At 43.8% G+C, this 281,729-nt stretch overlaps 4 protein-coding genes across 6 annotated transcripts in view; 2 read left to right on the forward strand and 2 right to left on the reverse strand.

The window, feature by feature from the left end:
* ciita (class II, major histocompatibility complex, transactivator) overlaps positions 1–1,586 on the reverse strand; it is a 79,383-nt gene extending 77,797 nt beyond the window's left edge. Inside the window, exon 1 of the mRNA XM_068003341.1 lies at positions 1,441–1,586. The gene's annotated coding sequence lies outside the window, so the exon portion shown is untranslated. The remainder of the gene's footprint in view (positions 1–1,440) is intronic.
* A 25,244-nt stretch (positions 1,587–26,830) lies between these two features.
* On the forward strand, positions 26,831–80,272 carry LOC137340688 (Golgi apparatus membrane protein TVP23 homolog A-like). The gene is made up of 7 exons (XM_068003348.1): positions 26,831–27,049; positions 27,242–27,324; positions 44,960–45,104; positions 55,301–55,390; positions 59,668–59,799; positions 65,399–65,527; positions 79,929–80,272. Exons 1-7 carry the CDS (start codon positions 27,041–27,043, stop codon positions 79,971–79,973), a joined length of 633 nt encoding a protein of 210 aa, XP_067859449.1. The 5' UTR covers positions 26,831–27,040; the 3' UTR covers positions 79,974–80,272.
* Positions 80,130–142,066, reverse strand: nubp1 (nucleotide binding protein 1 (MinD homolog, E. coli)). Its single transcript, XM_068003347.1, has 11 exons — positions 141,999–142,066; positions 132,294–132,398; positions 132,058–132,191; positions 102,610–102,678; positions 94,991–95,023; positions 92,404–92,494; positions 88,150–88,304; positions 86,009–86,119; positions 85,105–85,207; positions 82,213–82,296; positions 80,130–81,350 (listed from the first exon to the last, which is right to left on the reverse strand). Exons 1-11 carry the CDS (start codon positions 142,027–142,029, stop codon positions 81,298–81,300), a joined length of 969 nt encoding a protein of 322 aa, XP_067859448.1. The 5' UTR covers positions 142,030–142,066; the 3' UTR covers positions 80,130–81,297.
* LOC137340686 (tektin-3-like) lies at positions 137,650–220,087 on the forward strand. 3 transcript variants are annotated; one of them, XM_068003346.1, is made up of 9 exons: positions 137,659–137,773; positions 155,371–155,561; positions 156,125–156,810; positions 168,462–168,545; positions 172,637–172,707; positions 177,609–177,752; positions 189,009–189,231; positions 200,056–200,210; positions 219,663–220,087. In XM_068003346.1, the coding sequence occupies exons 3-9, from the start codon at positions 156,139–156,141 to the stop codon at positions 219,970–219,972; spliced, it is 1,659 nt and encodes a 552-aa protein (XP_067859447.1). In that variant the 5' UTR covers positions 137,659–137,773; positions 155,371–155,561; positions 156,125–156,138; the 3' UTR covers positions 219,973–220,087. The 3 variants fall into 3 exon arrangements, with proteins under 3 accessions (XP_067859444.1, XP_067859447.1, XP_067859446.1); XM_068003343.1 differs by lacking the exon at positions 155,371–155,561 and having other exon boundaries at positions 137,650–137,773; XM_068003345.1 differs by lacking the exon at positions 137,659–137,773 and having other exon boundaries at positions 155,339–155,561.
* Positions 220,088–281,729: the final 61,642 nt, after the last annotated feature.

The following is a 281,729-nucleotide window of genomic DNA, read 5'->3' on the forward strand; positions in this document are numbered from 1 at the left end:
TTCACAGGCCTTCTGCCTCACTCCTGCCAGACTTACGGGGGAGTGCACCGGAATGTCCATGGGTTTTCAGAGCCACCGTCAATAAAAACGACAAGACACAGCTCAAATTAACTGCTCCCTGTCTGATGTCTTTCGAATGGGATATTGATCTTGAGGAATTTAATGTGCCTGGGAGGTTACTGATAGCAGAAGTGGGATATCCAGTGCAGTAGCAGCAATTATTAAAGGTCTGTTGTTGCTATTTAAGGGGGAGCAGCATGTAATTTCTTCACTGATGGAAAAAGAAAGAATAGAAAATGATGGGAAAAAGATCCATCACCTTTTGAAGATACTGCCTCCAGGTGGTGCTGGATCAGATACAAGAAAGGTAGTATGGTCCTCTTTGGGCTGTCAGGCATCTCCTCACTGAACAGCTGTGCACATTGCAGAGCAGGAGGTGACAGGAAGAGTGAACGCAGTTTCCTGCATTGAGAAACCACGACAGCACATGATTGGCAGCCTTGGGAAGATTGACAAGTTAAGAATACACATCATTTGCCTATTCAGTGCTTATAGAAAGAAAGGCTTGCATTTATATATTGCTTTTCTCAACCTCAGGACGTCCCAAAGCACTTCACAGCCAATGAAGTACTTTTTGAAGTATAGTCACTGTTGTAATGTAGGAAACGTGGCAGCCAATTTGCGCACAGCAAGGTCGCACAAACGGCAATGAGATAATGACCAGATAATCTGTTTTAGTGATGTTGGTTGAGGGATAAATATCGGCCAGGGCACAACTTCAATCAATTACCACTACACAGGCTGTTCCCTCGGGCAATAAAAAAAATTGTTTCCTCTTTCTTCAGCCTGATGGCTGCCCCTTTCAGAGTGATGTGTATTGCTCTGGGTATCCACAGGCAATGTACGATGGGTGCCACCTGTTGCACTGTTACAGGCATGAATCTTTCACCACCCCCCCACCTCCATTATTTAAATAACCCCAACCCTGCGATTTGGGATGTCATTAGCAGGTGAAAGCAGTAGATGAGAGTTCCACCCCAATGCACTTACGCCATGGGCTATTTAGGCTTAATGTTCACTTGGTGAATGCCAGGGGAAGCATGATAAATCAACCAAGAAATAAAACACCATCACATTTTACTGGTTTAAGTTACGTCATCAAAATAGAAACAATTTTTTACCTTTTAATGAGTACTCATGCAAAGAAAAATAGTGACTTTTCTGCAGCTTTAAGAGGGTATTGTGAAATGTTTAAGCAAATTTCATGTGAGTAATGCATTAATGTCACTACACGCTCATTCACAAAGCCCATTAATAAAATATTGCTTTAAAGGACCGATCAACCCATCTTACAAATAAAAACACATCTCCTACATCTTTTTCTTTTTAGACCAATTTTATGTGACCTGGAAAGAGGACAAAAAAGATGAAAATACTTACTGCCTGCTTGCCCATTTGTCCATGTTTGGCTCTTGTCGTTGGAGACTTGAAACACTCCACAAATCCATGGAAAATGGACACAGAGGATGGAGAGAAATGTTTGACAATAGCTTTCCTCTTTGCCAAGAACAGATACTAGGATGATCCGTGGCAAGTCCTCAGGATCGCATTGGCTGTAATGCTGGTAGCCATCTTTTGTTAAAAGGCCCTTTTCCAGTAAGTCACTCAATAAGACTTGGAATTTCGAAGGAGGTGCTTTTGAAAGTACATTAATGAGGCTAATTAGAGATTTTCTGGAGTGAGTCATACCTATAAAAATTAAATTTGGAGATAATTAATGATCACAAATCACATAAAAATATTCCAAATAGGCACTGGTATTTTTGAATGGTTTGTTCTCTAATTGCAAGTGTGAGCTCTCTTGTGAAATAATGCATTTAATATGTAATTTCAGCATGAATGGCTACCAAATGTATGAATCAAACAGATAAGTGTCTGACCACAGGACGTTGCTTTATGGGAATAACAAAGCAGTAATCTCCCTATTTGCAATTATAACATTGCATTAAACAGCATCATGTACAAAAATAAGTAAAAAGAATGACTAGTTGTCAGTTTGAGTCAGTGGTAGCACTCTTGCCTCAGAGGTTGTGCTTTTAAGCCCCACTCCAGGAGTTGAGCATCAAGGCCGACACTTTGGGGTGGAAATTTGTTTGTGTCAATTTTCAGGCCCATAATCCGTGCTGTGCAGGCAGCGCATGTCTGAACTGGGAGGCCCAAGGCCTGCCCGGAAATGGGCTACGGGCCTCATCTACATAATATGGGTGAGCTGCCAGTGCCTGTAGTGCCTCCACGGGTAGCTGGTCCATTTCAGACAACCAATATCAGGCCACTTGCCTCTCTTACAGCCCTCAGGTAAGTGCTAGGGTGGGGGAGAGGGGGAAGGACAGTGGGAGGAGGGCCTTCACAAGTGCTATGGAGCCAGGAGGACCATTCCCACTCCTCCTGGCTCCACATGAAATTTTAAAAAATAGTAAACTCACCTTTTTGGTGGAATCCACACCAGGAAAACCTGAAGTAAGCAGGCCCGACACTTGATCCGCTCAGGGCAGCCCAATTTCCCTGAGTGGTCCTAAATCAGACGTTAGGCCCATCATTAGCATATTCAAAGGGACAAACACCTGTTTTAGGCAGCCGTCCCGGACACGTGAAAATCATCCAAGGTCAATATGGCTTTGGACGTTTTTCTGGCGTCCTTGGGGCGCAGGACATAGCCCTGTAAGATTGGTTGTTTTTGGCCCCATTTTTATTCCACAAAATGGGTGCAATGATGACCAATTTTTACCCCTTAGAGTTTAGTACGGAGGTAATGTTGGATCTAGTGTATTTTGGATGAGATGTTGAACAGAGGTACTGTCTACCTTTTTAGATGAATGCAAAAGATCTCATAGTATTATGTGAAGATGAGTCCTGGCCAATATTCATCCTTTAATGAACACCACCAAAACATATTAACTGGTTGTTTATCTTTATTGCTGTTTGCAGGACCTTGCTGTGTACAAGTTGTTTGTCCATGTAACAATAGTGACTGCACCTCAAAAGTAATCTAATGTGAAACACTTTGGGACATCCTGAAGACGTGAAAAGCGTATAATAGATAAATAAAAGCATATAGATCAATAAATAGCTGATGTTGAAACGATGGGCCAACAGGCCGCCTTCATTGCTGTAAATTTCATCGGTTCTATGACTGCACTTACTGCCCATTCCCTTTCGATGTGCTCCCACTAAGCAAAGAGTTTGTAACTGATATGCAAATAGTCCAACCTCAGAATATAGTGCAAGGTTAGATTTTTTGTTGAATCAGTGAGCAGTACACTTGTGGTGCCACTGCCTCAGCGTTGGGACCAGAAATCATATTTACTGCAGTAAGGACTTTGGAAATGCGATTATTTGTTCTTTATATTTTGATATTGGTAGTAGGGGAGATGCAACTGACAATACAAATTTTTTTTCAAAAATATACTTTATTCTTAAAATTTGTAACAATACATACAGTACAGTTGCCATATCACATTTCAAATGTAGATGATACAGATTATACAATTTGCAAGATAGATAAAGTACACATCAAATATGATTCAAACAATACAGTTACACATCGTACATGATAATTACAGTTCATGACACTCTAGGGTGCCTCAATGCATTACAATCAATACAGCTTATTGATTACAGATACATCACAGGTACATTACATTTCATTACATTCATTTGTTATTTTACATTCTGCCTGAGAGGTTTTTCCCTGATTCCAGCCCCTCGGTGTACAATGGCAGGAGGGCTCTAAACAATGGCCTTTCCCCACAAAGCCTTTGCGACGGCCACGCCCAGCTTCAGTGCGTCCCTCAGCACATAGTCCTGGACCTTGGAATGTGCCAGTCTGTAACACTTGGTTGAGGACAGCTCCTTGCACTGGAAGACCAGCAAGTTTCGGGCAGACCAAAGGGCATCTTTCACTGAGTTGATGGTTTTCCAGCAGCAGTTAACGTCTGTCTCAGTGTGTGTCCCAGGAAACAGCCCGTAGAGCACAGAGTCCTGTGTTATGGAGCTGCTCGGGCGAACCTGAACATACTACTGCATCTCTCTCCCGACGTTCTTTGCAAAGGCACATTCCAGAAGGAGATGGATTACGGTCTCATCCCCACCGCAGCCTCCTCGGGGACAGCGCGCGGTGGCACTGAGACGCCGGGGTGCATGAAGGATCTGACAGGAAGGGCCCTTCTCACCACCAGCCAAGCTACGTCTTGGTGCTTGTTTGAAAGTTCTGGTGATGCGGCATTCTGCCAAGTGACTTTGACAGTCTGCTCGGGGAACCAACCAACAGGATCCACCATCTCCTTTTCCCGCAGGGTCTTTAGGATGTTATGTGCGGACCATTTCCTGATCAACTTGTGGTCAAAGTTATTTCTCTGCACAATCTTTTCTATGAAGGACGGGTGGGACAGAACGATCCAACTGGATGGAGCGTTCCGTGGCAGCATGGCCAAGCCCGTCCTTCGCGACACCGGGGACAGATAGAACCTCAGCACGTAGTGACACTTTGTGTTTGTGTACCGAGGGTCTATGTACAGCTTGATGCAGTCGCACACAAAGGTGGCCATCAGGATGAGGGCGGCGTTGGGTACATTTTCCCCCCTTTCTCTGGAGATTTGTACATCACGTCCCTGTGGACAAGGTCCATTTTTGATCTCCACATAAAGTGGAGGATGGCTCACGTGACTGTCATGGCGCAGGAGTGAGGTATGGGCCAGATCTGCGCCACATACAGCAACTGAGAGCACCTTGCACCTGATGACCAAGTTCTTACCCACCATTGAGAGGGATTGTCGATCCCACAGTCCCAGTTTCTGCTTCACTTTAGCAATACACTCCTCCCAGTTCTTGGTGCACGCCCCAGCCCATCCGAACCAGATCCCCAGAACCTTCAGGTAATCCGACCTGACGGTGAAGGGGATAAAGGATCGGTCAGTCCAGTTCCCAAAGAACATGGCCTCGCTCTTGCTGCGATTTACTCTGGCCCCCGAGGCCGGTTCAAACTGGTCGCAGATGTTCATCAATCTGCGGACCGACAGCTGATCCGAGCAGAAGACGGCGATGTCGTCCATGTACAGGGAGGCCTTGACCTGAGTGCCTCCGCTGCCTGGGATCGGCACCCTTCTTATGCCCGCATCCCTCCTGATGGACTCGGCAAAGGGTTCAACGCAACACACGAACAAGGTGGATGAGAGAGGACAGCCCTGTCTGACTCCAGATTTGATCGGAAAGCTTTCCGATTCCCACCCGTTGATTGAAACTGCGCTACAAATGTCTGTGTAGAGCAGTTGGATCCAATTGCGGATTCCCTCCCCAAACCCCATTTTGGAAAACACGTCCATCATCTACATGTGTGATATTTGGTCAAAGACCTTCTCCTGATCCAAGCTGTTGAGGCAGGTGTTCACCCCCCTGTCCTGTAGTTGATCGTATCCCTGAGCAGCGCCAGGCTATCAGAGATCTTCCTGCCGGGTACGACGCAGGTCTGATCCGGGTGGATCACCACCTCCAGGGCTGACTTCACCCAATTGGCGATGACCTTGGACAGAATTTTGTAGTCCACATTAAGTAGTGAGATGGGTCGCCAATTTTTAATTTCTTCCCTCTCCCCCTTCTGCTTGTAGATGAGGGTGATGATACCTTTCCTCACGGACTCAGACATGCTGCCTGCCAGAAGCATACCCCAGTACACTTCCAGCAGGCCTGGGCCTGTCCAGTCCCACAGAGCCGCGTACAACTCGACCGGTAAGCCGTCGCTTCCAGGAGTTTTACTCATTTCGAAGGACCGGACAGCCTTTGTCAGTTCATCCAGAGTTAGCGGGTGATCCAGACTCTCCTGCTTGCTGTCATCTAAAACCTCCATGATAGACGATATGAAGGACTGGGAGGCCATGCTGTCTGTGGGCTCCACGTTGTACAGTCCAGCATAAAAGAATTTGCAGATCCTCAGTATGTCAGGCTGCGAGGACGTGACCGAGCCATCCTCTTCCTTCAGAGCTCTCTCTGTGCACCTTTCGGAAGAAGAAACGCGAGCAAGTCTCATCCTGCTCCACGGAGCGGACTCTGGACCAGAAGATGATCTGGGAGGCAAAGAGCAAGGCTTGCTGGCCCTTCACCTCTCTGAGTTGCGCCCCGACATCGACCCCCATCGACTGCAGCAGGAGCAGATTCTGCATGCTTTTCTGGAATTGGGACATTTCCCTTTGTCTCTCTCTCGCCTTCTGAACACCTTTGAGGATAAAGAACCTCTTGATGTTCACCTTGATGGCTTCCCACCAGGGCACTTGGGAATCAAAGAGGGGTTTTACGGTCCTCCAATCTTTGTAATCCCTTTTTAGTTTCTCAATGTTTCCTGGGGTCAACAGTTTCATGTTCAGCTTCCATATACCCATGCCCACCCTCTGGTCATCCAGTAGGTGACAGTCGGCCAGTAGGAGGCAGTGGTCAGAGAAGAACACCGGTGTAACCTTGGTGGTTCTGACCTTGAGCGTAGGGGACACAAACAGGAAGTCTATTCTGGAATGGACGGACCTGTCTAGTCTGGACCAGGTTTATCGACGCGCCGCTCCATCTGAGGGGTTACTGAAGACGTCGCACAATACAAAGTGATAATACAAATACTCTATTGTGTCATGATCTCTTCATTACACACACCTGTATTTACAAGACTGGTAACATTCCTTGCCCACTGTTACTGAAACCTGTATCTCCTACGTACCAAATAGGCCATCAAACCAATACAGAAACTCCCAACAATGGCAGGCACCCTCACAGAACAGGTAATTCTGGTACCTGAATAATGACCACTATGGTGACATTGAAAATAATAATTCTAAAAAGCTCTAGCCGTATCCTAGCAATGTTGGTGCACATTGGATGTGCTCCCATCTGCAGGTGCACAGAGAGATAAAGGCCACAGGCTTGCTGATACATGTAGGCCCTTGTACCATTTTGAAAGTAAAGTCAGGTGAAACCTCAAGCACACTCCACCTCTGCTGGGAAATTGGGTGTGGTACTGGTACTGAGAAGTCTAAAGTATGAGGAAAGAATCTCCATCCAAAATATTACTACATATGGAATGAAAGTGGAATGACTTGTTATACTTCAGAATGCACACACCCAACGAAACTCTGCAAAAAGCAAAATGTAAATTTGTGGTAATTTTAGTTAATGAAGGATGATTAATACTATCTATGGATTTTGTAATCCCTTTGCTGACTAAACTTGTATACAGTTCAATCAAAATATAGCCTGTGATTGAGAACCTGAAAACAAATATTCATACTTTCTGCACAAACTCTTATTGATGTCAATACGGTTTATTTCAGAAGTTAGATGCAGATGAGGAAGACTATTCAACCCATCTAAGCTCATCCATCCAGAAAGACCCTACAATCATCGCATCATGGCATCAAATTGTTTCTTAAATGATTCCAAGGTTTTTGCCTCCACTACGCTATACAGAAATCGATTCTTTGTATTGATCACTCTGTGTGAAGAAGACTATAAGAAAAGCAGTTTACAGGCTTCCTCCTGAATATTGTCAACCTTCACCTAAAGATTGCTTAAATCTTGTTATAATAGTGCGTCCTCAATGTGTCCACGTAATGAGACACCCTGTCTCCATTTATTATCTCATGTTTATAGGATCGTGGCAAGGGAAACCATTAGTTGACCGTTTCTGTCTTGTGGGATGTGCAAGAGTCAACAGATGGCTTCTTGGCTTGGAGACAGTGAAACTGATTGACATACAGGCCCAAAGCAGGCTCAAGGTCCTGTAAGAACTAATGGGTGTTTAAGGTATATAAGGCTGGACGTAAAGCATAGATGTTAGAATATTCTCGGAGCGAAGACGAGACTGCTCAATTGTTATCACAAGGGCCTCTGGGAGTGATCAACTCGGAACCTTGTCAGTGTAAAGCTTTGCCAGGTTGTATCTCACCGTCTTATTTAGTAGTTATAATTGTATTCTTGTATTTAACAACTTTACTACTTATATTGTAACTTCTTAATAAAACCTTTATACTTTTGCAACAAAGCACCCTCGAGCCTCATTGTACAAGAGACCAATCCTTTAACAGATCACTCACAAAGCAACCTAAATTTGTCTTTTCATAGTTTGAACCTATGCCCCCTTTCCCACTGTCACATTTAGTTTGAAGTAGAGTTCCGTTTCCACCGTTTATTACCTTATATACTAACCTCTAAAGGCCACCTTTCAGTCACCTCCTTTGAAATTGGCATTTGTGTGACATTCTATGTTAGCAACATGTAAAAGAACTTTTTTTTAATTCGTTCATGGGATCTGGGTGTCGCTGGCAAGGCCAGCATTTATTGCCCAACTCTAATTGCCCTCGAGAAGGTGGTGGTGATCCGCCTTCTTGAACCCCTGCAGTCTGTGTAGTGAAGGTTCTCCCACAGTGCTGTTAGGTAGGGAGTTCCAGGATTTTGATCCAGCGATGATGAAGGAACGGCGATATATTTCCAAGTCGGGATGGTGTGTGACTTGGAGGGTAACATGCAGGTGGTATTGTTCCCATGAGCCTGCTGCCCTTGTCCTTCTAGGTGGTAGAGGTCACGGGTTTGGGAGGTGCTGTCGAAGAAGCCTTGGCGAGTTGCTGCAGTACATCCTGTAGATGGTGCACACTGCCGCCAGATGCACCAGTGGTTAAGGGAGTGAATGTTTAGGGTGGTGGATGGGGTACCAATCAAGCGAGCTGCTTTGTCCTGGATAGTGTGGAGCTTCTTGAGTGTTGTTGGAACTGCACTCATCCAGGCAAGTGGAGAGCATTCCATCACACTACTGACTTGTGCCTTGTAGATGGTGGAAGCCTCTGACCTGCTCTTGTAGTCACAGTATTTATGTGGCTGGTCCAGTTAAGTTTCTGGTCAATGGTGACCCCTAGGATGTTGATGGCGGGGGATTCGGCGATGGTAATGCCATTGAATGTCAAGGGGAGTTGGTTAGACTCTCTCTTGTTGGAGATGGTCATTGTCTGGCACGAATGTTACTTGCCACTTATCAGCCCAAGCCTGGATGTTGTCCAGGTCTTGCTGCATGCAGGCACGGACTGCTTCATTATCTGAGGGGTTGTGAATGGAACTGACCACTGTGCAATCATCAGCGAACATCCCCATTTGTGATCTCATGATGGAGTAATGGTCATTGATGAAGTAGCTGAAGATGGTTGGGCCTAGGACACTGCTCTGAGGAACTCCTGTAGCAATGCCCTGGGGCTGAGATGATTGGCCTCCAACAACCACTACCATCTTCCTTTGTGCTAGGTATGACACCAGCCACTGGAGAGTTTTCCCCCTGATTCCCATTGACTTCAATTTTACTAGGGCTCCTTGGTGCCACCCTCAGTCAAATGCTGCCTTGATGTCAAGGGCAGTCACTCTCACCTCATCTCTGGAATTCAGCTCTTTTGTCCATGTTTGGACCAAGGCTATAATGAGGTCTGGAGCCGAGTGGTCCTGGCGGAACCCAAACTGAGCAGGTTATTGGTGAGTAAGTGCTACTTGATAGCACTAAAACTACTTTAAAAACAAATGTAGCATTTCCTCTGTATAAAATTATCTTCCTATTATTCCTCTACTAATGAAATATAAAGAATCCTATTTATTATGGTCAAATTTCATAAAGAGAACTATTATTGCAGAGTTGCTTAGGTGGTTTCTATATTAATCAGTAATAAGCAATGTGCTTTATATACCACATTGTGGTAACAGAGAATACTGTAATACTAAGGAAACAAAGTCCCATGCTTCCAACACAATGGCAGACAGGCATGCCTGACCATGTGCTATGTTAAAAACACTTTTTGAATTCGACGCAAGGAATTAATGTTTATGACTTTCCTTTCCATGTTTAGCATAGGTAGAAATTGGCTACCCTTAATATCCATTTGTTACAGATGGTGTCACACACAAAAAGCAAATGAATCACAACATAATACTGTGCAAGCACTATGTTAAAAGCTAGATTCAGGACTAAAATTGAAGCAGTCACAATCATGCAGCTATACGCACCAACAACTGCAGCATCTGATGAAGAGATGGATTACTTCTATAAAGACCTCCAAACGGTAACAGAAGCAGCTCCAGGAAAAGACATGTTGCTGATAATGGGAGACAGCAATGCGAAAGTGGGATCTAATGGAGCGTATGGGATGGAACTAGAGGAAAGTTTGGATTTGGTGAGGATAACAGAAGAGGAGAATAGTCACTTTTTTTCTGTCTAAGTAACAATCTGATGGTGGCGAACACACTTTTCTGTCCAAGAACGCCATAAAAAAAATGGACTTGTCACCTGATGGGCAGACAAGAAATATGATTGATTTCATAATTGTAAATAGATGGAAATCAAGTATTCGGTCATGCAGATCCTGTGCGACCGATATTGGCTCTGACCATAAGTTAGTTTTGGCATCGGTAAAGCTGAGAATAAGAGTTTCTGGAAAATCATTTAAAACCAAAATCTGGGATCTGGATAAATTGAAAGAACCTGACATCAGAAACAAGTGCAAAGATGTTTGTACCTGTACATCGTACCTGCAATATCTGAAGAGATGGATGTAAAAGAGACATGGAACACCATCAAAAATTGAATATTAAGACCAGCAGAACAAGTATTGGGTCTCAAAAACTAAGAAACATAAATGGATAAGTGTTCAGTTCCATTCGCAACCCCTCAAATAATGAAGCAGTCCGAGCCCGCATGCAGCAAGACCTGGACAACATCCAGGCTGGGGCTCATAAGTGGCAAGTAACATTCGCGTCAGATAAGTGCCAGGCAATGACCATCTCCAACAAGAGAGAGTCTAACCACCTCCCCCTGACATTCAACGGCATTACCATCACCGAATCCCCCACCATCAACATCCTGGGGGTCACCATTGACCAGAAACTTAACTGGACCAGCCATATAAATACTGTGGCTACGAGAGCAGGTCAGAGGCTGGGTATTCTGCGGCGAGTGACTCACTTCCTGACTCCCCAAAGCCTTTCCACCATCTACAAGGCACAAGTCAGGAGTGTGATGGAATACTCTCCACTTGCTTGGATGAGTGCAGCTCCAACAACACTCAAGAAGCTCGACACCATCCAAGATAAAGCAGCCCGCTTGATTGACACCCCATCCACCACCCTAAACATTCATTCCCTTCACCACCGGTGCACTGTGGCTGCAGTGTGCACCATCCACAGGATGCACTGCAGCAACTCGCCAAGGCTTCTTCGACAGCACCTCCCAAACCCGCGACCTCTACAACCTAGAAGGACAAGAGCAGCAGGCACATGGGAACAACACCACCTGCACGTTCCCCTCCAAGTCACACACCATCCCGACTTGGAAATATATCGCCGTTCCTTCATTGTCGCTGGGTCAAAATCCTGGAACTCCCTTCCTAACAGCACTGTGGGAGAACCGTCACCACACGGACTGCAGCGGTTCAAGAAGGCGGCTCACCACCACCTTCTCGAGGGCAATTAGGGATGGGCAATAAATGCTGGCCTCGCCAGCGACGCCCACATCCCATGAACGAATAAAAAAAAAGGGAAGAAATCCTTGAGTTGAGTGAAAAATGAAGAAAGCTTAGGGTGAGCATAAAAGCAGATCCTACTCTGAGGACCGAATACAACAGGTCAACCTGAGAAATAAAGCTACAAGCCAAGAGAGATAAGAACAACTGGATAAATGCAAAGAAGCAGAAGAATACGTCAAAATAAATAAAACACAGGGGCTGTATCGGAAGATGAGAGAACAAAGATAATCTTGCAAACTTAAAATGGCTACAGTGAAAGACCAAAATGGTCAGATAATTGAGGATGAACAAGCAAGCAGCAAGTTTCTGGGTTAAGTTACAAGGAGAGATTACACAAATTGAGGTTGTATTCTCTAGAGTTTAGAAGGTTAAGGGATGATCTGATCGAAGTTTATAAGATATTAAGGGGAACAGATAGGGTGGATAGAGAGAAATTTTCTGCTGGTTGGGGATTCTAGGAGTAGGGGGCACAGTCTAAAAATTAGAGCCAGACCTTTCAGGAGTGAAATTAGAAAACACTTCTACACACAAAGGGTGGTAGAAGTTTGGAACTCTCTTCCGTAAATGGCAATAGATGCTAGCTCAATTGCTAATTTTAAATCTGAGATCGATAGCTTTTTGCCAACCAAAGGTATTAAGGGATATGGGCCAAAGGCAGGTATATGGAGTTAGATCACAGATCAGCCATGATCCTATCAAATGGCGGAGCGGGCTCGAGGGACTGAATGGCCTACTTCTCTTCCTATGTTCCTAAGTGGTGGAAAGAATATTCTGAAGGTCCACACAATGTACAGAACATGGTGCATGAATCAGTTCTGGAGAAACCACCCTGTACAAATGGAGGGGAGTTGATGCTGGTTTACTTGGAAGATGAAGTAAAGATTTCTATTGATAGTTTGAAAAAGAATAAGGCTCCAGGTATGGATATTATAACTACAGAGTTTTTGCAGGCAGGTGAAAGTGATGCAAAGGCTGTTTAACAACATTCATGAAGAACAGTAAGTACCTGAAGACTGAGGAAAGTTGATAATAATACCAATCTTCAAAAAAGGAGACAACAACGAATGCAGCAATTACAGAGGAACCAGCTTACTGAGTACACCTAGAAAAGTATTTACAAAGACACTGCAGAGGAGAATGAAAAGATACGTAGAAGTGGTACTGCATAAAGAACAAATTGGTTTTAGACCAGAATGAAGTACTGTTATGATAAGACAGTTTTCGGAGAAATTTATGGAACACAATTGTAATAATTGTTACAACAGCTTCATAGATTCTAAGCAGACCTTTGATATTGTATTGTGAGAAGGGATTATGGCATGTTTTGAGGATGTATGGTATTCCTGAGAAACTTATCAGACTGGTAGAAAACATCTATAACAAGTCCCCGAGCACTGTTAGAGTGGATAGGAAACTGACAGAATGGTTTAGATCGCCAGCTGGGGTGAGACAAGAATGCACACTGCCGCCTGATTTATTTAATCTAGAACTGGAAGCAGCAATGAATCTTGCACTAAAAGATGATATTGGAGGAGTCTCCTTATGTGGCAAGATTTTAAACAATCTCAGATTTGCTGCTGACATTGACCTTATAGCAACATCTAAAACAGATTTGCAGGGACTGACAGATACGGTGTACTTGGAAAGTAGAAAATTTGGATTACAGATGAACACAAAGAAGCCAAAGGCCATGTCACCTGGAAAGCATTGAGAAGATGTACACATTATAGTTGGAGGGGATGCTGTTGAACAGGCGGAAAAGTTTGTATATCTTGGTGGGTTAGTGTGAGAGAATGAAAGTTGTGAAGAAAACATCAAAAGGATTGGACTTGCTTCTTCTGCTTTTGGAAGATTAAGCAGGATATGGACAGCTAAATATATTGTTCCATTGCGTTATGACTTCATGTCCTGTTTCCATGTATAGTTCAGGGTGTTTTTCTTTATCACAGACACTAACCATATGCACCAAACTAAAAGTTCTCCATTTTGAAAGAACAGTTGCTAACTTGTCAAAAAAAAGGAAAGGGTTTTTCCATGAAATGTGATGTAACACCATAGATTATTTTTTACAAAGCCACATTTTCTGCTTATGTATTTCACATTTAGATTTTTTTTGTGCAATATTATAAAATTTCTTTCACAAAGTTGCTTTGGTCTCTTTCATTTTGTAAATTTACACTTATATTTTTCTCTCCATTTTTGTACATTAGTCACCCTAAGCCACACGCGTCAACAGTGTTCAAGGGCAGTGGTGTAATGGCAAATTTAGGAATAGGTATATTGTATAACTCATGAGATCTGAGAATCTGGGAATAGTTGATACTTCATTTGGTGCATTAGAATGTATTACATTCTTCAGCAGAAATAGTAGAAGTGAGTATACTGCAAAATACACCAAATGCTGCACTGCTTAAAAGCCAGAGAGAAAACTGACTTGCAAAGAAATGAACTGAACCCAGAGCCATTTGAGCCTGCAGTCTTAATTACAGCACCACCAACTGAATGGCCTATGTGGCCCCCGTATATGGGTGCAAGAAGGAACAATCAGTCTTCCCTTGTTCCTGCCAAGATCTCAAGAATCATATATGCCAATCTAGAAAACCAACAGCTTCAAAAATTGCTGACACAGTGCCGAAAAAGCAGACAACTCGAGAATGGCCTTGTTTATAAGCCTCTGACATGTGAAACAAGTTGCATGGGCTTTGTGACAGCTGTAGGTGTACCCAACATTTTTTGCATTGGAAAAAAAAGGTAGGCAGATGAAAGCCTCAACAGGAAAATCCAAATGCCGAAGGCACAAAATTGGTGGTCCATATCTGAAAGGTCCAGGGGCTTTCTCCCTTGGAAAACTTAGCATTTTTACATTAGAAATGATACATTCAGGTTAACTGGAGTCTATAATTAAGGATAGGGTGACTGAACACCTCGAGAATTTTCAGTTAATCAGAGAGAGCCAGCATGGATTTGTGAAAGGTAGGTCGTGCCTGACAAACCTGATTGAATTTTTTGAAGAGGTGACTAAAGTAGTGGTCAGGGGAATGTCAATGGATGTTATTTGTATGGACTTCCAGAAGGCATTTGATAAGGTCCCACACAAGAGACTGTTAGCTAAGATAGAAGCCCATGGAATCGAGGGAAAAGTACGGACTTGGTTAGGAAATTGGCTGAGCGAAAGGCGACAGAGAGTAGGGATAATGGGTAGGTACTCACATTGGCAGGATGTGACTAGTGGAGTACTGCAGGGATCTGTCCTGGGGCCTCAATTATTCACAATATTTATTAACAACTTAGATGAAGGCAGAGAAAGTCTCATATCTAAGTTTGCCGACGACACAAAGATTGGTGACATTGTAAGCAGTGTAGATGAAAACATAAAATTACAAAGGGATATTGATAGATTAGGTGAATGGGCAAAACTGTGGCAAATGGAATTCAATGTAGACAAATGTGAGGTCATCTACTTTGGATCAAAAAAGGATAGAACAGGGTACTTTCTAAATGGTAAAAAGTTAAAAACAGTGGATGTCCAAAGGGACTTAAGGGTTCAGGTACATAGATCATTGAAGTGTCATGAACAGGTGCAGAAAATAATCAAGAAGGCTAATGGAATGCTGGCCTTTATATCTAGAGGACTGGAGTACAAGGGGGCAGAAGTTATGCTGCAGCTATACAAAACCCTGGTTAGACCGCACCTGGAGTACTGTGAGCAGTTCTGGGCACCGCACCTTCAGAAGGACATATTGGCCTTGGAGGGAGTGCAGTGTAGGTTTACTAGAATGATACCCGGACTTCAAGGGTTAAGTTACGAGGAGAGATTACACAAATTGGGGTTGTATTCTCCAGAGTTTCAAAGGTTAAGGTGTGATCTGATCGAAGTTTATAAGATGTTAAGGGGAACAGATAGGGTGGATAGAGAGAAACTATTTCCGCTGGTTGGGGATTTTAGGAGTAGGGGACACAATCTAAAAATTAGAGCCAGACCTTTCAGGAGCGAGATTAGAAAACATTTCTACACACAAAGAGTTGTAGAAGTTTGGAACTCTCTTCCGCAAACTGCAATTGATACTAGCTCAATTGCTAAATTTAAATCTGAGATAGATAGCTTTTTGGCAACCAAAGGTATTAAGGGAAATGGGCCAAAGGCAGGTATATGGAGTTAGATCATAGATCAGCCATGATCTTATCAAATGGCAGAGCAGGCATGAGGGGCTGAATGGCCTACTCCTGTTCCTATGTTCCTATGTTCCTAACTTTAATGCTTAACAATTGATAGATTTTTAATCTGATAAGAAAGGAAAAAATGAAACGACATTTGGATTTTAAACGTAACAGCCAAAATATCACTTCCCCAAAAGTTACATTAACAGTCACTCTCCCATACTCAACCTCACTTCCTGCCCAGGTTCATAGAGCCACTGTACCCTATCTAATTCCCCAGTCTTTCAAAGTGACACTCTCTCCTCATCCAAGTCTTGCAGGTCATACTGGCACTCTTCTCCCTCTTCCTCCTCAATTCAAACAGGCACTTTTCTCCCCTCCAACCCAGATAAAGCTGGTATTCCTCTTCTATCCCCCATTCAAACTGGCAATACTTTTTACCCCAGCTCAAGGTGGCGCTCTTGAATCCTCATTCTTGATCTTGAATAAGCCAGCACAATCTGTATTAATTGTTGGGCACTGGCCTCTTTCCTACAAAAGAGGAGGCAAAATCATACAATCCAGTCCTCTCCTGTGCAACTCCCATTGAATGGTTACAGAGCTCTAAGAGAAGGTGATTTACCCACCTTCTGAGCCAGGAATTAATTCCTAGGGTAAGGGAAGGACACAAAAGGAACGCAGAGAATATTTTTTTTTAATTAGGCATTTTTAAAAAAATTAACTGGCACAAATTTCATTTTCTGATTGTAATTACAAATCATTTTATTGATAAAGATGCAACATAGACTTGAATTTTGGTCATTGTTAAATTGAGCCCAGTTGGGCCCCTTCCGCTTAAATCTTTTCACTGCATGTAAACAATCGGGACTGTCGCCAAAAGAAAGAGCTGATTCTTCATTTTGGTTCATCCACGGTTTCTGTTCTCCCAAAATGGATTTTTTTTTATGTTAAGGAACTTTACTCGGAGAAGCTTATTTCTAAAGACTTTTAAAGCTCGTGGCAGAAGTTTAAATAAATTACCTTTAAGCTCCAGAGAAGAGAACCAAATAAGAAAGACGGACCTATATTTAAAAATTAGGGCCTCGCTGCAGTGTCAAGCATTCAGATCAGATTCAACCCAACCTTTCTGTTCTCATTTTCATGAACACCCCGTCCCCTGTCCCAGTATGAAATGTTCAAATTACAGAAATGCCATTCTGGCACTTTATTTCCCCGACAGTCCCATTTCTCAATGTGAATCCGGGATGTGGATGGTGTGGATCTGAAACAGGTCAACAGTAGATTATCAGAAGAACATTGCCCTTGGAAATACTTTGCAAACCACCTGGAAACATGTTGAACGCTAAAAAGAGTCGCTTAGAGATTAAACAGGCACACGGACAGAAATGAAATATGAAATATCAGTTATCTGAAGAAAGTGACACGTGTGTCAATTGCAGAAATGAGATACATTGTCTAAAATGAAGGAGTCATGGAAGAGGGCCCTTTAAATGTCTGTTTATATTCAATACTGAGAAAAGCAATGAGACAAAAAAAGGTGTTAAATGTTCTCGGTCGGTTAGAGGTGTTTCCACTCGCATCTTACTGAGATTTCTCTAATAAAATGCACATTGCTTCTAACCACTGAACGTCAGTTATTCATCTTTCCCCACCGTTCACCTAACAAAATTGGGTTGATGGACTCAGTCACGGTTTACACACTGTTAAAAGGCGAGGATTAGTGTTCATTATATTGCACCTCATCTGAAAATCAGTTCTGGTGCTGAGACTTTCATCCATCCTTGAAGGGCGGCCTACCTTCCTCTTCAGAGTTGCTTTTGCCTATTACTCTTATTTTCTTTGAAGCTATATTCAGTGATTTTTTTGTGATTTATGATCGGATTTTAATAGTTGAAAAATGTTTTATCACTGGTTCAAAACTGGCTTCAGATGTTTTATGGTGGGTTTAAGTTTAAGGAGGTTTATGGTGGGTTTTATTTGGATTTTAAGTGGTATACGATGGTTTATGATGTCGGTTCATCAGCCTGTAATAAGCACACTAAATTGTTCAGTAAATCGCTTTACGTTGTATTTTTTAAACAAATATTTAATATGTTAAAGGTGCCTACTCATTGTTTAAACCCGTGTATTATTTTGTTCCTTCTCACTTCATGAGGTAAGCCCTTGTGAAGTGAAACTTAATATTTTGTTTAGATCTCTTCAAACTACTGTCGGTTCGGACAAGCCTCCGACCTTGTGCAAGAACCACAAAAAAACAAACAGGTTCAAATAGACACCTTGCGAATAAACAAACTCTTAGTGCTATCCTGTAACCATATAAATTCTGTATCAGTATATAACTGTACGGGGAATATTAATAAACGCAATCCTATTTTAGTTTCTGAATCGACCATGGACAATCAATAGAATTAAATTATCTCAATCTGTACCTCTGCTACACGGGTCATTGGTAAAAGATTCGCGGAAGTCTACTGCTTTGCATTCTTAAACAAAGAACTTTCATCTTTTCGGTTACAAAATAAAATTCCCGTAAATATCACGTGACACTCACGATTTTTTTTTAAAGGTTTTAAAAATTAACAGAATTATATTTTAAAGTGTTCTACACATAAGGACATAATGCAAACTTTGAAATACATTGAAGCTTGAAAACATCGGGAGGAATATTTGAAGCTAACAGCATGTTCTTGGTGTTGGCTGAAGTCGAGCAACATGGACTAGCTGGCACAAAAAGTTATTTTCACTTTCGGTGGATGCAGTTTTTCAAGCTATGATTTACAGGAGGGTTTAGAAAACCTTCAAATAAAGATGCTGGAGAAGGTGCATTACAGGGTGTTTAACTAAAGTGGGGAGGAGACCCTCACCCATCTCCTTCTGGAGAAGGTCTGGAGAGAGATGCCAAGTTCGTCCCAAGCAGCTCCGTAACACAGGACTGTGCTCTACGGACTGTTCCCAGGGACGCACACCGAGACAGATCAACTGCTGCTGGAAGACCATCAACTCAGTGAAAGATGCCCTTTGGTCTGCCGGAAACTTGCTGGTCTTCCAGTGCAAGGAGCTGTCCTCAACCGAGTGTTGCACATTCCAAGGTCCAAGACTATGTGCTGAGGGACGCACTGAAGCTGGAGGCAGCTGCCGCAAAAGCTCTGTGGGGAAAGGCCACTGTTTAGAGCCTTCCCTGGAATCAGGGAAAAAACCCTCAGGCAGAATGTAAAATAGCAAATGAATGTAATGAAATGTAATGTACCTGTAATCGATAAGCTGTATTGATTGTAATGCAATGAGGAACCCTAGAGTGTCATGAACTGTAATTATTATGGACCATGTGTAACTGTATTGTTTGAATAATATGTGAATGTACTTTATGTATCTTGCAAATTGTATAATCTGTATTGTCTACGTTTGAAATATGATATGGCAACTGTACTGTATGTATTGTTACAAATTTTATGAATAAAGCATATTTTTGAAAAAAAACTAAAGTGGGATCGACCTTTATCTCCATGTCTACTATATCCTCAAGCAGGAACTAGCACACCGTTACAAATCGCTTAGCTCACCAGTGTCTATATCTCCGATGCATTAGGAAATAATTTAATGAATGCACGATCCCAATCTGTCACACAATAAGCTGGGCGCTTTCCCTCACCGTCTCATTCACCTCTGTGAAACTCACCCGCAAAGAAATGTCTCTTTCGAAAGCACCGCTAACTCCCCTTCGCTTTTTTATACTATTGCTGTCAAATGGTCCATTTGCCTATTTTATACATTTCAAAACTTCTTGTTCAAAAGTGTACTTTTCAGATTTTAGTTGCAAGCACATTTTATTTTGTAATTAACCATTTTATTTATACACTGAAGTCGGATTTTTAAAACGTTCTCAGGTGAAATAACGACGCATTTTTTTTATATAATTACATATAGTCACTCCAAAAGTAGATACTTACTTCTTTGTCTGCTAACGGCTCGGTTTCACCGTGTTAGTGCGCAGGGTTCATGTTTTGTGGTGCAGTGTCTGTTGTCTCCAATCTTTAGCAAGTTAGTTCGGTGATTCCCGGCAGCAGTTAACTTTCCTAAGTTACGCCTCCTCAATTAAAGTTCTATTGTTATTGGACCAGAAGTACTTCTGTCACCTTTATTCGAAAAGAATTCCCCTTCTTCCACATTGCCGTTGAAGGAAATCCCCAAATTCTCCACCTTGGTCACCAATTCAGAAAATATGCTAGATTGGGTTTTATTCAATAAATATTCATGTTATATTTAGTTTCCCACACACATCTCACACCAGTGAAAATAAAATCCCGATTGTACACGTGCAAATATCATTCATCTCAACTCTTTAGTGACATAACCAGAACATTTTGGTAACCAACATCAAATGTTTAGACTGCTGTGAATTCATCAATGGCAGGAATGGAATCTGGTGACTTTTAATAGAGAATGGTTTAAATGCTTTAGTTATAATGTACCTAACTCGCAAATGTGTTTGTGCATGCGTTTTGAATTCCAGCATGCCACAGCGTCTAACATGTGCCACTGGTATAACGTGGGCAGAACACATTTGGCCCAGAATTTTCTGGTGTAGGGCATTTTGCGGTAAGTGTCGTTGGATTTTTTTTCCTCACCCTTCAGCTCCAATTAATTTTGCCCTGCAAATTGCTGGAAGTCAATGGGGTCAACGCAACATCTGGGACCTTGGTGAGCGACGGGACCAATAGTCTATCTGCTTAACCAATGAAATTTAAGGATTTGAATGGTTAGCAAAGCTCTGAAGTGGCAGCTTGGACATCTGATTATTTAAACAAAGTTTATTAAAATATCACCAAATTACATGCAGGAAAATGTGTAGTTCTATTTTTTTGCCTATGGAACATGACACCTAAACATAGGAATAAGACAGCTTCCTGCCCAGGCTTTAGATTGCTTTTTAATTCATGAAATTCAGGAACCGAAGGCAGCTGCTGTCTACATATGAAAGCTATACATTTTACAGCAATTCACAACAAATCTGATTTGATGATCTTCCTCTCTGCTGGTCAGAAACATTTCTTGCTTTGCCAGCCAGTTACTAGCCCGTGTATTCTCAATCAGTGACATTTGCATCCAGTAAAGCACTTTCCAATCAGTGCTTTCTTTGTTTCCTTTCAGTTCTAACGTTTAGTTGGCCAGCAATTTCTGGCGATTCGCAACTCATGGCGTATCTCTTCTTCACCACAAATTGCTGTTTTTTTTACACATTAATAACAGCGTGTGCTGTGAACGCGCCGTTATTTTTGCAGCAAATTCTGGGCCATTATTTCTACCTACTAGCACACTGTCTATCGAATTCAGGAATTAGTCAGCCCAGTAAGCAGGAATGCATCCAATGGATGTTGAAATGTCCATTGCGTTGGCATTGCAACACTTCCTTCCACAAAACAGCAGGTTTGTGGTCATGAGAGAGGGTGCACTTGTCCACCTTCGTGTACCAATTACAAAGTGGCACTAGCGGACTCTGGAAGTAAGTGCCTTGCTCACTATTTCAGCTGTGGCCCGAATAACATAGGGCAAGGGAAGATTGACAATGTAGAATCATAGAATGGTTACGGCACAGAAGGAGGCCATTCAGCCCATAAAGCTTGCGCCAGCTTTCTGCAAAAGCAATCCAGCTAGTCCCACCACCCACCCCCCCACTCTGCTGTTACCCCTTAGCCTGCAAATCTTTCTCCTTCAGGTACCTATCTAATTCCTTTTTGAAAGCTACAATTGACCCTACTTCCACCACCCTTTCAGGCAGTGCATTCCAGATCTTAACCAATCGCTGTGTAAAAAAGTTTTTCCTAATGTTGCCTTTGGTTCTTTTGCCAATCACCTTGAACCTGTGTCCTCTAATTCACAACCCTTCTGCCTGTGAGAATAGTTTTTCTTTATTTACTTTGTCTAGACCCTTCATGATTTTGAACACCTCCATCAAATCTCCTCTCAACCTTCTCTGCTCTAAGGAGAACAATCCCAGCTTTTCCAGTCTATCCACGTAACTTCAGGAATTAGTCAACCCAGTAAGCAGGAATGTACAAAAAGAAATGCGGCATCAAAGGCAGGCATGGTTTCGGTATACCATGTATGAATGATAAGCAAGTGATAAAAACTGGGTGAGTCCAATATTTAGGTCGCAGCCAGGACTTTGCAATCTGCAAAGTACAATAACATTTGAAACAGCACAAAGTACCAGAGCTGCAGAAGGGCGTTGCTATAGGTGAGTAACATCTTTACAAATGACAAGCAGACCAAAGCAACTTATCGCGTAGAAATGTACTTTTTCCTTTACTAATATTTTTTGAAAATATATAATTTCTATTTGCTGATACTGGTCATCGCATTATCTCCGCTTATGGCAGGTGAGAACTGAAATATAGAAGAAACTTAAGTGTCGTTCTGGGAGAAAACATTCCAGAACTGACTGACTCTGTGAATTAGTGGTTGATGATGAACACAGGGAGCATTTCAAGCCAGAAAGACTACAAAGTATCCCAAGAGTATTATGAATAGAGGCGGTGCAACGAGGATTCACTAGATTGATTCCTGGGACGAGAGGGTTGTCCTATGAAGAGAGATTGAGTAGAATGGACCTATATTCTCTGGAGTTTAGAAGAATGAGAGGTGATCCCATTGAAACATATACAATTCTGAGGGGACTTGACAGGGTAGATGCTGAGAGGTTGTTTCCCCTGGCTGGAGAGTCTAAAACTAGGGGGCATAGTCTCAGGATAAGGGGTCGGCCATTTAAGACTGAGATGAGGAGGAATTTCTTCACTCAGAGGGTTGTGAATCTTTGGAATTCTCTACCCCAGAGGACTGTGGATGCTCAATCATTGAATATATTCAAGGCTGAGATCGATAGATTATGGACTCTAGGGGAATCAAGGGATATGGGGATCATGCAGGAAATTGGAGTTGAGGTTGAAGATTAGCCATGATCTTATTGAATGGCGGAGCAGGCTCGAGGGGTCATATGGCCTGCTCCTGCTCCTATTTCTTATGTTCTTTTGAATGGCAGTTAAGTGTGGTCTTTATTTATTTTACTATAATACTATCAATAATATCAGCACTATATTATTCGTCATTGGATCAAACATCCCAGCTGTAGTGCTGAAGACTTGTGCTCCAGAACTAGCTGCGCCTCTAGCCAAGCTGTTCCAGTACAGCTACAACACTGGCATCTACCCGACAATGTGGAAAAATTGCCCAGGTATGTCCTGTCCACAAAAAGCAGGACAAATCCAATCCGGCCAATTACCGCCCCATCAGTCTACTCTCAATCATCAGCAAAGTGATGGAAGGTGTCGTCGACAGTGCTATCAAGCGGCACTTACTCACCAATAACCTGCTCACCGATGCTAAGTTTGGGTTCCGCCAGGACCACTCGGCTCCAGACCTCATTACAGCCTTGGTCCAAACATGGACAAAAGAGCTGAATTCCAGAGGTGAGGTGAGAGTGACTGCCCTTGACATCAAGGCAGCATTTGACTGAGTGTGGCACCAAGGAGCCCTAGTAAAATTGAAGTCAATGGGAATCAGGGGGAAAACTCTTCAGTGGCTGGAGTCACACCTAGCACAAAGGAAGATGGTAGTGGTTGTTGGAGGCCAATCATCTCAGCCCCAGGACATTGCTGCAGGAGTTCCTCAGGGCAGTGTCCTAGGCCCAACCATCTTCAGCTGCTTCATCAATGACCTTCCCTCCATCATAAGGTCAGAAATGGGGATGTTCGCTGATGACTGCAGTGTTCAGTTCCATTTGCAACCCCTCAAATAATGAAGCAGTCCGAGCCCGCATGCAGCAAGACCTGGACAACATCCAGGCTTGGGCTCATAAGTGGCAAGTAACATTCGCGCCAGATAAGTGCCAGGCAATGACCATCTCCAACAAGAGAGAGTCTAACCACCTCCCCTTGACATTCAACGGCATTACCATCACCGAATCCCCCACCATCAACATCCTGGGGGTCATCATTGACCAGAAACTTAACTGGACCAGCCATATAAATACTGTGGCTACGAGAGCAGGTCAGAGGCTGGGTATTCTGCGGCGAGTGACTCACCTCCTGACTCCCCAAAGCCTTTCCACCATCTACAAGGCACAAGTCAGGAGTGTGATGGAATACTCTCCACTTGCCTGGATGAGTGCAGCTCCAACAACACTCAAGAAGCTCGACACCATCCAAGATAAAGCAGCCCGCTTGATTGACACCCCATCCACCACCCTAAACATTCACTCCCTTCACCACCGGCGCACTGTGGCTGCAGTGTGCACCATCCACAGGATGCACTGCAGCACCTCCCAAACCCGCGACCTCTACCACCTAGAAGGACAAGAGCAGCAGGCACATGGGAACAACACCACCCGCATGTTCCCCTCCAAGTCACACACCATCCCGACTTGGAAATATATCGCCGTTCCTTCATTGTCGCTGGGTCAAAATCCTGGAACTCCCTTCCTAACAGCACTGTGGGAGAACCGTCACCACACGGACTGCAGCGGTTCAAGAAGGCGGCTCACCACCACCTTCTCGAGGGCAATTAGGGATGGGCAATAAATGCTGGCCTCGCCAGTGACGCCCACATCCCGTGAACGAATAAAAAAAAAGATGAACCCAATCACTTCAATAAAATTGGGGTTTATTTCTTCAAAAATTAGCAGTTAACAAAGCACTCAAAAATGATGACTATCGGCATTCATCAAGTTACCTTGCCTGTCAATCCACAGTACAACACACAGAAAAGAGCAACATATATTATTTTGAAATAGAAAATACATATAATTCATCGCGAATACATTATTTAAATTACGAACAGATTTAATTTTGTAAAGTTCTTTCCTTCTTTAAATTCATTTTACTCAGCAATTTTCTCAGCCAATTTCCTCCCCTTTGCTGCCACTCCTGAAGGTGTGAACCACTTGGTAGGGTATAGCTCCATGGGCCTCGTTGCCCCTCCTGTACCTCATCAAAGTTGCCATTATTCAGTGTGACCTGTGACAGTGAGTGTTGGCACACTGTTCAACTGCAGGGGCCATCTCTGCCAAGTCTGGCCCTGTTCTGGGCAGACATCCATACACATACACTTCAAGCAGGGATTGCTAGATGGCAATCAGGACCAGGAATCCAGGCTGATTTCCCCCTCCCTAACTTAGAGTGCCAGGCAATTGTAATACTGATACTGCTATCTTGGCTGAAATCAGCTAACTCAGCACAGATTGATGATCAATCCTGGGACCTTCCTTGTCTATATGGCTTAACTGCTCACTGGATATACCCATGGAGCATTTGGGCGAGCTAGTTTTTCAATTAGAAAATTGCTTCCCCCATCAATGATGAACAGAAGGTCATCCAGTCTTGATATCTGTGAAATCTTCAGGGCAAATGGATTCCATGTAGTTACATAAATTAAATATAGAATTAGAATCTGGAATAGTATATAGGAATTTTAAGCTTGAGGCATTAAGGGACTGGGAATCAATGTAGGTCAGCGAGCACATGGGTGATGGGTGAGTGGGACTTGCTGTGGGATGGGATACTGGTAAAGTAGCAGAATTTTGGACAAGCTGAAGTTTATGGAGGGTGAAGGATGGGAGGCACGCCAGGAAAGCATTGGAGTAGTCGAGTCTGGAGGTGGCAAAGGTATGGATGAGGGCGTCAGTAGCAGATGTGTTGAGGAGGGGCAGAGATGGGGGCAATGTTCTGGAGGTGCAAGTAGGTGGTCTTTGTGATGGGGAAAATATGGGGTTGGGAGCTCAGCTTGGGGCCAAATAGGACGCCGAGGTTGTGAACAGTCTGGTTTAACCTGAGAAAGTGGCTAGGAGGGGGATGGAATTGGTGGCGAGGGTATGGAGTTTGTGGCAGAGGCCAAAGATGATGGCTTTGGTTTTACCAATGTTTAACTGGAGGAAATTATGGCTTATCTAGGACTGGATGCCAGACAAGCAGTCTTAAAACACAGAGGCTGTGGAGGGTTTGAGAGAGTTGGTAGAGAGGTAGAGCTGAATGTCATCTGCTGATCCCATGTCTTCAGATGATGTCACCAAGGAGCAGCATGTAGATTTGGAATAGGAGGGGTCAAGGACAGATCTTGGGGGGAACTCCAGAGATAACAGTGCAGGGACGGGATGAGAAGCCATTGCAGAAGATGCTGTAGCTATGATTTGATAGGTAAGAGTGGAACCAGGCAAGGGCAGTCCCACAGCTGGACAATGGAGGAGAACCGTTGGAGGAGGATGGGTGGGTCAACTGTGTCAAAGGCTGCAGAGAGGTCAAGAGGAGTGAAAGTGCACCATGGTCACAATCACAGAGGTTGTCATTTGTAACTTTGATTAGAGATGTTTCAGTGCTGTGGCAGGGGCGGAAACCTGAGTGGAGAGATTCAAACATGCAATTGCAGGAAAGATTGTACTAAGGTGCTTGTAGGGAATAGCGTCACATTGACTAGAAATTTTCAGTCAATAATCACACCCAAATAATTTTTCACCTTTGCTAATCATCATGTACAGTATACATGTTTTGCATTTGCTGTTTCAATATGCAATACCTTACTTTTATCCACATTAAGACCTATCTGCCAGTCCTTAGCAGCCCATTTTCTCCAGATACCTTTGAAGGCCATCAACCTCTCTTGTATTAGTCATCCCATCACATAGCTTAGTATTATTAGCAAACCTTATTAGAAGCATCTTCTTTCTTATCCTTTAAAAACAGTCTTTTTCCCCCCCAAATGAATATATAACATTTTAGGAACAGAAGTAGGCCATTCAGTCCCTGGACCCTGCCATTCAATTAGCTCATGGCTGATCTGTACCTCAACTCCATTTACCCACCTTTGCTCCATAATCCCTTGATATCCTTAACTAACAAAAAATTCATACTCCTGAATGACCTAGCTCTAATTTTAAGATTATGTCCCCTCATTCTTGAGGAAATAGGTTCTCTGCATTTACCCTATCGAATCCTTTTAACATTTTAAACACCTTCAGTCAGATCACCCCCTCAATCTTCTATACTCTGATCTTTGAACGCTTGAAACTATGCCTTTAACGGGCAATGCAAGGGAGCGTAGGTGAAGTCAGTGACCGGGGTCGGGGATGCAAAGGACAGATGCCTTTCCCAGAGTTGCAGTGAATCCAGCATTTTTCCTGCTCCCTTGGCTCTGGCGCTGTGCAACGCCCCGGATATATTTGACGGTCGCACCAGCCCTTAGCAACAGACCCGGGGGCCTGGCAGAAGGTGTCAGCCGCCGTCGTGCAACGACCGTGAGCCGAGCGCGGGTGGACCATGAGGCAGGTAAGGAAGAGAGGGCCTTGTCGGGCAACCAGGGCGGGCGGGCTGGCGGGCTGGCTCCCTTCGCTATCGAAGCCCGTTCGCAGTTATCTTCTCGCCGCCGACGGAGGAGGGTTTCGCCGTCCCCCGGCAAAGGTTGATGCGGGTCCTCGTTTTATTTATTTTTAAAACTGGTTTCTTCTTCATCATCTTCAGGCGCTGGTCGACGACACTGAGGACGTGTCCCTGGACTTCGGCACCGAGGAGGAGGAGCTGGCGCTGAGGAAAAACAGGATCAGGTAAAACGGCGCTGGGGCCCCGGCCACCTGAGCCAGGTGTGGCCGCGGAAACACCGGCCTCTGTGCCGGGGACAGCTCGGAAAAGGAGAAGCTTCAGTTCAGTTCTTCTCAGATAGTTTCCATTATAATTTCAGTTAAAATTCATAATTTCGCATCTGTGTCAAAATCAGAGAGTGAGGTTTATGCAATTTGAAAAGAGCAAAAATGATTACAAACACTTGTGATGACGTGTTTACTTTTAAGAATGACCTGTATAGATTGCCTTTTTAAAAAAAAAACAAATGGGTAAGATTTGGCAGGTAGAATTTTGGAAAAAGCTATAGTTTGGTTCAGCAGGTTGGGATGTGGTTGTGAGTTCAAATCCCATCATGGCAAGTTGTGAATTGAATTCAATATTTTTGGTAAATTTGTGGGCTGGCATTGGAAAAAATGGCCACGTCTGTTTGCTGGATTTTTGTAAAAACCCAATTGGTTTCTTATTGTACTTCAAGGAATAGAATCTGCCACCTCTACCTAGTTTGGTCTGCACATAAAACCAGTCTGCACATAAAACCAGTCCTCTTAATGCCCTTTGAGGTGGTCTAACAAGCCACTCAGTTGTTGGGGCAGATAGAAATGGCTAATGAATGCACCCTTGCTAGTGTCACCCACATCCTATGAATACATTTTTTAAAAGTGGAAAGCATAGTGAGTTGACTATCAAAAATCACTGATTGGGAGAGTGTGACAATCACTCAATTAGCTTAAAACTCAATCCATTTTCATATAGCTCAGACTGAAGAATAAACGTGGCTCCTTTTTGTTTGTGGGTTTGTAGTCTGTGTCACTTATGCTGTTGGTAACTTGCTGCTTACATTCCCCTAATGTTGACTTTCAGATTCTATGCTGTCTTCTGCTACCTTCTATCTTTTTCCTCCCAATTGGTCACTGTCACTTGCTCCACTCTAAGATCTGTGAAGTATTACTTATTTTAGTATTAAAATGTGATGTATGTGTTTACCCAATTTGACAGCTCTTGTTTTGAATTGTATTTTTCCCTATCTGTAAAGTCATATCCTAGTGTGAACAGAGCAGTCAACAGTGGGGAAATGTGATGAGTGAAATTTATGATTAGCAAGAGTAAGTTGGATAGTAAACCAATATAAGTGTGAATCTGCATTTAATTTGATTTATATTGTGATGTACAATACTTTTAAAAATCAATTACATTTTTAAACCAAAATGATCACTGTTATTTTGTTCAGAAACATCTTTCTTCCGTTATATTGATTGTCCAACTGTCAGTTTGTGTTTTCACTGTTGGGCCCACTTGTGTAGTCACTTTACCGATGGGTTGCTACTTTTGGGTTTAAATTGCACTAAACATGAAATTTACATTTGGCACTCAATCAGCCTACTTTTGTAATAGCTTGTTTATTTGCTTATCCTGTCAATGTAATATTATACATTGTGCCTGGCTAATGGTATACATTATCTCTGATGCACTCTGTTTTGTGTTTGTGCACTGGCAGCCCTGCAGCACCAATTGTCAGGGTGACAGTTCAACTGTCAATTAACAGCCCTCTATTTGTTTGTTGGCAGATACGGGAGAATGACGAATCGGCTTCAGAGAAAGGGAGCTGAGTTATTCCTGATCTAAAACAAATAATGGATACTGGTTACTTTTTCTCATATTGTTCCACTAGCAACTTTTTTTTTTAAAAAAAGATTCCTGCTGTCATTCAAACTCTGGTATAGGAGGTTTCACAGAACCATACAAGCTTACGACAGGGGAAGGCTACTGGTCCATCTTCACTGTGTCGTCTCTTTGCTAAAGCAATCCAAAACTAATTCCACTACCTGCGCTCTCCTCATAACCCTGTATTTTCCTCTGCTTCAAATATTTATCCAATTTTCCACATAGAGACTATATACTCTTCTGCATTTCAAAAATCAGGTTTTAGACTCCTGTTTTGGTGGAGCAATCTCTCAAGTGATGCACTGTTCTACTTTTACATTGCCCATCGAGAGCCTGTCTCTGTAGCCACACTGGGCTCTATTGTGTAATGTGGAGACCCAGGGCACTTTTACACTATATAGGAGTGAGCTGCAGGTAGACATGAGTTTCTTCCTCCATTGACTGCACTCCTAATTGTAAATGACATGAGGGTCAAGGAGTATCTGACTGTTTCATAGACCCACAAAATGTGGAGCTCTGAATATGAATATGCACTCGGGTTAAGGATTCCGGTTTCAACGGGATACACGTGAATACGGGGAGCCAATTCACATGTTTGCACTCGACTTCTGTATTCCACAGTAGAGCACATTGTGCCTGTAGAGATCAGCTCCTGTCATACGGTATAGAACCAGGAGTGAGGCATGCAGAGATTGTTTTACCAAAATGAGATGCTAGAATCTGATGTCAAAGCACAAGAGTAAAAGTACCTCCAGAGCACAAAAAATGCGACAAGCTCCCTGCATTTACTTCATTGAAACTGGAGGCAATTGAAACCCAATGAAGAGGACCAGTTTCTCTAGTCTTGTAACCAAAGCCTCTCATCTCTGGGTATCATCTTAACATAAGAACATAAGAAATAGGAGCAGGAGTATGCCATATGGCTCATATCCCTTCATTCCCCTAGAGTCCAAAAATCTATCTATCTCAGCCTTGAATATACTCAATGACTCAGCATCCACCGCCCTCTGGGGTAGAGAATTCCAAAGATTCACAATCCTCTGAGTGAAGAAATTCCTCCTTATCTCAGTATTAAAAAATCCCCTTATCGTGCAACCATGCCCCCTAGGTCTAGACACTCCAGCCAAGGGAAACAACCTCTCAGTATCTACCCTGTCAAGCCCCCTCAGAATCTTATGTTTCAATGAGATCACCTCTCATTCTTCTAAACTCAACACAATATAGGCCCATTTTACACAATCTCTCCTCATAGGACAATCTTCTCATCCCAGGAATCAATCTCGTGAATCCTCGTTGCACTGCCTCTATTCATAATACTCTTGGGATACTTTGATTCTAGTTTCTGACTTAACTTCATCACTCTCAAACTCAATGTGAAAGTCATCATATTATGATCACTCTTCCCCAGAGGATCCTTTACTGTGAGGTTACTAATTAACTTTGTCTAATTACACCGTACAAGATCTAAAATAGCCTGTTCCCTGGTTGGTTCCATGTTGTATTGTTCTAGGAAACCATCTCAAATGCATTCCATGAACTCGTCCTCCAGACTACCTTTGCCAATTTGATTTGCCCAGAATATATGACGGTTAAAGTCCCCCACGATTACTGCATTACCTTTGTTACAAGCTCCTATTATTTCATGATTAATACTTTGACCAATGGTATAGCTACTATTAGGGGGCCTGTAAACTACTCCCACTAGAGTTTTCTGCCCTTTGTTATTTCTTATTTCCATCCATATAGATTCTACTTCCTGATCTTCCGAGCCAGGATCCTTTCTCACCAATAATAAATCTCTTCTGTATCCTGTCCTTGGCTGAAAGGACAAAACAGCTAATGGAAATATTGACATTTATCTGAAGGGAATTGAAATTCCAAAGTGAGGAAATGATACTTCAGTTGTACAGAGCCTTGGTTAGACCTCATCTGGAATACTGTGTTCAGCTTTGGGCACTGAACCTCAGGAAAGATTATATTCACCAGAATGATGCCAGGATTTAAAAGTTTAAATTATGAGGACAGGTTGCATAAATTTGGCTTGTATTCCTTTTGAGTTTAGAAGGTTGAGGGGTAATCTAATCATTTGAAATGATTAAGGATTCGATAGAATACAGAGAAACTATTTCCTCAGGTGGGCAATCCAGAACAAGGGGGCATAATTTTAAAATTAGAGCTAGGCCATTTAGGAGTGAAATCAGGAAGCACTTTTTCACAAAGGGTAGTGCAATCTGGAACTCGTTTCTCAAAGGGCTGTGGATACTGGGGGTCAATTGAAATTTTCAAGAGATCGATAGGTTTTTGTTAGGTAAGGTTATCAAGGGATATAGAACAAAGGCAGTTAAATAGAGTTGAGGTACAGTTCAGCCATGATCTAATTGAATGGCAGGGGCTGGAGGGACTGAATGGCCTTCTCCTCTTCCTATATTGTCCTCCCACTTTTAGAACTTGTGTATCTGAACCCCTGAGTCTCTCTGCTCTTCTCCTTTTAACAGTTAGCCGTTTAGTGCATATTTCTTCTCCTATTACTCCTCCTCAACATTTCTGCATTAAATTTCACTTATTCTCTTCTCTGCCCAATTGGTAGTTGGTAAACTTCTAGGAGCCATTATATGGGATAAAATTATTCACCTAGAGAGATGTAGATTAATTAAAGGCAGCTAGAATTGATCAGTAAAAGGCAAGTAATGACGGACAAATTTACTGGAGCTCTTTGAAGAAGTATTACTAACAAAATTTGCAGTGGATGTTGTGTAAATGAATTTTCAAGTTGATCAGGTGCTTGTTAATAAAATTAAGGTGCACGGGTATTAAAGGGAATGTGGTAGCATGGATAGAAGGTTGGCTAAAAGACAAAGAGCAGTGGTTATGTTTTTTCGGCTATAGGAATGCAAACAGTGGGTCCCTAAGGATCAGTGTTGGAACCATTGCTCTTAAAAAAAAATCTATCTATCTATATATGATCAGTATCGCAATCACCTCCTGTTGGAACATGTCCCGTTGTTTGTCCACCATTGTATCCATCAGTTTTACTTTTCAATTTATCTGGCCTAGTTCCCTTTTTATTTACGTGAAATTTGCTTTCCCCCCCCCTGAGAATCCCTACGTGGTCAGTTTTCAGTAAAATATTAAAATGCCTACGTGGCAAAGAAGCAGAATGCAAAATGGTTAGAAAGGGTTAATTAGTTAGTAACTGAGATTGGTACAGGTGGCCTGGCCTCCTGCTGGGCCATATGTTTGCGTAGTCAGCAGGTTTGCATTGTCTTATCAATGTAGAGTCTTTGATGTGATTCAAGGACTGGTCTGAATGTCTCCATGTTTATGGCAGATCAATATAGGTAACGAGCTTAGCCAAAGTTGAAAGACATTCCAGGTTGGGAGATAAGGAACAGAAGGAACAGGAAAGAATATTCCAGGTTGGAAGGTGAGGAAGTATCCCCTTTGATGTCTAACAGCAACATGATCAGCACATGGACGATTTATGATTGGCCGGAAATAATGTAACCTCGCATGGCAACCTGTGCCCGGCTTATGATTGGTGTTGACCCTCGTTAAGTATGTTCCAACCCTATTGATTTGTATAAAAACGTGTGGATTTCTGTATGTTTTTGTTCTTGCTCTGCCAGCATAGAGGGACTCTATCAGGAGTCCAAATCAATGCTGCAGACTAAGAACCCTGCTATTAAAGTTGTGATGAACTTTAAAATGTACTCGACTTCAGTTTTTACTGAACCAGACTGAGGGGAAAGAATCCGGATCGTCAGCCCCCCCCCCCCCCCCCGCCTAGTTAAGTACCTTTACCTCTGACTTTTCTCTCTCCTTTTCAGCTTTTATATTGAACCTAATGATGTTATGGTTGCTGTTTCCTGTTCTTCTACCCTTACATTATATACTTGTCCTACTTTATTTCATAGAACTAGATCCAACACTCCCTTCCTTGTGGATTTGAAAGCATACTGATCTAGAAAGCAGTCCTAGACATTATTGAGACCTCTCACCTTCTCTGCCACATACAGTAAATGTTGAATTGATGGGACACAAAGATAATCATAGTAGGTACAGCACAGGAGGAGGCCATTCTTTGAAAGAGCTATCCAATAGTCCCACATTCACCTGCTCTTTCCCCATGGCCCTGTAAATTTTTACCCTTCAAGTATTTATCTAATTCCCTTTTGAAAGTTGCTATTGAATGTGCTTCCACCACCCTTTCAGGCACTGCATTCCAGATCATTACAAAGCGCTGCGTAAAAAAAAAAATGTTTCCTCGTGTCGTCTCTGGCTCTTTTGCCTATCACCTTAAATCTGTGTCCTCTGGTTACCGATCCTTCTGCCACTGGAAAGAGTTTCTCCTTATTTACTCTATCAAAACCGTTCATGATTTTGAACACCTCTATCAAATCTCCCCTTAATCTACTCTGTTCTAAGGAGAACAACCCTAGCTTCTCCAATCTCTCCTCTGAAGCTCCTCATCCTGCTTCCATTCTAGTAAATCTCTTCTGCACCCTCTTAAGGCCTTGACATCCTAACTAAAGTGTGGTGCCCAGAATTGAACACAATACTCCAGCTGAGGCATAACCAGTGTTTTATAAAGGTTTAGCATAACTTCCTTGCTTTTGTACTCTATGCCTCTATTAATAAAGCCCAGGACCCCATATGCTTTTTTAACAGCCTTCTCAACTTGTTCTGCTACCTTCAAAGATCAGTTATAAACTCAAAACTTGAATTCTCCCTATTGTCTTTTCAGTGAACTTTTACAGAGGTGCTTATTGATGTCTGATGGGAATTGTTCTTAGTTTCCAATGTCCATAATCTTATGAATAAAAGATTATAGAAGCTGTGGCAGTTGTTTACACAAACTTTAGCTTGTGAATTTTATATGTTAATTTTTGGGGGCAAAAGTATCGTGATATGAGCAAATATAAGTTCCCTCTTTATATAACTGCCTTTTGAGAGTCAAACAAAAGCATCTGGTGAGGGGCATGTTACAGAGCAGAAGTGTACGTTTCAGTATTAATGAGGAAGCAGTAGAGTGGAAGTGTATGTTATAAAGCCAACATTGCAAATGGTGAAAATTGAAATTAAAATAGAAAATGCTAGGTCGATAATCATTCTAAATGAGTGAAGTCGTTTTCTCTCTTCAAATTCTGACCGATCTGCTGTGTTTTTCCAGGAGTTTCTGTTTTTATTTTGGAAGCGCATGCTCTGTTTTATTGAAGAAGTCATAAAAAAATCTATGCCACACAGCTGGTGGTACAAAGATTGATACAAGGAGTAACTAGATTCAGTATATTTTTATTATAATTTGTGCTTTTAAAAGAACAAAATGGCCTAGAGCTACATTAATAAAAATAGAAAATGCTGGAAACACTCAGCTGGTCAGGCAGCATCTGTGGAGAGAGAAACACAGTTAATGTTTTAGATCGATGACCTTTCATCGGAACAGTTTTTAAAAAATTTGTTCATGGGATGTGGGCGTCGCTGGTGAGTCCAGCATTTATTGCCCAACTCTAATTGCCCTTGAGAAGGTGGTGGTGAGCCACCGCCTTGAACCGCTGCAGTCTGCGTGATGAAGGTTCTCCCACAATGCTGTTAGGAAGGGAGTTCCAGGATTTTGACCCAGCGACGATGAAGGAACGGCGATATATTTCTAAGTCGGGATGGTGTGTGACTTGGAGGGGAACGTGCAGGTGGTGTTGTTCCCATGTGTCTGCTGCTCTTGTTCTTCTAGGTGGTAGAGGTCACGGGTTTGGGACGTGCTGTCGAAGAAGCCTTGGCGAGTTGCTGCAGTGCATCCTTTGGATGGTACACACTGTGCGCCGGTGGTGAAGGGAGTGAATGTTTAGGGTGGTGGATGGGGTACCAATCAAGCGGGCTGCTTTGTCCTGGATGGCTTCGAGCTGCTTAAGTGTTGTTGGAGCTGCACTCATCCAGGCAAGTGGAGAGTATTCCATCACACTCCTGACTTGTGCCTTGTAGATGGTGGAAAGGCTTTGGGGAGTCAGGAAGTGAGTCACTCGCCGCAGAATACCCAGCCTCTGACCTGCTCTTGTAGCCACAGTATTTATGTGGCTGGTCCAGTTAAGTTTCTGGTCAATGGTGACCCCCAGGACGTTGATGTGGGGGATTCGGCGATGGTAGTGTCGTTGAATGTCAAGGGGAGGTGGTTAGACTCTCTCTTGTTGGAGATGGTCATTGCCTGGCATTTGTCTAGCGTGAATGTTACTTGCCACTTTTGAGCCCAAGCCCGCATGTTGTCCAGGTCTTGCTGCATGCGGGCACGGACTGCTTCATCATTATCTGAGGGGTTGAAAATGGAACTGAACACTGTACAATCATCAGCGAACATCCCCATTTCTGACCTTATGATGGAGGGAAGGTCATTGATGAAGCAGCTGAAGATGGTTGGGCCTAGGACACTGCCCTATGGAACTCCTGCAGCAGTGTCCTGGGGCTGAGATGATTGGCCTCCAACAAGCACTACCATCTTCCTTTGTGCTAGGTATGACTCTTGCCACTGGAGAGTTTTCCCTGATTCCCATTGACTTCAATTTTACTAGGGCTCTTTGGTGCCACACTCGGTCAAATGCTGCCTTGATGTCAAGGGCAGTCACTCTCACCTCATCTCTGGAATTCAGCTCTTTACAGCCTTAGTCCAAACATGGACTAATGAGGTCTGTAGCCGAGTGGTCCTGGCGGAACCCAAACTGAGCATCAGTGAGCAGGTTATTGGTGAGTAAGTGCCGCTTGATAGCACTGTCAACGACACCTTCCACCACTTTGCTGATGATTGAGAGTAGGCTGATGGGGCGGTAATTGGCCGGATTGGATTTGTCCTGCTTTTTGTGGACAGGACATACCTGGGTAATTTTCCACATTGTCGGGTAGATGCCAGTGTTGTAGCTGTACTGGAACAGTTTGGCTAGAGGTGCGGCTAGTTCTGGAGCACAAGTCTTCAATACTACAGCCGGGATGTTGTCGGGGCCCATAGCCTTTGTCTTATCCAGTGCACTCAGCCGTTTCTTGATATCACGTGGAGTGAATCGAATTGGCTGAAGACTGGCTTCTGTGATGGTGGGGATATCGGGAGGAGGCCGAGATGGATCATCCACTCGGCACTTCTGGCTGAAGATGGTTGCAAAGGCTTCAGCCTTGTCTTTTGCACTCACGTGCTGGACTCCACCATCATTGAGGATGGGGACGTTTACAGAGCCTGCTCCTCCCGTTTATTTGTTTAATTGTCCACCACCATTCACGACTGGATGTGGCAGGACTGAAACGTGATCGACCTGAAAGCTTAACTCTGTTTCTCTCTCCACACATGCTGCCTGACCTGCTGAGTGTTTCCAGCATTTTCTGTTTTTATTTCAGATTTGCAGTATTTTGCTTTTGTTTTAGGACTACATTAAATGTTTGCACTTCACAGATTTTAGGATGCAGTATTTTATTTCAACAAGTATGGGTATTTTCAGTTTTCTCAATTTTATTTCGTGTTCCCAGGCCACTCACCGGCTGCTGTTGAGAGGAGGGACAGGCAGCTGGCCTCAATAAAATTAATTACCGGAAGGTGCGTGAGAGTGGTCCAGGGTATCATTTACTTTTGGACTTTTTCTCCCTTTTGTTTTCCTCCTGTGGGGAGGTGCCTACTTGCAGTGATGATAATGATGAGAGGGGGACTCAGTGGCATGGGGGATTGAGCCTGTGTCCCACTGCACTGTGGTGCTTGGCATACAGATTTCAAGGCTATCGGACAAGTTTACCAAAAAATTTTGAAGTCCATGTTTATCAAAATCAATTAGACATCATTTACTTTCAGAAAGGACAGCCGTGAAGTATTGTAGTTAGCTTTGAAGTCTCTAGGCTCGGGAAGGGGAAAAATCAACCAGAGTTCTTGCTCCTGTTTGTAGTTTGGGGGGTGGGGGGGGGGGGGAAACCTCTGCTAGAAAGTAATCATTGGGTAAGGATCCGATCAAATTTGGCAGTATATTTCACCTCCCCCCCCCCCCCCCCCCCCCCCCCTTCCCATCCCATGATTGAATAGCCTCATTATAGTCACTCCCCAAGTTTAAGGCAAAGTACCAAAGTGTTATTATTGCCTACAAAACTGTACTCCACCATGAATCACTGCCTTTGGGGGATAAGGGAAGAAAATGGGGGGAGGGATCTACAAATTTGTAGATACAATTCTATTAAAGCCAGTATTATTCTAATTTTTTAAAGAAATAAATAAGTGTTTTGGCTTTAAGGTGGGTGGGTAGAATGCACCCTTGGTGTCTTCCTCCACAGCCTCTGAAGTATTGATATTAGCAAGAGTACATCCATAAGATTGTCTTGCATCTGATTTGCAACAGGCCGGTTGCAGTATACCTACAGCTGATTCAAATTTTGCATTTAATCAAATCTTCAGCACCATATCAGTGTTTTATTATGCTGATTTGAATTCTACATTTATTCAATACTAATAAAATTGGGATTTACCTTTTTTATTTGATCATTTTCATAATGGTCTTGAAAATGACCTTTTAAAAATAATTAGAATAGTTTTGGAAACTTTGACCCTTGCATGGTATGAGTCTATCACACTATAAATATGACGGTTATTTGGTATATATCACGCATGTGCTTTTTTCTTTTGGGTATGAATCACCCTCTGGTTTTCTCTAATTGCTCTTTGTCTTGCTGGGCCACACACTCCTGTGGGTGGGTGACCTTCTAATCCTCCATCGCTATTACTCAACTGGCCAGTAAGAGAGTGCACAAAGCAGTGATAACATTCCCTCCAAATCTCCAGCAGTTGGCATCTCCCCAGTAAGGTTAAAAGCAGGGACTCAGTGGAATGAGGAATAAACCTTTGTACTTCCACCCAGTGGTACTACACATTGGTTTTTCAATGAGCTATGAAACTATGTCTTCTGAAAATGCTAATCTTTCATTCCACCCCTAGCATGAAATGGTTAATGATCACCAAGTGTCTTTTTAAGAAGTCTAATTTTTACACATCTTGCCATGCAGCCGTGAAATCAATAACAGCATATTTATTTTGCAGACGTGCAACTCTGCTCTGGCGCATTTAGCCTTTAGTAATACATTAGCTATGTAATTGGCCTTGAAACTGATCCAGCAACTTTTTTTTCAGTGCCTACTTCTGTAATGCCATGTTACAGTGAGTGGGAAGTTTTTTTTCAGTGCCTACTTCCATAATGCCATATTACAGTGAGTGGGAAGGAAAAATGGAGGATAACTGAACCCTGCACAACTCCCCATTGACTTGGAAGAGGCAAGCTGCTTGGTTGCCCCATTATGTCTGAGAATGCTGTAATGTTATTGGGAGGATTAAATATTAATTTCCAATTTTCAAGAAGAAAAATAACATAACTGGTTGGCATTGAGGAGCTGACCAGTGTTCTGTGGTGCAATTTGATCCAATCTGATTTAAGCTTACCAAACCCAGTACCAGTAATGTGATATAAAATGCTGAAGTACCTTTTTAATCAAGTTGGCTAATGGTTTATGGTCCCACTTCTTCAAAAGTACCCAGAATATCCATGCAGTATCTGTTTCTGCATTCTAAGGTTGTGATCGTTGCTAACCCTTGTATATCAGCAGAATTTCCCCCTTTTTTGATTACGTAGAATTTTATAGCACAGAAACAGGCCATTCAGCCCAACTGGTCTATGTCGGTGTTTATTCAAGCCTACTTCACCTAACCTTATCTGCGTATCCTTCTATTCTTTTCTTCCTCCTGTACTTATCTAGCTTCCCCTTAATGGCCCCTTGTTTTGGACACCCCGCAAGTGGAAGCATCTTCTCTATGCCTACCTTATCAAACCCCTTCATAATTTTAAAGACTTCTATTAGGTCACCCCTCAGCCTTTTTTCTAGAGAAAAGAGCCCCAGCCTGTTCAGTCTTTCCTTATAGGTATTCCCTCTCAGTTCTGGTATCATCCTTGTAAATCTTTTTTTGCACCTTCTCCTGTGCCTCTATGTCCTTTTTATAATATAGAGACTAGAACTGTGCTCAGTATTCCATTAAATGTGATCTAACCAAGGTTCTATACAAGTTTGACATAACTTCCCTGCTTTTTAATTCTATTCTTCTAGAAATGAACCCGTGCTTTGTTTGCATTTTTTATAGCTTTGTTAACCTGCATTGCTACTTTTAATGGTTTATGAATGTGTACCCCTCGATCCCTTTGCTCCTCTATCCCATTTAGACTCTTACTTTCCAAGGAGTATGTGGCTCCTTATTCCTCCTGCCAAAATGCACCTCCTCACACTTATCTATTTTGAAAATCATTTGCTATTTACTGCCCATTCTGCAAGTTTCTTAACGTCGTCTTGTATTTTGTCGCAGTCTCCCTCCGTATTAACTATACCCCCTAATTTGGTGTCATCTGCAAATTTTGAAATTGTACTTCGGATTCCCGAATCCAAATTGTTTATGTAAATAGTAAACAACAGTGGTCCCAGCACCAATCCTTATGGAACACCACTTCCCACCTTCCGCCAGTCTGAGTAACTACCTTTAACCCCTACTCTCTGTTTTCTGTTACAAATCTACCAATTGATCATTACAGGAGAGGGAGGTTATTCAGCCAGTCTAGTTTATCCTTCCACAATAATCTACCTACAACTAATCTAAGAAACTTATTGTGAACTTGTCTGAAGTCAAATCACCGACCTGACTGTTTTAATTCAATGCTACACAAATTCAAACACTTACCCGCTGAATCAAAATGCTGCATGCTGTTTTTGAAATCCATTTTCCTTCTTCACTCTGGTCATTGTGTGCAGATAGAAATAACATCAGGAGCCACAGCCCTACCAGTAGTGTTTTCTTTAATCCAGGGGCACCGAAGCTGATTTATAGCGTAAAAAATAGTTGAGATGAACTGGTTTTCCCTCTGAGGTTGCAACTATTCTTGCAAGAGCATTAAATGGCTATTGTGTTGCAAAATTGCCTTGAATTTCTTAGAAATTTGAATTTCCTTTCATTCACTTGAAAAAATAGTAGGATAAAGAGTAAATGGTGGAATATGAGCGCAACTGCTAAATCTTTTTATCATTCACTAATGGCTGCTTTTCGCAGCCAGTTACTGTGCATACTGGGATTGTGAACCAGTTCTAAAATAAGTAGTAAAAATAAATTGTTACTGTTGATGGTACAGCCTCTAATGATCTAGAATTACCTGCAACAATCTGGCAAATAGGATTTATTTTGGTGGGGGGCACTTTTTCTTCCTACCTTTTCTCCCGCTGATGGCATTGATTGGTTCTGGGTCTTCTCCGCTAGCGACCATTCTTCGTATGAGTACACACAGTAAGTATGTGTGAAGAAAGAAGCACAAACGTACATTTTTATGCAACACCTTTTTTGTCCTCCGGATGTCCCAAAGCACTTCAGAGCCAATTAATTATAGTTGAAATGTAGTCACTGTTTGTAGGCAAATGCAGCAGGCAATTTACACACGGTAAGGTCCAACAAACAACATTGACATAAATGGTAGGCTACTTGATCATGTGGAGCCGCATTGTTGAGTGCTATCTTGATGTCCACACATGCACCAACAAGCAGAGATCATTGGTTAGCAATTATGAGTGGGTTCTCTGGCTGCTATTCCACTCCATAGTCCAGTAATGTCCCTACTGCCACCCTGACTCAGATCAGGTAAATTAGCACAAACTTGAGAGATTCTTGGTCTGCATGGGTTAGCTAATCACTGTCTTAACCAGTTGAATCATCCAAGAAAGTATGCCATACATAATTTTTATTTAAGGACAATCGGAATAGCCCCTCTGCTACCAGGAATTCCCTACTTAGAGCACCATAATGAGTTTATGGAGCTTGAGCAAACTACTTGAATGTATTCATTCATCTTATCACAGTGAGGCTTAGTGGTTGTTTCGTTCATACCACCAGCATTCATCGCTTTAAACAAAATTATTGACCAAATTTTTGATGAAAGTGGCAATTATAAAATCAGGATTCAAATTATACACTGGATCTTGTGATACTTTTTGATTTGAGTCACTTCCCTCTAGTTACTTCCCCATGTAAGGGAGAACTGCCATTCATAGCTATATTTATTGCTAGTTCGAGCAACACGCTTCACCTCCTTTCGATTGGAATTAGGTTATCTATTTGGGAGTTTAATTTTCTCTGATTACACGTAACCTGTTTCTGGAAAATTGCTTTGTCCACTAGTGTAAAGTAGTAGTCAACCTTTTTAAAATAAGTAATGACTGTTACAATGACACATACAGGAATTTTACATTATTGTGTCAAATAGTACCATATCAAACTCTTTACTGTCCCATCAACAATAGAAGGTCCAACATGATTATCCATGACCTTGAAGTTGCCGTTATATTTATAAAATACTTGCTTAAGGAACAAATCTCAATATCTGTTCTCTTAAAAATGAACTGGCTTAAAATAATTTTGATTGACTGTTATGTTTCCTTACTTCTGTTTTACATACTGCAGTCAGGATTCATTGTTTACATAACATTGTCTGGGGCACTGGCTGGGTGCGATTATTACCCTAGCAGTGTGATGTCGCTGAATTAGTAACCATCAGTAACCGTTAAAATAATTGCTGTTGTGTAAATAGCATTTATTAATTTACATTGTGTTACACGAAACTACAACACAAACAGACCATTCGGCCCAACTGGTCTATGCCAGCGTTTCTGCTCCTCGGGCCTTCTCCCTCCCTACTTCATCTAACCTTTCAGCATACCCTTCTATTCCTTTCTCCCACATACGCTTATCTAGCTTCCCCTTAAACGCATCTGCGCTATTTGCCTCAACTACTCCTTGTGGTAGCGCGTTCCACATTCTTACCTCTCTTTGGGTAAAGAAGTTTCTCCTGAATTCCCTATTGGATTTATTAATGACTATTTTAAATTTATGACCTCTCATTTTTGACTACCACACAAGTGGAAACATTTTCTTTACGTCTACCCTATCAGACTCTTTCAATATCTTAAAGACCTCTATCGGGTCATCCCTCAGCCTTCTCTTTTTCCAGAGAGAAAAGCCTCAGCCTGTTCAATCGTTCCTAATAAGTATATCCTATCAGTTCTGGTATCATCCTTGTGAATCTTTTTTGCATCGATAATATGGAGACCAGAACTGTGCATAGTACTCCGTGTGGTCTAACCAAGGTTCTATACAAGTTTAACATTACTTGTATCTCTGCTTTTCAATTTTGTCCCTCTAGAAATGAACCCCAGTGCTTGATTTTCTTTTTTTTTTAAATGGCCTTGTTAACCTGCGTTGCTACTTTTAGTGATTTGTGTATCTGTACCTTTTAGATCCCTTTGCATCTCTATCCCATTTAGACTTTTTTTTTATTCGTTCATGGGATGTGGGCATCGCTGGCGAGGCCGGCATTTATTGCCCATCCCTAATTGCCCTTGAGAAGGTGGTGGTGAGCCGCCTTCTTGAACCGCTGCAGTCCGTGTGGTGAAGGTTCTCCCACAGTGCTGTTAGGAAGGGAGTTCCAGGATTTTGATCCAGCGACGATGAAGGAATGGCGATATATTTCCAAGTCGGGATGGTGTGTGACTTGGAGGGGAACGTGCAGGTGATGTTGTTCCCATGTACCTGCTGCTCTTGTCCTTCTAGGTGGTAGAGGTCGCGGGTTTGAGAGGTGCTGTAGAAGAAGCCTTGGCAAGTTGCTGCAGTGCATCCTATGGATGGTACACACTGCAGCCACTGTGCGCCAGTGGTGAAGGGACTGAATGTTTAGGGTGGTGGATGGGGTACCATTCAAGCGGGCTGCTTTGTCCTGGATGGTTTCGAGTTTCTTAAGTGTTGTTGGAGCTGCACTCATCCAGGCAAGTGGAGAGTATTCCATCACACTCCTGACTTGTGCCTTGTAGATGGTGGAAAGGCTTTGGGGAGTCAGCAGGTGAGTCACTCGCCGCAGAATACCCAGCCTCTGACCTGCTCTTGTAGCCACAGTATTTATGTGGCTAGTCCAGTTAAGTTTCTGGTCAATGGTGACCCCCAGGATGTTGATGGTGGGGGATTCGGCGATGGTAATGCCATTGAATGTCAAGGGGAGGTGGTTAGACTCTCTCTCTTGTTGGAGATGGTCATTGCCTGGCACTTGTCTGGCGCGAATGTAACTTGCCACTTATGAGCCTGAGCCTGGATGTTGTCCAGGTCTTGCTGCATGCGGGCTCGGACTGCTTTATTTGAGGGGTTGCGAATGGAACTGAACACCGTTCAATCATCAGTGAACATCCCCATTTCTGACCTTATGATGGAGGGAAGGTCATTGATGAAGCAGCTGAAGATGGTTGGGCCTAGGACACTGCCCTGAGGAACTCCTGCAGCAATGCCCTGGGGCTGAGATGATTGGCTTCCAACAACCACTACCATCTTCCTTTGTGCTCGGTATGACTCCAGCCACTGGACAGTTTTCTCCCTGATTCCCATTGACTTCAATTTTACTAGGGCTCCTTGGTGCCACACTTGGTCAAATGCTGCCTTGATGTCAAGGGCAGTCACTCTCTCCTCACCTCTGGAATTCAGCTCTTTTGCCCATGTTTGGACCAAGGCTGTAATGAGGTCTGGAGCCGAGTGGTCCTGGTGGAACCCAAACTGAGCATCAGTGAGAAGGTTATTGGTGAGTAAGTGCTGCTTGATAGCACTGTCGACGACACCTTCCATCACTTTGCTGATGATTGAGAGTAGACTGATGGGGCGGTAATTAGCCGGATTGGATTTGTCCTGCTTTTTGTAGACAGGACACACCTGGGCAATTTTCCACATTGTCGGGTAGATAGACTCTTATTATCCAAGCAGTATGTGGCCTCCTTATTCTTCCTACCAAAATGCACCACCTCACACTTAACTATATTGAAATTAATTTGCTAATTACACACCCATTCTGCAAGTTTCTTAATGTCCTCTTGCATTTTAATGCATTCTTCTTTTGTATTAACTGCACCCCCCAATTTGGTGCCATCTACAAATTTTGAAATTGTACATCTGATTCCTGAGTCCAAATCATTGTTGTAAATTGTGAACAACAGTGGTCCCTACACTGATCTCTGTGGAACACCACGTCCCACCTTTTGCCAGTCTGGGTAGGTACCCTTAACCTCTACTCTCTTTTCTGTTTTGTAGCCAACTTGCTATCCATTAAACAAAATTGTTGAACAAAGTTTACAGGAAAACTACGAAAGGTTGTTTGAAGAGTGCTAATGGTGAAATGCCCTCTCTAACGGCAGAAGACCCAATGAATGTCATTGTAGGCATTTAACTGCTTTAACTCAGCTATACTGCAGCAAGTTCATAACAGCCATAAAACACCTTAGTTCCTAGTCTGGCGTCCACATTTCCTTAAAATAAATTCCATAAAATAGCCCAAATAATCCCAAAGCACTGTGGACATAGCATTTAGCATTCAGCAAGATAAAAAAAAATGTAAATACTGGAAATCGGAAATAAAAATAGAAAAAATGTTGAACCTATGCAGATGGTTAGAAAGTATTTGTAAAGAGAAGAGACAGGTTATTGCAGTTTTGGGTGTGTAACTCTAACCCTTCATCAGAATTGAAGGATGGCACCAAAAATGTAAATAACCTGGCTTTTCTCGCTGCTGCTTCTGTCTGACCTGTGTGTTAACAGCGTTTTCTGTTTTGGTTCCATTATCATGTGTGTTGTTTGTTTTCGACATTCCTGTTTTATAATGCTCAGGTTGGAAAATACCCATGAAAATAAAAGTTCTACTCCAGATAACGCAACACTTATAACTCCAATAGTCACTCTTTACTAGTTTGATATCCTATAATTTATAAGAGGTACAATATAACTTATTTTGGAATAATAGTCCTTGCTGATAGATTATAGTGATAAAAATTCCCAATGATTAGAATATATTTCTAATATTTTTTTTGAATCCCTGCCATTAATATCTTAATGTCTTGAATTTTTTTCAGGCATCCACTCGCTACGTTTTTCCACCTGTTTTTCCGTGTAAGTGCCATCATTACTTACCTCTTATGTGACTGGTTCAGCAGAAGCTTTGTTGCCTGTTTTGTGACGATCCTTCTCCTCTTGTCCTTTGACTTCTGGTCAGTAAAGGTAAGAAATGTGGATCTGATGACTGTAGGCTGCTGTTTACAGGCTATGTATGATTTTTCACAAGCGTTTCTATGTCTGATGTGAACTGCAATGGTGGGAGTTTTGGTGGGCTGGTAAAGAACATTTCCTAAGTTACTAGTCAAATACAATGTGAAAAATGAGGTACGCTAGCATAGGAGTACCTTGCTTAGGTTTTTCTGTGTGGTGGGATTTCTGTCACAAATGTTTTAGGGTCAGGCTCATTAAAGTATTCATGGCAGGCTCCCTGCACTGACTTTTGGGAGCTTGCCTCTTAGGGGTGGGGGAATAAGGAAAATAACTATGGCTCCTACTGTAAGGTAACATGGTCATCAGTGCTCTGCCATTGAATGTACTAGACAAGGTGCTCCTTTTATTTTGTAACTCCCCCCTCCCTGATTCCTTAGTGTTGCTAAGGTAGTAATGACATACATGAAAATACATCAGCTGATGTTTTCCCATCATTACCGTATAAATTGCTTACCACTGTCCAAATATGGGTGGGCATTTCAACGTCTGCTGTCATTTGGTGGAAAGTCCCGGAAGTGGTGACAGATATCAGGGAATGATTCCTGCTCCTGTTCACCCGAAACCTCACCCGAAACCACACCCGAAACAGTGTAAATACAGGAGAAAACCTGGGCCCCTGTGTCTTATAAACATGGTTTCAGATTCAAATTTGTTGCTTGAGCCTACTTGTTACAACTTTGGTGAGGAATTTGCTGGTACTTGGCCAGTCACCAGATGACATTCCATTCCATGATGGGAAGATATTTTTTGAGGGAGGCAAAACTGAGAAGTTAGCTTTCCATATTACAAGTTCACCGCCTATTGGCCAAGCAGCGAATGACACTGATCACTGATAATTGCACCCAAGAACAATTTTACTATCTCATTAGGGGGTAAAAGTAAGACAGATTGGGTGCAAAATTCTTCCTTTGATGAAGAATGCTGTCTTTTTCCTTCTAACAACCCACCAACAAAATTACATTTTCAGAAATCGCACATTTCATAGCTCTGAGTTCCAATAATTTTGTTAACCTATTAATTGGAAGAGAGAAACAGGCCCCTTCTGTGTTCTTTTAAAAAAGGATTTTCATTTATAACTATCTTCTGTTGGAAACACAAGGGGATTCAGATGAATGTGTGATAACTGGAGGGAATTGTTTCTCATTCACAACATTTCCTTCCTTGAATCTATCAAGGCATGTAGATTAATCTACATAAATAAAATTTCTTGTGTCCTATAAAAAGAAAACAAATACTTATAATGCACCTAGTCACATCCCTCAAACGTATCAGTGTTTCACAAAGAGTGCGGTGTCTGTGTTATGCAGGCATTGCTGCAGCTATTTTGTGCACAGCAAGATTCCACGAACAACAATAAGGGGAATTAGCAGTTTATCTACTTTTATGGTGTTGGTTGTCGCAAACCAGTTTGTTTATGTAGTTGCTTCTACTGCTATCTTTCCCCCGCTCCCCCTTCCCCTGACCTCCCTCAAGTCTTCCACCCACCCTGATCTCCATCCTTCAGTTTTTTTTTTTCCCCCTGCCCTCTCCAAGCTCACCTCTTCTGTGAAACCAACCTTACACTCTCTTGACCCCCTCCCCACTCAACTCCTGACTTAACAGCTATTCCTCCTGATCTCCATGCTTGCGCACTTAGCAAATGGCTTCCATTGCTCAGGCACCATCCCTGTTCCTTTCAATACCAATGTTACCAACCCTTTTCTCAAAAAGCCTATCCTCAACTCATCTATCCTCTCCAACCTCTGCCCTATCTCTAATCTTTTCAAATGTCTTTGAATGTGTTGTCACTTCCTAGCTCTGTGCCCATCTTTCCCAAAGCTCCTTGTTTGAGTCCCTTCAGTCCCATCCTGCTCACAGCTGCTGCCAAATTCATGAATGACATCCTCTGTGACTTTGATCAAGACGCATTATCCCTCCTTATGCTGTTTAATCTCTGCAGCATTCAGTCGGGTCGATCACATCATCCTCCTTCATCGCGTCTCTACCTTTGTCCAGCCTCATGGGACAGCCCTCCTATGGTTTCACTCCTATTTGTCTGAACATAGCCAGAGCATCTCCTGCATTGGCTTCTCGTCCCGCGTCTGCACTGTTAGATTTGGAGTCCTTGACTTCCTCTTCTTCAGTTTGTGCTGTCCTTGACATTATCTGGGTCAGTTTCCCTAGGTATATTGCTGATCCCAGCTCTACCTCTCCACCACTTCCCTTAATGCTATGACCATCTTTGTACAGTCAGACTACCGGTCTAACAGCAAGTTGTGGGTGAGTCAAAATTTCTTTCAACTGAACATGGAGAAGACAGAAGCCGTCAATCTCTAGCCCTACTAAAAATTCCTCTCTCTTGCTGCTATTTCCATCCCTATCTCCAGCCACATGTTAAGGCTGAACTAGTCCATGCAAAACCTTGTTCAACCCTTACATCTTATCCACCAAGTTTGCTTACTTCCACCTCCATAACATCTCCCACCTTTTTTAAAATTCGTTCATGGGATGTGGGCGTCGCTGGCGAGGCCGGCATTTATTGCCCATCCCTAATTGCCCTTGAGAAGGTGGCGGTGAGCCGCCTTCTTGAACCGCTGCAGTCCGTGTGGTGAAGGTTCTCCCACAGTGCTGTTAGGAAGGAGTTCCAGGATTTTGACCCAGGAACGGCGATATATTTCCAAGTCGGGATGGTGTGTGACTTGGAGGGGAACGTGCAGGTGGTGTTGTTCCCATGTACCTGCTGCTCTTGGCCTTCTAGGTGGTAGAGGTCGCGGGTTTGAGAGGTGCTGTCGAAGAAGCCTTGGCGAGTTGCTGCAGTGCATCCTGTGGATGGTACACACTGCAGCCACTGCGCCGGTGGTGAAGGAAGTGAATGTTTAGGGTGGTGGATGGGGTGCCAATCAAGCCGGCTGCTTTGTCCTGGATGGTGTTGAGCTTCTTGCCTGGATGAGTGCAGCTCCAACAACATTCAAGTGGAGAGTATTTCATCACACTCCTGACTTGTGCCTAGAAGATGGTGGAAAGGCTTTGGGGAGTCAGGAGGTGAGTCACTGGCCTCAGAATACCCAGCCTCTGACCTCCTCTTGTAGGCACTGTATTTATATGACTGGTCCAGTTAAGTTTCTGGTCAATGGTGACCCCCAGGATGTTGATGGTGGGGGATTTGGCGATGGTAATGCTGTTGAATGTCAAGGGGAGGTGGTTAGATGCTCTCTCTTGTTGGAGATGGTCATTGCCTGGCACTTGTCTGGCGCAAATGTTACTCGCCACTTATCAGCCCAAGCCTGGATGTTGTCCAGGTCTTGCTGCATGTGGGCTCGGACTGCTTCATTATCTGAGGGGTTGCGAATGGAACTGAACACTGTGCAATCATCAGCGAACATCCCCATTTCTGACCTTATGATGGAGGGAAGGTCATTGTTGAAGCAGCTGAAGATGGTTGGGCCTAGGACACTGCCTTGAGGAACTCCTGCAGCAGTGTCCTGGGGCTGAGATGATTGGCCTCCAACAACCACTACCATCTTCCTTTGTGCTAGGAATGACTCCAACCACTGGAGAGTTTTCCCCCTGGTTCCCATTGACTTCAATTTTACAAGGGCTCCTTTATGCCACACTCGGTCAAATGCTGCCTTGATGTCAAGGACAGTCACTCACCTCACCTCTGGAATTCAGCTCTTTTGTCCATGTTTGGACCAAGGCTGTAATGAGGTCTGGAGCCGAGTGGTCCTGGCGGAAGCCAAACTGAGCATCGGTGAGCAGGTTATTGGTGAGTAAGTGCCGCTTGATAGCACTGTCGACAACAGCTTCCATCATTTTGATGATGGTGAGTATACTGATGGGCCGTAATTGGCCGGATTGGATTTGTCCTGCTTTTTGTTGACATGGCATACCTGGGCAATTTTCCACATTGTCGGGTAGATGCCAGTGTTGTAACTGTACTGGAACAGCTTGGCTAGAGGCGCAGCTAGTTCTGGAGCACAAGTCTTCGGCACTACAGCCGGGATGTTGTCGGGGCCCATAGCCTTTGCTGTATCCAGTGCACTTGGCCGTTTCTTGATTTCACGTGGAGTGAATCGAATTGGCTGAAGACTGGCTTCTGTGATGGTGGGGATATTGGGAGGAGGCCGAGATGGATCATCTACTCGGCACTTCTGGCTGAAGATGGTTGCAAAAGCTTCAGCCTTGTCTTTTGCACTCACGTGCTGGACTCTGCCATTGTTGAGGATGGGGATGTTTACAGAGCCTCCTCCTCCCGTTAGTTGTTTAATTGTCCACCACCATTCACGACTGGATGTGGCAGGACTGCAGAGCTTTGAGCTGATCCGTTGGTTGTGGAATCGCTTAGCTCTATCTGTAGCATGTTGCTTCCGTTGTTTAGCATGCATGTAGTCCTGAGTTGTAGCTTCACCAGGTCGGCACCTCATTTTTAGGTGTGCCTGGTGCTGCTCCTGGCATGCTCTTCTACACTCCTCATTGAACCAGGGTTGATCCCTTGGCTTGTTGGTAATGGTAGAGTGAGGAATATGCCAGGCCATGAGGTTACAGATTGTGCTGGAATACAATTCTGCTGCTGCTGATGGCCCACAGCGCCTCATGGATGCCCAGTTTTGAACTGCTGGATCTGTTCTGAATCTATCCCAATTAACACGGTGGTAGTGCCACACAACACGTTGGATGGTGTCCTCAGTGCGAAGACGGGACTTAGTCTCCACAAGGACTGTGCAGTGGTCACTCCTACCAGTACTGATATGGACAGATGCATTTGCGACAGATAGATTGGTGAGGACGAGTTTAGGTAAGTTTTTCCTCTCGTGTTGGTTCACTCACCACCTGCCACAGACCCAGTCTAGCATCTATGTCCTTTATGACTCGGCCAGCTCGGTCAGTAGTGGTGCTACCAAGCCACTCTTGGTGATGGACTTTGAAGTCCCCCACCCAGAGTACTTTCTGTGCCCTTGCTACCCTCAGTGCTTTCTCCAAGTGGTGTTCAACATGGCGGAGGACTGATTCATCAGCTGAGGGAGGGCGGTAGGTGGTAATCAGCAGGAGGTTTCCTTGCCCATGTTTGACCTGATGCCATGAGATTTCATGGGGTCCAGAGTCAATGTTGAGGACTCCCAGGGCCACTCCCTCCTGACTGTATATCACTGTACCGCCACCTCCACCCATACCTCAGCTTCATTGCCACTGAAACCCTTATCCACACTTTTGTCACCATTAGACTTAATGACCTCCTTGCTGATCCCCCATCGTGTATCCTTCATAATCTCCAACTTGGTTAAAACTGGAAAGCTGGACGAGGGTTCAGAGATAGGATGGGGCAAAGCCATGAAGGATTTAAACAAGAACAAGAATTTTAAAGTCAATAGTTTGGGGACCAGAAAACAACATAGATCAGTGAGGAAGGAAATGATAGACAAGCCGAACAGGATACGGGCAGCCTTGCGGTAGAGTGAGGTGCTGAGGTGCCCGCCTTTGATGGAGATTTGTGTGTCCAAGAAAGAAACCGATTCTGAGGAGTAGTCCATGGTGAGTTTGATGGTGGGATGGAACTTGTTGATGTTATCGTGTAGTCTCTTCAGTGATTCTTCGCCGTGGGTCCATAGGAAGAAAATGTCGTCGATGTATCTGGTGTATAGCGTTGGTTGGAGGTCCTGTGCAGTGAAGAAGTCGTGCTTTCTGTTCATCCTCTCTTCCCTTCATCCTACCATTGGTGTCAGCACTTTCAGCTGCCTTGGCCCTAATCTTTGGAACCGTCTCCCTAAATCACTGCACCTTGCTGTCTCTCAACATTTTTTAAAAACCTTCTCAAAACCCATCTTTTCCAGCAAGCTTTCGATCATTTCTCCTAACTTTCTCAACATGGCTTGTTGTCTGTTTCTTTATTCCTTTTATTTATCTTTCCCCAAACCTCCATGAAGTGCCATGGGCCATTTTCTATGTTAATAGCATTATACAACTGCAAATTGATATTAGGAGAAAAATATTGGTTAGTAGAATGTCCTGCTTCTTTTCAATTTGTGCACCGGGACCTTTTTATTGCCCACACGAACCAATGGAACAAGCAGACAGGTTCTCTGCTTAATCGGGTAGAGTTTTGTCTTCACTGCTTGGACAATAATCGGGCGGAGTAGATCGTACGCTCCTCATAGAACCCACCTGATTTTAGTTACGATCCGCCCCGCCAAATTATCTCCCAGGCAGTGAGAATGAAAATCTATCCTAATGTCTTGTACGTAGGACACTCTGACAGTGGAGCACTCCCTCAATACTGCATTGCAATGTCAGTTTGGATTCTGTGCTCAGGTTCTGGCATGGGGCTTGAACACATAACCTTCTGACTCGGAGGTAAAGGTTACCAACTTAGCCAAGCTGTTTAATTTGTGTCTGTCATGTTTTTGTACCAATTTCTCCCTTAAAAGTTAAATAATGGGTTAATTTTAACCCAACCTGCTCGGTGGGAAGCTGATGTGATCAGATTTACCGCCCATTTCACACACAGCTGATCAGTTTCCCTCCGGGCCAGTTAAGTTCAAATTACTCCTACTGTTTTTCTCCTTTTGTAACTGGTCATTTTCTACCTTCATTATTCACCAATCATATGGTGGAAAATGTTTTCTCTCCAGTTGCAATTTTTTACCCATTCAAATTTACTAAAAAAAAATTGTGTATTTATATAATGAAAGAAGTTTTCCTGACATTCATCCACCATGAAATTTGCTCATCAACTGTGCACCCTAAAAATAACATTTAAAACATAATAAATTAAGCATGTTTTTAAAAAAAAATTCAAACATTTCAAAGAGGAAAAAAAATCACACTTGTCCATTTCATCTTCTAGCCATCTCCATAGCTTCCCCCTCCCCCAAAACTACAATTTGACACATATCTGGCCTCAAAAACCCTTCCCCAATGCTGTCTGGCCTGCAACACATGAAAGAGAGTGCAAATGCAGTACACATGAAGTGCTCATTATTTCTTGGCTGGAGAATATCAGAATATTTATACACTTCCCACCCAAAATTGGTTGCCTGCCTTCTACTCTTAACTGGTTATTAGAGACTACCGGAACAATGGTCCACTCTTCAGCTACGGAGCATTATTAAATTTGAAAAATCCATGAACTTGAGCTAAGCATGGTTTCGTTGGTATAACTTCACAGTAATAATTATCATGTGACATTAAAAAGATGATTATATTGCAAATTGAAGAAAAAAAACATACTTCATTTTTTTGTAAGCTTGGACTATAGATGCTTGATTGAAATGCATTGGTAGTTTGGGCTCACAATCGTGATCACAGCATCAAGTACTATTACAAATCAGCATAGGGCAATCTGCCAATCTCCATTCCCATTCCTGATGATGAGAATCCTTCAACAATCAGGAACTCTGTCTTTGGTTAGTCAAATAGATACCTCTTATTATTCCTGTTTCATAAACCTCAAAAGTTATACACATTTTTAATTTAAAACAATAAGGCTCATTTTATATACTAGCAGGTGTTGTTCAGTGAGTCGGTGGATGCACATTTTTAACAATAGGGGTGTTTTATGCCATTTAGGGGATAACATCAGTGTTAATGATTTACAGTGACTGTCAAATTCTATTTTTATTAAATGGTGCTTTGGTGATCGAACTCCATGACTGTCCATTATTCAAATAAGTGTTTTTTATATCCCTTTTTACCCATGCATTCAATTTTTTTTAATCCCTTTTCAGTTTTGAGCTGAGCATACACAGCAAGATGGTATGCAAGATTTACCAGTTGGAATTAGATATCTGGTATTTAGCAGTACTGGGTAGGGTGAGTGAGTGTGTGTTCATAGCACTGGGGAAAGTCCTGGGCTTTGGTAGCACCAGATATACTGTTGATGCTTGATAGCACTGGAGAATGGTTCCGGGCTATGGCAGAACTGGAGTGGGGCACCCTGGAATTTGTCAGCATTGCAGTGGGGCTGGTGGGGGTCCTTTGGTCTGGCATCACTGTCAAGAGGAACCTGAGGTTTTCCAGAGCTAAGAGTTGGACTGTGAGATTTGGCGTACTGGTGAATACCTGGGGCATGATTTTAGCTGGGAGTCAGGAACCCAGCCCGTCTTTAGATATTCGCGTGGGGATCCCGGAAGCCAAACAATGGTGTCGCAATCTGCTGGCTGGCTGCCTACCAGAAGGGAAAAGAGCTCTGAATTGGAGAGGGGGGAGGGAGGGGTAGAGAGATCATGGGCCCTGGAAGAAATTGGAGGGGTAGGGGGATGTGGACGACATTGGGTGGGTCTTGGATAAGATCAGGGGAGTCCAGCATTGGGAGGGGGGAGGGGGGAGGGGGGAGGGTTCGGCCGATCGCGGGGTCATGTCGCGCCAGGTGAGCTTGTTGGGCCTGGAAGAAGTACTCCTGCTCTTCCTGGCTCACAAGCAATGTAATAAAAGCACTTACCTCATGGATCTGGCCCTTCCCACCTGCTTTCACCTGACTGGAATCGGAAGGGATGGGAAACCCGAACAGGTAAGGTTAAAGTTGTTAATTTTTTGTGTATTACAAAAGTTAAAGTACCTCAACTATCGCAATTAGATACATCGCCCCTTTAAGTATTGGCCCGCCGGCTTTAAGTGGGGGTGGGACTTCCGGGTTGCATGCGAGCATCCAAATGCGCCTGGGTCAAACCCAGAAGTGGACACATTGGAGCTGGGTTGCAGTCCTGCTCCAAAAATCCACTATTTTTTACTGCCCACTTGCCTCCAACCCACCCGTTCTTGGTGGTGAAAATTACCCCCCAGTGTCTGTCAGCAGTTAGGGAAGGCCATAGGCCTGACAACTCTGAGATGCGGTTGAGGCTTCCCAGGTCTGCCAGCGCTAGTCTGCAACTTTCTAAAAGATCTCTGCAAACATTAAATTTGGTGGTTTGTTCCTGGAAGTGTCTCTGTCTCTTTCTTATCAGAATTAGAATGTGTAGGTTTCTAACTATTAGCAAAACACCAGTGACAATAAAAGGCTTTGTTTGCTTTCAAAATTCATCTAATTTGTAATTTAAAAAAACATCAAATTAGGATGAGGACAGACTGTGTCTTGCTCTCGCAGCTTTATAAACTTCAGAAAGTGTATTAAGCTGAAACAATTATGTTTCAATACAGTCTGTCACTTTTTACATATATAATTTTTTAAGAAAAAGCACAATATTAATTTTACCTAAATTAAATTTGCCCTCTAGCTTTTCTTCAAATAACTTGAAAAAAAAATAGATTTTGTTAGACTCTGAAAAGCATTTGATCATTTGGCTAGCTTAAATGCTACAGATAAATTCTGGAAAACTATGCACGTTGGATGAGCTCAGTGTAGGATCTGCCTTCAGCTGAAAGAATCACTGCTCTGAGCATAAATATCAATTCAGAGAGGCTGAAGGCTTCAAATAAAAGCTTTAGTGAAGGTATTAAAAGACCCCAAAAAATTCAGTAAACACGTTTAATCATGTTATTGTAAATATATAACTTTTGCACTTTTTATTTAAAAAATGTTATTTTGGACATTAGAAATGTAGACTACTATTGGGGGGTGGGGGTGGGGAGAGAGGAAACTGCAGATGAAATTTTTGAATAATTTGATTCGTTGATCAACAAACTGAAGGCAAAATGTTTGTATATGGTTTTCCCATTATCAAATGTTTACATAGGAAATTTCCATTATAAAATATGTTATAGGAAGTAAAGTTTGTGGGCAGGAAGTGTTTTAACAAGATTTTTTAATATTGTTTTGATTATTTTAAAATCTGTTTCCTTGCCATTATTATAGTGCCAATGTTTTGACTGCTGTTGTGTGACTTAAACCATTAGTCTGGAGCCTCATGGTGCTGTTCTATAAATCTCCATGAACATTGGTTTAAAAATCAAATTTATAAACCTGTAGAACTATTCACTGTGCCCACTAGTAATCTGGATGTGTTAATGTTTTTCAGTCAACTGCCAGGTACTGAGCTACTAGTACTACAGAACATTTCCAGACACCTCAGTACCCATTTACTTTGAATAGATATAAACCCTTTGCTGGATCACCCACTGAATGGCTCTTCCTGGCTGCTTCCCCACACAATAGGTTAAGGAATCCTAAAGAAAATAATGATGAATAATAATGTGATTCGTATTTTAGTTGTGAATCTGTAATATGTTGTTCACTGCAGAATGTAACAGGAAGGCTCCTGGTCGGCTTACGCTGGTGGAACCAGATTGATGAAGATGGAAAAAGCCATTGGCTTTTTGAAGCTAAAAAGGTAAATAGCTACAACATAAGAAAACCATTGTGTAAGTAATGGTAGAAAGAATTATTTTTAAACTGTTCTTAGCAACATTTACAATCCTTTCAACTATGAATGTTCATTGTTTTTTGTCAGTTTTATTTCCCACCTCCTATGGTAAACCCGCTTATCAGCTTCTTTGTCAATTTGTGCAGCTAAATTTCAGTCAGAGGGTTTTTTTGTTCAGCCAACACACGCAACAACCCATCATCATGTTTAAGCCAATTTGCTGAGGAATACACACAAGTAGATTTTCTGTTTGACTGATATTGAGTGCACACACTCTTCCCACTTACACAAACCCCACTTACTTAAGTCCATAGAGCTTAGGTTGGAAGAGTCAAGGCTTAGGCTGGGCTACTACTGAAGATCATCCTGCTAAAACTGTCAGCACAGAACACTGGTAAGGTTCCTTCTACCTGTTCAGCCAGGATCATCTCACCTATTTGGATGTTGGCTTACGGGGTCATCGAGAGTCGAGTGGGAAGAATCAAGTCCCTCGTGACAGTTCTAACTCCTCCAGTTCGATTAGCGAACTAGACCTGACTGGTCAGCGGCAGTACTGTGGACTCAAAAAGTCTTCATAACTTTAAATTAGCCTGAGAACCATTCTGGAGCCCCCCCCCCCCATCCCCCAACCCTGAAAAGCTGAATAAATTTGCACTTTTGGCTTGTGTAGTGGTTTTTCCATTCTGGAGCAACTCCCGGAATAGTTTTAAGTCCTGTTGTTTGCAATGGAGCCATTCTTGGGCACTCCATGTAAGCAATAAAATTAATATATTTTTTTAAAAGGTCATAGAGTCATAGAGTTATACAGCACAGATAGAGGCCCTTCGGCCCATCGTGTCCGCGCCAGCCATCAGCCCTGTCTACTCTAATCCCATATTCCAGCATTTGGTCCGTAGCCTTGTATGCTATGGCATTTCAAGTGCTCATCCAAATGCTTCTTGAATGTTGTGAGGGTTCCTGCCTCCACAACCCTTTCAGGCAGTGAGTTCCAGACTCCAACCACCCTCTGGGTGAAAAAGTTCTTTCTCAAATCCCCTCTAAACCTCCCGCCTTTTACCTTGAATCTATGTCCCCTTGTTATAGAACCCTCAACGAAGGGAAAAAGCTCCTTAGTATCCATCCTATCTGTGCCCCTCATAATTTTGTACACCTCAATCATGTCCCCCCTCAGCCTCCTCTGCTCCAAGGAAAACAAACCCAATCTTCCCAGTCTCTCTTCATAGCTGAAGCGCTCCAGCCCTGGTAACATCCTGGTGAATCTCCTCTGCACCCTCTCCAAAGCGATCACATCCTTCCTGGAATGTGGCGACCAGAACTGCACACAGTACTCCAGCTGTGGCCTAACCAGTGTTTTATACAGCTCCATCATAACCTCCTTGCTCTTATATTCTATGCCTCGGCTAATAAAGGCAAGTATCCCATATGCCTTCTTTACCACCTTATCTACCTGTTCCGCCGCCTTCAGGGATCTGTGAACTTGCACACCAAGATCCCTCTGACCCTCTGTCTTGCCTAGGGTCCTCCCATTCATTGTGTATTCCCTTGCCTTGTTAGTCCCTCCAAAGTGCATCACCTCGCACTTTTCCGGGTTAAATTCCATTTGCCACTGTTCCGCCCATCTGACCAACCCATCTATATCGTCCTGCAGACTGAGGCTATCCTCCTCGCTATTTACCACCCTACCAATTTTTGTATCATCAGCGAACTTACTGATCATACCTTTTACATTCATATCCAAGTCATTAATGTAGACCACAAACAGCAAGGGACCCAGCACCGATCCCTGTGGTACCCCACTGGCCACAGGCTTCCAGTCACAAAAACAACCTTCGACCATCACCCTCTGCCTTCTGCCACTAAGCCAGTTTTGTATCCAAAGTGCCAAGGCACCCTGGATTCCATGGGCTCGTACCTTCTTGACCAGTCTCCTGTGGGGGACTTTATCGAAGGCCTTACTGAAATCCATGTATACCACATCCACTGCGTTACCCTCATCCACACCCCTAGTCAGCCCCTCAAAAAATTCAATCAAATTAGTCAGACATGATCTTCCCTTGACAAAGCCATGTTGACTATCCCTGATTAATCCTTGCTTCTCCAAGTGGAGACTAATTTTGACCTTCAGAATTTTTTCCAATAATTTTCCTACCACTGATGTTAGGCTCACTGGCCTGTAGTTCCCCGGTTTTTCCCTACTCCCCTTCTTGAATAATGGTATTACATTAGCGGTTCTCCAGTCCTCTGGCACATCCCCTGTGGCCAGAGAGGTTCTGAATATATGTGTCAGAGCCCCCGCAATCTCCTCCTTTGCCTCACACAGTAGCCTGGGATACATTTCGTCCGGGCCTGGGGATTTATCCATTTTTAGGCCTGCTAAAACCGCCAATACCTCCTCCCGCTCGATGTTAATATGTTCGAGTATATCACAGTCCCCCTGCCGTATTTCTATGTCTACATCGTCCTTCTCCATAGTGAAAACAGATGCAAAAAATTCATTTAGAACCCCTCCTGCATCTGCCGGCTCCACACACAGATTGCCATTTTTGTCCCTAATGGGCCCTATTTTTTCCCTAGTTATCCTCTTACCCTTAATATACTTATAAAACATCTTAGGATTTTCCTTTATTTTGCTCGCCAGTGTTATTTCATGGCCCCTTCTTGATCTCCTAATTTCTTTTTTAAGTATCCCCCTGCACTTTTTGTACTCCTCTAGGGCTTCCTCCGTCTTTAGCCTTTTGTATCTGCCAAAAGCCCTCCTTTTTTTCCTAATCCATTCTCGTATATCCCCTGACATCCAAGGTTCCCTGGAGTTCTTGGAACCACCCTTGACCTTTACGGGAACATGTTGCCATTGTATGGTCTCAATCTCCCTTCTGAAAGACTCCCATTGCTCTGATGCGGATTTTCCTACAAGCAGCTGATCCCAGTCCATTTTGGCCAGATCCTGCCTTATCCTATTAAAATCGGCCTTCCCCCAATTTAGAACCTTTATTTCCGGCCCCTCCCTGTCCTATTCCATGACCACCTTAAATCTCACCGAATTATGGTCACTCTCACCAAAGTGCTCACCTACTAGCACTTCTTCCACTTGGCCGGCCACATTCCCAAGGTGAGATTGTTGTCATTTTATTTCTTAAAAGGGAAGTGTTATGAATTAAAAAGTACTTGCCCTAAACTTCCCACCCCCTTTTAACTATTTCTATGAACAAACCTAATGGTTTTAGCAAGCACCCACCAAATGTCAGCTGGAGCACAGCAATGCCTCCCAGCACATTTAAAATCCTCTCAAAGAAATCATCCATCATGACTGACTGGATGACACACATCTGGTTGTTCATCAGCATGACTTGAAACATTTCCCCAACACCACTAATAACTTGAAAACCACAGTCAAGTTCACAGAGGAAGAAGAATTGTGTTCCTGTTTTCCCCATCTTAACTTACATAACAGTAATAGCATCCTGTAAACCAACAACCAGTTGGCCTTTAACAGTTGCTTTCAAAAGTCTGGAAAACACCTAATTTACCATGCAGACAAATTAATGCCAGTAATCAGATATTCAGAATGTTCTATGTTTTAAAGGAAGGCTTTGATTTTATTTCCACAATTGACTGATCGTCCACTAGGGTGACATGCTACACTTTTTATCAGCAGTACTGAGCAAGTACCAAATCATTTAAATGCTGAGAACTTTTGAGTCAGTATCTGGAAAAAAGATGGATTGTTGAAGAATGGAACTTTATTGGGAAGTAATAGTATTCCTAATACATAGAAGATCTTTCCATATACTAATCTAGCTCCACAGGATATCTGCAAGAAGTCAGGCGATATAGTGCTTTGTGAAGAAATTAAAATTGTTTGGTGGTAAGTGAGGTTATGGTGTTAGGGAGGAATGGTTGGATATATGATTTTAGAGGTGGTATGAGAATAGTTAATGGAACTGGTAAAGTGACATGCATTGTGATAATGAGCCACTCTGAGAATACAGAGTAGTTGAGGAAAGGATTCAAGATTTATCCCTCTTTCCCCCGCTTTCTATCCCTTTTCTCTCTCTTCCACCCTCCTTTTCTATCTTCTCTCTCGCTGCTCCCTATCTCACCTCCCCCACACGGCGCCCCCTCCTTCCTCCTCGTTCTCTCGCCCCCTCCTTCCTCCTCGCTCTGTGCGCTGCCCCCTTTCTCATTTTAAAGTTTTAAATGGCAAAGTTCAATAAACATGTCAAGTCATTTCTGTTTCTTCACAGACTTCCCCTAAGAATAGAGCTACATCTACTGAAGCAGAAGCTCAGATCTTCTGGCTTGGACTGATCGTCTGCCCTCTAATCTGGACAGTGTTTCTTTTCAGTACTTTATTCTCCCTGAAGCTGAAGTGGCTGGTAAGAATTTTTTAAAGAAATGCTGCAGGGATAAGATCCAAATTATTTGTTTTTTGTTTCTTAAAAAAAAAAGTTCTTTTGTCTATCCTCTTCTAGGCAAATCCTACCTGAAAGTTTAGCTAGGAAGCCTATATCCAGGCTACTTTTGATGCCTCTCTTGACTTGGACACTATAAGAAGTGTGCAACAGCTGGTGACTTGTCTGTGTTTCTTCCCTCCCATTCCCAACTTTGAGTCAGTCCCTGGCCTCAGCTAATTGTCTTCATCTGATGGGATGGGTTAAAATTATGAATTTGGTGTGTGCAATTTTTGAGCCACATTGCATCATTCAGTGCTCACTATACTAGTAGTTTAACTTTTTAATGTTCTTTTTCATATTCAGGGTGCATAGCCACTTGAGGCATACTCTTCTGGGCCTCAAAGGAAAGATCTTACTCAGCCAAACATAAGGTGAATTTAAGGAGTTAGGAGATAAATTAAAAAGCAGGACTTCAAAGGTAGTGATCTCAGGATTACTACCGGTGCCATGTGCTAGTGAGTATAGGAACAGGAGAATAGACCGGATGAATGCGTGGCTGCAGGGATGGTGTCGGAGGGAGGGATTTAGATTCCTGGGACATTGGGACCGGTTATGGGGAAGGTGGGACCTGTACAAGCGGGACGAGTTACACCCGAGCAGGACCGGGACAAATGTCCTCGTGGGGGTGTTTGCTAGTGCTGTTGGGGAAGGTTTAAACTAGAGTGGCGGGGGGATGGGAACCTGAGCGGGGAGTCAGAAGGGAGTAAAGTTGAGAACAGCAAGAGAGGGGAAGACCCAGGGGAAATTTACAATACAAATAGTACAAACAGTTGTTCAAGAACAAGTGAAAGGGAAAAGCGTAGAGCAGCGGAAAGAAAGTGTACTTTAGGCACTACAGATAAAATAAAAACTAGAAGGCGTAAGGCGATTAACCCAGCATCAAAGCTGAAAGTCAGGCTAGGGTGTGTGGCCCAACTAAGAGTTCTATATACAAATGCACGGAGTATAAGGAATAAATTAAATGAACTACAGGTTCAAATTCAAATTGGAGTGTATGACATGATAGCTATTACTGAGACATGGCTGCAGGATGGTCAGGATTGGGAACTAAATATACCAGATTGTAAGGTCTACAGGAGAAATAGGGAGAATGGAAGAGGGGGAGGAGTAGCCTTAATGATTAGAGATGAAATCACTTCAATGATAAAGGGGGATATAACGAGAGGTAAGCAGCCAACAGAGACCTTATGGGTTGAATTGAGAAATAGGAAAGGATCTAAGACTATAGTGGGAGTTGTATATAGGAGCCCTGGCAGCAGCTCTGAAGTGCGAGATTGTATAAATGCAGAGATTAGACAAGCGTGTAAGAAAGGCATAGTGGTCTTAATGGGGGACTTTAACCTTCACATAGATTGGGAAAAGCAGACTAGCAACTGTCAGAAAGGTAGCGAATTTCTGAGTGTGTCCGGGGTAGTTTTCTACAGCAGTATGTCCTAGAGGCAACAAGGGGGCAAGACATACTAGATTTAGTAATGAGTAATGAACCAGTTTTAGTTAACGGCTTAACTGTGCGTGAACATCTATCCAATAGTGATCATAACATGATCGAGTTCAATGTAGTGTTTGAAAGGGAAAAAAGTGAGTCAGCTGCTAAGATTCTAGACTTGGGCAAGGCCGACTTCAATGGGATGAGACAGAGACTGTCCACAGTAAACTGGGCAAATCTGTTACTGGGTAAAACGACTGATGATCAGTGGGAAATGTTTAAAGAAACATTTAACGTGATACCGAATCGGTTTATACCCCTGAGGGGCAAGAACTCTACTTGCCAAAAAAGACAGCCATGGACAACTAAAGAGGTAAGGGACAGTATAAGACATAAGGAAAGGGCATACAAAAAGGCAAAAAATGGCACAGATCCTGGCGAATGGGAAAGATACAAAGATCAACAATGGGTCACAAAACAGATAGTAAGGGCTACAAAAAGAGAGTATGAAAAGAAACTCGCAAGGGATATCAAAACCAATACGAAGAACTTTTATAGTTATATTAGGAAAAAGAGGGTGGTCAGGAGCAGTGTTGGCCCCTTAAAAACTGAAAGTGGGGATATTGTCAATGACAATGAGGAAATGGCGGACATGTTGAACAATTACTTTGCGTTAGTATTTACAGTCGAAAAAGAGAATAGCATGCCGGAAATCCCAAGAAAACTTATATTGAATCGGGGACAGGGACTCGATAAAATTAACATAAGTAAAGCAACAGTAATGAAGAAAATAATAGCACTAAAGAGTGACAAATCCCCAGGACCAGATGGTTTCCATCCCAGGGTTTTAAAGGAAGCAGGTGAGCACATTGCAGATGCCCTAACTATAATCTTTCAAAGTTCTCTAGATTCAGGAACTGTCCCTCTAGATTGGAAAATTGCACATGTCACTCCGCTTTTTAAGAAAGGAGAGAGGGAAACCAGGGAATTATAGACCAGTTAGCCTAACATCTGTTGTGCGGAAAATGCTGGAGTCTATAATTAAGGAAAGGGTGATTGAACACCTCGAGAATTTTCAGTTAATCAGAGAGAGCCAGCATGGATTTGTGAAAGGTAGGTCGTGCCTGACAAACCTGATTGAATTTTTTGAAGAGGTGACTAAAGTCGTGGACAGGGGAATGTCAATGGATGTTATTTATATGGACTTCCAGAAGGCATTTGATAAGGTCCCACATAAGAGACTGTTAGCTAAGATGGAAGCCCATGGAATCGAGGGAAAAGTACGGACTTGGTTAGGAAGTTGGCTGAGCGAAAGGCGACAGAGAGTAGGGATAATGGGTAAGTATTCACATTGGCAGGATGTGACTAGTGGAGTACCGCAGGGATCTGTCTTGGGGCCTCAATTATCCACAATAGTTATTAACGACTTAGATGAAGGCAGAGAAAGTCTCATATCTAAGTTTGCCGATGACACAAAGATTGGTGGCATTGTAAGCAGTGTAGATTAAAACATAAAATTGCAAAGCGATATTGATAGATTAGGTGAATGGGCAAAACTGCGGCAAATGGAATTCAATGTAAACAAATGTGAGGTCGTCCACTTTGGATCTAAAAAGGATAGAACAGGGTACTTTCTAAATTGTAAAAAGTTAAAAACGGTGGATGCCCAAAGGGACTTAGGGGTTCAGGTACATAGATCATTGAAGTGTCATGAACAGGTGCAGAAAATAATCAAGAAGGCAAATGGAATGTTGGCCTTTATATCTAGAGGACTGGAGTACAAGGGGGCAGAAGTTATGCTGCTGCTATATAAAACCCTGGTTAGTCCGCACCTGGAGTACTGTGAGCAGTTCTGGGCACCGCACCTTCGGAAGGACATATTGGCCTTGGAGGGAGTGCAGCGTAGGTTTACTAGAATGATACCCGGACTTCAAGGGTTGTTATGAGGAGAGATTACACAAATTGGGGTTGTATTCTCCAGAGTTTCAAAGGTTAAGGTGTGATCTGATCGAAGTTTATAAGATATTAAGGGGAACGGATAGGGTGGATAGAGAGAAACTATTTCTGCTGGTTGGGAATTTTAGGAGTAGGGGGCACAATCTAAAAATTAGAGCCAGACCTTTCAGGAGCGAGATTAGAAAACATTTCCACACAAAGGGTTGTAGAAGTTTGGAACTCTCTTCCGCAAACGGCAATTGATACGAGCTCAATTGCTAAATTTGAATGTGAGATAGATAGCTTTTTGGCAACCAAAGGTATTAAGGGATATGGACCAAAGGCAGGTATATGGATTTAGATCACAGATCAGCCATGATCTTATCAAATGGCGGAGCAGGCACGAGGGGCTGAATGGCCTACTCCTGTTCCTATATTGTAGTGACGTCCATGGATTTTAAAAAGCCAAAGACAAACAACAGAATAAACTGAGGCCTCTGGGCTTTTGCTGAAAATACGGAAAATGAAAAAATACTTATCAAATATATCACTAATCTCCAACCTGTACAAATGAGAAATAGTACACTAGCTGGAATGCAACCTTAGTTTCCATTATGATAGTAGCGTGTCATATATGGTTAGGGTGGGCCATGGTGACGACCTATAAACCAAAGCTGGATTCATCTGCACTTCATGGCAGAGACAATCACCAAGCTATTTCACCTGCTGTGTGTTGACTTACTACTTTGGGTCTCCCCTACAAATAGCTATGAAAATGCCACTTGTTCCATGGTACACTCCAATTCCACAAATCCTTCATGAATGATTCTGCAGTGTTGTCGGAGGAGCACTGCTGCATATTCTCCACCAGCTGCTGCAAATGGACTCAAAGGATGTGAAATATGGATTTGGCGCTTGCTTCAGCATGAGTTCCTGTCTGAAGGCAGGCCCTTTCCTGTTCAGTTGATATACAGGATGGGCTTACAGGCTGGCTAGATCTTTCATTTTCACTTTCACTTCCTTCTCCTTGCTTGTGATTTATCTGGCACACCTTCTACAGACCTGTCCTAAATTCTCCGCCGTGCTCTTAACTGCGGGTGCTGAGAGCAGTTGGAATGCTTGATGCCAGCTGCTGTGTTGTGCCAGGCTCTTGCTTCATCTATATATAGGAAGAAGATTTACAATGCGTCCTGAAGATACCACCTTCAAAGAGAGGTTAGGTCAAGAGATATTTTGCACATCATGTAGTTGCTTAGCAATTGTAGCCCCAGTGGAGATGATTAAGAAGGTGAGTGTAGGAAGGATAAGGAGCATATTTTCTGGGTGTGGTAGCACACCTCCAAATGCACCCTCACCAATTCCTTCCACAGATTCTTGTCCAAGCTGCTCCACATTGGGTGAACTGCTAAACGTGGCTGATCCCCTGCATGTCCTGATCCCTTCTTTATGCACAACCTTTCTGTATAGGCAGACTTAAGAAGATGTTTAAAAAAAGAACTTGCATTTATATAGGGCCTTTTATGACCTCAGGACATCCCAAAGTGCTTTACAGCCAATGATGTATTTTTGAACTGTAGTCACTGTTGTAGGAAACATGGCAGCCAATTTGCACACAGCAAAGTCCCACAAACAGCAATGTGATGATGACTACCTTCTGGTGAAGGTTCGTTGTCAGGTGGGGTAAATGGTCTTTGAATGCTTCCTCCCTGATGAAGCTTTGGCATTGGTGCCATGTCTTCTAGGAGGAAGAGTATGTATACAAAGGTGAGTACACGTACCTTGGTACTTCTCTTGATATCAGCAAACTTCTTCCTCATTTTCTACCAGGTATGACAGTATTTACTCACTCTGCTACCTCCACCCATGTAGCTTGGACTTCTGCTTCAACAGATGGCTGATCTTCAGCTCCAAAGAGGCCCACCCTATTTCACTGCATCTCCTGCATCAGGACCTCAAAGGAATCAGGGCTAAATGCTGGAATCATCTCCGTTCTTATCATTGCTCCATATTAATTTATTCTTGGATTTATACATATGTCATGAATTAAGAATGTTCAGAAAGAGAGTGCATAAAAGTATAATTATAAAAATAATTTAAAGTTGCCATTTTATTTTATTTGACTTGTGTATCTTTAGCCCACTAATGTACTATGCCTTGCAGGCCTTGGTGATAGCGGGACTTTCCTTGCAAGCAGCTAATCTGTACGGATACATCCGCTGCAAGCTTGGAGGCAGCAAGACCGTCACAAGAGCAGCTTCAACGTATCTAGGCCAGCAACTCTTCCAGAGGGTAAGGCTAAGAGTATATGCCAAAAAACTAATTTTTATTAGCAAGCATCGAAGAATACTTAATGGCATTTTCTAAACTGTTTGGGTTCTCAACGAAAGGTTCTATTAAAATATGATGATCTCAAGAGAAATATTTTGGATATTACTTGTAAAGCAGTTCACCAAAAAAAGTAATCTTTGAATCAAATAGCTCTGGCATTAGACTTGTGCTCCAATTGGTGGGCCCAAACTTAAGCTGCAGTTTCAAGTGACTTTTTATTTTTTGGATGAACACTGCGCATTTTTGTTTTGGAGGTCAAAGTGCTTCATTTGTGGGGTGAAAACAAATGGCAGGTCTAGTTCTATGCTCAGCTGGCTGAAAAATGAATTATGTTGACTGTGGGCATCGGGATGTCTGTGGATCAGACTATCCTTTCCTCCCAGCCAAATAAATACATTTAAAAAGTATAAATACAAAGTTCAATATCCCAGCCATTGCAAAAATATTCCAAACAGACCGATGTTATTGCTAGAGGTTATAATTCAAAGGTAATGAGCATTTTAATTTGGCAACTGTATGTTGGAGGACAGCTGTAAATCCTATTCAGAACACTAGGCTTTAAAATTTCTGGGCACCTACTTTGATCATGAAGTGCGGCCAAGTGTAACCCGCACCTTTCCTAGCCCCAGACTAGAGACCCCATCCCAAATTCCAGGGATGGGGTTATTTGCATGGCTTGCCTGCGCCTGAATGTATGCCTCAGTGGTGTCCAGGCTGATTCAGCCTTGTGTGTTGTAATGGCCACAATGGCACAACTGTTCCTACTGAGGTTCCCTGGTGCCCAACGGAACCAAAGAAAACATTTAAACTTTTTGGAGTTTTCAGCTCCAAATTGAGCCATTCGGACAAGGTCGTCGATCCCCTCCGGAACTTCTCCATAAAACTCCCCTTTGACATGGGAGGGATTCGGATGAAAGATCCATCTATGCCCCCAGAACCGGAAAATGGTTCCTGGCAAAATCCCAGTGGAATTGTCCCGGGTTCTATCTCAAATTCCAACTACAGGCGGCCAGTTTGTTCCCTCTTTGCCCATGGCCTATGCTGGAATTAGGTAACTAAATGTCTTGACCATTTTAATATTAGCATTATATCATAATTATATCACAGACTTATGGATATTTCAGTCCAAAAGAAGGCCATTTGGCCCATCATGCCTGTATCGCTGTTAGCTCCACACCTATCTATATTCTAATCTCCTTTCTCTCTTTTTTTTGTCTGTACCCATTAATTATTTCTTTCTTCAAAGGTTTACCCAATTCCCTCTTAAATGTCGATGTTCAATACTTCAATGTGGTTAAACCATCTTCCTTAGTTCTATAATCAGTTTGGTCACCACACCACAAAAAGTTTATAAAGGATGCAGAAAAGCGTAGTAAGACTTATCGAGTGTAAAGGAGGTGAGGAATGATTAAAGAAGCTTCACCTTTACAGTCTAGAAAGAAGACAGTGAAGGGGGGGACAAAATTTCACCGAAGTGTATAAAATATTCTATGACAAGGTAGACCCAGATTACTACTTTCAAGTAAACTGGAAGGTAAAACCAGAGAAAATTGGTCAAAAGTAATTTTAAAACAGAGATCGGGAAGAACATGATAAATATTTAGATTAACCATATTTAGATTGGGTTGTTTAAATACAGTTGGATACTATGATGAGGGAGTTGGAGCACTCGTGGCCTTTTTTCATACCTGATTTTTTTTTTTTAATAATCATGTTATCAATATTGGCCTCAATACTAAAGATAACCTGACTAAATAGCTCCTGTTTGGACTGAACAAAGTTGGTTCCCTGTCACAGGTTCTGTTTTTTTTTCTTTCAGTGATCTAAGGGTCAGGTTGTTTTCATAGTTTATTGGAAAAAAATTAGATGCCATTCTGATGAAAAAATGTTCATATAGCTTTCTTTTCCTATGTGGGATAATTGATATTTAATATGTTGCTTAAGAGGCTGACCACAAATGCAACAAACTCTTGCCATTGCTATTTCCCCATAGATTGAATATTTCTGCATGTTTTGATGTTGAAATAGGGATCTTTGAGATAACAAAAGCACAAAGCACAGTCTCTCTTATTCTAGAATAAAACCTAGCAAAATGTTTATTGTCACCACAATACACTGGAGCAAACCCTGTTTCTGATAGTTCTCCAGTCATTAATTCCTGCTAAATATTTTGGATTGATAAATCATTTAAATGCTGAAACGGCCAACAAAAGAGTGACCTCCTAAGGAAAAATTACACGTTTATAACTTGCTGGAAATCAACTTCTACACTGTTAAAGAGAGAGCATTTCCATGAGAGCCACTTCTCTCTCTCTATGGGCATTTATGTTCAGAATCTGCAATCTGTTGTTTAAACTTTTTACTGCTTCCCTCACTAAGTTGTTCCATGGGTGACATTTTAAATTCACTAACCAAATACAGCATGTATGAGATTTAATTTAGTTAAGACATTTATAGAATAAAACACAGATAGTGGGAAAATCTAGCAATAATTTGATTAAATTTTAAAATTTATACCACACATGACATTCATTTTTATAAAGATGATCTTATAATTGAAAACCAGTGGCATAGGGGAGTTCAGCGATATCACTGGAACATGACCTTTGGACCTTCGGACCTTCGTAAGGACATATTGGCCTTGGAGGGAGTGATGCGTAGGTTTACTAGAATGATACCCGGACTTCAAGGGTTAAGTTACGAGGAGAGATTACACAAATTGGGGTTGTATTCTCTGGAGTTTCGAAGGTTAAGGGGTGATCTGATCGAAGTTTATAAGATATTAAGGGGAACCGATAGGGTGGATAGAGAGAAACTATTTCCACTGGTTGGGGATTTTAGGAGTAGGGGGCAGAGTCTAAAAATTAGAGCCAGACCTTTCAGGAGCGAGATTAGAAAACATTTCTACACACAAAGGGTTGTAGAAGTTTGGAACTCTCTTCCGCAAATGGCAATTGATACTAGCTCAATTGCTAAATTTAAATCTGAGATAGATAGCTTTTTGGCAACCAAAGGTATTAAGGGATATGGGCCAAAGGCAGGTATATGGAGTTAGATCACAGATCAGCCATGATCTTATCAAATGGCGGAGCAGGCACGAAGGGCTGAGTGGCCTACTCCTGTTCCTATGACTACAGTTTGCACTTGAATTACTATTTATATCTCATTTATATTTCAGTTGAATACTTATCCAAATGTCATAGCCACAACTTTTGTTCGGTTTATGTATGAATTATATCCTACTTCTAGATTGTAAATCGTACCCTGTGACTTCTCATTGTGAATGTTATATATTGTAGGTTGTTGAACTTCATAGTTTGTAAAAGAATAATTAGTAGAATTTGAACACTTTAAAGCTGCAGTGTGTGAAACCTGGTTTTCCATTTAATTTCATTGTATTTCAGCACTAATGGATTAGCAAAACCGTGTTGTAAGTTGAGGCTTTTGTGAATAAGTTCATAATGAGAAGTCACTGAAATTCCAATACATTTTAATGTACTTGTAATATTTTTAATGAAAGTAAAAGCCACCTGTAGTGATGTTATGCTCAATTTGTAACTGCCAAAATCATATAAAATGGAATACTGTATTTCTACAACTGCTTGTAGTGATCAGTACAAATTTGATTATACTGATCATTTTCCAGATCTGCCCATTCGTTTACTCGTGGAGCACCCTGATTAAATGATAAATATATGTTGATTGTTGGAAGTGTCAAATGATTCAACAACCATTTGCACAAAGGCTTCGTACTTGGGCTGCTCTACAGATGTGCTACATACTTAACTGTCCATATCCATATTGGGTTTAAAGAATGTTTCAGTTAAATCCTTTGCTTATCTACAACTCCTGAATGTGATTTTATGAACAGTTTCTAAGGATTTCTAACATTTTGGTTACCTGCGGTGTTTTGAGACTCCATCGTGAATTTGCATTTAATGCAGCAGAGGGAGCTTACTCATGGAGGTAGTGCTATTATTCCTTTGGTAAGCTCTTGGTCAAGATAGAAGGGAGATGTTCAAGAGATAGGCTGTGGGCCAAGTGCTCCTTCCTGACTTCCCAAGATTTTGTTGGTTCCTTTTCTTCTTTGCACGCTTTTGGACAAAGTTGATTTCAACTTCAACTCTTTAAACTTCCCAGGCTTGGAGGACTAGGGAAAAGTTTCTCCCTATTTGGTCAAAATCCACCAATCAGGAATCAGCCTTTACCTTGAGTTCTGACGAAAGGTCTTCGTTAACTCTTTCTTTCTCCACAGTTGCTGCCTAACCTGCTGAGCTTCTCCAGTATTTTCTGTTTTTTGACCAGCCTTTGCCAGTTCTCCAGGCCCAGGAACTTTTAAAGAGCTGATGCTTCCAAGTCCTCAAGCTTTGGAGGGAAGGGAAGAATGGACAGGGGGAGGTGAAAAGGAGGGATAAAGAAGGAGAGGGCTTAAACTTCTTTTACTTGCGACCTTGGAATATATTTGTGTATGGGTGTCTCGCTTTTTTGCACTTAGGGGCTTGTGTTTCTGCATAAATATATGCAGCCTACTCATTGGTTTTCACATGTACCCAGCTCTCAGTTCAAAGGTTGAATGTCTCTGATGGAGAAGATCAGCAAATTAGAAAAGGTGTAACAGAAACAGTGATCAGGACTAAAGACAATATAGTGATCTTGTAAAAGGAGTGGTTTCTCTTTAATTTTTTTCAAAACCAGGTCCATATACACAACATTCTTTCACTATTATGGCTTGAATTTAGAAATGGATATTGCCTTTTGAAATTTTATGTTTGCCAAAGTGAGAGATGTCAATGCTTGGTATGATGAATTTTGCACTCTTGACACACATGCCTAGATTTTTTGATTGGAAACACCCATTTTCTCGATTGGAAAATTGAATGAAAACTTGCGTCTCCGCCCTTTTGGCATTAGTTTAGATTCTTCAATCTAGATTTAAATTGGTGCAGAAAGCACCTGCCAGTTTGCAGCAGATGCATGACGCATATATGTGGATGCCTAAGTGTCATTACACCATGTGCACAATTTTCCATTTCCACCCATTTCACAGTTTCCTTTGCTCACTCAGCTAAATTGGGTGTTCAGGGTTGGTAGCTGTTGTGCTGTATATGGAAATCAACTTAAAGAAACTAGTACTGAGAGTGTAACATTGTCAGACCATCGCTGAAGCTATTTTCTTATATCTTTTTCCCCTCTTGTCACTGAGAGATGTTTGAAGAGCTTTGTGGCTTTTGCTGAGGTGCTGCATTCTTTTTTACTCCTGTTGCAATAGTGCCACAGTGACTTCCCCACGGGAACTGTCCTAGATCTCTGCATTTTTGGAGGGAGCGGAAGTTGCCAGGCAGGCCAGGTGGCACCTGAGAAGGTCGGCACCCACTCGACAGTGCCCCACACAGACACGCACACATGCTTGCACTTGTCCGAGAAGCAGTGTTTTCAGAGATATTGATTTACTATATAATCCATCATGGAGATATACCACATGCTGCAAGCAGATCTGCAACCAGACTCTACCATAGGCACTGATCGTGGCATAACAGTTTAAGGAATGGCATGTTACAGGGCTTCATGCTACATTTTGCTGACCATGAATAAGGGGTAGAATGCAAAGGAAGGCTGGCAAAAGTTCCTCACAAATCCAGGCTGGCTTCTGCCCTTTTACCTCCCCATCTCTGGCATCCTTGATGGACTGCCACAACTAGGTCACAGGTATGCGGAGCCATCACCTGTTGCTTTTTTCCTCTTATTATGGGCTGTCGTCCTCTTCAAAAAGAATTTAAAAAATTTGAAGTATTTATTATTACCATGACTTGCTATAATTGTCAGCATGCAGATGACATGCATACAACAGACAGCTACTTGACATAGGAAGCTTTGTGTGCACTAAATGTGTGTAAGGATTAGTGAATGAACAGTTCCAGGTGAAGGTTGGGGGTGTGAAGTATACCCTACTGCCTAATGGGTAAGTATTCAAAGTACCCTCATCAGAATGTGAGGAGAGGTACTTGTAAGTGGTAGATGTCCTTCATACCATGCACTAATGTAAGATCTGGGTAGTTTATGTTGCCTTGCCTGACATAGACCATAGCATTTTTTTTAAGGGAAAATTGGATGAATATTTGAAGTGGGGAAGACGCAGCTATGGGAAGAGCACAGGGCAGTAGGATTAGTTTTGTATTGTTCCAGCACATAACTGGCATGGATGGCACAATGGGACTATAATAGTGTTAATTTGTAATCCTAGAAAGGGCCTAGAAATTCAATGGCACCACACCTGTTTTTTTGGGTGCTAATCAGGTGCCGAAACCTCCAATATGACAGGCAGGAACGGCACGCTCATTACAAGCCGGAAGTGCACCGCCAGCCATATTGGTGTGGGCAAAAAAATAAGCATCCAGGGTCTGCACCTGAAATGGGCCCTTTGCGTATACAAAATTGTGTTGCCGTGAATGCAGCTGGCGCTAGGCTGGTTGCATTCAGGAAAACCAGGTGCACCTGTGGCCTAACTGGCAGTCCTTAAAGGGACTGCTACAGGCCACCACCAAAGATGTAAGTTTGTAAGATATACTTGCCTGGAGGAGCACCCTGTTTATGCTAGCATGCTGGTATCTTCTGTTGCTTTTTATTGATGTTCGCATTGTATTCTGAAAATATTAAAAACTATGACAACTGATATTTACAGCAGAGTGTGAACTCACTTTTTATATCTGTCCAGCTTGTATCGCTAATTCTTGGTCATTTTTTTCAGTCGGACATCATATTTGGAGAGCTGTAAACTACAGGTAATGCAACAGATAGTGTTCACATCACACTTTCCCAGTGCCGTAGATAATGGGAAAAATAAGGTGAACCGAAGGAACAATTATTTTTAATATAAATTCATTTGACTTAATATGATTTTCTCAAGCGACTAGTTAACTTTTAGTGGGAAGAGAAGGGTTGTAGAAAGGTCGATGGCATGCCTTGTATTTAGCTTTGAGGATCGTTGTTAGGGCAATGTGGAGACATGTGCTTTGTGCAATTTTGTTTTAGTGATATCTGTTATGTTGAACAATTGAAAGGTCTGCTTTGCAGGAGAGTTTATTTTCTGCTGTTTAACAAGGGTTGAAGGAGTGATTTTTAAAATCTTGCATTAATCTATGCTACTTCTGTGGAGTGTGTGTGTGTGTGTGATTCTTTAACTCATAGTCCCTTGCTTATACATTCTTTTGCACAGAGAACTATTGGAAAGAGAATATATTGGGGGGGTGGGTGGTGCTGTTATTTCCTGAATAAAACCCCGCACTTTGACATCACTGACCTATCCTTCCTCATACCATCAGTCAGAGCTAATACACTTTTTTTTTCTTCAACTGTATTTCATCATCAACTTAGATTTCTGCCAAACGATTTCACAGCAAATGCTATCAGCACTTTATCTAAGAAATAATAACATGGTGGACCTGCTATTGCTAAAATTGCAATCTTTTAATATCTTTTATCACTGATATGAATAATACAAAATATTACATGAGTTCTAGGGACTGCACATGAATGTACATTAGGAAGCTAAGACGAAAACTGAAAAGCTTTTCAGAAGGGGAAGGAAACTCTAGAGACTCATCAGGAAAGGGGAACCATACAGAGTTAGAAGGTATGATTTCCAGCCACAATACAACAACTTGCATTTATGTAGTGCCTTTAACGTAGTAGAGTGTCCCATGGCATTTTGCAGGAGTGTAAACAGACAAGTATTTACACCGAACCAAAGAAAGACATTAGAACAGGTGAGCGATGGGTTTTAAGGAGGAGAGAGAAGCGGGGAGGTTTAGGGAGGGATTTGAGCTTAGGGCCTAGATGGCTGACTGCATGGCTGCCAATGGTAGGGTGAAGGGTGGGATGCATAAGAGGCCAGAATTGGAGGAATGCAGTGTTTTCGGAGGGTTGTAGGGGGTTACAGAGATAGGGAGGGGCGCAGCCATGGAGCGATTTGAACACGAGGATGAGAATTTTAAAATAGAGGCATTGGTGTAGGTCAGTGAACACAGAGGTGATGAGCGAATGAGACTTGCGAGTTAGGATAGAGGTAGCAGAGTTTTGGATGAGCTCAAGTTTATGGAGCGTGGAAGATGGGAGGCTGGCCAGGAGAGCATTGGAATAATTGAGTCTGGAGGTAACAATAGCATGGATAAGGGTTTCAGCAGCAGATGGGTGGAAACAGGTGATATTATGGAAATGGAAGTATGTAATCTTGATTTATAGAGAGGATATGGAGTTGGAAGCTCAAATCTGGGTCAAATATGATGCCGAGGTTGCGAGCAGTCTGGTTCAGCCTGAGACAGTGGCCTGGGGGTGGGATGGAATCGGTGGCAAGGGAACAGGGTTTTTGGCAGGGGCTAAAGATAATGGCTTCAGTCTTCCCAGTGTTTAATTGGAGAACATTTTGGCTTATCCAGGACTGGATATCGGACATGTAGTCTGACAAAACGGAGACAGCGGAACGGTCAAGAGAGATGGTGGAGAGGTAGAGCTGGGTGTCGTCAGCATACATATGGAACCTGACGGTGTTTTCTGATGTCACCAAGGGGCAGCATGTAGATGAGGAATAGAAGGGGGCTAAGGATAGATCCCCTTGAGGGACTCACGAGGTAGGGCTAGAAGAGAAGCCATTGCAAGTGATTCTCTGGCTACAGCTGGAATTAGGTGAGGGCAGTCCCACTCAGCTGAACAACGGACGAGAGGAGGAAGGTGTGGTCAGCCAGGTCGATGGCTGCAGAGAGGTTGAGAAGGGATAGTCATCACAGTCAGAGGATTTCATTTATGACTGATTAGGGCTGTTTGCAATGCTGTGACAGGGGCATAAACCTGATTTGAGAGGTTCAAACGTAGAGTAGCGGGAAAGCTGGGCACGGATTTGGGAGGTGACGACACGTTCAAGGACTTGAGAGGAAAGGGAGGTTGGAGATGGGGCGGTGGTTTGGAAGAACAGAGGGGTCAAGGGTGAGATGTTTGAGGCAATAATAATCTGAGGCTACAGATTTGAATCTGTAAATTAACTTTGAACTCATTGCTGGATTAAGTGCTTTTTAAAATTAATTATTAATAGAAAATTAATTACTTGAATGACTAATGTGCTTTTTATACAGCTTTGAAATGTAAATGTAGATTCTTAATCACAGAAATAATGGTATTTCCATCTGTACAGTGATGTATAAATATTTTTGTATTGATATCCCTATTTCAAGTTTCAGTACTTAATACTTCAGTATTGATTGTCAAATGCTCAGCAGTGCTCTACAGAGCACTTATTTTTGTCTTCTAATGTATTTTTTCATTTTAACTAATGCTATCAGTGACTGATGTTAAGGTAAGAAGCAACATTTTTAAAACTACAATTTAAGTCAATCATGTGGCTTAACGATCTTGACCGAACAAATCACTAGGTGCATATTATAAGCATTTCTAGCACCAGAATTCATTTTAAAAAAAAATACAGGTTACTGTTATCTAAGTAATAGACAATGGGATAATCTAGCTGCTTGGAGTTCTGATTAATAACTCAAGTTAAGCAGTTGACTTCACTCATGGAATAACCTGGCCTTGATATAGAATGTCCTTTATGTACTCGGCAACTTCAACATACGTGGAATCATAAATGGCAAGGCTGTGGGATTCACTGTATGGAATCTGTATATTGAAAGCAGCAACTCCAAAATACTGTTTAGTTAAAATTAATATTAGCAGTAATGGATGCCAGGCAATAGTCCATGTAACCTCATGTAGACTAGTTGTACTATCTACTCTCATAGAATTCTGGCTGAAATCCAACACAATCATTAGTTTTATAAAAATTGCATTTGCACAGATTTTTTTTTCAAATCCATCAGATATTAAGTTGATTCTAGAATTATTGAACCTCCCTATAGAGTGGATATTAGCATTATTTTGGACTTGGTCACTTACCTTTAATTAGCAGTCTCCTTTACAGGCTAGCTGATCTTCCTTTGCCTCACCATATGAATACATCACTGTGACTGCCAATTCTTTTATTCTCCTATCGTCAATAGCCTTTCTCTACTCTCTCCACTGTTAAAGTTCTTTTTATTTTCCCACTTGTTTATTCCTAAAGTTTTTGCTGGGTTATTTTGCATTTTTGGTCTGTTTCTGTGATTTCTGTTACAAGGAAAATGCCTCTCAATTTATAAATGTATGTACTAATAAAAAGATCCTAGCTGGAAAATATTAACTAAAGTACTTTGTTGCCAAATATTTCTGTTGTGACATAATGGAACAGAATTTTATACTAAGCTGTTTTTGTTTACCTTGCCTAGTTCAAGCCTTTTTACTTATGCACAGATATAACTATCATTGGCTGCACTTCATGTTGCCCCTCAATTATTTTAAATAAATGAATCATGTGTCCTTCATCTCAATCTTTTGAGTTTAGTCGTGGATGCTTTAGTTTCAGTTCTGTGGTTTTTAACTGTGAAACATTGTCATTGATCTTTGCCTCATCTACAATGTGTCTGTGTTCCTTTTGAGGTATGCACTCTGTATCTGGATGCAATATTGAGTAGTGTTCAGGGGTATTAATGGGAACCTCCCATTTAACAATATTGTTGAATTCCAAATAACGTGTTTTAAGATTTTTTAGCAATACTTTGGCTAGCATGCAAAAAATTATACTAATTGAGGTAGTCCAGTGCTGAGATTAACAAGTGATTTTTGCATAAAGGATACTCCAGTAATTCCTAATTTGAACATGTATAAATTTGTTTATTGATTTTTCTTAGTCCTCTCCTTTCCTCTCTGATTCCACAGCTGAAAGGTGGAATGCTGCAGCTTGTAGATCTCTAGATACTGCCAGTACAAACTAGAATCCAGTTGAAATAGGAATAGACCAATAGTCTAGTGGGGAAGAGGGGGAATTAGTTTGGCTCCTGCATATTAGATAGGACTTAAAGCAGTAGTAATTCTATGCAGCAGCATAACTTGTTTATGACAGTTTCTACAATTGAGGTGATCTCCAAACCAGTCTCATTACCAGCACAGTTTTACCTACAGCTTAAAAATCACTTAACATGAAAAAATGCAGCCAGGTAAATACTGTGTAATCAACACATATTTGTGCAAAGGAATGTTAATCACATTTGAATTGTAGCCCATTCTATTCTGACTGCAAAGATATTGCATGAGAATTGTGCAATTGATGACTGATTAATGAAAACTGCAACTCGTGCAGTTTTAGTATTTTCTGAATCTATGAATTTACTAAAGTTAAATTTTAAAAAAACAGAAGAATGAAACATGAAGTAAAATAAAATGGTCGAGTAACAAGATCCAACATGAGTGACTTAATCTGCATTTTTTTTTACTTTCAAAGTTCCTTTCTCCGTTTTAACATCAGCAGATTTGAAGTTAGATTATTGGTAACAGACTTGCAACATTTTGCACTGGTTGGTTACCTACTTACTAGTTTTTTTTCAAGAGTTGGAAAGAGGTTTTATAAATTCAAAGTAAGGCTAAAAGTAATGATCATTAATGCAGAACACCCACAACTAAATATAGTGTGACAGTTAGTTGGTTCTGTATTTGGAGCAAATACTTTCTTTGAAAATAGATAAGTAGTTGGCTCTCGTAGAATATCTGCAACACTTTTTTAAAGACCTCATCTAAAGCAGAAAGCTCTTGGACCTATATTGTTATATGGTTTCTACTTTCTGCCTCTTCCCAATGGCGCCATCTCTTTCTAACCCTTTAGACTGCCAGCAGAGAAATATTCAGGGTGCTTCAAATTTTTAGCTTATATAGTATAAGACAAACTCTGATATTGATGTAATAAAGCTGTTAAAATCTCAGGAGTAACTTAATGTAATATCTGTAAACAATTGGATCAGTAAAAATTTTAACCACTATGCTTCTGCTTCCTGTTTTCATCACCATTTTCGTCTAATTATTTTAACTTTACTTTTTACTTTATTTTTATTCAAACTTTAAACACTTAAACTTTCTCCTGCTGGATCCCATTATTGCATCAAAAAAAAATTGGCCTCTGGATGAAAACCAGCTTCAAAGCCTGTGTTTTTTCAGCTAGTCATAGCCTAGAATTCTGAAGAGATATGGGTAGTTGAGTGACCAGGATTGAGTGAGAACCGGATCAGTGGAGCAGGAGGGGGATCTCAAGAGATGACCAAGGAGAGGGCATGGGCAGAAATTGCAAGGTAACAGGCAAAGGGGTAGTACTGGTGGAAATCTGGGGACCGGAAGGGAAGGTAACAGCAAAGCCAGTAACTCGGACAGTCTTAATCTTGGAGTTGAAGAAATGCATCAGCTCTTTCCACTTGAAGGGGGAGTGGGTGTGGAAAACAGTTTACCCTACATGTATACCCAGTAAACTGCTCTGTCTATTTCCTCAATCTAAGTCTTCCTGTAGCTTCTCCCCATCCTCCACTGTATAAACTGTTTTGGTGTCACTTGAAGATTTTTAAATGTAGCTACTGGTACTCTTTTTTTACATCATTTATAAAAATGTCAGAATACTGGTTCCAGCACCAAGCCCTGCAGGGCTGCACTCATTACACCTCTGATCACAATACCTCCATTCACACAGACTCTGTCTTCCATCACCCACCCAATCTTTAATCCATCTTGGTACAATCCCACTAGTACCACATCTGGTTTTGTAGACTATTTTGAGGTGTGTTGTCTTCCTAAAATTCAAGTATTGATGTTTGGCAAAATGATCTGTAGTTAACCAGATTGCCCTAGTTCCCTTTTTAGATAAAGGTACTGCATTTGGTACTTTGCAGTACTACTATTTTCTAGCAAATCCCTAAATAGCTCTGCCACTGCTATTGCTAGTTTGTCCTGGGTTCTATAAAACATTGGGTATATCCCACACAGCCCAGGTGCATTATTTACTTAGATTTTGTTCAAGTATCCAGTTATCTGCTTAGTAGTAGTTATTACATCCCTGAATCTGTCTATCTTGGAACATCTGTTTGCTTGCTAAGCTGTACTTTTTACTTATAAACACCAAAGAACTTGTTTAATCTTTCAGCTGTGTCCACATCTTCATAAATTTGACTTCTGTTTCTGTAACCGGTGTCCCCTTTTCCTCTGGTGTATTTAAAAATTTCAAACCAGTACTAAGTACCATGTTGAAATAGTCAAAGCAGATGCTGTCTGCTTCATCTACAGGTACCCGAGGACCAAGAGAACATATTTGGTACTAATCAGCACAAAGCCTATGCTGTTGGCATAGGCAGTACTGACATTAGCATCTATCATAAGGCCATTACTACCAGCCATCAGTGTTACCCATTGTTCTGTCTATTGCTAGTTGATTCTTCTTTGTTGGTGCTTATGTTTAGTGCATTTGAACACTGACCAGTACATCCCTGGGATCTTCCACAAATTCATGTATTTTTCTATTGTGTTGTGTTCTGTTCTGGTGACTTCAGCTTTCTCACATGGGAAACAGCATCAGTGATTGCCATGGTTTGGGCAAAAATGCCAGGTGTTCACTGGTCAATCCAATCCTGTCCTTAGACCAGGCTCTATACTTGCTCAAAAACTTAAACTTTAACTCTTAACATCTCCCAGTTCTGACGAAAGATCTTCGACCTGAACTGTTCACTCTGTTTTTCTCCACAGATGCTGCCTGACTTGCTGAGCTTCTCCAGCATTTTCTGTTTTTATTTCAGATTTCCAGCATCTGCAGTCTTTTGCTTTTAATTCTTCAAATCATCTAACCAACTGCAATAAATGGTATTTTTTGTTACTGGGAGAAGTCCTTCGCTAGATTGGCAGAGACTCGTAATTCTCTAGCTCGTCCCCAAGGTCAGAAACCCAATCAAGAAATGAAAAAGTATGACACATGTCTCAAAGCTGGAGGGCTGCTGATAAGAGTAATTGTGGAATCTGGGGTTGAAGCACACAAGAGGTCTGACCCTATCATGGTATTTTTAGGTTTACATACTTGGTAATATTTGCACTGTATATTGTTTCCATAGATCTATTTGTAATAGATTATAGTCTTTTTATGCAAGGTCCTGCATCCCCAAATAGAAATTAATTTTTGATGTCTTGCCTCTGTACATAAATGGAACTAATTATATCTCCTTTACAGCAAATGGTGTAGCTGTGAATATTTCCTGTATGGAAAGCTGGCTTGCTTTTAAATCAGAAAAATGTTTCAAGAACTCTTGCAAAGAATGATGCAACCAAGCTAATCTTTTTAATCATTCTGTATTGAAAAAGATATTCTAGCTGCAAATGGGTGTATCTAGAGTTTCACCATACCAGCACCATTGCCATGGTGGTTTACAAAACTGATTAGCAATAATAATTACACCAGTTCTAAAGAATTTCTTTTTTTTTCTAGACACTTTGGAACACCACTGATGGGAAAAGAAAGTACTTTGGATAAGTTTTGTTTGGGGCCATGGAAATTAACCTATTGCATCGACCAACTGGATTTGTTTCTAAATCGTTCATAGCAGCTGCAGCTACGTGTGTTCTGCATGGAACTGTAACTAATATGTAGCACAAAACTAACATAATTCAATGAATGCCAAGAATAGAGTTGTAAGCTAAAGGTAGTTTATTTATGTTGTAAATTTTGGAAAACACTTTGTTCTGAAAGTACAGTGCCTTGCTCACCTTTTGAGGTCAGGTTTATTAAACTGTCAACATCATTTCAATGTATAATAAAAAATTATTACTTTACATGATTACTCTTTTGATCTTACAAAATGTTGACAAGATTGGTCAGAATCTAGCTGTGTCATGTATCTTTTGGGGCTAGAGTATGGACAACTTTTGTACCCACTTAATATGAACATTGATAGATTACAATCAATCTATACATACACGTATCAAAGGTTTGCACTTCTCATTTGGTCAAAGTGAAAGAAACCAAAATGGTGGGGAGGAGGAAGGGGAAATCTTTAGTACTAGATGGAAAAAAATTGAGTTCTCATGAGGATTTATTTGGTGGAACTGCTGACTGTAGGTGTCAAAACTTTATTACCCATTAAACAATTTTTAATGGACTTTTTTTAAAAAGCAACTAGGAGAAGGCAGCTATCAGTGGACCTTATTTCTCTCAACATAGTCAAAAACCTACAAGGAGTGAAATTACTTTGTTACAGGAAGCTGCAGAACATATTTTATATACTTTAAATTTGAAAATAAATAAAGGGTATGGAATTCCTATTATGGTGGTTCTGTTGCTATGCCTCTAGTGAGTTATGACTTGGCTGCTCGGAGGTGTATGAGAACAGCCAAGGACAACTCTTTCCTTCAGTTGTCCTTGGCCTCTTCACCATATATTGATGTGCAGCCAAATGAAGAAACATCTATGTTTAACTCCTCCTCCCAACCTAATTAAACTACCCAATCACAATCTCTTCTCTCCCCTGTATTATATTGTCTAATAGTGCAATATTCATTTTGATCAACCAGACACCCTACATTTGTGTTCTTTTCCATTGAAACTGAAATCTAAAAGCAAAACTTTGCTCAGTACAGGAGTAGGGCCAAGATGACAAAGAGCAGATCTTGCATTTCAGAGATTACCAATAAGGACTGCAAATATTGCTGTAAGAAATTCTAGTGGGGTGAAGTTCTATAATTACGAGAGATGCAGTCAGACAGAGAATTCAGTCGATTTCAGCTGCTGTTCCTTCACTGACTGACGTAAGTTGGTCAAATTTGCTCAGCAGATTGTGGAGAATTTTCGTGGGCTCACATTAGGCAGTTTTTCCCACTTCAGCGCTATGAGTGGCACAGTGTTCCTGGATTCCTGTTTCAGAAATATTTTTTTTTTTCAGTAATTACTACTTGAAAGATTGTGGAAGAACCCAACAAATAGAAATTTAAGGCACACAACATATCTTGCAGTGAAGTACAAGTAATCCTCATTTCTATATTTGTTAAGCTATCCCTCCTTCCAGGCCAAGTGTAGAGTACACACCGTTAAAGGGGTAAAGTTTCTGAGTTTGCACTGGTGGTGAGGTATTACCTCACAATGCCTGTCATTTTCTGATAGTGTTGGCAATGGGCAAGGAAACTCGCCACTGGCACAACCTCAGGAAAATTTAGGCTCAAATGTTTAATCATTATTCATTGTCAGGGAAAGCCATCATGCATAGTGAACTGGTGTGGCAATTGTTGGGTTTGCTGTAAACATACAGTTCTAACTTTATACATTTGCAGGACTGATTTTTTTTTATATAAATAAGTTCTCTCTCCACTCTATGCGAAGGTCCTGGGCAAGTTTCCTTTCATTCTTCTTCCTTTTTGAACAAACTTTTGCATATAAAAGAATTCCAGACAGATGGAAGGTACTAAGTTGGGATGAACCGTAATGATCACTTGACTTTAGTTGTTATAGTTTGTCCAATACAGCTGAATTATTCACTCACTACCTTTTGATATACATTATTATACAATGTAAAAATTAATATTCAGCTGCCCCAATCACTCCTTTGAGGAGGCTAAGTAGAAAACTCAGCTTTGTAGCTAGAAAGTCCAAATTGAGCCTAATCCATTGAGGTGATGTCACTTCCATGTAGCTGATGCATTTTGTAGTGTTTGAGGCCAAATTAACACACAGTAAAATTAAGGTTACTTGGCCTTGTATTATGAAAATGAGCATTACTTACGATGAACAATATCCTTGTAGGCAATGGATGCAGAAGAATCTGGAATTTCTGTCAAGAATGACTTGCCTTCATCACAACTCTTTCCTTTAACAAAAATAAAAAGCATCCGAAAGTGATTTTTAGCAAGCAAAAACTGAATTCTAACTTTTGTGGACTGCAAGGATTATAGATGGAAGAACTCCACTTCTTCCCTTTTGAATAAATACTTTGTCATTTGAGACCTTCCTATTTCTTTTTGATAGTTTGAGAGCCATTACCTCATTTACTCATCTACTCAACACAAGAACAAGAAAAAAAGGTCACTTAGTCCCCTTTACTTTGTCTATTTTCTAGACCTGTGATCCAGACAGAATTAGATCAGTTCCAGCACCTACCCTGCATCCTTTCACTGGCAACTTTATAACCATCAACATTGTTTGCATCAAGTAAGATGTAGCTTGACTGGTCTTGCCTTACAGCTAGTTCTCCCCAAAAATCTTTTCTACTTGCAATAAATTAATTCTGTACACTTCAATTTGCTCTAATCTGTTTTTTAAACTGGGAAATTTAAGTATTTTCTCCCTTCAAGTTTCCACGTGCCACAAGTTGCCCAATCAACACAATAAATATGCAGCAGCAGAAGACTCAAGAAAAACAATTAAAATTGGCCACTACGAGCTATGCAAAACTGGTCTGGAGTGACACCTTGGCCCGTAGGGCAGTGTCTGGCCTCTGCTTGGTACCTAACCCACAGCAGAAGTTGGGAACACTTATATGGAGGTCCATGGTCATGTGTGACCTACCATTCCAGGGCCCGGAAGCTCTGTGCTGTCATATACTTGAATTCTGCAATTCCTTAATGAAATTTGAAATAAAATTTCCTTTCATCCTAAGCAGACAGGGCTGCTTCCCTGTTCTGGTAGACAACCAGCAGTATTTCTGCACGATTTTAAAATCAAATGTATTTTCTTTCCGTAGGGTTATTTAAACTTAAAATAGATTTCAAAATCTGCACTTAAAAGATTCATTAATGCTTATTTTCCTCAAACAATGGAGAAGCAGCCTTAGGGACCAATTGTTTTGATATAACCGGAATTACTTGCGGCAATATGGACATACCATTCACTGGCTGTTCAGTGCTCAGCCATGCTAGGGACAAGAAATCTCAGCAGCTTTGTTTCAGATCATGGAGCTGTTGTGCATGTACTCAAAAGGAATTTGCTAAACAGGTTTTCAACTGTACATTTCTGAACAATTCCTTACGTATTAGAAAAGAGAGTGGTAAATGGGAATGTGGGTCCATTAAAGATGGATGCAGGCGAGACTAATGGATAATAAGAAAATGACAGATTTGTTAAATGAGTATTTTGCATCCATTTTCACAGGGGAAGAGCTATGGAAGAACAAAGGGATTTAGTTGTTCATGTACACAAATCACAAAGCTAGTGCACATGTACAAAGTCGCTAAAAATGCTAATGAGATGTTGGCTATTATCTCAGGGGATTGGAATTCAAAAGTGAGGAAGTGATGCTTCAGTTGTACAGAGCCTTGGTCAGATCCCATCTGGAGTACTGCATTCAGTTTTGGGCACTGAACCTCAGGAAATATACATTTGTCTTGGAAGGGGTATCGAACACATTCACCAGGGCTTAAAAGGTTAAATTATGAGGACATTTTGCTTGTATTCTTTTGAGTTAAGAAAGTTGAAGGTTGATCTAATTGAGGTATTTAAAATGATTAAGGGATTTGATAGGGTAGACACAGAGAAACTATTTCCTCTGGTGGGGGAAATCCAGAACAAGGGGGCATAATCCCAAAATTAGAGCTATGGCATTAAGGAATTAAATTAGGAAGCACTTTTCTCACAAATGGTGGTGAGGTAGAGCTGGGTGTCATCAGCGTACATGTGGAACCTGATGGTGTTTTCAGATGATATCGCTGAGGGGCAGCATGTAGATGAGAAATAGGAGGGGGCCTAGGATAGATCCTTGGGGGACTCCAGAGGTAACGGTGCGGGAGCGGGAAGAAAAGCCATTGCAGGTGATTCTCTGACTACGATTGGATAGATAAGAATGGAACCAGGCAAGCGCAGTCCCACCCAACTGGACGACGGAGGAGAGGCGTTGGAGGAGGATGATGTGGTCAACCGTGTCAAAGGCTACAGACAGGTCGAAAAGGATTTGGAGGGATAGTTTATCATCGTCACAGTCAAATAGGATGTCATTTGTGACTTTGATAAGGGCTGTTTCAGTACTGTGGCAGGAACGGAAACCTGATTAGAAGGATTCAAACATGGAGTTGCGGGAAAGATGGGCACAGATTTGGGAGACGACAACACATTCAAGGATTCTGGAGAGGAAAGAGAGGTTGGAGATGGAGCGGTAGTTATCATTGTATCATGCGACTACCAGAATGGTAGAAGGCAAACTAGATTAACTTTGATCATTTTCCATCTAGCAATTTCTATATTCCTGTGATAATTAGACACCTGGGCTGAAGGGGCACCATATTTGATATATTAGTCCGATGAAACTTGCTGACTGATACCTTCCTGCCACCAATCTCTGGGATCAGAAATTCACTGTCGAAAGCTACTGTTTAAGATTGGCCACACAGCTGTTGAAGACACAACATCACCACACCACAATCACAGCGAGTTAGAAACCTCAGTTTGTGGCTTGGTGAACGTGAGGTTTACTGGATCATCCACAATTCATTGCTTGGGGACACAAAACATTTATCTTTGAAATGACTTTTAAATACCAGCAACCTTTGGCCAGAGATCACAGTCTGGTTTTGCAGCAGGCTTAAAAATATTAACGGTACTAAGTCAAACATAACAATATTTGGTTGCTAAAGCCCTTATTTTGCTTTGGACAATTCTTAAACAATGTGATATTTGTAAGACATACCTATCCTGGGATCCAAGGGCACTTTTCCAAGAAAGGGAATGTTTAAATCCTTGCACATCTTCGTCGCACCTCCTGTGGTTGGTGGGAAAATTTGAGATTCATGCTGTAAACATACAGAAGAATGCAGAATAAGGAACAAGAGATTATATTCTATGGACATTTGAAAACATTGCCGACTAAAGCAAAACAAGAATTGTTTAAGACTTGATTCATCCTGCATACTTTGGCAACTCAGTCTAGTGGAAGGCAGCCTCTTAGATGAGATCTCACGCCACAAACCTTTAGTGCATTTAGTAATCTCCGGAGTTATACTGCCACTTTTGTGTTGATGGGCACCCAAAGGCACTGCATCAACACAAAACTAGTATAAATACAGCCATAAACCTTCATCGACAAATTGACTCTGTCTCTCCTCACCCCTCTGCCCCCATAAACAAAGCCCATAAATAATTTTATAACGTTTTTTACAATTCTTCTTACAAATGCTTATTGCATCAAATATTCATTCCTGAAAGTTAAACGGCTGCATGTACTATGGAACCACTACCGTGCCCAGTTTTATCTCGCAATGTACGGAGATCAGCAAAGCACCACCAGGATTTTGACTACCATTTCCTTCAGCGTGCAGCCATGTCCAGTGCTACCATTGGAAACCAGGTAATTCATTCTGGAAGGACGGGAAAGAAAGGCAGAACCTAGGCTGCTTTCAACTTTGAGGCATATATATCAAGAGTAATATTCATAAGAAGCAAGTTGCCTGCCTGCCCTCTAGATTGATGTTTGATGCATAGAGAGCGAATACAGGGAAAAAAAGAGGTTGGGGTCGGGGGGGGGGGGGGGTGGAAAACTGGCATGCACTTTTTAAAATAAGTTAATTTTATTTTTTCTGAATGAAACATCTCACCTGGCACTTTGGGCACACAAAGCCACTCATATTTTCTACAACTCCTATTATAGGCAGCTTCACTTTCTGGCAGAAGTTGATTTCCTTTCTGACATCCTGTAGCGACACTTCCTATCACAAGATCAGAATAAAATTACAGTATGATAGACAATAGTAGACTACAAATTAACATCTAACAGCAGTTTATTAACACCAATCAATTCAGGATCCTTTTTATCAGATTTCAAAAAACCCACATGTCCATCACAAAGATAATCTCCCAAAAGAAAATCTGTAAACATTTTTCAAGAACGTATTAGAATCTCTTCAGATTTCTCAAATTCTAAGTGACAGTCCCAGGTCAATGAAAGATTTTTCCACATCAAGGCCAGACAGTTGCAGAATTTACATTGCTCGAGTGCTCATTAACAATAAAACCCAAAATGATCTTTGTGCAATTGCACTACATCGGGTTCCACTGCATTATCACAAACATTGTCTCTTCATAAATATGGCTAACATAGAGATTATATAACACTAGTTGGAAAGGTCAAACCTCTGATTCAGTGCTAAGGCATGTATTCCTTTTTTAAATTCCATGCTATTAAATGTTGCAGTTAGATCCATGGACAACACATATTGGAGCATTAGCTGTGGGCAATTTTAACCAAAAACCCAAGAGGAATCAAACCCTGTATGCTCAGCTTGCTAAAGGTCATATTTTCATGCCCACTGTAAAACCAGTTTGTGGTGTCTGGCAGAAGGCGGCAGGTATTTAAAGGTCAATTCAAAGGTAAGTATTCTATGCTCCCTAAGCAATGAGTGATCCATTAAGTCTTGTGAACCAGCCCACAAACTGGGCTTTCTGACTAACTGCACTAGGGGTAAGGTGAACTGTTCAGCAGTTGAATGGTCTACCATAGACACCAGTTTGGACTTCTGGTTGTAGAGGGGAAGTAACAGGCTACCAGCTTCGTCAGACCAATAGATCAATATATATAAAAAAGTTACCACAACTGACGCTCCAGTGTGTGTTGTCCAAAGATCTAACTGCAACACTACTTTTTTCCTGGACTAGTTTCGATTGCCTAAGGGGCTCAGGAGTATTTTCCAGATTTTTTCCCCCTAATTGGCCTGGGATTTTATCTTTTTTTTTGCCTCTCCTAAAAGACTACATGGCTCCAGGTGGGTTGGGAGTGTGAGTATTGTGATGCATAAGATATTTAAGTATAAGTCAGTGGTAAGTTCCAACATGAATTCCATGTCTATTTGGATTGCGCCGAAGTTGCAGAGTTCAGACCAATTTGAACTCAACACATCTATCAGTTTACAGCAGGCCTAGCAATGGGCAGAGTGGCAGAGAAGACCCAAAGTTGCCTGTAAGAAACAAGCTATACTGTTAAGTAATCTGTAATTTCCAAAACACATGATCAGAATTTGGAAAGCATTCAACTGAACGACAAATTAGAATAAGCTACGATGTCATTCTTGGGATGTTGGGTTAAGACAAAATCATGCACATTGATGATCACAACTCCCAGTTTGATAATCATTGAAAGTGCATCTATATTTGGGTTACACCTTCTGTGAAGAAAGGAGTGGGTAATGTTGGAAATACTGTAAAGCAAAGCAGCATTCAGAACAAAACATACTGAAGAATACTTCCGGCCAAACTTTCAAGATTCATTAAGCAGCATTTATACGAGAGATGTTAAGTAACTTACAATGCTCCCAATTCATTTAAACAAAATACTGTAACCCATACAGTCACAGAGCATACAGAATATCACATGGGTGATTCTCATTTGGTGCTACAGTAGCTTCTATCTTTGGAAAGGGTTCTGATTATATCAGTTCAGATTTTATTATGGTGTTTGCACATTTGTAACAAATTCATAAAATTGGACATTTTCTTCTGCCCAACCACTGATTTTCCCTGCTCATTTCAGGTGGTGGCTTCTACCTGCAATAATGAACCAACAGACCCCAGGTCTTCTGCTATTTTTCCATAGCCATATATATTTCATAGCTCATAAGAGCAAATGTCTATTGGTTAAAATACAGATCACTAGCTAGTTTTCTAACCGAGGGGCGAAGCAGTTTGTGATCTGAGTACTAACTGATAAAATTCATGTCTATTCTGATTATATAATGCAGCCTACCTGTGGAGTGGTAATGATCACAGCTCCGTCTACCTGTGTGGCACTCAGGTACTGTACAATAGAAAGGTGCTCATCAGAGGTGCCAGGCGGCGTATCGACAATCAGATAGTCTACTTCACCCCAGTCCACATCTCGCAGAAACTGCTTGATTAAACCTAAAGGGGCCAGTCAACATTTTGTCAATAAATGCCTGTAAATGAAGATTGCAAACTAAAAATAATCTCGTCAGTGCAGTAGTATACTACATTGGAACACAATACAAAGCACAACACAGTGACTGTATAAGGGTCCACAACCACGATTCCTCACAAGCCTGTGTTCCCAATCTGAACCACAGTGCTGCCAGGAAACATTAGGCTGAAGCTAGGCGCTTTGTCACTGTAAGGCAGCGAGAAGTCAGTGGGAGAATCATCCCTGGGTAACTCTCAAACACACCTTCAGCAGCTGGTTCCAGAGATCCTGACAGGTGCCTATGATGCAGGGAGATCTAACTGTGGAGTGGGAAAGAACATTTTAAAAGAGGGAATATTAATGCAAACTTTCATATCTGACGTTGCTTGTGGTAAATCAAATGATGCACTGTTTTTTAATGACAGAAGCATTATACCACATACACATAATATATTATTCTGCCGCTAAAGTGAATCTGTGTTCAAGTTCACAGATTTTAAGACCACAAGAGCTAATTGCTTAGTTTAGAGTTTAGTTGAAATTTGGTCAGGGAATTTTGGAGAATGGGATGTGCACTTCAATTTCAGGATGCTGCTGAGAAGCCCTAAACATGTTTAACATCTGTGACAAAATGCAATGGCTGGAGTGAAACATTTGGACGTACTGACGTACTCTTTTTAGTATTAAAATAAATAAATATATAATCTTATGAAGTTTGAGGCATCACTGCTGTTTACTGAGTTCAGCTCCTAAGATCAGATGCAGAAAGCACAAAATTACCACATCATGATTACGCTTACTGTGAACTTAAAACTCACTTTGTACGAGACATTCAATTTATTTCTGAACGGATATGTGAACAAATCAGTTGGGTTTGGGTGGGGGGGTGAGGGAAAGAGAGTGAGAATACATTTCAGCAGAACAAACAACAAAAACAGAAAACGGTGGTTGAAGCAAAGTTCATGAATTCTTTTAAAAAGGAATGAGATAGTTGTTTGAAAAGGAGGAATGTTGAAGGGTATACGGGGAGTATGTGGGAGAGTGGGATTGGACTAGGTGGCTCACGAGGAGAAAAAAAACACCCGTACAGAATTGATGGGTCAAATGCCCCATTTCTGTGTTGTAACATTCTATGGATCAATAAAACAACGAGTGGCACAACGGGAGAGTCAACAGTAACCCCCAAAGTCGAGCTGCATTCAACAAGCCAAAATAATATTGAATATATATATTATATATAGCCAAAACAGTAGAATACAAGTCAGATCAAGTCAAGATCAAACTGCATAGTGCTCTGGTCAGACCACACTTTGAATAGTGTGCGATCATCAAGATGTAAGGGAGGTATTCTAGCCAGTGCTGAGAAGGGCCATGAGGCTGATCCCTAGTGTCAATGGTCTGAGTTAGGAGGGAAAAACTGGAGCAATGTGGGCTTTTCAACCTTGAAAGGAGAAATCTGAGAAGTGATCTTAACAGAGGTAAGAAAGATAGTATGGAAAAGGTAAATCCAAAAAATTACTTCAAAATAAGTTGTGAGAGTAGGACAAGGGGGGGGGGGGGGGGGGAGGGGGAGGGGGCAGGGAGAAATAGGTTAAAAACCAGTAAAAGACAGACATAAGACTGATGCAAGAAAGTTCTTCTTCACACAAAGAATGATCAATACATAGAATGGACGTCTGGATATAGTGGAGGCAAAAACTTTAGAATCATTTAAGAAACAATTGGATGCTACAGTAGGGAGGAGGGGGGATAGTCTTTAGGGTCTTTCTGGATGGATGAACTAAGATGGGCCGAATGGTCTTCCTCATCCATTATCATCTTGTGAACTCGATGGATATGAAACAGATCAATCTGTGTAAAAGGCAAACAATCCCTTATTTAATAGGATTCCTAAATTCCTTAGCACATACTCTGTAGGCATGATTTTCAGTACAGGGTTTATTATGGACAAAAGAGCTGAATTCCAGAGGTGAGGTGAGAGTGACTGCCCTTGACATCAAGGCAGCATTTGACAGAGTGTGGCACCAAGGAGCCCTAGTAAAATTGAAGTCAATGGGAATCAGGGGGAAAACTCTCCAGTGGCTGGAGTCATACCCAGCACAAAGGAAGATGGTAGTGGTTGTTGGAGGCCAATCATCTCAGCCCCAGGACACTGCTGCAGGAGTTCCTCAGGGCAGTGTCCTAGGCCCAACCATCTTCAGCTGCTTCATCAATGACCTTCCCTCCATCATAAGGTCAGAAATGGGGATGTTCGCTGATGATTGCACAGTGTTCAGTTCCATTCGCAACCCCTCAAATAATGAAGCAGTCCGAGCCAGCATGCAGCAAGACCTGGACAACATCCAGGCTTGGGCTGATAAGTGGCAAGTAACATTCGCGCCAGTCAAGTGCCAGGCAATGACCATCTCCAACAAAAGAGAGTCTAACCACCTCCCCTTGACATTCAACGGCATTACCATCGCCGAATCCCCCACCATCAACATCCTGGGGGTCACCATTGACCAGAAATTTAACTGGACCAGCCATATAAATACTGTGGCTATGAGAGCAGGTCAGAGGCTGGGTATTCTGCGGCGAGTGACTCACCTCCTGACTCCCCAAAGCCTTTTCACCATCTACAAGGCACAAGTCAGGAGTGTGATGGAATACTCTCCACTTGGCTGGATGAGTGCAGCTCCAACAACACTCAAGAAGCTCAACACCATCCAGGACAAAGCAGCCCGCTTGATTGGCACCCCATCCACCATTCCTAAACATTCACTCCATTCATCACCGGCGCACAGTGGCTGCAGTGTGTACCATCCACAGGATGCACTGCAGCAACTCGCCAGGGCTTCTTCGACAGCACCTCCCAAACCCGCGACCTCTAGAAGGACAAGAGCAGCAGACACATGGGAACACCACCACCTGCACATTCCCCTCCAAGTCACATACCATCCCGACTTGGAAATATATCGCCGTTCCTTCATCGTTGCTGGGTCAAAATCCTGGAACTCCCTTCCTAACAGCACTGTGGGAGAACCTTCACCAGACAGACTGCAGCGGTTCAAGAAGGCGGCTCACCACCACCTTCTCAAGGGCAATTAGGGATGGGCAATAAATGCTGGCCTCGCCAGCGAGGCCCACATCCCATGAACGAATAAAAAAAGAGGAAATGCAACACTAACGAATTCAGCCTAATTCCAATCATGTGTATGACCTTATGGGGGTTCTTATCTTATCAAAGAACTGCAATCATCTCCCCTCCAGTAAAAGACTGATAGTTTAAAAATACCATCAGGCCGACAACAGATGTTAGAAATACAAAATGGTTCTGCTTTTTGCACTTAGCTTTACGTATGAAATGACGTCATAAACCACGAGTGTGGCACCTTCTAAAATAACTAAACTGTTCCCACGGACTGAATTGCTATTAAAAACCTCTCAGTGCTAATAAGCATATGATAGGCAGTTTAACTGAATACTTCACACTCTGTAGTTCTTGTGCATTTTCCATGCTAAACATAATATATGTTTAGTGATCCTCAGTCTGTGCTAACTTAAGCTTCCCCTTTAAACTCCCAATCCCACATCTGCATCCATGTCGTGACTGGTTTGAAAAAGAGAACTAACCAAAATATTTTTTCATATTTTTAATCCCAAACCAAGCACCATTTTCTGGTTGTGAAGCTGGGCACATGACCAACACACGACCTCAGCCAATGACCCTCTTAAGCAGGTGTGGCTCGTGGAAATTTGATCCCTGGGTTTTCCCCACTACTTGTGGAGAATCTCCTGAACTGCACTCGGTTTCTCTCCTCCCCGATTGGTAAAATTAAGATTGGATATTTGACTTGTGTGGAAATGCAGGAGTTCCTGAATGCCACATTCATTTGTTCCCTGGCTAGTTTGAGGACTCACAGCACCAGAACTAGTTTTCGTCTATAATATGCTTCTTATATTTCCCCAAATTAAACTTTATAATTCTGCATTAGGGGAAATTATTTTCTTCATTGCTACACATTTGAAAACCTGTTTGTGTTTTAATGCTGTAAAGGACATTTGTTAAGTCAGAAAGGGTTAACTCAACAAAAGAACACCAACCATTTTTCTTGGGCCCTCTCCAAATGACAGCATCATCAAGACTGCTGAGCAAAAATCCTACTGACATTACACCCAGATTTTCTTCTACATACTGTAAGAGAAAAGAGACAAAACAGAGAGAAACCATCAATATAACTTGTAGTAACATGATTGGAGAGCTTAACAAATTCTCACAACTATGTTGTGCTTGCATACCAATTTCTTTATAAAATGGTTTTTGGGAGACACGATACACATAACAGTTCAAAAGTGGGTATTTTGCACAAGTTCTCTGTTGGTAAGAGAATCATGTGTGTGTGTGTGTGTGTGTGTGTGTGTGTGAGTGAGTGAAGCTACTGTATAACAGAGAGCATTAACAAATGGGGGGGTGGGTAGAGGGGGGCTAATGAACTGAACAGCTTTGAAATGACCACCCACTATAATATGATGGGCATTCCGACTCATTTAGAAATGCACTGTTTATACCATTCAAAGTTGTAAATTTAAAAAAAATATTGGTCAATTTATTGCTCATCAACATGAGGGACATCGGTGTTGGGGATTGATGCACTTTTCCACGTTTTTCCCCCCCTGTATCAGTATCAAGCAGTCCCGGGCTATAGCAGTGAGCTGAAGCAGAGAAAAGCTCCCTCTATTCTCACAGAGTGAATTTTTCAATTTGCCACACCAGCCATCCTTATAATCAAGCGGCACCACCAATTTAGTGTGAATCTGTGGGCAGTCCTGTGTTATGGATTCGTGCTACTCGGCAATAATAGACTTGACTCTTAGTAGTCTTGCAGTGACTATTAAGAAACAGGTTTCAAGAGAAGCTTTCCAACAAATGTATTTATTGGTTCCTTAGACCATAAGGACAGTAGACAGCAACAATGATTTGTTGATTACTGGTTTAAGAAATAAACCTGTTAAAATGTACACAAAACCATTGTGACTAGATGCCACCTATTGGTGTGGAATGTGAGCAGACAGTTCCGGTGCTGCACATACAGCGAGCTAGCTCTGGGGAAGAACAGTCAAAGGAACAGACAGCAACAAAAAACAAGACACCCTTTGGTTTCACTTCCGTTAACTGGAAAGGATATTTTAAAAATTTGATATTTCCATTCGAGGCTTTGTTGAATTCTTTTGGACCACATCACAAATATTTGAGCACCTTGCAGTGCATGTTATGTGGCACAACCATCTGGCTAGGATTGCTATCAAAAACGTTCTTCGACTTTACACCAAAAATGGGGCTGGAGACAATGTTGGGCTGTTCTTCAGCGCCTTCTGGAGTCTAGTTCAGAGCACTGCCAGAGGCTTGGGACTAGAAGGATGATTTCACACACCCTCCGGAGAGCTACATCCGATGGGAGCGTGGGATGAAGGTAGGGCTAAAACAGTGTAACCTTGATTCTCCAACCTGCACTCCAATCGAGCACGACTGCCTGGTGAGAGCATGGAATCACCTGCTGGTCAGGTGCCCGCCCTTTCACCTGTACGTGTGGCCTGGGAAACCAGGGCAATAGGGAGCAAACAAAGGACTTTTGTTATCCCGATAAGACAATCTGTATAATATCGGTCTAACTTTATTTGCTACGTTAAACACCTCAGAGCAGCAGTCTTCCTTGGCATGGCTCCTTCACGGTCCCAGCAACCTTCATGTTCTACACAGGTCATCTCTATCTATACTTACAGCACTCAAACCTGTCCTTAACCAGATATTTATCCTGTATTGTATCCGGAGGTCTAATATACAGATCCAGGACTCTGTTGGGGAAAAAAAAATTCCTTCTAATCGCATCTTGCCTGAGGCTCCAACATGTTGCCACCAACATCTTGAGCTGGGCTAGAGTCAGGCCGCAAGACAAGGCAGAGTCAGACTGACAGCCGGGTGTCAAGGTAACACCAGGATGTCCAATGGGAAAAATTGATCCTAAGGCCCAACTTTAAAATATATGTTTTGATGGACCTGTGGGAGCGGCGATAGAGAGGCCAAGGGGATGGTGGGAGGAGGAGAAGAAAATATTTACATCAAGAGATCAAACCTATGTGATCCTTAAACTCAGCTAAAGTTGGCATGAACAACTAAAAAAGTTTTTTTTTAAAAACTTACCTGAAGTGATTCTGAAGTTGCTGTAGTGAGCGATGTGGAGACACTACAGCTCCTCCTGCTGTATTGCCTGCAGCTGGAGGCCTGCTGTGTGACAGACTTAGTTATGGGAAATCCTACCGAGGTGCCATCCAAATATGGGGTGCACACTCTTACTATTACATAGCAAATTTGCCGTATTATTGATAGAGGTGATTGCACAGTGAACCCAAGGAGTGGCTCTGATAAATACAAGCCCAACTGATTTTTTTTGCAAATCTTTAGTAAACAAAATGCAGGTTCAAGAATATATGGGTGCTGATTGAACGGCACTGGCACAGTATGCTGTCTGTTAATTCAGGAGGAGCTACTCACAGTTCGATATTCACATAGATGCCAAAGTGACAAGTTACACATACAAAGGAATATCAACCACAGCCTAAATTTGGCCAAGACTTAGAATCTGAAAGAGCACTTACTGAGTGTTCGTCAATGTTTAAATGAAGCAATACCTACCACAGGAGACCACCCTGACCCACTCTGGTGTACCTATAAGAGCAGAGGGAAGGAAAGAGTTTAATTAATATATTTGCTTTTAAATCACTAGCATTGATGTTTTGGGATTAATTTACATCAACTCATTTTTTATAATAAAAGTTGGGGTTATGTGGAAAAGAAAGATTTTTGCTGCTGTAACTTGTATTGACCTATGCTTGTGACCCATGTTATTTTACTGCTGTTTAATCCAGCTGAGGCTCCTTAATAATATGTTGTTGGTTAATGCCCATAACTTCCTGTATGCAACTTCCCGATATTGGCTGCATCAGCTAGAGGTGCTTTCTGGAGGCCCCGGGAAGGGAACAAAAAAAAGATTAGATAAGCCCAGGCGACCCATGCACAGATTCTAATGGCCGGTCACACTGTAGCACTGTCAGAGATCTGGAGCCAGTTCCACAGCTACTATCGTGGCCTTGAATGGAGTGTTAACACAGGACACTGACAGCACAAATTTTCACAAGCCGAAAAAGCATTAGCGTCAGATTGTTTAAATATGTGGCACTTTAATCAGAAGTCTAAGGACAAATTTCACTGTCATGGATTCTCCCTAACTTAATCTACTAGTGAACCACAGATAACCGAAAACTGAAATGTGGAATTCCTACACGACCGAAAGACAACTCAGCAAAAAAAAGCTGCAGGATTACAACCGAACGTTATTCAGCCTCGATCTGGTCCATTTCACACATAACATTCTTACAGTTTGTTTTTGTTCTTGGGGTGTGGGCGACGTTGGCAAAGGACACTTATTGCCCATCCCTGGTAGTCCTGAGAAGGTGGTGAACCATTGAAGTGCCGATGGTGATGATGCCTCTATAATGGTGTCAAGTACAAAATTCCAGGATTTCGACCCAGCAACAATAAAGGAATGTCCAAGCCAGGATGGTATCTGACTTAGAGGGGAACTTGGAGGTGATGATGTTCCCATGACGTTGCTGCTATTTTTCTCTCACAGTGATATAGAGCATGGGGCTACGATGGTGGAGTCCAGCACGTGAGTGCAAAAGACAAGGCTGAAGCCTTTGCAACCATCTTCAGCCAGAAGTGCCGAGTGGATGATCCATCTCGGCCTCCTCCCGATATCCCCGCCATCACAGGAGCCAGTCTTCAGCCAATTCGATTCACTCCACGTAATATCAAGAAATGGCTGAGTGCACTGGATACAGCAAAGGCTATGGGCCCCGACAACATCCTGGCTGTAGTACTGAAGACTTGTGCTCCAGAACTAGCCGCGCCTCTAGCCAAGCTGTTCCAGTACAGCTACAACACTGGCATCTACCCAACAATGTGGAAAATTGCCCAGGTATGTCCTGTCCACAAAAAGCAGGACAAATCCAATCCGGCCAATTACCGCCCCATCAGCCTACTCTCAATCATCAGCAAAGTGATGGAAGGTGTCGTCGACAGTGCTATCAAACGGCACTTACTCACCAATAACCTGCTCACCGATGCTCAGTTTGGGTTCCGCCAGGATCACTCGGCTCCAGGCCTCGTTACAGCCTTGGTCCAAACATGGACAAAAGAGCTGAATTCCAAAGGTGAGATGAGAGTGACTGCCCTTGACATCAATGCAGCATTTGACTGAGTGTGGCACCAAGGAGCCCTAGTAAAACTGAAGTCAATGGGAATCAGGGGGAAAACTCTCCAGTCATACCTAGCACAAAGGAAGATGGTAGTGGTTGTTGGAGGCCAATCATCTCAGCCCCAGGACATTGCTGCAGGAGTTCCTCAGGGCAGTGTCCTTGGCCCAACCATCTTCAGCTGCTTCATCAATAACCTTCCCTCCATCATAAGGTCAGAAATGGGGATGTTCGCTGATGATTGCACAGTGTTCAGTTCCATTCGCAACCCCTCAGATAATGAAGCAGTCCGAGCCCGCATGCAGCAAGACCTGGACAACATGCAAGCTTGGGCTGATAAGTGGCAAGTATCATTTGTGCCAGACAAGTGCCAGGCAATGACCATCTCCAACAAGAGAGAGTCTAACCACCTCCCCTTGACATTCAATGGCATTACCATCGCCGAATCCCCCTCCATCAACATCATGGGGGTCACCATTGACCAGAAACTTAACTGGACCAGCCACATAAATACTGTGGCTACAACAGCAGGTCAGAGGCTGGGTATTCTGCGGCGAGTGACTCACCTCCTGACTCCCCAAAGCCTTTCCACCATCTACAAGGCACAAGTCAGGAGTGTGATGGAATACTCTCCACTTGCCTGGATGAGTGCAGCTCCAACAACACTCAAGAAGCTCGACACCATCCAGGACAAAGCAGCCCGCTTGATTGGCACCCCATCCACCACCCTAAACATTCACTCCCTTCACCACCAGTGCACTGTGGCTGCAGTGTGTACCATCCACAGGATGCACTGCAGCAACTCGCGAAGGCTTCTTCGACAGCACCTCCCAAACCCGCGACCTCTACCACCTAGAAGGACAAGAGCAGCAGGCACATGGGAACAACACCACCTGCACGGTCCCCTCCAAGTCACACACCATCCCGACTTGGAAATATATCGCCGTTCCTTCATCGTCGCTGGGTTAAAATCCTGGAACTCCCTTCCTAACAGCACTGTGGGAGAACCTTCACCACATGGCCTGCAGCAGTTCAAGATGGCGGCTCACCACCACCTTCTCAAGGGCAATTAGGGATGGGCAATAAATGCTGGCCTTGCCAGCGGCGCCCACATCCCATGAACAAATAAAAAAAAAGTCATTCTGCAAGTACGAGTACCATTGTATCAGGTTGTGGCTTGACTAGTCTGGTGGACAGCTCTCCCAAATTAGACACCAGCTCCCAGATGTTAGTGAGGAGGATTTTGCAGTGTTGACTAGGCTGAGATTGCTCGAGTGCTGTCCTGACACGATGTCTGAGGGCACTGCCAATAGGTCTGCCCGATATTTTTCTCATTATCGTGCTTTGTAGCGATTGGTTTTTACAACTCAGGGGCTTGTAAGGATGCATCAGAGGGCATTAAGAGTCAACCACATACTGTGGGACTGGAGTCATGTGTAGGCCAGGTCAGGGTGGTAGGATCCATTCCTTGAAGAACATTATTGAACCAGTTGGGATTTTACAACAATTTGGCAGCTTTCATGATCCCTTTTTTCTGGATCAGGACAGGACTGCAGCCCATGTGGTAACCATCTCTGTCTATACTCAGTTTTGCAACATTTCATAACCAACTATTTGTCCAGCTCTTTTTTAAATGCATTAATGGACAACACATTCACTATGGGACACTGTTTCATGTGTATATATTCTATGGGAAAACAACAGTGCCAGTTTCTCCACATAGGTTTCTGTATTTTGTTCTATATCTACATTCTCTGCCCTCTCTAGGTCCCCAACCAACATTTGCATCTGCGTGGACAGGATGTCTCTGCCAACTCCGATCTTGAGCTGGTCTCTAGGCATTCGGTGAAAGCAGTCTGGATCAGCTCACTCTCCAGGGGTGTGTTTCATTAGAGAGTCAGGCTGAGATCAGGAACTGACCACACGGGATCCGACAACTAAATCAGCCGAGACCCCAAATACTGTTTCACCCAGGGTTACTGCTACAGGATCTACCATTCCACATGAGATTTCATGACAAGCCAATCGGAGCTCAGGTACTGGGGCAGGCCATCAGTTTAAGTCACTGATATAGCTCAAGGATTTGTCAACAACTAATTATCCAACAAAAACAGAGCAACTTTATCAGAAGAGGTCACAAAACGTAAATGTGACACCAAAAATTACCCCACACAACCCTGAGATATCGCAGTGAAGGCCCACTAATATAGTTAATGTGCGCCAAGTTCAGCTGCTAAGTGCCATATTGGAAGTAAAAGCAGACGGCAAATTTATTCCATGGATCTTCCTAAGGGATAAAATGAGAGCGACATTGTGATGTTAAGTTGACTCACAGCTCACCATCTCCAAACAGTTTGAGGTGGCAATAAGCAAAGCAAAGCAGAGTGCTAGGTTATGTTGTCTCATCAGTTCAGATCCCCAGAACTCATTGCTGAAGTTAAGCACTCATGTGGTCGGGGCAACCTAGGGTGCTGTGTATAGTTCTGGTCATAACATAAGGGGACCACCCTTGTTATAAAGGCCAAGCAATGAGGTTGATCTCCAATTTTAGAGCTGTGAGGAAGGACTCAATGACTGTAGAAGTCTTGAAAAGAGATGTCTGAGAGGGGGCCTTATAGAGGTATATAGAGTACTGAATAGGACAGAGAAAGGAAATCGGGAAGAACACTTCCAACATACACCAGGGGCACGAGGACACAGGTTCAGAGTTGTGAAATGAAAGTTTAGGACAGATGCCAGGAAGCATTTCTTTAGTGCTTCAACAGCTGGAATGTGTTACCGTGAAAGGTGGCTGAAGGCAGTTTACAGGGCTCATTTAGGACACAATTAATTGTAGTAATAGGGAGATGTCAGTACTGGTACTCTGAAAGGATGAGATCAAATGGGCCGCAGAGCTTTCTTCATCCAAACCAATCTCATGTCACAAGGATTGCCTCTTGGTACAGTATACACTTTAATGCAGTATTTTATTACCTTTTTTCTGCCTTCACATATTTAAACTCATTTGGACACAAACCACTTATCTTAGGGGGTGAGCAGTTAATCATCTCGTAACCCAATCCACTACGTTGCAGTTTAACCAATTTCAATATATATTCCAAGTATTCAACTATCCAACTAGAAATACAAAAACAGTATTTTCACAACAAACTACCTTTTGTACTACAGCAGAACTAAAAAAAACCTCCACTTAATTATACACTCCTGATAGTTGTAGTTATAAGTAAATTGTTCTGTGCTTAACAGGAGTGCTCTATAGGGCACCAGAAGAAAAGGAACCAGAAATATTTGCAATATTCACAAATCTGTTCATCAAATGTGATGATGGAGCTAATTAGAGAATTAACATCCAAAAATTTTGAAACACATTGTAAATCCCTCAATTTTTGAAATCATTCATCTTGCATTTCTGATCTGCTGCAGTACTATTATGTGGCTGCAGGTGGTGCTGCTGAGCTGTCAGTGCCTACTGTTAACTCGGTAGCACCACTTACTTCTACAGTTCAGAAATAGAGAACAGTTGAGTGCCAAATTATGGGCTATTTGGTGCTGTCAACCTATACCTAATAGAAATCATATTGAAACTACTTAAACCCAAATGTGTGCAGAACTGTTTATAACTAGAAGTGAAAGAAACTTTGATCTCATTAATCCTGGCTGGATTGGAACTCAGGTCTCAGAGGTGAACGGACATTATGTTAAGCCATCTAGTCCCCTTAATCAGGTAAACTACTTAATTACAGTAATACGTCCTTATTGTTCTCAACGTAGTCCTTATACTATTTTGGCCACTTAAACAGCTTATTTGCTTAATATTCTGGTCTTCAGATGAGTTTTCTGACCATTTATTTATTTGCATCATCGCTGTTCAATCTCATAATCTCAGCCAAGACAGCAAAATGAGCCATTTGGTTGGATTTAAAAAGTAGCAACAAAGCCAAATGAGAATTAAAGTACTTCACTGTTTTCCCCTAATATTCTTTTGGCACTAGCTATCCAAAAAACCTTTCATATGGACCAGGAAGGCTCCATATGATCTGGGCTGAGTTAGTGCTCACCGAGGGATTGTCATTGGGTTAGGGAAAGGAAAACAGGCTGGTATCATAGTAGGTACAGTGCAGGAGGGGGCCATTCGGCCCATTGTGCCTGTGCCAATAGTGTTCCTGCTCCTGACTGTAATCCAGCATCCCCCTACTAGAAGTGGCACTGGCTGACAACAGGATCGGGTCTTGTCTGTGATGTTTGCCACAGACAGATAACCTGCTGACGTTCACTCTCAAGGATCAGACTATTAACTATTGCAACATATGGCAGTGAGGGAGCCGACCCTTTGAGAGGGGAGAGGAGGAAATGGAGCCGGAGTGCGGGGAAAGAGAGAGAAATTTAAACATTTGCAGTAGAAGATTCCAATGGGAGTTGGTTCCCTTGTTTATTTAAAGTTATGTCACTTCATAACTTTCCAGTCTCAAACTACTCAGTTAGAGATTCTGAAATCCAGCATTTTTGATGTGCATTAGAGAGAATCCAGCCCCAGCAAACAGAAATATGCAAAACTCAGTTCAAATAATATTGAACCCTGTTGTAATTACACATGGTGCAGGGTTCACTGGGTACAAGTTTGACATTTCCTATATGAAGGATTAGGGGGGTTCCCCATTACAAAATGAGCAGTTTTCTTATGATCTTTTCATGCATTCTCTGAAAGGAAAAAGTAGCAATATTTTCCACCTGTACATCACCATTTAATGGCGATTTTATTCATACAACTTGACGATTGTGAAAAAACTAATCTGATGTATCTATTGTAAAATAGATCTGTTTACTACTCCTTCTTAACAAATGGATTCAGGAAATAAAGTGGGATTTGTTAAGAAAGGGTAGTAAACAGATCTATTTCACAATGGATACATCAGATTAATTTTTAATCAGAAACCTCTAGCCCTGTTTAACCTTTGACTGTGCTCCTGTAAGTGGTAACCCCACCCATAATCTCTAGCACTAAATCGCGATTTACAGGGGATGACGTGGAGTCTATAAATAGGCAGAGTCATACATGGTGCTCCAGCATGTGGGGGATGTACAGCCACGAGCTTTCTGGACAGGATTTCAGTAGTGCACTAATTACTGGCATAGCAACAAGTTACACAACCAGCATTCAGCACAGATACCATGAAAGCCTGGACACATGACATCAACTGCACCCATCCTTACACTTCAATACATTGAAACCTTTAGTTTTTTTTTAAAAAAGTGTCTTCTATAGGTGCAGGTTAATGGCGATATAAATAAACACACAAAATGTGCAGCACTAAGTCACACTAAGAGACACAAGTGTATCCAGACTGCTTTTTGACAGGAACTGAATGGCCAATCTAAAAGTTTGAATTCACCAGTCTCCCAGTAACCAAAGGGAATTCCTACTTTACAACAGTGACCGCACTTCAAAAGTATTTAAAATCGGTTGTAAAGCGCTTTGGGACGTCCTGAAGTCGTGAACGGTGCAATTCAAACTCAAGCCTTTCTTTCAATCAGCTGAGATTGCTTACACTGTATCTGACTGTTCCAGCCCACTTCATCCTTGTTCTGGTTTAAATGTCACAATGTCAGCCAATGATGAAAAAATTCATAACTAAAGGGCTTCCCCAGGAAGAAAAAGTAATTCCAATCAACCCACTCATTTTTGCCACATTTCATTCTCGGCCCACCTAAACCCGATCAAGGCTCTTTACACTAGAGTGCAAACTTCTACTTAGAAAGTGAAAAGTAGATTGGTAGAAATGTGACTTTATGCGGTCATTTTTATTCACTACCATTATTATTGCACTAACCTGCCGTTTAGAAGAGAAATTATCCTAAGCCTAGCCCAATTCAGTTGGTAATTACCAAGTTAGAAAGCATTGTCAAGCTACAACTGGAATTTTTAAAAGTTGCCCAATTGAACCAATGCTCATCAAACCATTGCCCAATTGCTCACGATTGAGGAATTCTCTCTCTTACCTGTTCTCCTTCCACTCCCATAATTTTAGGAATTGACGGGCCGCACATATCAACATCCAGGAGAGCAACCTGAAACCGAAAAAATGTAAAGAATGAAAATCGCACACTTGCCAAATTGGAGACTCTAAGAACTATTACTTGAATGCGGAAATTTAACGACAGAACACGGAGACAATGCTATCAGGATAATCAAGCTGCAGTCTACCATTTATCCTTGCCAGTCCAAAATTCCCTCCTCCCCTTTGCATGCCCCACAAGCTGAAGTAGTGTCTGTGCATCTGCTCATCTATTAAGACACAGCGTAGCATATTTTGGTGAGTGTGTACTGCAACTTGTTACAAAAGTTATCTGCGAATACAGCATGGTGTTTATTAAACAAAAAAAAAACTGCAGATGCTGGAAATCTGAAACAAAAAGTGCTGGATACACTCCGCATCTGTGGAGAGAACAGATAAGTTAAGCATGGACCCTTCATCAGAACCGCCTTTATTTAAATAGGAATTGCCGCACTGCCAGAGTGACGCAGTGAGTTGATGCTCCGTTGTACAAGTAATCAAGGGATGGCAGGACACAGGCCAGAAAGTTGGCAATCTTGACAGAGCCAGAAGGTGGTACGGAGCAAAAGCCAAGAGCTTGCCCACAGAGTATTTGGTAAACCCCTGGCTGGTGAGCTACCCATCACCTCGTTAGGAACCGTTCCTGGCAACTTAGGATGTGCAGAAAAAAGCAACTTAACACAAACATTTCTGTGAAAACGTGATTCCTCTCCCCTTTCCCCCCCCCCGCCCGCGCCCCCTGCCACAATCTCTCAACTGCAGGGAGAAGCCATTATTTAGGCTAATAAGCAATACTAATAATGATACCGGTGAATTTTCCAGTTATTTTGGATGACTGCAAAAGATGATGGAAAATCTATCATTATGCAGTAAATCTGCAAGTCTTTAACACGGTGGAACTGCACAGCAGAGGGCGCTGTCTACCTCAGGATGACACAGCCTTTTACTTAAAGGACCATGAAGCATTTGGAGTCCAGAATCATAAAATGGCTCGTTTTGATTTATAAATATTTATATACAGGACATGTACAAACAAATACCGACATTGTTGAACTAGACATCAATCACTAGCACAAAGCACCAGTTTATAGCCTAATCCTGGGAGAACATACAGAACATGATTTCAAAGCGGTCATTAATTTTAAGTTAGCAGAACCCCACAGTTACTGCTATATAGTTGCGAGCCTAAGAAGCCCACCTCTTTAAAATGGAAAGTTCCCGGAACAATTCCCGAAGATACTGGAGGTAAAGTTCAGGAGCACCAATTGCGCTCGACTATACAGGGCATTTATCACAACTCTTCACTCCTTGTTCCCACCAATCACCGGAACTCAGGGATGAAGAACAGGAGCCACTGATGCATATTCCCAAAATTAATTTTCAATATGATTGCACCAGGAAAAGCGCACTCTTCCCTCCCCACCCCATTAGCAAGTGGACCCCCAGAGTTCTCAGCCCTGTAACAGTCGGGTGACAACCCTGGAGTACTGCAGCTTTGAATATTAAAGTGTCACTGACCAGAAAGGTCCCAGGTGTGCCAGGGACAGGGAAAAGTTAGTCAGGGGGCGTGGGGGGGAGAGAGAAGCTGGCCAGAGTTCCTACCCTTATTGACTAACTGGTGACCTCTGCTGGAAACTGTACACACGCGTGAAAAAGGTGAGGAGAAGCTGGGTGAACCGCCTGCCGACACTCATTGTCTAGGCTCAGATGCCTAAAATGGGCACTTGGGTGAGGTATGCAAACAAGAGAATGGATCACAACTGTTCGTGCGATTCGAAGCAGTTCAGATTGTCCAAGGCTTTGGTTTCAGATGTTCCATAGCCACATGCATTAATGTTGTTCTTCCCCCAGGCTATTGTTTCTATCCAGGAGAGTTTTGTAGCGGTTAAAAAGGAGCCCTCTTTCCTACAGCTCATTTATCAGAATAAAAATCACTAACGTACAAAATGAGCACAATGCTTACAAATAAAGATTTAAGACACACCCACCTGCAGCCTAATCCCATTTAAGTGGCATTGCACAATACCAGGAGTACCAGAGTTGGTGAGGCGGCAAATGTGAATTAAGGGTGTGCCACCCTGAAGAAAACACTGCTGGGGTTCCTTTTACTCTAAATCGAGTTTGGGCCATTGAAAGAAATTTTTCTGTTTTGAAAAATCTGTTTGATCAAATCCATGGCAACTTATAAGGGGAAGGAAATTTTACAGGCAGAAGAAATACTTCCCTCTTTCAGGCTTCAGTGAGGTCATTGTTTTACTAAAGATGTAACTATTAGGAGAAATCTTCTGAAACGTCATCATGCACCCTTTGGGGGGGCTGGTCACGTGACAGTGATACCACTCAGCTGACACAGCTTGTGCTTCGGTGAAGCAATGGGGAAATTCTCGAGCCTTGCTCACCAGTCAAGAAATAACTACTGAGTACTGGGTCGAAACAAACTGTCTTCAATTTTTCATAACATGCCTGCTCCCTTCAAAATTAAGTAACAATTTGGGAAATCGGACGATAGTGGTGGGGGGGGTGCTATTAGAGTCGGCAACCTGTGGATATAGATTTAAGGTAACTGGCAAAAGAACCAGAGATTTTTTTTCTACGCTGCGATTATGATGATCTGGAATGCACTGCCTGAAAGGGTGGTGGGAGCAAATTCAATAGTAACTTTCAAAAGGGAATTGGATAAATGCTTGAGGGGGCAAAATTGCAGGGCTATGGGGAAAGGACAGGGGAGTGGGACTAATTGGATAACTCTTTCAAAGAGCTGACACATGCATGATGGGCCGAATGGCCTCCTTCTCTGCTGTATCATTCTATGATTAGGAGTCGTTTCCCTTGGGGACGTGGACTCAAATCCAGATTAGACTGATAGAATGAAAGTTTCTTTTCTCTTCCAGTTGCAAGGCTCCTACCCACACATCGGATTGAGCAACTTCCTACGGCACACATTCCACATACAGATTCACTCATAATTGGGCACTAAGTTGACAATCTCGCTCAGAAGTACCACAAGAATAGCCAGGGTGGAACATACATAATTCATAATAGTGCCGTAGGGGGGCTCCTCTGAGGACGGGGTTAAGGCCATTTGTTGCAGGAGAGTAGTTGGAGTTTAATCTGCATTTAATACAAAGAGTGAGGGAAGTTTCGTACAAACATAAGACATATTGGAACCTACGGGGTTAGAGTGGAAGCGATATGTTTGGAGGGTAAATGGTGGTACTGGAGAACTTATGTCCACTTATTCCTACATTACAACAGTGACTACACTTCAAAAGTACGTCATTGGTTGTAAAGCACTTTGGGACGTCCCGAGGTCGTGAAAGGCGCAAGTTTGTTCCTTCACTGCAGGTTTTATTACTCTTCTAAATTCTTGTTCTCACCCACACTGCTGCAGGGAGCTGCCAAGTACAGTAACTGAATAATGATGTGGAGATGCCGGTGATGGACTGGGGTTGACAATTGTAAACAATTTTACAACACCAAGTTATAGTCCAGCAATTTTATTTTAAATTCACAAGCTTTCGGAGGCTTCCTCCTTCGTCATTTTCACATCGCTCACCTGACGAAGGAGGAAGCCTCCGAAAGCTTGTGAATTTAAAATAAAATTGCTGGACTATAACTTGGTGTTGTAAAATTGTTTATAACTGAATAATGGCAGCCTTCACTGAATCACTCACTCTCCTTGATGATGACCAGGTGCCACCGACATGCAACACATCTTCCTGGCTGCGTTGGCTAAGGCGAGGATAACTTGTGTTACAATAGCTGATTCGTATCAGCCATACCATCCGGTGCATTCCTCATAAACCACCCACTATTCCCCACAATTTATCTCCGGTATAAACACCTCTAATGCAGTGCTTCCTGAAATAGAGGGCCGTATTTCCTCTTCAAGCACCCTACAGATGATGCTTCTTGAATGGGATCGGAAGCTGAGATTTAGCTTCTGCAAACCCAATGTAAATACAATCCCACGCTGGGCATGGGGCTGTACCCTTTTCCCAGAAACTCCACTCCACTCCCACCACCATTTTTCTCAACTTGAAGTCTGCAACAATCACAAAAGAAGCTTGATCAGTGAAGTGTGAGAAATGTTGGTGTGGAGTCCAAGTCAGTACTTGTGTAAATACATGCTTGGGCAGGTACCTGCTGCTGTACACTATGCTCCATTTCATCTGTACAGTAGGTATATATATATAAAATAAAGTTTAGAAAATCTATCATGTAAAGGAAGTCAGTGGGGTTTCCTGACACTTTTTTTGAATTTCTAATTCACTATTTAAAAAAAGTCAGCCCTTCAGACAGGTCTAAAGAAAGAGTTTTTGCAGTTAGCTGACATGCCAAAAATCCATTCAGTGTGTCAGTCAACGTTTGTTTTTCTGTAAGTGTCCGGGTTTTTATTTTAATCAGCCACCACTGTTTCGGCTGTTTCAAACTGTAAGAGTTGGCAGGAATCGTGTGCAAGTCTCCCGCAGAATTCTGTTCACATTTCCAGATGTTAAGACAAAAACAAAAAAATAATGTTTTTTTTTTAAAAAGTGGGATGGTGGTGGTTACACTATAATCAGAACTTGGGCTCAGATTCACCAACAGTTAACATTGTGGACACGGACCTAACTCCTCAAGATCCACTTTCCAAGTATCATTAACGATAAAAAGGCAAAAATATTTTCCGATCTTATTTCCCTTCATGATCCTTGGATCAGAAATTGACCTTAACATTTCAAAACAGCCTCTGAATTTTACTTAAAAAGAAATACATTCTTTTCAACATAGATCTTCCTATATTTATAAACATGCTGACAATGAACCCAAGACCAATCTTTCTTTTATAAAGTTGAACTAGGTGTACAACTTATCTGAGGCCTTCACTAGCAGAAAAGAATACTCACTGGTTACAGTCAACAGCAGGTCTATAATAACAAAGTACAAACTGGTTATATGAATGTCAATGCAATTAGTGTTACATCTATATATTAAATTTTGCTAAGTATGTTGTGCACTCCTTATTTGGATGTCAACTTTCTGTGACACAATCATGCCTGCAGCTGCACACTTTTACCACTAGATGGCGCTTCAAAAGCTCCAGAATTTGTCGGTCCTCCACTCCTTCACTACAGCATCAATACAACAACAGCTTGCATTTATATAGCGCCTTAATGTAGTACAACGTCCCAAGGCGCTTCACGGGTGCATTATCAAACAAAATTTGACACTGAGGACATAAGGAGATATTAGGACAGGTGACCAAAAGCTTGGTCAAAGAGGGAGGTTTTAAAGGAGTGTCTTAAAAGGAGGAGAGGTAGCGAGGCACAGAGGTTTAAGCAGGGAATTCCACAGCTTAGGGCCTGGGCAGCCGAAGGCACGGCTGCCAATATTGCACTCGAATGCTTTGTCCTGGCATGGGCAAAGATATGGGAAATCCACGAGGTCACAAATAAAAATAAAGGGCGAGAAGAACGCCAATTACTGAGAATGGTGATATCTGTTCGCGTTTTCTTGCGTGTTTTAATACCCTCCAAGTATAGGGGCATGACTAGGGAGTTTTACTGAAGCAGCAGCTGTAAATAGTTTGGGACATAAAACACTAGTGGGGCCTACATGCTAGATTTTATACTATCAATTATAACAGTTTATCATATTAATTTTATCAGGATATGTAAAGCAAAAAAAATGAGTACGTCAGTAATAAATTTGCTCTGATTCAACTTACTGCTTCTGCAACAGTCACTTGTAGTCTCTCTATACATCTGGTATATAAATTAACCAGGACACTCAGCAATTATACTGGAACCTGAACTGGTGGTGATCCAGTGCAAGGCCTGCATCAGGCCAAAAAAGTAACAATATGATCTGAACAAGCTCACTCTAACTTGCAAGCGTACATCCCTTTACATTTTATATGCTGAATTATAAAGAGAAAATCACAGAACCATACAATTTTTCCTCAAGCTTTCTACTTGTGGGACAAAGACATTAATCTTGTTCAAACTTTGGATTTTATTACAGCTGCTATTGCAAGTCCTCAAAAGGGTTAACATCCACCTCTATTTTTAAAAACAAATCCCATGAAAGTAGTTACTACTAAACTAGATGCTATTCTCATCTCGCTCTTTCTCTCGCTCATTTAAATTGGTCTGGAGTAAATACAAGCAATGTACAGAATGATGGATTGAGGCTCCCTTTTCAGTTAATGCTCAGAGCTCGGTCAACTTCTAATAAATACTAATATTACCAATTATGTTCATTATCACTCAACAATAACTGCCATTAAAGCAACAGTTCACTAGTACTGTCAACTTGTCACTGATTTGTCATGTAGAATAGTATGATTTACATCTCACCATCTTTAACAGCGATCATCCCACACAAACGCCCATGTTGTAACCTGACACTGCTTCCCACAGTACAGTACACAAACAAGCATTATTCAAGGTTAGCACGTCAAAAAAAAAGAAATAGACTTCCTCCTCAGAAAATTTCAAAGGTCATTTGATAGGTCACCGACTGCTCAAGTGCACATACCAGAGCTTGATAAAGAAAGTCGTTTTGCTCACAGCATTACACACGCAAGCAGCTGATTTGGAACAACCATTTTATTGCTGCTTTTTCATACAGTGATCCCTTAAAAACAGTAAACCTTTTTTTGAGCACACTAAAGAATATTTAATATATGCATGATTATATGCAATTGATATCCATGAATGGGTTTACCTAATAACTGCAATGTGGGGATACAGGTTGCATCTCATAGTTGCTGGTTGAGATTCCATTTAAACCAAATAAGGCAATTCATTATTAAAATATTGAAGTTTGATGTAAATTTGAATGTCAACAGGAGCCATATTGATGCAGACTGCAGGATGTTTCAGTGATGTTACTGTTAGCAGTTTTTCCTTCAAAGTATCTGCTGTATGTTGTTATCTACTGACATCAGCTCCATGAAGTAAGGAAAAAAAGTCTCATGGAAATGACCTCTTCACAAGCTATAAACGTACATGTCACTTCATAGATATCAGGAACATTCCGATTCAGATTTATTACTAGACGGACGTTCTGCAGAAATAATTTCATCATTTCATTACCAATTCATTGTGTCCTCCCTCAAAGTTAAACCTGAAAAATTAGTGCGAGGGTGTCAGGCAATTGGTATTGTTACCCATCCTAATTTTAGGGTAAGTGCACACATTCTATCAAAGTATGAATGGGAGGACACCTCTGGCACCTGAATTTATTTCCTAATTGATTAATTAACCCTTAGCACAGCAAAGAACTCCTAGTGTGTTTTAGAACTTTTTGCATGTTTCTGATTAAGATTCAAATAAGCTTTGCATGGCATTCACCGTAATTGAAAACTTTCATGTGCCTTTTTAAATTGCCATCTCTTTATATATTTTTGGGGGGTTGATTTTTTGCATCTGGTTAATGTTACAGGGATAGTATTCTGCTTGATTTGCCAGACTTCTGTACAAGTCCACAGGTTCCAGAAGAGAGAATTGGCCAATGTGCCTGCTCAGTTAACACATACCCTGTCTCTCAACCTGATAAAAAGGTATTTTGTAACTATGTACTTTGGTTGTGAGTGATTCACTCGCACACAGAGAAAGCAATTCTTCCTGAGTGTTTTATTTATCACATTAGCACGTGCATTAAAGTAACATTATAAACCATAATAGAAAGGGAAAGAGTTCAAAGATCTGGAACTTAGCAAAAATAAAAAGAATCTAGAAGGGAAAGTTATATTTTTGATCTGTAAAAGTGCGATATGCATTTGCCGTTTGTTAAAATGAAACCCATGAATGCAAGGTCAACACAATTGCTCACTATCTAACTCCCTCAACAGTGAGGTGACTGGTTCCATCCAGGTTACTGCGGCTGCCCAGACCGTGTGCACGGTATTCAGGGCACTTGGCTGATAGCTGTGTTTGTAAAATAAACTCACTTTAAATAGGGACACCTATCAACAAGGAGAAGTCGGTGATAGAAGAGAAATACAGCATTTGAAGAGGGGGGGGGAAATGTTCTCAAGTCTGACTGGAGTGGAACGATGAAAGGACAGAGAGGAGAAAAATTATTTTTACAACCTTGCTTCTGGGGAAATTTCCCAAACTTACTGGATTGATAATTGACAGTAAACAAAACAAAAAGGCATGTCACACATATCTGAATTGCCACCAAATGGTTTGCAGCTGAGCACAATATTCCTAGATCTGCTCATCGATTCCAAATACATTTCAGAATTGCTCACCGGATTTCCAAGCCCCATGATAAATATTACTTCTTTTCCCTATCTCTCCCCAACCCTAGTCGCCTTTACTCTTGGTCTGCATACCTTACTGCGATAAAACAACCTACATCTGTTCATTAAAGTGGTACCTCCAACCGATCAGAAAACCACAGGGGAGATTCCCGCTGCAATCCTTCAACTGACCAGAGTTGCCGTCAGAAAAAAAGAAAAGGCCAGTCAGTCTAATCAGCCAGTTCCCTCGTAGAACAAATACAATTTCTTCTTTTGGAGACTCAATACAAGCCGTTGTCAATCACCCAATGGAAGCTACCGACCACAGGAAAAGTTTTAACAAGGCAAAACTCTTTTTAAAAATCTCTTCTCTAATCACCAATGCCAACCTAAACTGTAAACAGTACCAACTTATATATTTATGTTCAAAAACCTGAACTGCGATCTATTATATTCCCTTCTTACAAAATGGTATTTATTCAGCTTAGATTAGAAATGTATACTGTACTCTGATCCCCCTACAATCTGCTCATGCATCAAGCTGAAGATTACTGGCAAAAGACATGTTGCAGTTATTTTTAAAAGTTCATTTACATAGTCTTTTACACCAGAAACAAACGTGAATTTTACAAAGACTAAATGGGCCTTGGTGTCAGGTTGGGTAGTTGTGTGCAGGCAGCACACTTGATAGGGGAACTGCATAGTATTACTGCTTCAGGGATTCTCGAGAGCCTGGACAGCGGCTGGGAGGTTATGTAGTACATGTGCAGGACAAGTAGGAACTTCATTATCAGAAATTCAAATGGACTGGCAGAGCAGATCCCGATGCAGTACAATGCAAATGTGTGCCCATAATTACCAAATCTCACCATGTCATCACAGAGGAGCACTGCTCCATGTCAGAGGGCGAGTCACTACAGGTCACCATCATGTTCCTGGGAGATCCAACAGTGGAGAATTTTGACACTGGGGTAAAGTAACTCCAAACAAAACTACAGTCCTTCAAATACTGTCTGAGATAACTCATCACAAAGCCAACCTGAATTAGAAAATCAATACTACCACTAGAACCAAAAGATGTTCAACATTCAGCAGTTTCAGATTTTCTGCGTCCTCAAGATGTTTCCTCTTGGGATCTGCGCAGAATGACATTTGTTCTGTATGTTTGATATTATGAGGAATCCATTCAGGTGTATTGCCCAAAGGCAATTCAATTTGAACAAAAACAGAGAGCACTCAGTAAATGCAATTTTTTTTCCAGGTAAGTGCCTTTATCTCTAAAATGTCCTGTCTCCAGGTGAAATTTGACATTGTTGCTTACTGCTGTAGTTTAACGAATGCACACCTGATTCAAATTAAACTCTAAATCAAGTACTGAAATACAATTTTACAAAGTATTTCCATTCAATCCCACTATAACAAACTGATTTAACCACAAATTACCATTCTAACAAAACGCCTCCGTCTTAATCCATTTCCAAATTTTGCCATGGGGCAGTAACATGTTTTGGAAGTCGAACCGTGTTTGTGTCAAATACCTGTCAAATAACTGTTTTTGATTCAGCTGAATTCTACCAAGGATTTGCTAATTAGTTATTTTGAGCTGAATTTAGAGAAACCCTAAATTTCTGATCTAAACATAAAATATCTTGGCAAACTAATAATACATTATCAGGATTCAACTGTACTCACAAGGTCCCATCGAGGGAAGCTTACACCATTTGCGTCACCCTAAACTTGGAGTGCAGCACACATCTGGGACTTCATCAAAGAGATGCTGACGGTACTATTTACTTCCTGCACATTACAATTATAATAAATACAGGAGTAGACTCCCTTTGTTAAGCACTACATTCTTTTATTAAAATCTGCTCTCGTCGGTCCATTATAACCATAGTCCAGCATCACCACCTTGCATTACGCATCTTGTCCACATCAGGTAGCCACCGCGCCAAGCTCAGCAGTAAATGGACAATTGTAAAGGACAACAGTATTTTAAAAAGGAGGAGCAAATCTATTTACGCAATAGTTAAACCACAGTAAAATTAATCAAAGTCAGGCTGATAAATAGTTTTCCCCAATACGTTTTCAGAAATGCCAAACTCTACAATACGACAACTCCTCTGTTCTACATCGTTGAATCACTTCTATGCTCAAGGATTCGTCTACAGAACTATTAAAAAAATGTCTAATTTTTTAATTGGTAGGCGATTTTAAAGTTCGCCTTGATAAAATTTACCATATTGTGGGATTAAATGCAAGGTTACGTACATGCAATGTTCCCATTTTAATTCATGACTTGTTTCAAATGCAAAGTTGATTTTAAGAACATCTTCACCACCACTTGTTGCACCATATTTGGCAGGTGTTGAACACTGATTTTCCAAGAAGACGGCTTTTCTTTAAACAAAAAAAACCAAGTAAATCAGCTGCCTACATTTGGCAGAACAATTCTGATCATAAATGATCTGCTAACTCCAAATTATAGATCACAGAACTTACAGCACAGGAGAGAGCCATTTGGCCCCATGCTATCTCTTTAGCTGGAGCCGGTATCCTTTTGTATTCTTGATCACCCACTAAGTTCCAAACACATGGCACATGGATTATATACACTTACTCCAGTGCAGTACAAAGGGAGAACTGCACTGTCAGAGGTGCCATCTTTCAGATGAGACGTTAAACCGAGGTCCCGTCTGCCCTCTCAGGTGGACATAAAAGATCCCATGCACTATTTTGAAGAAGAGCAGGGGAGTTCTTCCTGGTGTCCTGGCCAATATTTAACCCTCAATCAACACCACTAAAAAACAGATTATTTAGTTGTTACTGTTTGTGGGAGCTTGCTGTGCGCAAATTGGCTGCCGCGTTTCCTACATTACAAAAGTGACTGCACTTCAAAAGTACTTCATTGGCTGTAAAGCGTTTTGAGGCACCTTGAGATCATAAAAGGCGCTACATAATGCAAGTTCTTTCTTTTTTTTCTCTCTGGGATGTGGGTAAACTGTGCGACGACAGAGTGTTCAGTAAACAACGAGTGTTTCATTGACCACGAGTAACTTCCATAAGCTAGCAGAAGAAATGGAAACCTGCACAAACCAGGAGGAATAGGTATTGCATCAGTTTGCCCAGTTCACAAGAACAAAAGCCTGGCTGCTACAAGAGCTCCAAACTGCATGCACCTCATTTAAACAGTTGGGTAACATTTGGGTGGATTTGCACTACAATGTTAGCATCGGTGCAAAACGGTTTCTGCTTTATATTGACACTAATGTTGCATTGCCTATTCTAGAGTCAGGAGCAAAGTGGTGTGAGACACCTCAGAGGAGGTAGTTTTACACTGCTTCAGTTTGACATCACATGGAGTGTAATTCCAGTGCAGTACCAAATTTGGCATATAAGTGCCATGGGGGTTTCTTGTGCCTTCTGAACACTTTAAGTCCTATCTGTAATTAATTCAAGTGTTCAGATGGTCCGACCACTACTGCCTAAACATTGAAAACTTAACTGCCGAGAGAGGAGCTCTCTCCTGGCTAGCAGGTTGAAGTTTCAGTCAGGCCGTGTAAATGGGCCGTTTCCTGACTGACTCCCAAACTGCAGTTATCAGTATAACTTCGCTAAGGAAAAAAAAAAATCTAACTTTGGAATTAGGCATAACTTGGGCCCATTTGCCCATGAATTTGTGCCCACGTATGGAACGTATGCCTGTGGAAGATACAAAGCTGTCCCTTTGTTATTATTCTGTGGGTAAAACTTGCTTAAAATGATTGCTTTTAGTTATCCCTTCGTTAATCAGCTTCTCAATTTCGATAAACTGACATTCCAAAGATGTGGCATGGAGAGTCAGTGTAGCCTGCCTACCAGTCCAGACAAGTCACAGCAGCGAGCCAATCGAGACAGGGAATTTGCGGCAAGTTTAGACAACAGCTCCACTTGTCAGACCAACACAGATATTTGGGAAGCCAAGTTCTTCATAGAGACTTGAAAAGAAATCCGTCTATTTTGAAAACTTATGTGGGGAAAAGTGTCATATTAGAACTACCCCACAGGAAGGAGCTGAAGCAAGCTTTCACGATTCTCTACGATCTTGTCGGCAAAGTTGGCTGACACCTTGACTTGGCAACTCCCACTAGAGAGAGTATGAAGTCAGTTTTATATTGATCTTCGGCTTCTAGCTTTAATAGCCTTGGTCTCCAGGGCCACATGAAAGTAAAACGCCTGCACTTTGTTAGACTGACAGCCAGGAAGGCCCACCATCCGCCGCCACCAAAATGTGGCACCAGCAGCAAGGTGATCTGGAGATATTTCCGGAACACCTCCTGCGTACATCATAGTCTTACAGTACAGAAGGAGGCCATTCGGCCCATTGTGCCTGTGCCGACTATTTGAAAGAGCTGTCCAATTAGCCCCACTTCCTGCTCTTTCCCCATAGCCCTGCAATTTTCTCCCCTTCAAGTATTTGTCCAATTCCCCTTTGAAAGTTACTATTGAATCTGCTTCCAACACCCTTTCAGGCTGCGTATAAAAAATTCTCATCTCAACTCTGGCTCTTTTGCCGATCACCTTAAATCTGTGTCCTCTGATTACCGACCCTTCTGCCAGGGAAACAGTTTCTTCTTATTTACTCTATCAAAACCCTTCATGATTTTGAACGCCTCTATTAAATCTCCCCTCAACCTTCTCTGCTCTAAGGAGAACAATCCCAGCTTCTCCAGTCTCTCCACATAACTGAAGTCCCTCAGCCCTAGTACCATTCTAGTGAATGTCCTCTACACCCTCTCCAAGACCTTGACATCATCAACTATGCACCTCTAACATGATGTGGTCATACCATAAGTCATTCTATTGCACTGGACAATTACATTACACGTGCACAGTGGCAATTTATTGTGGCCGCTCTGCACACTACTTAGAATGCATTTTGCCGCTAGTTCAGAGGGAGAATGGTAGCCATGAATGCAGTGTAAATTTGGGAGACTGGCACTCTCAGTTGCTCTCCCAAGACCTGGCTTGTAGGATACCTGGCCTTTAGTTCAAACAATCTAACATCTGGCATCAGACAAAGCAAGCACATTGACTAAAGGCCTGGTGTCAACTTGAGTCAATTGGTAGCACTCTCACCCCACCTTCAGCACATAATCTAGGCTGATACTAAAGTGCAGTGCCGAGGGAGTGCTGCATTGTCAGAGGTCTAGTCTTTTAGATGAGACTGAGGGCCTGTCTGCCTGTTCAGGTGGACATAAAATGTCCCATGGCACTATTCGAACAGTAGGGAGTTCTCCGGTATACTGGCCAACATTCGTCCCTCAACTAACTCCACCAAAAAACAGATCATCTGGTTATTCATTTGTTTGTTGTTTGTGGGACCTTGCTGTGCGCAAATTGGCTGCTACGTTTGCCTATACAACAACACAATACGTCCAGCACAATAAGGTGCTATGTAAATGCAAGTCCTTACTCTTTCTTTCTATGGTTCAAATGGTGCCATGGGTCCCAATAAAGCATGTATAACCCTGTAAGTTGGCATCAAGATATGAACATTGGCAAACACGTGCTTGACAGTCAGAACAACTTTAGAAGTTGAATACAGTTCCAGGAGCCTAGTCACAAGGACTGTGTCTATTTTGGAGATGGGAACAATTACATATATATATATATATATATATATATATATATATATAAATAAATAAATAAATAAAATATAGAATATCAGTAACTAGCTTTAAAAAAAAGATCAATTTTCCAGTCAATCAAAAAGCCAGATTCTAAAATTGATCTGGTCACATTATAGATGCAACTAGGTCAATCTTTGGCATAAAAATTGCATCCAAAGCAGAAAGGATTGCTGCCAGTAAATAAACTCAATGGCAGTCCCCACAGCCTGGCTGCACCGAGATGTCCAGAGTAAACTTCCCTGCGCCATTTACAGGATTAATAGCTTAAAATACAGTGAGAATGTAGCAAAATATTTTAATTGCAAAATTAAGCAGATGCACAGAAAGTAACCCCCCAAAAATTGAGGTCAGATACAACTCACAACTAACTGAAAATGTTTTATGGCCCTGACATTTTTTCTTAAAAAGGGTTTAAAAATATAGAGTGCTAATAATTAATCAATAAAGTGCATTGATTCTTTGATGTCCCCACTATTCAGTCCATACCAATCTATCAGTAGCATTATATCGAAGAGGTCATTGTGTTGATCTGGAAATAATGAAAATCAATGAGGGGATGTTTCCCCTTGTGGGAGAGACCAGAACTAGGGGCCACAGTTTAAAAATAAGGGATCTCCCATTTAAGACGGAGATGAGGAGAAATTTTTTCTCTCATAGGGTTGTGAGTCTGTGGAATTCCCTTCCCCAGAGAGCGGTGGAGGCAGGGTCATTGAATATTTTTAAGGCTGAGTTAGATAGATTCCTGATTAACAAGGGAGTCAAAGGTTATAGTAGGTAGACGGGAAAGTAGGGTTGAGGTCACAATCAGATCAGCCATGATCTTATCAAATGGCAGAGTAGGCTCGAGGGGCCGAATGGCCTACTCCTGCTCTTAATTCGTATGTTCGTACGTTTGTAATGCCTCTCAGGTAAAACTGGCAGTATAAAGTACTGTACTGGAGTAGATTTGCATGGAATGGTTGAAACATGGAGAATAAAGTAGTTTTCTTCCAATTTATTTCCAGTATAACTTCTAACTAAAGGTTTTTGAATTGCTGTCACTACAACAAAATGACAATATGACAAATGCCATGCACACTGGGCATCATCTGTACTTTGGTGTCTTAAGGACAAAAAGAGGGGGTGTGTGTATGTCTGACTGAGCTTTCAGCTCTGGAACCTGGTCCCAAATCCACTTTAAACTTATGGGATGACAGAACTCCTCTTGCTGCTGACTGTAAGAATTTTACCCAATAGGACGCTCAGACAACCTAAATCCAATTCCGGTCCGCACCATAACATTTACGACAATTTAATACAAACTGGCATCTCGCTCACAAACTGTAAGTTTGGTGCAGGGAGCAGAAAAATTATCCAGCACTTTAGAATCATAGAAAGTTACGGCACAGGAGGAGGCCATTTGGCCCATCGTGTCCGTGCCGGCCGAAATAGAGCTATCCAGCTTAATCCCACTTTCCAGCACCTGGTCCTTAGCCCTGTAGGTCACGGCACTTCAGGTGCACATCCAGGTACTTTTTAAATGAGTTGAGGGTTTCTGCCTCTACCACCCTTTCAGGCAGTGAGTTCCAGACCCTCACCACCCTCTGGGTGAAAAAAATTCTCCTCAGCTCCCCTCTAATCCTTCTACCAATTACTTTAAATCTATGCCCCCTGTTCACTGACCCCTCTGCTAAGGGAAATAGGTCCTTCCCTATCCACTTTCTTCCAGAAAACCCAGAAATTCCACAATTTATAACTGAATTTCAAAAAGGACACAAGGAGGAAGATACGGGGATAACAGAACATTTTTCAACCCACGAACGCTGAACAAAAAAAAAAAGCAGAATTCCAAACTAGTTATCATTTTGCTGCTGTGGTCTGAGAAGGGGTTCATGGTTTGTGGCTTGAAACTTAAGTGAACAGTCAAAGTGTCTCTGACCATAGATATTTTTAATGCAGAACATCCTCTCCCATCCTGTTGCTAAGTAAATTACAATTCAAAATGAGTCATCATCACAACATGTGCACCAACAGATTCAAACCACTTGGTATATGACTAGGGCTGCATGGAAATTAACATCACTTTAACCAGTCACATGGTTAAACCTAACATGTCTTTATTTTCCTACACAGATTCAAATTCAGTTTGATGTTGTTGGAGGCAAGCAGCCAGATTGCAATTTTGGTATATTTGAGAATTAGACATTTTTAAAAAATGGTTTAATGCATTACTCAAATTCTCTTTTTTAAAAAAATGCCTTTTTCTTAAAGGGGGTTTCTTATACTTAGTCCACTTCTAACTCAGTTGGTCCCACCTGCCTCCAGATCAGGTCAAACAACAAACAAGAAGAAATCTGTGTCTGTATATCTACCGTACAAACATGCAACAGCAGGTTTGCAATCGTGTTCATTTGGAGGCTCTCTTAATTTCATATTTTTAGGGTATAGATTATTAGACTTGATTATTCCAATGCTCTACTGGCCAGCCTTCCATCCTCCACAAACTTGAGCTCATCCAAAATTCTGCTGCTTGTATCCTAACTCGCACCAAGTCCTATTCACCCATCACCCCTGTGATCGCTGATCTACATTGGCTCCTGGTCCGGCAAAGCCTCGAATTTAAAATTCTCATCCTTGTTTTTAAATCCCGCCATGGCCTCACCCTTCCCTATCTCTGTAACCTCTTCCAGCCCTACAACCCTCCGAAATCTCTGTGCATCCCCAATTTTAATCGCTCCACTATAGGCGGCCGTGCCTTCAGTTGCCTAGGCCCTGAGTTCTCGAACTCCTTCCCTAAACCTCTCTGCCTCTCTCTCCCCCTTGATGATGAATCTTCAAACCATCCTCTTTCACCAACCTTTTGGTCACCTGTCCTAATATCTCCTTATGTGGCACAGTGTCAGGATAACGCTCCTGTGAAGCACCTTGGGACATTTTACTACATTAAAGGTGCTATAAAAATGCAAGTTGTTGTTGTTGCAGTAATCCAATACCCATGGTTCGAACATTCGGTGTAACAATTAAAGAATACCATTCCTTTAATTGATCAGGCTCAGATAATTATTTCTGATAATGAGATACAAAAATACTAGTAATTAGAAATCATATTTTGGAGTTAAATTATTTGTTTGTGAGACTGTATTTCTTTAAAGCTTACCCTTTTTTGGTGACTTCATTTACTAAATGATGCTGGATTCTCAATAGAACAGTTTCATTGAAAAAGGTACCCTTAGTTTTAAAAAAAAAGGGACTTTAAATGTAATCAAACACCACATTCAACAGCTTAAGATAACACATGGATGAACTTTGCCATTGTTTTAATTGATATTTTTAAAAATCAGATGTTGTTAGAGGCACCCTAACTGTTATTCTCTGTAAATAGCATAAACCCAATAACACTGTTTATAACAGGGGGGCTAGATTGCTACAATAGAGAGTGATATTTCAAAACTCATTTACATGAAAGATGTGCAGTAGAAAGCTGGAAAAGTCTTTTGATGCTCAAAGGGTCAACAGCACATCCTTAATAATCTGCAGATGTTGAGGGAGGGGCAGTAATGACTAATGTAACTTAGCAGATATCAGAATTTTCAAAGCCATAACCATGAATGTTAACGATGGTAACTGAAAAGTAGAATCTGAATTTTTGCACCTTCCCCTCACCCAAGTCACCTCAACAATAATCCATTTAACTATTTAGTTTTAATTTCCCTTTTTTATTCCATTTATTTCCCTTTCCTTTTCGGTCCACACACCACACAACGCAAACCTCCAAATAAGAAGGCAGCTTGATGACCTGCTCCCAGGCCATTGATATCACTCAATGAACTGTCAGTATGTGCGAGATAGCAGCTGGAATCATTTCACAAGCAATTTCCTGATTCCACAGGGCAGCACCTGAATGGTACAGTTTTTCCCTGAACAGCACGTCAGAACTTGCTATACCAAGAAACTGTGCTTGAATCCAAATTCAAATCAGTCAACATCCTTTTGTTTAAGTCAACACAGCATCCATAGCTGACGTGCAGTAACGGTCTCCCAAAGTCGATTCATGTTGGTATTTGGGGATCCTGGTGAATGCTAACTTCAGCCTAGACATAGTCATTGTGTAAACCAGAGAAAGGTTTTACTCCAATTAGTTATTGGAGTAAAACCAATAACTAATTGGGACGAAGTCCCGTCTTCGCACGGAGGACACCATCCAACGTGTTGTGTGGCACTACCACCGTGCTAAATGGGATAGATTCAGAACAGATCCAGCAGCTCAAAACTGGGCCTCCATGAGGCGCTGTGGGCCATCAGCAGCAGCAGCAGCAGATTTGTATTCCAGCACAATCTGTAACCTCATGGCTCGGCATATTCCTCGCTTTACCATTACCAACAACCCTAGTTCAATTAGGAGTGTAGAAGAGCATGCCAGGAGCATCACCAGGTGTACCAACTTGGTGAAGCTACAACACAGGACTACATGCATGCTAAACAGCAGAAGCAACATGCCCAGGTATGCCCTGTCCACAAAAAGCAGGACAAATCCAATCCGGCCAATTACCGCCCCATCAGTCTACTCTCAATCATCAGCAAAGTGATGGAAGGTGTTGTCGACAGTGCTATCAAGCAGCACTTACTCACCAATAACCAGCTCACCGATGCTCAGTTTGGGTTCCGCCAGGACCACTTGGCTCCAGACCTCATTACAGCCTTGGTCCAAACATGGACAAAAGAGCTGAATTCCAGAGGTGAGGTGAGAGTAACTGCCGTTGACATCATTGGCAGCATTTGACCGATTGTGGCACCAAGGAGCCCTAGTAAAATTGAAGTCAATGGGAATCAGGGGGAAAACTCTCCAGTGGCAAGAGTCATACCTAGCACACAGCACAAAGGAAGATGGTAGTGATTGTGGGAGGCCAATCATCTCAGCCACAGGACACAGCTGAAGGAGTTCCTCAGGGCAGTGTCCTAAGCCCAACCATCTTCAGCTGCTTCATCAATGACCTTCCCTCCATCATAAGGTCAGAAATGGGGATGTTCGCTGATGATTGCACAGTGTTCAGTTCCATTCGCAACCCCTCAGATAATGAAGCAGTACGTGCTCGCATGCAGCAAGACCTGGACAACATCCAGGCTTGGGCTGATAAATGGCAAGTAACATTCGCGCCAGACAATGACCATCTCCAACAAGAGAGAATCTAACCACCTCCCCTGACATTCACCGGCATTACCATCGCCGAATCCCCCACCATCAACATCCTGGTGGTCACCATTGACCAGAAACTTAACTGGACCAGCCACATAAATACTGTGGTTACAACAGCAGGTCAGAGGCTGGGTATTCTGCAGTGAGTGACTCACCTCCTGACTCCAACACCTACAAGTGGTCCTGGCAGAACCCAAACTGAGCATCGGTGAGCAGGTTATTGGTGAGTAAGTGCCGTTTAATAGCACTGTCGACAACACCTTCCATCACTTTGCTGATGATTGAGAGTAGACTGATGGGGCGGTAATTGGCCGGATTGGATTTGTCCTGCTTTTTGTGGACAGGGCATACCTGGGCAATTTTTCCACATTGTCGGGTAGATGCCAGTGTTCTGGCTGTACTGGAACAGTTTGGCTAGAGGCGCGGCTAGTTCTGGAGCACAGGAGTGTGATGGAATACTCTCCACTTGCCTGGATGAGTGTAGCTCCAACAATACTCAAGAAGCTCGACACCATCCAGGACAAAGCAGCCCGCTTGATTGGCACCCCATCCACCACCCTAAACATTCACTCCCTTCACCACCGGCGCACAGTGGCTACAGTGTATACCATCCACAGGATGCACTGCAGCAACTTGCCAAGGCTTCTTCAACAGCACCTCCCAAACCCATGACCTCTACCACCTAGAAGGACAAGGGCAGCAGGCACATGGGAACAACGCAACCTGCACGTTCCCTTCCAAGTCACACACCATCCCGACTTGGAAATATATCGCCGTTCCTTCATCGTCGCTGGGTCAAAATCCTGGAACTCCCTTCCTACCAGCACTGTGGGAGAACCTTTACCACACGGACTGCAGCGGTTCAAGAAGGCGGCTCACCACCACCTTCTCAAGGGCAATTAGGGATGGGCAATAAATGCTGGCCTTGCCAGCGACGCCCACATCCCGTGAACGAATAAAAAAATGTTATTTCAGAAAACTGGAGGAAAAGAAACGGGTTCCTTTCATTAGGAGGCAATTCCAGTTGGACACACAGAGCCAGTGTACATTTCTGTTTGGCTTGAGTTCCATTTGGATTTCTTATCTGTGGAGTGACTTTTAAGGAGTTAGTAATGAAAAGCAGCTTTATAGTCTCCAAGAATTGTAAACAGACAGAAACAAAATTTGTATAAGTAGTTAGTTTTACAATTTCAAATCCGTGCAATTACATTTACTGAGCACCACGCACGCATGCACACATTGGCCCAGTAATTGCTGGTATTGCACATCTGAATTGGATTTTTTTACCTCATCTGTAAGATCGTATTATTTTTGCGCCGCAAATTGCTGGAAATGCGAGCTGCTAACAGCATGGCGAGGTAAACGGGACATCAGGGACCTCCTGAACATCAGGTCCAATGGTCTACCGCCTTAACCAATAAAATTTAAGGATAGAGAAAAAAAACAGAGCGAGCGACAGAGATGGAAATAGGGTGAACTAGAGCCAATTGGACACAGAAAGAGAAATAAAGAGAGGGAAAGAAAGGAAGTGGATTAGGACAGAGAGAGAGAAAAAGAGAGAGACAGAAAGGGAAAGCAAGAAATAAAATTTAAAATTTAAAAAGAAACCTCCAGGAACAATTTACTACCTGCGAGACTGATACTCCACAGTTTAATTTTCCCTTTCTGGGCCTCCAAGGTTGAGCGACATGTCAGGACCATAATGAAATGAATTACCAGCCCTAAATGGCTGCGGCGAGATTAATTTGTCTCGACGGTGTAAATCCAGCAATTCCATGACACACAATGGGGAGGCTCACGGCGAGATGGTCATTTTTTTGGTATTGGCGAGGTTAACGGTGGAGTGGCGCAAATCATCCAGCAATTTGTGGCGAATCGGAACACATGGCGTATCTCTTCTTCGCTACAATTGCTGGGGTTTTTATGAACTAATAATGGCAGGTATCGTGAACTCGCCATTATTTTTTCAGCAATTTCTGGGTCATTGTTTGGAGCAACAATGCAAGTGTTTCAGTGAAACAGAGGGGGAGAAATTCAACTTACGGCCACCTGTTTTGCACGAGTAAACCGAGCGTTGGGCCTTAAAATTTTGCATCTCCATCTGCTGCACACGATTTGGACTGGATATAAGCCAGACGTTAAATTGGTTTGGGCGACTTTTATATGTCCAGGGTCTCAGGCTGAAATAGGCGTTAGGCTTGTTAAACAGCAACAACAGCTTGCATTTATATAGCGTCTTTAACAACAACAACTTGCCTTTAACGTATTAAACGTCCCAAGGCGCTTTACAGAAGCGCTATCAAACAAAATTTACAGAGTTCACAGAGGGTGGAGGATGGGACGCTAGGCGAGAGAGCATTGGAATAGTCAAGTCTAGAGGTAACAAAGGCAAGGATGAGGGTTTCAACAGCAGATGAGCTGAGGCAGGGGCAGAGACGGACGATGTTACAGAGGTGGAAGTAGGCGGTCGTTGTAATGGAGAGGGTATGGGGTTCGAAGGGCAGCTCAGGGTCAAATAGGATGCCGAGGTTGCGAATGGTGTGGTTCAGCCTCAAACAGTGGCTTCGGCCTTCCCAATATTTAATTGTAGGTAACTTCTGCTCATCCAACACTGGATGTCGACACGCAGCGTGACAACACAGAGGCAGTGGAGAGGTCGAGAGAGGTGGTGGTGTGGTAGACCTGGGCGTCGTCAGCGTACATGCGAAACCTGATGTCGTGTTTTCGGGTGATGTCGCTGAGGGCCAACATGTAGATGATAAATAGGAGGGGGCCAAGGACAGATATTTGGGGGGCTCCAGAGGTAATGGTGTAGAGGTCAGAAGAAAAGCCATTGCAGGAGATTCTCTATGTCTGGATAGGTAGAGTGGAACCAGGCAAGGGTAATCGCACTCATCTGGACAATGAAGGAGCAGCTTTGGAGGAGGATGGTGAGGAATAGGAGGGGGCCATTGATAGATCCTTGGGGATTCCAGAGGTAATGGTCCAGGAGCGGGAACAGAAGCCATTGTAGGTGATTCTCCAGCTGCAACTGGATTGATAAGAATGGAACCAGGTGAGCGCAGTCCCACCCAACTGGACGATGGAGGAGAGGCGTTGGAGAAGGATGGTGTGGTCAACCGTGTCAAAGGTTGCAGACAGATCAAGAAGTGATAGTTCACCATGGTCACAGTCATGTAGGATGTCATTTGTGACTTTAATAAGGGCTGTTTCAGTGCTGTGGCAGGGGCGGAAACCTGATCGGAGAGGTTCAAACATGGAGTTGCGGGAAAGATGGGCACGGATTTGGGAGGCGACAACAGAACATCAAGGACTTTGGAGAGGAAGGGGAGGCTGGAGATGCGTAGTAAGTCGTCCCAAGGCACTTCACAGGAACGTTATCAAACAAAATTTGACACTGAGCCATATAAATAGATATTAAAGCTTGGTCAAAGAGGTAGATTTGAAGGAGCGTCTTAAAGGAGGAGAGGTAGAGAAGTGGAGAGGTTTAGGGAGGGAATTCCAGAGCTTAGGGCCTAGGCAGCTGAAGACATGGCCGTCAATGGTGGAGCGAAAAAATCGGAGATGCGCAAGAGGCCAGACTCGGAGGAGCGCAGAGATCCTGTAGGGTCGTCGGGCTGGAGGAGATTACAGAAATAGGGAGGGGCAAGGATGAGAATTTTAAAATCGAGGTGTTGCTGGACCGGGAGTCAATGTAGGTCGGTGAGCACTGATATGTGATAGGTGAACGGGACTTGGTGCGAGTTAGGATACGGGCAGCAGAGTTTTGGATGAGCCCAAGATTACAGAGGTTACAAGGTGGGAGGCTGGCCAGGAGAGAACTGGAATAGTCGAGTCTAGAGGTAACAAAGGCATGGATGAGGATTTCAGCAGCAGATGAGCTGAGGCAGGGGCGGAGACGGAGACGAGCATTGATAAGAGGTGGAAGTAGGCGGTCTTGGTGATGGAGAGGATATGGGGTCAGAAGCTCAGCTCAGAGTCAAATAGGACCAAATTGGAGGTCCTATGCCCTAGCCCTGATCAGCAGTCCTTAAAGTACGTTGGAAGCCACTCAAAAAAAAAGGCACAAGAAATTTTCAATTTTTACTTTTGTGGTACCAGGGGTAGAATTTATCCACTGTCTGTCAGATGACATGTCTAACACATTTGGTTAAAACCTAATGAAAGCTGAGCCCTGGTCTCCTTATTTTTTAGCACTCTATTCTACATGGAGGATGGATAAATACTCGTGGCTATCCCAAAGGGCAGCTATATAAGCTGAAATATTGAAGTCTCCCGTACTCAACGCTGTACAGCTGGTAGGCGCAGCTGCCAGTTCACCTAACATTGAAAGGAGCTGCCAGATTTTGATCAAATTCAGTTCCCATTTTAAGTCTAATGAAAGTTAGTCCTGAGTAAATCATGTTAAGTCAGATGGCTCCTACCACCTGCATTTTCAAAACGTATTTATGAGGAGAAAAACAGAGCATACGTAGGTCCTGGCCAGCCCTGACACATAATAAATTTCTATAAATACAGCTGTCTTTTTCTCATTCATGGGGTGTGGGCGTCGCTGGCAAGGCCAGCATTTATTGCCCATCCCTAATTGCCCTGGAGAAGGTGGTGGTGAGCCGCCTTCTTGAACCGCTGCAGTCCGTGTGGTGAAGGTTCTCCCACAGTGCTGTTAGGTAGGGATGATGTGGAGATGCCGGTGATGGACTGGGGTTGACAATTGTAAACAATTTTACAACACCAAGTTATAGTCCAACAAATTTATTTTAAATTCCACAAGCTTTCGGAGGCTTCCTCCTTCCTCAGGTGAACGGTGTGGAAGGTGTTCACCTGAGGAAGGAGGAAGCCTCCGAAAGCTTGTGGAATTTAAAATAAATTTGTTGGACTATAACTTGGTGTTGTAAAATTGTTTACAGTTAGGTAGGGAGTTCCAGGATTATGACCCGACAACAATGAAGGAACAGCGATATATTTCCGAGTCGGGATGGTATGTGACTTGGAGGGGAACGTGTAGATGGTGGTGTTCCCATGTACCTGCTGTCCTTGTCCTTCTAGGTGGTAGAGGTTGCGGGTTTGGGAGGTGCTGTCGAAGAAGCCTTGGCGAGTTGCTGCAGTGCATCTTGTAGATGGTATACGCTGCAGCCATGGTGCACCGGCGGTGGAGGGAATAACTGTTTAGGGTGGTGGATGAAGTGCCAATCAAGCGGGTTGGTTTGTCCTGGATGGTGTCGTGCTTCTTGAGTGTTGTTGGAGCTGCACTCCTCCAGGCAAATGGAGAGTATTCCATCACACTTCTGACTTGTGCCTGGTGGATGTTGGAAAGGCTTTTGTTTCTGGAGAACTTATGATAAACGGGGGTGAGGTTGGACTTGGGTGAGAACACAAAACGGGCGATAGCAAATCGGCTATCCTTTTACACCACGACAGATTTCCTAATGAAATCAATGGAAAAGAAAATCAGGTGAGGTGTAAACGGGCCTGCTGATTCAACTATCACTGAACACCAATTTCACCCGCAGTAATTCACGTTGTAGTTGCCCCAAGAATGGAGACATGACAAATGATCACTGGCATGACATATTCTAACACTTGCAACAGATTTTCAGTTTAAATGTGTTGAAACAAAACCAGTATTACTTATGAACCACATGGAGTGGTTGAGGCAAATTGCATTGATGCACATAAGGGCAAGCTAGATAAGTACATGAGAGAAAAAGGAATAGATGGGTATGCAGATAGGGTGAGAAGAAGTAAGGTGGGAGGAGGCTCGTATGGAGCATAAACAACGGCATAGACCTGTTGAGCCGAATGGCCTGTTTCTGTGCTGTAAAATTCTATCAAAATATTTTACTGCCAACCCTTATTATTTTCAGTGAGTAACAAACAGACTCTGAATGAAGGAGTCCCACTGCAGAATTTTCTAAATATATATATGGCTCCACAATAACCACACGATAGTAAAAACTGGAGAACAAAATCTTACACCATGTGTAGTAATATTTGATCCCAGTTTCCTCCATTTCTCACTTATTATTGTTTGATAACAACCGACCGTGACTATTCTTTTCCAACCTTCCTTCACTAATACCACAAAATGCTTTGGAACATGTCTGCACCATTGTGTCTTCCCCAGTACTCCCCCAGCACAAATTACTGAAATACTTTGCTGTGTTTTCTTCCTTAGCAACGCTGTAGTCAAGTGTGGCAAGTTATGAAAAAGGGTGGAGGATACAGTGGCCCATTACACTGCATGGCTCACATATGTGGGTAGTTTGTTTGCTTGCATGTGTGGTGTTTTTGGAAAGACGAGTAAACACTCTGCAATTTGGGGTGATTGCTGGGAGGGATTTTACTTTTAAATGGAAATTCTTTCGCACACAGTCATGCTGGTGAATCACTCGAATTTATTTTATTGTTTATTTTGCAGTTTGGTAACAGTTCAGACAACAATGTCATGATGTGGGGGTGGAGAGGAGGCAGAGGCTTCTTTATGTGCTGACAGACCAAATGTGCGACAGAGACTTTAAAGGGATGGTGGAGAGGAATGCATTTTTTCCACATGTTTTGTTTTCTTTGGACTGTATTCAAAGCTACACTAATCTCATCCATACATTATCAGCAGGTGTGTTTTTCAATTGTTCTGAAGCAGGGGCTTGCTGGTCTACTTATCACATTGTCAGAGATGTATGAAAACCACCAGAATATCTCGCCTACATACTCAACATTCGGGGGAATTGTCAGATCAATGCCAATCAACAGAATTCAAATTTCAGCTAAACTTCAGTTTTAAAGTTAATAATAACAAAATCGAGACTACCCAATTGGTCACAAACAACATCCCGTGTAACTGTGACCTATCTCTCCTTGACCTCTCCACTGCCCATTCTCCTCCATTGCCTCCTCTCCACGATCCATCTTTATGGCACTGAGCTCTCTTGGCTTTATTCCCATCTGTCCCAAAGCAGCCACTAATCTCCTTGAGCTCCCATGCCCACAAGGTCATCACCAGCGATGTGCCCCAGGTCCCCTCCTGTTTTATCATCTACATGCTAACCCTCATTATCTTCTGGAAACGTGGGGTCAGCTTTCATACATAAGCTGATTAAACCCAACTCTATCTCTCTGCCACAATCATTGACTCGAAGGCTGTATTATCTAACTGCTGATCCTACATCAACATAGGAACATAAGGAACATAGGAACAGGAGTAGGCCATTCAGCCCCTCGTGCCTGCTCCGTCATTTGTTAAGATCATGGCTGATCTGTGATCTAACTCCATATACCTGCCTTTGGCCCATATCCCTTAATACCTTTGGTTGCCAAAAAGCTATCTATCTCACATTTAAATTTAGCAATTGAGCTCGTATCAATTGCCGTTTGCGGAAGAGAGTTCCAAACTTCTACAACTCTTTGTGTGTAGAAATGTTTTCTAATCTCGCTCCTGAAAGGTCTGGCTCTAATTTTTAGACTGTCAATCAAGGCTTGGATAAGCTGAAATGTTGCTCAACGTTGTAAACCAGTTATCCTTTTCGGCTTCTGCCAGCATCTATGTAGCTTGGACTCCAGCTCCATCAACCTCCTTGGCTGCAGGCTCAAGCTGAAGCAGATGGTGCAGAATCTTGGGTGTTCTGCTTGATCTGAAGCTGACCCATCTAATCAGTAGCCAAGAATGCATTTTTTCCCACCTCCAGGACACAGCTGTTTTGCAATCCTAAGTCTATTTTTCCACTGCCGACACCCGAATCTATACATTCTTAATATCTAGTATAGATTTTCTTGTATACCCTCCTCCACCCTTTACAAATACCACTCAATCCAGTGCCCTGGATGCTGCAGCCCGAATCCTCTTACACAAATATGCACCCCTAACCACCCCTGTTCTTGCCCAGTTCCACACACCTTTCTGGTTTTACCCCACCTAATGTGAGTAATTTTGTTCAGCCATACATTGCAGCCTGTACACTCCTCCAACTTTGGCCATCTGCTTGTCCCTCATTCCATGGTCAGAAGCTATTCTTTCAGTCACCACACCCCTGCTGCTTGAGACTCTCCCTTGAAACCATTTTGCTTTGCTACCTCTCTTCCTTCAAAAGCCTCTTCAAACCTATATTTTTGCTCAAACAATAAGTTCCTCTCCTTTAATTTTTCTTGTCTCCTGTTTAGTGCCCTCTCCTTTCCCCTTGTAAATACTCAGAGATGCTCCTCTACATGAGGTTTACTGTACAAGTTGTTCTAAGTGTAATAGGGAAGATTAAAAGGCACAGCAAAGGATTGTACAAGGGGAAGGAGCAGAGGCGATGTAACATGAGAACGACAGTATCAACGGGCTCCTTTGATGTCTCAGTAGGTAACTGAACCATCTGGTGTAATAAAACAACTTGCATTTATATAGCACCATTAACATAGTAAACCATCCCAAGGTGTTTCATAGAAGCGTAATCAGACACAAATTGACACCGAGCCAAAGAAGAAGATATCAGGACAGGTTACTAAAAGCTTGGTCAAAGAGGGAAATTTTAAGGAGCATCTTAAAGGATGAGAGGCGGAGAGGTTTAGAGAGAGAATTCCAGAACTTAGGGCCTTGATGGTTGAAGGCCAGGGCACCAATGGGTGAGGCGAAGGGAGGGGGGGCGTTGGCAGTATTCCAGAGTTGTAGGAATGCAGAGTACCTGGAGGGCTGTAGGGATGGAGAACGTTACACAGATAGGGAGGGGCAAAACCTTGGAGGGATTTGAACACAAAGGTGAGAATTTTAAAATTGAGGCGTTGGTGGACTGAGGACCAATGTAGGTCAGCGACCACAAGGTCGATGGGTAAACAGAACTTGGCGCAGTTTAGAATACGGGCAGCAGAGTTTTGGATGAGCTCGTTTATGGAGGGTGGAAAATGGGAGGCCGGCCAGGAGAGCATTGGAATAGTCAAGTGTAGAGGTAACAAAAGCATGGATGAGTGTTTCAGCAGCGGATAAGCTGAGGCAGAAGCATAGACAGGCGATGTTACAGAGGTGGAAGTAGGCAACCTTTGAGATGGAAAGAATATGGGGGTCCAAAGATCAGCTCAGGATCAAATAGGACGCCAAGGCTGCGAACAGTGTGGTTCAGCCTGAGACAGTGGATAGGGAGGGGGATGGAATTGGTGGCGAGGGTACGGAGTTTGTGGCGGGAGACGAAGACAATCGGTTTGGTCTTTGCAATGTTTAATTGGAGGAAATTGTGGCTCATCCAGGACTGGATGTCGGACAAGCATCCTGACAGCACAGAGACAGTGGAGGAGTCAAGAGAGCGGGTGGTGAGATAGAGCTGGGTGTCGTCTGCGCACGTGAAACGTGACACGCCTTCGGATGATGTCGCCGAGGGGCAGCATGTAAATTAAAGATCAGAGGCGGCCAAGGATAGATCCTTGAGGGACTCCAGAGGTAACGGTGCAGGAGCAGGAAGAGAAGCCATTGTAGGAGATTCTCTGGCTACGACTGGATAGGTAAGATTGGAACTAGGCGATGGCAGTTCCACTCAGCTAGACAACAGAAGTGAGGCATCAGAGGAGGATGGTGTAGTTAACCATGTCAGTGGCTGCAGAGAGGTCGAGAAGGATGAGGAGGGATAGTGTACCACAGTCACAGAGGATGTCACTTCTGATCTTGATTAGGACCGTTTGCAATGCTGTGACAGGAGCGTCAGCCTGATTGGAGAGCTTCAAGCACGGAGTTGTGGGACAGATGGGCATGGATTTGGGAGGTGACAACACGTTCAAGGACTTTGGAAAGGAAAGGCAGGTTGGAGATGGGACGGTAGTTTGCAAAGATAGAGGGGTCAAAGGTGAGCTTTTTGAGGAGGTAATCGGAAAATGATCACCATGGCAACTGGTGAGAGATACAGTGTCACCTCGCAATCACCACCACGTAAGAACCCTTAATACACACACATCAGAAAGTTCCAAAGCTGCCAAAACTCAAATCAATCCCATACTCAATACCACCAGTAAAAAAACTTTTAAAGCATTTTGTATGAAGGAGCAGCATTCACTACTGGGAAGGATACCAGCTCCCACACTCATTTCATCTATAGGCAGCCAAAGACAAACCCACCTGATAAAAGTCTCCATGAAATAACATTCCCCTTTAAATAATATTATTCCCAATCCATGGGCGTTTTTTGTGCATGGCAAAAATTTGTCTAGAGACAGTGGCCTAATACTGAAAGTCAGCCCTCTGATTTCTGAGGAATGAATGTCCTTTCAAAATCTGTTCTATCATTCTCTACTTCCACAGTGTTGAAAGTTGCAAAAATGGAAAAATAAAAGTAATAAAACTTAACTGCTGACCTGCTTGGTGTCATCACTCGCTATCCCGTGAGCTAGGTGTGCACTGAAAGTACTCTTGCCAACCCCTCCTTTTCCAGATAAAACCAAGATTTTATGTTTAACAGATGCCATCTTCTCCTTGATCTCCTGAATGGCTGCAGTGTGTGAAAAAAAAATACAGGAATTTCACATTCATGACAGTACCCACATTAATTGCTTTGCTTTATGGCGAGTAAAAATTACTCTTGAAAATCTACCTGGATCTGGAGCTTTTGAGGCACCTGAGGCACATATCGCTTGATTAGGACAACCCTGACAGGCTGAAACTTTACCGGCATCATCACTCGCTGTTCCTGGACAGTCTAAAACATAACAGAAAAAAATATATATACCCTCACTGCTGTACAACATACAATAACTACATTCTGTAACAGAATCTCATTGCTAGTATCAAAGTACTAGACAGGTCAAGTGTGACTAACAGAATAGGTTAGATATATTGTATGCCATAGATGAGTTTTCCCATTATTACTTGTGATATTTTTGAACAGCATTTTAAACAAGACCATCTCACATCATATAAATGTATATGTGGCTTATGGAAACAGCTCAGAGTTGATTTTAGGCCAGTTATCCACAAGTCTAAAACCAACATGGGACCCTGATTGACAGGAGATATACCAGTCAAGCTCTTGTACCACTGCACGTGAAGAGTCAGGAACAAGTTTAGCCTTCAGGTGAAGCGGAGTTAGAAGCCAGGGACTAATTGGACCAGAGCCTGCAAATATAATTCAACCCCCATTTTAAGTCATACATTCTGCCTAGGTAAACTCATCATGCTATGATTGCAGCTTTCCACCAGTAATGGCGCTGAAGCACCTCCACGGCTTGGGGGGGGTGGGGGGAGAAGAATGGAAGAATCTCATTACAGCATGGCAAGTTTACATAGGTAGTTTCCATTATAAATGTGGACATAGGAATTTATAATGGAAAAGGATGACAAGAAGTACAGGGACACATGGGGCCCGATTTTAGCAGGGGTGCGGGTTCTCGGCGGGTGGGCAAGCGGGCGCGTGGGTAACGCGCCCGGTGAAATTAGTGGGTTTCCCGCGCGATCGTAGCAGGCAACGCACTAATTGGATCCACTTACCTGCTCCTCCGGGTTCCCCGCTGCTGGTCTGCGCGTCGGGCGGGCTGCGCATGCGCAGTAAGATCTGTCAGCTGGAGGCGCTCTATTTAAAGGGGCAGTCCTCCACTGACAGATGCTGCAACAAATAGCAAAGATGACTGCATGGAGCAGCCCAGGGGGAAGGCTGCTCCCAGTTTAATGATGCCTCACCCCAGGTATCAATACATGGGGTGAGGAGGAGGGGAAGGACAGAGATCTTCCACCCGGCGGGCGGGAGGAAGCGGCCTGCCTCTGCCACCAGGAAGGCCTGGCTAGAGGTGGCAGAGGAGGTCACCAGCGCCACCAACATAATCGCCCACCTGCACACAGTGCAGGAGGCGCTCCAATGACCTCAGTAGGTCAGCCACAGTGAGTACACGTAGTCTTTCCCCTACACTCAGTCTGCCACATCACTGCCCCCACCCCACATCTCCTTCTGCACTGCCAACACTACTCTGTCACATCACCCCTCATACCCACTCAAACCCCATCCTCATCTTACCTGCACCTACTCACTTCGCCAGTACTCACCCCGCCACTACCACGCAACCCAATCCTCATACAATCTCATGGCTTTATCCCATACTCACCCTCTCGTGCATCTCCCTCACGGCCAGCCTCACTCAACCTGCCACCACCTGTGCTGCAGCCACAGGGCATGCATCACATATGTGCAGTAGGCAGCGTAAGGCAAACGTGTCGTGAGCATGAAGGGGATGCACAAGGGTGTTTGAGGGTTTGTCATGGTTGTTACTTCTATTGAATTTCAGAACAACCCACATCACACATTATATTGGCACCACTACTGCCATGTCTTCGCGAATCCTGTCCGGTTTGTGCAATAATGCCCGCTCCAGGGCATCACTATGAGGACCCACCACTGATGCCACACATTGTGTCACTGCAGGGTGGGTGTAGGTGTATTTGCAGGGCTCTTCTGCGCAGACGACTGAGAGACATCGGCGATGTCCCCGGTTGCACCCTGGAAGGCTGCGGAGGAGAAGTTCGGGAGGGCAGTGGTGACTTTGACAGCGACAGGTAGGAAGATGGTGCACGGGCCAGCCAGGAGCAGCTCGGCATGAAAGAGGCTGCAGATGTCCACGGCTACATGTCGAGTGACTCTGAGCCTCCGTGTGTACTGCTGCTCAGAGAGGTCCAGGAGGCTGAGCCTTGGTCTGTGGAACCTGTGGCGAGGGTAGTGCCCTCTGCGACGCATCTCTCTCTGCGGTAGCCCTCCCTCCTGCTGTACAGGTGGATGTGTCACAGCACTCTGTTGTGGAGCTCCACGTGTCAGAGGTGGACGGCGTGGATGGCGAGGCTGGTGATGCTATTCTCCCTCCGAGGAGGTCACGACTGCAGCTACGGCGGCCCCCATCCGCAAGATGTACATCTGAGGGGGTCCGCAAGGTAGGTACATGTCTCCGGACCCCGGGGTAAGTGTGCAGGTTGGTGACTTTGACCGTCAGGAGGAGGGTGGTGGAGGCCAAACTTTGTCCCAAGTGACAGAGTGGCCTCCTGCAATGGGTGAGGGTCTCCCCCCCACCCCCCTGTCAAATGGACCTTTGCAGCTGCCACAGGCTGACAGCTGCAACACGTCCATTTCAACTGGGAGTGTTTCCCCCAGTGTGGGAAACAGTCCCATGTTGATCCAAAATCACACACAGTCCCTTAATCAGGTCAGTTAATGACCTGAAATAGCTACATAAATACTCTCAAGTGGCATCCCGCTGGCTTTAATTGCCTGCGGGATTCCCACCAGCGGGGGCTGCGCGCGCATGCCGGCGCGTCAGCGGGGAACCCGGAAGTGGGCGGGATCCGGTCGGGATCCTGGATTTTACGATTTTCGAGGCCCCCCCACTGAGAATGCACCCGATAGCGGGTGCTAAAATCGGGCCCATGATGTTTAGTATATTACTAGTTGATCGCTCTCTCCACTCCCTCTACGTCCCTCCTCTCTCAACACCTACCACCCCCTTCAATCTCCATCAACTTCCCTCTAACCTCTCTCAATCTCCCCCTTGGCCTCTCAATGGCCTTCAATCTCTCTCAACTTTTTCAGCCCTCCTGCCTGCCCGCTTTCTCTTTCTCAACTGTTCCCTCCCTATTAACCCTCCTCCCAGCCTTTCTCAATTGCTCCTTCACTCAATCCCCAGTCTCGCCCACTTGCTTACAACCTCAGCTCTCACTCTTTCTCTAGCTATCAATCCCTCCTCTCTCTCAATGACTCCCATCTCTCTGAACCCCCACCCCTATTCTTCTCTCCTCCCTTCCTTCCTATATGTCTGCCTCAGAAAGACTTTATTTGCTTTCAAAATTCAACTTCTTAAAAAAAATCAAATTAGAATGAGGAAATAAACTGTATGTCTTTCTATTCATGTCTTTCTCTTTCTGGCTTATATGTGTTAGAAATTAGAATCTCTGTATCACAGGTATAAGCCTTTACCAATGGCTTTTTCCATCAGGTGGAAGTAATTATTTGGCTTCAAAATTCAGCTAGTGCTTTTTTGATGATATTGAACAGTAACATGAAAAAGGACTCTCCTCCTACTTTCTCAGCTTAATACATTTTCTGAAGTTTATGGAACAAAAAATAAAAGCTACAACGTGTGTGTCATTAGTACACTGTCATTTTTCTCAGTAAAATAGATTGCTCAAAGTGACGAGTTTGTGCAGGTAAACAAACCCCTGTTTAAATGTGGACATAGGAATTTATAATTGGCAAAAATGTGAGACATAATTGTGAAAACAGAAAGTTATGTGAATGAAGTGCACATAGTCGCAAGATATAGATAGATATAGATATATTTCTCGTGGCATTACTCACTGAGTTTGAAGATATGCTGTCTTATCTCATGCAACACAATATATTATTAGGACCACTGAGTTAAGGTTACTGAATTAAATAGTATTTTTATTGTACAGTATTGTATTCATGATATTTGAGTTAAATGATTATGTGTATATTTGCATGGAAAGTGTAAATCAGTGACCTTTATTATTGCTATAATAAATTTAAGCATGTAGTTAATGTTATCTCACTTATTTTTAAACCTGTGATAGGAACATGTTCCAGAATGCAGGTAAGTAGGAGATAGGTTATTACATAGAAATTACAATATGAAAACAGGCCATTCGGCCTAACCAGTCTGTCTTGTAGTTGATTCTGAGCCTGAGCAGTAGTCATAATCCCAAGTGCCAGCCCTGTTCCCATATCCGTTAATTCCCCTTTCCTTCAATCTATTTTTAAATGTTGACATGGTCTCTGCTTCAATCACTAGTTCTGGGAGTACATTCCACAGCCTCACAACCCTTGGTGTAAAAAAGTTTCTCCAGCTCTCCGAAATCTTACATTTAATCTTTTATCTACGCCCCCTGGTTCTAGACACTGGAAACAGCCTATTTCTATCTACTCTGTCCCATCCCTTCAGAATTTTAAACAATTTTACAACACCAAGTTAATAGTCCAGCAACTTTATTTTAAATTCACAAGCTTTCGGAGGCTTCCTCCTTCCTCAGGTGAACGTTTGTTGGAAATTGTTTACAATTGTCAACCCCAGTCCCATCACCGGCATCTCCACATTCAGAATTTTAAACACCTCTATCAAATCACCCCTCAATTTCCTCTGTTCTAACAAAAACAGCACCAACTTTTCACATCTGTCTTCATATTTGTATTTCCTCATGCTAGACAGCACCCAAGTGGATCACGCTGTACCCTCTCGATTGCCTCCACGTCCTTCGTAGAGTGTGCAGCCCAAAACTGCACACAATATTACATCTGTGGTTTTAGATAGATTCCCCATTACATCTCAATTTTTATGTTCTTTATCTCACCATAAAACCCAGTATTCCATTAGCTTTTTTGTGACCTTATCCACTTGAGGTGCTGCTTTTAATGTCTTGTGAACCTGAAGCCCCTGGCTACCAGTAAAGTCCAGGACTACGACTGGTAGTAAACATGTCATGATTGAAGATCAAGTGTGAAAACACTTGAAATAGTATAACTTGTTACAGGAAAGTCAGCATGGATTCAGTAAAGGAAGGTCACGCTTAATTAACCTGGAGTTCTTCCAAATATATTACTGACACGGTGGACAAAGGGAATAAGTTGACGTCATACACTAAAGATCCTCGGAAAGCTTTGGACAGCATAACACAATGGCAATTAATGGAATAGAACAATTGCCTTAGAGTGTGGCCATAAAAGGATTTTTTCTGAGGCTGAAAAGAATCAGTCCAGGGCCCATTGAACATGTTGTGCTGATTACACTATTTATCCACAGTTGCATTCCTCATCTCTGGAAGCGTTCTAAGTCTTCCAGCTGTACTTCTATCAAAGACAAGGTTGCAGTAGTTTGAAAAAAACAAACACCAAGTGCTTTCGCCTTAAGATTATGCTCAAGGACATCATTCAGTTTTAGTTACTGCTTGAAAGAAGTAGTACCCTTGTACCAATGATCTCAGGAGAAGTGCCATCCAGGGGGCTTTATTACAACATTAAGTCAATATGTGGAAAACAATGATGATTGATTACAGTACTTATTTCCATGCAGGACTCTTCCACTGCAGGTAAGGCGATGTCTCTAAGTGGGCATTTACACGACGAGTTTAGTGCCAGTGTAAAGAGGTTTCCGTTTCACACTGTCACAAAACCTGTGTAGTATAAGTAAGGTATTAAGGGCCAAATTGACTCTGAGAGCTTGACAGGGTAGATGCTGAGAGGATATTTCCCCTGGCTAGAGTCTAGAACATGGTCTCAGGATAAGGGGTCGGGCATTTAGGGCTGAGATGAGGAAGAATTTCTTCACTCAGAGGCTCGTGAATATTTGGAATTCTCTACCCCAGCGGGCTGTGAATGCTGAGTCGTTGAGTATATTCAACATAGAAACATAGAAAATAGGAGCAAGAGTAGGCCATTCGGCCCTTTGGGCCTGGTCCGCCATTCATCGTCTAACTCAGTACCCTGTTCCCGCTTTTTCCCCATATCCCTTTAGCATTAAGAAATATATCTATCTCCTTCTTGAATACATCTAATGACTTGGCCTCCACTGCCTTCTGTGGTAGAGAATTCCACAGGTTCACCACACCAAGTGAAGAAATTTCTCCTCATCTCGGTTCTAAATGGCATACCCCATATCCTGAGTCTGTGACCCTTGGTTATGGACTCCCCAGCAATCGGGAATATCCTCCCTGCATCTAGTCTGTCTAGTCCTGTTAGAATTTTATATGTTTCGATGAGATCACCTCTCATTCTTCTAAACTCTAGTGTATATAGGCCTAGTCAACCCAATCTCTCCTCATACATCAGTCCTGCCATCCCAGGAATTAGTCTAGTAAACCTTCGTTGCACTCCCTCCATGGCAAGGACATCCTTCCTCAGATAAGGAGACCAAAACTGCACACAATACTCCAGATGTGGTCTCACGAAGGCCCTGTATAACTGCAGTAAGATATCCCTGCTGCTGTACTCAAATCCTCTTGCAACGAAGGCCAACATACCATTCGCCTTCCTAACTGCTTGCTGCACCTGAATGCTCGCTTTCAGTGAATGGTGTACAAGGACACCCAGGTCTCGTTGCACCTCCCCTTTTCCCAATCTATCACCATTCAGATAATAATCTGCCTTTCTGTTTTTACAACCAAAGTGGATAACCTCACATTTATCCACGTTATACTGCATCTGAAATGTTCTTGCCCACTCACTCAACTTGTCCAAATCACATTGGAGCCTCTTTGCATCCTCCTCACAGCTCAAATTCCACCCCAGCTTTGTGTCGTCTGCAAACTTGGAAATGTTACATTTAGATCCCTCATCCAAATCATTGATATATATTGTGAATAGCTGGGGCCCAAGAACTGATTCCTGCGGTACCCCACAAGACTGAGATTGATAGATTTTTGGACTCTAGGGGAATCAAAGGATATGGAGATAGGACAGGAAAGTGGAGTTGAGGTCGAAGATCAGCCATGATCTTATTGAATGGCGGAGCAGGCTCGAGGGGCCGTATGGCCTACTCCTGCTCTTATTTCTTATGTTCCTATGAGTGAAACAAAGTGCGAATCTCTTCCTCCAAGACTACTTCGGTCCAACATCAGGTCAGACCCCGACTCTGGATTCAGGCTGCCTTGCACTGAGGCTGTGGTTAGCGTAAAAGTGAAACCATGTTGCACTGACACTACAGTTATAGTGTAAATGTTACCTAAATTTCTTTGCACATGGTAGTAAGCCTTTCTTAAGAATGAGGCTATAAATACAAAGAGAGGGAGATTACTAATCCTATTTTTTTTTCAAAAATTGGTTAAATTCAAATGGTACTTTCTAATGAAAAAGATGAATATTTTATCTGACAACCATTTCATTTATCACTAGGAAAGCCAACCTTTTATAGTTCACTAGGCACAGTCCTCTCAGTAAAGTGGCGAATGTAAATACATTCAATCAAGTCCTGTCCGAAGCCAATTTTCTCCCCTCCAGTACCTCAGTTAGATGCTATTCTTCTACAATGGGGTATCACGAGTGTTGGTGCACTGTTTAGCTACGGCCCGTTACAGCTGAGCCCAATCCTGCCCGACAGATATCCACACAGGCACACTTTGCAATATGGGACACGATCAGGAATCCTGGTTGATTTTTCTCGGCCCCAGCTCAGGGGAGCTGAGCCCAATTCTGGCACTCCACAAGCTGCCATAACTGAGACCAGCCAACAGCATAGACAACCTAACCTGGTGACTCCTTGTTCATAGGGCTCGGCACCATGCTAGGTTGTGCACTGAGCTGTATTTATATAAATATGTCAATTACTTGGACAGGTCTTGTCCATTGAAACTGTGGATAAAATGTTACAAGCTGTGCAAATGCTCATTTAAGGAGAAGATAACTGTGTTAGATTAAAATGAAAGCACAAGGAAGCAAATTGGACACATCTCAACAAATGTAGATCCTGCCCTCCACCCCATTGTTTTGTTATCAGCTTCAAATGTCATTAAAGTTTCAGTTAAGAGTAATAGTGAGATTTTTTGCCCTACTATGCTCATTCAAATTGTAAAAACACCCTTTGTCCTATTAAACTTGGATTGTGTCCAGACGCACTATTTGGAGCTATCTAACACCAGGATTCAGTATTGACCACAACAAGTCAATGGGAGCAATTTGAGATGAACACTACCCCACAATGGAGCATATTGCACACCGTTGAAGCATATTGGCACAAATGCAATATTTTGGCACCAATTTATTAAAACGTATGATAATGAACTATACAAAAGTTTGTTTCATATCAAAACACAATGAATGATTTTCCAGTGTGCAGTTTAGGGGAAGCTCTAAATTATATTTATTATGAACAATACGTCCCCCGGGTCGGCTACCGCCCTCGCTCCGTCACTCTCCCCGGGGTCGGCTACCGCCCTCGCTCCGTCACTCTCCCCCGGGGTCGGCCACCGCCCTCGCTCTGTCCCCGGGGTCAGTTACCGCCCTCGCTCCGTCACCGCCCTCGCTCCGTCACTCTCCCCCGGGGTCGGCCACCGCCCTCGCTCCGTCACTCTCCCCCGGGGTCGGCCACCGCCCTCGCTCCGTCACTCTCCCCCGGGGTCGGCCACCGCCCTCGCTCCGTCACTCTCCCCCGGGGTCGGCCACCGCCCTCGCTCCGTCACTCTCCCCCGGGGTCGGCCACCGCCCTCGCTCCGTCACTCTACCCCGGGGTCGGCCACCGCCCTCGCTCCGTCACTCTACCCCGGGGTCGGCCACCGCCCTCGCTCCGTCACTCTACCCCGGGGTCGGCCACCGCCCTCGCTCCGTCACTCTCCCCCGGGGTCGGCCACCGCCCTCGCTCCGTCACTCTCCCCCGGGGTCGGCCACCGCCCTCGCTCCGTCACTCTCCCCCGGGGTCGGCCACCGCCCTCGCTCCGTCACTCTCCCCCGGGGTCGGCCACCGCCCTCGCTCCGTCACTCTCCCCCGGGGTCGGCCACCGCCCTCGCTCCGTCACTCTCCCCCGGGGTCGGCCACCGCCCTCGCTCCGTCACTCTCCCCCGGGGTCGGCCACCGCCCTCGCTCCGTCACTCTCCCCCGGGGTCGGCCACCGCCCTCGCTCCGTCACTCTCCCCCGGGGTCGGCCACCGCCCTCGCTCCGTCACTCTCCCCCGGGGTCGGCCACCGCCCTCGCTCCGTCACTCTCCCCCGGGGTCGGCCACCGCCCTCGCTCCGTCACTCTCCCCCGGGGTCGGCCACCGCCCTCGCTCCGTCACTCTCCCCCGGGGTCGGCCACCGCCCTCGCTCCGTCACTCTCCCCCGGGGTCGGCCACCGCCCTCGCTCCGTCACTCTCCCCCGGGGTCGGCCACCGCCCTCGCTCCGTCACTCTCCCCCGGGGGCGGTTACCGCCCTCGCTCCGTCACTCTCCCCAGGGTCTGCACTGGCTCCTCCCCGGGGGTCTGCACTGGCTCCTCCCCGGGGGTCTGCACTGGCTCCTCCCAGGGGGTCTGCACTGGCTCCTCCCAGGGGGTCTGCACTGGCTCCTCCCCGGGGGTCTGCACTGGCTCCTCCCCGGGGGTCTGCACTGGCTCCTCCCCGGGGGTCTGCACTGGCTCCTCCCAGGGGGTCTGCACTGGCTCCTCCCCCAATCTTTCCCCCTCCCCCGGAGCAGGTTCCAGTCAGTCTGTGATTATCGGGGGAGGGATACCGGGGGTGGGTCAGTTTCCGGTCCCCCCTCCAGCTCTCGGGCTCTGGCGGGTTTCATAAATTCAGTCCCATTGACGCCGCTCCCGCTCCCGCTCCGCTCACCGACCCCGACACTCACGTGCTGGTGCGTTACTCGGAACGTCGGCCATGATACCGCCCCTTTCCCCAGTCGCACTTCCGGCTTTCCAGTGCAGCAGCAAATTGTACCAACCTCCGCTAAGGCTGCTGATAAACGTTCCTCCAAAATATCAGCTTTCCACCTCAGTGAAGTTAAAGATCACTGTAAGCTGAACAAGTGCAACAAATAACTAATATTTGCGACAGTGTTTTCTATGTCTTATTTCTAGTCTTATTCATAGATGTGAAATGAGACAGAACCTTCAAAATTTTTAGGTTAATGATATCTAATAACTTTGCTGAATTTTGATACAGTTAGATGACCAGGATTGGAAAGAGTGTTTGCAGCTACCATCAACGAGCCAATGAATTTTACTGCAGCCAACTTTACCACCAATTCCCTCCCTTCCCTGGCCTCTGGCTCAAGCCGAACCACACTGTTCGCAAATTCGGTGTCCTATATGACCCTGAGCTGAGTTTCCAATCCTATATGCTTTCTATTACAAAGACTGCTTACTTCCGTCTCTGTAACATCACCGACCTCCCCATCTGCCGGTGAAATTCTCATCCATGCCTTTTGTCACCTCCAACCTGAACTATCCGATGCTCTTCTGGCCACCCTCCCCTCCCTCACCCTCCATAAAGCAGCTCATCCAAAATTCTGCACCCATATCCTACCTCACACCAAGCCCACCCATCATCACCCCTGTCGTTGCTGACCTACACTGGCTCATGGTGCCCTAATGCTTTCTAATGTTTAAATCCCCTCGTGGCCTTTCTCCCTCTCTATCTCTAACCTCTTCCAGCCCTACAACCCCTTTACCTCAATACCTCCTTCTTCTCCTTTAAGAAATTCCTTAAAACCAAGTTTTTGGTCACCCCCCAATATCTCTTTTGGCTCAGCATCTATTTTTTAAGTTATGCCTCCACATAGTGCTTTGGGAAATTAAAGGCACTTTATAAATGCAAGTTATTGTTATTTTTGGCTGACAGTGTGCTGTGGATTAAAACTAAAATTATTTCATTTGGTTATATAATGATATCTTCAGGTGATCTGCAAGTAGAAGAAATCTGAACAGAATGAGGATGGTTCATTAGTGTTGGTAATCTGGGGTCTTTCCAGAATTGATTGCTGCCCCCACCCCCAAGTTCAGTACACTATAAAAGTAGTCAAGGACGAGAAAAGGGAATTCAAACCATCAACCTACTCTAGTGCCCTAACTCACCCAATAAGTATAGTGAGGACTAGGTTATTCACTATTGGTGTAGTTTGGACCTAAAAGGCTACTGCAGGTTTTTAGATTCAAATGAGAGTGTGTTGTCTGGATTACTTGTAACATAAGCACTACACCACCGTCCCCATGCAGGTGTCCTTGCAGCAGGCAGCATGGCTCTGCCTCTGGCTGTCGGCTGTAATGGACCAAGTGAAGCCAGTTCCCCGCAGTCATTGCCGGTTAGGTATGTGAGGGCTTGTAGTTATGGTCGGTGGTATCTTGGCAGCGTATACTTACTGTTTATCAGCAGGGAATTGATGTGAAGGACAGAAACGTCCCCAAAATAATATTTAAATGACATGCAACAACAGGCGGTCGGCAGCAGAACATCCAGGCCTGAGGTACTTAATTCAGGAACTTGGAGAACAAGTAGTCATCCAGGCCACCAAAATCTTTGAAGAAGGGGTATAACTGATACATGTGACAAATTTCAGGTCTGCAGTAGATATTCTCTTTGATTCAGCATCAGCGTCTCTCCCTTAAAAGGATCTCATGTTCCCTACGATCCCTATTCCCTATGCCGCCTAATATCTAGTCATGATATAGCGTGACCCTAGGGTCGTAACAATAAAACCACTCGTGGTGTGAACTGGATACTCCTCCCCTCTTGCACGTGTGTCCATTTGCATTTCTCCTACCTTCCGGAAGGGGGACACTGGAGCAACAAGTTGGTTTATTTCACAACATATATAAACAAACAGAATACGGTTTACAATTAATTTAAATCTATTTCATAACATTTCTCATAACAGAAAATAACAAAGTAAGCCAGACTATCTCCTTAAGTGGGCTGAATTCACTGCAGACTAACAAAATCCATGAAACTATTTAACTGTGCTCTTAGGAGAGGAAGTTCTCTTTCTTTGTGTTTGTCCACAGCCTGAGCTTGTGTTTTGTGTGGATTTAACTTCATGTCAGTTGAATTTAATGTCATCGCAATATCTTAATATATATTCACCCCAAATTCCCACTAGGCCAAATAGTCAAAAACCCCAAATTTATTTTTGTTATAATTGTGATCCCATTGTCAAGCATCTGAACGTATCTATAGCCTATCAATCCTGTTTAAAACTGCTGGGGTCAAAATAAAAAACAAACAAACAGCAGATTGGGAGCTAATTGGCAGAGAGAACTACACCCAGTTGCTAATTATAATGAAAAGGTTAGTTCTGGAGCAAACAGTGAGCTAAGAAGAAGATTGGGGGCGCGCGCCGTGTTTGTGAGACAGTGAGTAGCTTGCTGGGACTGAGAGTAATGGACTGAGACACAGTTGACTGGGTGAAGGACAGTGAGCAGCAGGTTAATAGGCTGAGCCCCAAGAACTACAATTGCAAGGAATTTCTGTAAAGCACTAAAATGCAGGAAGCGAGGCCCTGAAAGGAATAACACTGAAATGGAGAGTCCATGAGAAAAGCAAAGAAAGGCACTGAGAGTGAAAGATGCTGCAGCAGGGTTCCAGGAAAGTGTGAAGGATTTGGAAAGTTGATGAGGGAAATATACTCAGATTTGCACACTGAGCAGAGAATTGTGAATATCTCAAGGCTGATAAACCAAGTCAGTAACTGTTGATAATGGTTAACTGTGATGTTGCCCACCCACCTGTATTCTAGAATGGTACCAAGTATCGTCAATTACAAACATTCCACATCTTAATTTTTAATTCATTAACCCACCGGTAACACTGCCTCTTAAAATGGTCATGGGGAGAAAATACTTCCACTTTCCACCATCAAACTGTTCATTTCTGCTCCATTTCTTTAGTTGTTTATTATCTTTCATTTTAGTACATCAGCGCATCTCTCGCTATATCTCACAATTAGGCATGGAAGACAACTTTTATTTACAACACAAACTGTTTCATTGATAGTGCAGCAGAGGGAGGGGAAACGCACAGCAGTCCATATTCAGAAGAGCATTCTGCTCGAGTAAATTGTAGAGTTAGCATCAAACCACATTGAACCATGGATGAATTTGTAAATGAGTATTTGGAAATCAATGCAATGGGGAATATGGAGCACTCATAACTTTAATAAATAACATACACAGGAATGTTACATCTCTAAGGCAGTTTTTTCAGTAAAACAATCCGTATGGGGCAAGAAGCTCTACTTGCCATAAAAACAGCCATGGACGACAAAAGACGTAAGGGACAACATAAAACTAAAGAAAAAGCATACACAATGCAAAAAATAGCACAGATCCTGGCGACTGGGAGAGATACAAGGAACAACAAAGTGTGACAAAACAGATAATAAGAGCTACAAAAGGGAGTATGAAAAGAAACTTGCAAAGGATATCAAAATCAACATAATTTTTTTTTACTATTATATTAGGAAAAATAGGGTGGTCTAGAGCAATGTGGGCCCCTTAAAAACTAATAAAGGTGATATTGTAAATGAAAATAAGGAAACAGCGGACATGTTAAATAATTACTTTGCATCAGTATTTATAGTAAAGGAAGATGATAGCATGCCATTACTCTGAGGAAACTAATTTTGAATCAGGAATGGGGACTCACCATAATTAATGTAACCAAATTAACAGTAATGAAGAAAATAATGGCACTAAAGAGTGACAAATTCCCAGGACCAGATGGTTTCCATCCCAAGGTTTTAAAGGAAGCAGATGAGAACATCGCAGATGCCCTAACTTTAATCTTCCAAAGTTCTCTCGATTCAGAAACCGCTCCTTTAGATTGGATAATTGCACGTCACTCTGCTATTTAAGAAAGGTGAGAGAGGGAAACCAGGAAATTATGGATCAGTTAGCCTAACGTTTGTTGTTACTATAGTCTATAATTAAGGATAGAGTGACTGAACACCTCAAAAATTTTCAGTTAATCAGAGAGAGCCAGCGTAGGTTTGTAAAGGGTAGATCATGCCTGACGAACCTGATTGAATTTTTTGAAGGGGTGACTAAAGTAGTGGGGAGGGGAATGTCTATGGATGTTGTTTATGTGGACTCCCAGAAGGCATTCGATAAAATCCCTCATAAGAGACTTTTAGCTAAAGTTAAAGCTCATGGAATTGAGAGAAAATCATTGACCTGGTTAGGAAATTGGCTGAGTGGCAGGAGCAGAGAGTAGGGATAATGGGCGGGTACTCAAATTGGCAGAATGTGACTAGTGGTGTCCCACAGGGATCTGTGTTGGGGCCTCAACTATTCACTGTATTTATTAACAACTTAGATGATGGGATAGAGAGCCACAGATCCACAAAGATAGGAGCATTGTAAGCAATGTAGATGGAAGCATAAAATTACAGAGAGATATTAATAGATTAAGTGAATGGGCAAAACTGTGGCAAATGGATTTCAATGTAGGCAAGTGTGAGGTTGTCCACTTTGGACCTATAATGGATAGATCAGAGTACTTTCTAAATGGTGAAAAGCTCAAAACAGTGGAGGTCCAAAAGGACTTAAGGGTCCATGTACGGAGGTCATTAAAATGTCATGGACAGGTACAGAAAATAATCAAAAAGGCTAATAGAATGCTAATAGCCTTTATATCTAGAGGACTAGAATACAAGATGGTAGAAGTTATGCTACAGCTATACAAAGCCCTGGTTAGACCACACCTGGAGAACTGCATTCAGTTCTGGGCACCACACCATAGGAAGGATATATTGGCCTTGGAGGGAGTGGGGCGTAAATTTACTAGAATGATACCTGGACTCCAAGGGTTAAATTACGAGGAAAGATTACACAAACTAGGGTTGTATTCCCTGGAATTTAGAAGATTAAGGGGAACTGATAGGGTAGATAGAGAGAAACTATTTCCGCTGGTTGGGGAGTCTAGGTCTAGGGGACATAGCCTAAAAATTAGAGCCAGGACTTTCAGGAGTGAAGTTAGGAAAGATTTCTATGCGCAAAGGGCGGTAGAAGTTTGGAACTCTCTTCCGCTAAAGGCAGTCGATGTTAGCTCAGTTGTTAATCTTAAATCTGAGATTGCTGGATGTTTGTTAACCAAAGGTATGAAAGGATATGGGGCTAAGGCAGGCATATGGAGTGAGGTCACAGATCAGACATGATCTCATTGAATGGCGGAACAGGCTTCAGGGGCTAAATGGCCTACTCCTGTTCCTATGTTCCAATGTCAGTTGATGCTTTTATAATCCTCGTCTAATGTCACTGTTGTGTGGCAAAAAGGGATTTTCACCACATAATGCAAAGCTGTGCAGGAAAACTCAGGACTATGACAGATGGTGTAAAGCAAAAATGCTAATGGTAACAAAACATGCAAACTCAATGATAAAACTTAAATCAAAAAGCTATATAGATGTCTGCTAATGTTCAAACATGTAACGCACTTGCTGTGTTGCATAAACCCCTGGGATTTAGGATAGTGTGGGATAGGTGGGGTGAGGGGGGTACTACAATTCAATTCAGTGTCCACAGATTAGAGAGGATTCCCACTCCTGACAACTATCCAATAGCCCCTTCTGGATAGTCGAGCTGATGAATGAGGACAGGATTGGCCCAATGGTCAAATAACCTCTTGATACCAACTGTTTAGGCTCACATATGATGAACTTTGGTGAAATATTGAAAGGTTACTCGTACCCATGGACCTATACTGTTTGTGAGTTATTACTTATAAAAACAAAAACAACTTACATTTGTATAGTGTTCCAAGGTACTTCACAGGAGTTTAATTAGACAAAAATTGACACCGAGCCAAAGGAAGAGATATTAGAGGGGAGATTAAAAACTTGGTCAAATAGGTAGGTTTTAAGGGAGGTCTTAAAGGAGGAGAGAGGTGGAGAAAAGAAAAGGTTTAGGGATGGAATTCCAGAGCTTAGGATCTGAACGGCTGAAGGCATGGCTGCCGATGGTGGGTAGAAGGGAGTGAGTGATGCATAAGAGGCCACAGTTGGAGGAATGCAAAGCTCTTGGAGGGTTGTAGAAGGAGCAGGAGGAGCAGAGCCACAGGGAGGAGCAAGGCAATCGAGGGATTTGAACACGAGGATGAGAATTTTAAATTGGAGCCAATGTAGCACAAGGATAATGGGTGAGTGTGATTTGGTACAGGTTATCAGACAGGCAGCAGAGTTTAGGATGAGCTCAAGTTTATGGAGGGTGGAAGACGGGAGGCCGGCCAGGAGGGCATCAGAATAGTCGAGTCTAGAGGTAACAAAGACATGGATAAGGTTTTCAGCAGCAGATGGGCTGAGGCAGGAGTGGAGACAGGTGATGTTACATAGGTGGAAGTAGACGGTCTTTGGATATGGGGTTGGAAACTCAGCTCAGGGTCAAAGAGGACGCCGAGGTTGTGAACGGTCTGGTTCAGCCTGAGACAGTGGCCAAGGAGGGGGATAGAATCGTTGGCGAGGAAACAGAGTTTGTGGCGGGGGCCAAACACAATGGCTTTGGTATTCCTCTTGTTTGGAGGAAATTGTGGCTTATCCGGGACTGGATGTCGGACAAGCAGCCTGACAACACAGAGGCTGTGGAGGGGTCAAGAGAGCGGGTGGTGAGGTAGAGCTCGGTGTCATCAACGTACGTGTGGAACCCGACATCATGTCTTCGGATGATGTCACCGAGGGGCAGCACGTAAATGATAAATAGGTGGGGGTCAGGGATAGATAATTGGAGGACTCCAGTGGTAATGGAGGAGGGATTTGAAGAAAAACCATTTCAGGAGATTCTCTGACTATGGATGGATAGAGTGGAACCAGGCAAGAGCAATCGCACTCATCTAGACAACGAAGGGGAGGCTTTGGAAGAGGATGGTGTGGTCGACCATGTCAAAGGCTGCCGACAGGTCGGGAAGGATGAGGAGGGATAGTTTACAATGATCACATTCACATAGGATGTTATTTGTGACTTTGGTAAGAGCCGTTTCAGTACTGTGGCAGGGGCAGAAACCTGATTGGAGAGGTTCAAACATGGAGTTGCAGGAAAGATGGGCACGGGTTTCGGAAGTGACAACATGTTCAAGGATTTTGGAGAAGAAAGGGAGGTTGAAGATGCAGTGGTAGTTTGCAAGGACAGAGAGGTCAGGGGTGGGTTTTTTGAGGAGGAGTTCGGTACCTGAGGAAAGGGATCCATTTACAATGTCAGCTAGCACTGGGGCCAGGAAGGAAAGTTGGGAGGTCAGCTGTGTAGTGGGAATAGGGTTAAGAGAACAGGAGGTGGGTCTCATGGACAAGATGTGCTCGGAATGGGCATGAGGGAAGACAGGGGAGAAAATAGAGAAAGACGTGGGTTCAGGGCTAGGGAAGTGGAACCTTAGTTTGGTGGGCAAGGTGAAGGGAGGGATGCGACAGATGCAGCAAAACGGACGGTCTCAATCTTAGCGACAAGAAGCCCATGAGCCCCTTGCACTTATTGTTGGAGGTGAGGGTGGAGAGTGCAGGGGAGAGGGGTTTAAGGAAACGGTTGGTAGTGGAGAGGAGAAGCCTGGGGTTTTCTTTGCATTTCAGGATGATCCTGGGGTATTGAGCAGTTTTGACGGAGGAGTGCAGGGCCCGATAGTGCTTGATGTGATCCAGCCAGATCTGGCGATGAACGGCTAAATCAGTTGTTCACCATATACGTTCAAGTCTGTGCTCCTTGGACTTACGGAAGTGAAGCTGTGGATCATACCATGGGGAATGACCATTAGGACAGCATGCAATTTCCTGTTCTCTCAGGGCCGGTGGTAGCACTCTCACCACTGAATCAGAAGATTATATGCTCAAACTTCATTGCAGGACTTAAACCCACAATTTGCTGACACTTTAGGGCTGTACTGACAGAATTCTGCATTATCAAAGGTGCTATCTTTGGGACAAGATGTTAAACCAAATCTGCTGTTCAACTGGACATAAAAGATCGCATTGCAGTATTTGAAGAAGAGCAGGGAAGTTCCCTTGATATCCCGGCCAACATTTATCCTTCAATCAACACCATCAAAAACAGAGTAACTGATCATTTATCTCATTGTTGATTGTGGGATCTTGTTATGCATAAATTGACTGCCACGTTTCCCTGTGTAACAGCTGTAGCTACATTTTAAAGGTGATTGCTTGGTTGTGAAGTGCTTGAGGACGTGAAAGGCCCTGTGTAAATGCAAGTTCTTTCCTTCTTTCTCTCCTTGCGATTCTGTGCATTTGCTCAGATACCCACCAACCCACACGCCAGTTCTTTTTGCTTCAGGTCACTTTATGCACCTTTCCATTGCTTCCACTGCAAAAATTCCAGCTCATAAGAAGGTGTCATATCTTACTTATCTGTTTGGAGTTTAGTGTGAGTCATTTTTGAGAAAACCAAATTGATGCTTACTTAACATATCAAAGGAAAAAAAAATTAATGGTAAGTCTGTGCATTGACATGCTTGCTCCACCCCTCCCCCCAAAGAGAAATTTTGTTAGTGTGGGCAAAAGTTAGCTCATACATAAAATAACTAGACCATGATGCATATTTTACACATGCACTAACAGACAGTCATTTTATCCCCTATGTTACATGCTCATAGAGTATTTCTATTTCTCCTTTGTAGGAAATACATAAGAACAGGAGTAGTCCATTCAGCCCCTCGGGCCAGCCCCACCATTCAATTAGATCATGGCTGATCTGATCGAATGTCAAGAGTGGAAATTAGGAAAAAAAATAATTTGTCCATTGTGCATGACATCATAATGTCAAAGTAACATCATAAAGCAGCTTCAGCTGCTTGGGTTACACAGGACTGAGTTGTAGCAAGTATTGTAATTATTACTATATCATTGTCAGCAATGGCATATGAGAAGTATCTCAATTTCTGAGACTGCCATATGATACTATAAGTTATCTAGTCAGTATATGTTCCTGTATCTTAATCAGACTTTTCTCTAGATTATTCTTTTATCTCTTTTATTTAACCCATTTTTTCATTTCATTTCCTATATACAATAGTGAAAACACGCCAAGAAAGAAATATAGAAAAATTAAACTTTTTTTTAATATATATTTTCTCATTGTTCTGTATGCAGAAATCATTTTCATCCAAGGTTATACTGTAATAGATAACTTACTCTTTACTCTCAAGTTGCTTTTCTCTTCCCAGTCCTTTGCCTCATCTTCCTGATTTTCTTTTCCAACTGAGCTTTTCTGTATTGTTTATTCCTTTTCTTCCTTTTCTGTTCCTTTATTATTTTCTGCCGTTGCATTTTTTGCTTCTGTCGCTCCTCTTTTTCCTTTATTTCTGATGCTCGATATTCCTCATACATCCCCCTCCTCACGCCCCTCAGTCTCTCATGGGAGACTGATGTGCCTGCTTGTTATTCTCCTAGTCCTTGTTCATTCCTGACCCTATTCTGCTAGGGTTGCCCTACTCCTGTCCCTCTCCCACTCAATCGGCCTCTCTTTTGTATCTCTCCTGCATAATCTTCTCCACAAATATCTGCTGGTTCTCCCCTCTCACTACAAGAGTTAGTGAAGGCAACATTGGGTGGAATCAGTCTCTCGCACATTATCAATGGACATGGCACCTGGCCAGGACTGAACGATGGACTACAGCAGCCCAGAGGAAAAGCCACAGGGTCAGTGCTCCCTTCTGATTGGCAGCTGGCCTGTGGAATATCGAACAACTAAACCCTTATAAGGACAAGAAGCACGAGTTGTGTCTGGAAAGAAGAACGCTAAACGAGATTGATGCCGCAACTCTGCTAATGAGAAAGCTCCAGTGGCTGAACATCATAGCTGCCGAAGCGTAGGAGGTTTGATGGCTGGGAACTGGAGAAACGCAGGTAGATGGCTACACCATTGCAGGGTCTGGAAAAGACGCCCAGCATCAAGGTGAAGTGGTACTAGGGCTACCGCCAAAGAGTAGGAGAGCCCCTCATGTGCTTGTTACCACATTTGCCAAGAGTCCTCAGTGAGCTTTCTTCACTGCTATGGACATCTTAGCATCTTGGCGGCATATGCTCCCACAGACACTGTGAGCTTGGCAGTTCAGGAGGACTTCTATGCTGCCCTTGCCACTGGGTACAGATCCATCAGCAACAACAATGCAGTAATTTGCAGATTTCAATGCCTTATCAGGGAGAACCAACCCGAGATAGATAATTATCGAATAGGTGCTTCATGGTACAGAGAAAAGGACATACATTGATGGAGCTGGTATTCTAACAATGGCCACGTCAAGAAGGAGATCAACCACATATTGGTGAGTCAAAAATGGAAGGTCATGATGAATTGCCAAGTCTACCACAATGCTGAGTGCAGCTTTGACCACTGTCTCCTAGATGCTGATATCTCCATAAGATTGTCAACAAACAGAACAATCTCAGCTTGCTCGTGCATCTGGACATCAGTAAACTAAAGGAGGAGTGTTACCTGCAGGACTATCAACAGAAGGTACAAGAGGCATTGGAGACTGACTGCCCTGGGGATGACATCAAAACACAGTGGTCCATGTTCAAATTAGCATTTATGCAATCAGCCAAATCCTCTCTTGGAACCACAAAGAGAAGGCATAATTAGTGGATTCATGCTCAGCGGTCCATCATGACTGAATATTGGGGCTTAGCATCATGACCCAGACAGACAGACTATACCAAAAGCCACTATGGGTACCCTACATCGATTTCAAGGCAGCAATTGACTCGGTGGACAGGAACTCAACTTGGTTACTTCTAAAGTGAGCAGGTGCCCCGCATAAATTTGTTCTGACTCATTCGACACCTGTACGAAGGTACAACCAGTTGTGTGCGCATAGGCAACGATACCAGCACCTTCTGTGAGACTGGATCAGCAAGGATGCATCGTTGGCTCTGGCCTGTTTCTGCTACCCATGGACTGGATCTTGGAGCATTGTTGGCCAAAGCATGAATGGTGAAGAACTGGGTTTGGAAGCTTTCGCTGACTTCGACTATGTGGATGACGTTGCCCTTCTTACAGTAATGCTAGAGATGGTAAATTTGGCACCGAGTATCCTCAAAGATGAGGCTGAAACCACTGAGCCCAAAGTGCAACTGGCAAAACACCAAAATTCAGCACTTCCGGCTTGCAAATCCTCCATATTCCACCACTGTGAATAACAAAACCATAAAGATATGTGACAATTTCAACCACCTTGGGAGCTCAATGCAAAGCTTAAGTGCCTCTGAAGGAGAGATGCGTTGACAAATAGAGATCACCAGAGATGTTATGTGATCTCTTGATAATAATGTGTGGAAGTCAAGAATCCAACCAGCAACCAAGTTCAGATTATACAACCATCTTGTCATCCCAGTCCTGACATATGGAGCAGATACATGGGCTCATACAGTTTGTGACCACTCAAAACGGGATGCTTTTGACCAGTGGTGCCTCCGACCAATACTTGGAGTCCGCTGGTACAACTACATATGGAAAGCAGAGATCAAAATGTGCGCAGCACAACCTGTTGTCTACGAAAGCGTGAGTCTCTAACGATTGCAACTATTTGGGCATATCGCCCAGTCAGATGAGAACTTTAACATGTAGGGAACTCTGCAGATGTCCCAATCAAGGCTCCCTCCAGATTGATGTGGACCTCAAGGCCAACCAAGGACCATTTGGACCCACGCAGTCATGCGGTTTCTGAAAAAGCTCAACTTAGGCTTCCTCACTGAAGGCTGGAAACATTGCACACCCACTGCCATGCTCCTATTTGGAGTAGATGGTCAATGGTAGTAGTAGTGGTAGTGGAAGGGACTATTCCAACTTCACCTGCAATGTGAAAATGCTGTAGGTGGACCTTCCGACCACAGAAAAAATGTTTGAAGATACAAAACATAAGCAAGTTGGCTAGCGTTTTGGGGCGCCATTTTTGGCACCCAATAGCTTTGGGTTCTTGATGACTTAATATGCAATCTGAGGTATTTCTGGGGCTTTGATCTCATTTCTCTCATTTCATGGAAACTTTGCACAGTAGTCTCTGGGCTCAAAGACTGCCCTTACTGGTCAAACTCATCCCACCCTCCAAAACCTTTCTTACATGCTAATTGTGAATTGACTCTTTATGTCTCACCTCTGTACTGTGGTGCTTGGCGAGTTTCTGACACGTCAGCACCATCAATCTCTTCAGAGTGCTGTCACTGGATATTTGAAAGGCGATGGGGAGAAGGGAAACAGAAGGGGCATGGGTAACAATCAGGAGCAATAACACTCAGTAATTTGTATTCTTAGCTCCACTGGTACTAAAGGTTGGCATAATGTCACAAACTTTATTTAGTCTGACAAAGATACCAGTAAACTAAGTACTACAATTAGATGATTATAATTGTAAATGTGTGTGTTTTCTTTTAAAAAGGTAACATTTGATGAGAGGTTAATAGGTTATAGAACCGTCTATCACTCTGGAAATGAGGTGAATTAGAAAATCTGTATAGGCACCTAGCCAGCTCCAATTTTTATTGAGGCAAACACAACTAGGGTGCTGGCCACCATCTTTGTAATTTATTATTACACTGCACCATCACTTGCATATTTTAACACATATTTTAGGGTTCTTATCCTATTGTCTAATAAGAATTCACATTTAACCTTTCTCTACTAACCTCCAGCCCTCCCAGGGCCAATATGCCTCAATATTGGCTCCCTTCCTTATAAGCGAATAGACCAGTTTCACATTACAAGGGAGTTTGGGATAGGGTCACCTCTTAATTGAACTCTGAATTTCACTGCCAGAGCAGCAGACACTTACAAAAGCAGACTGAGGGAGAGAGGGATGACAGTCAGATTGGGTTGGAGTGGAAGCAGGAGGTAAATAGAGAAGCACGTCAGGCTGAGGTGGGGGGGGGGGGGGGGGGGAAAGCGATAGTTTTTCTTCTTCACCTTATAGTTGGGTCAAAATTCCATAAAATACAGGAATCCTGGTGGAGAAGTGAACACTGGTGGAACATTGCTTCAGGATCTGAGCCTGGCGAAATGCGCCTGTTGAACTGATAATACCCCTTTTAAGAAGCTAAGATTTAAGATGGGGATTTAATGTACAATGGATGACGTTCTCTCCCTCTCTCTTCCCCCCCCCCCTCCCTTACATCAATCATCTGATTAGAATCAAGTCATCTCTCATAGGCTGCAACCACTACAGCAGGCGTCAACATGGAGGAACAAGATGGACCCCTGACTCGAGTAGGGATATTCTAAGCCTGGTTTTTTTTTTGTTTCTAGAGATTGGTGGCTTGGGGGGGTCCCCTTGCGCCAACAGCTGGCTCCGTTGCTAAGGTCCGGGATGTTGCGGCGTCCATAGCAACGGCGTGATCCCGTGATCCAGATCACATCTGCACGGAGTATACAGATGCACGATGCAGAGCAGAGGCACCAGCATCAGCCGAGCTGCTATCAGTAACAGGGATAAAAAGGTGCAGCAACGCTCCCCGTTTACTTCTGCGTGTGAGCTCACGGGGTGATAATAAGACCGTCAACTCGGAAGTGGTCGCTCATGAAGCACAGACGACCCTTTTTTTTTTGTGTTTGTAATGTAATAATTATTAAAAGAAAACACCTGCGATAGGTACAGTTCACTTCAGGCATCCTAGAGACCAGACCCGGCGCCGTTTAAAATGATGGATCTTGGTTAATTGCAAGAATGATGTCAGTAATATGTGTGTTGGTTATTTAGAGAGCTTCATGATGAGCTGCTTTTTAATAGCTAGCTTTATGATGTTGCGTATGTCATAATGCGTCGTAAAAAAGTTTTATGATAACCATATTATGTCATTACTATAATTAGATGTGGTCAAGATCTGTTGCACTAACCTTTAGTTGGGTTGACCAGATTTTGCATAGCGTTTTGTTGTTTGGTGTTGATAGTATTTTTTCTTTTTTTTTTCATTCAAGGCTTAGTTGCCTTAGTTTGTCTTGGATCTGCAGAAACAGCCATTTATCACAGTCCCAAGCTAATAGGATTCCATTTATTTTATAGGAACTGTAGCCACCATGTATGGCAGATGTTGTACAACAGATGTGGAAACAAGATGCAGTAGTGTCAACTTGCCATGGAGACCGAGCACGTATTACAAGGTTGCAGGCGTCAACACCACCCTTGCACCTTATACTAAGAATTTATGTGGGAGGCAGTACCCTGTGATGACATCGTATCCACCAATGACCTCCTGCTCATCAGTGAGTGGGGGTCCCATCATCAACTGCCCCGTGCCTTCGTACCCCGTGATGCATTCATGCCCAGCAATCACTCCACGACCACCAATAAACTGCCCCGTAGTGAATCCTTGCTCTGTGATAGATCCATGCCCTTCGATGGATCCTTGCTCCCCGGCAACTTCTAATCGTATAGCCCTTTTCAGCAGATACACCCAAGGTGAATGGGTGGAGGCCAACCACAACAACTACAAGCAATCAGATTGTTCCAGGCACAATGCCGAGAAGCTCAGGGAGGACACCTCAAGGCTTATCCAGGACAAGGCTCAGCTGACAAGGAAAATACAGAATGACACCAGCAACAACATTGGAGAGAGGGTGGAGGACATCAGCTTCTGGAAATCGGAGCTCGATCATGAACTTGACCAAATGATCATGGAGATTCATGCTCTCGGTCAAATTAAGAAAAGAGTGGAGAAAGCACTGGAAGAGACAGATGCACACCTACAGGTCAGAGAGATAACCATATCAGCTGTAGATTGTTTCCTGAAAAGTGTGCAGCAGTGACATCACAATCATTAATCCTTCAGTATAAATATTATTACATACCAATAGCATGCAGCATACGATCAGATACCCACTTTTGTCAGAAAACTGAACCTAGCATTATTGATTTTTAAAAATAAAATAGATTAAATTTTGTAGGACAGTTTTAAGTCTGGCTTTGTGCCAGCATATATTACATTTAAAAAATGTAGCTTGGAGTGATAACACAGTCTAATTTCCAGCTTCAGATGTTGATTTAAACTGCTTGAGTTTTGTTTTCCTGTTGATGATGTAACCTGAACCCTATTGGACTATCATCCACTCATGGTTCCTCAGCTGTTCATTATTCTGTAGGTAACGTGATTATTTTACTCATCAAATAATGAACTAAAATAATCTGAACAATCAGTGGGGTTTTTGGTACACTCATTGTCATATGCCTCTGGTGGGGAAGAGTAGGTTTGACCTTTTTTCACATACATATTTATGTAGCTATGTATGTTCATAAATGTCAGTTACTTTAAGCATAGACTTCATTATTGATTGAATGAAGGATCATGACCTATCAAAATTAAAGGTATAGCTAACAGAATAATACAACTGGGCTTCCCAACACACACTGTCCCTTTTAAGTTACTCTTGTATAGGATACACGTATCTTTTCCCTCCTTGGTCACTAAAAAAGGACATTATTTAGCTGTCAAGTTAATTTGATTATACCAGAGAGAACACTGTACAGAAAATGAATAAAATTTTACTTTTGAAGAAGGTAACAAACTAAAAGATCTGGGGCATGAAGTGGGGCAAATGGAGCTTGTTTCAGTGGGAGAGCATTTGGGAAACAGTGATCACAATATCATTAGGTTTAGTGTAAAGAAGAGAAAGAACTTGCATTTATATAGCGCCTTTCACAACCTCAGGACGTCCCAAAGCACTTTACAGCCAATTAAGTACTTTTGAAGTGTAGTGACAGTTGTAATGTAGGAAATGCAGCAGCCAATTTGCACACAAAAATCTCCCACAAACAGCAATGTGACAATGACCAGATCATCTGTTTTTAGGTGTTGGTCGAGGGATAAATATTGGCCATGACACTGGGGAGAACTCCCCTGCTGTTCTTCAAAATAGTGCCATGGGATCTTTTATGCCCACCTGAGAGGGTAGACAGAACCTCAGTTTAACGTCTCATCTGAAAGACGGCATCTCTGACAGTACAGCACTCCCTCAGTCCTGCACTGGAGTGTCAGCCTATATTTTCTGCTGAAGTCCCTGGAATGGGACTTGAACCACAAACTTCTAACTCAGAGTAGTTATAGAAAGAGACAAGAAACAATCAAAGGTGATGAATCTCAACTGGAAGAGGGCTAATTTTTGTGAGTTGAAAAGAGACCTGGCCCAGGTGGATTGAAAACAAAGATTGGCAGGTAAAACAGTAAATGGGCAATGGGAGGCTTTCAATGAGGAGATAGTTTGGGTACAGACTAAACACATTCCTATGAGGGAGAAAGGAATGGCATCCAAAGCTAGAGCTCCTTAAATGACTAAAGAAATTGAGATTAATATGAACCAGAAAAAGGATGCTTATGATAAATGTCAGGTTCATAATACAGTAGAGAATCAAGCAGAATGGAGAAAGTGCAGAGGTGAACTGAAAAAGGAAATAAGAGGGGCAAAGACAGTGTATGAGAAAAGATTAGCAGGTAACATAAAAGGGAGCACTAAAAGTCTTCTATAAACATATAAAGAGTAAAAGGATAGTCAAAGGAAGGGTGGGGCTGATTAGGGACCAAAAAGGAAATCTTCTTGTGGAGGCAGAGGGCATGGCTGAGTTACTAAATGAGAACTTTGCATCTGTCTTCACAAAACAAGAGGATGCTGCCAATGTTATAATGAAGGAGGAGGGGATAGAGAAATTGGATAGGATAAAAATAGATAAAGAGGAGGTACTCTTAGTAGCCAAGGGTATTAAGGGATATGGAGCCAAGGCGGGCAGATGGAGTCAGGATATAGGTCAGCCATAATCTCATTGAATGGCGGAACAGGCTTGAGGACTGAATGGCCTACTCCTGTTCCTATGTTCCTATGTACTTAAAAGGTTGGCAGCGCTCAAAGTCACATGATGGGATGTTAAAAATATAAACAAAATACAAAAGAAAGGACTCAAGCCCCAGGACATTAAGCCAAGATTGTGGGAGGTGTAGGGTGATCCACAGCACTAGAAAAGTTGATGCTTCACATCAATCTTCATGTGTGCAGACTACTGCCAGATTTCAGACCCAATGATTTTACCTGAGGAATCTATAACACAGGTAGTCATCAGTAAAGCATGTGTTGTGAAGAAACTCAAAGAAATAAATGTCTGCAATATATCTCAATAAGATGGGATACATCTTAGAGTCCCCAAGGAAATGAGAGAGGTAATAGATGAGGCTCTGGTTAATAATTTTATGAGCTGTATATACTGGACCCGAATACTGGGGATAGCAAAAGTTACATCTCTCTATTGCCTATATGAATGAATGAATGTAGAGCACCTACTTGTTTTCTGATTGGTCCATTCTAACCATGTGGTGGTATCCATCATATGATTCAGATTGAGATCCTAGAACCATAAGAAAGAAGGTGCCCGTGAAAGTTTGATCCTTAGACTCTGCTGATTTTATTTTTCTGGTGACGAGTGCACTCGCTAACTGACACACAGCTAGAGTTTGCACTCACCTCTTCTTCCAATTTTATTTACTTGCTGCTGAGTGTTCTGGCTAACAAACCCAAAGCTTGGAACTCAACTCCAGGACAAAGCAGCCTGCTTGATTGGCACCCCATCCACCACCCTAAACATTCACTCCCATCACCACCAGCACACCGTGACTGCAGTGTGCACCATCTACAGGATGCACTGCAGCAACTCGCGAAGGCTTCTTCGACAGCACCTCCGAAACCTGCGACCTCTACCACCTAGAAGGACAAGGGCAGCAGGCACATGGGAACAACACCACCTGCACATTTCCCTCCAAGTCACACACCATCCCGACTTGGAAATATATCACAGTTCCTTCATCGTCGCTGGGTCAAAATCCTGGAACTCTCTTCCTAACAGCACTGTGGGAGAACCTTCACCACACGGACTGCAGCGATTCAAGAAGGCGGCTCACCACCACCTTCTGAAGGGCAATTAGGGATGGGCAATAAATGCTGGCCTTGCCAGCGACGCCCACATCCCACGAACGAATAAAAAAAAACTCCACACACATCCGCACCCATCCTGAGCCAACTAGACTCTTTGGCTTTCCCGCTCTCAGTCCAACCCAATTGTACAGCCACCCTTCTCATAGCCTGACCCAACTCTGCAACTTGCCTTTCCTGTTCTGATCCTGACGTGGACTCCCACCCCCCACTACTTTCTCCCACTCTGATTCAGCAGCCATGCCTCTACACCCTGGCTATCTCTGGAGCCAGCCCCATAACCATTAACAAGCAAAACCACAAGGAATATACCAGTATTCAAAAAAGAATGGTATGTTAGCCTTTATTGCAAAGGGGTTGGAGTATAAGAGTAAGGAGGTCTTGCTGCAATTATATAGGGCTCTGGTGAAAGCACACCTGGAGTACTGTGTACAGTTCTGGTCTCCTTACCTAAGGAAGGATATACTTGCCTTGGAGGAGGTGTAACAAAGGTTCACTGGATCGATCCCTGGGATGAGAGGGTTGTCCTGTGAGGAGATATTAAGTAGAATGGGCCTATATTCTCTGGAGTTTAGAAGAATGAGAGGTGATCTCATTGAAACGTATAAAATTCTTAGAGGGCTTGACAGGGTAGATGATGAGAACCTGTTTCCCCTGACTGGAGAGTCTAGAACTAGGGGTTATAGTCTCAAGATAAGGGGTCAGCCATTTAGGACTGAGATGAGGAAGAATTTCTTCACAGAGATAGGGATGGGTGAGGCCATGGTGTGATTTGAACACGACAAGGAGGATTTTAAAATCAAGGCGTTCGATGAAGGGGTGCCAACGTAGGTCAGGAAGCACAGGGATGCTGGGTGAGCAGGACTTGTTGTGGGTTAGGATACGGGCAGCAGAGTTTTGGATGAGCTCAAGTTAATGGAGGGTGGAAGATAGGAGGCCAGCCAGGAGAGCATAGTCAAGTCTGAAGGTAACAAAAGCATGAATGAGGGAGATGGGCTGAGGTAAGGGCGGAGACAGGCAAAAATAAGGGAGATAAATATCTGTTATCAACAAAGCTAATCAATTACTTGAATGGATCTTGATAACATTGGAGCATAAGTTGAAATAGGTAATTGTAATGTATATATTGTTGATTATGCCACATTTGGAATATTGTGTACAGTTTTGAGTACCTTACATTGAAGCGGATTCAAAGAAAAGGGAAATGATGATTCCGGGAGACAGGATTCTAATTTATGAGAAAAGACTCACAATACTGAACTTGGCATTAGAGAAAAGAAGAACATTTCTCAGTCCCTTAAAATTCTGAGGCATGGCTAATGTAGGTGAACAGGCTATTTGAACTGGACTGCGAGCATGCAGTTGGAGGACACAGATTCGTAATGAACAAACCTCAAATAAGACTAAGGATAAATTTTTTGCCCACAGTGATGGATATGTTGAACAGGCTCCTAGAAAAGGTAGTTGATGCTGTATAGATTATCTCTTTCAAACAAAAAAGAGTGGGTAGATATCTAGTAGCAAATGGGTTTGAAGGTTATAGGCATAAGTATAGACTGAGATGATCAAATACTCCATGGGACACAGTGGTTCCTGTGCTTCTAGGCCAAGGGCAGGCAGTAGGCTAGGGTTGAATAATGAAGATGTGAGGATGGGTGATTAATAATTTGGTATATCTGAACATTTAATACATATGAAGAAAACAATTATTACCTATATATAGAAAGCATTTTTGTTTGTACGATTGAATCTGATGTTAAAGCAAACTGATAATGCTGTTTTTGTGCCTTCTCTGTATGCTAAAAGGAAAAAGACATTCTTCTAATAATTTTTTTTTAAAAACTTTCACAAAGAAATTGGAAGTAGATGAACATGGAAAAAATAACAAGGCCTACTCCAACAATGTGCAAAGGACAAAAATAGCCACTGAGCTGGGCCAAGTCTATTAAGCAGTCATTAACATACTAATGAACCCAAAGACTACAGTTCCAGGAAAATTAGTTTCCCATGCTAACTGCTTTAAAAAAAATTCAGCTCACACTGTGATTCTGAAATACACTAAATTAACAGTAATAAAGCTATTTTTGTTGCAAAGAGAAGCTTTATTTCTGTAATGTTTCTGTTGAACTAAAATAGGCACTTAAAATTATTTTTAAAGACTTTTTTCTGCTCTCCTTGTCTTCACTTTCTGAATTCTCTCCCTTCCCATTCTCTCCTTTTTCACCTTTAGTTTTACTTTTTTCTATCTTTTATATCCTTACAAAATCGTTTAATCGATTCTAACCCTTTGTTTCTCTAAAAAGGTTAAATTCTAAGTCCGCTCCCATGGCCCAGGAATGTGGCGGAAAAAAGGCAGGTAGACCCCAGGGGTACGGACCAGCCTGCCGGCTGTTTACAGATAGGGGATCCCCACCCCAAGAGGCAGCCCACACCTCCTCCACTCCCAGTGGCTCTGGTGCAGCCATCCTCCATTACTAACACCTGCTATCTGAGAGACAATGGGAGCGGTGGTTAAGATCTAAAGTTGTTAAAGCTATTGTTAAGGCTGGAAAGTGCCCAGTAGAAAGATGAGGTTCTGTTTCTTGAGCTTGCGTTGAGCTTCATTAGAACAGTGTAGGATGCCAAGGACAGAGAGGTCAGAGTGGGAGTGGGATGGGCAATTAATGTGGCAAGCGACTGGAAGGTCAGGGTCACGCGTGCAGACTGAATGGAGGTGTTCAGCAAAGTGATCTATGGGGGTTATTAATTGGATTGTGCAGAGCCCATTTTTCAAGTGGAACATGGACGCTGAAGAGTTTAATATGGCGTGCGACTTGCGTGCAATCAGTCCGTGCCGGGATAGCATCACGTGCCAAATTGGGTAGGGTGCCCCGGAGTCGTCTAAGCAAATGGAGGTCCCAACACCCATTGTGGGCCCCTTGGGTATTTGGATTGCGACTAATCGCAGCATGCGCCATGCGTGCTGCGGTTAGTTTTCTCGAGCCTAAAGCATCCAAACCAGTGGTCCTTAAATGGACCGCTGGAGGCTGCCACCAAAAAGGTAAGTAACTTACATGAATGTGGACCTCTGCCAGCCACTGCTCGCCACCCTCCCAATCTGCCCCTGGACTTACTATAGGCTTGGTGCCGGCATCCCTGCAGGCTGACTTTCCTCCTCTTTGCAACTGCACACTGCCCCTTGGGCACGCGAGTGCCCCCAGCATGCCAGTCGTGTCCTGATGGCAGAAGAGGTTCAATTTCACAGGTCCTCTTGCACAGTGGTTATTGCCCATGATCTTTTAAGTCCATCTGAGCAGACAGATAGGAGCCTTGGTTTGACATCTCATCTGAAAGAAGCCACCCGCAATAGTGCAGCGCCATCTCAGTACTGCTCTGAAGTGTCAGTCTAAATGAAGTGCTCAAGTCCTGGAGTGGTGCACAAACTCACTACTTTCTGACTCATAGGTGAGTGCTACCATTGAGCAAAGCTGACATTGCATTAAGCTTACATCAGACATTTAGTTAAGCATTGTGTTTATCATCAGCATTAAGCTAAGCATTGAGTTTACGGCACTGAAGTGGAGATTATTATCACCAATAGATCATAAATCATTACAGACAGATGTAACTTATTGGAGTATCTCAGCTGTACTCTCTGGAATTCCCTCCCTAAACTCTATTATTAATTTACTGTTTGGAATCAAGGACTTAAGATATTAGCTAACAGCAGTTACATTTTACAGGTGGAACATTCCGAGGTCCTGCAGCATAAACAGGGCCTTGAATACAGCAGCATTATCAGAAAACCACAGATGCATTAATGTCAATAGATGGGAACATAGGAATAAGAGTGGGTCAATCAGCCACTCGAGCCTGTCCCGCCATTCAATGAGATCATGGCTGATCTGTATCCTAACTCCATTTACCCGCCTTGGCTCCATATCCCTTAATACCTTTGGCTAGCAAAAATCTATCGATCTCAGATTTAAAATTATTAACTGACATAACATCTCCTGCTTTTTGTGAGAGAGAGTTCCTTTGTGTGAAGAAGTGTTTCCTAATGTCTCTCCTGAATGGCCTGGCTCTGATTTTAAGGTTATGTCCCCTTGTCCTAGACTCCCCCACCAGCAGAAAAAGTTTATTTCTATCTACCCTATCAATTCCTTTCAAAATCCTAAAAACCTCAATCATATCACCTCATAACCTTCTATATTCCAGGGAATACAAGCCTAGTTTATGTAATCTCTCCTCATAATTTAACCCTTGGAGCCCTGGTAACATTCTGGTGAATCTGTGCTGCACACCTTCCAAGGCCAATATATCCTTTCTAAGGTGCGGTGCCCAGAACTGTACACAGTACTCCAGATGTGGTCTAACCAGGGCTTTGTATAGCTGTAGCAAAACTTCGTGCCCTTTATATTCTAGCCCTCTAGATATAAAGGCGAACATTCCATTAGCCTTTTTGATTATTTTTTGTATCTGACCATTTCATTTTAGTGATCTGTATACACGGACCCCTAAATCTCTTTGGACCGCCACTGTTCCTAGCTTTTCACCATTTAAAAAATACTCGGATATATCCTATTTTGGTCCAAAATGGATGATCTCACATTTACCTGCGTTGAAATCCAGCTGCCACAGTTTTTCCCACTCACTTAATCTACCAATGTCTCTTTGTAATTTTGTGCTCCCATCTTACTATGCCACCAATCTTTGTGTCATCAGCAAACTTAGATATATGGCTCTCTATTGTGTTTTATAAGTCATTAATAAATATAGTGACTAGTTGAGGCCCCAACATAGATCCTTGTGGGACACCACCAGTCACTTCCTTCCAATTAAAGTTTATACCCATTATCCCTACTCTGTCTTCTACCGCCTAACCAATCTCCTGACCAGTGCAATAATTTGCCTTCAATTCCATGAGCTTTAATTTTAGCTAACAATCTCTCATGTGGAACCTTATCAAATGCTTTCTGGAAGTCCATATAAACTACATCCAAAGACATTCCCCTGTCTACCACTTTAGTTACTTCCTCAAAAAATTCAATTAGGTTCATTAGACATGACCTACCCTTTACAAATCCATGTTGGCTCTCTCTAATCAACTCAGATTTCCCTAAGTGCTCAGTCACTCTGTCCTTAATTATAGATTCCAATAACTTTGCCACAACAGATGTTAGACTAATAGGTCTATAATTTCCTGGTTTCTCTCTCTCACCTTTCTTAAATAATAGAGTTACATTTGCAATTTTCCAATCTAAAGGGACAATTACTGAATTGAGAGAGATTTGGAAGATTATGGCTAAAGCATCTGCAATTTCCTCACCTAATGGACAAAGCAGTTGTGATTTTCTTGCTTGCTGTGAGGAGAGTTATGATCCTACAAGTTTTATTTCTGTCCAATTAAACACTTTCTTAGTCTTTCAACAATTACTCTTAACACTTCTTTGTCCTTTCTAGAAACCTTCCAATCTAGGGGTGGCATAGCATGAGTTTATACACCTTTGTTTTTACTAAGCAAATCCCACTTAAGAGACAGGACCATTAGTAGCCAATCCAAGATGACAAATTTGATCAAAGGTATCAATTAGTTTAATGAAGGACAGGACGCCTGTTGTGTGCTACACTCCTTTCCTTTGCTGCTGGCATCTAGGTTATGACAACGGGGCCTTGATATCAATTGCCTTCCAGGACATCCTTACTTGTTAGTCTTATTTACAAGACCCATAGCACAAAATCAATCCACTTGTCTACAATTTGACAGATTCTAGTTATAGAGGCATCATTCTTCATTGGAAACCCTTGGTAGCACTAGGATGTATAATGCAGAATTCCGTTGCCTGAGACTTACTTTTGCAGAATACAAGGATTAACCCTTTTAGATTTCCTAGAATGTAATTTAGATTGCCTGTTTTCCTACATTCTCCAGCTCCTTTTTGAAGAGTTTCCATTATTTTACCCATTATTGATGTTAAGCTTGGATCTGCCAAGTTGTCTAGGTCAGATTTGTCACTCTTTTTAAATTGTAAACAATTTTACAACACCAAGTTATAGTCCAGCAATTTTATTTTAAGTTCACAAGCTTTCGGAGATTTTCTCCTTCCTCAGGCAAATGTTTCAAGATCTCCTTGAAGCCTACGCATTTATACATATTGAACAATAATACATGGTGTTTACAGACACCATGTATTATTGTATTACTCTTTTTAAACGTAGATAACGAGGTAGATCTTTGTCTTCCCCGTCTGGGTGGTAATCTGGCTGGGCGGAATACATGGCCTTCACTGATTTTCCTTCCATTGATATTAATGGAGTGATAATCAGGCGGTTTCTACAAAGGGCTTGCGACCTGCCCTGCCAATTACCACCCAGGCGATGAAGATGAAAATCTACTCCCTCTATGTATGCTTATTTTCAACCTTTCAGAATCTCAACAGTGCATGAGAATACATTCCTTCATGATGATAACCAATGCCCTACAAATTTCCTCCCAAGCTTCCTTCGACATCCTAGGATATCTACCATTTGGCCTAAGAGGTTTTCTAGTCTTCAACTAAGTGCCTCTACCTCATGGACTTCAAAATTCTCAAAGATATTTGATGTACTACAAAAATATAGTACATTAGAATGGTTATTATCCTCATTAGTAAATGTTTACAGATAATATTTATGACCATTTTTTCTTTGGTTTTGTTGCCTATTTTATCATTTAAAATTCTAACCTCCTCTCTACTTCTTTACTATCTTTCAGTATTGTATTTAACATTTGTTGTTATATTTATCTCTAGGTCCCTTTCTATGCCTCTAACATCTTTCTTAACCTGTTTCAACAAATTCCTTAACTTGTCCAGAAGCCCTAGGCTTGACTCGGCCCGAGCCTTTAACTTAGTTAAAATTTCAGTCAGGGTAAATTTTTACAGTTCCTTCAACTTATTTAGTTAAATTTTCAGTTACAACTTTAAAATAGTCTTTCCCATTTACTTAAATATTGAGTTGGTATGGTTGTTTAACGGCCACCTTCTGTGTTTGTTGTGAGATGTGACTCTCAGATCTGATTGATCCTTGTTAATCACGTTTGAAAATACTATGTGGTTAGCATGGACGATCAGAAAATAATTTGGAATCCTCAATTTTTATATGTAGACATTCATACAGACATAAACATTTTGCTGAATAGGTAAAGAAAGACTTGCATTTATATAGTGCCTTTCACGACCTCAGGACGCCCCAAAGCGCTTTACAGCCAATGAAGTATTTTTGAAGTGTAGTCACTGTTGTAATGTAGGAAATGCGACAGCCAATTTGCGCAGAGCAAGGTCCCACAAACAGCAATGAGATAATGACCAGATAATCTGTTTTCGTGATGTTGGTTGAGAGATAAATATTGGCCAGGACACCAGGGAGAACTCCCCTGCTCTTCTTCAAAATAATGCCATGGGATCTTTTACATCCACTTGAGAGGGCAGACGGGGCCTCAGTTTAACATCTCAATCGAAGGACGGCATCTACCGACGGTGCAGCACTCCCTCAGTACTGCACGGGGGTGTCAGCCTAGATTTTGTGCTCTAAGTCTCTGGAGTGGCGCTTAAACCCACGATCTTTTGACTCAGAGGCGAGAGTGCCATCAACTGAGTCATGGCTAACACCTAGATTAGTGCATCATCTGTAATGCTGTTCAAAACCATCTAAAAATATATGGAATGCTTAAATAAATAAATCATGGTTATATAAATAAAAAAAACATTTGTATCCCTCATGGACTAAAGTTACAAAAATGCAGAATGCCTTCTCTATACTTGCAGTGAATGTCATCCATTAACAAATGTAAAGACTATGAATTTACCCTGAGTCCTAGTTACCATAGATTTTCAAGAAAGAAAGAACTTGCATTTATATATATAGTGCCATTCTTCGAACATCCCAAAGTGTTTCACAGCCAGTGAAGTACTTTCATAAATTGTCAATCGAAGTCTGTGTGCAGTTCTCCTACCTCGAGACTGCATAAACTTCCAAATAGGCACATAAAAGTGATGTTAGCAGTGAAACCACTGACATCATGCGTACCATCCCCATACCCATTCTGAAAGTCTCTTAAGATTCTCCTACAATGCTGTCTATTGCTTTAGCAAGTTTAAAATAAGCCCATAAATAAAATGTTCTAGAAGCTTGACATGAATAAGACAATTGTAAACAATTTTACAACACCAAGTTATAGTCCAGCAATTTTATTTTAAATTCACAAGCTTTCGGAGGCTACCTCCTTCGTCAGGTGAACGATGACGAAGGAGGTAGCCTCCGAAAGCTTGTGAATTTAAAATAAAATTGCTGGACTATAACTTGGTGTTGTAAAATTGTTTACAATTGTCAACCCCAGTCCATCACCGGCATCTCCACATCATGAATAAGACAAGTATTGTTTTTGAGTGTAATTGCTTTCTTGCTTATTTCAGATGGTTCAAGAATGTTTATACCATCGTGAAAAGAGGATGGGCATCGACCTAGTCCACGATGAAGTGGAGACACAGCTACTTGAGGTGAGTTACACACAGAGATACCACTGGGCACAATAACAAACTCAAGTTGGGACAGACTGTAGTGTCAAATGACAGTCACAGTAGCAGCCAAGTTTCATCAGTGGCCAGAAAGCCTCCATTGTCCCCATGGTTCCAACGACCAACACCACCTCACACATAGCCTTTTGCTGCAAGGCTTTGTGCGTAATTTAGAATCCCCATATTACACTTAGTTTGCCCTGCCATTGTCTGCATCAGAATGTATGCCCTAGAGTTGGTAAAACTTAAATGCTACTCACTTGTCTAATCAAATGAAAGTATTTGGGGAAATTAACATCTTTACAAATTATAGCCTTTCCACAGGTGTATGTGTCAGAGAGCTATGTGGCAGCAGATAATGAATGGTTAGCAGTGAGATATGGTGCAGCAACACAATCAAGTGGGCCTCAGTGATGTCATAAATGAATCAGAGACGATCAGAGCCCTGAGATTAATGCCTTTAACTCCTCATTAATTCTCCTATTATTGCAGCTTGCATTTTAATGATGTAAGCTGCCTGAGTAGTTATAAATATCACCTGAACCCATTAGCTAGTATAAGCATCTTATAGCTCAGCCATATTCATTGATCAGCGTGAATTTATCAGCAAATGTTCTTTTTTGCCCTGCATTGCTCACAAATAGGCTGATATCAGCGGGATGTTTATAAAACTGAGACTGAATCATTTCGCACATGTGAAGTGAAAAGCTGCTCTGCTGGATCACCGCAGCTCTTAAACTTTGTGATGCGCAGGCCCAGGCACACTGGTTAAGCCGATAGCAGTCCTTTCATAACTTTGGCTTTGCTTTTTAGTTCTGATGGATAATGTTGAACATTGGCTTTGGAGAGACTCAAACTAATTGAGGTGACGTGGAAGTTAAACCAGGTCATTGCTGTGGGTGTTAGCTCTAACATCTATATAATGATGAGTAATGTAAGGAATGTGTGACCTATTAGTACCTGTTGAGAAATTGTTGTGGAGGCTCTCGTGTTATTGTGCTGAAGATGTGCATTCAATTGATTATTGCTGGGATTTCTTCCCCGCTTTCAAATTGATTTCCATTTACCATCCACAGCACTGCTATTAAGGAGAAAGCACATCACATTGGAAGGCTCATATGTCCCGTATGTGATTCCCTAATGCCCATATGAATCAGAAATTGCAGCAGAGTCAACATACCCATGTCTACATAGTACAGTTGCAAGATACTGAAATCTGTGTGAAATGGGTATTGTTTTAAACAACAACTTGCATTTATATAGTGCCTTTAATGTAGTAAAATGTCCCGAGGCACTTCACAGGAGCATTATCAAACAAAATTTGACACCGAGCCACATAGGAGATATTAGGACAGGTGACCAAAAGCTTGGTCAAAGAGGTAGGTTTTAAGGAGCGTCTTAAAGGAGGAGAGAGAGGCAGAGAAGTTTAGGGAGGGAATTCCAGAGGTTAGGGCCTAGACAGCTGAAGGCTCGACTGCCAATGGTGGAGCGATTAAAATCGGGCTGCGCAAGAAGCCAGGATTGGAGGAGTGCAGAGAACTCGGAGGGTTGTAGGGCTGGAGGAGGTTACAGAGATAGGGAGGGGTGAGGCCACGGAGGATTTGAAAACCAGGATGAGATTTTTTTAAATCGAGGCATTGCCGGACCTACATTGCCAATATAGGTCAGCGAGCACAGGGGTAATGGGTGAATGGGACTTGATGCGAGTTAGGATAAGGGCAGCAGAGTTTTTTATGAGCACAAATTTACAGTACTTCCTCAGCGTTGGACTCTGATATGTTATGGGTGGGAATTCTTGATCTTGCAAGATCATAATGTAGATTTCTACCTGCAGCAATGTTCCGGAGAATCAGCAGCAGCAATAGATAAGGGTCTGGGGATGATGCCAAGGGATGGAGTTGGGACCGTGCTGATTGTCATCCGAAAACTCGGATGATCAAAACGTGGGTTGCCTACGTCAAGCCTGGACACTTAGCATGCATGGGAACTCAAATGTGTGAAAAATTAGGAATGACAACCTATGTCTTACTGCTTTATGGCACAGTACCTGGTTACACCTGCCATGTTATTACACAAAGGGTGGTAGAAGTTTGGAACTCTCTTCCGCAAACGGCAATTGATACTAGCTCAATTGCTAAATTTAAATCTGAGATAGATAGCTTTTTGGCAACCAAAGGTATTAAGGGATATGGGCCAAAGGCAGGTATATGGAGTTAGATCACAGATCAGCCATGATCTTATCAAATGGCGGAGCAGGCACGAGGGGCTGAATGGCCTACTCCTGTTCCTATGTTATTTAGTAAAGAGGCAATCCTCCAGGAAAGATCACTGGAGTTTGTGGATTAAAACCTCATACCTTTTGATGACTGTCATGGTAGTAGAGAGGTCAGTGGACTTTTTGTCTGAATCATAGAATCAATCATAGAATCAAAGAAAGGTTACAGCACAGAAGGAGGCCATTCGGCTCATCGAGTCCACGCCGGCTCTATGCAAGAGCAATCCAGTTAGTCCCACTTCCCCGCCCTTTCCCCGTAGCCCTGCAAATTTTTTCTTCTGGGCCCTGTTGGCAGAGGATAGTATATACAGATAAAACTGAACACCTTGCTAATGCCGCCCTGCTCTCTTGTGTTGTGAGTGAATCTTAATCATGATAAGATTCTTGATACTGTGAGTGCATTTTCTTTTATACGGCCGGTGTGCTGGGTCCTGCTCATAACACAGGTTCTTCACCGGGGATTGTTAAAAAAAATGTTGACATAAAATATAATAGTGAATGTGACAGTATCATGCTGTAACAAATTTATTCTACGTAGGTGCGGTATTACAGCCATTGCTAGTGTTTGTTTCCGACACAAAGGGGGTTAAATTCTCCTTGGGCAGGAACGCAAATCGGGTGCTATAGAATCGGCGTCCATTTTACACTCACCCCATTTTCGTTTCCATTGGATTGCAATGGAGAAGAAAATCGGACGGGATGCGAAGTGGGCTGCCGCATGGCTAGAGCCAGTTTTGGGCTCCCGTCCCAAGTCCAAATTCATCACCACTGAGAGGGAATTATCCACTTTGGGGCAGAATTCTGGCATTTTCCTGGGTCGGGGTTCGTTCCATATGCACGGTGGGTCCTGGAGGGATTCCTGCCAACAAGAGGAAGCCCATGCGCCAGTGCAACCAAGGTAACTCCGACGGTGCTGCAGCGGGGATGCTGCTGCAGCACCAGAAGAGGCGGCAATGCGCCCCGAAAATTGGGATCAAGACAGCCATGAGGGCCTTGGCAAAGAGTGATGCCTTCAGCAGGTAAGTGCTGAGCCCGACTTGGAGAGAGAGGAGACTGCTACAAGTGCCTCTCCTTTCATAGGGAAACTCAGGGCCTTTACTGCTATTTCCTACCATTGCCTGTCCGTATGGCAACCCTGGAAAATGGGGCAGATGGGAGGGAAATCCTCTGAGCACCCAGGGCCCAATGGTCCCACCACCATTTGCATGCGGCAGACGGAGAAGGAGTGGCTTGTGGCAGTCCCAGCGGAATGGGAGGCGGCAAATCCTGGTTGGGGCAATGAAGTGGCAGAAACTGCGGTGCCTGCTGCCATCTGTATGGGGGTACCCAGCTCCTTCCCCCTCAGAGAAACAAATTCTGCACCCCTTTGTAAGTGGCCAATAACTTTTTTAAAATGTTAAAAGTTTATCTGTTCTTCAGAAGTCCAGGCTGCTTCCCTGGTCTGGATCCTCCCATTTGCATCCTTCTGGAGACCAATATTCTTCATCTCATGAGGCTCCATGCTTCCTCAAGGCATCTGACAGGCGGGACCAAGGAAACTCCTCACTTGGGAGTCTCCGCTCCCTTTGCATCACTGGCCTTGTAAGGGGCAAGAAGAGGCCCTTACTGGATCAAGCGGGAACTCCCAGTGTAGGCGGGGACCTGGCGTATCTGGGCCCTGGCCTATCGCTGGGCCCTTCCGCTCCACTCTCGCTGGGAGTGCACCAGAAGGGTGGGTCCCAATTATTTTGTAACCACACAAAAATTAGACAAGTTTACCAGAAAATGCTCCAAACGTTGTGTTTTTATCTCTTCAAAGGAAATGAGAATAGTCAAATGTATTCAAGAAAGATTGAAAAGAGCCATAGAGAGATCTACTGCACAACTTGCGTAAGTAAAGTTAGTTTTTATCCTGCAACTGCACTTATAGGATTGAATGAAAATTCACTGGATGCAATCAATTTTGAGGGTATATTCTCTGAGTCCTTGCACATTGGGAAATCGTGGACATCCAAGGTACTCAGCTGATGCAAGGATTCAGAAAATGTACTCAGTGATATCCACTTCTAAGATTAATTCTAATGAACCCATGTTGCTCATCCCAGCACAGAATATAACAAAACACGGGCCATTCCCGGTATTGGCCCACAAACGTACTATGGTAGATTATGTACAATTTCTGATCTCAGCCATACCTTCTTAGAGGGAGGAATCAAATAGTGGCCAGCTGGTTGTTTCCACTGTGTTCCCTGGCCCTTGGTTATCTCACACATCTCCTAGCAGTTTGGACCACGAATGGCAATGACAGACACCCAAGAGTAGGTCACCTGCTACCTCTCTAAGCCAGGGAATGCTGCATGCCTTGGGGAGATCATAGCTTGGCTTTTCTGATGTTGGTTGCCCATTATCACAGCGTTAGTCTGGGGCAGGGGCAGAGGTGGGGGGGAGGTGGTGTTGGTAGAGGAAAATGGGAGGGAGTTCTGTCCCACATAGTGGTAAGGTTTGTAAGGTGGGTGTTGCTGAACAATGATGTTGGAAGCATCCGCCCCAAAAATAGGCCGTCTGAGCCTTTCCAAAGGCTTTCAGAATTTTTGTCCCTCCAATTGTGACACGCCCTTTTAATTTTCCTCTACTGCTGCAAGCCATGGCTAAAAAATTAAGAATTGATACCGTGCTAATGGCATAGAAACTCCTGGGTCAACTAAGTGTAATTCTTCACTGATCCACGTGCAGAGTTGGGCAAGAATGGGGAGTACAGTGATGGTGGGAGTGGAAAATTATCTGTAAATGAGGGAAAAAAAAAAGACAGACATGCATTTATATAATTCCTTTCACCTCAGGACGTCCCAAAGCACTTTACAGCCACTTTTTTTTGAAGTGTAGTCACTGTTGTAATGTAGTGAAATTTAAAGGGATGGGGACAAGAAACGGGGTGAGTCGCAAATGACCCGTTAGCAGCCTTTGCCAAGACCGAAGTGGGCAGTGGATGGGGTTTAAGTGACGAGCAAAAACAAAGGGAAAGAAAATGCCACGTGTAGGTTTGGGGCCACAGCTGACTAGTTCTGTCACTGGTAGTTGCGTGTCTTACTGTGCCTGTTAACAGTAGCTGTCCTTACAGCAGATGGCCCAGCTCTGCATATGGCTCTCTGCCAACTCTAACCCTGTGAAGGCACTTCCCCATTACCAGGTAGGTGTGACAATGCCTCAAATATGATTGGTGGCATCCTGGCAGTTGTGGACAAACAGGCTTTGCTGGCTGTTGATCAGCCTGGCAGCTCTATGTAAAGCATGACGTACTGTAATTGAGTGCTGCTGAGGAACCAGCACAATGGTTGGTCAGGCCTATACACACATCCGTGCCTTCAGGCCTGCTGTCACATTCTACTTTGAGAGATGGAGTCTCCTCGTGCACTAATCATCTGTCGAGTAGGGGTTTGGTCACCTCTGTCTGCAGATGTGGATGTGCCGATTCTGGTAGGTGGGTGCAGAACACCTCTTGTGCAGTCTGACTTGCCTGACATCCCTTCAGTGAGTGTCCTCCTCTGCTTCGCAACCATCTCAGATAGGAGGAATCCCATTGGGGAACCAAACCCATCGATACCAGTAATGGTGCTGTGGACAAAGAAACATTTTAAACACAATGGCCTAGAAATTTGACCGCAAAGCACCTGGTTTTTGGGCCTCCTAAGCCTCCAATATGGCGGGCAGGAAGCACTGTTATTACGAACCGCAAGTGTGCTGCCCGCCATATTGGTGTAGGCAAAAATTAGGCATCCAGGGCCCACGCCTGAAATAGGCGTTAGGCCCCTTGCATATTCAAATAAGGGGCCTAACGCCTGTTTGAGGCTCCCTCTACAATATTAGGTTGCTCTGAAAGTAGCCAACGCTGGGCTGACTGCATTCAGGAAAACCAGGTCTATGTGCAGCCCAACTAGAGGCCCTTAAAGAGACCACTGCAGGCTGCAACCAAGATGGTAAGTGTTTAAAATATACTTACCTGAATGTGGAGCGGGGAGGAGCACTCCTGCCCCTCCCAACCCCACATTAAAACCATGCGAGCCGCTGATAGACACCCCCTTCACCGCCCCCCCCTCGCCAATCACTACTACATCACTCCCCCCGATCGCCACCATGCCACCCCCCCGATTGCTACCGCTCAAACCACCCTCCCCCCCCCCCCCCCCACCCCCCCCCGTCGACCCCTCCATTGCTACAGCTTCGACCAATCTCGGCCTCTACCCCCCCTCCTCAATCCAGGCCTCTACCCTCCCTGATGGTGGCCTGTACCCTTCCCGGTCGCTACTTCTCCCCCACCTCTTCTTGGTCCCCTTTAAAGACTTACTTGAGGGCTGTTGCTCGTGTCACAGCAGCCCGATCTTCAAGTCCTCTTTGCTGGTGAGCTGCCTGGAGATGCTCATTAGGCGTCCGCAGCTCGCCACCTCGATGATAATGAGGCCCGAAGCCCAACGATTTTCTGGGCCAAAAGGCCAGAATGGTGCTCCCATGTCATTTATATATTCCAATGACTTTCCACCTGTTTCAAATGGGAGCTTCCTTCACCCACTCCCTGTCCCACCAAAAGTGCACATCATGCGTTAAAGGAGTAGAACGGTCCAGTTCTGTGGGTCTCCGCATCTTTTTCCTGTCCACAACGTCCCATGCCCTAGAAAGGGGAGGGGTGGGTGTTAACAGAGGAAATTCGGGTCCAGTCCTTCAAAACGATGCCTCACATTAACACATTGCCAACTTCAAGGGGGGTAGGACACAGCTTCCAGTACAGAACTAAAGAACCAGGAACTGGAATACTGGTATAAAATGAATAAGCCTAAAGCAAAGCTTGAAATTAAAAGGACATTATACCTCACACAGTTGCGGATATTGCCTGTAAGACTAGACTCCCACATGAAATAATTTATGCAGTGTTAACATCTTAAAAAAAGAGATAGAGGTTGGGAACAGGATCGAGGAATATAATGATGAGTACTGATAATGATTGAGTGCTATTTGGAATATGAGAGATCCACAGCTGGGAACCATTGAAGTGTTATGCCAAGGAAGGCATCTGGCCATGGATGAATAATGTAGGATGTTGTTTTGATAAATATTCTGGAGGTCACTTAACGTACCTTTGTACAGAGGGAGCAGGGAGAATCTTTTCAAACAATTTCTTCAGGAGATGGCTGAGACCCTGTTAGTTGTCTTTAAAGTTTAAAAAATCCAAATCTCCAGGTTGCCAAGCAGTGCCTTTGGTTAGCTTGCTGACCAGTTCCTCCATCCCTTGTGGCAGTGTAAATAACACACGCAACATAATTTTTTTTTGGCATTCAGCTTATATGTGCACTGATTAATTCCGTTGGAACTGGGGAGTGAATGAAATTCACATGAATCAATTTAATTGACTGAAAAAGGCCACAAATTTGACAACATGTTTAACGATGATAATGAATTTGGAAAGATTCATTACTTGATGTGATTGGTCAATTTCTTTTTGGAGGTGGGGGTGCTGTGTAAGCAGTATTGCCCGTGCTTGGCACCCGATGCTGTTTTGTGATCATTTTAGTTGGCAGTATTAATTACACGATTTACATCAACTGCCAACATGTTTGTTGATCAGTGGCACAGAAACCTGGAGAATACCAGTGAGGAAATTGTCTCACATGGTGCATGAGAAATATCAGCCCTGAAAATCGTTGGCCTCTCTTTGCTGTCCTAAGTGCAGTGGAGCAGGCACCATCACTACTGCCTGGCCAATTTACACCATCCAGGACATTTCTCTGTGTGTATGTAGGGTCCTAGTATATAAATAGCCTAGTATGACGTATGATGCCTGAGCTGCCTTGTAAAGGCTCCGGGGAAAATGGCGGCGGGCGGGATCAGAGAGGGAACGGGGGCGGTAAGTGTTGCACATGTGATTCTTTAGGGCCCTTACTGCCCCATTCTTGCCAGCGGCCTGAGTTAAAATCAGCCCTTGAGTTTAGAAATGTAATTATCAGCCTTTGAACAAACATTCTGCCATTACTGGTGCAGCTGTCATTCCAACTGATTTTTAATTGCAAGTAAATGATTGGGGTGCAGGATGTAATAGCACATGCACGCAGGGGGACATGTTTGTTTAAGCATTTAGCTTTGCCTTGTCCCAGAGCAATCATTGGTAAAGTAAAATACCCAAATATGTAAACATTTTGTTCATTATTGGCTGGTAATCCTTATTTAAAAATAAATCTTTCAACTTGACTCCCAAAGAGCTTGTACTGTGCTGTGAATGAGCAGATTTTTATTAGAATAGTACAACATATGGTTTTTGCAACTTTTGGCTGGAAACATGAAAAATACCAGTCAGCATTAATCAAATCCAAACCTTTTCTTCAGTCCAGAATAATGAGGCCATGATCGGTATTTTCCTTCTGCTCGTATTTTTTTTGGGCATGTCAAGTATTGGTTTTACATTTGTCAATGCCACAGCCTTAACCTTAAGCGCCCTTTATTTTGCCATCTTTACAAAAATAAACACAGAGAGGAAATGTTTAATTGGCGATGCCTGACCATTCTTCCCCCCTGCCGGCTTTTTTTGCCCATTGTGATACAGATCGTAAATCAGCAGAACAATCTGTGAAAAATGGCCTCCAGTAATCAAACTGAAAGACCAATTTACATCAAACCTTGCAACCAGCTTTTAAATAACAGTACGCAGGGCGGAACCTTAGTATTTTCTTACAGGAAAAGGTTGAGTCATGTGCACTCTTCTGTGAAGCAACTTCACAAATATGAACGTTCTTTTCTTATTAAAATAGAAGCGACAGGGCAGCTCAGCATGAACTGGAACGAGACCTATGTGATAAGTGCGCAGCGTACTGGATCGATGACAAGCTGCAGCAGTTGAGGAACACCTCAGATGGCATCAACTATTACTGTGGAGTTGAACAAGTGAACGCAACGTAAGTTTCTGCAATAGCCCGACACAATTCTCCACTTTGAAATTTTAAATCTAAGGTTAAAACATTCAAAGTTAGCTCCTGGTGATCAGAATAGTATGGCTTGCACCATGAAATTCATTAAACTGGTTGTTTCAAACAGATTGATGTACGAATGGCTGATGGGAGAATTGCAAATTCTACATGAGGCCAATAGTGGAACTATTCCAATGCTAAGGTTAAAGCACATCATCCTAGATACTACTTTTGGTGATATTGGTGGACAAACACTGACTTTGTGCAATAGTGTAAAACGGGTGATAGCGAGTTGGCAGCCTGTTTTACATCTCCCCCGATTTTTATTTCCTTTGACTTTGAGGAAATGACTGTGACGTTCAATGGAAATAAAAATTGGGATAGATGTAAAACTCGCTATCACCCGTTTCACACTATCTCGCAAAGTCAAGATCTACTCCCAGTGAGTCCATGTGGCATTCATCTGTCCACTGTTTTAATGCAGGGATTAGCCCATTTACTTTGAAACCATCTTGTTGATATCCCCACAGTAGGATATTGTTGGAATAGAGTAGGGAGAGCTTCACTCAGCACCTGGGCTACGCTGTACTTGATCTGGGAGTGCTTGACGCTGACACTAAAGCCTCGATTTTCTGAAAATGGCAAAACTGGAGTTGAATATCCCGTACAGCTCAGGGAGTGGGCTGTGTTCAATGTTCCGATGAGAGTCCCACTCCCATCCCATGAAAAACATGCCCAGATAGCTTGGTCTGTAGCAAAGTAGGGGAGTGTAAAATCCGGTGAGGCAGCAGCTCTTAAAAAGGCCGCAGCTCTTCATTAAAGGGGAAGCTGTGTCAGGGATGGGAGCTGCATCTATGTTTTGCGATCCGCTATTACCCCGCGCCCAATGGCCCCTGCGCAGGCAGGACGAGACTTTCATGAGGCCTGAGGACTTAACTTCAAGCAGTGCTCCAAATCAACGTTGACATGAAGATTCAATGCAATTCGCACTTTCCACCAGCAGGGGGAGCCCCAATTTCTTAAAGCCAGGCTGTCTCTTAAAAATCTCTTAAAAGTGGCTGGTACCTGATATTTGCTGAAAATAACAGTCTGCTGTCTGCATGGAGTCTGAATGGAGATCAGACATTGCACATGCAAAGCACAGATGCAGCTCCCGTCTCTATGTTTACAAACTGATGAGTGATGTTAAAACATTGAATAAAGGTTGCGCACTACTAAATTCCACATCCTCCAATCTGCATGCCAGACCTCACCAATCTGCTGACCTGAGTTGGTACCAGGCCTGCGAGAGTGCGTGCACCAAGGTTCTTTGCTGATGCACTAGAGGCCTTGGTGCAGGAGGTGGACAGAAGGAGGGTCATCCTATATCCGCGGTGGGGGGGGGGCAAGAGGCCCTCCAGACATATGCCCAAAAGGCAATGGGAGGCAGTGGGGGACGAAGTCAATGCCAGATGCACAGCATCTTGAAAATGGATGCAGTGCAAGGAAGAAGTTCAATGCTTTGACATGAGTGGTTAAGATGAGTGAGGTCAACTGTCAAATGGCGTCTCCTACCAACTGCACCACGCACTACACCTCCCATTACCCACATACCAATAAACTCTTTCCATCAGTACTCAACTCTTCCAATCAGAAGCTTCCTCTCACCCTTACACATTACCACTGTTGCAAGCCGCCCACCCACAAATCACAGGCCACACACACAGGCAGCTATCCAACCATGACAGGCACATCACCCAAACACACGTTCCGCTTTCTTGCAGGAGAAGGTGGCGTATATCAGGAGGCAGCAAGTGGCAGTGGCATTTAGTGCCTTGAGCCTTTTTCATCATTCAATGAGATCATGGTGGACCTGTGACCTAACTCCATTTACCCGCCTTAGCCCCTTATCCATTAATACCCTTTGGTTCACAGAAATCTATCAATCTCAGATTTAGAATTCACGTTTACAGAAGAGAGTTCCAAACTTCTCCCACCCTTTGGGTATAAACTTCTCCCACCCTTTGGGTATAGAAGCATTTCCTAACTTTACTCCTGCACGTCCTGGCTCTAAATGTTAAGCTATGTCTCCTAGTCCTGGTATTCAAGTATAGGAAACCTCCATAAACAGTTACAAATGTCTCGGCAGCCAGAAGCACTAACCCAGCCACTAACTTGTAAATCCTGCAAGGTCCCTTTAAGTGGGCTGGTGGTGATCCTCCAGGCACTCTAAGACACGTTCAGATGGTGGTTAAGACTGTGCGTTGAGTTGGGCGTTAAGTCTATCACTTTAAATCAGCATTGCACACTGTATCCATTTTCTCCTTACTTTCCATGCTTCCGGCGTTCAATATTTGCACATGCGCTAACTCCTATACCAAGATGGCATCCGGCACACGTCACACTGGAAACGTGCGTGCGCTGCCAAGACGCCATCTTGGATGTTGGAGAGGCCGTGTAGCGCCAAAACAATGGGCGCAACCTGGCCCAATTTAGCGCCCGTGAGCAAAACTGCTTCCTTTGATACTAAAGAGTTGATGATACCTGCTGCAGGAGGTGCACCAAAGGAGACTGGCCTTATTCAGGATTGAATAATTCAGGACTATCCTTCAGTAGAAGGACAGGCACAAATCTGCATGCAGGGACATCACCAGCCAAGTCAATGCAGGCACCCAGATCACATGTACCTGCCTGCATCTGAGGAAGAATTTTCTTGGTTTCAGGAGGAAGTGGGCTCCTCTCTTTCTGCACACATTTCTTGTGGCGCATGTCAGCTATGGCAAACATAACTCTTACACGCTCTGGTATTTCAAACACTGTACATAGCCATTGCCACTCTGTGTGGGATTTTTTCATTGTGCCAAAGCTGGATGGCACACTTCTTGCAGGTGGAGGTGGCACACGTGGAACGATAGAGATGTTCAGGCTTCCAGTCAGATGTAGTCCTCCGCTGTTTGCGGGTTTCTCAGTGGAATCGCCAATCATGGATGCTTAGGTTAGCCCTGCCCTCCGAAGAGTAATTCCCCCAGTGTTTCTTCTCCTTCCAAAAATACAACCGCTGTTGACTGCCACATAATGATGGCATAATTTCTGTTCCTGGATAATGTCCATTGATGTGCATAATGATAATTCTGTGGTTAGATATCACCTGAATATTGTTTGAATCACAAACCTTTTTTGTTCAGGTCCATTTGCAGCACCTTGCACTCAAAGTCACCCTGCTACCCAGTGAAAGCTCTTAGAAACTGGACCTTGTTGCACCTGTTTTATGGACTTAAAACAGGCACAAAGAAGCCCAATTTCGGGGGACCAACGTCCTGTGACGCAGGGACACCTGACAAACCTCCGACCGGAAACTGGGTTGGACGATTTGTCAGGCATCTGTGGCGGCTGCCTAAAAATGGCGCTAGACCTTTTACATATGTAAATGAGGAGCCTAACGGCTGTTTTAGGACCCCTCTGGAAATTGGTGTCCAGGCTTTCCATGTTCTGTCCAGTTGAAGCCTCCTTTCCAAACGAGCTTGCCTCTTGTAAAACGTTGCATCTGATGCTTCATACATGTGTGCAGTACAAACTGCCTGATGTGGCAGGTGTCTCTGAGATGATTTGGTAAGATCCGTTAACATGAAAGCTTCATGTGTGGAATCCTTCACTTTTGTCAAGAACCATCCCTGTTCCACATGTTGTCTGCTGGTCATCTTGCAGCAGACAGTAGAACTCTGTGACAGAATGTCTTGTGAAGCAGAAACAAGGAAAACAGGTCTCCTCTGACAGGCCCAGGTTGGTGTGGAGTAAACCCAGGTCTTAGGTAGTGACAGGTGCTGACAAAAACACCCCGTGTGCCCTTTACGCCTGCATTTGTTGGCTTGTAGTGAACTCCTCTTCCACCTCCACATCATGCAGCACAGTCAGAACCTCCAAAGGAATGCCAGTGCTCCACTTTATATGCTGCAACTTAACAGGATGAACATCTGACTTTGCATTCCTTGGCAGGGAGCCCCAATTGCTGGGACTGCATATCGGAAAATCATGTGCCGCATGTGCCTGAATTGCGACGTCCACTGTCAGCAGGTGAGGGTCTCTGCCGGGAGCTTGGTCTTAAAACGCCTGGGACAACAAAGAATAATGAAGCAAAGTACATGCAGGAAAAAAAAACAATGCAAAATTGGCAGACTGCCCAGCAAAAGGAACTAATGCATAGAGCGAAACGTAGCTGCAAATACAAGAAGAACAAATAATTATACTGGCAAATGAAACCACAGATCTCCCTTTAAGAAGCCTATTCAGGCAGGCCTGGTGCCAGGATTCCCCACGCAGCCACTGCACAAGGTGTGTGAGTTGGAGTCTTGCCCAAAGTTGGAAGATTTGGTGTCAGACCACATTTAAACACTTAATCCGTTTACATGAATCCCATGCACGCCTGTAGCGTGGCCTCGTTTCCTGTCCCTCGAATCACGCCTTGGAATATTGGGCTTTTCAGTATCAAAAGTAGGAAATTGTTTCACTCTTCAGAGACGAGGACAAAAATTAATTGGCCCCCAAATTATATTTTGAAATTAGAGTAGTAATGTTGTTTGGAATATTCTCTAACTAATCATTTGTAAAAAAAAAAGTACATCTGTGTATCCCCTTTTGAGGAGTTAAAACTTTGAAAACATTTACATAGGGGATGACTCACCTGGGATTGGTGAATATGACTCATCGTTTGTGTGTACCAGAGTAAACCTGTTTTCAACGTTTCCTGCCGAGCGTTTTCTCCTCTTTTTGAAATTTCCTTTGCATGTTCTCAACCTCCTGGCCTACAAGAACAGATTGAGAACAGCTGTAGCACCTTAAACTCCAAACACTACACAGTCCCTCTAAAGGTCACTTTGAAATGTTTGAACCTCGACATGAAAGAAGTCAGAAACCTGACAGGTGTGACGTATCCATCCACCGGTACTGAAAGCAATAAAAAATGTATACAAAATAAAGTTTGAGGGGTAATTTTCTGAGTCTGCGCTGGTGGTGGGAAGTGCAGTCCACGGGCTGTGGGTGTCAGAACGTTGCAGGCCCTGCTACCCATGATTTTCTATCTGTTAAAATTAATGCAGATGATACATTCAAAAATATACAGGAGCAGATGAACATCTCTCAACTTTAAAGTCTGCATTTTAAAAAAAAAAGTGCAATTAGCTGAGCTACACAGACCAAGGAATTCCTAGATTTTACTGGCCAAGATTCCCAATCCTGATTGCTATCCCGGCTGGAAGTGCTCATGATTAGACATTGGCTCAGAACACAGTCTGGCTCCGCTGTGATATCCTTCCAACCTCGTCATTGAATAGCCTACCAGCACTCAATGCCCAGGGTCACACGTGAAGAATAGACACTTGGCTGAGGTACTAGGGGGTCTGGTGCCTGTGGAATTGTACTGAGAGGGGATCAGTACCTTCAGGGAATGGGCAAGGGATAGAATTAGCAACAAAAAAAAATGAAATTCTTAAAGGGAGATTCTACCACAATCTTAAAGCAGTAATAATCTATCCATTGTTGACTGGGTTGTTCATTCTGTATAGCTGTTGCAATCATTTTCTGGTTCCTGCAGTAGTGGAGGTGGGAGAGAGATTCCAAAGTAAGTAAGTACAGAGCTACTTTTACACTTTATTCTGGAATTTGCCCTGGAGCAATGAATTTGTACTCTGAAAGAGGAAAACGGAAGGAGTAAATTGAGCCACGCTCTGTCTGTTTGGCTCAAGCATTACCTCCAGATCAATCTTTCCATCAGCAATGGTGTCTCTGCTCCAACAAAAACATTGGACCACTTGGCATAGAAAAGAGTTATTAGCGAACATATGTGTTTTTTTTAAAAGTAAAGGTAATTGTAGAAGACTACAGTAGTCCAAACTGGTAGAATGGCTGTATCTCCACTTGACAGTCTCAAGTTCATCTTCCATTGCAGCTTGTCGGTGTGACTTGCTTGTCATCCTAGGCATGGGTTTGATTAGCTCTTCAAAGGACTGTTGGATGGCTTCTGTTAGCAGAAAATTCCAACATGCAGTAATGTAAACTAACATAGCTGTGTTGGTAAGTTGCATGTTTACCTCTTGTCAAATGAACACAGCATTGGTATTGACCATGGAAGAGTCTGTGGCCTTAACTTCCCAGATGAAAGAAATGACAAACATGTGGCGTCATGTTTTTGAAGAAGAAAACCGTGGAGGGAATGCAATAACTTTTTTTTACATATTTCCTGCCCTAAACATCATTTTCCAATCAAGAGCAGCTGGCCTCTTAGGCTTTTGGCAACGACATCCAGCATCAACATGTTGATGTACTAGCACGCTGCTGACAGAGTGGCGGAGTCCACGTTTGCCATCCAAAACTTTCAACATGGTGAGTTCTCGATCTGTGCTACCAGAGGAAGCGCTCAAGTGCTTTCCGAGGGAGAGGAAATCAATCCATGCCGTCCTTGCATCTTTGATTTGCCAATAAAATGTGGAAACGGTCATGACAATATGAGTACGTTCCACCTCCCATTCTTATAGTTTGGCTTGGTGCATGAACAAAGAATAAGTGATAAATCTAAGTGCACGAACACATTTTTCTGCGATATATTACATGGGAAGAGTTAAAGAGGTTATTTGGACGAACATGTCTGCATCCTTTTTACTGTTCTGAACCATTGGCTGTGTTGTGGAGGAATATATTCAGAAACATAGAAAATTTAAGGCACAGAAGGAGGCCATTCGGCCCATCATGTCTGTGCCGGTTGAAATAGAGCTACCCAGCCTAATCCCACTTTGCAGCACTTGGTCCGTAGCCCTGTAGGTTACGGCACTTCAAGTGCACATCCAAATACTTGTTAAGTGTGATGAGGGTTTCTGCTTCTACCTCCCTTTCAGGTAGTGAGTTCCAGAGCGCTACCACCCTCTGGATGAAAAATCTTTTCCTCAGCTCCCCTCTAATCCTTCTACCAATCACTTTAAATCTATGCTCCCTGGTTATTGACCTCTCTGCTAAGGGAATTAGGTCCTTTCTATCTAGGCCCCTCATAATTTTATACACCTCAAGTAAATAACCCCTCAGCCTCCTCTGTTCCAAAGAAAACAATCCCAACCTATCCAATCTTTCCTCATAGCTAAAATTCTCCAGTCCTGGCAACATCCTCGTAAATCTCCTCTGCACCCTCTCTAGTGCAATCACATCTTTCCTGTAATGTGACCAGAACTGAACGCAGTACTCAAGCTATGGCCTGACTAGTGTTTTATACAGTTCTAGCATAACCTCCCTGCTCTTATTTTCTATGCCTTGGCTAATAAAGGAAAGTATCCTGTTTATCTTCTTAACCACCTTACCGACCTGTCCTGCTACCTTCAGGGATCTGTGGACATATACTACAAGGTCCCTCTCTTCCTCTACACATCTCAGTAGCCTCCTATTTATTGTGTATTCCCTTGCCTTGTTTGACCTCCCCAAATGCATTACCTCACACTTCTCCAGAATGAATTCCATTTGCCACTTTTCTGCCCACCTGACCAGTCCATTGATATCTTCCTGCTTTCTACAGCTTTCCTCCTCACTATCAACCACATGGCCAATTTTTGTATCAGCTGCAAACTTTTTAATCATGCCCCCTACATTTAAGTCTAAATTAAGTCTAAATCAATATATCCCACAAAGAGCAAGGGACCTAATACTGAGCCCTGCGGAACCTCACTGGAAACAGCCTTCCAGTCACAAAAACACCCGTCAACCATTACCCTTTGCTTCCTGCCACTGAGCCAATTTTGGATCCAATTTGCCGCTTTCCCTTGGATCCCATGAGCTTTAACTTTTTTGACCAGTCTGCCATACGGAACTTTGTCAAAAGCCTTGCTAAAATCCGTGTACACTACATCAACTGCACTACCCTCATCGACCCTCCTTGTTACCTCCTCAAAAAATTCAATCAAGTTAGTCAGACACGACCTTCCCTTAACAAACCCATGTTGACTGTCCTTGATTAATCCATGCCTTTCTAAATGACGGTTTATACTGACCCTCAGAATTGATTCCAATAATCTTTCCACCATCAAGGTTAGACTAACTGACCTGTAATTACTAGGCCTACACTTATCTCCGTTTTTAAACAATGGTACAATGTTAGCAGTCCTCCAATCCTGCGGCACCACACCTGTAGCCAGTGAGGATTGGAAAATGATGGTCAGAGCCTCCGCTATTTCCTCCCTTGGTTCTTTTAACAGCCTGGGATACATTTCATCTGGGCCTGGCGATTTATCTACTTCCAAAGATGCTAAACCCCTTAATACTTCCTCTCTCACTATGTTTATCCCATCCAATATTTCACACTCCTCATCCTTACCTACAATCTCTGCATCGTCCCCCTCTTTTGTGAAGACAGACGCAGAGTATTCATTAAGAACCATTCCCACATCTTCCATCTCCACACATTGATTACCTTTTTGGTCTCCAATAGGCACTACTCTTTCCTTAGTTATCTTTTTGCTTTTTATAAATTTATAAAACATTTTTGGGTTTTCCTTAATTTTATTTGCCAGTATTTTTTCATGTCCTCTCTTTGTCATAGAGTCATAGAGTCATAGAGTTATACAGCACGGATAGAGGCCCTTCGGCCCATCGTGTCCGCGCCGGCCATCGGCCCTGTCTACTCTAATCCCATATTCCAGCATTTGGTCCGTAGCCTTGTATGCTATGGCATTTCAAGTGCTCATCCAAATGCTTCTTGAATGTTGTGAGGGTTCCTGCCTCCACAACCCTTTCAGGCAGTGAGTTCCAGACTCCAACCACCCTCTGGATGAAAAAGTTCTTTCTCAAATCCCCTCTAAACCTCCCGCCTTTTACCTTGAATCTATGTCCCCTTGTTATAGAACCCTCAACGAAGGGAAAAAGCTCCTTAGTATCCATCCTATCTGTGCCCCTCATAATTTTGTACACCTCAATCATGTCCCCCCTCAGCCTCCTCTGCTCCAAGGAAAACAAACCCAATCTTCCCAGTCTCTCTTCATAGCTGAAGCGCTCCAGCCCTGGTAACATCCTGGTGAATCTCCTCTGCACCCTCTCCAAAGCGATCACATCCTTCCTGTAGTGTGGCGACCAGAACTGCACACAGTACTCCAGCTGTGGCCTAACCAGTGTTTTATACAGCTCCATCATAACCTCCTTGCTCTTATATTCTATGCCTCGGCTAATAAAGGCAAGTATCCCATATGCCTTCTTTACCACCTTATCTACCTGTTCCGCCGCCTTCAGGGATCTGTGAACTTGCACACCAAGATCCCTCTGACCCTCTGTCTTGCCTAGGGTCCTCCCATTCATTGTGTATTCCCTTGCCTTGTTAGTCCCTCCAAAGTGCATTACCTCGCACTTTTCCGGGTTAAATTCCATTTGCCGCTGTTCCGCCCATCTGACCAACCCATCTATATCGTCCTGCAGACTGAGGCTATCCTCCTCGCTATTTACCACCCTACCAATCTTTGTATCATCAGCGAACTTACTGATCATACCTTTTACATTCATATCCAAGTCGTTAATGTAGACCACAAACAGCAAGGGACCCAGCACCGATCCCTGTGGTACCCCACTGGCCACAGGCTTCCAGTCACAAAAACAACCTTCGACCATCACCCTCTGCCTTCTGCCACTAAGCCAGTTTTGTATCCAAAGTGCCAAGGCACCCTGGATTCCATGGGCTCGTACCTTCTTGACCAGTCTCCTGTGGGGGACTTTATCGAAGGCCTTACTGAAATCCATGTATACCACATCCACTGCGTTACCCTCATCCACACACCTAGTCACCCCCTCAAAAAATTCAATCAAATTAGACAGACATGATCTTCCCTTGACAAAGCCATGTTGACTATCCCTGATTAATCCTTGCTTCTCCAAGTGGAGACTAATTTTGTCCTTCAGAATTTTTTCCAATAATTTTCCTACCACTGATGTTAGGCTCACTGGCCTGTAGTTCCCCGGTTTTTCCCTACTCCCCTTCTTGAATAATGGTATTACATTAGCGGTTCTCCAGTCCTCTGGCACATCCCCTGTGGCCAGAGAGGTTCTGCTTTACTAATTTCCTTTTTAATTTCACCCCTGCACTTTCTACACTCTTCTAGGCTTTCTGCAGTATTGAGCTCTTGGTGTATGAAATAAGCTTCCCTTTTTTGCCTTATCTTACCCTGTATGCTCCTTGTCATCCAGGGAGCTCTAGATTTGACAGTCCCACCCTTTTTCTTTGTGAGAACATGTTTACTCTGAACCCCTTGAATCTCCCCCTTGAATGCCTCCCATTGCTCTGACACTGATTTACCTTCAAGTAGCTGTTTCCAGTCCACTTTTGCTAAATCACTTCTCAGCTTAGTTAAATTGGCCTTTCCCCAATTTAGAACTTTTACTCCTGTTCTATCTTCGTCCTTTTCCATAACTATGCTAAATCTAACTGAATTATGATCACCACCACCAAAATGCGCTCTCACTGATACACCTTCCACCTGCCCTGCTTCATTCCCTAAAACTAAATCCAGAACTGCCCCCTCACTTGTTGGGCTTGCTACATTCTGGCTAAAAAAGTTCTCCAGAATGCAATTTAAGAATTCTGCGCCCTCCATACCTTTTACACTGTTTGTGTCCCAGTTAATATTAGGGTAGTTGAAATCCCCTACTATTACTGCCCTACTGTTTTTGCACTTCTCAGAAATTTACCTACATATTTGTTCTTCTATCTCCTTCTGACTGGGGGTCTATAGTACACTCCCATTAGTGTGACTGCCTCTTTTTTGTTCTTTAGCTCAACCCATATGGCCTCATTTGATGATCCTTCTCACATATCATCCCTCCTCACAGCCGTAATTGTTTCTTTAACCAATATTGCCAATCCCCCCTCTTTTTTTTGTAGTTTGTAAACTTGCATTCCTTTACCACAAAGGAAACAAATATTTGTGTCTCCTACTGTGCCTGCTGACTCAAAAATTCCTAAAAATGGACTTAAGTGGCACGCTTCATTCAGGGTGTTGTGTTTGTTTGCAAAATACCAATTCTACTAAGCCATTTTCAATCAAGTATCTGCAAATGTATGGCGAAAGTTATCCACTGATGAAATTGGACTTTATGAGTAAGAATATAACAGCACATAATTGAGGGTAGATAGTGCAGATATTGTAAATTTTAATATTTTTCAGTAGGGGAGGGAGTAAAGCTTTAAAATATCAAACCTGCGCGAATGTACTTTTCACTTATATTGACCTATTCCAATATGTGTTATTTTGTTAGTATCTCAACTCCTGGGTCCTGGTTAAAGTATACAGAAGACAACATTCTGCGTTCACAGTGTGAGCGGGCCGCTTCATCGAGGCTGCGAGATGAGCTTGAAAAGCTTCTAGCTGCTACTTCAGAGGAGTTGTGGAAACAGTTTAACAATGTCAATCTTGCATTTACACATCGCACCTTTGAAATTGGAGATGCCAAGAAAAAACTACAGATGCACCTGGCAAAGGTAAGGGACTTTTTTATACATATAAGTTTGTTCTCAAGATATGGGCAGCACTTGCAAGGATACATTTATTGCTCATCCCTAGTTGCCCTGTGCAGTTCTCGAACTGCTTCAGGCTTTGTGGTGATCGTGCTCCCACAATAGTGTTGGGTAGAGAGTTCCAGGGTTTTGGCCAAGCCACAATGAAGGGACGGCGATATATGTCCAAGTCAGGATGTAACTTGGATGGGAATGAGGAGGTGATGGTGTTCCCACAACGGTGCTGCTCTTGCCTTTGTCGGTGGTAGAGGTCACAAGGCTGGGAGGTGCTATTGTGGTAAGTTTGGTGAGTTGCTGCAGTGCATCCGGTAGATAGTACATATTGCAGTTACACTGTGCTGGTGGTGGGGGGAGGGGAATGGATATCGAGTTTGGTGGCAGATACCCCAATCAACCAAACTGCTCTGTCCTGGATGTTATTGAGCTTCTTGAGTGTTGTTGGGGCTACACCATCCAGACAAGTGATGAGTATTCCATCACACTCCTGACTTGAGCCTTGATTTTCTAAATTTGGCATAGTTGAGTGGGTAACACAAATTATATGCTCTCTCCATATCACCAAGCAGTTAAAAACCTCAACTATGGTGACTAAATGGTAGTGAATTAGGACACTTTCACCTTTCACATCTGGGATATTCATATCTAGCTCAGGCCTAGGATGAACATCATGGCCGAGAAATTCGATGACACTGCACCTGTTTTACAGATGTAAAACAGGCGCCAAAGCATCCAATAAGATGGGAGGCGTACGTGCACATTCTGAGCCGGGAGTGCGCCACCCACCATATTGGTATAGGCATCAAAAGAGGCGTCCAGGACCAGCACCTGAAACAGGCGTTAGACCCTTTGTATATGCAAATAAGGGACATGGGCTTGACAGGGTAGATGCTGTGGTTGTTTCCCCTGGCTGGATTGTTTAGGACTAGGGGGCATAGTCTCAGGATAAGGGGTCGGCCATTTAAGACTAAGATGAGGAGGAATTTCTTCACGCAGAGGGTTGTGAATCTTTGGAATTCTTTACCCCAGAGGACTGTGGGTGCTGAGACATCGAATATGTTCAAGGCTGAGAGAGATAGATATTTGGACTCTAGGGAAGTAAAGGGATATGGGGATTGGGCAGGAAAGTGGAGTTGAGGTCTAAGATCAGCCATGATCTTATTGAATGGCGGAGCAGGCTCGAGGGGCCGTATGGCCTACTCCTGCTCCTATTTCTTATGTTCTTATAACGCTTGTTTGATTGTCCCTTTACCAAATTGATTTGCCCTGAATGCATCTTGCGCAGGGCTGGCTGCATTCAGGAAAAGCAAGTCGGTATATGGCCTAACCAGCTGTCCTTAAAGTGGCCGCTACAGGAGCCACCAAAAAGGTATGTTTTTAAAAAATACTTACCTGAATGTGGATCAGGGAGGTGCAGGAGTGCTCCTCCTGGCTTCACACCTAAACTACAGGTGGCCACTGATCACCCCCTCCCCTCTCCCGATTGCTGCCTCAACCCCTCTCCCAATTGCTGCCTCAACCCCTCTCCCGATTGCTGCCTCAACCCCTCTCCTGGTCACCACCCCCACCCTCCCGATCACTCCCCCTTCTTGCAAGACCTACCTTTGGAATAGAAAAGAAAAATCGGGAACAGTGTAAAGCGGGCTATCGATTTGCTATGAGCCAATTTGGCGAATACCAATTTCACCCTCCGTGTGTTTAGAAAATCCCTCAGATCCAAGAGTTGTGTAATTTACTTTGTCTTTTTCTTCAAGCCACTACTCCTTAGTATATTTCCTCTATTTGGTCATAACAACTCCTCAATTTCCCACCTCACTGGGATTTGTACTTATGACACTTATTTGTACACAAAGACTGAAAGATCTTTGGATTGATTTGACTAACCTGCCATTCATTCGAATGCTGGCTGATGAGTATGGGGGGGGGGGGGGGTAGAGTTGTTGTTCTTCCACTTCTGATTCTGACAAAAGCTCATCGACCTGAAACGTTGACTCTGTTTCTTTCTCCACAGATGCTGCCTCACTTGCTGAGTATTTCCAGCATTTTCTGTTCTTATTTCAGATTTCCAGCATCCGCAGTATTTTGCTTTTGATGCAGGGTTGTTCTTGTTTCCTTGCCAGTGTACATACATCTTTTTCTCTTTTGGGACTACAGGTTAACTTAAAAGCAATTCTGATTTAAAACAAACAGATTCACTGCATGTACAGATCCCTGGTTCATTTCAGTGAGTCACATTCCCCGGGAGGAACAACTTCTATTCCTTTTAAAAAAAAATAGCTAGGTTGATTTCTGTAAGATGTTGAACTGTTCGAAGCATTTGTTTTCAGCGTCAAATGAACTTGTTGTGATCAGCTGTACCTAGTAAATTAATAAATGAAGACAACCAAAAAAAAAATCAATATTTTTGTCCACAGCATCCCTGTTAAATTATTTATTTTGGAAAGAGTGCATTTTTTTAAATCCAGTTCACTGATAAATATTTATCCCCATAACCATTCTTTAAGCAAATGTTTCACCTGTCTGACTTGTGACGTTTAGACCGGCTGCTTGTGCATGCTATTATTCTACCCGATTCATGTGCAAGTATTGACAATGCCCTCATTTTCCCATTGTGCCTGATTCTGCTCCTGTGTATTTTGCTCATTTCCGTGTTCTGTAGAATTGGGTGTGCCAGTCTGTTTGTTTGTCCACAGTCAACTTTTGATTACAACCTGTGGGCAAATTTTACATATAGGAAACACAATAAACGTTTATTTAAAGTGGATACATTAATGAAATGCAAAAGAACAAGGACACTTTGTTTGCAAAAAAGAAATAAAGAATATTGTGGCGCCAGGAGGAATGGGAAGTTATCTGAGAAATGTCTATTTGTTCTGTTCTTATAATGTGCAGCAGTTCCTTCAGTTAAGGTAATAGTCCCTTCGAACAGCCAGAAAACAGCTGGATGTGCTCAAGAGTACAGAGTACAAGAGCAGCCATTTGCTCTGGACCTCAAATCCTGTAGAAGCAGTCACTTTTTTCAGGTTGTAGTATCGTGTTTGTAATTTTGAGTCAGGAAGACCAGTGTGGAATGGGACTTAAGTCAAAGGCAGATTGAAGACAGGTGAGGGTAGATTTTCATCTTCGTCGCCTGGACAGGAATCTGCCTGGGCAGATCGCACGTCCATTACAGAACCCGCCTGATTTCTATTCCATTGAAGAGAATGGAACGGAAGTCAGGTAGGATCGTTAAAGAGCGTGTGACCTGCCCCTGCAGATTACCACCTGCTATGAGTATGGTTTTCTATTTGTACTGATGCACTACATTTTAAAAATGAAAGTAATACACTGGGCTTTCCATTGTGTTAAATGCGTCTTTATATTGTTTTATGTATAACATGCCTCATTACACTACACTGGAGCACAAGGCATGCAGAGTTGATATAAAGGATGAATTAGTTGTGTGGTGCAGGTCAACCAAAAGCATAAAATTCATTTTATGCGAAACACAAAGTGGGTAATTTTAACTCTGGATGATAGTGTAAAACTGGCAATATCGATTTGGCCATCCGTTGTACATCTCTCCCAATTTCTATTGAAGTCAATGGAAATGAAAATCGGGAAAGACATAAAACGAGCTGCCGATTCGCTATCGCCTGTTTTACACTATCGCCCAGAGTCAAATTTATCCCTGAATAGTTTTGACAATTATAATCCAATTTTGTAAAAATATTTTATTTACTTTTATTTTTTCATAGGATTTAAGCAGTTTGGTAACAGAATGACTCACAGTGCTTTATAAGATCAATTTTGTGAGGTTGTGCTGCTGGGAAGTTGGGAATGTCTGAACAGGCATACTGATTCTACAATCTGTGCTCTTGTCAAATGAGACTCCACAACCTTGCACATTTACCATTGTATGTTCACTGTTAAATTATAGCAGGCCACAGCTTCTGCCACCTGGGATACATGTGAAACCAGATGCAAGGAGTACTGGTCACCAGAAACTGTCCTGCACCATTCATGAGGATGGTGACTATTGTCCAGAGGAAGGGACTGTGGTAAGCTTAGGTCAATAAATGGATTTATGGTGTACTTTGGCAACTAATAGAATCGAGCACCATCAAAATTCCTCTTACAGCCTTAGCGAAGGAAGCGTTGTGAATCATCTCTAATTATATTGAAATTGATCAGCTCTTCCCTGAAGCCTTCTGGGTATATTTTGCTATGAGCAACTTCTCATCCTCGGTGATTTCAACCTCCATCTCAACTCATCATGCTCTCTCTCCTCTGAGTTCGCTGCTCTCCTATCCTCCCTTAATCTCTCCCTCCATATAAGCTCCCCTATCCATATTCACGGCCACCCCCTTGACTTTGCCATCTCATGTGGCCTCTCTACTCCTATTGTGTCAACCACGGATAAGGCCATCTCTGACCACTTCTCCACCCACATCCCCCTTTCCCTTCCCAACCCACTTCCTTCTGTGTCCTGGAAAAAACTCTCCCCCAAATCCCTTACAATTGTACTTTCAAATTTCCAACTGTCTAGCCTTTGGCCCTCCATTCGCCATTACATTTCTGTAGCTACCGATCTGCTCAATCACACCCTTACCTCCACCTTTGATGCCCTTGTCCTCATTAAAACCATTACTCTCTCCCACCCTGGTCGTTCTCCCTGTTACGGCCCTCATCTCCGCTCCCTTAAGTCTAAGGGATGCAGCCTTGAATGTTTATGGTGGACAACTGGTTTAACCATTCATCGCCAGATCTGGCTGGATCACATAAAACACTATCGGGTCCTGCTCTCCTCTGCCAAAACTGTTCACTATTCTAGGATCATCCTGGATTGAAAAGATAACCCCCGGCTTCTCTTCTCCACTACAAACCATCTTCTTAAACCCCTCTCCCCTGCCCCCTGCACTCTCACCTCCAACGAAAAGTGTGCAGAGCTCACGGACTTCTTTGTCACTTAGATTGAGACCATCCGTTCAGCTGCCTCTGCTGCTTCCCTCCCTTCCCCTAGCCCACCAACCCAAACTTCCCTAAGGCTCCCCCCTAGCCTTAGCCATGAACTCGCATCTTTCTCTAGTTTCTCTCCTCTTTCCCCTCATGCCCTCTCCGAGCTCATCTTGACTATGAGACCCACCTCCTGCTCCCTCGACCCTATTCCCACCAAACTGCTGACCACCCAATTTCCCTTCCTGGCCCCCATGTTAGCTGATATTGTTAACGGTTCCCTCTCCTCAGATACTGTCCACTTCCCCTTCAAATCTGGCATCATCAACCCCCTCCTCAAAAATCCCACCCTTGACCCCTCCGTCCTTGCAGACTACCGCCCCATCTCCAACCTCCCTTTCCTCTAAAGTCCTTAAACGTGTTGACGCCTCCCAAATCCATGCCCATCTTTCCTGCAACTCCATGTTTGAATCCCTCCAATCAGGTTTCTGCCCCTGCCACAGTACTGAAATGGCCCTTATCAAAGTCACAAATGACATCCTATGTGATTGTGACCGTGGTAAACTATCCCTCCTCATCCTTCTCGACCTGCTGCAGCCTTTGACAAGTTGACCACATCATTCTCCTCCAACGACTCCCATCCATCGTCCAGCTGGGTGGAACTGTGCTCGCCTGGTTCCATTCTTATCTATCCAGTCGTAGCCAGAGAATCACCTGCAACGGCTTCTCTTCCTGTTCCCGCACCATTACCTCTGGAGTCCCCCCAAGGATCTATCCTTGGCCCCCTCCTACATCTACATGCTGCCCCTCGGCGATATCATCCGAAAACACAACGTCAGATTCCACATGTACGCTGACGACACCCAGCTCTACCTCACCACTACCTCTCTCGACCCCTGTGCTCGCTGACCTACACTGGCTCCCGGTCCGGGCACGCCTCCATTTTAAAATTCTCATCCTTGCTTTCAAATCCCTCCATGGCCTCGTCACTCCCTATTTCTTTAACCTCCTCCAGCCCTACAACCCTCCGAGATCTCTGTGCTCCTCCAATTCTTGCCTCTTGCGCATCCCCGATTTTAATTGCTCCACCATTGGCTGCGATGCCTTCAGCTGCCTAGGCCCTAAGCTCTGGGATTCCCTCCCTAAACCTCTCTGCCTCTCCACCTCTCGCTCCTCCATTAAGGCACTCCTTAAAACCTACCTCTTTGACCAAGCTTTTGGTCACCTGCCCTAATATCGCCTTATGTAGGTTGGTGTCAAATTTTGTTTGAAAATCGCTTCTGTGAAGCGCCTTGGTTTTACTACGTTAAAGGCGCTATATAAATGCAAGTTGTTGTTGTTGTTCGTTAATGATAGGGAAAAGACTGGAGTGATTATAAGTACAGCTTTCTCACTTTATACTCATGATTACTTTTTTGCTGCCATTAGTAAAAGGAGGAGAAGATACGGTTTAGACTTTCTCCCAGTTTTTTTATGTCATAGCAATGAGACTGTTTTCATAAACGGACCAAGTCTTCCTTAAACCATAGCCTGTGCCATTATACATGGTGTGAATAGGATAGTGTTCAATGGGATTACCAGTTACCTTTAATTCTGATATCAAGCACTGGGAGAATGCGTGGGATGTAATTTCAACAGGAGATCGGCAGAACCCCCATAGAAACAACGTGATCAGCCATTTTTAGTTGTTTATGCCATTTCCCCGGGGTTTCCACCAGAGAAATCCCCGCGGAAATTTCAGGTGCAAATCTCTTGTCAGAGCTAAAGACAGGAGCAATTTGAATGGTGATTTGCATCATGGGAACTTTCATGTTACAGCCAGACCTTTTTAAGGGGCCAATTTTCACTTTTGGCGTGGACCATAAACTGGCCCTTGGAGATCGGTTGCTTGTTATGTGCCCCGCCCGATTTACATTTCCACTGAAGTTACTGGAAAGGAAAGCTGGGAGGTACATATAACAGGCGGCCGATCGAAACCACCAGTTTATCACCCGCGCCAAAAGTGGAAATTACCCCGTTGTCGTCAGCTCGTATACCTTGTGTGAGGTCAAGTGATGACGTGTATCTATCATCATCTTCCTGCAAATATCTCCCTTTGCAGGTTCAGCAATCAGAAAACCTTAATGAGTCTACTCCCAGGAAGAGTATATGATATATGCAAGTCTGCATATGTTAACATTCCATTTAAACTACAACAGCCATCAAAACAACTTTATTCTTGACTTAATTAGTTTATGAATAAAGGTGCAGACAGCAGATTTTAACCTAACCTGCCCAATTAATACTCCGCCTCATTTTACGCTCCATTGAAGTCCAATCGGGCAGGTTGTAAATCAGCATCAAACCCAAACCCGCCCTGTTCTTGCCGGGTGGGTTAGGTTAAAATCGTGGCTGGAGAACCTACAATAAGCTAAAGATAGGCCTAGTTAGTTACATGTATTGGCCAACATTACCATAGGAACAAGAGGATTCCCTGACTGTAGGCATTATTAAAAAATGGATTCATCCTATCTGACTAAAATTATGCAACCTGAAACCCAGAAGTATCCCTGTTTTTCTATACGTGCCCTTCATTCTGTCTGAGGTTCTGGACCTGAAAGGAGCCTGATGATACAGCTCCACAGGATTGTCTCCTGACCTCCTCCGTGGCCAATTTGAGCCACCTGCATTTTTACCCTTTTTGAAAAATTATTTGAACAATTTTTTCGTTGTTTTTTTTTCTTCTTTCTTCTACCTATCCCCTCACCGACTATACATCATTCCGCAAACGAGAGGAAAGCCAGACGATAAGCTCTGAGACTTCTGACAGTTGCACACTGTAATTCGCCACTGGGAGACGCAAGAATGAACTCACTGTTATTTTACCCTTGCTCCTTCTGTGTGGTCTGACTGACACTGGGAACTGAGCGTATGGGGAGCAGTACGAACAAATTTACATCCCAGCAATCCTTGGCACCACTACAAAACAACATTATAGTGATTCTAATTATTATAAATCATTCATCGCTTAAGATGCTGATGTTCCGGAATACTGGAACCACAACGTAAACTAGTTGTAGCATGAATAGAATTGCAAGGAATCTAAAGGGAGCTTTAAGGAGAACCAGAAATTCTGTTTGTGGGCCAGCAATCAGTGGGCCAGCATGGATGTAGAAAAAGTCTAATTTCTTATCATTGCAATGCAAATCAGGAAAGACGTGATCAGTGTAACTTTCACAATGTTTCTAGGGGTGCGGCAGAGTTTATTGAAACATTTGATCCTTTTAGATACTCAAAAAACCTGCTTAGCAACTTTCTGGATCTGTGCAAGTTTATTCAAGTAGAATAAAAAGGTAGGTTTGGATGATAAAGGCCTTTCAGCCCATTTGATCTCATCTTTCTAGAATACTAACCCAACCATCTTCCTACTACAGCTTTTAAATATGTAGTCCTAGATCATATGTGACATGTGTTTGAAGGTGGGTATCCCATCAGTGTTCCGTCCGTTCCCTCTGGTAAAATCCTCCAACACATAGGGGGTGAAATTCAAACTTTGCTGAGAAATCAAAACAGACAGTAGTCTGTAAATGGAAAGGAAAATCAGTTGGGTTGTATAACGAGCGGCCAATTCATTACTGCCTATTTTGCGCCCTGTCGAGGTTGAATTTCACCCCCAATATGGGGAGAAATTCAACCCCATTTCACCTCTTTCTTGAGCGATAAATGAAGGATAGGGGGACAGATTTGGGGATAGAATTGCAAGGAATTTAAAGGGGAGCTTTAAGGAGAACTGGAAATTCTTTTTGAGGGCCAGCAATCAGCGGGCCAGCATTGATGTAGAAAAGTCTGTAATTTCTTATCTAATCTCCCGTGCCCGATCTCCCCCGGCCGATCTCCCCCAGAAGTGTGCCGTCTACCAAATTGGAGGCTGGCAATTTCCAAGTGTGCTGGGCCTGAAGCAGTCGTTAAGCAAAGAAAAAAGGCCCTGCCGAATTTAGCAGTGACCTGGGAACAGGCTCAAATCGGGCAATCTCCTTTCCACTGATAAACTTGTCTTCCTTGCGCCCGTTTTTACACCTGTACAATATGTTTTCAGGCCTGGAGCTGTACCCGATGGAAGGTTTGCTGCAGCACAGGTGGCATTGCAGTTTTCTCATCCTGGCAATGACCAAATTTTACAACGGTGGAGGGATGAGGGGCTGGGGAGAAACTCAGTTGCCTTTGTGTTAGGCTCCCTGCTCTTCCACAAATGCAAAGAAATAAAAAAAGGTTTTCTCTACACGGCCTCAGAGCTGCTGCTATCAAAATCTAACAGCTGAAAACGCACGGATTAATTAAAGTCATGAACTGATTCCTATTGCTGGAATGACAGGAGGGTAGATGGGCGGGTGGAAGTAAACATGGGCTTGTAGGTTGGGGCCCAATGCAGTATGCCCTAGAATGGTAGGAGAGCTGTTCGCACCCATGATTTGCCACATATCGAATCCCCAGGTTCAGCTGTGTTGCTGTGGGTAGATGCCAAGAGGAGGGAGGGCAGTTACCCAGAGAGAGGAGAGACAACTTGGAGGAACAATGGGGTGAAAACATGGCGGATTCTACAATGGGCGGGCATTTAGCTCCATCAGCTTGTTGCCCGGTAACAAAGTTAAAAATTACATGCAGCCACTCTTGAAAGTCCCCCAACCAGAGGCCAAAAGTTAATTTATGTACTTCTCATCAAGTTGCAGCTTGTCTTTTTAAACTTGGCAGCATTTGAAACGAACATGCAGTTTATATATAGAGGGACAGCCTGTACCTGGCCAGCAGCCAGCAGAAGTGGACCCAACCTGGTCATAGTCCATAATGATGACAAATCAACTTCCTTAAATCAAATTTAAATGAAACACCTGCTGCAGGCACAGAGGAGTGGCCATTTCCTGACCCGTGACTGGAAATGTGCGAGAAGTGCAAATGGGGCAGAGAGCCAGCGTGACAGGCCTTCACCCCTTTCTCATCTGCATTGCACCCCACAAATAGGCGCGCTTGGTGTGAAACGCAGAGGAAAATTGGCATCAGATTTTTGCTCTTGTCCAGCTACAACTCAGCAGTGGACAACTTTCCTGAAGTTGGTCTTTTTATGCTTGTTAGTAAAGCGTTAGCAAGATATAAACAAACAACTACTTATATAATAATAATACATTATGCATTACATGATTTAAAACACTGTAACTTCTGACTTTTTGTGAGTAGAAAATTTTAAAAAAGAACTTGCATTGTACAGTGCCTCTCACGATCTCAGGAGGTCCCAAAGTGCTTTACATCTAATGAAGTACTTTTGAAGTGTAGTCACTGTTGTAGGAAATGCGGCAGCCAATTTGCGCACAGCAAGGTCTCACAAACAGCAATGTGATAATGACCAGATAATCTGTTTGTTAGTGATGTTGGGTCAGGGATAAATATTGGCCAGGACACCGGGGGGGAACTCCCCTGAAATAGTGCCATGGGATCGCTACGTGCACCTGAGAGGTCAGACAGGGCCTCGGCTTAACGTCTCATCCGAAAGACGGCATCTCCGACAGTGCAGCACTTCCTCAGTATTGCACTGGAATGTCAGCCTATATTTTGTGCTCAAGTCTCTGAAGTGGCAATTAAACCCACGGCTTTCTGACTCAGAGGTGAGAGTGCTACCATTAAGCCACGGCTAACACCCTAAAATCTACTAGTATATAAAAATAAAGAAAACAGATGTTGAAATCAAATTGGGTCAGAGGCTGCTTCACTTATTCTCTGCTTGATGATTCATTTTAGACCATGGATTTGCCAATAATTTGTTCTTGGATGAGGTGTTTTAGTGAGTAAGTTGATGGTGTTGTGCATAACATCTGCTTTGTTCTACAGGTCCTGCAAGAAATATTCCAAACAGAATGCACCATTGAGGAGCTGAAGATGGCCATTAGGCAAAAGGAAGCTCCCATGAAAGTTGCACAAACTCGTCTGGAGGAGAGGATCAAGAGGCCCAACATGGAGCTGTGTTGTGATCAGCCTCAGCACAGGTGAGTGATACGTGGACTCTGACTCGCTTCTGTACAGCGTGTGTATGTTGTATGTTATATTTTGCTACACTTATATTCAGAGATTGTTCTAGTTATGGCTGCTTCTATCTGCCATTAGCCAACCAATAATGAATATAGTCAGTAATCATGAGCATGTTGACCATAGTGCCCCCAAGACCTTGCCATTGTGCTGCCTCCCTTTCAACTCCTGTACTTGTCTTCCCATTGCACTCTTCCAATCAGGTCTTCTCACTGTGCTACCATCTCAACTTTGATTTTCCACATGTTTTTCCGACTGAGATCCATTTCATCATCTTCCAAAAGCCATAATGATATACATCCCCTGCATATTACATTGTCCTCACCGTCGCATAGTCTGTTACTGCCCTTGGGCATTCCTTATTATCTCATTGTAGCCACTCAGACCTCCCATGTAACATCCTCCTACCATAGAGTGTTCCAAAAGCATCCAGCATCTGATTCTGTACATTTGTCACTGTTCTTCTGTCAGCATCCTATGGAAGTGTTCACTGGATACTCTCCCATTCCCATTCATACCATTTTGCTTCTCCAGAGTGGTTTCCATAATTCATTAAAAATATTTTCAGCTACTAGATGGAGCTCAGTGAATGACAGTTAAAAAGGTCTGAAGAAAAATGGAATCAAGATCAACATGACAAAACCAAACAAAAAGTCCCACCCACACTGATTGACCAAGTGTTTAAAAGGATCAGCAGGTTACCATGCTTTCTAATTGGTCAACCATGGTGCCAATCAAAGATTTCTCCACCCATTTAGCTGTCACAAGTGGTCTGGGGAGTAGGCCGACAGTTGTCGGTCTGACTCTCAGCTCACTGTTTCCTTAGTGAACTACCATTATGCATGTAAAATAGATAGGGCAAGTGAACTGGGGCAGCGAGTGTATAGCAATAAATTGCTAATCGTTTACAATGCAAGAGGAGTTTTGGGTGTTGGAGTGGGCAGTACATGGGCCTGGACAGCTGTTTGAGTAAACGATGGTGAAATGGACTCGCAAAATATTGGGCTTTATTTTAGCACCCGCTATCGGGTGCGTTCCTGGCGGAGGGGGCTTCTAAAATCGGGGAATCCCGGAGTGGGTCGGGAGCCCGGCTCCAACCCGCCCACTTCCGGGTTCCCCACAGACGCGCCGACGTGCGCACGCAGCCCCCGCATGTGGGACTCCCGCAGGCAATTAAAGCCAGCGGGGTGCCACTTGACAGTATTTATTCTGCTATTTCAGGTCATTAACAGACCTGATTAAGGGAATGTGTCAGGAGGGGTGGGATTTTAGAAACAACTGGGACTGTTTCCCATACTGGGGGAAACACTCCCAGTTGAAATGGACGTGTTGCAGCCATTAGCCTGTGGCAGCTGCAAAGGTCCATTTGACAGGTGTGGGGGGAACCCTCACTCATGGCAGGAGGCCACTCTGTCACTTGGGACAAAGTTTGGCCTCCACCACCCTCCTCCTGACAATCAAATTCACCAACTTGCACACTTACCCCGGGGTCCAGAGACATGTACCTACCTTGTGGACCCCCTCAGATGTACATCTTCCGGATGGGGGCCGCCGTAGCTGCAGTCATGACCTCCTCGGAGGGCGAACAGCATCACCAGCCTCGCTGGCTAAGCCGTCCTTGGAGTTCCACAACACAGTGCTGTGACACATCCACCTGCACAGCAGGAGGGAGGGCAACCGCAGAGAGAGATGCGTCGCAGGGGGCACTACCCTCGCCCCAGGGTCCACAGACCGAGGCTCAGCTTCCTGGACCTCTCTGAGCAGCAGTGCACACAGAGGCTCAGAGTCATTCGACATGTAGTCGTGGACATCTGCAGCCTCCTTCATGCTGAGCTGCTCCCGGCTGGCCCGAGCACCATATTCTTACCTGTCACTGTCAAAGTCACCACTGCCCTCAACAACTTCTCCTCCGCATCCTTCCAGGGTGCCACCGGGTACATCGCCGACGTCTCTCAGTCGTCTGCACAAAAGAGCCCTGCAAATACACCTACACCCACTTTACAGTGACACAATGGGTGGCATCAGGTGTGAGCCTTCATAGTGATCCTCAGGAAAGGGCATTATTGCACAAACCAGACAAGATTCGCAAAGATGTGGCAGTAGTGGTGACAATATAATATGTGATGTGAGTTGATCAGAAATTAAATATAAGTAAAAACCATGACAAACCCTCAAACACCCTTGTGCATCCCCTTCATGCTCACAACACATTTGCCTTACGCTTCCTACTGCACATATGTGATGCATGCCCTGTGGCTGCAGCACAGGTAGTGGCAGGTTGAGTGAGGCTGACCGTGAAAGAGATGCATGAGAGGGTGAGTATGAGATAGAGCCATGAGATTGTATGAGGATTGGGTTGAGTGGTAGTGGCGGGATGATGAGGATGAGGTTTGAGTGGGTATGAGGGGTGATGTGACAGAGTAGTGTTGGCAGTGCAGAAGGAGATGTGGGGTGGGGGCGGTGATGTGGCAGACGGAGTGTAGGGGAATGAGTAAGTGTACTCACTTTGGCTGACCTACTTAGGTCATTGCAGCGCCTCCTGCACTGTATGCAGGTGGGCGATATGTTGGTGGTGCAGGTGACCTCCTCTGCCACCTCGAGCCAGGCCTTCCTGGTGGCAGAGGCAGGCCGCTTCCTCCCGCCCGCGGGAAGATCTCTGTCCTCCCCCTCCTCCTCACCCCATCTAATGATACCTGGAGTGAGGCATCATTAAACCTGGGAGCAGCCTTCCCCCTGGGCTGCTGCATGCTGTATTTTTTCCTATTTATTGCAGCATCAGTCAGTGGAGGACTGCCCCTTTAAATAGAGCTCCTCCAGCTGACAGACCTTACTGCGCATGCGCAATCCGCCCGACGTGCAGATCAGCAGTGGAGAACCCGGAAGACTAGGTAAGTGGATCCAATTAGGCTGCGATCGCGCGCGGGGCAGACTGATTTCGCCGGGCGCGTTACCCACGCGCCCAATAGCCCCCCCGCCACAAACCCGCAGCCCTGGCAATATCGAGCCCATTATCTTTGCAAGTCACCTAGTCTGCACTTGCACTCCTCCTAGAGGCCAGTGAGACAGCAGCACTGGCAGATGTCTGAGAACAGCTTCCTGTTTCACCCTCTTCGCAGGAGATGATGCTGGCATCAGGGATGGGGAGAGCAGAGTAGAGAAGGGGAAAAATGACAACTATTTTATGAATTGTTACTTCATGAATTACCGTGTCATGCAATGTGTCACATTATCCTTTTACTTCTTGGTCCTGGCTTTGAATCCAGGCTGGAATGATGAGATTAAATCTTGTGAAGTGAGTATGGACATTCTCAATTCAATCCTTAGTTTCAGTCTCTAGTGGGCATTGGTCCACAGCAGAAAATTACTGACATTTTGGCATTAGTTTGGTAATCTCACGCTGATACAAAGGTGGCTGATGTGGGAAATGGAAAAATTATGGTATAATAGAGGGTATTTTTCTGAGGTTACGACGAAGGTATATTGTTGGGGCAGAGTCGAAGACAATTTACTTTGTTTTTTAACATGCTGCATCTGATCTGAGAGTCCTCAATGCTGAGACTAGAGTGCCCATTTACTGAGTTTGTAGACCTAGAATACAGGTGTAAAACGGGCAGCTAAGGGTCCAATATGGCAGGCAACGTGCGCATCGGAAGCTGCCATATTGGTAAAGGCACTTCCATAGGCGTCCAGGGCGTGCACCTGTTACAGGCTGTCAGGCCATTTGCATAAGTAAATAGGAAGCCTAACGCTTATTTGAGGCCCACTTTGCAAAATTCAATTGCGCATTCTGTGGTCAGTTTCTTCAGGCGCTTAGTAGCCAAACCATCGGTCCTTAAAGGCCGCTGCTGGCCGCAACACATGTCCCCCTCCCGGACTCTCCTAAGGGCCTCGGCCTGCATCCAAGCCGGCTGATCTTGCTGCCCCCTTGGACCGGTGAGCTGCTTCTGGGGCTGAGACTGGCTCCTGCAGCTCGCTGGTAATAAGCAAATGAGGTGGGCGGAAATAATTTGCCATGGTGCTATTAGATGCATGTATGACTTTCTGATGTGAAATACCTGTGGTTCTTAGTTGGACTCTTTTATTGTTAGCTCTCTGTGAACCTAGAGGACCCACCAAAATGTAACTGTTGCACTCCTGGTTTGGACTAACAAATTTGTGCCAGAAGGAAACCGGCATACACTGTACTCCAGATCAAATTGCCCCACCCCCATACATCTCTGGGTGTGGAGGCAAAGTGCAAACAGGTGATACAGGATCAGCTGAAATACTAGCTTACATAGTAAACCCAAAATTTCTCAGCCAAATATGCAGAGTGGAAATACAAGAATGTTAACAGGATGACATCTGAAAATTGATCTTCCATATGCTGTACCATACTATGATATGTACATTTTTTTCCCTTTCTGAACTGGAAACCACTGTGTATAATGCATTTGGAGCGGGCAAGGTATGTGGCTGGATAAGAAAGAAGAAAGAAAGACTTGGGTTTATATAGCTCCTTTCGTGACCGCAGGAAGTCCCAAAGCGCTTTACAGCCATTACTATTGTACATTTTCACATCGTTCACCTGACGAAGGAGGAAGCCTCCGAAAGCTTGTGAATTTAAAATAAAATTGCTGGACTATAACTTGGTGTTGTAAAATTGTTTACAATTGTCAACCCCAGTCCATCACCGGCATCTCCACATCATTACTATTGTAATGTAGGGTAAACTGCCATTGGACCTGAAGAGGCCTGCTGTAACTCACCTCAGCTACGATAGAAATTGTGGCCTATTATTTATTTAAATTAACAGAATTTAATTCTCCATTCTCTTTAGATTCTAGTGAAACTTTGCATAGTTCAGTCTTCCAAACCTTACTTACTCTTCACTCATTGCCACAGACTCTATATTAGCTTCTGTTCGCTTTCAACATAGCTTCCAGAAACCGAAAGCTATTTACTGAACTGTGAACGGCCCTGGGCTACAGATGGATTCCTACTTCTTTTAATGTTTGCTTCCGTTTAGCGTGCACAGAAATTGCGAATCAAAAATGTACTTCTGCTCAATTGTCAACACTCTCCTGTCTACGGTTCTGATGTTAAACTTTGCCAGCCAGGTTTGATTGATTTTTACAACTACTTTGTAGTAATCTCTGCACAACCCTTCCATTTACTAATCTCATAATAATCGCAGTTTGCCCCCCAGCCATCAGTTTCAGTTTTTCTCTTAAAATCTTTTCTGCTGCCCAGACCAACACCTGTTTGTGTTATACCTGCTGGTTGTATGCAGTAGATTTTGATACCAGATCACAGTCTTGTGTGTGAACTTTACAAATGTGCACTTTACAATCCAAAGCTTTGCCCAAAAGGAGCGCATATCAGGAAATTGCAGGTACGCTGCCCATAATCTTTGCTCCTAATGGGAGGGTGCATTTGTAAAATTTACCCAACATTAACTGATTGAATAATGGGAACATAGACAACCCTAAATGTACATGGATTGGCATGTACTGAATAAAGATACTCTTCAAATTGATATCAGCAGCAGTTTGGGTTCCACCAGGACCACTCGGCTCCAGACCTCATTACAGCCTTGGTCCAAACATGGACAAAAGAACTGAATTCCAGAGGTGAGGTGAGAGTGACTGCCCTTGACATCAAGGCAGCATTTGACCAAGTGTGGCACCAAGGAGCCCTAGTAAAATTGAAGTCAATGGGAATCAGGGGGAAAACTCTCCAGCGGCTAGCACAAAGGAAGATGGTAGTGGTTGTTGGAGGCCAATCATCTCAGCCCCAGGACATTGCTGCAGGAGTTCCTCAGGGCAGTGTCCTAGGCCCAACCATCTTCAGCTGCTTCATCAATGACCATCCTTCCATCATAAGGTCAGAAATGGGGATGTTCGCTGATGATTGCACAGTGTTCAGTTCCATTCGCAACCCCTCAGATAATGAAGCAGTCCGAGCCCGCATGCAGCACGACCTGGACAACATCCAGGCTTGGGCTGATAAATGGCAAGTAACAGTCACGCCAGACAAATGCCAGGCAATGAACATCACCAACAAAAGAGAGCCTAACAACCTCCCCTTGACATTCAATGACATTACCATCACTGAATCCCCCACCATCAACATCCTGGGGGGTCACCATTGACCAGAAACTTAACTGGAGCAGCCATATAAATACTGTGGCTACGAGAGCAGGTCAGAGGCTGGGTATTCTGCGGCGAGTGACTCACCTCCTGACTCCCCAAAGCCTTTCCACCATCTACAAGGCACAAGTCGGGAGTGTGATGGCATACTCTCCACTTGCCTGGATGAGTGCAGCTCCAACAACACTCAAGAAGCTCGACACCATCCAGGACAAAGCAGCCCGCTTGATTGGCACTCCATCCACCACCCTAAACATTCACTCCCTTCACCACTGGCGCACTGTGTACCATCCACAGGATGCACTGCAGCAACTCACCAAGACTTCTTCGACAGCACCTCCCAAAACCACGACCTGTATCACCTCGAAGGACAAGAGCAGCAGGCACATGGGAACAACACCACTGCACATGCCCCTCCAAGTCACACACCATCCCAACTTGGAAATATATCGCCGTTCCTTCATCGTTGCTGGGTCAAAATCCTGGAACTCCCTTCCTAACAGCACTGTGGGAGAACCTTCACCACACGGACTGCAGCGGTTCAAGAAGGCAGCTCACCACCACCTTCTCAAGGGCAATTAGGGATGGGCAATAAATGCCGGCCTCGCCAGCGATGCCCACATCCCATGAACGAATAAAAAAAAAATCAGCAGTAGTCTAATTGACTAAGAATTCTTATAAAAGCCCCGAGACACCCACAGTTTCATTCAATCCTGGATTCTCTATGTTGTTCTGCATCAGAGATGCCACTGTGAAGTTGAGATACACCATTTTCCACCCTCCATAAACTTCAGCTCATCCAAAACACTGCTGTCCACAACCACCAAGTCCTATTCTGATTTACGTTGGCTCCCAACATCTCAAATTTAAAATTCTCATCCTTGTGTTTAAATTCCTTCATGGCCTCGCCCCTCCCTATCGCTGTAACCTCTTTAGCATTACAACCACCACCACCCCCCCCCCCACACAACTCTCTATTTCTCTTACTCTTACCTCTCGTGCATCTCCCCTCCCTTTACCCCATCATTGGGGTCTGTGCCTTCAGCTGGCTAGGTCCCATGCTCTGGATTTTCATCCATAAACCTGTCCACCTATCTGCCTCCCTCTCTTTAAGGTCTCCCTTAAAACCAAACTCTTTGACCAAGGTTTTGACCAACTCTTCTAGTATTTCCTTCTTTGACTTGACATCCATTTATTTCTGATTACGCCTTTGGGACATTTTCCTATATTAAAGGTGCTATATAAATGCTGCTTGTTGTTCTTCTTCTTCACGGTTTATGGTTCACTGTTGCTCGAGACACATAAAAACAATTTAAAAACAGAGACTGCTGGAAATACTCAGCAGGTGAGGCAGCATCCGTGGAGAAAGAAACAGAGTTCATATTTCAGGTCGATGACCTTTCATCAGAACTGGAAGAAGTTGAAGGTTTAACAGTTTTTAAGAAGCCAGGGAAAGGGAGGGGGGAAGAGGAGGGGGAGGGGAGGAAAGGAAAGAACAAAAGGGAAGGGGTATGATAGGGTGGAGGGCAGGAGTGATTAAATGACAAAAGGGATGATGGTGCAAGGCAAAAGGGGGTGGTAATGGGACAAGTAAAGAAACAAAAGATGGGTCTAGAGGAGCTGTAAATGGCAACAGCAGAACCATTACCAGCACCTGCTGTCTGAAAAAATGGGAGCCGTGGTTATGAACTGAAGTTATCGAAATCAGTGTTCAAGCCGGAAGTTTGTAAAGTGCCCAAACGAAAGATGAGGTGCTGTTCCTCGAGCTTCCATTGAGTTTCATTGGAACAGTGTAAGAGGCTGAGGACAGAGAGATCAGAGTGGGAGTGGAACGGAGAATTAAAATGGCAAGCGACTGGCAGGTCAGGGGTCACACTTGCGGACTTAAAAGGAGATGTTTAGCGAAGTGATCACCCAATCTGCGTTTGGTCTCCCCAGTGTAGAGAAGACCGCAACGTGAGCGGGGATTACAGTATATTAACTTGAAAGAAGTACAAGTAAATCGCTGTTTCACCTGGAAGGAGTATTTGAGGCCTTGGACGGTGGGAAGGGAGGAGGTGAAAGGGCAGGTGTTTCATCTCCTGCGCTCGCACGGGAAGGTGCTGTGGGGAGGAGAGCGGGTGTTGAGGGTGATGGAAGAGTGGACCAGGGTGTCGCGGAGGAAACAGTTCCTTTGGAATGCTGAAAGGGGAGAGGAAGATGTGTTTGTTGGTGGCATCGCGCTGAGTATTTCCAGCATTTTCTGTTTTTATTTCAGATTTCCAGCATCCGCAGTATTTTGCCTTTGATCTGGCATATTTGCTTAGCTCCTTGGGAGTTTTACATTCCTGATCACAAAACCATATTCTTAAATAGTCTGGAACTATTTTCAAAATGTCTCTTAACATTAGATGACAAAGATCTTTATAGTCCACTGCATTTTTGCTTTCCAAATATCTTCTAGTTCAATAACCAATTCTCTGTATGTGCTAAATGTATTTTTCCTTAATTGCTTAAACTTTCCCATAAACTTCCGTAAAACACATCAAGAATAGCGTGTTTTACAACATTATAGTTCGTACTGTCCCCTGGATTGACAAGAAAACATCGAGTGCTTTACTGTTCAATCATGTTACAAGACGCCTTGCCCAGATGGCCTTGTCTCACTTATGGGGATAAATTTTCATCTTCACAGCATGGGCGGTAATCCAGCAGAGCAAGATCACCCGCCTGTTGTAACACCCACACAATTTTCATTCCCCCTAGAAATCAATGGAATTTAATTTATAACCAGTTTGCCCAGAGATTTACTTTCTGCTCATTAAGGTGCCAGCAAATGCCTTCTGTTATTTTGTACCATTTAAAGCAAGAAATACAGTGATGCTTTTATGTTCCGGAAAGGGCACTGGGCTGTTTGGTTCCCATTTCGCTGCATTGGTATACCTTGAAGTGGAAAGAACGTTTATATATTACTTTATACATCGCATTAAGAATCATCCTATTCTGCTCAACTCTTGGGAAGGGTTTCTTTACAGTCAGTTTCTTTTTGATATTGGAAACAGTGATTGGGCTGCTTGGCTGCTAACAGAAACATTTCCTCCATGGTCTGATCCAAAAAAACAAGATTATCTCAAGAATCATATGGGAAAAATGATTCCAAAATACCCATGCCATTTATGCCTGGTCTCAATTGGCGGAACTAATGCCAGACAGTACTTCCATCCAAATGTCAGGGCCCCGATATTTACGGGAAGGCGGGGAGGGAGTGGGGCATGTCAGCGGCTGGGAAACCTGGAAAAGCCAGGAAGGCAGAGGCCTTGCCAAATTCAACGGCAGGACCTCATTAGAATTTTTTTACTCCATTTCCCGCCCAGCCGCCGGCCAGATTGAGAGGCTGGCCGCTGCAAGAAGGCAGCAAATCCCTGGCAATCGAGAAGATCGGGCTCTTTGGGCGGGGTGGGGGGGGGTTGCTTGGAGCACGGCAGCGGGGAGGGAGGGAGAGATCACGAGCGGGAGACACCCCTGGGGGAGACATCACGGTGGGGGGGGGAGGGGGAAGACATCGCTGGGGGTTGGATATTGTTGGGGGCAAGGGTGGAGACATTGCCTGGGGGGAGGGGAGGAGACATTGCTTGGGTGGGGAGGAGATCGCATGGGAGAGATCACAGAGCGATCTTGGGAGGGCTGGGGGGAAGCACTCCTGCTCCTCCAGGCCCACAAGCTGTGCTCTAAAAGCACTTAGCTGCTGGATCTGGCATCTCCTGCTCCCTTCAACTGCTGGGTTTCCTGAGCCTTGGGCCAGCCAGCGTTAAATTTAAATGGCTGCCAAATTCTGAGGAACGCAGCCTCATTTAAATATTATAATTATGGAACCACTTTGCCAGACCGGGTAACTCGGTCGTCCCCCAACCCGCCACGGTTAAACCGGGAGTAGGCGTGATCATGGCGGGTTGGGGCCGGGTTTCCCGTTTTTAGCAATTTAATTCCCATTCCCCGACCCTCTCTCACCCATCGTGGGGGGACCCCACCCCCCAGGTCCTCATTAGCGGCATGTGAAATAAGCTCATTATCTGTGGGAGTAAATAACAGGCATAGAACCCAAATGAAAAATATTAATGGTAGTATCCAAAGGAGATTGGGTGGAAGAAATCAGCACTCAATGTCCCAGTCCCCGCATTCCCAAATCTCAATATATCCTTCATAGAAAGACTGTTACCCCAGAAAACTCTCAAGCATTTCCTACTGGCCAACAAAAGAACAGCACTGGTGAAGACTGGGGACCAGGTCTCCAGCTCCTCCTTCTTGGCTGAGGATGATATGTCGTCCAGGAAAAAGTCAAATAATTTATAAAAAGCATGAATATTGGCTTGTCTCAATCCCGTCCTTAGTGACAACTAGTCCTCAGTGTAGAACTTTCCATAATTAGCACTAAATTGGCAGTGTCAGGGCATAAGGTGGGCTAGTGCGGGAAACAAAAAATGTCATATACGTGATGCTGGGACTCTTCTGAAATTAAGGCCTATTGGATAAAATTCTATTCTTTCAACCTGTGCCAGTAAATATATCACAAGATAGATTCAGATAAAGAAGGCATTTCAGCCAATTTGACACACAGCATAAAAAAAAGGCCAAACTTTGCTTAGACCTTGGCATAGAATCAAAATGTCTGACAATGCCAGTAGTGGGAATGTTAGTGAGAGGACAAGGAGATGTAATGTTCCAGTGACTTCTTTTCAAAAAATTTCTATATTTTTTCCTCTTCCAATTCTCCCCCCTCCTTTATGCTGAAGATGCTGACTCGTGCTAAGTTTCCACATGCAGTGTGAGCCTAGTGTCAGTAGGTTACTCTATGATGGGGGACACCTAATTGACTGTCATGGCAATGCTCAATACTGTCCTCACCTGACACACACACACACATATGCATGGATCCCAGAACAGTGAATAAGAACAAGGACCCAGGATGAATTTTCCCTCCCTGGCCAAGGAGGCACTGAAAGCAATTCTAGTGCCCTCTACAGCTAACTCAGCACAGGCCAGGAATCAAACCTGGGATTTTCCTGCTCTAAATGGCTCTGTTCCACACTAAGCAGTGTGCCTACCAACTGAGCCATTGGGGGAACGACTTTAATGACTCTTAATTATAGCTCTTATTGAAACAGAAGTTCTTAAATAAAAAAGATAAAATCTTTCACAAAATAAGTCGGTGAACAAAATTGAGTGCATCACACGGAATTTAATGTGGCATTGATGAAAATTTAATTACTTACAGTGAAGTGCTGGGTGGAGGTTTGGAATGACCTGATGTGGAAGGAAAAGGACCAGTTGGCTTACCTAAAGAGAAAATTGGCCAGAACTGGTGGAGATTATACTTCTCCTTGCAAACAACTGCAGAGGATAAGCAGGCAGTTTCTGTTGTAGCATCAGAGGCAATGGAATGAGTTGGGAGGTCTAAATAAGAAGGCCAGCCAATATCTTCCAGTGACCTTCTATTTGCGTTGACAAAGATGCTGTAGTCATGCCACTGCTGTCTAATTAGCTTGCTGTGGAAGCACAGAGTGACGCAGAACAAGATGTTTAAGCTACCATCATGAACCCACCCTGGATCCTACAACACACCAGAACACGTGATCATGTAGATAAATATTTCCTTCACTTCAACATTCTTTTTGTGTTGCAGTCCACAGCTGTTCTACTACCTTAATATCCTTCAATTTTTGTTATCTATATAAGGATGGTTCAGCTAGCTGCCAATTAAGAGTTATCCATGTCCTCCTCATAGCTCAGATGCCTATCGCAGCTATGAACTTAGTTGCCCCTTGCTACACTCTCTCCAATGTCTGGAAATGTAATTAGACAGAAGAGCAAACATAGAAGATTTTACTAGATTACAGAACTTTCTTATCTCACTGAAACTGCTACAAACCAATTAAAATTCTCAAAGAGCTTGCAGTTCTCCGTTATGACACTTGGACCAGCGTCTAAATGCAAAATTTTTATGTAAAACTGGGTGTTTACAGAATGTTTCCAGCAGCTTGTCAGCTGTCTGGCACAGCAGAATCTATTAAAGAGCCTAGATACAGGAAAACAATTACATTCACTCTGTTTAGACATTCAAACTGAGACAAAAAAATAGCAAAAAAGGTGTTTTAAATGATGCATTAGTCTCATTTCCCAGAAAGCTGTTTCCAACCATCTGCCCCATTTCAGGACAAGGCCACACTGTGAAAGCCTTGGCTTGCAGGAGCTTTTAATTGGACAAACAATTAGCGCTGTCTCCCTATTGCAGCCATGTAATCAATATTGTCTGTCAACTGTACTGTCTGTTCTTGGCAATTAACACTTGTCTTCCAAGGCAGAAGTGACTCATTTGCTCCTTTGATATGACATTAACACATGTGACAACATAGCATATTCTAGGTATCTACCCAGTCTGTCTAGGTATCTACCCAGTCTGTTTCCTGCCAGCAATAAAAAGTTAGAAGACTACCAACATTCCATACGGACATATTTATTAAAAAAAGTGTACAACAAATTAAAACAAGACATTTCTTTAATCCATCACTGCTGTCCAGTCTTCTTCACCTAAGTTTGACCAGAAATAATTTAATTTGCTTCAGCTGCCTAGGCCCTAAGTTCTGGAATTCCTTCCCTAAACCTCTCCTCCTCTCTACCTCTCCCTCTCCTCCTTTAAGACGCTCATTAAAACCGATTTCTTTGACCAAGCTTTTGGTCACCTGTCCTATTACCTTTTTATGTGGCTCGGTGTCAAATTTTGTTTGGAAATGCTCCTGTGAAGCATCTTGAGACATTTTACTATGTAAAAGGGGCTATATAAATGCAAGTTGTTGTTATGAGGGAGGATTTTTCCCAGTTTCCTGCACTGCCTCTGCTGGAGTCCTCCCCCAACCCCCCCGTTCCCTCCCTCCACAAATGAATATTTTCCTTCCTCTAACTCACTTTCTAGTCGTGAGGTGATCGCCTCCGGCAATGTACATTGTGGGACCCCTCCCTCCTGTATTTTAGTTTTATTGAATCTACTTACCAATCCCAGCCATGACAAGTCAATAATAATAATATACAGCGATGCTATATTGTGTAGGATGCAACAGACAATAAAGTATTTGCAGATATTCCTAAATTGTCTCAATTTCCCCCACGTGAACTCTAAATTTCATTCTCATTTTTGGCAGGGCAAATGTGCACCTTTTACCTATCCCATATTATGTGAAATAAAGAAAGAATTTGTATTTATACAGCGCCTTTCATGGCCTCAGGATGTCCAGGACGTTGCAGCCAATTAAGTACTTTTGAAGTGTAGTCATTGTTATAGGGAAAGTGCCCAGTTGCACATCTCATGTGCTAGCCATTGGAGTCATAAAACATGCCTGTAGACCGTAGTCATGTGAAAAACTGAATGACATGGCATTAAAGGGTACAGACATTAGCATTGTAAGGAAACATGTTATAACTTCAGACTTCCGTTCACTCACAGCCATCGACTGAAACTACAAACACTAACACAAGAAAAGAAGCTCCAGCATCAGCACCAATTCAACCCATAGCATCTGCATTAACTGAGCATTTCCCAGACACAGTCAATGTAGGTCTGCCAGTGGACTAAGTAGAATTGGAAAGATCTTTTGCAGGCTGCAGCCATTGTAGACCTTAACCTCAACAAGAGGAGCGAATAAGTATGGAGACTATTGGCAATACCTTCTGGGCAAGTGTTTTGATCCAATGGCAGCATGTGGATATAGAAGCAACAGAGATTTTCAGTATTCTGTGGACCACAGCTTGGATAACCTCAATCACAGCATCCAGATTGGCTGCATTTTGGTCAACTTTTGAAATGATTCAATTGCTGTAAGGCTGGATTAGAATTACCTGTGAAACATGATCACTACCATCAAAATGCTCTCCCAAAAAACAAAAAAAAAGAAAAAGTGATCATAATTCAGTTAGATTTAGCATCATTATGGAAAAGAACAAAAATAGAACAGGAGTAAAAGTTCTCAATTGGGGAAAGGCCAATTTTACTAAGCTGAGAAGTGATTTAGCAAAAGTGGACTGGAAACAGCTACTTGAAGGTAAATTAGTGTCAGAGCAGTGGGAGGCATTCAAGGGAGAGATTGTGAGGGTTCAGAACAAACATGTCCCCACAAAGGAAAGAGGTGGGACTGCCAAATCTCGAGCCCCCTGAATAACTAGGAGCATACAGGGTATGGATACAGCAAAAAGGGAAAGCTTACGTCAGAAACCGAGAGCTCAACACGGCAGAAAGCAGAGAGGAGTATAGAAAGTGCAGGGGTGAAATTAAAAAGGAAATTAGGAAAGCAAAGAGAGGGCATGGAAAAATACTGGCAAGTAAAATCAAGGAAAACCCAAAGATGTTTATAAATACTTAAAGATCAAGAGAATAACTAAGGAAAGAGTAGGGCCTATTAGAAACCAAAGAGGCAACCTTTGTGTGGAGGCGAAAGATGTGGGTACGGTTCTAAATTAATACTTTGCGCCTGTCTTCGCAAAAAAGGGGGGACGATGCAGACATTGTAGTTGAGGAGGAGTGTGAAATATTGGATGGGATAAACATAGTGAGAGAGGAAGTATTATAGGATTTAGCATCTTTGAAAGTAGATAAATCATCAGGCCCAGATGAAATGTATCCCAGGCTGTTAAGAGAAGCAAGGGAGGAAATAGCAGAGGCTCTGACCATCATTTTTCAATCCTCCCTGGCTACAGATGTGGTGCCGCAGGATTGGAGGACTGCTAACGTTGTACCATTGTTTAACAAGGGAGAATGAGATAGACTGAGTAATTATAGGCCAGTCAGTCTAACCTCGGTGGTGGACAAATTAGTGGAATCAATTCTGAGGGACAGGATAAACCGTCATTTAGAAAGGCATGGGTTAATCAAGGACAATCAGCATGGATTTGTTAAGAGAAGGTCGTATCTGACTAACTTGATTGAACTTTTTGAGGAGGTAACAAGGAGGATTGATGAGGATAACGCATTTGATGTAGTGTACATGGATTTTAGCAAGGCTTTTGACAAGTTCCCACATGGCAGACTGGTCAAAAAAGTAAAAGCCCATGGGATCCAAGGGAAAGTGTCCAGTTGGATCCAAAATTGGCTCAGTGGCAGGAAACAAAGGGTAATGGTTGACGGGTGTTTTTGCGACTGGAAGGTTGTTACCAGTGGGGTTAAGCTGGATAGCTCTTCTTCAGCCGGCACGGACACGATGGGCCAAATGGCCTCCTTCTTTGCTGTAACTTTCTATGATTCCATGAGGTCTGGACTAGACATTGGATTTGATAGATGGGGTGGGACTAGAATTGTCTGTGACATGATTGGACTGAACTAGAATTGGCTATGGATGGCTAGACTAGAATTAGCTGTAACACAGACAGTCTGGATTAGAATTGACTGCGAGAAGAGAGGGGGCTGAACTAAAATTGGCCATGACATAGGAGGACAATATAGAAATGGTTGTGACACATGGATTACACATTATATGGATAGGATTGCAATGAACAATCAGCTCATAATGTTGCATAATCCAACATTCTGGATTGTAGCTTTGGTTAGGGCTCAATAGCTCAATATCTTTATCCTTGCTAACATTAACAGATGCTGTTCAGCTTTGCACAAAAATGGGAGAAGGGAGTGTTTGCTTTGAAGCTCAAACAGCAATGTGTGATACTGATCCCTCCACACTACCAACATCACAAATTGAAAATCCAAAAATTGGATACTTCCTCTGCTGACACTGCTACAACAGGGGAAACAGATGAGTCAAAATACACAGAAATATGTAACCAGAGAAAAGGAGTACGAGGGTATTGCAGAATTAAACCATAAATATACTGAATAGAAAGCATCAATCACCACGTTGCAGGTTTGTAGATAAGCAATCTGGCACTTCAGATGCAGTTACTTTGATTTCCGTGGCTGTAACCCTTTGGGTATAGGTATTCCTCTGAGATTGAGTTGTTGTCTATAGGTGCTGCCCACTGTCAAGTGATTTCTCTCCTGACAATACTCTGGGAGAGGCCCAAACACTGCAGTGCCCACCAAAAGTGGGCGTTGGAGGTTGTGTCCAGTCCCCGAAGATTGGGATTATCTAAGAAAGGGCTGCCGGCAACTTCCAGCATCTCCAAATCGGTAGGTGCTTATTTTTTAGAGCCAACACAGAGGATCAGTGGGGCTGGAGATCTTCTGGCTCTTGTTTCTGACAAAGCTGATTAATAGCTTCAAATAAGTTGACATCTCCCTAAAAAGCTGAAAGCCCAGAAGCAGCCCTCATGTGAAAAAACGGAGCAAGACCGAAAGTTAATCAGAACGTAAACTTGTCACCACTTATGCTGCAGGTATACCCAATATTCAATCCCTTTTTATTGCTGGGCCAAAAAAACCCAGAGGTGCACAAAGGAGCAGTTTGCAACACCAGTGAATTTAGAAGTCATTGATTGAAGGGGGGTTGTGACTGCTGAAGGCATGAAATTTATTTTATAGCAGAGTCCAGGGTCTTGCCCCTACTCCTGAAAATGTGGACTTGTGACACTTTAGCCCCAAAATTCCTGGGACCAGGGGGTGTGGTTGGGACACTTCTGTGTCCTTAGTGTATAGCATTGTTGGGCCGTTGCGGGGGGGGGGAGAAGAGAATTTAAATTTCAAAAGGGCTGGTTTTGGCTATGAAATTAGTTGCTTCCATTGATGAATCCAGCAGAAGAAACAAATGCAGGAATTTAAATATTTTTGTTCTGCACTCCAGTTACACCAAAAATGGGGTCAGGGTAACAGGGAAGAGGCGGGCAGAAGTTCTGCTGTGCCCCAGACCTGCCCTTCATGGCCATACCAGGAATTTCGTGGCCTTTCTTTTGCGCATTTGCAGAATTTCGGAGCCTACTGTAATTCTGCCTTTCAGGCCAAAAGAGAATGAATCCTTGGAAGGATACAGATACTATTTTACAAACGAAATAGAAGTAGTTACAGGGATTGCAGTACAACGCTAGAGGATCCAATTCCTTTCATTGGCAATGTATCATGTTGATTTATGGACTGAAACCTCTATGCACCTTCAGTAATCCGAACCGGCAGTGCATTCCACATTTGCAAGATAAAATTGGCTCACTATCACGTCTGTCCCTGACTTTGACAATATGGCAGCCCAGAAACAGACAGATTATTAATAGAATTGAACTATTTTCAACAAAGAATTTTTTTATTTCAGAAGGAATAAAGGTACGTCCATATCATCCAAATAAGACTTCCAAGAATGAATTCTGATGAAGAGTCACAGCCAAACACGAACGGGTCTTTTACCTTTTCAGAATGCTGATTAACCCGCTGTGCATTTCAAACTTTTTTCTCTGTTTAAAACTTTAGAAGCATACGTGCCGAGAAATTACTGTTGACAATAATAGTGACCAAACACTCAACACGTTAGCCTAACGTCCACTATTTTAACGTGTCCTTCAACCATATTTTAGTCAGTAGTTCACCTTAAGAAGTTTTTTGCCTCAATTTGTTCGCGACCAACAAGGGGGAGAAAGGAAGGACTGGTTGATTAGTTCTATCAGGCCTCAGTCCTGCTTTTTAACTGATTTGATTTGACAACTTCCAAGCCCAGTGAAACAACAATTGATTTTCTTGTGAAATGCTAACAATTTGACCCATGGACGAAGACACTGATTGTTGCAATGGATGAATATTCCCAACTGAATATTTTCCATTCGGAAGTAACTGTAGTAATGTTTTTTGACCTCACTTCACTTGAGATCATCCACACCAGCTTGGTTTTAAATGTAATCTATGGGCCCTAAATTCCACAGTGGGGTTCTCCTGGTCTCCCGCTATGACCTCAGCAAGAGACCAACAGAAACCCCTGAGAAACAGCGAACATTCACTTATGACATTTCTCTGGGGGTTCCATCAGTCTCCCACCAAAGTTATGGCAGGAGACGAGGAGAACCCCAGCCCGAATTTCAGGGTCTATTTGTGCGCATTGAAATTGGTGGCCTCAATCACCAAAATAATAACCAACTCCAGTTCCCATAAGGACACATTTTCTTAAAGAAAGTAAAGGCTTCATAGTTTTACAGATACTCGGAGGGAAGTCCATTTACTTTGATGTGTGCTCCCTACAGCGAATCAGCACACGGGCAAGTAACAGCCCCTTGTTCAGAATTCAGAACACCACCGTTTGAAATTTCAGGCACATTCAGTTCCTGGACAGCTAAAAACAGGCTGCTACAAAAATTCAACTTTGGAAGTACTGTATTCACTGCTGGGAATGATCACACTGCAGGAGATTATACAGTGAATCACTTTTCAATATGTTGTTTTTTATATACGTCTTATTATAAACTATTTATTCTTTTATAGAAGCAAAATCAATGATACACATTATACTATTGCCCTGTGAAGTATAATTCATATTGAGTGCATGCTAGCACTGGAAAGCTTTGCCAAATACTTGCCATTGGTGCCCCTGGCCCTTTAACAAATCATTAATACATAAAGGGGAATAGTACATTCACACAGACATATAATTGGATTTGTGCACATGAAAGAGAAAAATGGGGCTAATAGGACAAATTCTGTGCTCCAGTGCACCTGGTAAGGAGCTGTAATCAAAGTGAACTTGGGTCGGAGAAATCAGGCTATAGTGTTGTAGCCCTGTCTCTGACAGATGCTACTTTTAAGCATAGCTTGGTGATAGCATTCATGCCTCTGAGTCAGAAGGTTGTGGGTTCAAGCCCCACTCCAAAGACTTGATTAAAAAATTTAGGCTGTCACTCCAGTGTTGCACTGTCGGAGGTGCCGACTTTCAGATGAGACGTTAAACTGAGGCCCCATCTGCCCTCTCAGGTGAATGTAAAAGATCCCATGGCACTATTTCAAAGAACAATGGAGTTCTTCCCAGTGTCCTGGCCAATACTTATCTCAAAACCAACATCACTAAAAGAGATTATCTGGTTATAATCACACTGCTGTTTGTGGGACCTTGCTTTGCGCAAATTGGCTCCTGCGTTTCCTACATTACTACAGTGGCTACACTTCAAAAGTACTTCATTGGTTGTAAAGAGCTTCGGGACTTCCTGAGGTTGTGAAAGGCACAATATAAATGCAAGTCTTTCTTATGGTTCCCCTGTGGGAGGGGGTGAGCACTGAATTTACCTTTATATCTTCCAAATTAAGATGAAACCTAGGCCTTTTTCCCCCCAAAATGGTGAGACTCATTCTTTAAATAGTCCTGTATGTGCACAGTATAAAAAGTTATTCTCTTTTCTGTGCAGGTTGGTCTGTGAAGTATACACCATCGATGCAACCATACAGACCTTGAAACAACGTCTACAGGAGTCACAAAATGCACTGCAACTGCTGGTGCAAACCAAGTCTGTCCTGGAGTACGACATCGCTGTGAAGGCCAACTCCCTCTTCATTGATCAGGAGAAATGCATGGGGATGCGCAGGACCCTTCCCAACACCCCACGCTTAATTGGTTGCACTCAATTGAATATGAACCATTATTGTGCTCGCCCACCCCCTGAAAAGAAGCCTTGCAATTGTGGCTGCAAAAATAAAAAGAAAGTAAACACAAATTAATTAAAACAATGAAGCCCATAGGCTTCAGATAAGTGCATGCTTTGGTCTGTTTCAGAAAGCAAGGCTTGACTATTGTGGCAAAATAAAATAAAGAAAATTGGTGGTTTAACAAGAATGCTCTCATCCAGTGTGTTTGCCTAATTTAGGAGACTACACTTAGACATTTTTCTGACTTGTCACCTCACTACATGAACTTTATTCAATATTCCCCTTGTCAGGATTTTATAGCTCTTAAAGACTCACCCCCACCTGATTTTTTTTTTCCCCTCTCGTGCCGACACACTATTTGTAAACTTGTGCCAGTGCTATTCTTGACCTAAGTTCTTACACCAACACAATAGCTGTCCAGGGTTACTGATTCGCCTTCCACTTGCTTTAAAAAAAAACATAAATGGACATAAACCGCCACCTCGTCATTGTCGCTGGGTCAAAATCCTGGAATTCCGTACCCAACACCACATTAGGAATACCGTCAGCACAAGGACTACAGTGGTTCAAGAAGGCCCACCACCAACTTCTCAAGGCGACTAAGGATGGGCAATAAATGTGGCCTTTCCAGCAACACCTACAACCCGAGAATAAATAATTTTTAAAAAATCCTTCCTCTGGAGTCGCATCTTGACGTCTCTTGTCCCCCTGCCTGCGGTGCCATAGTCAGAATCGAGCAGTGACCATGGGAGAAAAATCGCTGCTTGGGAAGCAAGCACTGACTTGCATAATCCTGTGATGGTGGTCACAAATGAGCCATCATTGGCATCAATTTAATATCAACACTGTGAAACTGCAGATGGATCCAGAAGGAAATGCCCATAGAAACTTGCATGGGGTGTTAAATGGGTGGAGAACTGGCGTGATGGTTTTCTGCTCTGATTTCTGGTCAGTTTCACCAAACTGATGACCTGTTTTTTGGGCAAAATTGATCAGAAAATCTAGGCCAGCACATCTCGTCTGTCATTCCTATGAAGGGATGGGTATTATAAATAAACTGTCTTCACATCAATTTATGATATCTCATTGTAAGTGAGACCTGAATAGTAAAAGTCAATGATTCTCGTTTCGACAATGGAAAACTATAAACATTTTTGAGCAAAAAAAAAGCTATCATGAACAGCTGGCGGTAACAAAATCTCCAGGTTTAGAATTACTCCATTGTGCTTCAGCTTTGTAACTTGCTCCAATCAAACTATTACTCTATTCATAAAATATACTGAACCTGTAATCTCCCCATAATTTCCAACAAATTGTTTTATAGTAAACCTACAGTAATGGTCACCCTAGTGGCCAGACACGTTTGATGTACTAATCCATTTCACTATGGTCTGATAGGATGTAAATTCACTTATGTGATTCTTTTCTTGGTGAGTTCTTGATCTTAGTTGGATCATCAAGTGTGTGAAGCAAAGTGGAGGCTCTTTGAGGGCTGAGTCAATCTATGCCATGCTGTCCAACCTCTGAGGAATCATTCACAAAGTCACAATGCCTACAGGTTCTCTTGATGTTCTTTCATTTAGGGAGTACATATTCAACAAACTATCACAAATCAGTATAACCATCTTCTGTAATTGGTGTTCCATACTGTACTCAGAAACCTAGCAAGAAACCTGGGAATTTTACACAAAAGTGAAAAGTAACAACCCTCAAAGGTTGTTGCTTTTCACATTTATGACTGAAGGAACAAAGTATCTCCTTGAAAATTTAATTGTAAACAATTTTACAACACCAAGTTATAGTCCAGCAATTTTATTTTAAATTCACAAGCTTTCGGAGGTAGCCTCCGAAAATAAAATTGCTGGACTATAACTTGGTGTTGTAAAATTGTTTACAATTGTCAACCCCAGTCCATCACCAGCATCTCCACATCTTGAAAATTTAAAGTATTTAAAACAATTCTGGGATTATTTTAGATTAGAAGGAAGAGTTCCTCAGGGCAGCGTCCTAGGCCCAACTATCTTCAGCTGCTTCGCCAATGACTTTCCCTCCAACAAAAGGTCAAAGGTGGGGCTGTTCGCTGATGATTGCACAGTGTTCAGCTCCATTTGCAATTCCTCAGATAATGAAGCAGTCCACGTCCGCATGGAGAAAGACCTGGACAACATCCAGGCTTGGGCTGATAAGTGGCAAGTACTATTGCTGCCACGCAAGTGCCAGGAAATGAGCATCTCGAACAAGAGAGCGTAACCACCTCCCTATAACATTCAAAGACATTACCATCACCGAGGCCCCCACCATCAACATCCTAGGAGTCACCATTGACTGGAAACTCAACTGGACCAGCCATGTAAATGTGGCTACTGGAGCAGGTGACTCACCTCCTGACTCCCTGAAGCCTCTCCACCACCTACAAGGCACAAGCCAGGAGTGTGATGGAATACTTTCCACTCGCCTGGATGGGTGCAACTGTTGTAACACTCAAGAAGCTCAGCACAATCCAGGACAAAGCAGTTTGCTTGATTGGCACTCCATTCACTAGCCTAAGCGTACACTGCCTCTATCACCAGCATACCGTGGCTGCAGTGTGTACTAACTAGAGGATGCACTACAGCAACTTGCCAAGGCTTCTCCGACAGCACCTCCCAAGCCCACGGGCTCCACCACCTAGAAGGACGTGGTCAGCAGGTGCATGGGAACACCATCACCTTCAAGCTCACCTACAAATCATACACCATTCCTGACTTGGACATACATCTCCGCTTAGAGGGCTTACATCGAGTCTATAGCACAGAAACAGGCCATTCGGCCCAACTGGTCTGTGTCGGTGTTTATGCTCCACACGAGCCTCCTCCTACCCTACATCTAGCCCTATCAGCATATCCTATTCTTTTCTCCCTCGTGTGCTTATCTAGCTTCCCTTTAAAGGCATCTATGCTATTTGCCTCAACTACTCCTTGTGGTAGTACATTCCACATTCTTACCACTCTTTGGGTAAAGAAGTTTCTCCTGAATTCCCTATTGGATTTATTAGTGACTATCTTATATTTATGAGCTTAGAGGGTTAAGTCATGAGGACAGGTTGCATAAACTTGGTTTGTATTCCCTTGAGTTTAGAAGATTGAGGGGTGATCTGATCGAGGTGTTTAAAATGTTAAAATGATTCAATCGGATAGATATAGAGAAACTATTTCCTCTAAAGGGGGAATAAAAAATGAGGAGACATAATCTTAAAATTAGAGTTAGGTCCTTTAGGAGGAAAATCAGGAAGCATTTTTCCAAACAAAGTGTAGTAGAAATCTGGAATTCTGTCCCCCAAAAGGCTGTGGATGCTGAGACAGTTGGAGCTTTCAAGACTGAGATTTTTGTTAGGTATGGGTATCAAGGCATATGGAGCAAAGGCGGGTAAATGGAGTTGAGGTACAGATCAGCCGTGATCTAAAGGCGGAGCAGCTTTGAGGGGCTGAATGGCCTTCTCCTGTTCCTATTGTTTCAACGTTTCCTGTTTCAATGTCACCGAGTCAAAGTCCTGGATCTCCCTACCTAACGGTATTGTGGGAGTACCTTCATCACATGGATGGCAGTGGTTCAAGATGGGCCAGCACCACCTCCTCAAGGGCAACTAGGGACTGGCAATAAATGTCAGCCTTGTCAGCGACTTCCACATCCCAAGAATGAAATAATACTTCCCCTCATGATGCATTGGATCCCCTTTAACAACATTGGTGAAACTTCATTTGTGCTGTTTCCAGAGGCACCCAAAGAAAACATAATTCCATGCATCATGGCCCAAAAAACCATTCTACTCAGCAAAGTGATGCATGTTTTGTGCCATCAAATGAATATTCGTGGGATCATTTAAATTCAAACTTATTTCCGATTGAACCTTTACAGAAAGTAGACCTTAATTCCATCTGTTTGGGATGGATCCGAAAAGGTAAGGACAGTTTGCTTGCCTACTGTGGCTTCCACTCCCTTTCCCCCACTTTCCCAAAGGCCTTTTACGAGGTTTTAGTAGCAGGAAGCTTGGTGCTTCTGGTGCGTGGCTTCAAAGGAGAAAAAGGAAGCTGAGGCCGATACAACCAATAAAAATCGTTAGTTACATTAGCAGCAACTCTCTCACTCCACTGTCCTACCCTCTCAGGGCAACATGTTACTATAATCTGAGGGGAAATTAGCTCCATGGTCTGTATGCTATTACTCAACAATAGCACTAGTGCCATGGCCAGATGAACAAATGCTATTTAGCAGCAACACTACAGAACATTCCGATAAATAACAGGCACTCAAGAGTTGGACGACTCTTGTTTCAATATTAGTGTAACTTTGTATCCATCGTTAAGTACAGAAAGTTTCCTAGCTGTTTCCTCAGACCTGGAATGTTTGTATGACTGACCGACAAATGCAGTGTACTAAAATGACTGATGAATACAAATTACATGTTTTGGAGCCATGTACTCTTTTGTACTTTGTTTTTTTAATTGAACTTAATAAGAGACACCACAATGTTTTATCGATTGTTCTTTCCGTTTGTAACACTGTATGAGCTCTTAGTTCTCCATATCCACGATACGTTCTATGATTGACTGCCATATTATGAAATTCTGTTCCTCACTTGCACTAACACCCTTCACGGCTCATATTGCCGATTAACTATCCATTTCATCGCTCAAATACATGAACAACATAAACACTTTTCTGAACAAGGTACAGATAATTAACACTGTGCTTCACAGGAAAGCAGCTCTCTTGGCACTGCCTCTCACCATAAATACTATCACTAACCATAAACACTACCACTCACCATAAACACTACCACTAACCATAAACACTACCACTCACCATAAACACTACCACTAACCATAAACACTGCCACTCACCATAAACATTACCACTAACTATAAAGACTGCCACTCACCATAAATATTGCCACTCACCATAAACATTACCACTAACTATAAATACTACCACTCACCATAAACACTGCCTCTTTCCGTAAGCACTGCCACTCACTATAAACGCTGCTTCTTGCCATAAACACTACCACTCACTATAACACTGCCACTCACCATAATCACTGCCTCTTGCCATAAACACTGCCATCCTATAAAGGGTAAAATAATGTGCATGTGGGAGACAGAAGCTACTGTGAAAAGGCCATGTGACTGCCTATGTGTTTGCATGCATACAAAGAGTCGTGGTATGGATTTCTTACTCTAAATACGAGAATGCCTTCCAGCTCTAGGAAAAGATGACTCATTTCCTGGCAGTATAATCTCCTAGACTTGGCAGTGCTGCACCTGTGGAACCTCAGTCCAGATGCTGTTACAAAACCCTGAAGAACACAAACTATAGACCATCTGTGTCTGTTTAATTAGTGCAATTACCTTGTGAAAGGTGTTTATTTAATACAAATGATAGAAGATGAGTTAGTGATGATGCTTTGTTATATAGAGACAAAATTACTTTCAGTTGGATCTTAATTGGCTTGTTTCAAAACTGAACACATTCTGTTCCAGACACCTCAGTATTTTCAAATTAAAATTCCTTTCAAGTATCCAAGTAAAGACACGCACACACAAGGGCAGAAATTCCTGCCAGTGAAGGGACCTGGTTGTCTGCAGTGATTCTCTCACACAGAATGAAAGAAAGGTTCATTATGAAAGCAAATTCAATGTAAATAAGGGCATGATGAGGAGTCCTTTGAGTAGCCTGTTTTCCCACCCCATATAAACAACAACTTGCATTTATATAGCGCCATTAACGTAGCAAAATGTCCCAAGGCACTTCCCAGGAGTGATTATCAAACAACACTTGACACCAAGCGGCATAAGGAGATATTAGGACAGGTGACCAAAAACTTGGTCAAAGGGGAAGGAAGATCTTAAAGGAGGAGAGGTTTAGGAAGGGAATTCCAGGGCTTAGGGCCTAGGCAGCTGAAGGCACAGCCGCCAACGGTGGAGCGATGAAAATCGGGGATGAATAAGAGGCTAGAATTGGAGAAGTGCAGAGATCTCAGAGGACTGTAGGGATGTCGCTGCAGAAACAGTGCAGCCTTCATGGCTAATATGCCAGGTGCTGATTCAATAGATACGCAGCAAAGTGTCTGAGTTGCCCTTTGAGAATCACTGCTATCTACATGACACTAAGAAAGTGGTTGCAAGCACCTTATGCAGCACTGTCCTCTGCTCAACCACCATCAAAGTCCATCCTTTTCCACAATCAGAAAGAAAAGTCCCAATTTTAACTCCCAGGCCTCATTTAAATAAGCTAGGCCTATTTCCTGTCTGAACCCTGCACCAATGACGTGAAGCCGTAGGGTGAGCTCAGCATGAGGTTGCGGCGGGGACCATATGACATCATCAGATGCCGACTTTTGAATTTCAATGAAGCCCTCGGCTGCATTATGGCGTGAGGGCCTCGCTGACTGGCCAAACCCCACCCCCCCCCCCCACCTTTCAACATGGCGCGCGGTGCGAGGCAAACGAGAATTGGGTGAGTGGGTCGCTGCAAGGATTTTAACCCCCCACAAGTCTGTTCTCATCGGGTGTGTGGGGAGCGGTTTAAAATCAGGGATTTCTAGACAAAGTTCAAATACAGTGCAACCAATTTATGATCTTACTTTATGTTCTGTGTCAGTGTTTTCTCCCACAGTGTTTCCCCTTAGTGCTGGTGTACTGTGTGTGCCTTTTAACACCTGACCTGTAATTTCTTCCAAGTGGCCCCAAAATTGCTCATTTTTTTAATGACGTTTCTGGGCGCTGTTTCAGCAAAACGGCATTTTCAGTGGCAGATTCTGGGGCGGGATCTGTTTCTGCTGGGTTTCATCATTTCGGATCAGGCCTGGAGCCACCCTGTAGTCCACCCGCTGATTCTGCAGGCAGCTACTTTAAATAGTTGTACATGAGAGGGTCTAGCATTGGCGCACCAAAAGCCCAGGACTTCTGCACGAAAGGCACCGGGGGCTAAGTCAGCAGGATATAAGTGAGGCTTAAGTCTTGCCAGCATCAGCTGAGACTGGTTGAAGCGCTTTATGTTGGAGCCTGCCGCCTGAGGAAACTTCCAAGAGGCCATCACTTGGAAGGACTCTTCGTTAACAGCTGCATCTGAACTCAGCTTCTCCACAAAGTGTTCTCATCCGTTGAACAGTCTCCCTTTGTCACCACTGCCGTCACTCCTATAATGCCAGAACTTCACGTAAGTTACAAATCCTTCAATGCTGTTGCCATCCTAGAACATCACAAGATATCAGACCTCTTTGGCCCTGCATGACCATGCAAGTCTACATAATATGAAAGAATAACGTGCATGAAATGAGTGCACCCTTTCCTGTATGACTACAATCTTGCAGGAATAACTATGTAAAGCTAAATGCACATTTTTTTCCAATTCCTTCAGAGACAAAAAGGTAAGGACCTGGACCATCATCATTCACAGAATGAGGCTTTTTACAGAAAAACAAGAAAGGGATTTAAAAGAAGGTGCCTAGTGGTGCAAATACACAGTACTGACTACCAGCACATGGTTATCATCAGGTGTTGTGATCCAGCATATTGTTCATTGTCAGTGATTAAGAGTGAATGAGATCCTAATGAGCTGGCATTGTGGCAGAAACAATGCTCAAGTGCAATTTTCCGTGTCGAGTATCTGTATTCGAATTTTAAACCATTGACGCCAGATGGCAACAAGAGAGCTCACAGAAGCACATCCAACTCATGGAAATGTAATTTAAACACTGCAGAAAACCTCTGTACTCATGTGATAAAATAAATCTATAAATTTAAGCAGCAACTTAACATAAATATCTGAGAACCATGTTTTCAGAGAGGTAAGGTGGCTACGTAACAGGTGTAACAAAATTGGGATTTTTTTTTATATGATTTGAAAATAGGATTAAATTGGAGGCTGGTTGCTCTTTGACACTTGCAAAATCATACATGCCAAATGTCAGTGTTTCATGCTGACATCAGCACTTTCAGGGCCCAGTCAGCATATCAGAGTTTGCTGATGTAAGTCAACACAACTAAACTGCCCTCTCCACCGCCATCCTGCACCTCCTGAGTCTGGTGGCTAAGAAAGTTGTCTTTGAATCTTTAGGACCCTGTGCCCCCTTTCAGCTGGATTCCAACTATTTGGGTACTGCAATGTTGTAGCATTGCCCAGGCAGCAACAGGCTCCCTCTTGGTGGTGAAGATCCCGTCAGGTGCCCACATCCTTCTTACACATGCTCCAGCACCACTGACCTGGTTTGCCACCTCTGTACGATGAAGGTGGGAACTCTTGCTAGAAGCCAGAGGAGGTCGGGGGGGTGGGGGGGGGGGGGGGGAACGGTTGCATGGGGAAGGCAAAGGAGGAGAAATTGCAAGAGGAGGTTAAGGGGCAAGAGAATGCAAGAGGTGGACAAGGAGAGAGAGAATGTTAAACCAGAGCATGGGGATGTAAGAACTCTGGGCTTCAGTAACCTGACAAATATATGTCAAGGTATCCTTAACCATCTCATCTGAAGTCCTCACTGAGGAACTATCTGAGCTTTACTGCCCAGCATATGCCTGGGGCGAATGATTCTTAAGTTTGGCTCACCAAACTCTCTTACATCATCCAGTTCCGATTGAATATGAGTTCACCTTACCAAATCACAAATAGGATACCTACAAGCTACTCTTGCCAAATCAACAAAGAAGTTAGTGCATAATTTGCTGTCTAACAGTTGTTTATTGACTATAAAATCATAATTATCACGACTTAAACTTAAACATTAGGCATATAAATAATTGGTACATATAACTGGTGTTAGACAGGGTCACACAGCAATTTGAATAACAAATAATTAATAGATAGGGTTATTTAACAAAATGAATAAGAGATTGTGAAGGCAGCTCGGTCTATCACTGTAATTCAGCATAACTGGATCATTGGTTATTAAGTTATAGTTGAGATCAGTGACTGATATAAATTGGTAAGATTAACCTAAGATTAAACTCCTTAGACAGCTGACAAGTTAACAGCGTTAACAGCCAGTCTATTGAATAGATTAAAGTCTATGTGCTGGTGGTTAGCAATGTTTCCAGAGCTTATACGACCTTGTCCTATGAGTGGCGCGGTTGAGCTGATCTTCTTCCTCCCCTGGGATAGTGGCGTTAGCTTCTGGAACGTCAGGTTGATGAGCTCCATTTGGTGGCTGAGTTATCTGGTCCACTCGGATTCTCTGTTCCAGCTGAATCCACCTTACACACGAGTGACTGTATCTGAGCTAGCTGGCTTAACTCTCACCTTCCTTGATGTCAGGCTACTTGTACAAATAAGTAACACACTTATCTCTGCCTGTAGCTGGCTGGTATAGCCATACAATCTGACTTATATAACAACAACTACTTGCATTTATATAGTACCTTTTAACGTATTAAAGTGTCCCAAGGCGCTTCATAGGAGCGATTATCAAACAAAATTTGACACCGAGCCACATAAGGAGATATTAGGGCAGGTGACCAGAAGCTTGGTCAAAGAGGTAGGTTTTAAGTAACGTCTTAAAGGAGGAGAGAGAGAGGTAGAGAGGCGAAGAGATTTAGGGAGGGAATTCCAGAACTTAGGGCCTAGGCAGCTGAAGGCATGGCAGCCAGTGGTGGAGCGATTAAACTCGGGGATGTGCAAGAGGCAAGAATTGGAGGAGTGCAGAGATCTTGGAGGGTTGTAGGGTTGGAGGAGGTTACAGAGATAGGGAGGCACGAGGCCATGGAGGGATTTAAAAATAAGATTGAGAATTGTAAAATTGAGGCATTCCCAGACCGGGAGCCATTGTAGGTCAGCGAGCACAGGGGTAATGGGAGAATGGGACTTGGTGCGAGTTAGGATACGGGCAGCAGAGTTTTGGATGAGCTCAAATTTATGGAGGGTGGAAGATGGGAAGCCAGTCAGGAGGGCATTGGAATCGTCAAGTCTAGATGTAACAAAGGCATGATTGAGGGTTTCAGCAGCAGATGAGCTGAGGCAGGGGCAGAGACGGGCGATGTTATGGAGGTAGAAGTAGGCAGTCGTGATGATGGAGCGGATATGTGGTCAGAAGCTCATCTCAGAGTCAAATAGCACCCCAAGGTTGCGAACGGTCTGGTTCAGCCTCAGACAGTGGCCAGGGAGAGGGATGGAGTCAGTGGCTAGGGAACGGGATTTGTGGCGGGGACCGAAGACAATGGCTTCGGTCTTCCCAATATTTAGTTGGAGGAAATCTTTGCTCATCCAATACTGGATGTTGGACCATCAGTGTGACAAATCAGACAGTGAAGAGATCGAGGGAGGTGGTGGTGAGGTGGAGTTGGGTGTCGTCAGCGTACATGTGGAACCCGATGTTGTGTTTTCGGATGATATCGTTGAGGGGAAGCACGTAAATGAGAAATAGGAGGGGGCTAAGAATAGATCCTTGGGGGACTCCAGAGGTAATGGTGCAGGAGTGGGAAGAGAAGCCATTTCAGGTGATTCTCTGGCTACTACTGGATAGGTAAGAATGGAACCAGGCGAGCGCAGTCCTGCCCAGTTGAATGATGGAGGAGAGGTGTTGGAGGAGGATGATGTGGTCAACCATGTCAAAGGCTGCAGACAGAGCGAGAAGGATGAGGAGGGATAGTTTACCATGGTTACAGTCACATAGGATGTCATTTGTGACTTTGATAAGGGCTGTTTCAGTACTGTGGCAGGGGCGGAAACCTGATTGGAGGGATTCAAACATGGAGCTGCGGGAAAGATGGGCACGGATTTGGGAGGCGACAACTTGTTCAAACACTTTGGAGAGGAAAGAGAGATTGGAGATGGTGCGGTGGTTTACAAGGACAGAGGGGTCAAAGATGGGTTTTTTGAGGCGGAGAGTGATGATGTCAGATTTGAAGGGGAGGCAGACAGTACCTGAGGAGAAGGAACCGTTAACAATATCAGCTAACGTGGAGGCCAGAAATAACCTCTTACTCTCTGTACTGGATGTACTTTGGTACTTGTAAAGTTACCCTTCTACGTCTGCTAGGTAAAGATTACTGCAGAAGAAGACTAGAGAGGACAAAGAGATTTAGGTCTAACAAAGACAAGGAGGGTCTTCGACTAAATAAACAAAGAGAATCTGCAAGTATAGAAGGCCAATTGAGAGCTGTGCCAAGTACCCTCTTATATACCATAAATTCTAGGAAATAGCCCTTTAAATTCAATTGACTAATCCAGGTGACACATGTGTCAGAAGTGTTCATCTCTTTTGGTGTCAATCACTTCTAACCACCATGTAAGTGACCTGGAAGAGGGAGGTAAGAGGATGGGAGAGGGAAAGGAGCAGAAGCTGGGAGCAGTGCTGGGGGGCAAGAGAAGAGAAACTGAGAGCAGTGCTTTAGTTTGTGGGGAAGAAGAACCATTAACTGAGAGGGAGTGGGGAGATAGCATGCTAGCACGATATCTGGGAGGGAAGGGAGTGAATGGGGGAAGAGTGGAAAAAGTGTACCAGCTTAACTAGGTTGCAGGGGGAGACGAATGCTAGGTTGGATTGATGAGGGAGAGGGATAAGATTGGCTGTACGAACTGGAAGGGTTAGAGAAGTAATTATCTCTGTGAAAGAATGGAGAGTTGGATGGGGTGTAGTGTCTCTGTGAAATGGGTCTGAAGGGGGAAGAGAGAATGGGAGAAGTGGGGAGGTTGGATGTGGAAGAATGATTTTGTGGTAACTTTTGGATAACTGATGGTTTGGCTGGTCAATGGAAAATTCAAATATCAATGTTTTTCTGTTTTTTAAAATTAAAAATCAATTAATATTTATTATAATCATGGGCTGGATTTTCCTTTATGATCCTGGCCAATTTCACGTGGGACAGCGGTGGAGAACGATGGAAAATTCATGTGATGAGGCCTACTAAGGCCTACAAGGCCGACGTGCCAATCTTCGGGACACTTCCGCCACTTTAACTGCCTGGACACCTCTTCTGGGGCTGCAGCAGCGGTCCCGATTCAGTGCTACTAGGATTTTGCAGCCGGACAAGGTCGAGCTCCGTCTTGGCAGCAGGAACCCTGCCGGGAGCCCGCAGTGCGTACTGGATGAACCCCAGCCCAGGAAACTGGTTCGGGGTGAGGAGATGTTGGAGAGGTAGATGGAAAGTCCTGCCCCGTTAGAACACCACCACTGGATGGAGAACGCTGGACCACTTCTCCAATGTTTATGCAAAATATATAATTTAGATTTATAAAAAATTCCATGAGAAAATGTATGACAGCCATACAGAGAGAGACGGAAAGAAAGAGTGGAAAAGCAGAGAGATAATTATACAGAGACAGAACTTCGTTTAAAAATAAACTGTTGTGAGCAATGCTACAGGAGATCAGCTAGCATTTGTATGGTTGTATTTTAATTTGTAAGCATACAGGCCAGAACCAAAATTTGTACCACAAATGAGGGTATGCAAATTAAAAGCTATTTTAAAAACTCAAGCCCTGATCTTAAGCACCCCGCCCGCCTGTCGGAAACCGGGCAGCGGGGGCAGTTAAAATGAGGCCAGTAACTTAACCCCTCTGATCCCACTGCTTTCCTGCCAGATCCCAATTTTAACCTGGACTTTTGAGCAGGCAAGCTGGACACCCACTGGAAGGAAGCGGGGTCCTTCTTTAAATATGCAGATTGAGTCTTGATGATGTCATTGGGACTCGACTGCAATATTAGTTGGAGGCCTGAGCGGCTGTTTCAATATCGCCCGCTCGACACTTTCACCCAAAGTCAAAATTACCCTCTTTGAAGTTTAACTTAAGTGAATTTCTGTATTTGACTGGGTGAATCTACTGAGGAACAGAGTAAAACAATTGTAAAGCTTAAAGATGGAGGCTCACTGCATTCCAAAATCCTCTCTCCAGATTTTTGTGAAATGTAAATACTGAATATGAAGCATAACAACTTAACTTCACAGAGACTGCACACTTTCAAACATCCAGAGCCCTGGAACTGTGCCCAGAATCTACTATGACCAGAAAATAGGCTATGGCAACACCAACATAACAATAAACACATTTATCACAACCATTTCAAAACCATACTACTGCAGTAGGACATATGAAAACAGACAATGTAAGAGAAGCCTACCATGCCACATACTTCTACCACTCAGGTAACACCTGGAAGTTTAAGAGGTCACACATTACAGGGGAAGCAGAGTGGAAAGAAACACCAGGCACACAGATTGCAAGTTCTCAGTTTTCAAATTATGTATGCACTAGAGTTGATGCGCTTTCAGACATTGCTTTTGGCAAGGTTTGGAAGTGGCTTTGATGAAATGGCATGACTGGAAGCTGTGTGAGAAGATGCACGCAGTGTCTGTAGATGATGGTGGGTTGGAGGATGTTGGAGATTGTCCAAGCAACGGGCAGACATGGTACTCAAGAGAAGGTCTCCCGTATCAGATTGGCATGAATATCTCTTGCAGCTGGCAATGGGTTGTCCTCTGCAACCTGTTCAGGTTTCTGCTCCTCGTCCTGATCATGCTGCTGCTTTGAGGTGCCTTCCTCCTCCAAGGCTGCATGAAGAGGTCTCTTTGTAAGGCAAAGTTGTGCAGCCTGCAGCATACCATCACGATGTCTGAGACCCCAGCCAGACTATATTACAGTGCACTCCCCCAGACTGATCCAGGCTCCTGCATCACGCTTCAGAATTCCAATAGCTTGCTCTATGATAACGAAAGAAAGACTTGCATTTATATAGCGCCTTTCACGACTTCAGGATGTCCCAAACTGCTTTACAGTCAATGAAGTACTTTTTGAAGTGTAGTCACTGTTGTAATGTAGGAAACACGGCAGTCAATTTGCACACATCAGGGTCCCACAAACAGCAATGTGATAATGACCAGATAATCTGTTATAAGGTGTTGGTTGAGGGATAAATATTGGAGAACTCCCCTGCTCTGCTTCGAATAGTGCCATGGGATTTTTTCCGTCCACCTGAGAGGGCAGACAGAGCCCCAGTTTAACGTCTCATCCCAAAGACGCCACCTCCGACTGTGCAGCACTCCCTCAGCACTGCACTGAGGTATCAGCCTAGATTATGTGCTCAAGTCCCTGGACAACTCTGGTAGGCGAATGGCCATCAGATAATGTCCTGGCAAAGTGCACAGAGGTCAGCCATGGCTGTACAAGGTAGCATTGATCTCCCAGAATCCACAAAGGGACTTGCTAGTCTGGGTCAGAGTGTAAAACTGGTGGACTGCATTAAAATGAAGGCATCGTGGCAGTTGCTAGGAAAGTGAGCACTCATTTGCCTGATTTCATGTTACTGGCCACAGTTGAGCTGGACACAAATGAGCGGGGATCCAGCACAAAAAGTTCACGCCCCCATTTCCTGTGCCCACCCACCCTAGTACTGCCCGAAAAAGAAAATCCAGCCGTCAGTGTCTAGGGACTCACATCAATAATAACCATTTGAGCAAAGTACCCGAAGGTAGCCAGCACCCGTGGAACCATTCCCCAGGAACAAGTCAACGTCCAGGAGAGGAGGGGAGGCGAGGGGAGAAAGTAAAATTGGAAAGAATTTTAAAAAAAAATTTCCCCTTTCTACCCTCCCCTCATCTCAGAGCCATTAAAACTCTTAAAATTAATTTGACATGAGTCCAAGACTAGACTATTAGTGCAAATACCTACCGCCATAATCCAGAACATGTTCATTGTCACAATCAGATCGATTGTAGTTGAAGGTCTGCCATATATCAGTGCTCACTATATAATTTCTCCACAGATATATATAAAATATATAAAAGAAATGAAAAAACTAATAGCAATTTGAATAAAGGTCAAAACTGCAGTCTTCCTTCAATATCAATTTTAAACATGAGACACTTAAAAATGTCTGTTATCCACTACAAAAGGCAAGTTAGTTCCTTTTCTACAGAGGGATTAATTTCAGGAACACACCTATTCTGAGCATTTTTAAAGTTGACCCGGTTATTAAGAGTAATTCCATATCTGAGACTATGAAGAATGTTATCTTAATCTGAACGTTAAAGTTACAGTTTTTTTTAGGTTTATTTGATACGAACTGGCCCTGTTTGCAAGAAATTATCATAGAATTTCCAATTATAGAATCATAGCGCAGGAGGCCACTTGCTCCACCTGTGTTGGTGCTAATTCTTTAACAGCAGCCATCTTTCCTAATCCCACATCCCTGCCCTTTCTCCATATGCTTTTAAATTCTTTTTCAAATACTTATTCAGTTCCCTTTTAAAGTATGTCATCATCTCGCTTGCACTGTTGGGCTTTTACATTAGATATTTCCCTTTGGATCAGTATCACAAATCACTCCCGTAAGCAAGCCCGTGCTCCTAGCAAATCAGAGTGTGCCTTTACATGCTCAATACATAGTTAAATGTAGCAAGCCCAGGGGTTAAACAGAGACCTGTACTGTACTGCCATCACGTGATTTCCTTTACCTCTGCAGGAAAATAAGTAAACTGTATCAGACCGTAGCTTAGGGTTTAAACTACTGGACAGATTTTTGAATTACTAAACCAATAGTAATAAATACAAGCAGTAGATTTACAGTAATTACAGACATCAGTGTTCTCCTCAGAATATTGAAAATAATAAAGGCCCTTCCCCTATGCTAATCCTCACTATAAACTGGACCGAAAGCACGGTCCCTCACTAATCTTATTTGTGAGTTCCTTGTCGAATTGCATGTAGTCTCTCGATTGCTTACATCTATTTTTTTTGGTTCAGGCCCCCTTTTATAAGAAGTGGGTAAGGGTGTAACTTAATTATTTTTTAAAAAACACTAATTAGAATCAAAATGAATAAACAAGGTCAAATAATAATTTCATTTTCCTGATTGAGGATGCACTCCAGTCCCTATGGTGCCCACCGGTCGCGGAAAGCCTCAAGCGTACCGGCAGACATCGCGTGCTCCCTCTCCAGGGCCACCCGGGCGCAGAGTGTGCCGGAGAAGAGAGGCAGACAGTCGGCGCGATCACCCCCACGGGCCGCATCTAGCCTGGAACTATATTGCTTACATATAGGGTGACTTCGGAATTGTTAATTGTATCCATGTGATTTATATCAATTAGTGTTAATTGTATGCAGGTATCAATTGGGGCTCTCTTGTATCCATATATAAGAGAGGTTATCTAGGGTGTGGTGTGTGTAATGTGGAGCTCTGCGAATAAAGGCTTGGAAGCAACTGAAGACCAGGCTCTGGTATTCTATCCTCCACCACCTGGCTATCCAGTTTTGAACAAAAATGACTGCTGACTTGATGCAAGTCAGCCTAAGATAAATTCCTTTGAAGGTATCTTAGAACACAGGATATTAACACCTATCTCAGTAACAAATCTGAAGGAATTGATGCCTATTCAGAACTGAAGAAATCTACCCAGTACAGGTCGGCATTTCACTGTTTTCAGCCTTCCCTGGGGATTCCTCTGATCTACTTCATTGATCTTCTTTTTAACTATCTCCAAATTGCTGGCCCACCATTTTTTGCAACCAATTAATCCCGATCTGAAATTATTCTTTAACATAATACAGAAATATCATTCCAGCCCTCAGATGGTTAATAGACTGAGCCCTTTGTCACTGCTTTCCTGTAAAGGGCTGGTTCACATTCACTGGGCTGAATGAATCCTCCTGACTTTGAGGATTAAAACATAATGGGGGTTAAATTGGGTCGTGTAGCGCACGTTTTTTAGGCGTTACACGGACACCTAAGATTCGAAAATGGGGTCTGAGATACGTGCAGACACTTCCAACAGGAAGTGCGCCGGACGCCATCTTAGTAAAGGGGTTTGCATGCATGCACCTAACGAACGCTGATTTGAAGGCACCGCTGCTATTTTGGAACTCTACACTCCATCCAATGCACTGTCTTAACCTCACACAGCTGAACACGCCGTTAAGCAGCACGAATGACCCCCACACCAGTGCTATTTAAAGGGATCATGAAGTACTTACAGGTTAGTTGCTGGATTATTTCTTCTGGCTGCTGGTGCAATTGTACATGTTTTTGGAGGTTTCCTATACTTGACTAAAAAAAGTTATGAGTGGTCTGGCTGGTCTTGCAGTACTTTGTCATTTAAAATATTGTGCTGAAAAAAGGTGCTTCCAGACCTTTGTTCTGAGATACCTTCAAAGGAATTTATCTTAGGCTGACTTGCATCAAGTCATCAGTCATTCTTGTTCAAATTCCACAGACCTACTACCCTGATAGGGCTTCCTCTGGGAATTGAACATGACTGAGAGAATGAAGAGAATGCAGAGCAGGTCAAGCTGCTAGAAGAGGGAGGTGGAGGAATTGGGGGAGGAGGAGGAGGAAGTGCAAGAAGAAGTGGAGGAAGAGGAAAGGAGACTACAACGTAGACAAGCCCTGTCTGCCAGGGCAATACATGATCAGATGATTAATCAGCGGTACCAGTAACCTTAACTACAGCTCCCCATTCACCAACAGTCCCACACTCCTTACCTCTCCTCTCTCACATGACCATCAAATCGACATCTTTATGATTACAAATTGGTTATAAGAACATAAGAAATAGGAGCAGGAGTAGGCCAATCGGCCCCTCGAGCCTGCTCCGCTATTCAATAAGATCATGGCTGATCTGATCCTAACCTCAAATCTAAATTCATGTTCAATTTCCTGCCCGCTCCCCGTAACCCCTAATTCCCTTTACTTCTAGGAAACTGTCTATTTCTGTTTTAAATTTATTTAATGATGTGGCTTCCACAGCTTCCTGGGGCAGCAAATTCCACAGACCTACTACCCTCTGAGTGAAGAAGTTTCTCCTCATCTCAGTTTTGAAAGAGCAGCCCCTTATTCTAAGATTATGCCCCCTAGTTCTAGTTTCACCCATCCTTGGGAACATCCTTACCGCATCCACCCGATCAAGCCCCTTCACAATCTTATATGTTTCAATAAGATCGCCTCTCATTCTTCTGAACTCCAATGAGTAGAGTCCCAATCTACTCAACCTCTCCTCATATGTCCGCCCCCTCATCCCCGGGATTAACCGAGTGAACCTTCTTTGTACTGCCTCGAGAGCAAGTATGTCTTTTCTTAAGTATGGAGACCAAAACTGTATGCAGTATTCCAGGTGCGGTCTCACCAATACCTTATATAACTGCAGCAATACCTCCCTGTTTTTATATTCTATCCCCCTAGCAATAAAAGCCAACATTCCGTTGGCCTTCTTGATCACCTGCTGCACCTGCATACTAACTTTTTGATTTTCTTGCACTAGGACCCCCAGATCCCTTTGTACTGCAGTACTTTCCAGTTTCTCGCCATTAAGATAATAACTTGCTCTCTGATTTTTCCTGCCAAAGTGCATAACCTCACATTTTCCAATATTGTATTGCATCTGCCAAATCTCCGCCCACTCACCCAGCCTGTCTATAGGTTTTGTAGGTTTTTTATGTCCTCCTCACTCTCTACTTTCCCTCCCATTTTTGTATCATCTGCAAACTTTGATATGTTACACTCGGTCCCCTCCTCCAAATCGTTAATATAGATTGTAAAGAGTTGGGGACCCAGCACCGACCCCTGCGGAACACCACTGGCCACTGGTTGCCAGTCCGAGAATGAACCATTTATCCCAACTCTCTGCTTCCTGTTAGATAACCAATCCTCCACCCATGCCAGAATATTACCCCCAATCCAGTGATTCTTTATCTTGAGCAATAATCTTTTATGTGGCACCTTGTCGAATGCCTTCTGGAAGTCTAAATACACTACGTCCACTGGTTGCCCTTTATCCACCCTGTACGTTATGTCCACAAAGAACTCAAGCAAATTTGTCAGACATGACTTCCCCTTCGTAAAGCCATGCTGACTTTGTCCTATTAAATTATGTTTATCCAAATGTTCCGCTACTGTCTCCTTAATAATAGACTCCAAAATTTTACCCACCACAGATGTTAGGCTAACTGGTCTATAATTTCCAGCCTTCTGCCTACTACCCTTCATTTTGGTTCCTCCCTTAATTCACCGCAGAAATAGAAACCACCACCAAATGCAAATTCAAATCCACATTTACAAATTCACTCATGAAATAATGCAAACAAAATGAGAGTATTCACCCTTGTACATTCCCTTTGTGCCTGTCGTTCGTGTGCCTTTATCTTTCCTAGTGCTCCTACAAGGTGCATCCCCAGTGGATGGAGCATGGGTGGTGGAAGGCTGCTGACCTTCAATGGAGGAGCATGGAGATGGCCTTTGATGACGAACTTGAGCAGCTCTGGGCTGAGAGGGCCTGGCTTTAGACTACACCATCTCAGCCTGGGCTGCAGCAGTCTGGCCTGGCTGGCTGACAGGCAACAGCAATGGCACTGGCGGAGTGCCAGGGGTGGGAGCAGGATTGCTGTCATCCTGAGAGAGGACAGCAGGTTCCTCTTCCATGGTGCCACTGCCACTCTCCTGGGGCAGCACCTCAGCAATCCTGGTGATCTGTTGGAGAACAGATTGCTGTACTGCTGTGACGCCCTGGAAGTTTCTTTCAACAGTGGTCCCCAGAGCCACGATAGCAGCAGTCTGAGATTCCAAGGCAGCAGTCTGATCTTTGATGGAAGCTGTGACATCGGCCATCAGAGACTGCATCATGGTGGGTTCCACAGGTGTGCTGATGGAGGTGACCACCCATTCCATATTGGGAAGGATGGGTTCCAAGCTCTGCACAAAGCCCTGTGCCATGTTGGAGCTGGACTGCTCCATGCTCCTTGACATTGTGCACAGGCTTTCTGGCAGGCTTTCTAGTGCACCAAACATTTGGCCGTGTACTCCCATCAGCCTTCTTCTGTAGCCTGGCCCATTGAAGTCCTCATCTGAATCCTCTGCAGCAGAACTAGTGAGCGACTTTGCCCTCTGACGACCTGGTAGCTGTGGCATTCTTTTCCCCTGCCCTGGCTCCTGCACACTTGTGCCCAGTGCCTCACCAAGTGCAGATCTTTTCTCTATCCTAGCCTCTAAAGTACACGCAGTGTCAATCTCTGAGCTGGTGGCTGTGAATGCCACTTGAAGCTGGAACTCACTCACTGACCTTGACAACTTCTGTTAAATCATTGAACTTCTTCCTGCACTGCATCATGTAACATCGTCTCTTCATCATCACTGTCTTCTTCCTCTGCCTCCTCTGGCTGGCAAGGGTCCAGTTCTTGGGTACCTGAATTGACAAAAGGACAAGGGTTGCGTTGTGGTGAGAGGAAAGGAGAAAGTAAGAAGAGCGTGCTTACACCATCTGCAGCACGTGAATCAGAAAATATATTGGGATGAGAAGTGGGAAGAGGGAAGTAGGATTAGGTATGCAGAGATCCTCATCATCGATGCCTCCAGTGCCGCCAGTGGCCACGGCCTCAGCGATGCCATTCCCGTGAAGGCCAGCACTGTCTCCTCCATGGGCGTTAAAACATGCAGGCGCGCTTGTCCTCCTCCAGTTCTTTCCTGCTGCCTCCTGTTGTACGCCACCTTCTCCTGCAAGAAAGGGGGAAATGTGTCAGTGAGTGTCCTGCAAGATGAATGGGTGATGTGGCTGTCATGATTGAATAGCTGCCAGTGTGTGTGAGTTTTGGGTGTGAGGCGTGAGGCTTGCAAAAGTGCTAAGTGTTTGAGGGTGAGGTAAACCGTATGAATTGAAAGGTTGATTACTGACTGATAGAGATTGTTGGTAGGCAGGTGATGGATGTAGTGAATTGAGTAGTGGATGATGCTAGTGGTGCAGTTGGTAGGATATGCCACTCGAAGCTTGAACTCACTCACTCACCTTGACAACTCGTGTTAAATCATTGAACTTCTTCTTGCACTGCATCCATGTTCTTGGAGCTATGCTCCTGGCATTGACCTCCTCCTCTAACTCCTCCCACTGCCTCTTCAGCATAAGTCCAGAGGGCCTCCTGCACCCCTGCGGATGCAGGGTGCCCCTCCTTCTCTCCACCTCTTGCACCAAGGCCTCCGGTGCATTATCATAGAACCTTGGTGCATGCTCTCTCCCAGGTTCAGCCATTCTTCAAAGTATTAGAGCACTGAATCACTTCACGAAGGACTCCCAACACTTCTTGCAGCCACATTGCACCTCCCCTTTAAGAGGTGCAGGCTGGCTTTAAGAAGTGCAAGCCACTCGTGATATCAGGGCCCCCTGCTGATACGTGCAGTCAATCCAGCGCAGGTAGTGCTGGCTGCACACAGCAATCATTTAAAACAGCAGGCAGCACGAGTTTAAAGTACTGCCTGCATCGCTATGAACGGACGTGGGTTAATCATGTACACGATCCCCACGCCCGTTTTTGGAGGTTATGCAATTTAACCCCTAATATTCGTACAAATATCCTGTATCCCGTCTTCTACTCACATGGTTTCTTCATTTGAGAGCTGAAATGAGGTCATATCATTCATTTAACCTCAACAGTTAAAGGCACAATTTAAAGCTGCCTTCCTTATTGTTTGCTGTACCTGCATGTTAACTTTCTGTGATTCATGTACAAGGACACCTAAATCTCTCTGAATACCAATATTTCTTCATCTCTCATCTTTTAAAAAATATTCAGCTTTTCTATTTTTCCTACCAAGGTGGATAATTTCACATTTCCCCACATTTTATTCCATCCGCCACCTTTTAGCCCACTCACTTAACCTGTCTATATCCCTTTGCAGCCACTTTGCGTCATCCTCACAGTTTACTTTCCCACCTAGCTTTGTATCATCAGCAAACTTGGATACATTACACTTGGTCCCCTCATCTAAGTCATTGACATAGATTGTAAATAGCTGAGGCCCAAGCACTGATCTTTGCGTCATCCCACTAGTTACAACCTGCCAGCCTGAAAATGACCCGTTTATTCCTACTCTCTGTTTTCTGTCCATTAACCAATCTTCAATCCATGCTATTATATTACCTCCAATCCCATCAGCCCTAATCTTGTGTAACAACCTCTTATGCGGCACCTTACCGAATGCCTTTTGAAAATCCAAATATACTACATCCACTGGTTTCCCCTTATCTACCCAGGTAGTTACATCCTCGATAAACTCTAATAGATTTGTCAAACACGATCAGTCCCTGCAAATCTCTTGATCTTTGGAGCTTGTAGGTCTCTTTAAATGCCTGGCTGCCTCCTCTGGTGCTGCAGTGCTGGTCCCACTGCAGCACTACTGAAATTTGTAGCTGGGCAATGCTGGGCTCTCTGTTGGCAGTGAGAATCCTGCCAGGAGCCCTGTCTTATTACTAATGACCAACCCCCGCCCCCTCCCACGCCGACCCAAGGAACTAGGTCAGGCTTGGGGTGGAGTTGGAGGGGTGAACATACATCCTTTCCTGCTCCGTCCCCGCCCTAAAGAGGAGAGTCCCATCCCAGACTTTAATGCAGACTTTCACATCCTGTAGACGCAACAGAATTCTTTAGTGGAAGATGGGACTTGGAGATTTTCCTCGTCCTGGCCCTGTCGCCCTGTCCATCAAATTTAGAAAACAGGAGAATGGGTGTTTTGTCCTGTGTCTGTGTCAGTGTCAAATCTTCTAGCATTTATGAGTGCTTGTGCTGTGGTGATGATGTAGAGGACTATGTTGGTGCTGTTGCTTGTGCAGGAACTGTGCTGGTACTGTAGTGGTGCTTGGCTGAATGGATCCTTAGCCTGGCTCTGGTGCTGATGGTCTCCCTTTAATCCGTGTCGGTGCAGACTTGTCTGTAGATTAGAAAAGGAAAATGTTCCGAGAATATAGCAATGAAAAATTAACAAATTCCTATTCAGAAGCTTCCATGAGTATCAAAGGTAATTCCATGTGTTTGGAATTAAGTATATTTTTGGAATATTGTCATTTTGTGTGAAATTCATATGCTATGAATTGTGTACCATGGTGTGTACATTGTTGGATTCAAGGAGATTAATGGAGACACTCGCCAGGTTCATTGGTGGTCCCACCCAAATACAGCCTCCAGCTCCCTGCATGTACTCCACTGAAAAAAACTGCAAACTTTCTTTCTTTAGAAAGCGTCAACTCCTGTAGCTTGGGTGGCCCAGCTCTTGTGACTGTCTAAGCTGGCAGTTGAATATAATCCATTCTTCTACAGTCTGTTTGACATCATTAAAACATTTCCTAAGCTCCATCTGTGCCTGAAAGATCACATTAAACTGCTCTGTAACCTCATCTTATCTAGTGCAGCATGCTCTGGATTGAGGGAATTGGTAATTGTGCCAAAAATTGCTGGTGTCATTTCCATCATGATATGTGTAATTAGATATACTTCCTATTCTCTAAAATGAGACTATTCTAAGCTGTGTGCAAGACAGAGGTAAAGTAGTGTTTACCAAGAAGGGTACGTCCCCTCCCATCCCATTGTTTGTGTATCTTTAACCCCACCCCCACAATGATTGATCTTGCCCACAAATTTGGCCCCACTACTGCAACCTTTGACCCTAGGGAACAATGGCTGCATGTCTAGGATCAAGCAAATTGGGGGGGCATTGAGATTAGTGTTATGAAACATTCTGGCCCCGTAACAGATCCCAGCTCATCCTGGTGAATTTATCTACTGCACAGACTTCCATTTGAAATAAATACTCCCCATTACACCACCCCCCTCCCACCAGCAACCCCCCCCCCCCAACCCACATTGAAATAAAGTGCCCCTTGCGACTCTCCACTTACTAAGTCGTCAATCTTACTTATGCTGTGGGAGGGTGTTGAACAGAAGTCAAGTTCAGGGAAAGTCATTCCGTGATACACTTGTGGAATACTTGCAGCCATTTTCAGACCAGCAATGGCGAAGTGCAGAAGTATGTTGTTTGTTCACCCTCTCAATCCAGGATGATATCTGAGATGGGGAAACTTTTAAAAGGCGGAATACAAATAAAGCTCTTAAAAAGGTAAAGAATAGTTTGCTCCTACATGTCTAAAATTATTGCTGGCAGAGGAGTAGGAGTGGAGTACCAGTGAATACTCAGAAAAGGCTTACAAGAATTATATTTATGAACTTCCATTAGGAACAGTTAGAAGATCAAATTCAAAGTTATGTTCAATGTATTTCTTAAAATTCCAGCAGCTGTTCCAAGTCTGGAGATGGCCACAGTCATATTCCCACTGAATCGATTATGTTTGGAGTGCTGAGATGCTACATCACTAAAACAGATTATCTGGTCGTTTATCTCATTACTGTTTGTGGGACCTTGCTGTGCGCAAATTAGCTGCCACGTTTCCTACATTATAACAGTGACTACACTTCAAAAGTAGTTCATTGGCTTTAAAACGCTCTGGAACGTCCTGAGGTCGTGAAAGGCGCCATATAAATGTAAGTCTTTCTTTCTTTTCCACGTCTAAAAGCATTGTCAACTGGGGAGGCAGCATACTATTGTGACAAAATATTATTAAGAGTTAGCACTCAGCTAAGTATTGAAATGAAGGAATACCACCCGACGTTCAACTTGTAATCGTGTATCATTTCAGAGCTTCGTAGTTATAAACAGGGAAAAAAAAGTAAGGACAAGAACAGGGGAGTGGGCTGCGGCCATGTGCAGAGTATTTGTTATTTCCTGGATTTGGCATTTGAATGTGACATTTCTCCTTTCACACAATTGCTGGGATAAGCAGAGTGACACATTGGATGACAGAAAACGTGGACTTTTTTCCTGATTGAAATCTGACTGTTTCCGCAGGCAGAAGGGTCGCTAACCAGAGGACACAGATTTAAGGTAATTGGCGAAAGAGCCAGAAGTGAGATCAGGAGAATTTTTTTTTACACAGCGAGTTCTTATGATCTGGAACGCACTGCCTGAAAGGGTAGTGGAAGCAGATTCAATAGTAACTTTCAAAAGGGAATTGGATAAATACTTGAAGGGGAGAAAATTGCAGGGCTATGGGGAAAGAGCAGGGGAGTGGGACTAATTGGATAGCTCTTTCAAAGAGCTGGCACAGGCACGATGGGCTGAATGGCCTCGTTCTATGCTGTAAGATTCTATGATTCTATGACTCAGCCCAGATAAATTGGAATGTTGTCAGACCTGGATGATCCAAAAGATGTTGAGATAACAGCAGATTCAGATTTTTGAGCGCAGGTCGAGGAACATGAAACGGCTAGAACTGCTCCACAGAACAATGTGAAGGAATTAGTATGTCTCAGCCAGATCCGAGTCCAAGTTTCAAATCTGATCTGGTGTTTGGATTTGGAATTCCACGACAGAACTTCAGATGTGCCAAATGCCTCATTTGATGCCAACTGCCTGTTATTGGATACCTGATTGCTCTGATGCAGTATTGTGCAATTGTAGAAAGTTACAAAACTCTTCAAAAACAACTCCTGCTATTCTGTGCCCATCTCGGAGGGGTACTAGTCATGGCACTGTACAATGCAAAGCTGCAGAAGTAAACTCATTCCCATTTCAGTGCACACAACAAGCTTCGTAAGGTGTGCTATAGATGCAGAATCGTTGGTTATGGTGTCTGATTTCTAAAGTGTTACAGTTATGCTTGAGGACATTTATGTGGTTTAGAGGCAGGATGTACTAAAAATTTTTTAAAACTTGCACTTACATATTGCTTCAACAGTCCAAATGACTCAAAATGCTTCACATAATGAATTCATCTCCCCCCACCCTGCAAGGACTGTGGCTGGCTGCTCCTTCCCTGCCTGTCGCAGGTACTGGCAGGGTGGCGGGACCTGGCTCCTGCCGCTCCCCCTCCCAGAACGACAAGTGCTTAAGACTGTTCCACCCTCCTGGTTGGAATAGGATACTCAGTGGTGAGTGCAGCAAATGGACGGAGAGGGCCCAGAGGAGGCCTCCTTTCCCTCCCATAGCTTATCACTGAAGGCCTTGGTCTTGGTTTCGGGTGCTGCAGTGGGCAGTCCGGCTACAGAACAGCTTTGATTTTCCTGGGGGCTGTTGGTGGGGTCCCATTTGCTGGCAGGATTCCCACTGGGAACCCGCCATGAGTATCTAGTGACCCTCCCCCCCCCCGCCTCCTCCCACACCCACGCCTCCAAGCTGGAAACTGGGCCAGGGTCACGGTGGGTCAAGGTGGTGGGAAGAAGAAGACCTTTGTAGGGGCCGGGATCAGGACAATCCAGCCCAATGTGTGGGGCGGCCAAGGTCACAAAACCCACATTATACTTCTATACAATACAGGTGGGGAGGGCGGGATGGCCGATCAGAGGCACTCTAAACCAGGAGGGAGGAACGGATAGGGTACTAACCACTGTGTTTTCCAACTCCAGCCAGGAGGGAGGAACAGTCTTCAGTACTTGCTGCCACGCCTCTTGTTCTGGCTGAAGGGGCTGGGTAGAGGGAGCCAATTACCACGCACAATTTCCACTCCAGCTGTCAGAGCTGCTTTCTGATCGATGCAATTCAAAAAGATGAAATTGCTTTAGTGTTAGTTTCACCCCCATCCGTCCCTTTTGTGAATCAAAGTGCATTTGCGTGTTACTCACACTAGGATTGAAAACCACTCCCTAAATTGATGAAGCGACTCTCACAGTGAATATGGTAAACCTGACTGCTGAATGGTTAATGGCATGTGACTCAGTTTGTGGTGGCTGGCCCCAAATAAATTACAGAATTACTGTATAAAAAATGCTTTAAAAAAATGCTTTTAAAAGTGTAATTAATTATGTTGTGTAGTTGTGACCAACATTTTTAAAATGTTGGTTTTTAAAATGATATTTTTACTGGATAATGTTTGGGACAGTGACTCATCAGTGACTCACAATTTGTGGTTGGGAGACAAGCCTCCAGTTCCTTTATTTGTGGAGCTGTCCCACCACTGCTGTAGTGTTATCCAATGTTGCACTATTTTAAACAGCTTAAAAAAGTATAATTTACATCTCCAGGAGTGATGGAAACTTGGCAGCCAGGCTACTTCCATTGATTGATTGGGCACTGTAGTTTAATTTTGCACTGAAAAAACAATCTTCAAAGCTGCAGCTTGTGGGAGGCAGCCTGTTGGAGAACGGCCCTGCTTGTATTTATAAACAGGCCCTGCCATCTTAGGGATTCTCCATTGCAGCTGTGAGTGAATATCATTGCAGGACAGTTGGGAGGTTTCTTTTATTGAATCCATAAGGAGACATTGGGTTGCCCCATTGTCATCAACCCAAATAAACTAACAAAAGTGCCCCCTTTTTTAGAAGGCACAAACAATAAACACGCAAGTCATACCAAGGAAAGGAAATCAAATTGAATAATAATACTATTTCTTGCATTGGTTATACAGTCCAGTCCCTGCAGTGCCCACCGGTCGAGGAAGACCTCAAGTGTATTGGCGGACACCTCGTGCTCCTTCTCCAGGGCCACCCTGGCACAGACAAAACCATGCAAGAGAGGCAGGCAGCCAGAGCGAGAGTCCCCCCCCCCACCCCCCCACCCCCCCACCCGGCCACATCCAGCCAGGACCTGTGGATGGCCACCTTGGCCAGGCCCAGGAGCAGACCCACAAGGAGGTCCTCCGACTTGCCCGCCTCCCTCCGCACCTGGTGGCCAAAGATCAGGAGCATGGGACTGAAGTGCAGCCAGAAATTGAGGGGCAGCTTCTTCAAATAATGGAACAGGGGCTGCAACCTCTCCCACTCCATCTACACGTGATGCATGGACTCATCCAGGCTGCAAAAGTTACGGGTGGCCTGGAAGTCCGTGAAGTGGCTCAGGAACTTATTTGTTGGGACTGCTCCGTGCAACTCTTTCTACCCCAGATCCCCAATGGTGCAGGGAGGACTCCAACTTAGAGAGCCCTCCATTGGGGACCCCCGCCTCCGCCGGACAGCAACCATGGCAGTGTCCAGACGGAAGACAAGGGCATGGAAACGGGGAGTGTGCAGGAGCAGCTCGTACGGGAAACCTCACCGCGCAGAGTGAAATGGCACAGAGAGAATTTCCGCGAGATGGCTCAATTTGTGAGGCAAGGACAATTGGTAGGTGCCGACACGTATCTCTAGTGACCTTTAAAGACAATCGTGCATGATGGGTACAGACCACAATACAGAACCACTGACACTTCAGCACCAAACTTTTGGTTTGCTTAACATTTTACCGTAGACATGCCACACCTGAAAATGCTGCAGGCAGTGTTGTCAGGAATTTGTTTTAAAAACCGTGGAAATACAATATACGCCCAGCAACGGCAACATGGGTAACAGGAGATTTTAAATAATAATAATAATACGATAATCTCTTATGCTCATTGCCAACACTGAATTTTTAAAAATGATCTCCGCAGTCTCAAAGAACATGCTCATGCAGCCTTGTCCACAGTTAAAACCTTCAGCAACTAAACCCACACTTACTCAGAATCACATGGCAGATATTTCAGGAAAGATCCATTGAGTAATGACAAATCGATCCCTCTAAAGTTATATTACCCTCTGACTGGCTTCAAAACTTAACCAGCTAAACCAGCACAGAACCATCGACCAAATATAAGACTAGCTGGTTAGTAGGAGTTAACCACTCTAACCAGCTGAGCCATTGGGGGAGCCTATTTCACTGGGCCACTGCACACCACACCACATACTATTCCAATAGAGACCCGCTCCCAAGTCTTCATCAACATTATTCCTCATATTGCTGCCCAGTGCGAGAGAACAATCCGGGGTGATTATCCTTAAATTTTACTTCTCTTCCTATGGAAATTGTAGTGAATTTAAAAACTCAGGACACATCACCCTAGATGTTCCCCCTCAGTACAATCTGCGGCGTTAGGGTTCAGTGGGGGTGGGAAGGGCAGGCCATTCTGCCTAGTGACCCTGTACTGACCTGTACTTGGGAGCTTGCAGCTAGGGGTGGGGGGAGGGTATCGGGAAATGGCCGCTGCCATATTCCAAAAACCTGTGGCAACTTAAAGGGCCAGGCAGCATTGCTGCAGTTTACTATCCTGATTCCTCCCTCCACTAATGACATGAAATTGCATTAATTAGGGTATTTGACTTGATCCTCCTGTCCTCAATTAAAGTGCCTGCTGTGGTTAAAAACTCTTGCTTCAGATTCTCCCCATCACCTAATAACACTGGGCGCCTGTTGTCTATGGGCGTGAATACTGTCCAATATTACTGAAGCAATAATGATAGAAAATGTGTCATATGACTTCGCTCCATTGTTATTGCGTTATTTAAATGTGCCTGCCCATATTGGGGCATCCGGCAGAAGTGATAGCAGAAAACTGGAATGCCACAAAAAAGAAACTAAGATGTTCCTAATCAAATTTCTGGCCATGTGATTTTAAGCCAAAAATACACTTTCTACAGAATTTTTACTTACGTTCATAAATCCATTTTTGGATGGGTAGAAATCCTCTGAACAGTGCTAAACATGGACCATAGTCTGTTGGTGTTTTGTACCAAGCGTACACTGCTTTTTGAAATACTATTTTATCACTAAAATTTGTGGAAACAGGAATTCAGGCCCTGTGTGAGATATAGGACCGATTCTATATCCTGCTACTCAGTGGCACAAGTGTGTTGTCACACCAGCAATCCACATTACCAGCTCACCCCAGTGCTCCATTTTACAGCATTATACTTATTTTATGATACCTTTGTAAACTTTGTAACATACAATAACTGACAATATCTAGTTGTAGTGCGGCAGTTTAATGGTAATTGATATTGATTGGGCTATGACTTTCCCAGAAAGTAATCAATAAGATAATCAATATTACCACAGATTGCTTTCTTAGGCCCCAAAGGTGTTTGAGCTCTGAATTTTTCCTTAAAGAAGAAAATGAATAAATGTAGTTCACGTTCTCATTCCACCTCAGTAATGTGTAAATATTCAATGCAGACTATCTACTAACAGGAAACACAACAACATACAAGTGAGATATAACTTTTTTAGATAATAAAATAAGGTTCTACCTTAAATTATTTTGTGTGAGGATAGATGAATCCAAATTAAGGCAATGAACTAATGCCTGTAGGGGACAATATCTCATTTTGGAAAATTAGCCAACTCTGAGACATAGGATTCCATACCACAAATATTTGCTAAATGGGGGCAAAGTTCTGACATTCGAATTTTTGACACAGTTTGCAACATTTGATTTTGATACACCTGCAGACACACCTATACATTTACCAGAATGGCACCACTCATGCTCAATAGGATGTCTTTGTGACAAAAATAGGATTTTAAAAAAATCTTTGTTTTTACATGGGTGTCTAACTAGGGTAATTCTAGACTAAAATGGTGTCAGGTGGCATCATCTCTGGGATGTCTTCATGGAATTGTCCTTTTTCTGTGGCTGCAGTGCAAATATCATCTACATATTCACTATAAGTATCTGACTTAAATATATTTTTCACGTTTCAGGTCGATGACCTTACATCAGATGAAATGTGTTTCTCTCTCCACAGATGCTGCCTGACCTGCTGAGTGTTTCTGGCATTTTCTGATTTATTTCAGGTTTCCTCGAGTTTCTGCAATATTTTGCTTTCGCTAAATATATTTTTGTCCTTTCCTACCCACGGTCTGGCCGTCCATTGTTTGTCTCAATGGAGCCCTCCACGAGGTTATTTCATGTGGAGCTATCTTGTTGACATCAGTCTAAGAATATAAATTTCAACTGTTGTCAGGTGTTAAAGAACAGTCCAGTTGAAAAGTGTTAACATTCCGAGAGAAGACGTGATTCCAACATCATCCCATCTTTACTGAGATGGTAGTCTCCTCAGAGTCTATTTTTTTTAAAAGACAATTTTCAAAGAAGCTGCTGCTACATCAAAAAGACCTCGGGCTGACCTTTGCATCTGGCAACTTATCAGAAAGTCGTGTCTGCCATGCCAAGGGTGTTCCATTTGTTGACATCAATGAGAGGGAAATTGGGGGGGGGTGCAATGCGCTGGCAATTTTCTGATAAGCCGCTCGCTGTGTGCAAGACCCCGCCAACAGAGCATGGCTTTGGAAAGTTCCACTCGCCAATGCATAAATGCAAGGCTTGCAGCCATTCTTTAGTCCTTTATTGACCATGCCTCTACACAGGATGGGGGCGAATGGAACTCTGTAAGCACCGAGTTTACATATGTACCACCAGAAACGATGGGGTGGATTTTCGTCTCTACAACCTGGGCGTAAAATATTGCCTGGGAATAGTGCACAGAGAGGAAAATTGGATGCCGAGGATCACACAGTTGTAATGGAACCCGGCCCGATTTACAATCCACTTAAATTAATATAAGGAAAATCAAGCCGGCTCCTCAATGAGCTGGTGATCCTCCCTGCCTGATTTTCCTCTCTACCTTCTGACAACAATCTGCCCCTATGTTTTCCTGAAGCGTTTGCCCAGAGAAATTGGAAGAGTTTTGGACTTTTGCTTTTAACGCAATCAATCCAGTTTGTGCATAGGGGGTAACTTTAAGCAAAATCGGGAGGCGTGTAAAATGGGCAGACAATCTGGTCGCACCAGTTTCCCGCCAGGCGGATCGGGTTAAAATTACCCCCATAGTGTAAGTTGGATGTATGTGCTGTACAATATTTTGTTTGTCATTCTCGTCTGTGTATTATTTTATCTATAAATAAACCAGGATAGTAGTTTTAGCCTGTACACGGTGGTCTAGCAATGTGGTGCCTTCTTCCATCTGGGGTGAGAGAAGAATGTGGTGAGCGCCCTGTATTCTCCAGCAAGCAACATCCTGCAATCGGGTTTAATTGTTAGAGTCTGGCTATGTTAACCTATAAACATCAGAGAATAAAGATGCTGGTTCTGTTTCACATGGTCTGCACATTAAAACTTATCATACTGTTTACACGAGAAAGAAATGTTGGAAAAAAGCCTGAAGAAGAAGAAGCAGAACCACCAGGCCCAGGCAAAGCAACACATTTGCTAATGCTGTTTTCCAGTTTCCTATATTATGACAGTGACTACACTTCAAAAGGACTTCATTGGGACGTCCAGAGGTCGTGAAAGGCACTGTATAAATGCAAACCTTTGCATTTGGTGAAAATTTTCGCCTTTGGTTGCAGGAGAAAAGACTTCAAAGTTACATTATACTTTATTTTCTGAGGGTTGGGAGACTCTGGGTAGATTTTAACTCAGATTACCTCGAGCGAACAGGGCGGACAGGTCTTTAAAATGGAGAGGAGGAGGGTGAGCAATTTGTTCCTGCTCCCACCATTTCAAGAGGCTCGGGAGGGCCTACTTTATACTCAAAAGTCGCAGTCCGATAATGTCATCTGCGCTGCAGTGTCATTTTAACTCTAAAATCACGGGTGACACGCACGAGGCCAAACTCGACAGACCAGAAGAGGCAAAAGTATGTCTCTTTATTTAATTTTTCTGAGGGTTCCTTGTGGGCTAGGAGGAGCAGCAGTGCTCCCCTGGGCCTAGCAAGGTGTCCTTGGACCTCCCCAGACTTGGCCTGGCCTCTCCCTCCCGTGCTGGCTTGTCCTTTCAAACCCCCTCCCCTCCCCCACTTCCAGCACTAATTTCATGCCGGGGACCTCGATGTCCTCGGGCTCTCGTCCAAATTTCCGCTCCCGCCCGCCCCCCACCCCCCGACGTCACTCCTGCCGGTTTCGGGTCAATGCTAATGAGGCCCAGTAGTTAAAATAGCCTGGGCCTCATGTTCAACTCTCCGTGGGAGTTTTCCCTCCCACCCCGAACATGTCCCGAGTTAAAATCGACCCCTCTGTTTACTGCCCATCCATACTCTCCCTTTTCCATGGAACCCTTCGCTACATGTTCCCAGGCGATATGATTAGGTTTCCCAAATGCGGAAGTCTCGCCGGCAATTAAAGCCGGTGGGATGATAGTTAAAGAACCAAAAGTACCTCATTGAGGTACTTAAGATACTTTATTTCTAAAATAGTAGATAGTTAAAACAATTTTAAACTTACCTGGGCGGCTTTCCCATGGCTTCCGATTCACGCCTGGTAAAACCAGGCCAGATCAGCAAAAATAAACGAAATAAATTAAATGAAAAAACCATTCCATTAAAAAAGAAAATAAACCTACCTTTCTACCGAAGTTACCTGCACCCCCCCCCCCCGCTCCGATGTCCAATGTCCCCCTCTGATGTCCCCCTCTCCCCCTGTTGCCCCCCTCTCCGATATTCCCCTCTCTCCCCCCGATCTTCTCCTCTCCCCCTGATCTTCCCCTCTCCCACCCGATCTTCCATTCTCTTTGCCCCGATCTTCCCCTCTCCCCCCCCAATCTTCCCCTCTCCCCCCGATCTTCGACTCTCCTCCTCCCCCGATCTTCGACTCTCCTCCTCCCCCGATCTTCGACTCTCCTCCTCCCCCGATCTTCGACTCTCCTCCTCCCCCGATCTTCGACTCTCCTCCTCCCCTGATCTTCCACTCTCCTCCCCCCTGAACTACCACTCTCCTCCCCCCGATCTTCCACTCTCCCCCCCCCGATCTTCCACTCTCCCCCCCGATCTTCCACTCCCCCCCCGATCTTCCACTCTCCCCCCCGATCTTCCACTCTCCCCTCCCGATCTTCCACTCTCCCCCCCTGATCTTCCACTCTCCCCCCCCGATCTTCCACTCTCCCCCCCCCGATCTTCCACTCCCCCCCCCCGATCTTCCACTCTCCTCCCCCGATCTTCCACTCTCCTCCCCCGATCTTCCACTCTCCTCCCCCGATCTTCCACTCTCCTCCCCCGATCTTCCACTCTCCCCCCCCGATCTTCCAATCTCCCCCCCGATCTTCCACTCTCCTCCTCTGATCTTCCACTCTCCCCCACCGATCTTCCACTCTCCACCCCGATCTTCCACTCTCCCCCCCCGATCTTCCACTCTCCACCCCGATCTTCCACTCTCCCCCCCCCCGATCTTCCACTCTCCCCCACCGATCTTCCACTCTCCACCCCGATCTTCCACTCTCCCCCCCCGATCTTCCACTCTCCACCCCGATCTTCCACTCTCCCCCCCCCCGATCTTTCACTCTCCCCCACCGATCTTCCACTCTCCCCTCCCGATCTTCCACTCTCCCCCCCCCGATCTTCCACTCTCCACCCCGATCTTCCACTCTCCCCCCCCCGATCTTCCACTCTCCCCCCCCCGATCTTCCACTCTCCCCCCCGATCTTCCACTCTCCCCCCCCGATCTTCCACTCTCCCCCCCCCGATCTTCCACTCTCCCCCCCCCGATCTTCCACTCTCCCCCCCCGATATTCCACTCTCCTCCTCCCCCGATCTTCGACTCTCCTCCTCCCCCGATCTTCGACTCTCCTCCTCCCCCGATCTTCGACTCTCCTCCTCCCCCGATCTTCGACTCTCCCCCTCCCCCGATCTTCGACTCTCCTCCTCCCCCGATCTTCCACTCTCCTCCTCCCCCGATCTTCGACTCTCCTCCTCCCCCGATCTTCGACTCTCCTCCTCCCCCGATCTTCGACTCTCCTCCTCCCCCGATCTTCGACTCTCCTCCTCCCCCGATCTTCGACTCTCCCCCTCCCCCGATCTTCCACTCTCCTCCTCCCCCGATCTTCCACTCTCCCCCCACCGATATTCCACTCGCCCCTCCCGATCTTCCACTCTCCCCCCCGATCTTCCACTCTCCCCACCGATATTCCACTCTCCCCCCCGATCTTCCACTCTCCCCCCCGATCTTCCACTCTCCCCCCCCGATCTTCCACTCTCCCCCCACCGATTTTCCACTCTCCCCCCCCGATCTTCCACTCTCCCCCCACCGATCTTCCACTCTCCCCCCCGATCTTCCACTCTCCCCCCCCCGATCTTCCACTCTCCCCCCCCGATCTTCCACTCTCCCCCCACCGATCTTCCACTCTCCTCCCACCGATATTCCACTCTCCGCCGCCCCCCCACCCCGATCTTTCCCTCTCCACTCTCCACTCTCCACTCTGTCAATCAGGCTGGCTGCCGGGCGCGAAACCCGGAAAGAATTTTAATCACCATCAATTACATCACGATCGCATTGGTAAAGGTAAGGTTTTTTTAGTCGAGATTGTCACACGCACCTTCAACCCCCCCCCTCAATGATTTCCCATTCAGTGAGTTCCTGATCTTGCGAGGTGCAGGGCTGAGGATCGTAGCTCCTGTACTAGCAAAGAGAGAAATTGGAATTTGATTTAGCACAACCTGCCCTCACATACCATAAGAGTGACCAGCTGAAAAGTAACTTAGATAAATGCCTGGGGCTAGGTCTTCTTCTGCCCTCTCAGTTGGGGATTGGTGTATGCCACAGGAGAAGCTAAAAGAGTAGCAAAAAGGGAGAAGCAAAATGCTTGAACTGAATCAAGTCCTTCACACATACCTTCAACTTGCCAGTTAATTTCGTTTTTTCCTGTGCCGCACGCCACATTGCCTGGGTATGAGAGCGGGGGATCTGCTCCCAAGCCTTTGCCTAAGCCATTAATTGAGTTAGTTATTCAGCAGTACTGGAATGAGCTGGAAACAGGTTACTGCTCACTCTCAGTATTGGAGTTTGCCTTTGTGTGTAGGCACACCTTTAAATAAGGAAGAAAATACTTTTGACAGGCAGAAAAAAACACATTGGCCTGCAAATTCGATGGTGCTGCGCCCGATTTTCAGGCACGAAACAGACATCCAATATGGCGGGCAGGGCACGCGTGCTCATTATGCAGCAAAAATGCACCACCTGCCGTATTGGATCGGGCTGCTCCACAGGTGTCGAACGTATGCCAGAACTATTTAAAATGATGAATAAAATATTCAAATTAGAGCCCCATGCTTGCCCTAGGGCAGGATTCCCCATGTGATAAACTCGCCCAGCAACGCCTGGCACTAACAGGCAGGAAGGACCCTTCAGCAAGGCTATTTAAAGGGCTCATCCACTACATACGGGTTAGTTACTGTTTTGTCATTTGAAGCTGCTGGTTAACTTCTGTGTGCTTTTTGGCCTATTTTCTGACAGAAAACTTAATTCAGACTTCTGAGAAGATGATTTTGCTGGTGCTGCACTGTTTTAAGCTGACTTCTAAACACTTGTACTGCAGTCATGTGTGGTCTGGTAGAGCTGCTTTTGGGGCATCCTCAATTTTTTTTGCCCCATTATTGGTGGCCGTGCCTTCAGGTATCTACGTCCTAAGCTCTGGAATTCACTCCCTAAACTTCTCTCTCTCTCCACCTCCTTTAAGATGCTCCTTAAAACCTTCCTCTTTGACCCAGCTTTTAGTCACGCATCCTAATATCTCCTTCTTTGGCTCGGTGTCAATTTTTGTCCGATTACGTTCCTGTGAAGCGCCTTGGGACATTTTACTATGTTAAAGGCGCTATATAGATCCAAATTGTTGTTGGAGGAGGACAGGAAGCAGCTCACAGGAGGAGGAGAGCACTGTGCAGGAGGCCATATCCACAGCAGGTCTTCAGGGAGCATTTCTCCCATATGGAACTTCTTGGAAGAGCAATATCTCAGGCACCTCCACTTCACAAAGGAGGCTGTCACCGAGATATTTCACCTACAGCAGCCACAACTTGCATCACTCGTTTCAGGGCATGGACAGCACTGCCTTTGGCTGTTAAGGCCATAGTAGCCCTTAACTTTTATGCCACAGATTCCTTTCAGACTGCAGTGGGTGACATCAGCGACATCTCCCAATTTGGAGTTCACAGTTGTATCAGGGAGGTCACCGAGACGGTCTACACCAGGAGGAACATTTACATCTCCTTCCCAACAGAGAGAGCGAAGCAGGATGAGAGAGCACTACACTTTGCCCGCATTTCTGACTTTCCCACGGTCCAAGGTGTCATAAACTGCACTCTCATTGCCTTGTGTGCTCCCCATCACCAGACTGGCACCTTTGCCAATAGAAAAGGATTCCAGTCCCTCAACGTCCAGCTGGTTTGCGTCGAGAGGCAGCGAATCATGCAGGTCAGTGCCCGGCTTCCTGACAGCAGTCATGACTCATTTAGTCCTCTGTGCCACCTTCAATCCAATCTGGGCGCCAGGTCACAGGCTGGCTACTGGAGGACAAGGTCTATCCCCTTCAGACCTGACTCATGACTCCTGTCAGGAACCTGAGCACAGATGCTGAGCTGGCCTACAATAAGAGTCGTGTTGCCACCAGGAACTTCATCATGCAAACAGTCGGTGTCTCAAACAATGCTTCTGCTGCCTGGACTGCTCCGGAGGAGCTTTGCAGTACACCCCTGAGCGTACATCCAGATTCGTCATTGTCTGCTACACGCTCCATAATTTCATCATCATGAGGAACCAGCCCTTACCACCACCTGAGCAGCAAAAAGTGCAGCAAGAGGGGGAAGAGCAAGAGCAGCAGTTCCCTTAGCTGCTTGAGCTCTCAAAGTGCAGCTCATCCAAGAGCGCTTCACGTGAACCATCCCCCCGCCATCCCCAATACACCAACAGTCCCACAAACCTTATTGTTACCTTGACAACTCTGGACAGGTCATTGAACTTATTTTGGCATTGCAGCCATCTCCTGGAAGCTAAGCTCCTGGCATTCACTAGTTCAGCCATCTTTTCCCATTGGTGGCGGAGGTGTTGCCTGGATGGCTTTTTGCCCCCTGTACTAGAATGTCCAAGGCGGCGTCACAGAATCTGGGTGCTCTCTCAGTGCTTCGTCCAGCCATTTGTTTGTTGTGAATTGTTCCTTTATGTCTGCAGCCAGAGTGCACCTCCCCTTTAAGAGGTGCTGGTTGCCTTTAAGTGGTGTTAGTCAAGTCTGATTTCCGGCTCCCCCAAACAGGCGCACAGCCAACAAATAGCGCTCTCTGCATGCCTGCCACATTCTAATGAGGTCCTAGCACCAATTTCACCTGTTGGCTGGATCAGGCAAACAGGCACATGAATCGCAAACCCCACTCCATTTTTCAGGTGTGATCAAATTTCTAGGCCAGTCTGTTTAACATGAAGACAAAAAGAAGCTACAGCTTTGAAGAGCTGGAAATGTAATCTAGGTGACATTCTTTCAGATTTGTTCCAAAATATGTTTTAAAGGTTCAATCTGAATGCTACAATGTCTTTTCTGTTTACCTGTTCACCAAATTTTTTGAAGAAGGCAGCAACATTTTGCAAGGGAGCATTTATATGGTCTAGTTACTGATAGTTTTTGAACTCTGGCCAGATAAGAATTTAGAAGTTGTTGAACAGCCCCAGTCTTTGTATATCGTTGCTGTCACTTTTGCGCCACATACCACAAAATGTAGTGTTCAGCTAACAACTCTGAGCTTGTCCACAGGCAAAGTAAATGTACTTCATGAGGGTGGAGGAATTTTAAATAGCATTGGACAAGCCTGAACTGATCACTGGTTCCTGGGAAAACTGCAGTGAAGGTAAAAGATTGACAGCATCCTGCAGATTGTGCAGGTTACAATGCACGAAAAGATAACACAGCCAACACCTGTTAAATAGCATGTTTTTTTACAACATTCACCGTGAGACTTTGATTACAAATGTAATTACTTTTAACTTGCTGTAATTTGATAAATTAAAATAATATAAAAGTTACACAACAGATAACTGGGTGCCATTTGGGGCCATAAGTGTGGTTAAGTCTGGGCAACAAAAGTATTCATTAAACAGGAGCAAACAACGAAAATTATTCGGTCAACATGAGTGAATACAATGGATCTGGATAGAAAATGATCTCGGGTTAAGGGGAAAGGTGTTCTGAAACGGTGATCGAGTGTGAGACTTCCATCCTTCATGGTCTTCCCCCAACTCCATCCTCCTTGATCGCTCTTTCCCTTCTCCTGCCTTTCATGTCACTACTCTGCCATATTGAGAATGTTTCATAAGGCATCTTGTAACCTTCTGAATCGCGTTGTAACTTAAGTGCATCGGTCTGGGATGATACAAATCATTGGCCACATTAAAGATAGTGAGCGCGTGTTGTCTGTTATCATGTGCCTGATTGTGTATTGTTTCAAGTATAACAACTTAAACAATGGATTTGTATTCAACCAGACAAACTTTACTTATCCAATGACCAGTTAAATTGAGTTAACTCCCACACACCCCATTCTCATGCTTGCACCCACCCTCCTTGGATAGAACACTAAAATGTTTCATTATGGTGCATTAATACTATATAATGTTTAAAATGATATCATGAAACACTACAGAATGCAGATTAAGGAATAATAGCATAGCTCTCAACGGAGCTCTGACTCTCTGTGGCAAAGTACCCTGCCAGGTGGTAGAATGGAGCCTCAGTAGACACTGGAATAGTAGCAGCCATTTCCAATATGGGGGGTAATTTTAACCCCCAGGAACAGGTGGGTTGGGGGAAGGTGGGGGGTTAAAATAACAGCTTTTTGGAGTGGAACCGCATCCCAGCTCTAACTCGCCCACTTCTGGATTAAACCCAGGCAGGTTTGTCTGCCTGTGCACAACAGGCACCCGGAAAGTCCCACCCCCACTTAATGCCAGCAGGCCGATACTTAAAGGGGCAATGTACCTTATTGAAATACTTGAGGAACTTAATTCTTTGTGTACTGGAAAACTTAAATAAATTTAACCTCACCTGTTCGGGTTTCCCATCACTTCCGATTCACGTCAGGTGAAAGCAGGCAGGAAGGGCCAGATTCATGAGTTGAGGGCCTTTATTGCACTGCTTGTGGGCCCGGAGGAGCAGGAGTGCTTCATCCAGGCCCGACAAGCTCATCTGGCCAACAGGACCCCCATGATCAGCTGGTCCCCCGTCCCCCCTAATGGGGGATCCTCCCCACCTGGTGGATCCCCTCCCGCCCCCAGATGGTGGCCCCCTACCTACCTCCGACACTTCACCCGACTTCCAGTGACCTCTGATCTCTAAGTTCCGGCATCAGACCGCCCGATCTCCACCTCCCAGCCCCTCCCATCCCCGATCTCCACCTCCCGGCCCCCCCCCATCCCCGATCTCCACCTCCCGGCCCCCCCCATCCCCGATCTCCACCTCCCGGCCCCCCCCCATCCCCGATCTCCACCTCCCGGGCCCCCCATCCCCGATCTCCACCTCCCGGCCCCCCCCCATCCCCGATCTCCACCTCCCGGCCCCCCCCCCCATCCCCGATCTCCACCTCCCGGGCCCCCCATCCCCGATCTCCACCTCCCGGCCCCCCCCCATCCCCGATCTCCACCTCCCGGCCCCCCCCATCCCCGATCTCCACCTCCCGGCCCCCCCCATCCCCGATCTCCACCTCCCGGCCCCCCCATCCCCAATCTCCACCTCCCGGCCCACCCATCCCCAATCTCCACCTCCCGGCCCCCCCATCCCCGATCTCCACCTCCCGGCCCCCCCATCCCCGATCTCCACCTCCCGGCCCCCCCATCCCCGATCTCCACCTCCCGGCCCCCCCCCATCCCCGATCTCCACCTCCCGGCCCCCCCCATCCCCGATCTCCACCTCCCGGCCCCCCCCATCCCCGATCTCCACCTCCCGGCCCCCCCCATCCCCGATTTCCACCTCCCGGCCCCCCCATCCCCAATCTCCACCTCCCGGCCCCCCCATCCCCGATCTCCACCTCCCGGCCCCCCCCATCCCCGATCTCCACCTCCCGGCCCCCCCCATCCCCGATCTCCACCTCCAGGCCCCCCCCATCCCCGATCTCCACCTCCCGGCCACCCCCATCCCCGATCTCCACCTCCCGGCCCCCCCATCCCCGATCTCCACCTCCCGGCCCCCCCATCCCCGATCTCCACCTCCCGGCCCCCCCCATCCCCGATCTCCACCTCCCGGCCCCCCCATCCCCAATCTCCACCTCCCGCCCCCCCCCCCCATCCCCGATCTCCACCTCCCGGCCCCCCCATCCCCAATCTCCACCTCCCGGCCCCCCCATCCCCGATCTCCACCTCCCGGCCCCCCCCATCCCCGATCTCCACCTCCCGGCCCCCCCATCCCCGATCTCCACCTCCCGGCCCTCGATCTAGTCCCAGCCTTCTGATCTTCTCCCTGCCCCCTTCCCGATCTTCTCGAAGACCATCCAATGTCCTCCTCGGCCCATGATCCCTCCCTCCCCACCCCCACTGCCTCCCCCCCACCACCGAACACCCTTCTCGGCTCGAGGTCAAAATCATGCCCATGGTCTCAGATTACCAATGGAATCAGAGTTTTATGTCTGTTTTACCATAGGGAGGATGGGCAGGATTGAAATGCTGGCTGGAGACCGGTCTAACACCTTTTTCCAATAGGGTGAAAATGATTTTTTGGCAGCCAGGGCTTCCCGAGCACCTGGGCACGAGGCACGCAACACCGTCAGGCTGACCGCAATGACGGGCGAAGGAACCTCGCCGTGGCAACGCAATGTCTTTGTGAAGAAGGTTCTTCTCGAAACCTGTGGATTCAAGGCCGTGGACATCTTCTGCCTGCAGGACTTCCCGAGGAGCAGATACTTCGGCGTGACCTTCAGGGATGTCGCAGGGTTCCCGAAGATGCTCCTGGCCTTCGAGGAGAAGGGGAAGGAAGGGCCGTTGTCGCTTCTCGTGGCGGAGGCGCTCTTCACACTCCTGCAGGAGAAGGAACGGTTGCTGACAGTCCACGTGTTCAACCCGCATGTGCCCGTCTTGGGATTGCTGATGTTCAAGAGATACGTGGACAGAGTAGATTGGAGCATCGACATCGAGGACATATTTTGGGATCGGCGGGGGAACCCCCACACCTACATGATGGAGGTGCTCCCCAAAATGGGGTTAGGGGAGGGAATCCGTGATTGGATCTGACTGCTCTAAGCGGACATCCATTACGCAGTCCTAATCAACGGGTGGGAGTCGGAGAGCTTTCCGATCAGATCCAGAGTCAGGCAGGGCTGTCCTCTCTCCACGGTCTTGTTGTATGTTGTATCGAGCCATTTACCGCGTCCATCTGGAAAGACGCCGGTTTCAGGGGGGTGACGATCCCCGGTAGCGGAGGCTCTCAGGTTAAAGACTCCCTGTACATGGACGACGTCACCGTCTTTTGCTCCGATCAGCGGTTGGTCTACAGAGGTGCCCGCGGTGTTGCTCTATGTGGCCAAGGTCTGGCCCATTCCCCGCCGCTCTGCCATCACAATCACCCAAGCTACCTTCCACATTGCCTGGATGCCCAAGGTAGAACGCGTCCGCAGGGACACCATGTACAAGCCCCCAGGCAAAGTGGGGGGGTGGGCTTCCCCAATGCTGCCCTGATCCTGATGGCCACCTTTGTGTTTGGCTGCCTCAGGATGTGTGTAGAGCCCCAGTACGCAAACACCAGGGCCAAAATTGTTACTTGGAGCCTGGAAGACGCAGGGGGGTGGGGGAGGGGGGGAATTCCTGACGGGAAACCCGGAAGTACGGGTTTCCCCGACATCCTTACGATTTTGAAGTAAAGACGTCTTTTTTTTGTCGGTTTCCTGCCCGACAGGCCAGCCTGATTCCTCAGTCGGATGGAAGAAGTGGAAGGAAGTGGATGTGAGAAGGTAAGTCTTAAATGGGGGTGGCGGGGGGGGGGGGGGGGGGGGAGTCAGGGTCAGAAGTCATAAGGGATCGGGAATCATCAGAGGTCATTGGGGGGGTCTGGAATTGTCGGGGGTCATGTCGGGGTCATGTCATGGTCGGGGTCGAGAGTCACGGGGGGGGGGTCAGGGTCGGAAGTCATTGGAGGGGGGGTCGGAGATCGTGGAGGGAGGTTGGAGATCGTGGAGGGAGGTTGGAGATCGTGGAGGGAGGTTGGAGATCGTGGAGGGAGGTTGGAGATCGTGGAGGGAGGTTGGAGATCGTGGAGGGAGGGTGGAGATCGTGGAGGGAGGTTGGAGATCATGGAGGTGTTCATAGATCGTGGTGGGGGGGGGGAGTTGTAGATCGTGGGGGGCGGAGGGGGGAGGTCGCTGCAGGTAGGCTTGTTGGGCCTGGGGGAAGCACTCCTGCTCCTCCGGGCCCACAAGCAGTGCAATGAAAGGCACTAACCTGCAGTTTCGGGCCTTCTCGCCTCCTCTCACGTGGCATGAAGTAGAAGGCCCTGGAATCCCGGCCCCCAGGAGTTAAAAACAAAAAAGCTGTAAAAATGGAGGCCCGCAGCCTCTTTGAAAGCTTTCAGTGACCAACCCACCTCCTAAAAGCGGGTTGGTCGCCTGCCCCTTGTCCCGCCTCCGTTAAAACCGGAAATAGGCGGGTTGGGGGATGGGTTTTAGATTTTAAAAATTTTTACTGCCCCACCCCCGGCACCGCTGCCCCCAACCTACCTGTTTTGCCAAGTCAAAATTTAGGCCCAAGTGTCACTACGTGCTGAGGTTCTACCTGTCCACCACACTGAGAAGACTGGGTCTGGCCACGCTGACCAAGCAGACACAGGACGTCCCGTCCAGCTGGACCATACCCCACCACCTGTCCTAGGTGGAGAACTTCCTGAGGAGCAATGACCACAAGGCCGTCAGACAGTGGTCGACACAGAATGTTCTGGGAGTCCTGCAGGGAAAGGAGAAGGTAGATCCGATCGGGCAGTTCCCAGACCAGACGGTCGATGCCATTTGACAGAATGTCTCATCACCGGAACTGACCAGCAGGCACCAGAACGTAGCCTGGATGGTGGTGAGAAGGGCCCTCCCAGTGCGGTCCTTCCAACACGCACGGGATCTCAGCACCACCGCGAGCTTAACCTTGAGGCTGCAGCGGAGACGAGACCGTCGTCCACCGCCTGATGGACTGCCCCTTTTGCGCAGAGGGTTTGGAAAGAGATGCGTTGGTATCTGTCCCGGTTCATCCCCAACAGCTCAGTAACACAGGGCGCTGTGCTCTCTATGGGCTGTTCCCCGGGACGCACAACGAGACAGATATCACCTGCGTCTGGAAGACCATCAACTCGGTGAAGGAGGCCCGAAACCTGCCGGTCTTCCAGCTGAAGGAGCTGTCCACGACCGAGTGTTGCCGACTGGCACACTCCAAGGTCCAGGAGTACGTGCTGCGGGACGCACTGAAGATAGGTGCGGCCTACGCAAAAGCTTTATGGGGAAAGGCCACCATGTAAGGCCGTCCCACCTTTGTATTGCACAGAATGAATTGGAAGATATGTAATGTGCTTTGAATTGTAATGACAGGATCAGAGTGTGTGTGATCCGTATTGTAGCGTTTTGAATTGAAATTGTGTATTTACATTGAACTCTGTGTATCCTTAAAATTTTATGAAATAAAGTATATTTTGAAATAAAAAAAAGAAATTCAAAAGCCTAGACAAAAGTAATTTTAAAAATCCAATATTTGTGTGTTAAAGGCCTTGTAAAAGAACACAGATGATGAACTGGTGAATTCCACAGTTGAAGAGTCAAATTGTAAAGTGCGCATTTTATTCCAGATCTGGAATTAGCCGAACAACCTGCAAGATTTGAAGTTTCACCACAACAGTGACAGAGGTGAAATGTGTGGAAGATCTTTCTGTCTGACAGCGTGGGTACAGAAGTCATTAGTGGGTATATGACAGTGCAGCAGGAGGAGCAGAGAGCCAGGAGTGCAGAGGTCAGGGGAGGCGCATGATCCACAGTAAGTTATCCTCCAGGTAACTGATGTACCAGCTGGGCTTAGCGGAGGGATAGTTCATGGGGAGGCTCAGACCCACCAGGGAGGTTATGACCTGATCTACAAAGATCTGTATAGATGGTGACCCATCTGCATACAGTGACAGTAAAAGTCACCACTGTCAAATTTTCAACACTGCGATCTACCAGGCCTCCCATGGGAACATCTCAGGAATCAAGTGCTTTTTTTTGGACAATTGAGGATTTATTTTCAGCACAATAAATGACAAACTGCAAGTTATGTTAAAAGTGAATTAATTTATTCAATTGTGTGTATTAGTGGCATATATGTTTGTTGACATTTGCTGTGTATGGAATTCCCTCCCCAAACCACTTTGCCTCTCCACCTCTCTCTCCTAATTTAAGATGCTGCTTAAAACCTACTTCTTTGACCAAGCGTTTGGTCATCTGTCCTAATGCCTCTTTCTTTGGCTCGGTGTCAAGTTTTGTCTGATTTGATTTCGCTCCTGTAAAGCACCTTGGGACTAGGTTGCCAGCTCTGGTTGGACATATTCCTGGAGGTGGTCATCACATGATCTCCTGCCTCCAACCACCCCGCCCCGCCTCCCGCCATTGGTCGCAAAACACGCCCATACTGGGGCCCACTGCCTTCTCACACCAAGTGGGAAGCAAATAGACTCTTCATTACCTGATTGGATGATTCTTGACTGTCACTCAAACAGCCTTTCTTCCCATGTCCAATATTTTATATAATTAATAAACAAAAGTGTTCAAAGAAATTTTTAAAAACCCACAATTTTTAATGCCCCTCTGATTTTTCTCCCAGTTTGTTTACAGCAATGTCCTGGAGATTAATCTTTAATTCCTGCAGATTGTAGGAAAATCCTGGAGGGTTGGCAACCCCACTTGGGATGCTTTACTACGTTAAAGGCGCTATATAAATGCAAGTTGTTGTTGTTGTTGTTGTTGTTGTAAGTAGCTTACTAGCTGCTCAAAACATGTTGAAGGATTACCACTGCAGGTGTGACATGGTTTAGCTCCTACTTTTTTGATGCCACTTCATTCTCACGTTTCAAAGCCATGCATTTCCATTTTTCTTTAGCAGTTTGTTAATTTACAGCACGTCCAAGATGCACAGTTTTATCATAGGTTCATTGATTTTCCTCTGTCATTTTAATGGACATGAATTATAGGGCTAGAAAGAAGTCCTAACCTTATACATCATGCATGATAACACAATAAGACATTAATTAAATCACACATTGGCACCGTTGAAGGGGTGAAAAATAATTAATTTCTACAGTCTTTTCATGAAATGATGAATGTTGGTCCAAATGTTTTGAGATCTGTCTGTATTGTTTTGAAAATGCTCAGCACACGCTCAATGGGCCGAATGGCCTCGTCCTGTGCTGTAACCATTCTATGATTCTATTCTATGAGTATAAAAACAGTATGCAGCATTTGCTTACTTTGTGGGTAAGGGGAAGAAACTATTGGGCGATATTAAACATATGCCTAAAACAGGCACAAAGTCAGTGGTGCGTTCGCTGCGCCCACCTGAATCCACCAGTGGGAGGTCCAAGCCATTCTCAGCTTCAGGCCTCATTAGAATATAGTTGCGATTTTCCCAGCACTCAATGAGCACTAGTGGGCAGCTTGCTGAATTGAGGGGGTGGTGGGGTGGGGGGGTTTGCAAAAATCCAGCAGCTCTGTTAACAAAATAAATCAGAATTCGTCTGTAAAATGGAGTGGGGTGGAGGACCCATTTATGCTCTTCCTGGCCCCCCAAAAATTCCTCCCCAAAAATGTTCTGGACCATTTTCGGAGTGGTCTCCAGCGGACCCCTGAAGGGCCGCTGGTTAGGCCGCTCACTAGCTGGTACAAATGGGCAGAATGTGTGCCATAGACGCTCTGTCCATGTGTCATGGAAAATTGGAATCGGGCTCGTACAACTGGTGTAGGATCCCTGCTTCTATATGTAAGCAGCCTCCAGCCAGCAGTTGAAAATCGCCCCTTGCATGTCTGTAGATGGATTTGTTCCTTAACAATTTTGAACTGTAGCCTAGAATGGCTCATTCGGAAATGACACTGATGATTTAAAGTACCTACAGTGTTTCAGAAATAGTAGCCAATGTCTGTTATGAAGGTTTAATGTCCTAGAAACATTAGTAATGCTTCTTGTTCATTTTCCTTTCGTTTGTATAAGGACATTTCCAAATCAATAAGAGACTATTTATATTATTTACTGCCCCTGTTAAGAGTTAATTCTGTCAATTAACTCCGATTAGGTGTTTCTTACCATGATTACTAACTGACCTCAGAACTGATACTTAGAAGTTTGTTGCTCCCAACTTATACTTTCTAAAAGTGTCATGGAAAAGTGTCTGGCAAACCTTTTGTTTTGTTTGCTAAACACATGACCCAATGATGTATTTGCATCACACTGTGTAATTGTGTTGCAAATACCTCCCTGGATCATTGGTATATGACACGACCCACAGCTTGGCTCATTCGGTACGATTGTTGCCTTTCAGTCAGAAGGTTGAGAATTCACATAATGTAAGCTGAGATTCTAGTGCAGTACTGAAAGAGAGCTGCACTGTTAGTAAGTGCTACCTTTCGAACTTTTAAAAAATATATTCATTTTTGGGATGCGGGCATAGCTGGCAACCCCGGCATTTATTGCCCATCGCGAGTTGCCCAATTTTTGATACAACTGTGTGATACACTTCAGAGGGCAGTTAAGAGTCGACCACGTTGGTGCGGGACCGGAGTCACACATGGACCAGCCAGGTAAGAACGGCACGTTTCCTTCCTTAAAGGACATTCGTGAACCAGTTGGATTTTTAACGACTATCCGTCAGCTTCATGGTCACTTTTACCGATGCGAGCTGTTTTATTTCCAGATTTTTATAAAAACTGAATTAATATTCTCATGGTGGGATTTGAACTTATATATTCTAGATTATTAGTCCAGACCACTCAATTACTAGTCTAGTAACATAACCACTACACTACCAGAATACATCTGCTCACTTTGGTGGCTCAGGTGGAGGTTAAACATCTCATAATACTTTACAGAGACAAGCAAGTGTGTTCTTGTTAACATTGCTCCCTCAATCAATAGCACCAAAAACAAATTACCTGGTTATTTATTGCTGTTCTGGGATCTTGTTGTGTGCAAAAACAGATGGTGCATTTGCCTACATAACAACACTCACTAAGAGCGATTTTAAAGTAGCTCCCATAAAGAGCGTGAAGTCAGCAGGGCGGACGATCTGTCCGCATGTTCGTGCCGGCGTGAGGCCTGAGTTGTTTTGAGGCTTGGGCCTCATTAGAATGCCGCCGGCCAGCTCCGGGCACAAAGTGGGCACCCCGCTGCTACTCGCCAGTTCTGGGAGGGTGGGAAGCCGCCCGTACTGAGCCAGCTGGCAGGCTGAGTCCCGGGTGGGGTCTCTAACGAATGGCAGCAGGCCAGAGTTTTTTTTGGGGGGGGGGGAGCCAAGGGAGGAGCACTCCTGCTCCTCCTGGGTCCATCAAACAAAAAAAAGTACAAGTTTCCTGGGCTGTTTTGAGTGCGGCCTCCAGTGGTCCCTTTAAGGACCCCTAGTTAGGCCGCTCACCGCCTGGTACAAAGGGGTGGAGCATGCGCAACCCACACTCCGCCCATTTGTACCTGGAATTTGCAATTGAGGTCCTACAACTAGTGTAAGACCCCGATTTGCATATTTAGGCAGTCTGTTTCAGGTGGACAACTGCTTGGTTATTTACAGGCCCCCCTGAAAATTGTATCAGGCAGGTCTTGGGCCTTAAATGGACGGCCAAGGCGCACCTCCAATTTTCTGTTGATGTCCGTCCATTCTGCAGGCGAGAAACAGTGCCGGAGGTTGAAAATCAGCCCCAATGCATTTTAAAATAATTCATTGCATGGATGATCTTTGAAATGTTTCTGAAAGGCGCAATATAAATTTATAAAGCACAGCAGAGCAATTTTCTAACATCAGCAGCCAGTAGTTGGACGTGTCACTCATGGGAACAGCACTGTAACTATATTAAAAAAAACCTTTTAAGAGGAAGCACTTAGTCTTGTCAGGCGTATAATTGTGAGAAAATCTATACGTGCAGCAGGACTTGCTGTTAGCAGGATTGATTGTAGACAATCAAGATCGAGTGATGTAAATCTGTTAAAAATTCAAATACCTTTATAAATCCAAAATGAACACAGATTTTTAACATTGGTTTCAGACTATGGTTATCCAGGAAATAACTGGCCACTCACCAACATGCAACTACTGACTACAAGTGCTAAAATATATTTGATCAATAACCTTGCAAAAATAAACGTTAAAATCTTGATAATGCTATCAATTATGAATACGGTCAACTTACGATGCAGGCAGCAATATCCCACCGCAATTGTGTGGTTCACTTCATTTTATTGTAGATAAATAAACAATAGTTAAATAAAACGAACCCGCTGCATTGTTTTGATTCACTTCTTTGATGGTAAAATTGAAGTGCGTTTTAGTGGTGCCAGTGGTGGGATCAGTGGTGGGATCAGTGGTGGAATCAGTTGTAACATCAATTGATCTGGTTGAGAACCAAGATGAAGAACACGCCATTTCATCTCTGTCTATTTACTAAGCCAACCTTCTCTACAAGAGGGTCATCTAGAAACCAAAGTAGTCATCTCTTACATAGATTCAGGCCCATTATTATTTAAAAGTTATTTACAAAGGTTTAGTTGAGTTCTTAAGAGTTGTTTTGGAAAAATGTCTGCCCCACCCACCTGATCTGGACTACATGTGGCTCCAGTCCCACCGTGTATGGTTGACTCTTAATGGCCTTAGCAACCCAGCCAGTTGTAAACAACTGCTACAAAGTTAATACAGTCCCCAGCACAAATAGCGGATGCGTTCGTGCAATCCCGATTTGCCTGCTGTAGGCGGTGGACGGTAAAACCATAATAGGTTGTAGTGATGAAATAACTTCCGTGATTGTTAACAGTGCAAACAGCTGATTGAAGCTGCTTGAAGACCCAACTTTGCCTGAAATCAGCGGTGCTTTTAAATCCGTAAGTACTGAACGGCGCAAAATAGTCGGCATGCTTAATACATTTTAAGTGGCACCTTTGTAACTGACACCAATGGTGATAACACTTGGTTTGCACCTGATATAGGCGGCTGCCCATGATAAGCGTGGACGGAGTTAGTGATGAGGACTGTACATTACACAAAGACTGTTGTGGTTCAAAGTCAAGGCCCACCACCACTTTCTCACGGATAATAAGTGTGGCCTTGTCAGCATCACTCATATCCTGAGGACAAATTTTTAAAGGTGCACTCTGCCCCCGCGCTGCCCTATTGTCTAGGCTTTGTGATAGAAAACCAAACAATAATTTCTACCTGGCTTTAAAATGCACTCTTACAATAATATGTTTAGAATGGCAATGATTTGGAGCAAAATCCAAAATGAATTCCAAACCTGTGGCTTGATTTCCTCCGTGCATTATTTTTAGCAGAGAGTTTATTATGTTTGAGGAAAAAATTGTGTCCGCTAATGCAGTTGTTAACCCAATTAAAATATACCACGTTAATGACGAAATTAAAATAGTGCAGACAGGAATTTATCGAAACATGTTAACTGGGATTAAAAATAATGCACTGAGGAAATAAAACTCATGAGAGAGACCAGGATTGGGTTAATCTGAAAACTGAATTTTGTCCAACTTAAGCCATTTTTAATCTTCATCTGAGTATCATTAGTTCACTGCATCACATCATTAAACCCATAAGTGGGTTTCTTTAGTTGTGCACCCAAACAATACATGGTGATGTGTTGCAGTGATAGAAATCACTTTTCAATGGACATTTAGGAGAATTCTTTTAACATCCAATGTGGATTACAGTGTACAAGAGGGAAACACTTTGTCTTGTGGTCACTTTGCCACAAGTATAATTCTGCTTTAGTCAATTTTTGGTAATCTTGTTTGCAAACATGAGCATTTTACACATTTTCTACAAAAGGATTGGCAGATACCTGCAGACTGCAGAAAGAGAGCGAGAGAGAGAGAGCACGAGAGGAAAAGGGAAGAGAAAGCACCCTAATGCAGAACCAGGAGCTTTCACAGCTCATTTGTCATCCAGCTGTTGGAATTAATCCAGGCTGACTGGCATTTAATGTGGACTGGCTGGTTTTTTTTATTCATTCATGGGATGTGGGCGTCGCTGGCAAGACCAGTATTTATTGCCTATCCCTAATTGCCCTTGAGAAGGTGGTGGTGAGCCACCTTCTTGAACCGCTGCAGTCCATGTGGTGAAGGTTCTCCCACAGTGCTGTTAGGAAGGGAATTCTAGGATTTTGACCCAGCGACGATGAAGGAACGACGATATATTTCCAAATCAGGATGGTGGGTGACTTGGAGGGGAACGTGCAGGTGGTGTAGTTCCCATGTGCCTGCTGCCCTTGTCCTTCTAGGAGGTAGAGGTCGAGGGTTTGGGAGGTGCTGTCAAAGAAGCCTTGGTGAGCTGCTGCAGTGCATCCTGTGGATGGTACACACTGCAGCCACGGTGCGCCGGTGGTGAAGGGAGTGAATGTTTAGAGTGGTGGATGGGGTGTCAATTAAGCGGGCTGCTTTATCCTGGATGGTGTCGAATTCTTGAGTGTTGTTGAAGCTGCACTCATCCAGGCAAGTGGAGAGTATTCCATCACACTCCTGACTTTTGCCTTGAAGATGGTGGAAAGGCTTTGGGGAGTCAGGAGGTGAGTCACTTGCCGCAGAATACCCAGCCTCTGACCTGCTCTTGTAGCCACAGTATTTATGTGGCTGGTCCAGTTAAGTTTCTGGTCAATGGTGACCCCCAGGATGTTGATGGTGGGGGATTCGGCAATGGTAATGCCATTGAATGTCAAGGGGAGGTGGTTAGACTCTCTCTTGTTGGAGATGGTCATTGTCTGGCACTTATCTGGCACGAATGTTACTTGCCACTTATCTGCTCAAGCCTAGATGTTGTCCAGGTCTTGCTGCGTGCGGGCTCAGACTGCTTCATTATCTGAGGGGTTGTGAATGGAACTGAACACTGTGCAATCATCAGTGAAAATCCCCATTTCTGACCTTATGATAGAGGGAAGGTCATTGATGATGCAGCTGAAGATGGTTGGGCCAAGGACACTGCCCTGAGGAACTCCTGCAGCAATGTCCTCGGGCTGAGATGATTGGCCTCCAACAACGACTACCATCTTCCTTTGTGGTGATTTGACTCCAGCCACTGGAGAGTTTTCCCCCTCATTCCCATTGACTTCAATTTTACTAGGGCTCCTTGATGTCACACTCGGTCAAATGCTGCCTTGATGTCAAGGCAGTCACTCTCACCTCACTTCTGGAATTCAGCTCTTTTGTCCATGTTTGGACCAAGGCTGTAACGAGGTCTGGAGCAGAGTGGTCCTGGTGGAACCCAAACTGAGTATCAGTGAACAGGTTATTGGTGAGTAAGTGTCGCTTGATAGCACTGTCGATGACATCTTCCATCACTTTGCTGATGATTGTAAGTAGACTGATGGGGCGGTAATTGGTCGGATTGGATTTGTCCTGCTTTTTGTGGACAGGACATACCTGGGCAATTTTCCACATTGTCGGGTAGATGCCAGTGTTGTAGCTGTACTGGAACAGTTTGGCTCGAGGCGCGGCTCGTTCTGGAGCACATGTCTTAAGCACTACAGCCGGGATGTTGTCAGGGCCCATAAGCCTTTATTGAAACCAGTGCACTCAGCCTTTTCTTGATATCACGTAGAGTGAATCGAATTGGCTGAAGACTGGCTTCTGTGATGGTGGGGATATCGGGAGGAGGCCGAGATGGACCAACCATTCGGCACTTCTGGCTGAAAGTGGTTGCAAACGCTTCAGTCATGTCTTTTGCACTCACGTGCTGGACACCGCCATAGTTGAGGATGGGGATGTTTACAGAGCCTCCTCCTCCTGTTAGTTGTTTAATTGTCCACCATCATTCATGACTGGATGTGGCAGAACTGCAGAGCTTTGATCTTATCCGTTGGTTGTGGAATCGCTTAGCTCTGTCTATAGCTTGTTGCTTCTGCTGTTAAGCATGCATGTGTTGTAGCTTCACCAGGTTGACAGCTCACTTTTAGGTACGCCTGGTGCTGCTCCTCGGCATGTTCTTCTACACCCCCTCATTGAACAAGGGGTGATTTCCCGGCTTGTTGGTAATGGTAGAGTGAGGAATATGCTGGGCCATGAGGTTACAGATTGTGCTGGAATACAATTCTGCTGCTGCTGATGGCCCACAGCACCTCATGGATGCCCAGTTTTGAGCTGCTAGATCTATTCTGAATCTATCCCATTGAGCACAGTGGTTGTGCCACACAACACGTTGGATGGTGGCCTCAGTGTGAAGTCGGGATTTCGTCTCCACAAGGACTGTGTGGTGGTCACTCCTACAATACTGAAATGGACAGATGCAACTGCGATGAGTAGATTGGTGAGGACGAGGTCAAGTAGGTTTTTCCCTCGTGTTGGTTCGCTCACCACCTGCCGCAGGCCCCGTCTGGCAGCTATGTCCTTCAGGACTCGGCCAGCAGTGGTGCTACTGAGCCATTCTTGGTGATGGACATTGAAGACCCCCACCCAGAATACATTCTTGTGCCTTTGCTACCTTTGGTGCTTCCTCCAAGTGGTGCTCAACATAGAGGAGGACTGATTCATCAGCTGAGGGAGGGCAGTAATCAGCAAGAGGTTTCCTTGCCCATATTTGACCTGATGCCGTGAGATTTCATGGGGTCCGGAGTCAATGTTGAGGACTCCCAGGGCCACTCCCTCCTTACTATATACCACTGTACTGCCACCTCCGATGGGACAGGACATACCCAGGGATGGTGATGGAAGAGCCTGGGACATTGGCTGAAAGGTACGATTCTGTGAGTATGGCGATGTCAGGCTGTTGCTTGACTAGTCTGTGGTACAGCTCTCCCAATTTTGGCACAAGTCCCCAGATGTTAGTGAGGAGGACTTTACAGGGTTGACTGGGCTTGGTTTGCCTTTGTCATGTCTGGTGCAGACTTGTTGGCCCATGCAGTTTTATTCTTATTGTGACTTTAAGTAGTGAGATTGTACAACTTAATGGCTTGCTTAGGCCATTTCAGAGGGCGATTAAGAACTAAGAATCAACTGGAGTCACATATAGGCCAGACCAGGTAAGGACTGTAGGTTTCCTTCACCTAAAGGGCATTAGTGAACCAGATGGGTTTTTACAACATAGCAGATTTAACTTAATTAGTTGAATTTAAATTCCCCAGCTGCTATAGCAGGATTTGAACTCATGACTCCAGCTTATTAGTCCAGGCCTCATGGATTACTAGTCCAGTAACATAACCACTATGCTACCGTACCATTTGTGTTGCACATATCGAGCCTGTGTATATGTTCTTTGCATTCTTCACTACGTCTCTTTGATTGATTTTATCCTTTGCACGTCTAAGCCTCCAAACAGTTAAACAACATGGAGTCATTGCGTGGATTTTTTTTCTTTTATTGTTGCATTGCTCAGGGTTTCAGGCTAAAGAAAATGGCTTTGCCTTTCTGCTACTGTTGGACAATTTATGCTAATTGGCTGTTCTCCTCATCATTTAATTTCTATTGTGACTAGCTTGTGAGATTGGGTTACAGGTAATGTATATCAGAAACAAATTTCTTTATCTTGATCCAGCATCCTATATAATCTTATGAATTTGATGTATTTAATGACAGGCATTTTCCAAGAAATAGATCTTTCACGGCCTTAAATACTAGTGTCCTTATTAAAATCATCTAAAAGAAAAATTAAATATATTCTTTTTGTATTTATCATGTTTGAAGCCTCACTCCATTATTATTCAAGTCTCGCAGAGGCTGATTCACCTGCAGCTGATGTGCTAGCAGCTGGCCAGATGTTTCCAGCCTTCCCAATTTAAGCAATTTAAAGAAAAAAAGAAAGAACTTGCATTTATATCGTGCCTTTCATGACCCTCAAGACGTCCCAAAGTGCTTCACAGCCAATGAATCACACTGGAAATCGGAAACAACAACGCTAAATGGGAAGGCGGTCACAAGTAAGTATTTGTTTCTTATTGAGAAACCGGGTAAAGGGAGTAGGCCCTTATGCAGAATACCACTAAGCTCCGTTACTTTATCCAATGAGTAGCTGAAGTGTACAGACAAGGAAAGTCTGTGTCGGTAGTCGATCTCATCCATGATAGTCATATGGTCACTACAATTGGCCTCTGCACTCCAGAGTTAGGGAGTAGAAAATTCACGAGTTCCTACCCAGTGACCCCCGGTGGAAATGCACAAGTGGGCTTTGGGTGAGGGCCTAGGTGATGATTCCTCCAGTGGCCAGTCAATGTCAACACTCATACGTGAAGAGTGGCCACTAGGACGAGATACATTATGGAGGGTTTTTTTAGGGTAAATTGGGAAAGACTATGGCCACTGGATGTGGAGTTGTCAATTTAAAATTGTCAGTCTGAGGAGAAGGATTAGGAGACATTTCTTCACACAAAGGGTTGTTGTATCATGGAATGACTTGCCATGGTGGAGGGGGGAGGTTGAGGCAAAGACCTTTGCATCTTTAAGAGAAAATTGGATAAATATTTGAAGCAGCGGAAGATAAGGTTATGGGGAGAGAACAGGGCAGTGGGATTAGTTTTGGATTGTCCTAGCAGACAGCTGGCACAGACACAATGGGCTGAATGGCCTCCTTCTGGGCTGTAAATTTCTATGATCCTATAGGACAGTGACATAGGGCCATGTGACTGTAACCAATCATGGAGTCAACATCTTCCAGAGAGAATGGGTGGGGACAAAATTGATGAGAAAATAGAAAGAAAATGAGTGAAAACAAAGAGAATTTATGAATGATTTTAAAAGTACAAAGTATTTATTTTTAAACCAGGATATGATTTAATGGAGTCTTGGGGATAAAGCTTAATCCTGAAGTATTCCTCTAAGTTTCAATATAGTTTCAAAAGCATAAAGAAAGTCAGCTGTAAATTTCAGTGAAGGACGCAGCTGATGTAAGGGGGTAGAGAGGAAATTAAAGGATGAAATAAGAACCAAACACTTTGTCACATTGCATGTTTGTCTGTTACTGGCTGAGTCAACCGTAATGTTGATGAGTGCTTCTGGGCATCAAGAAATAATTCAGCTGTTTGGAATTTTATGATGAAAAAGGACTTGAAAACAGTGTCGGTGAATAAATCAGTTTGCTTTGAAGTTTGTTGTTTCTTGGTTAGTCCATAACTGAATAATACTAGAGTGCAGTACTAAAGAATGGAGACAGATCAAATAAGAGTTAAGAGCACAAGCCCATTATTACCATTCAGTTATAGATGGAGCCATTGCTTTGTTTTCCTGGTCCTTTTGAAGCTTTTAGAAGTTACCGCCAAAGTTGGTGAATGGTGGCAATGTCTTCCTTTTGCAGAAGGCTTGCTGAATCCAATTTTTTTTGGCGGGGGGGCAGAGGAGGTGGTTCAGAGAGAGAGAAATCTATAGTCTAGAAAAGACCGTTGGCGATATTAATGGACGAACACCTGACACATTCATATGACATTCCTCTGCGTGCTAATTTAGCAGATGCATTAGTCCTTTGAAAATAACCAGGTTAACACATTCAATAAAATAGTAAGAGGAATGTTATAGAAATGTATCTAGCATTTGACAGTCAACATCGTCAATAGCTGTTTCTTGGTTTATAACAGAAAAGAAATGCATGTTTTGAAAGTTGAAATGGTCTGTTAACACTCAAAGGGTTCCAGTAACACTAATAGACAGTCCAATATAGAAGACTTGCAAACGTAGTACAGTATGCAGTCGCAGTGTTACCAGTTGAGCAGCAAGATTTAACATTGATGTTTCCTGCCACTAGGGATGAAGGCCGTAACAGCAGGAGAACAAAACGAACAACTTATCTTCTCTGTGCCCATCTCCGAATACTCCCGAAATATTCATTGCAGCTGCCCTCCCGTCCAGTACAACATATCCCGTTAGTTAATTAACCAAAGTAAACAAACCAAGTTGAGTTAAAAACGCACCACATTGCGCTATCAACCCAGTGACAAGAACTATGGAAAGCAACGCCAAACCACTGAGATGCTCCCGCTGTGTTTTATGTTATTCTATCTACCACTAGTATTGCTCAAGATGCAATAAAAATAGTCCAGACCTGGTATTGTACGTAGCTCGCAAGTACTAATCTTCACTAAACTTTGATAGTTGAAGTGAGTGAATCATAATTTCACTTTTCACCACAGATATTAGTAGTTTCACATTAGAACATAAAATTGAATTTTAAAAAAGAGAAAATCGTACGGACTTGACCATAACTGTGAAGCCAAATGGAGATAAAACTCCAAATTTTAAAAATTAACCATAACTTCCAGAATCCATTAAACAATTTTGAATAAGTCCAGATTTTTATTGGGAAATATGCACCTCAGCAATAATTCTCAGAGTATCTTGCAGACTTTTTGTACATGTGCAGAAGACCAAAAAAATGGACTGTAGATCCGGTAGAAAGTCATTGAAACTGCTAAGTTAATATGTTTTCCTTTCCCCAATTCTCTTGCCTTGTCTCTCCTTATTCCCTGAAGGCGTTGTATTCCAATGCTGGCTCCCCTTCAGTATGTTGACCAAATGAACATTATGTGTAGCAGTAGGCTATTTGATTCCGGGGGTGAGGCATCAAGCCAAGCCTGATCTTCGACCTGATGTCCACATATTTCCAGCAGGAGTCACTGGATAGTGATATGGAGGAAGAACTGTAGCTGATCTTTCGTCTTCCCAGCCTGGGGAACACTCAAGCGAATCGCAGTGTGTTTATCACTTCCTCAGCATAGACCCAGAAATCTAATCTACGACCTTCCAGTGCGTTGTTGAATGTGCCATCCTTCAGACTTTAAACTAGAGCCTCACCTGTCTGTTCTGGAGGGGTTAAGGTGAATGTGGCATTGTTTGTAGAAGGGCAGGAAGTTCTCCCAGTGTCCTGGTCGATATTCTTTCCTCAGCCAATACGACCAAAATAGATGAACTGATCATTCATCTCATTGCTGTTTGTGGCATCTTGCTGTGTGCAAAATAGCTGCTGAGTTTGTTTAAATAACAACGCCTGCACTTCAAGGTAATTCACTGTATGTGAGGTGATAACGTGCTGTGCTTCTATTCCCTCTATACAGGCTCTTTTACAGTAATAGTTGACATGCCATGCAAAGGGCCACCTTCTCTACTATACCCAGCCACTGAAATTATGACACCATTGGAAACCCAGAATTTCAGGGATCCCATGTGCTGCTGGATTCCTCTCTCTACCTTGTAAATGTGCGGGTAAACAAAAAACCGTGCAAATGCTGGAAATATGAAAGTAAAACAGAACGTGCTGAAAATTCAGTGGGTGATTCAGCATTTGTAAAGCGAAAAGACAGGTTAGGATTTTGGGCCTAACCCTTCATCAACGTTGTTCAATTGTCTCCGTTTTACACCTGCACAGTCACAAAACACCAGTAGGCAGCTCTGAAAGCTTTATTTAAACAGTAGCGTGCTGGCTACCAGGAACGTTTGTGTCATATATAACTTTACAGGGTTTTACATACATATATATCTATATATGGAGATTTTATATATAATTGCATATATTTATGTAATATCACATTTCTAATTTGCTTAAGAGCCAGGAGGAAATTTTTTTTATGCAGTGAGTTACAGCAGTATGTCCTTGAGGCAACAAGGGGGCAAGCCATACTAGATTTAGTAATGAGTAATGAACCAGATTTAGTTAACGGCTTAACTGTGCGTGAACATCTATCCAATAGTAATCATAACATGATCGAGTTCAATGTAGTATTTGAAAGGGAAAAAAGTGAATCAGCTGCTAAGATTCTAGACTTGGGCAAGGCCGACTTCAATGGGACGAGACTGAGACTGTCCACAGTAAACTGAGCAAATCTGTTAATGGGTAAAATGACTGATTAGGACTTGGTTAGGAAATTGGCTCAGCGAAAGGCGACAGAGAGTAGGGATAATGGGTAGGTACTCACATTGGCAGGATGTGACTAGTGGAGTCCCAAAAGATCTGTCTTGGGGCCTCAATTATTCACAATATTTATTAACGACTTAGATGAAGGCATAGAAAGTCTCATATCTAAGTTTGCCGATGACACAAAGATTGGTGGCATTGTAAGCAGTGTAGATGAAAACATAAAATTACAAAGCGATATTGATAGATTAGGTGAATGGGCAAAACTGTGGCAAATGGAATTCAATGTAGACAAATGTGAGGTCATCCACTTTGGATCAAAAAAGGATAGAACAGGGTACTTTCTAAATGGTAAAAAAGTTAAAAACTGTGGATGTCCAAAGGGACTTAGGGGTTCAGGTACATAGATCATTGAAGTGTCATGAACAGGTGCAGAAAATAATCAAGAAGGCAAATGGAATGCTGGCCTTTATATCTGGAGGACTGGAGTACAAGGGGGCAGAAGTTATGCTGCAGCTATACAAAACCCTGGTTAGACCGCACCTGGAGTACTGTGAGCAGGTCTGGGCACCGCACCTTCGGAAGGACATATTGGCCTTGGAGGGAGTGCAGTGTAGGTTTACTAGAATGATACCCGGACTTCAAGGGTTAAGTTACGAGGAGAGATTACACAAATTGGGGTTGTATTCTCTAGAGTTTAGAAGGTTAAGGGGTGATCTGATCGAAGTTTATAAGATATTAAGGGGAACGGATAGGGTGGATAGAGAGAAAATATTTCCGCTGGTTGGGGATTCTAGTAGGGGGCACTGTCTAAAAATTAAAGCCAGACCTTTCAGAAGCGAGATTAGAAAACATTTGTACACACAAAGGGTGGTAGAAGTTTGGAACTCTCTTCCGCAAATGGCAATTGATACTAGCTCAATTGCTAAATTTAAATGTGAGATAGATAGCTTTTTGGCAACCAAAGGTATTAAGGGATATGGGCCAAAGGCAGGTATATGGAGCTAGATCACAGATCAGCCATGATCTTATCTAATGGCGGAGTGGGCTCAAGGGGCTGAATGGCCTACTCCTGTTCCTATGAATTGTAATGATTTGGAATGCACTGCCTGAAAGGGTGGTGGAAGCAGATTCAATAGTTACTTTCAAAAGATAAATACTTGAAGGGAAACAATTTACAGGGCTATGGGGAAATAGCAGAGGAATGGAACCAATTGGGTAGCTCTTTCAAAGAGCAGGCACGATGGGCCGAATGGCCTCCTCCTGCGCTGAATGTCCTCCTCCTGTGCTGTACTACCTGTAGGACAGAATCTATTTGGTTAGAGTTAAGAAACAATAGAGGTGCCATTACACTACTGGGTGTATTCTATAGGCCACCAACTGGTGGGAAAGATATAGAGGGACAAATTTGCAGAGAAATTACAGAGAGGTGCAAGAACCATAGAGTCGTGATGATGGGGGACTTCAATTATCCTAATATAGACTGGGATAATAATAGTGTAAAGGGCAGAGAGGGGGAAGAATTTCTGAAGTGCGTTCAGGATAACTTCCTTGATCAGTACATTTCCGGCCCAACGAGGAAGGAGCCATTGCTGGATTTCATTCTGGGGAATGAGGCGGGCCAAGTGGAGCAAGTGTCATAGGGGAACATTTAGGGGATAGTGATCATACTATCATAAAGTTTAGATTGGCTATGGAAAAGGACAAGGAGCAATCTAGAGTAAAAATACTTAATTGGAGGAGGGCCAATTTCAGTGGGTTGAGAACAGATCTGGCCCGGGTAAATTGGAATCAAAGATTGGCAGGCAAAGCTGTAATTGAACAATGGGCTGCCTTTAAAGAGGAGATGGTTCGGATACAGTCACGAGGGGGAAAAGTAGGGCAACTAAAGCCAGAGCTCCCTGGACGATGAAAGAGATAGAGAGTAAGATGAAGCAGAGACAGGGGCCATATGACAGATGTCAGGTTGATAATACTAGTGAGAACCAGGCTGAACATAGAAAGTTCAGAGGGGAAGTGAAAAAGGAAATAAGAGGGGCAAAGAGAGAGTATGAGAAAAGACTGGCAACCAACATAAAAGGGAATTCAAAAGTCTTCTATAGGCATGTAAATAGTAAATGGGTAGTAAGAGGAGGGGTGGAGCCGATCAGGGATCAAAAAGGAGATCTATTCATGGAGGCAGAGGGCATGGCTCAGGTACTAAATGAGTACTTTGCATCTGTCTTTACCAGGGAAGAAGATGCTGCCAAAATCACAGTAAAAGAGGAGGTAGTTGAGATACTGGAAGAGCTAAAAATTGATAAAGAGGTGGTACTAGAAAGGCTGGCTGTACTTAAAGTGGTTAAGTCACCCGGTCTGGATGGGATGCATCCTAGGTTGCTGAGGGAAGTATAGGTGGAAATTGCGGAGGTACTGGCCATAATCTTCCAATCATCTTTAGATACAGGGGTGGTGCCAGAGGACTGGAGAATTGCAAATATTACACCTTGTTCAAAAAAGGGTGTAAGGATAAACCCAGCAACTACAGGCCAGTCAGTTTAACCTCGGTGGTGGGGAAGCTTTTAGAAATTATAATCCGGGACAAAATTAACAGTCACTTGGACAAGTGTGGATTAATTAAGGAAAGCCAGCACGGATTTGTTAAAGACAAATTGTGTTTAACCAACTTGATTGAGGTAACAGAGAAACTGTTCACATTGGCGGAAGGGTCGGTATCCAGAGGACATAGATTTAAGGTGATTGGCAAAAGAACCAAAGGTGACATGAGGAAAAACTTTTTTACGCAGCGAGTGGTTTATGATCTGGAATGCACTGCCTGAAAGGATGGTGGAGGCAGATTCAATTGTGGCTTTCAAAAGGGAATTGGATAAGTACGTGAAGGGAAATAAATTGTAGGGCTATGGGGAAAGAGTGGGGGAGCGGGACTAGCAGGATTGCTCTTGCAGAGAACCGGCAAGGGCTCGATGGGCTGAATAGCTTCCTTCTGTGCTGTAACCATTCTACGATTCTACCATACTATGATATTATAAATATCTATTGATATGAAATCTCATATATTGTACGTTGCGTATGTTTCTTGGTAACTGCAATGTGTGAGTGATACACATTTATTCATTTATGTAACCAGAGCAAGTAACATCTATGAGGAACACAAATTTTATTCATCTGCAGTGGGTCAGGAGAACACAATTCATTTATACACTCAGTTTATTTTAATTTTAATCTGTGAGCAATTCCATGGGAGATCCACGAGTTAATCTTGAACTTTATCATGAATTGGATGTTCTATCTCTAGTCGTGATGTCACTGGAGCAGAACCTCAAGATGTCCACACAAGGGAGAGTTGTTCCAAAATGCCTGTTGCTTGTCTTCCTCAAAATGGCACATTAAATAAGAAAACGCTGCCTAGTTTATTTTAATTTTAATCTGTGAGCAATTCCATGGGAGATCCACTAGTTAATCTTGAACTTTACCATGAATTGGAACAGAACCATACAAAGCCCCAGGTTAGAGCCAAGATCTGTG

Source organism: Heptranchias perlo, chromosome 22 (assembly GCF_035084215.1).
Source record: "Heptranchias perlo isolate sHepPer1 chromosome 22, sHepPer1.hap1, whole genome shotgun sequence".
Classification (NCBI taxonomy): Eukaryota; Metazoa; Chordata; class Chondrichthyes; order Hexanchiformes; family Hexanchidae; genus Heptranchias; species Heptranchias perlo.

Bases quoted from the DNA above. Each gene is read 5' to 3' on its own strand.
- LOC137340686 (XM_068003343.1), top strand. From the start codon at position 137,752: ATGCAGGACTCTTCCACTGCAG. The intron at 156,811-168,461 runs GTCAGAGAGATA...TGCTTATTTCAG, and splicing joins AGACAGATGCACACCTACAG to ATGGTTCAAGAATGTTTATA. The intron at 172,708-177,608 runs GTAAGTAAAGTT...TTATTAAAATAG, and splicing joins AGATCTACTGCACAACTTGC to AAGCGACAGGGCAGCTCAGC.
- nubp1 (XM_068003347.1), bottom strand. From the start codon at position 142,029: ATGGCCGACGTTCCGAGTAACGCACCAGCAC. The intron at 92,495-94,990 runs GTAGGTATTGCT...TTTCTCTTACAG, and splicing joins GGTCAGGGTGGTCTCCTGTG to TATGTAGAAGAAAATCTGGG. The intron at 85,208-86,008 runs GTGAGATGTTTC...GTATGTTTACAG, and splicing joins TTGTGTGCCCAAAGTGCCAG to CATGAATCTCAAATTTTCCC.
- LOC137340688 (XM_068003348.1), top strand. The intron at 45,105-55,300 runs GTAAGAAATGTG...TGTTCACTGCAG, and splicing joins TTGACTTCTGGTCAGTAAAG to AATGTAACAGGAAGGCTCCT. The intron at 65,528-79,928 runs GTAAGGCTAAGA...TTTTTTTTCTAG, and splicing joins GCCAGCAACTCTTCCAGAGG to ACACTTTGGAACACCACTGA.